This window comes from Macaca mulatta, chromosome 7 (genome assembly GCF_049350105.2).
Source record: "Macaca mulatta isolate MMU2019108-1 chromosome 7, T2T-MMU8v2.0, whole genome shotgun sequence".
Classification (NCBI taxonomy): Eukaryota; Metazoa; Chordata; class Mammalia; order Primates; family Cercopithecidae; genus Macaca; species Macaca mulatta.
In genome coordinates, this window is record NC_133412.1 from 29,597,173 (window position 1) to 29,870,682 (window position 273,510).

At 40.5% G+C, this 273,510-nt stretch overlaps 3 protein-coding genes and 2 pseudogenes across 9 annotated transcripts; 2 read left to right on the plus strand and 3 right to left on the minus strand.

The window, feature by feature from the left end:
• Nucleotides 1-9,915: 9,915 nt before the first annotated feature.
• MYO5A (myosin VA) lies at nucleotides 9,916-230,878 on the minus strand. Of its 4 annotated transcripts, XM_015142266.3 has the most exons (41): nucleotides 230,479-230,878; nucleotides 146,483-146,593; nucleotides 141,448-141,619; nucleotides 139,105-139,249; nucleotides 128,517-128,673; nucleotides 122,671-122,814; nucleotides 120,396-120,477; nucleotides 119,634-119,741; nucleotides 117,611-117,717; nucleotides 109,356-109,621; nucleotides 108,461-108,542; nucleotides 98,288-98,428; nucleotides 95,656-95,781; nucleotides 94,231-94,314; nucleotides 90,574-90,735; nucleotides 89,511-89,608; nucleotides 86,210-86,296; nucleotides 86,013-86,121; nucleotides 82,735-82,946; nucleotides 81,686-81,842; nucleotides 77,329-77,568; nucleotides 75,421-75,669; nucleotides 71,006-71,099; nucleotides 68,557-68,705; nucleotides 63,949-64,062; nucleotides 57,580-57,723; nucleotides 57,309-57,362; nucleotides 54,980-55,207; nucleotides 49,790-49,890; nucleotides 46,473-46,553; nucleotides 43,252-43,450; nucleotides 40,151-40,225; nucleotides 38,789-38,882; nucleotides 32,365-32,511; nucleotides 29,776-29,930; nucleotides 25,305-25,394; nucleotides 23,187-23,337; nucleotides 20,388-20,670; nucleotides 18,363-18,537; nucleotides 16,797-16,877; nucleotides 15,187-16,528 (listed from the first exon to the last, which is right to left on the minus strand). In XM_015142266.3, the coding sequence occupies exons 1-41, from the start codon at nucleotides 230,503-230,505 to the stop codon at nucleotides 16,376-16,378; spliced, it is 5,634 nt and encodes a 1,877-aa protein (XP_014997752.2). In that variant the 5' UTR covers nucleotides 230,506-230,878; the 3' UTR covers nucleotides 15,187-16,375. The 4 variants fall into 4 exon arrangements, with proteins under 4 accessions (XP_014997755.2, XP_014997752.2, XP_028706768.2 ...); XM_015142269.3 differs by lacking the exon at nucleotides 40,151-40,225 and having other exon boundaries at nucleotides 9,916-16,528; XM_028850935.2 differs by lacking the exon at nucleotides 46,473-46,553.
• LOC696025 (lys-63-specific deubiquitinase BRCC36 pseudogene) lies at nucleotides 181,668-182,572 on the plus strand (annotated as a pseudogene). Its single transcript, XR_013395586.1, has one exon. The product of XR_013395586.1 is annotated as a lys-63-specific deubiquitinase BRCC36 pseudogene (transcript).
• LOC696144 (ATP synthase, H+ transporting, mitochondrial Fo complex, subunit C3 (subunit 9)-like) lies at nucleotides 200,749-201,444 on the minus strand. The gene has a single exon (XM_001086288.5). It carries the CDS (start codon nucleotides 201,314-201,316, stop codon nucleotides 200,891-200,893), a length of 426 nt encoding a protein of 141 aa, XP_001086288.3. The 5' UTR covers nucleotides 201,317-201,444; the 3' UTR covers nucleotides 200,749-200,890.
• On the plus strand, nucleotides 208,029-208,884 carry LOC695908 (elongation factor 1-beta pseudogene; annotated as a pseudogene).
• Nucleotides 230,879-250,556: 19,678 nt separating the features above from the next.
• ARPP19 (cAMP regulated phosphoprotein 19) lies at nucleotides 250,557-271,469 on the minus strand. Of its 3 annotated transcripts, none has more exons than XM_015142198.3 (4): nucleotides 271,439-271,469; nucleotides 271,149-271,203; nucleotides 259,256-259,378; nucleotides 252,573-254,218 (listed from the first exon to the last, which is right to left on the minus strand). In XM_015142198.3, the coding sequence occupies exons 2-4, from the start codon at nucleotides 271,191-271,193 to the stop codon at nucleotides 254,048-254,050; spliced, it is 339 nt and encodes a 112-aa protein (XP_014997684.1). In that variant the 5' UTR covers nucleotides 271,194-271,203; nucleotides 271,439-271,469; the 3' UTR covers nucleotides 252,573-254,047.
• Between the last annotated feature and the right edge of the window lie 2,041 nt (nucleotides 271,470-273,510).

Here is a 273,510-nt window from a genome sequence, read left to right on the forward strand (position 1 = left end):
TCACTCCTGTAATCCCAGCACTTTGGGAGGCCGAGGCGGGCGGATCACAAGGTCAGGAGATCGAGACCATCCTATGAATGGTGAAACGCCATCTCTACTAAAAATACAAAAACTTAGCCGGGCGCGGTGGCGGGCGCCTGTAGTCCCAGCTACTCGGGAGGCTGAGGCCGGAGAATGGCGTAAACCCGGAAGGTGGAGCTTGCAGTGAGCCGAGATCGGGCCACTGCACTCCAGCCTGGGCGACAGCGCCAGACTCCGTCTCAAATAAAGATATTTACAGTATCAGTAAAAGTATAAAGCATCCAGAGATTACACTCACAAAAATGCCCTTGGCCTTTGTGGGAAAATGTTTAAAATTCTCTTAAATATCTTAAAAGGAGACCCGAGTAAACGGGAGACATACCATTTTCCTGGCTGGGAATATTTAATATGGTCAAGGTGTCACTTCTACCCAAATCAATATATATGCCTAATATATTGGGATCAGAATCCTAACAGAACTTTTGGAGAATTGTACAGTGATTCTATATTTCATTATAGAATAAAAGCCCTGTATAACTAAGACAATTCTCAAAGAGGAGAGATGTGTCCTGCCATATATTTAGTGACATAACAAAGCAGTAGTCATTAAAATAGTGTGACACTTGCATGAGAACAGATACGTGAGTAATGGAACATGCTGGAGCACCCCAACAGGGCCCTACATTAAACGGTAGGCTTAAGGACCAGATAGTGAAAGAAAAGAATATTTATTAGGTGGGCCTGTTATATGGAAAAACAATAAAAGCAGATCCATGGCAAACCAAAAATAAGCTCCAGATGGATTCACGAATAAAACTTAAAAACAGGAAATCATTAGGAATAAAAGAGAGATAATATCTTTAAAATGTTGGGTTATAGTAGTTTCCATATATAAGAATTGTTAATTCGTTAAAGAAAAGAAATCCAATTTTTTAAATTGACAAAAATTAATAGGCAGTTCACAGATGGGGACACTTAAATGGCTTGTTAGCATATAAGGAGATATCAGCTTTAGCAGTAATCAGATAAATACAAATGCAAACAACGAGATCTTGCTTTATACCCATCATATTGGCAAAAACATTTAGGTTAGACAATATCAGATACTGCCTAGGATGTGAGAAAATAAAAACTTGTTTTTCTTACATAACTGGTGGGGATTATACTGCCAGCCTAGAGAGCAATTTGAGAATACTTATGAAAATAAATGTAGGCAGAAAAATTCTCATATAGTCACCCAAAGAGACAGTTAAGTAGATGTTCATCACAACATAGCTATATATCAAAGAGTTGGAAGCATCTAAATATCAATAGGGGAATAAATAAAATAGTATATACATGGCAGACAGCAGAGAAAAATAAAAAAAGAAATAGTATATACATGTAAAACTCTACAGCTGCTAGTAGGAATAGACACGATCTACTTGACTCAGAAATAAAAAATAATGTTGAATAGATGTCTAACCCAAGTCTTTAATATTTAAAATCTCACAAGAACTGCAATACTGAATATTGTTCATGGGTACAACTCTGTGTGAATAGAAGTGTGGAGGATAAATTACAAAGTCATTCATTAAATATGCAAGAGTGGATACCTATGAGGGAGAGAAATGGAATTGGAGATTTCAAAAAGGAGATCAAAAAATATAAAGAGGGACCTGGCATGGATCAATAATGATAAATGCCACAAAGAGAGGATTATGGTAAATTTAATTCTGTATTTGTTTATATACAAAATTATTTATGTTATTGCCCCCCAAAATTATATTTTATATAAAGAAAAAGAAAAGCTATAAGGTGAGTAGTGACAGCTGCCTGATTGCTCAGAGTTAAAAAGAGAATCTAGCTGCTTTTATTATTTAAAGAAAACTTTTATTGAAGGATAAAATTATATACAGAAAAGTGTACAAATAATAATTGTACAGCTCAATATATTCTTTTTCTTTTTTTCTTTTTTTCTTTTTTTTGAGATGGAATCTTGCTCTGTCGCCCAGGCTGCAGTGCAATGGCATGATCTCGGCTCACTGCAACCTCCACCTCCCGGGTTCAAACGATTCTCCTGCCCCAGCCTCCCGAGTAGCTGGAATTACAGGTGCACACCACTACACCCAGCTAAGTTTTTGTATTTTTAGTAGAGACGGGGTTTCACCATGTTGGCCAGGATGGTCTTGATCTCCTGACCTTGTGATTCACCTGCCTCGGCCTCCCAGAGTGCTGCGCGCCTGGTCTAATATATTCTTATTCACGGAACACATCAACACACCAAAGTAACCACCACCCAGATCCAGACCACCATGCCTGGCTAATTTTTTGTATTTTTTTAGTAGAGATGGGGTTTTACCGTATTATCCAGGATGGTCTCGATCTCCTGACCTTGTGATTGCCCGCCTCGGCCTCCCAAAGTACTGAGATTACAGGTGTGAGCCACTGCGCCTGGCCACTGTGCCTGTTTTTTGTTGTTGTTGTTTGTTTTTTTCTTAAATCCAGTCTGACAATCTCTGCCTTTTTATTGGGGCGTGTAATCCATTCACATTTAATGTAGTCTTTGATATGGTTGGATTTATGTCTGCCATTTGTTGTTTTCTATATGGCACATGTATTTTTCTTCCTCTATTTCCCCTTTCTTGAATTTTTTGGTGATAGTTTTTATTAAGTGCATAATTTAAATTTCCCTCCTAAAAAGAACTCTATTTCTTAATTTTTCAGTGATTCTTTAGGGATTAAGTAACATTCCATTGTATTAATTAATGGATATTTGGGTTGTTTCCACCTTTTGGCTATTATCAGTAATGTTGTTATAAACATTTATGTATAAGCTTTTGTATGGACATATATGTCTTCATTTCTCTTGGGTATTTCCAGGAGTGGAATTGCTGGGTCATAGGGTAACTCTGTTCTTTAACTGTTGGGGGACTACCAGACTGTTTTCTAAAGTGGCTGCACCATTTTACATTCCTACCAGCAGTGCCTGAGAGTTCTGATTTCTCCACATCCTTGCCAATTCATGTTATTACCTGACTTTTTGGTTCTAGGCATTTTGGTGGATGTGAAGTAGTATCTCATTGTGGCTTTCATATGCATTTCCCTCATGTCAGGCATCTGCATCTTTTTATGTGCTTTTGTATATCTTCTTTGGAGAAATGTCTATTTAGATCTTTTGTTCATTTTAAAATTAAGTTGTCTTTTTATTATTGAGTAATAAGAGTTCTTTGTATATTCTAGATATGACTCCATTATCAGATATATGATTTGCAAATATTTCTTCCTATTATACAGGTTGCCTTTTCATTCTCTCGACAGTGTTCACTGAAGCACAAAAGTTTTCAATTGTGATGAAGTTCGGTTTATTTTTTCTTTTGTTATTTGTGCTTTTGGTGTCATACCTAAGAATCCCTTGTCAATAGAAAGTCAAGAAGATTTATCCTTTTGTTTTCTTGTAAGTTTTATAGTTTTAGCTCTTACATTTAGGCCTGTGACCCATTTTGAGGTTTTGTTTGTTTGAGACAAGGTCTCTCTCTGTTACCCAGGCTGGAGCACAGTGGTATGATCATAGCTCACTGCAGCCTCAAATTCCTGGGCTCGAGTGATTCTCCCCTTTGGCCTCTGTAGTATCTAGAACTTCAGGTGCATGCCACCATGCCTAGATAAAGTTTTTTTGTAGGCCGGGCGCGGTGGCTCAAGCCTGTAATCCCAGCACTTTGGGAGGCCGAGATGGGCGGATCACGAGGTCAGCAGATCGAGACCATCCTGGCTAACACAGTGAAACCCCGTCTCTACTAAAAAATACAAAAAACTAGCCAGGCGTGGTGGGAGGTGCCTATAGTCCCAGCTACTCGGGAGGCTGAGGCAGGAGAATGGCGTGAACCCAGGAGGCGGAGCTTGCAGTGAGCCGAGATTGTGCCACTGCCCTCCAGCCTGGGCGACAGAGCAAGACTCCGTCTCAAAAAAAAAAAAAAAAAAAAAAAAAAAAAAAAATTTGTAGAAATGGGGTCACTACCTTGCTAAGGCTGGTTTTAAACTCCTGGCCTCAAGTGATCCTCCTACCTTGGCCCTCCCAAAACACTGGGATTATAGATGTGAGCCACTGCATCCAGCTGAGTTTTGTTTTTTGTACATGGTATGAGACAAAGGCCTAACTTTATTATTTTGCATTAGCTATTCAATTGTGTCAACATTATTTGTTGAAAAGACTATTCTTTCCCCATCAAATGGCTATGGCACCGTTGTTGAAATCAATTGATCATAAACACATAGTTTATTTCCCTACTCTAAGTTATATTCCACTGATGTCTCTGTCTATCCTTACTTTCAGAGCCAGATGGTCTACTTTGCTGTTGCTTTGTAGTAACCCTCGAAATTAGGAAGAGTCATCCAACTTCGCTATTGTTTTTCAAGAGTGTTCTGGCTATTTGGTGTCCCTTGCAATTCCACCTGAATTTTAGAATCGCTTTGTAGACAACATGTAGTTGGGTCTTGTTTTTGATCCACTCTGACAATCTCTGTCTTTTAATTTGTGTACTTAGACCATGGACATTTACACTGACTACTGATATAGTTGGATTAATATCTACCATATTTGTTACTGGTCTATTTGTTGCCCTTGGTCTTGTTTCTACTTTTTGTCTTCCACTCTTTTTTCTGCCATTTGTGGTTTTCATTGAGCATTTAATGTAATTCAATTTTTTCTCTTAGCATATTAATTATACTTCTATTTTTACTTTTTACAGTGGTAGCCCTGGAGTTTGCAATACACATTTATAACCAATCCATGCCCATCTTCACAGAACATGGTATCACTTCAGTGTATAAAGTACAGTACAAGTACCTTATAATATCAAAAGGTTCCTATTCCTCCCTCCTGTTCTTTTATCGTTGTTGTCATTCATCAAATGTATTCTTTAACCATAGTTTCCTTTAGTTCTTTGAATATATTTATAATGGCCATTCTGAAATCTTTGTTAATCTAACACCTTGTTATTCTTATAAGCAGTTTCTGTTGCCTGATTTTTTTTTTCTGCTTGTAAGTCACACTTTGCTGTTTCTTTGTATGTCTTGTAATTTTTTGGTTATAATCTGGATATTTCTGATAATATAGTGTAGTAGCTCTGCATACTGGTCCTTGTTTTTGTAAATAAACTGGGCTTGCTTATGTTTTAGCGATCAGCTGGCTTATTTCAATAAGATCTATTTGGCCCTCCCCCAACACCCCATAGTGGGAAGCCTCTGATGTTGCTTCTCAGGCAGTGTAGCCTGCCAAACCTGGGATGACAGTGGTTTTGGCTAGCTTCACTTCACTTCACTGTGTTAACATTCAGCTGTTAAACTCCACCAATTACGATTTTCTGCAATGCCATAAGGAACATATGGTTTCACAGACAGTATCCTATCAATTTTGGGCTCCTTTGAAAGGATAGTTCTTGAGGTCAATGTTTGAGACTTGTTCTGATCCTGCAAGGACTCCTCCTGGTGTCTCTTCTCCCAATTCTCTCCAGGAAAGTTATAGCCTAAAGTTTAGCCTATAACTCTAATAAATCTACCAATCCCCTCCCAATCCCCAGTCATTGCAACCTCCACTGTTTTTGAAGTGCCCTTAGGCTTGAACTTCTCTACACTCTTTTGCAAATGAAGTCAGTTCCTTTAGGAAGAAATTTGGAGCTTTCCGTTCCTGGTGAAAACCTCTGAGCCATTGTTCTGGAGCTGGAGGTGGGGACAGTGGTTTGCATCTCTTTGAGTGATGGGAGCCAAATGCTCAGTGGATGGGGGATAGTGGCCTTAGGTCTTTTTGGTTGGCCTTTCCCAGCATGAGAGCACCACCTTACAAGCCTGAACGAGATCCACTGGGGTCCCAGTATTTTCAGCAGTGATATCCCCAAGGTAGGGCCTGTGAGCCATGAGTAGGGGCTGGGTAGAAGGGAGTCCCCACCTGTTGACTTCATTTATTTGAAACTTAGCTTAAGCAAGAGGTGGCTGGGAGCAGGATGAGAAGTGCTGACATCCTGCCCTCCTCCTACTGTGAGCTGGCAGAGAGGAAGCCCTGAGTTCTTGGCTATACCAGTCTAGAGTGGAGTTTTTGTCTCATTGACCTGGGAAGATGGAAGGAGGGAGGAATCTTGGTTCAGATACAACAAGCTCACTCTTCTTATCAAGCTTTAGTATGTTTTCTTGAATAAGCGTTTCTTCATTTAGTGTATGCCCTTAGGACCATTTCTAGGGACTTTAAAAAAATTGCAGGTTTGGTTTGTTTTTAAAATAATTCTCACTGGTTTCACTGGTTTCCTTAGGGAGTTGTCTGCAAAGCTCCTTATGCTATCATGTCAGAAGTGGAATTCCTAAAAGCTACTTTTGAAATGTGAGAAATATTTCTCCTCTTGTATTTAATGTCAACTCAAGAATGGTTTTCCATGGGCTTTTGCCCTTTCTTTGCCCATTTCACTTCTGTTGACCAACCCCATTCCCACCTGTATTTTCCTCCATCCTAGCTAGGGTCATCCTAGACACAGGCCATTTAGCCCAGAGACCTATTTTTAGCAGACCATGGGTGTCCTGTGAAAAGCAACCATTTGTCTTCCTAGATTATAACCTGAAGATTTGACATAACCCAGATCTCAGTGGAAATTTTTTTTTGGTCACAAGTAGCATTGACTAAACTCTCTTCAAATTCATTTAGCTTTCTTGATAATACAGACTCTTAGGAAATGAGTTTCAGAACTCTATGGTTGACAACATAAACTAGTATTTTATTTCTTTTTCAGTAACTGAAGTTTCAAAATTTGTCTGTTTACCATATTTGACTTTTGGTAGGTAGTTCATGTTTTCCTTAACTGGGCTTAGCATAATTTTTTTTTGAGATGGAGTCTTGCTCTGTCGCCCAGGCTGGAGTGCAGTGGCACAATCTTGGCTTACTGCAAGCTCCGCCTCCCGGGTTCACACCGTTCTCCTGCCTCAACCTCCCAAGTAGCTGGGACTACAGGCACCTACCACCACGCCCGGCTAGTTTTTTGTATTTTTTAGTAGAGACGGGGTTTCACTGTGTTAGCCAGGATGGTCTCAATCTCCTGACCTTGTGATCCGCCCGCCTCGGCCTCCCAAAGTGCTGGGATTACAGGTGTGAGCCACCACGCCCGGCCCAACCAAGCATAATTTTTTAGTACTTGCCCACATTCTTACCTTCTTGGCATTCATTTCTCTAGGCTGAATTGTCTCAGGATTTTCAAACCATTCTTATGTGTAGTATCCTTTTCCTTCAATTATCTCTTTTATTCTCTTCTGAACCTCTTATATTCCCTTGTGTTTTGTTTGAAACCCAATGACCAGAACTGCCCATAGCTGGCCAACATGGTGCTAACAAGCTCTGTATGGCAGGTTTTATTTCTCTCCTTTTGAATAATGTCCATTATATTTTGGTTTCAGCAGCAAGGTGATCAACGCGAACAAATCACATGTCTTCCCAGGTCCCTTTCTGGGGTGGTAAATGTGATTTCAAAATTCTTCAGTTGTGTAACACTTTGCTTACTTCTCTGTGCACTTATGCTGACTGCTAAGACCCAGGAACCCACCCAGCAGCTCCACACTTTCACATGCATGGCACACTCCCAGTGCTGCACGCGATTCGTATCCCTTTCTTTCCCATTCAAGAAAAGCATTACTGTAGACATACATTGCTTTCATTTCCTCTGTTAATTATACCGTTTTACCTCTGGTGAACTCCCACTACCACCTAATCAATCCTGTGTTTTCTGTGAATGATCCAATTTCTAGTTTCAGTGGGGGGTATGTCAGGCTAGGACAGTCAGAGCACTCCACTCCTCTGTACACAGTGATTATTCAGAGGATGGAGGTAGAACTCGAGCCAATGAGACTCCACCCTAAAATGTCTTACTGAGAATTACTGAAGGCAGAGCCATAGAATGAAGCCAAACACTACCGAGGGCCATCTTTGTCACTTGGGGGAGAACATGACTAAGAATGAAGCCAAAAGTAAGGAAAGAAAGGGAGAGATCCCTGATGTCAATGTTTGGGCACCTGGATATATCTCTGAACTTTAGTTCTGTTACATAATACATTTCCTTCTTGGTTGGGTCAGTTTGAGTTTGATTTTTGTCATATGCCCCAGAAAGAATCCTAATGATCATACCAAAATGCAACTGGATGAGAGTGATTTTATTATGGGGAAATAATCTTGACTTGGTTCCAATTAATTTAGAAAAAGAAACTGTTGGCTGAGCACGGTGGCTCACACCTGTAATCCCAGCACTTTGGGGGGCCGAGGTGGGCGGATCACGAGGTCAAGAGATTGAGATCATCCTGGCCAATATGGTGAAACCCCATCTCTACTAAAAATACAAAAATTAGCTGGGCATGGTGGCACGTGCCTGTAGCAGCTACTTGGGAGGCTGCGGCAGAATCACTTGAACACAGGAGGCAGAGGGTGCAGTGAGCTGAGATCACGCCACTCCACTCCAGCCTGGTGACAGAGCAAGATTTTGTCTCAAAAAAAAAAAAAAAAGAAAAGAAAAGAAAAGAAAAGAAAAACTGTTTGCAAATTTTGACATTTTATTGCTTGTAACATACTGGTGTTCTGCTGTGGTTCATGGGGCCAGTGATTGAATTTAATTTGGAAGCTGATATATTTCAAGGGCCTGTTGCAGTGCTCAGAAAAGTACTTAACAAATGAGTTGAATGAATGTGTCATGGAAGTAGGAAGTGTATAATCTACATGAAAACCATGTACAGTCATATAGTCATGCATTACTAACAAAGGAGATATGCCCTGAGAAATGCATCATTAGGCAATTTCATCATTGTGCAAATATCAGTGTTCTTACACAAACCTAGATGGTATAGCCTACTATACACCCTGGCTATATGGTATAGCCTATTGCTCCCAGGCTAGAAACCTGTATAGCCCATTAGTGTACCGCAAATTGCAGGCAATGGTAAGTACCTGTTTTTCTTTTTTTTTTTTTTTTTTGAGACGGAGTCTCACGCTGTTGCCCAGGCTGGAGTGCAGTGGCGCGATCTCGGCTCACTGCAAGCTCCGCCTCCCGGGTTCCCGCCATTCTCCTGCCTCAGCCTCCTGAGTAGCTGGGACTACAGGCGCCCGCCACCGCGCCCGGCTAATTTTTTGTATTTTTAGTAGAGACGGGGTTTCACTGTGGTCTCGATCTCCTGACCTTGTGATCCGCCCGCCTCGGCCTCCCAAAGTGCTGGGATTACAGGCTTGAGCCACCGCGCCCGGCCTCTGTTTTTCTAAACATAGAAAAGATAACAATAAAAATACAGTATTATAAACTTACGGGACCACTGTCATATATGCGGTCCATCATTGACCCAAAATGTTATGTGGTACATGATGATATTAATTCCTTCTTACCATCAATAAATATGAGACTAATTCCATCATCACAGGTCTGAATAACTGCTCTGTTTCCTTACCCAAAAAAGCACATCTGCATACTTCTTTGATCTATGTCCTATGCCAAAAAATGTCTACTCTCCCACTATATTAAAAGTAGAACTTTTGACACAAATGACATCCTCAACCTTTTGAAAGTCTAAGTAGATTATGTATCTCAAATTCCCCTTGGTTATGTCTATTTCTCTGTCAGAGAATTCCAACATATTTAGGCATGACTTTCCCTTGAAGAAAAGACACTACCTTTTCCTCAGCTGTTTCTGTTTGCTTAAGTGTTTGGCAGTTCTCTTCTTTATCATATATATTACTAGGTTGTCCAGTTTAGGAGGGGAACTCGTCAACTTTTAAATTTCCAAGACTTCTTAGAATATTCTCATGGGGAGAGATTGTATTTACATTCACCAGTCTTCAGGAAAACAACTTGTTTTGTTGTTTTAAAATGTGCAGTGGAGTTATTTATAAGACACTGACAAAAACTCTTTATATCCATATCTTTATTTAAACAAGTTTCTATAATAGCTAGGAGAATACAGCATTAATGACACACATTTACTAAGCACAACATTGGACAACTACAAATTTAGAGCATAAATGTAATTCTGATATTGTTTTGGTTTTTATCTTAGCACTAGGTGATATCTAGTGAAAACCCATGTTTCAAAGGCTTTTTTGATATGAGATGAATTATTAACTTATTTTTAAAAATTGCACGTGAGATATGCTAGAATGGGTTCTAGAGTCTAGAGTTAGTTGATAATGCCTTTCATGTCTCAGTATTTCTGCTTCCTTTTTAATGGGTAAATGTTTCACCTAAGAACTCTCAAAAAATTGTATCAAAATTTTCTATGCAGATCAAAGTAGAATTCCTTTTCCAGACCCAACAAGGAAAAATATTTGAAAACCGCAATGTCCAATTTCATTTTAGTTAAAAGGCATGTCAATTTCGTAGTAAATTAATGAACTTAATAATTAAAATACAATATGTTAAATGGCATGAACTCATTTCTGTGCAACACTGTTAGAGCAATTTAAATTTCCCAAAGACACAAAAAAGTCAATTTTACTGCAGGATCCCACAAAAATACATAACTAGGAACCATAAATTACAACATATATATCCACATTTAAAGAAAAAATTCACCATTTGTTGGGAAAAATAATGGCTCAAATGATTTAGGGAGCCTGAAATGTGGGCTAAAATTTTGTAACACAGTAACAATAAGATTTGAAACTGCTGACGCTGAAAAATGCATAAAAATATACTGACCTGCCAAGCACTGAATTATATATACCAGTTTCAACTAAAAAACATTTTTTCTTTCAAATATTTCAAGCATTACAATACTGAGGAAATGTTAGTCATATGAATCCAATAACATCCATTAAGTTAAGCTAATGAACATTTTAGATAGACCAAATTACAAATAAAAAAAGTATAAAAAGCATTTTGGAAGATATTTTACATAGTATTTTTCAGTTCCTGATCTACTGAGAAATCTACTGTAATTCAGGTTGGTTTATTTAATTTAGGGTGATACAACAGAACAGAACTTATAGAACGCTTTCCTGTTTTTACTCAACCTTTTATAGTACAGGGTTCTTAAAAAATTTTGAAAAGAATGTCCACAAAAAGTTTGAGTTATACCCTTTACCTTTAGTAACAAAAGGTTAGTAGAAAGCAAGACATTTAAGTATTACCAAGAATCTAACTTATCTCCATAATTTCTTTCACATATTCATTTGCTTACTTGTGACACAGGGTCCCACTGACTCAGAAGCATTCTCTCAGCTGGCCTCACTGGCTCTGAGACTGTCGCTGCCCCACAGTTCCAGTTCCCATTTGGAAAGGAAAGAGGAAGTACAGGAGAAGAAGGGTCATGCAGGGCCACACCCAATCCAAACTCTCACAAAACCTTGAGAAACAGGGCAAGATATCCCTTCCAGGCAAGATATCCTTTACAGAAGAAAAGTTCTGGAGAACTTAAGGCAGCTCTAGAAGGGAAGGGAGCAAGGGTTAAGGCGGCCCTCACAGCACAGCCTGAGAACAAATTACAATGCACTCATCCATGAACAGAGGCGACAGCAATACAGAGCCTCTTCAACGTGCATGCACACGGCACCCCTCCTAGCACCCGTCTACACCTGCACACACTGCAGCGCCCACACACACACTGACATGTATATGGCCTGCCCAGTGACAGCTCTCAGAAGGTACCCGGTGGCTTGGGCTCCCCTGTGCTGAGGACCTAAATTGGGAAGGTGGCCTATAGCTGCAGGCCTGTCCAGGCTGCACAGCTCACCTGGTGGCTCCAACAGGGACTCTGATGGGTGTGTGGAGAGTAACTTTCCTCTTAATTTCAGAGAGACTTTTGCTGCTTCCTGTCTTTTTGGTTGAGATAGTCTGCCACCAATTAATGCCCAAACAGAATATTGCACCCTCCCAGAGAGCACTGATTCATGACAAAAGTCAAGCCTAGTTATAGCAAGTAACTACGACAAAAAAGAAAACCACGGGGCGCTGAGCACTTGGTCCCCTTAAAACAAGTCACTTGGTGCTCAGCACTTGGTCCGTTCCCACATGCCAGCTGCCAACTCGGACAAAAAAGCACCCCTTGCTGGCCAGGGGCATTCCACATGTACCAGGAGGGGCAGCACGTGACCTCACGACTTTTTAAAGTCTCCTGCCTCACAGGTGCCCACACCACCACTGCTCCGTATGGGAAAGCGGGACAGCCAGAGGGCTGTGCGACATCAGGCAAGTCACTGCCCCTATCTCTATTCCCAAGCTATTATCGGCAAATGATTGTAGAAGCAACCCCATCCACCGTCCATGCTGCTGTGAGGATGAAACGAGGTAACAGAGAAAAGCGCTGCAGGAAAGCATATCTGGACCCAGGTACTGTTTCTGCATTACTTTCAACAGGATGCACTAGTTTTGGCTCTGTTTTATCATAAGCAGCTGACATTACCCAGAGGATCCTTGACTATGCCTGCTAAGGAACTCTATGAATTAGTGGTGTGTGTGTGTGTGTGTGTGTGTGTGTGTGTGTGTGTGTGTGTGAGAGAGAGAGAGAGAGCGCATTGTGTGAGGACTTCTCAGGATGGTGGTAGGTGCTCATTTTCCTAGGGTTACCAGGAAAGTAATTTCTCACAACAATCACTACACTGAAATTATAATAATATAGTATTTTCATAGCCTCCCCTAGCATGTAGCTATAACCTTACTAACATATTTGATCTATATTCCACGTAATTACTCACCCAGAAAGAGCCAACTATCAGCTATCCATGGAAATGAAGAAATAACACAGCAACTCATCCAAACTGACAATAATCCCCAAATCTCCTATCAGTTGGCTTTGGAATATGTTTTTGTGCTTCTGCACCTGATGAAAGAAGCATCAGATATGTGGACATTTTTTAAACTTCCAAAGGAATTAGAAGCTGCACTTTGTGGATTTTATCCCATATTTATCTTCCCTTCTTTTAGAGTTACTCTCGGGCAGATCAAAGCCTTAACCTGAGGAAAAGCTGCAAGAAGGGGAAATTACTTTTAATTCTTCAGCTTCATGTTGTAAGGGTGTGAGGTGAGTCTGTATGTAGTAAGGTGAATGGGGAGGGGATTATTGAGATAAAGAACTGTTGTGACTTTTAAGATCACTTCCTTTGAATTCCCATTGTGTGTCACAGAGGAATTAAGAAAAAGTCAATGACTGATCTTCTGAAGGAATGTATTGCAGAGAAGCAAGAACAACAAGACCAGCGCAAAGACTGGGCTGATGGTAAGCACCAGGAAGGCCAGCAGGGGCAACTGAGGACTGACTCCATCCACCTGCCGTCAGTGCACAAACAGCAGGCAACGGGAGAGACTATTAAGTTGAGGGAAGGGGAAGAGTGAATGTGTAGGGGAAAGGGTGGCAGGGTGTGTCTGAAGTTGGGTGAGAAAGTATGGCTGACAGAGAGAAAGAACCTCAGAGGGAAAGCAATCCTCAAACTGGCCCAAAGATCCCCATAGTCGGCAGAATCTTCTTTTACCTTCAATAAAATGGTATACAGAGTCATTTACTGGACCTTAGGGTTCCCTGGTTACAAGGATTCTTGTGAACGACTAAAAATCTCCAGGCCAATTAACCAAGAGAGGTTAATTCAGACCCTCATCTGGGGCTCTGGGTAGGCCTGGGAGGAAGCTGGAGCCCTGGAGTAGCAGAACCTTTGTGCCACCATCACTGAACAGGAGAAACCAGCAGGGGCGGCTGTGGGAGCTCTGGCTCCAGCACTTGACAGGAGAAAGACAGGAGAAGGGAGAGAAAGGCTCAGACCATAGCCTTTCTTTCATGACGCTTCAGTACATGAGCTGTCTGGAGTGAAAAAAAGGGCTGCATGGCAGTGAGAGCTATAGCGTGACCTGGAAGACTTGAGAAGATTCAGGGTGCACGTGAGTCGTGCTACACAGGATGAAGCTGGGGGAGGTCTGGGAGATTTCCAGGGCTGAGGTGGACTGCTTGTACCACGGTTGCATTTTCTTAGCAAGTCCCCAACTTATAGCATATCGGATGCTGTTAGATTCTGACACATTCAGTACAAACCAAATGGCTGTGACTAAATTGTGCATTGAAAACCGCCTTGACAACCAGGAAAAACTGGGAGAATCTGATGCAATTGGTAGTGCTTCTGGTTGATACTGCAAATAAATAAATACATGTATTCAAACTGAATAAAGCAGTATATGATGTAATAAAAATTAAACTAATTATAATACAAATATAGTAGGACCTTCTAAAAGCATGTACATAAATCATGTACATTTAAGAAAGGTTACGGTCACAAACCTGTGATTTTACATTTGATTAATCCTAAGGAATTGACAGGCACTACACACTGGTCTTTCCATCAAAGAATGAACTTACTGAATAACTGCAGCTTTTTTTCTCTAGAATCTAAGGGCTGAGAAGAGAGAATTTTAAATGTGGAAGAGACATTAAGAATCAGTGTCCAACTCTCTTATTTTATAAACAAGGAACTTGAGGCCCACGTGAATTAACAGACAGTATTCATCTTTTAATAACAATCTTTATCACTGATATGAAGCTGTTTGACTTCCACAAATATTGCACATATTTTAATAAGATTTGTCATTTTTATAGACCATCTAACAGTTAAATGATATAATCTATGATTGTAATTCAGAACCAGAGTTTCTAATGAAAACTAATAATTTGCTTTTGTGCAACCTGAAGGATTTATTGTATAAGATTCCTAAGAAAAATGGTGAATATATTTAACTAGAATTTCAGAATGACAACTTACAGAACCCAGTTCATTAAGAATCTGGGTCTTAATGAACCAAATGCTCTGTAAAATTCAACAATCTTCTATTTCTTATATAAGTCTTCTTAAAGTATTTCTAACATGATGTTTTTAAAAGTACCTAGTGGCATCTGAGAACACTTATAGAAGTTGCAAAGCCTTAAAAACTGAATCATAATGAAATATTTATTATATACCTTCTTTTGCATAATCAAAGTTTCAAGACCTGAATCATGAATATTCTGACAATCTTTTCTGGATAGTGAGTGATATTAAATCTTTTTTTTTTTTTTTCCCCCAAGGCAGTGTCTCTCTCTGTCACCCAGGCTGGAGTGCAGTGGTTCAATCTCATTGCAATCTCCGCCTCCCAGGTTCAATCGATTCTTGTGCCTCAGCCTCCCAAGTAGCTGGGATTACAGGCACGTGCCACCATGCCCGGCTAATTTTTGTATTTTTAGTAGAGACAGGGTTTCACCATGTTGGCCAGGCTGGTCTCAAAGTCCTGACCTCAAGTGATCTGCCCACCTTAGCCTCCCAAAGTGCTGGGATTAAAGGCGTGAGCCACCACACCCAGCCTAGATTAATTCTTAATAAATTAAGAAGAGAGAAAACCTGTCAAGGTTGAAAATATGCACTGAAGGAATCGGATCTGGTAATTAAAAATAAGTCACTTCACAGAACACTGTACCCTGATGCAATATCCACCCAGGGAAAATTAATGAGCACATCAGTGTAATACATCCTGAATAAATAATGACATCAACAATAGCCACTTTGTCTAATCCTACCCCTAAATGTCAAGCATTTTGTCATATTATTACATGACTTTCCAGTGTCTGCTACTTGTGCAGGTGAATCTGTAGGTATTTGCATATAATCCAGTTAAAACTGTGATCTGATTGAATTGTAAACAGAGTTGATAAGAGAAACTTATTGTTGTAGTGCCTAATAAGAATATCACTTACATTTTAAGAAGACAGTATGTAGCAGCAGTTTAAAATGCTCAGTAAACTATAGTACAAATGGACATCTATACTATTTAGCAAACCAACATTCCTTTAATATCTCTATATAATAGTGACACAAATGAGGAATTACTTTACATATTGCCAGTTTATTTCTTTGAACCAGTTTGACAATATCAACATAATTGATTCCTAAAACTGATATGATATGTACTCAATGGAGACTTTTCTTTCCATTCTCCTGTTTAGTGCAGAGGAGATTCTTTGGTGCCTTCCTAACAACAGCTCATCTATGGAAGTTATGCTTTTTATACCATTCAAATGCAGTGCTAAGGATTTAAAATAAATGCTGCCAGCTGAAGACACATTTTTCTCCTCCTTTCCTTCCTCCCTCCCTCCCTTCCTTCCATCATTCTCCTGTATGTAAACTCAGGGTACCTAGTTGGTTAAGGATGAGTGTTGCTATAAAGATAACACAGCACAAAAGAGCCTATCTTTGTTTCCAAAGTGATGAAAGTATTCTAGGGAGATTTCCAGTTAATGACTTCTCATATGGGAGATAATCAGTATTTTCTCTTTAAAAATGTATTTTCAGTAGCTCACTGGAAATAATGGGTTCCTATTTCAGGCAAGAAATGTATTGTCAATGTTTGCCTGGGCATCACTTTCAGACCCGTGAAATGAAGCCCAGGCCGAGGCTGGCTGGAATCTGGATGGTTTCTAGCGCGAGGGAAGATGGGTTGAAAGGAAAGGTGACAGGAAAGATGTGTTTAGCATCCATGAGCAGCTGGGGAGAGTCCTTCCTGTCTCGTAAACGCATCTGAGAAGATTAAGAAAAAAAATTAACAGAGCATCAGTTCTTTGAATCTAAAAGACTTTTTTCTACTAAAATTTCTACCCTCAAATTCTCAACTAATGAAGAATGTTTACCTTTGTTTTAAACTCACTTCATTTTCCCAATAAACTATTATCAAAAAAGTTAGTGCATTGTAAAATAAGATAAAAGATAACACATTATCCTTCAATAAATCACAAAATGTCCATTCAAAAGACTGTGTTGGCGAATCAAAGAAGATGGGAGCTCTTACCTGTATCGTACGAATGAATGACACAGAGACTCTTTCTTCAAACTCATTAACAGGAGTATACAGATTCAACACCTTCACAATCTGTGAGAAATGAAATGATCAAAGTTTTTGGCATATTATCAAATACACACTGGGCACCTATAATCTGGAAAATTAAAAGGATCTGTGCATACGGATTTCAGTTCTACTCAGTGGTGGGCTGGGCCCAGAAGGAAGGAGGAGCTGGTCTGCACATTTACCTTTGTTATTTGAATTTTTACAGGAGAATGTATCAATGTAATGTTTGTGTAATATTGTAAGAAGCCGTGTACATTTAGAAGAATATTCAAACAGCACAAGAGAATAAAACATGAAAAATAAATGTCCGCACTCCCATCCTTCCAGTCTCCCAAAGTGGCAACTGTTAACCAAGGGTGGCCAGGCTGGTCTTGAACTCCTGACCTCAGGTGATCTGCCTGCCTTGGCCTCCTAAAGTGCTGGAATTACAGGTGTGAGCCACCATGCCCAGCCTACTGATTTTTTCTGTCGCCCAGGCTGGAGTGCAGTGGCGCGATCTTGGCTCACTGCAACCTCCGTCTCCCAGGTTCCAGCGATTCTCCTGCCTCAGCCTCCTGAGTAGCTGGGATAACAGGTGCCTGCCACCATGCCCGGCTAATTTTTGTATTTTTAGTAGACATGGGGTTTCACCATGTTGGTCAGGCTGGTCTTGAACTGATTTTTTACTGTATTGGGCAAAACTGAAAATTTCATGTTATAGGACATATGATGAACATTAAGAAAGTCTAAGACTTAGCACAGAAAATAACTGGGCAAAAAGAAAATTGGGCATGTTCTTGCCTGTGCCTTGCTTCATGCTGTCACTATCATCCTCAAATGCCCTTCTCATTCCCTTACTTCCTTAAATTCAATGCCCAGATTAATAGGACCTTCCCTGAATACAGTTATCTCCCCTCAGCACTTCCTTTAGACATCTTACTATAGAATTTGCTAGAACCTCTACGGTAGAGTCAGTTGGATACGACTCTGTCTGCCCTACTAAACCGTAAGCTCCTTGAAGGCAGGAATTTTTCCTTATTTATTGAAGCATCTTCCCCAGCAATAAATATGGTGCCTTGAGATGGAGGCTCAATTAGTCATCTGTTGAATTGAAGTAACAAGAATTATCTGTCTCTAAAAACAAAGTCATTATTTGATAATCCACTCAATTATGAAATAATATAGAAAGCTATTTTATGGAATATAAGCTGCATAGACTGTATACTCCATGAGAGCAGAGGCTTTGTTTTGCCTTTGGGTGCATCCCAGTGCCTTCAATGTTATATAGAACACTGTAAGCACTCAATAAATATTGGCTGAATATTAAATATATTTAACTATAATTAGCACTGAAATGTATTAATTTCTGGCAAAATCTCCTTGCTTTAAGATCGGCACAGGTATATATCTTCTTGGACACAGGTGAAGTCAGCTCAGAAATACAAGCAATAAGTAGGAGACTTCTTTACTTCCCTAAAGATCATCTTTGATGAATGTTAAATTATTTCATAACAGGGAAAGTGGCTCTACCTGGGCAGTAGTTAAAGCATTGCACATAGAACAAATGGCTTCTGCATCATCATCTGTTTTCTTTTTCACTTGCAAAAGTTGAGCAGCCTGAATGAGAGGTTCTAGGGTTTCTTTAGCCCCACTGTTCATCAGATTCTTGTCACGCAGCCATTCTTCAAGTTGACTGACATTGTACCTATTCCAAAAAAAAAAAAAAAAAAAAAAAAGAGAGATACAGAGAATGCAAATTTGCTGAATGTTGTCAAAAATGTCTTAATTTTTTTTTGTGTGGCCTTGTCAGGATTTATGTTAAAATGACAGGCAGTATTTTTGTTCAATTTTCTTAAATCTCATCAGCTGTGCTTAAAAATTTATTATAGTCATGAGGATTATAATCATCATTATATAAGATTAAATGACAAGATAATGTAATTCTCTTTAATGGAAGATGGAAGTAAAGTCATTATGGCAAAAGTTATTAGACTTGCTAATAAACAAAATAGAATACATAATGTAGCCCTGTCTTTATTGGTGGGCTGGCCAGAAAACACTTTGTAGCTTCTCTTACAATTTCAGAGCTGGGTTACTGTTGCAGGGTGAGACTTGATAATCCTTGAAGTACTCTCTCTTAAGACAAACTTCAAATCAGGTAACTGAATAACCAGAAGCCCTACATATACCTGTGCTCAAGCCTTAAGGGAAGAGCCTAGGAGATGAAGATGGTGACCTGAGAAAGCTCCGGGATGAAGGGAGAGAGAGGCAAGGGAGGGCCACTGGAAGAGACAAGGACTCCAAATGGGGACAGAGACAAACTACAGACACTGAGGTTTCACGAAGCAGCCAACCAAGTGGCAGCGGTCCGAAGACTGAGGTCAATGGACACACAATCAGCACTTAGCACCCAAGCAAATAGGGGCCAGCATAATATTACCACAGGCGGCTCCACATTTCCATGCAGACCTTATAGAGAAATATGTTCCACTATCTGAGAGGAAAGCATTACTGTCTTAAAATTCACTACAATTCAGTGTGAGTCAGGATGGAAAATTTGAAAAGAACACTAAGAGTTCCTGAGATTGAGTAACTACTAAGACTTTCATAGGAGAAATCATTTTTCTCTCCTCTTGGTGAATATTCTAGCTGTTTTAAAATAAAAATTTGTGTCCCAGTACGGTGGCTCACACCTGTAATCCCAGCATTTTGGGAGGCCAAGGCAGGTGGATCACCTGAGGTCAGGAGTTCGAGACCATCCTGGCCAACATGGGAAACCCTGTCTCTACTAAAAATACAAAAATTAGCCAGGCGTGGTGGTGCATGCCTGCATTCCCAGTTACTTGGGAGACTGAGGCAGGAGAATTGCTTGAACCTGGGAGGCAGAGGGTGCAGTGAGCCAAGATCATGCCATTGTACTCCAGCCTGGGCAACAAGAGCGAAACTCCATCTCAAAAAAATAAAAAATAAAAAATTTGTAAAAAAAATTATGTTACAATAATGAGGTTATGCTGAGGAGTAGTGGGCATAAAATTAAGTGTAGCTTTTCTTAAAATATAGAGGGGGGATATTGTAATAATTAGTAAAAGATCTATTAGACCTGTTCTTGTTGTCATAGGTACAAAAAGGTATTTTTCCAAAAATATATTTCTAAAAGCAATCAAACAATACAAATATTCATTATTATAATTTAATAATTTCTTATTGTATAATTAAAACACACACATAAGGAGAGGAAGCAGCTATCTCATCTTTGTGTATGTTTGAATCATCTCTTCACTCCCCCAAATAAGTAAGCTTCACAGTGGAGTAGGGTTTCCTATCAAGCATGTGAAGAACCTGTTGGCAGGGTACAGACAGGGAGCAATAATGAGATGTGAAGAAATCCAGCCAGGCAAGGGAAAGTGGCTCCGTGCCAGGTTCTCCCTTGCCGCTTGGCCGCATGGCATCAGACATGAGATGCAAGGACTGAAAACAAGCCATCAGCTCTCCACAACCCTGGCAGGCCAGCCGGGCAGCAAAAAGAGACTGTTGCAGGTGTTGGCGTTTGCTCACCTGATCTGCATGCCTTTACTCCAGGAGCACATGTCCTTCCGCAGGAGTAGGTTGTTCAGGGTGATGGCCCCCACGATGTAGAACATCTGCTTGACCACCTGCTTGATCAGTTCAGGGTCCATGCCGTGCTGACACATAACTGAGTGGAAGGAGTTGAGCTGCCGGAGGATGGAGTCCAGTGTGTAGGTGCCCTCATCGGCGATACTGGAGGTTCGCTTTCTCAACCCCGTGGGCTTCACCCCAGACACGCCCTGAATCGTTTCATGTTCCAGCATGCCTGAGACTGCAGGAGTATTTCAATTGTTAGAGGAGAAGATGTGGACGGAAATCTTTCACGTGCACACATCCATTTGCACAAACACACACACATTCAACTTAGGAAAATTAGCTGGGCGCAGTGGCTCACGCCTGTAATCCCAGCACTATGGGAGGCTGCCGAGGTGGGTGGATCACTGGAGGCCAGGAGTTCAAGACCAGCCTGGCCAACATAAGGAAACCCCATATCTATTAAAAATACAAAAATTAGCCAGGTGCGGTAGCGTGTGCCTGTAATCCCAGTTACTCAGGAGGCTAAGGAAGGACAGTCACTTGAATCTGGGAGGCAAAGGGTGCAGTGAGCTGAGATCGCACCTCTGGGCTCTAGGCTGGGTGACAGAGCGAGACTCCATCTCAAAAAAAAAAGGAAGGAAGGAAGGCAGGAAGGAGGGAGGGAGGGAAGGAAGGAAGGCAGGAAGGAGGGAGAGAGGGAAGGAGGGAGAGAGGGAGGGAGGGAGGGAGAGAGGGAGGGAGGGAGGGAGAGAAGGAGGGAGGGAGGGAGAGAAGGAGGGAGGGAGGGAGAGAAGGAGGGAGGGAGGGAGGGAGGGAAGGAGGAAGGAAGGAAGGAAGGAAGATCTGGGTGCCAAGATACAGGGAAAAGGAACTTCACTACAAAAGGGCTTCTGGATTTTAAACTTTACTGAAGGAATAATTCTTAAATGCAAAAATTTACTATAAATTTAAGTAAACTTAATGGTGTCTCTTCTAAAATAAGAAGAGTAAGAAGCAGTAGCCTTGTGATAGCACAAGTCTGTGTGTCTTGGGTGGGCTTTTGAGAGTGATTGGTAGCAGTTAGGGTTAAGATAAGCATTCTCCATGTTATCTGAGCCCCACAGGCAAAAACAGTAAGAAAGGCAGGGCACTGACAATCATCTTGGAGAAGACATGGGAGAGGGGAGTGGCTGGAGAGCTGGGCCCTTCCTTATTCTGGGCTTCCACAATAGCAGTGGGCCCTTGGGCTGACCTCCGTCTCCCAGGATTCGTCTTCTCACCTGTGGCCTGGCTGCTTCCCTGTTGTGCTCTCTTAGCATTTGGCTTATGCCTCCCCTAGAATGTTTCTGAGATGTCCACTCCCTGTGAGTCCCTTGAGAGCAAAGGCCACGTCTGGTTCATCTTGCTATTTAATTGTGCTAAACATAGATTCCCTAGAACTGGCACGTTTGTTGTTGCTGTTAAATGACTGGGAGATGGGGGTAAGGATTTAGATTGGGGCTTCTTTGAGGTGAACTTCTTTTTTTTCTCTTTTGAGACGGAGTCTCACTCTGTCGCCCAGGCTGGAGTGCAGTGGCGCAATCTCAGCTCACTGCAAGCTCTGCCTCCCGGGTTCACACCATTTTCCTGCCTCAGCCTCCCAAGTAGCTGGCACTACAGGTGCCAGCCCCACGCCCAGCTAATTTTTTGTATTTTTAGTAGAGACGGGATTTCACCATGTTAGCCAGGATGGTCTCGATCTCCTGACCTCATGATCCGCCTGCCTCGGCCTCCCAAACTGCTGGGATTACAGGCGTGAGCCACCGCACCTGGTCCAGGTAAACTTCTTATTCAGCCAATAGAAACAGGCAAAGCAACAGAAAAACTGGCTGAAGCTGACCTTCTTGGTATCTGTGTTACCTCCTATATTTTCGCCGACCTAGGGTGCTTTACTGACTTTTTAAGGGACATCTGAAGAAAACATTGCCATCTCCCATGGCTTCCTCAGCTTTTGATGTCTCAAATAGCTAGTTAACTGTGGCCTATGAAAGCAAAGGAAACACTATGAGCCCACAGAAGGGAAATGAAGAAGTTGTGGAAACATGGAAAATGCATGGATGGGGAAAGAAAGTGTAGCTGGAAGTAGCCTTAAGAGCCTGCTGATAGGCTGGGCGCAGTGCTGGCATCTGTAATCCCAGCACTTTGGGAGGCTGAGGTGGGTGGCTCACAAGGTCAGGAGATCGAGACCATCCTGGCTAACACAGTGAAACCCCGTCTCTACTAAAAATTCAAAAAATTAGCCGGGCATGGTGGCTGGTGCCTGCAGTCCCAGCTACTCGGGAGGCTGAGGCAAGAGAATGGCGTGAACCCGGGAGGCGGAGCTTGCAGTGAGCTGAGATCCGGCCACTGCACTCCAGCCTGGGCGACAGAGCGAGACTTCGACTCAAAAAAAAAAAAAAAAGAGAGGCTGCTGATAATTTGCCAGAAGATAACAGTGTTTGGTAACTTAAAACAATTTTTTAAAATTCAATGCATTAAACTGAATTTAAACATTAAACATTAGGGAAGGAAGCCAGAAACTACTGTTTCAGTCTTGTGGAAGCAGTGATTTTCATGCATCCCAGTTAATTATGGCTGGGTTTCTGGGATTCCTCGGCTAATTTTAGCCCTGTATCTTACTACTTTATGCTCCCCAAATGAATAGCTGCCCTGAAACATGTGCCCCTGGAGGCTACTTATTGATGGGCACGAATGATAGGCAGGCTGCAATGCCCAATGGGGCCCTGGCCTTACCAATCATTGGCTGAAGGATGTTCTCTAACACCCGCACGAGCTGCTGGTAGATCTGAATGGCCAGGTCACTCAGCACCTGCCGATACTCAGCCAGGTCAAAATTGGTGAGGCAGTGTTCATTCTGGCGAGATGTGTTGTGCTTCATAAAGCCCTAGAGTCATAATGCAAAGTTAATGATACACGTGAAGTAACCTGTCTCTTCAGTTTAACTATCTCCGATTTGATCAGCATCTTCATGCTCTTTTCTGCTCTGTCCAAGGAGCTTCCCCACTAAAATGCCAGGACTGACATTCTGCAATGCTGACGTGTGTTTGTTCGCTTCCATCACACCCCCCCTCCACTTCTTACTAGCTTTTCAACAATACCTAAACTTGGCAACCTAGCATTTAAGTCTTCCCAACAGCAATGTCAATGAAACAAGTTGGAGGAACTTAACTAAAAAAATAAAATAAAATAAAAAGGTGTTTCACTTCTGAAACAGCAGGCTTACTGTCAAACACTAAATTATCTAGAGTACTAATCTCTTAACTTCAGTTCATTATAGTCCTGTTCTTAAAAACTACACCCAAAGGACATATATAATCTTGAAATAGACCAATTTCTACAGAGACTGGTGAATACATACAAAAAGTTCCCTTTGGCCGGGCGCGGTGGCTCAAGCCTGTAATCCCAGCACTTTGGGAGGCCGAGACGGGTGGATCACGAGGTCAGGAGATCGAGACCATCCTGGCGAACACGGTGAAACCCCGTCTCTACTAAAAAATACAAAAAACTAGCCGGGCGAGGTGGCGGGCGCCTGTAGTCCCAGCTACTCGGGAGGCTGAGGCAGGAGAATGGTGGGAACCCGGGAGGCGGAGCTTGCAGTGAGCCGAGATCTGGTCACTGCGCTCCAGCCTGGGCGACAGAGCAAGACTCCGTCTCAAAAAAAAAAAAAAAAAAAAAAAAAAAAAAAAAAAAAAAAGTTCCCTTTACTCTATTTCGTGGTACCCACACCATGGTTTTCAGTCAGAGGTTAGAAGGGAATCTTTGGTGGTATCTGTTAAAATGGAACTGAATGGGCGGCCCTTTTTCCAGTCATTTTGCAGTTTAACACGTTGCTTGCCTGACGCTACCTGATAAAGGCAAGTGCTTACTTTGAGGATTCTCCCCACAGCCAAGCATCTGCCTCCTTACCACCTACTTAATGACTGGTCCAAAAGTGGGGACTGACAGGATGCAGTCAACAACCCCTCAGGGGGATTCTGGTCTGTTGGCCCCGTCTTCTCAAGGACCGGGCCTTGCTCATCTCTGTGTTTCCCATCATCTGCCAGGACAGGCCTGGGTCTTGGGGTGCTCGCGAAATGCTGCTGGGCACCTTCTCTGCTGCCCTCCTGGCAAAGGGATGGGAGGCATGGAGGGCAGTTGGTTAGGGTCATGGGCCCTCAGCGGTGCCAGATCCAGGATCCCAGCTCTGCTCCTTGTGGCCAAGAGGACTTGGGCAAATCAATGAGCCCCAGTGAGCCTTGGCTTCCTCATCTGTAAAAGTGGGCTATAATTCCTACCTCACAGAGATGCTGTAAGAATTAATGATCATAAATAACATCATGTATAGTAAGTGCTGTCTGACACATACTAAGCAGCCCTTAATGATCATTATTAACATTCTACATAGTTTTGAAATATTTGAAGTCTATCAAACAACTAATGAACACATCCCTACAAACAAAAACAATATAGATTTTTTTGGACAAATTGAAAGACATGATCTTTGATCACCTTTTAAGGTATTGTGGCAAGCCAAAATTGATTAGTTTCTTTAAATAGTTCACTATTCTGATACTAGCTCTTGAAATGCCCACTAAAACATACTGACAAAAAGTTTCACTTCTGGTAACTATTCACTGACCAATGCTCATTTTACTTTCTCTATGCTTTCTCATAATGTAAAGAAGCAGCTGTCATTCTCCAAATCACTGTTTCATAGAGAGTGAACATTGAACAAAGCAATGAACTTCCAAGCCACCTCTGAATTTGGGTTTCTAAATAAAGAAATGGTTAAACATTTTGTGCTTTTAAATTTTTCCTTAAAAAGGTCAGAGAAAGTATAGCATGCTGGTTTTGTAATCAAGGTTTTCTCACCTCTTCTCCACTGTACTGCTTCAAGCAGTGCAAAAATCGGCATGTGTTAGAGAGCCAGAAGGAGACGGTTTCAAAATCATCACCTCTTTTCTGAAAGAGAGAATAATTCTAAATTTGCCTTTTCCTTAGGGAAATAACCTAAAAAAAATTGAACAGATACCAAAAGACCCATTTCTTTCAGTTACCATTATAAACAATTATAAAAATAGATCACATTACAATTGTAAAGTCTTACGTCATTGCTAGCAGAATGTCAGCCACCAGGTTCATTAGTTGTTGCTTTGCTTACCATTCACTTTTTTGGCATAGAAAATTAAACTGATGTGAATTTAGCTGTTCCTTTAAGCAGAAAAAAATTCACCTGGCCGGGTGCGGTGGCTCACACCTGTAATCCCAGCACTTTGGGAGGCCGAGGTGGGTGGATCACCTGAGGTCAGGAGTTCGAGACCAGCCTGGCCAACATGGTGAAACCCCATCTCTACCAAAAATACAAAAATTAGCTGGGCATGCTGGCACATGCCTGTAATCCCAGCTACTTGGGAAGCTGAGGTAGAAGAATCACTTAAGTCCAGGAGGCGGAGATTGCAGTGAGCCAGGATTGCGCCACTGCACTCCAGCCTAGAGACAGAACAAGACTCTATCTCAAAAAAAAAAAAAAAAAAAAAAAATTCACCTAGCCACCGCTGACCCAACCTCATGTCCGTCTTGGGGTTAATGATGGGAGTCAGAACTAAAAGCAGAAAGAGGAATAACTAATATTGTGATAGAGAATTTGAAGCACTTAAACCCAGACTAGATTAAAAATCTTGTCAAGGGTAAGACAAAATTTCTGAGCTGTGAATCCAGAGATGAGATGGAGGAAGTCCTGCGATGAGCAGTACAGTCAGGGGAAAGCTGGTTGGCTCTTCACCAGGACTGGGCTACCGTGGCAGGAAGAAGAGAGACTCATTGTGCCTGAAAAAGCTGTGAGGGCTGGGAATACTTCCCAGGAGCTTCATGGCAGACATACTTGGAAGGACCATGCATTTGTCAACTAAACCATTTGGATGAACTAATCCCAGTTTACATATGGGAAGTCACAGAAATATCAATGTTTGCCTACACTTTTTCTCAGAAAACTTTGCAAAGGAAAACCAGAATAGTTTACCTAGGACAGGTGCCTAGCACTAAATGGTCTTAGAAGCTCTTTTTTTTTTTTTTTGCATGAAATAATATATTCCAATAACTCTACTACCATATCACAACAAAACCCAGGTTCTTAGAAGCTGTGTGAGAATACCTGCCTTTGGTTTCTTGGTAGTGGCTTTATGCAGTAAACGTGCACAGGATATATCATGGGGAAAGATGGGTTTCTCATCTTTTTTTTTACATAAATAAAATCACCTTTTTAAGAAAGTACAAAGCACCCTTGAATTTTGTAGAATACTCCCCTAAAAAGACTTTTAAGAAAAAAAATCCTAGAGGATATCAAACCTAACTAAGTCTTTTCAGCTGAGACAGAATTACTAAACTCAGGTCCTGACTTTACCACTAAGTAAATATCCGAAAGACCTAGCTATGTAGTCTTCCAATGTCAGAGGACTGTGAATAAAATAAATAAAATAATAAATTATTTACTGCCAGTAAATACAATTTTATTACATTCCCAAACACGGAAAATCATCCTACAGTTTAAGTGCAGATTTGACTAAAAATAACTCTGCCTCTTCCAAAAATCTGGATTACAACTGTTCCTAGCGGAGGCTCTGGGCTAAGCTGACGAAAGCAATGAATGCAGATTGGGAAAATGTGCTGGTCATTGTCAGGCTATGGGAGAGCGTCACTAAAGCACCAATCTAGACTGTCTTCACTGACGTCTACACAAATCAAACTGCAGAGATCCTCAGAATAGTCCCAGCTGGATGTAACGGCACGTATACTAAACAGTTACCAGATAAAGGTGATTAAAACCTAAGGAGAAGACTTCATTCTAGAAATAATCCAGCATCTGTTTTCATTAGTGGGCTCCAGCCTTTGCTAAGCCACTTTTTTTTTTTTTTGGAGACAGAGACTCACTCTGTCTGTCGCCCAGGCTGGAGTGCAGTGGTGTGATCATGGCTCACTGCAGCTTTGACCTCACAGGCTCGAGCGATCCTCCTACCTCAGCTTCCCAAGTAGCTGGGACTGAAGGAACACGTCACCATGCTTGGCTAATTTTTTTATGTTTTGTAGAGATGGGGTCTCACAGTGTTGTCAGGGTTGGTCTCAATTTCCTGGGCTCAAGCAGTCCTCCCACCTCTGCCTTCCAAAGTGCTGAGATTACAGGCATGAGCCACAGCACCCAGCTCACTTTTAAACAAAATAACTCAACAAATACAATTTGAACACTAAGGGTATCCTCTGTCCTCATGAAAATGAGATACTCTATATTACTTCAAAATAAAAGAACATTTGCTTCTTTGGAAATTAAAAAAACATTAAAATAGAATGCCAATTCTTTACCTAAGAGAGGTTACTAGATTGAGTTTGTTGAAGTAATATTTTTTGCAATAAACAAGCTGTATTTGATCAAAATTAATAAATCCATGTTAGTTCCTACTCTACCCCATAGGAAAAACAAGTTGAACTCAAAGCTATTTGCAGTTTTTGATTTATTAGAAAAGATCATAAGCTAAAAACTATGGATTCTCTACACATCTTCGGCTAGTTATGCTGCTTAGGGCCGATGGCAAAAAACCAGCTGCCAAAGTTGAAACAGGTATGCAACACAAATATACAATTCAAAACTGGGATGTGAGACAAATGCACATTAATTTTAAATGGTATTAAAGAGTGTTATGTTCTAGTGCCCACTCACTTTTAATCTTTACAGAATTTGGTACAATAGTCAAACCAGATAAGTATCCTCTTGCAATTATGATGAGAGAAAGAAAACTTTATGATTTAGTTTTTTCTCTCTCTAGGAGTTGGCCTAACAAGTAGCAAAACTTGTAGTTTATCTAAGTACAATATTGCATCAACGCACTCAAAATAAAATGAGTTATGTTGGGAAGACATTCATCAACTTTTAACTGTTAAATCTTCAGAAACTCCATGCTTTAGTAACCACTGTAGAATGTTAACTACAGAAAGTATCTGCACAATAGGGACCAACAGAGAACCAGCATTTATCAAAAGTTTGCTCCCCAGGGCTGACGGAGGGAGGAATGGGGAGTTAGCATTTAATGGGTACTGTGTTTCAGTTGGGGAGAATGAAAAAGCTCTGGAGATGGATGGTGGTGATAGCTGTACAACAGTGTGAACACATTTAATGCCACATAACTGTACACTTAAAAATGGTGAATATGGCAAATTTTATGTTATGTATGTTTTACCTAATTTTTTTTTAAGTTCATAAAAGAAGTCTTAGATTTGAAAGAGTGGCATGCTGACTATCCACTTATCTTTACCCTAAAAGCTCTCATTAAGTTTGATAATCCGAAAGCAAAGTACCTGGAACACATGATCTTAGCTCCTCACAGCAACACTGAGTTAAAACTAAGCCTGTGCTCACTGTTTCTCTGGAGTCAAGAGGGGGATTATGCAAAGTGACTCAGTGACTACTGAGTTGTGTAGGCTTTCTGCTCAGTTATATAACTTTGCTGTCTTTTCCAAGTCTCCTCTCTGATTAGCATCTGTGTGTTGCTTCCCACATGGAACCAGGCATTTTAGGTAACAGGGAAAATTATGGGGCGAGGTGGAGAAAAAGTTGGAAGAAAAATTGTAATGTTTTATCAGACATCTTTTTATATGAATGAGCCATATCTTAAACTTATTTAACATCTATTTTAATTTCAGCATCACATTCCCTGTATATATGAACTCTACTAAATATTTTTTAGTTCTAAGTAAAACCTCAAACTATATCTGTCCATGAATAAACTTAGTTTACTGCACAATTAAATGCAGTTATGTCAAGTTGATTTTGATTACTGTTCAACTTGAGCCCTGTTTTGAAAGAAGGCAGACAGACATGTTCAAGGAAGAACATTTCCTCCAGTGGAAGTTTTCACTCAAGACTGAAAAGTGGCTGGGTGCAGTGGCTCACGCCTGTAATCTCAGTACTTTGGGAAGTTGAAGGGGGAGGATCACTCGAGCCTAGGAATTAGAGACCAGCCTGGGCAACACAGTGAGACCCTGTCTCTACAAAACATAAAAAATTAGCTGGGCGTGGTGGCGTACAACTGTGGTCTCAGATACTTGGGAGGCTGAGCTGAAAGGATCGCTTGATCCTGGGGTTGTACTGGGGCTGCAGTTCAGCTGAGATTGCACTACTGTACTTCAGCCTAGGTGACGTAGCAAAACCCTGGCTCAAAATAGATACATAAGTAAATAAAAATTGGAAAGTTAGTAACAAGCAACTTAGCTAAACTCTAAGGAAGGAAAAGCAATCAGTGCAGATTCTGTCATCATTAACAATTCATGATGAGAATTTTGTTGAACAGGAACTGACCTTCAATACTTTTTTGATGCTGTTAATTGTTGATGTTAGCAACGACCTTACTTTCTGATCATCATTCAGGTAGTCAGCATGTCGAACACACATAAACAGGATATATGCCGGTAATCCTGGAATCAAATTGACTGCTACACCACGTGGCTTCAGTTCTAAAAAAAGAAAAAATAATAATTTTATATAACATGGAAAATTTTCACAAGGCATGCATTGTGAGATATAAAAGCACAGTTGTCATGTAAGAGTTCCATCATTCAAGGTAAGTAGGTAATATAAAAAGTGTATTTTAATAGCTCTTTAAGCAGAAAAATTCTGGAGTGTGGGGCATGTCTATGTAATGACAACTCCCAAACTGATATCTCCTGCGCTGACTTTTCCCTTGAACTCCAGTCTCACTATCAACCGTCTTCTTGACAACTCTACTCAGGCACATGAAACTAAGCCTCTCCCAAACCAAACTCTTGCTTCCCTAAGGAGCCTCCTTTTTTGGAAGTTGTCCCCATCTTAGTAAATAAATGGCAGCTCCAGTCTTCCAGTACCCTAGATTACAAACCTCATCCTCATTTTTGACTCCTTTCTCTTCTTGTACCACATATCCAATCCATCAACAAACCCTGTTGGTTCTATCTACAAAATACGTCCAAAATCCAGCTACTTCTCACTGCTTCTACCAGCTACAGACGTCCCATGGAGGCCACCATCATCTCCTGCTGGGCTGCTGCAATAGCTCCCTAACTGGCCTCCCTAATTCATCTCTCGCTCCCCAGTAGTGCATTTTCCATACAACAATCAGAACCATTCTTTCAGAAAATGTTGGTCAGATCATGTCACTTTTGTTCTGAGAATCCTTCAAGCAGCTTCTCATGTCATGCATTTATAAAAGCCAAAATCCTCACCATAGTCCATGGGATCTGGCCCTATTCCCCTTCCCCACTCCAGCTCACTCTGCTCCAGTCAAATGGGTCTCCTTGCTGTTGGTTAAACATGCCAGGTATGCTCCCCGCCCAGGGCCTACGTGCTTACTGTTTTTCTGCCTTGAATGTTCTTTCCTCAGATATTAGCATGACTTGTTCGCTTACTTCCTTTGGTGTCTGTCCAAAGATCACCTTACCAAAGAGTGTTTCCTGACAATTTTACACAAACCAGTACACCTGCCTTCACTCTTTATTCTTTTTATTCCATCATATATTTGTTTATTTTGTTTTCTTTATTTCTCCACTGGAATGTAAACTCTGTAAGACTGGGTACTTCACTTTGCTCATTACCTAGAAAATGCTTGGCACATAAGAGTTCATTAGACATTTGCTGAATTGATAAATCTGTTAATTCTGTGCTTAAAAACCAGTGGCTCCTTAACATTTTTGCTAAATGAAATTCATGTTGAAACTTAAGCACCTGTGCAACTATATATAGTACTAAGTTTAATGCCAGGAACATTCAATCAGGTCTAAGTGCCAACCCCATTGCTGTCACCTTGGCACCTGGTGGGAGGAATGCTGTGCAAAGGCTGAAAGGAGAGGTTTTTAGGATTTTCACTTCACAGCTTACGGGTGTGCACTCTAATCATTTACCACCACCCTCTAAAAAGTCTTCTTGCAAAGCCGGTGGGCTCAGACCCAATCTTAAAGGCAGTGTGCTATTCTGAAATGCTTTTTCCACTCCCATCTCATTTGTTCTGTCCATTCCTTCCTTTGTTAGAATCTTTTCCTTTTTTTGTTCCTTCCCTATTATTACACTGCTGTACTTGACCTATTTAGTTGCAAACCTTTCTAGGGGAGTAAGGAAAAACTGAAATTCGGGAACCTAAATGGCCTAGAGCAGTTGTGCTCAACTGTGGTTACACTTGAGAATCTCTTAAGCTTTTTATTTTTATTTTTGAGACAGACTCTTGCTGTGTAACCCAGGATGGAGTGCAGTGGTATAGTCATAGCTTACTGTAGTCTTGAACTCCTGGGCTTACATGATCCTCCCACCTTAGCCTCTTGAGTAGCTAGGACTACAGGCATGCACCAACACCTGGGTAATTTTTTTCTTTTTCTTTGGAGAGATGCGGTCTTGCTATGTTCCCGAGGCCGACCTTGAGGGGTTTGTTTGCCTTCCTTCCTTCCGTACTTCCTTCAGCCTTCCTTCCTTCCGTCCTTCCTTCCTTCCGTCCTTCCTTCCTTCCTTCATTCCTTCCCTCCTTCCTTCCTTCCTTCCTTCCGCCCTTCCTTCCCTTTTTTTTTTTTTTTTTTCTTTTAAAGTACTAGACATTGCCAGGTTCTTCTCTATAGAGATTTTTATTTAACTGGGCAAGAGGGAGAGATACATCAGTATGGGTCAAAGCTTCCAGGTGATTCTAATGTGCAGCCAGGGCTGAGAAGACCTGATCTTGAGCAATCCTTGTAGGTGGGTCTGAGGCATGTGTCCCTGCAGTTGGACTGAAAGTGCTTGGTGTGGTCAGAACACTACTGCAACACTAGAATACATGGTACATGATGATGTCTAATGAAACCTATGCTGAATATCTCAAAAATTAGAGACTAGTTTTTCCCACCATTGACCCATGTGCCAGAGGAACTTTTATCCAATGCAGAAAATACTTGCCCAGAATCAGGTTCTTAACAAGTTTTTGCTCATCCTCCTTCTTGTATTCCAGCATTCCTTGGAAATCCTTTTCTTTCCTGGGAATGTTGACTGGTCGAATGGGTTCATCAATGATCTGTCCTGGGGATATGTTCTCCATCTGGCCCACTTTATGAGAATTAAGAAAGGAGAAGAAAATGTTTTCCATATAAAAAACATGAGAGGTCTCCAAGTTCCTATAATTTTGAATGCATTCTACAACAACTGAAACTTGCCATATTTGCCACTTAATTGCCTCCTCTTAAAATAATTTTTTTTTGTTAAAATTGGGTGAACAGATGGCAAAATTATATGGTAATCTTACTCTGAAAGCCACACCTGCCTAACTGTAAATTAACATCAAATAACCTTACATGATCCAAAACCTTTTTTATGTAATAAGGTTTACTTTTTAATAAGATTAAATGTCCAAAAAGTAAGTGGTTTAACAGATTTGTTAATTAATTGATACTAATCAGAAATGATTAAACATATTTTGACTTTAATTCACAGGACGAACAATCAGTATCCTACAAAGGGGCAGAAGGAGCAGAAACAATTCCCCCTTGCTCTTGGCTCAATGACTTTAGTCGTTAAAAGCACAAGAATATTTACTTTAAATGTATTATTACAATCAGTTCAAAACACATACAGATAGCTGGTAGAAGAGTGTTTCTTCATACCACTTGGTCCAAAATGTATTATTTTTCACAAAGGACTCATATGGCAAAGACCTAATTTTCTCCTGCCACCCACATTCCCAGAGAAATTATGAACACATAAACTATCTCTATGTAGTATGATTTCCTAAATGTTATTATTTTTTATTTCTTTTTAATAGAATGTTAAAAATTCTACTTATGAAGTTGCAATCAATGAAGTAAAACCACTGGCTTACAATGCTTTCAGATGTTAAAGACAGTCACTATTGTCAAGGGCAGCAGCTAGAGAAGAATTATGCTAAAGGTTCAAAAAAAAGGTCTCCAATTTCATCTCAAAATTGAGACTTGAGTGGGAAATCCAACGAAAAGTAAAGGGACATATGAGTTATCACAGCTGCTGTGGAGATACAGGCTAGTAACCAGGTTTTTTATCCGTTTATCTACAGGGAGGGAGAGTGGTTAAGAGATTTGTTTAAGGGCAGATTAAGTTTGAGTTCTGAGATAGCTCTCAAACAAAATGCAGATCAGATGCAAAAACATTAGAAAGTTTAATATTGCTGACTCCACGAGGTGTCAGTAGTGCTTCTTGTGCCACTCTGGGTAATTTCCTGGGTTAGTTCTGAGAAGCCAGTCCCGCAGGAAGAGGTTATCACAGAGAACATCAGTACCTGCCAGTGCTCTTGCTTATGTGGCACGGAGCCTGGTGACACACCGTCCACCTCATGCTGCAGCAGCACACACTGGGACTATCAGCGCTGAAAATCTGGTTTAGGTGAAGTCACCACCATCCAGCAACACTATGATATCTAAAGAGTGGTCAGATTGTGATTGGACAGATCAGGGCTATGGCCATCTCCCATAATCTAGTTTTTCATATGCATGATCCAGTATGAAAGCCACGGGACTAACTCTAAAGTGTATTCTTCCATACAAGAGAAGAGGAGACTCAAGCTATTTGGTTTTACGTAATTTCTGGTGTCAGTTTAAACATAATACCACAAGGACCTCTGAAGCAGCACACGGTGGCCTCTACAGATCATAAACCTGCAGCTGCGTGTAAAAAACAAAATAATAAAACCCCTGCCATCTATGCCACTAGTAACTTTAAGCTGCATGTACAACTCCAAAAGGGGAAACTGGGAGAAAACAAGTTCAACACACCAGGTTTATCAATAAATGCACATATTTGGACTCCATGTAACCCAAAGAGCATATTTTAAACCTACTGATTTATCAAATCTTTGATGCTATCGGTTATGAAATACAGTATTTTATGTAACACTAAAAAAAAATTGCCAACTAAACTATAATCCATCAACAATTGTAAGATACACCCCAATTTCAGAGATGTTAAAATGAGAAACACTGTGCATCTCAGAATTTGTGAAATACGATGGATACTTTTACTAAGAAAGTTATGTTTTAAAAGGAAGCTTCACCTTCCTTTTGCAAAATCTCTAACCAGGACATTTTTGGTGCTGTATAAAAATGTCAGATAAAATTTACCATACTCTCATTAAAAATTTTCTCTCTGCCTCTGAATTTCTCCCTAGGGACTTAAGTCTTTGCAAAGCTCACAAATGAAATATAGATGTCAGTTCAACATAACCTTGATTGGTTTAGCAGTATTATCCACTAATTAAAATAAAATGTTGGCCGGGCGCGGTGGCTCAAGCCTGTAATCCCAGCACTTTGGGAGGCCGAGACGGGCGGATCACTAGGTCAGGAGATCGAGACCCATCCTGGCGAACACGGTGAAACCCCGTCTCTACTAAAAAATACAAAAAACTAGCCGGGCGAGGCGGCGGGCGCCTGTAGTCCCAGCTACTCGGGAGGCTGAGGCAGGAGAATGGCGTAAACCCGGGGGGCGGAGCTTGCAGTGAGCTGAGATCCGGCCACTGCACTCCAGCCCGGGCGACAGAGCCAGACTCTGTCTCAAAAAAAAAAAAAAAAATAAAATAAAATAAAATAAAATAAAATAAAATAAAATGTTGGCCGGGCACAGTGACTCATGCCTGTAATCCCAGGACTTTGGGAGTCCAAGGCAGGCAGATCACCTGAGTTCAGAAGTTCAAGACCACCCTAACCAACATGGAGAAACCCCATCTCTACTAAAAATAAAAAAAAGTTAGCAGGCGTGGTGGTACATGCCTGTAATCCCAGCTACTTGGGAGGCTGAGGCAGGAGAATCGCTTGAACCTGGGAGGCAGAGGTTGCAGTGAGCCGAGATCACACCACTGCACTCCAGCCTGGGTGATGAAAGCAAAACTCCGCCTCCAAAATAAATAAATAAATAAATACGCAACTAGCTAAGCCCTTTGTCCTTCTGCCTTCTGCCATGTAAGAACACAGCATTCGTCCCCTTCGGAGGATCCAGCAACAAGGCACCTGCCGTCTTGGAAGCAGAAACCAGATCCTCCGAACTTGCCAGTGCCTTGATCCTTCAGAACTCTGAGAAATAAATTTCTGTTCTTTATAAATCACCCAGTCTCAAGTACTTTGTTATAGCAGCACAAAGGGACTGAGGAGCCCAGTGATCAATTCTTCTAGGAAGGCCTGAACCAAGACTCTAGTTTCATTTTCTATATTCTTTATAAACTTGAGGGAACCATTTTGTCCTCAAAAAGGAAAGAAAATTGGAAAGTTTTTTAAAAATTTACTTTAGTTTGGCACCAGGAAGATCTTCATCTCAAGTCTGAGACAATCAGATAAATTCCTAATAGCAGAAAATTTCTGTGGGAAAATCTGACACAAAGGAGAGAAATCAGTGGCCCTCAGAAGGTGTGTGTTCTAGTCCTGCCATCTCACCTGCTGCAGACATGGGTCACTTACAGGCCTTAGTTTTTTCCTCTTATGAAATAATTAATTTCTAGAATCCCTTCAGGTCTCAATTTCTTGATTCTATGAATATTAAGATGGATGACAATATAGCACAAAGCAGATCAAAGTTTGAAACACTCTTCATTTAGCTATATAGTTTCTGCTAAAAAATTATACATGCTAGCATTTTTTTAAAAGTCTCTGTTGGTTTTTTAAAAAGCCTCCTTAATTAAATGTAGCTTGTAGGAGGAGGCAAGAGTTGCGCTATTTTAAACCAAAAGGATTTAAGTGTATTGCAATACATTTAAAGAAAAGTATAAAACAACATTTAGTTATTAGAAGGTGGCCGTACTTTCTGTGTAACAGGGACATACGAGGATGAAAAGTATCACCTTGATTCTCTTCATTTGGGGTAGAAGCAGGGACACTGCACTCAGCAAGTGCCCAAGTCACATAAATCTATTTCATTTCATCCTCTAGATATGTATCACTTAACTCAAAATGTAACTCTTCTTAAGAACTATTATAATGTTTGTTTGATCTATGAATTGCTATTCTCAAATGCTACTGATAGCTTTATAGCTGTCTGGATAGTTTAAATGATGAGGTTGATTTCTGATTGACAATGGCTTAAGAGTAGTAATATCTTAAAATAGTCTAACCCGTCTCTTCAATTAAAAATATACACATCAAAGAAAACTAATAAAAAATTATGTAAAATAATGAATGGCTTTTCTGTTTATCAAAATTTACTAAAGTATGGCAAAGGAATCATTAGGAGTTGAACAAAAAAAGAATCTCACATGTCAATACACTTAAAATCTGTTTTTTTCAAGCAAATACTCTGCTGTCTGATTATCATCTCATGATATAACTAGTGCAAAGTGCAAAAAGTTCTCTGAATAAAGATTTTTAAGTTCTGCTAATAGACATTATAGCTTGTGTGAGATTGTGTGATTTAGAGGCTCAAATTTTAATGTAATACATGACTCACGTAATGCTAAAGGATTATATATAAAGTATGACTATAAAATAATCTTTCTGATTTCTAAACAAATATTTCAATATTTGTACATCCAACAGAGTAATATCCTTTACAAAGTAAATGTCGATGTTGCCATGTTATAAATATTTCTGAAACTTACTCATTCACTCAACAAACATTTATGGAATGACTATGAGATAGGTCGACACTATGCTAGGTGCTGTGAAAACCAAGGGAAATAGAGATGTTTCCTATGCTCAGGAAGCTCAGAGTCTATTATGGAAGCCAGTAATTCAAACAGAAAAATTGCTAAAAATATGACATAGTGAAGACCATAAAAGATGTCAGCCAAACTGTGGTACACGGAGAGCAGAATCATAACGTCTGTCTGGGTAATCAGGAAAGGCTGCTCTTGAGGATATGACTCTGGTCTCAAAGGCTGAGCAGGACTTAACCAGGAGAAGCAGGATGACCAAACAGAAGGAGCAATTATGACAAGGCCTGGTATGTTGGAGGAATGAAAACCACACTTCGAGTTAATCATGATAGATTCTTTTGAATATCCTCAGTGATGGGGAATCTTCACTGTTTGAACCAAGCAAGAATTAGATGCAGAATGACAATGAGAGAGAATGATCAACATTTCACACAGGTTTGAAGGCAATTCCAAAAAGTGTCTCAAAATCCCTTAAGCAGTGAGAAAACTGAAATAACCTTAAAATTTGGCTATAGGCTGGGAGCAGTGGCTCACACCTATAATCCCAGCACTTTGGGAGGCTGAGGTGGGTGGATCACGAGGTCAGGAATTTGAGATCAGCCTGGTCAACACGGTGAAACCCTGTCTCTACTAAAAATACAAAAATTAGCTGGGCATGGTGGCATGCACCTGTAATCCCAGCTACTCAGGAGGCTGAGGCAGAAGAATTGCTTGAACCCAGAAAGCAAAGGTTGCAGTGAGCCGAGATTGCACCACTGCACTCCAGCCTCAGCGACAGAGTAAGACTCTGTCACAAAAAAAAAAAAAAAAAGAGTTTGGCTTTAGTCTTGTTCACTGCTAGATCCCTGTACCTATAACTCTTAACAAATAAACACACTAATAGAAAAGATGAGATTCATTTCTATATAAATAATAACAACAACTGATATTTGGTTATTTCTCAAGGAGTTTTTTCATCTTCATCATACAGAAATCATGAGATGTTTTTTAAAATCTTATTTCTTTATCATAATTTATATTTTTCTTTTTTACTTCTCTTTTTTTCCCCCATTAGACTGTAAGTTCTTTGAGGACAGACTCTGTCATACTAATCTTAATATCCCTAATACTAAGAATAGTAGTAACTAATAACTAAGTCGCATGAAGCATTTTTACTATGTGTCGATAACTCTTCTAAGTGTAATATACTTATTAGGTTGATGCAAAGGCATTTGCGGTTTCTGCCATTAAAAGTAATTGCCTTTGGACCAACCTAATAGCTCATTCAATCCTTATAAACCATGTCAGATAGATGCTATTATCTTTCTAATTTAACAGATGGGAAAGTAGAGGCATACAGAGGTTCAGAAACTTGGCCAATATCATATGATTAATAAGTAGAAGAGCTAGGATTTGAACCCAAGAAACCTGACTCCAGAATCCACATTCTTAACTCCTATGCTATACTGCCTAGCATATTGTCTGGCATATAGAAGATATTCATTAGATGCTTACAGAGTAAAATCTGTAAATTATTACTACCATGAAAAAGAACACTTTTCTTCATCTAAAAATGTGAAATTCTACTTGACAGAGGTTAGGTTTGCCAAAAGTCCTATTTTGTTATTATCCCTAATATTTGCATGCAAACCTCATTAGGCCACTTATATAGCCTAAAGACTAGTCTTTAGGCCAAGACTCAAACCAAGACTCAGCAACTGTCATAAAAACATGTTTAAATACCTTCTAGTTCACCAATTTTTTTGGCAAATACTTTCAATTGCTTTTTCAGTTTACGGACCGTCTTATCCTGTTTTTCAAGTTGTTCCATCAAATCCTAAAGATCCAAAAGAGAAATATATCAGAAAGATTGAAGCAGGTCTTCTAAAATGCATCAAGGGAAAACAGACACATATCACAGAAACAACACTGTTAGTTTTACATAAAAGCTCCAGAAAAGCTCGTTGGTGGAGCCACCACCTGGCTAAAACTGGCAGGCATGGGAAATGCAGCTACAATAAAAGCCATATGTTAAAATATACAACGCAGTAAAATCCTTTACAGCGTGATGGACAGCAGGCTCACCGCGGAGTCTTTCCAGTAGACTCCATGTGGGAAAATCAACTGAATGCTTTGTAAAATGTATTGTTATTCCAGTAGAATGCTTTTTTTTAAAGGAGGACTGACTAGGCAAAAATAAATTTTCATGAATGCACAAAAAGGTCTGTGAGAAGAATGGTTGAACTTAGGTAGGAACTGACACTCCCCATGTGTGAAGCACTGTCTCTATGAGAGCCACCCTATGAGATTCTAAGAGTAGCCTTGAAACTTAAGAAGAGTTCAGAAGTTTTGGGAATTAAAAGTTAAGTTGAAAAAAATAATCACAAAGAACAGGATAAAGAGTGGTCTGTTTACCTAGGACCAAAGTGGCAAGTGGCATAAGGCATCTATAAAATCTTGCAGGTGATATAATTTTGCTTATACAGAAGAAAGGGGTATTTATGAATGCTTTATGCAAAAAGAGAAACAAAAGCAGTACACTTAAGGAGGAAGGTTAAAAAAAGTCCATGATTATTGGCTATTTAATAAAGAATTTGCTCAAATGACAGGCATGGTTAAAAACTCAATAATCAAAAAGAAAGTGGACAACAGAAGGCTCAGAAAGAGCTTAGAAGGGCTATGAGTCAGCAATGATGTATGTGGTTTTTATTCAGGTTATGGAGAAGAAAGGCATTCCAAATACAAATATTCATTTTCCAGTTTAGACAGGAGTAGATTTAGCTACTAGGCCAACCATTCAAGGGAATAGTTGCTATCTCTTCAAAGTGTTAAGTTGTGCTTCTTGGATTTTACGTGATCTTTCAAATCACATTTTGCTTCCATCACACTGTAAGCCTAGTGTTAATAACAAACCAAACATGACAATGGACTCAGGACACTGATAGAGGTGACACCACTGGCTAAAAGACAGCTGTGGGGAGAAACAGGTTTCGTGAAAAATTTGAAGAGACTTCCTGGGAGGGGGCAGGCAGCGGTGTGCTCTTCAGTTACAGAGGGCTAGAAGTAGCGAGGAAGACAGTGGAAAAGCACTATGGTTTTACATACAATCATCCGCTTGTAAAGGGAAATCCGATATGATTGATACTTCTTAGGTTCATCTGCATATAATTCCTCAAAATACTGAAAAAACAGGCACAACGGATATTTGTTTTTGTCTGTGTCTTTGAGGGGAATGCTATCTTTCAGCAAAATCAATTTTAAAATATTTTAAAACACAAATAGTGAAACTATATATACTCGAAAGGCTCTGATTTGTCACCTTCCATTACCCTTTTATCTTTCTAGTATAGACTATTATAATTATACATGTACAGATGTTTCTTGTGTGATCAAAGGAAAGAGGCTGTGGCCAGGATGCCATCACTTAGCAGGCCCAGATAAGGCTGTCATTTCCCTCCTCTAATCTCCTGCCTTTTTACTCCCAGCCTCCCCCACGCATGATGCTCACAATTTGCTGCACCCTTTTTTTTTTTTTTTTTTTTTTTTGCTGCCAGCAGCAGTGGCAAGAATAGGGGAGGCAAATATAATAAAAGTGACAATAATAGCAATGTTAGCGCGTGAAGTTAGAGAGGCTGGTGGGAAGCTGTGCATCTTCCTTCGCTGAAAGACAGCATGGGGGAGGCCTGTGAAGCCTGTTCACTAGATGAGGTAGAAAAATCATTTTTGTGTTTTGTGTTGGTGGTAGGTAGGTGGGCAAGGTAGTTTCAAGAACACTAAGCCCAGGTCTCCTGCTGGGCTTTAATATCTTGCTCAAGTATTTCTTACAGAAATGCACAATTAAGATTAAGAAAACAATGATTTTGAAAAAGTGTATCATTTCCTGTACTTATGTTTGAATCCATCCTCCTGAATTAGTAGTCAGAATAATGGCAGGAGAAGCAGTTGACCTACAAAGGGTTTTCCCCAAACTCAAATTCATTAACTGGGCTCTCTTAGCTTAGAATATAGGGGCTCAGTCTATTTTTTGTATTAGCTATGAAAAATTGCCAAGAAAATTAATATTGCAAACAAGGTTGCAAGGGAAATGTCTGACCAACTTAGTGAAAAAAACCCTGGAAATCTGCCACCCAGAAGCATCTTTATTTCACGATTTCACCTTGTATTTTAAAACAACAATTTAAAGCACAGAATTTGTATGCCAATCAATCAACTCATTATATTTTTCAGTATATTCGGTAATACTTAGTCATCAAAGCATTGTTAGTATAATTTAAGCAACAATATACTTGAGTGTTGTAAAATGACACTTCAAAAATATTTTATGATTCAGAAAAATTTCCCCACAAATTAGTGAGATTTCAGTCACTTTGGAAAAAGCCCACACACCGCCCCTACCCTCCTCCCTCATTCCCTCCTCCCTCATTCCCTCCTCCCTCATTCCCACAGTGGAGCCTCATACAGACAGACAGACTGTGAAAAGAATAGCTTTGCGTTTTGCTTTTAATTCATATAAAAGATAGTTGAATAAATGATACTAGAAAACTATTTGTAATGTAAATTATCACTAATGGAGTAATGGAGGGATAATTCAGATTGTTAAATCTTCAGAGGAAATTCATACTATTTTATTATAGGTCATTAAAAATGTTAATTTAAAAAAGACGGCCGGGCTCGGTGGCTCAAGTCTGTAATCCCAGCACTTTGGGAGGCCGAGACGGGCAGATCACGAGGTCAGGAGATGGAGACCATCCTGGCGAACACGGTGAAACCCCGTCTCAACTAAAAAAAAAAAAAAGAAAACTAGCCGGGCGAGGTGGCTGGCGCCTGCAGTCCCAGCTACTCAGGAGGCTGAAGCAGGAGAATGGCGTAAACCCGGGAGGCGGAGCTTGCAGTGAGCCGAGATTGCGCCACTGCACTCCAGCCTGGGCGACAGAGGGAGACTCTGTCTCAAAAAAAAAAAAAAAAAAAAAAAGGCCTCGAGGCATGGTGACTCACGCCTGTAATCCCAGCACGTTGGGAGGCTGAGGCGGGTGGATCATTTGAGGACAGGCGTTCGAGACCAACCTGGCCAACATGGTGAAACTCTGTCTCTACTAAATATACAAAAAAAAAAAAAAAAAAAACTAGCTAGGCATGGTGGTTGCATGCCTGTAATCCCAGCTACTTGGGAGGCTGAGGCAGAAGAATCACTTGAACCTGGGAGGCAGAGCTTGCAGTGAGCTGAGATCACACCACTGCACTCCAGCAACCTAGGTGACAGAGTGAGACTTCATCTGAAAAAAAATAAAAAATAAAAAATAAAAAAATAAAAAAGACACAAATCACCATCAATCCTAAACAACTTTTCTCAAAATCAGGCTAGCACTACAATATAGACTTCATATAGAAATGTGAAATTATCACTTTTTAAGGATTTTTAATATAGTAAATATACTTGTCAAAAAACTGTAAATCTGTAATAAAAGTTATTAGGTGACTGAGAGATATATTTTAGAAAATATTTTTGACAAAAAAAAAAAAAAAAGGAACAAGGCAAAAAGAAAAAAGAAAAGAAAAAACTCAACTCCATGCCAGGGTTTAGAATCTGACAGAGAAAAAAACAATTTCCTCATTTGTTATACAAGTTTTGTTTAAAATAACAGAAAATATGTAAACCTGAATCCTAACACACACCTCCCTGGCGTGGGAGCTCCATCCAGCATCAACCAAAAACCGCTGTTGGTTTTGCCAACCGCCTTTCTCAACCTCAACTCTAACTGTACTTGTCTGCTAGAGATGGAGCCTGGCATGGCCTCAGTGGCTATTTGGGGACCAAAGGTAAAGAAGCCTGTCCCCAGTCGCAGTTGTGACAATCACATAATAAACCTCCTAGGATGGCAGAGGATCTGCAGCTGAAATGGAGGAAACAGATCACCTGAGCCTCAAGGCCATCAAAAACCCAGCCTGCACCCAGGTGGCTGTCTGCCTCCAGGGAAGGTCTAAGAGCACTCAGCCTTCTGTGATAAATAGAACTCGTGCACGTGCCTTTTTCCTTCCTACCAAAGTATTCGTATTTTCCTTACTCTGTCTCTGCTGGAGTAAAAAGGGTAACAAATACAGAGGGGTGAGTTTTTCCAGCAAGAAAAAAACCTGTGTTTGATAAAAAAGAAACTAGACTGTCGGGCAGGCCAGGTTAAGGAGCATGTGGACCCGGCAGCTCTCCTTACCAAGTTTTCGTTGGTCAGCCGGGTGATCTCGTGCTGCAGGCTGGCCTCGATGCGGGCCTCTGGGGGCAGCTGCAGGTTCTGGGCCAGCAGCTGCTGCTGTCGGTTGTTCTCCTCCTTCAGGCTCTGGATCTCCCCACGGAGGGCCTCGGCCTCATTCTCATGGCTCCTCTTCTGTGACTGGAGCTGGGATTCCAGGAGCCTGTGGAGAGGACACACAGGTCAGAAGGGGAGATGACACCCCAAGTCGCTGCCTAACAGGTGTAAGGCATCGTGTTCACTTGCAAGAGTAGGAAACGCAGATACTCTTTAGTATCTGTATGTCTTCTGGCTTGATTAAAGTCAAGAAACTTAAATAAGAAGCAGAAATAGAAATGGATGCTCTCACATTTGTGTCTTTCTGCATTATATAAAGTTCTCAGAGGCCCTAAGAATCAGCAGAGTTTTAGTTCTTTTGAAAGGTTCATAGGAGGCCGGGTGCGGTGGCTCATGCACTTTGGGAGGCTGAGGCGGGCGTATCACCTGAGATGACGAGTTTGAGACTGGCCAACACAGTGAAACCCCGTCTCTACTAAAAATAGAAAAAATTAGTCAGGTGTGTTGGTGCATGCCTGTAATCCCAGCTACTCAGGAGGCTGAGGCAGGAGAATTGGTTGAATCCAGGAGGCAGAGGTTGCAGCAAGCTGAGATCGTACCATTGCACTCCAGCCTGGGCAACAAGAGCAAAACTTCATCTCAAAAAAAAAAAAAAGGGGGGGGGTCATAGGAAATGAGGATGTGAAAAAAAAAAATCAGTTGAAAAAAACAGCTTTAATTTGCCTTCCATTTGCATTTATAAATTAGCAAAGACAGTACACCTTTGCCACAAAACAACTCTGCACTATAAAGGGCAACATTACAAACTTCCAATCTAACTAAATGTGCCTTCAGAACTACAGAGTTACTAATTCCAGGCAGAGGGTGGGACCAGTTTCCCATTTTTATATTCTACTCCTATTCTGAAAGACAGAAAGGCTGAAACACCACTCCAGCCTTATCTATACAGATTTACCCAAATTCATACAAATAGTTCTGAAATTTCCTACACATATTTTAGATCTGTCATCTTCTCTCTCACCATAAACGTACATATCAGAAACAGAATCCTAACAAGATGTGGTTTTAGAACACAAATATTAATAGGACCAACAAACTGGTTATTGCTTCTTCAAGCAAACATACAGCCAGCTGTGCCCACAGAGCAGACCAGGCATTGGCAGTGAGAACACCAGAGTCAGAGCATCCTCCCTTTGCCACGCACCCCTGCTTCTACAGTCACTCTTTTCCAAATGCAAAGTTATGGTTAAGAACTAACTAATATGAAGAAAGAAAAGACATTCTTTTATTCCAGTCCCTTGGTTGCCAACTGCTGAGTAAAACTGATGCTATTGCAAGCAAACTGTTAACAGTGGACTAAAAATATTTTAGTGATTAAAAAATTTTAAAAAGATCTGCAGCAATAACACGCCAAAGTTAATGACAAGAGTTAATGATGAGAACAAACAAAGCAGATAAGCAGAAGCCCCTTGAACAAACATTTGAGTATTTTAAAAATTTAATCACTAAAATGGAATTTTAATGAGAGTTCAAAGACAAATATCACTAGAGTAGATGAATGTCTGTGTTAGAAAGGTGCTGCTGTTTCAATTTTATTTTCTCTCCTCTGAACATATTTAACGTGTTGAATTTGGGTAATTATTCTGAGCTATAGCAATGCAGAAAACTCTCCTGATTTGCTGTTTCACAAATTTGAATTTCATAATAACCACACAGAGTGCCAAATCATGCATTTCATCTTGCTTTTAGACAGCATGATAATAATACATAAGAATGTAGGCTGGGTGCAGTACCTCACTCCTGTAATCCCAACACTTTGGGAGGCCAAGGCAGGATTGTTTGAGCCCAGGAGTTTGATACCAGCCTGGGCAACAAAGTGAGACCCTGTCTCTACAAAAAATCAAAAAATTAGCTGAGTGTGGTGGCACATGCCTGTGGTCTCAGTTACTCAGGAGGCTGAGGCAGGAGGATCGTTTGAGCCCAGGAGGTCAAGGCTGAATTAAGCCGTGATCATGCTACTGCACTCAAGCCTGGGTGACAGAACAAGACCCTGTGTCAAAAAAAGGAAAAGAAAAGAAAAAAAAAATGTAGCCATATTGCCATAGGCACATATATCCTGTAGATTTATCTATAGGATATGAGAAGCCACTGTCTAAGTAATAAATCTTAATCTCTTCCCCAATAGTTTGTGCCCTAACTGAAAAATTTTGTTTTTCTTTTAACTCTCGGAATAGAGAGATTCACAAATTTTAGTGTCTGAAGGGGAGTGTCTTATATTCACCATGAATCCATTTTAGCTTTAATAGTATCTTGTAGTGAAGGTTTTTTTTTTTTCTGAGACGGAGTCTTGCTCTGTCGCCCAGGCTGGAGTGCAGTGGCGAGATCTCAGCTCAATGCAAGCTCTGCCTCCTGGGTTCACGCCATTCTCCTGCCTCAGCCTCCGGAGTAGCTGGGACTACAGGCACCTGCCACCACGTCCAGCTAATTTTTTATATATTTTTTTAGTAGAGACGGGGTTTTACCGTGTTAGCCAGACGGTCTCGATCTCCTGACCTCGTGATCCACCCGCTTCAGCCCCCCAAAGTGCTGGGATTATAGGCGTGAGCCACCATGCCTGGCCAATGAAGGTTTTTAAAGGTGTTTGGACCGGGTGTGGTGGCTGATGCCTGTAATCCCAGTACTTTGAGAGGCTGAGGTGGGCGGATCACCTGAGGTCAGGAGTTCGAGACCAGCCTGGCCAACATGGTGAAACCCCATCTTTATTAAAAATACAAAAAATTAGTTAGGCATGTTGGTGCATGCCTGTGGTCCCAGCTACTCGGGAGGCTGAGGCAGGAGAATTAGTTGAACCCAGGAGGCAGAGGTTGCAGTAAGCTGGGATGGTACCACTGCACTCCAGCCCAGGCAACAGAGTGAGACTCCGTTTGAAGAAAAAAAAAAAAAAAGGTTTTTGGCTGAATGTTCTCAGTTTTACTGAAAAGCTTTGGACAAATAACACAATTACTAACACTAATTTACTCAAGAAGACAATCAATGCACAAGAAATACAGAGGTGAAAGTCAGGAGGCCACTGTTAGTAAGAAAAACAACACATTAATAACATTCCATTTTGAGGAGACAAATATAACCTGTTGGCTTGTTTTAACCCTTCATAAACCAGCCACAGCTCTCCATCCTCATTCAACTCACGGTAATCCAGAGCAGATGATCTTCCATGCAAAAGGAACAACAATGCAAAACACAAAAGGACAGAGGATGGTGATGAGGTGACGATGGTCAACAGCAGCACACAGTATTTCAACATTTTATAAGTGAATAAGACTGTTTTTATTCATTATGACAACTTTAAGACATTACCACAAAAATTATTTTTGGTTAATTTTTAAAAATGGTAACACGTAGCATCACATGTAAATGGGTAGAAATTAAAGCAAAATAATCAAGGATGTAGAGTTACTTTTCCTGTAAAATAAGAAACTACTGGAAGGTGAGAAAGAGGTTCTGTTTTTGATGTTTTATTCGGCTAGCAAAGTGATCTAATATATCACATATTATATTAGAGGTTATGACACATATAGAACGAAAATTTCAGCTACTGTCTTTGTGTGGCAAACTTCATAATATTTTTCAAAATGAATTTTTAAATCTTCTAGGTAGGAACGTTTTTAACTTAATAAAACATAATTTCCCACATTAAAAATATCAGTTTAAAAAATTCTTATAGCAGTAACATAAATCAGAACATGTCCAAGGTTCTCAGCTTTTATGACATGATTTTTAAAAGCTTTTTTGTGTCAAAAATTAATTGTAGACCTGGAAAAACTGCTATATTAGAGATGTATCACATCTTAAATTAAAAATATGTGTAATGTAAAAAAATATGTGTAATTATTAAAAATATGGTAATTAGTAATTATGATAATGTTAGTAATCACTTATTTTCTACTTAGAATATAAACATAATATTTTTTGAGTGTTTGCTCAGTGTCAGATGCTGTTCTACATTCTTTCACATGTACTATTTCATTTAGTTTCCCTAGTAACCCAACATAAATCATTTGCCACATTGCAAAGGAAGACACAGAGGCTTAGAAGTAAGATACCCATAGAGGTTACACAGATGGTAAGTAGTGGATCCCAGCACTGACTCTGGAGTCCAGGTTCTTACTCCTGCTATATTGTTGTTATGTTTACATAACCCAAATTCTAGGCATTGTCTTCTACTTTACATCTAGAAAGTTCATCTCTCTCTAAAGAATTCATCTATTTACATGGTTTCCATTGTATTATTATATTCTGATGACTTCAAAATTTATATCTCAGTACACACTGAGCTACAGATTTACATATTCTCCTGGCTACAGATTTACATATTCAACTGCCTAATATATTTCTTTCTCTGGATGTTTTCCCGGCTCCTTAAATCCAGTATGTATAAATCTACTGATCACCTTCACTGTGTATTTCCCCGCACTCCAGTCCCACCATCACAAAATGGTATCACCACATCTAACCAAGATAGCAGAAACCACGGAGTCGCCTTCAGGCTTCTCTATCCCTCGCCCACACATCCAATAAGCCAAACATTTTTCTGACCTCATCTTCTTATGTATCTTTCAAAACGTTCCATTTATGTCAATCCTAACTGGCACCCGCCAAGCCCAAGTCACCATAATCATTGGGTTACAGGCATACTCTCTGGTCTTTATACTTTCAATTTTGTTCTACTGCAATCTATTCTCTAACATAACAGCCAGGGCTAGCTTTCCAAAAATCAAATCTCATCACACCATTCTCCTACTTAACACCTTTCAGAGGATTCCATTATCTTTGGAATAAAGTCCAAACCCTCTCAGCTGTCTCCCCAGCAGCCTATAACCTCGGTGAGAGTAGGAACCGCATTTATCTTGCTTATTACTGTATTCCCAGTACGTGGCACAGGGCCTGGCATGAAGTAGGCACACTGGTGATTGAATAGCTAAGTGGATGGAAGAACAGTGTGAGACAATACAGCTCTTTCTATATTAACACATTCTTAGATATAACATATGTTTATAATTTACACTGATAAATTAAAATTTAAGTTTAACCAAATACTTTTATAAGCATTCTCCACCCTTGTCCATAAAAGAAGATAAGAAGTATAGTCATCCTTCAATATCCATTGGGTTCCAGGTCCTCCCTTGGATAGCAAGATCTACAGATGTTCAAGTCCCTTACATAAAATGGCATACTATTTGCATATAACCACGTACATCCTCCACATACTTTAAATCATCTCTAGATTACTTATAATACCTGAAAATTTATAATATGTAATCTCTAGATTACTTATAATACTCTGTAAATAGTTTTGTTTTAAGAAATAATGATAGGGCCGGGCACAGTGGCTCATGCCTGTAATCCTAGCACTTTGGGTGAAGCAGGTGGATCACCTGAGGTCTGGAGTTCGGGACCAGCCTGGCCAATGTGGCAAAACCCCATCTCTACTAAAAAAAAAAAAACAAAAATTACACAGGTGTGGTGGTGGGCACCTATAATCCTAGCTACTTGGGAGGCTGAGGCAGGAAAATCGCTTGAACCTGGTGGGGGCGGAGGTTGCGATGAGCTGAGATTGTGCCACTTCACTTCCAGCCTAGGCGAAAGAGGGAAACTCCATTTCAAAAGAAAAAAAAAAAAGAAAGAAAAGAAACAAGAAAAAAGTCTGTATATGTTCAGTACTTTTAAATGTAATTTAAAAAATTTTTTCCATTCTCCATTGGTTGACTCCACAGATATGGATCCAATGGATATTTAGGGCTGACTGCACCTTACTTTTTGTATGGCAATATTTTTCAGTTTATAAAGTATTTATGCTTACCAATCCTGAAACTATCCATCAAGAGACCTAGACCAATAGACTAAGGCTTTGCTGGAAAGGAGGGTGGTAGTAAGGCCAAGGGGAATTCCAGATATGAGCCTTCATTCTCCTATCCTAGAAGTCATGGTGCCCTTTTAGAGTTACATGGCCAACACCAAGTGATTCCAGATACCTCATCACTCCTCTTCACTCTAAGTTTCAACTATTGAAAACTGCAGTTGCCCCTACAAACCTTCACAAATAACCATCCTGAATAACAAATGATAGTGACTACCTAAGACAGTACAACCTGAGCAGGTGGTTTTCTTCACAAGGCAGCCCCTTAAAGCTAAGACATTAAATATTTTTAAAATCTTCCTTTGATTTAAAGCATATTTTCCCTGACACCTTTTGTCAATACTATTACCTTATATTATAAATGAAGATCTTAACTAGAAATACATTGGAAACTTTGGATTCCCTTTGAAGGCCAATTAATGTCTAATATAAAGGAATGTATACACACTTTTACTGTCCAAGAGGCTGGCTTGAAGGCTAAAGATCAATACAGTTAAACCAAAATGAATAAAAGAAGGACCAACTTACCTGTTTGTTTCTTTCAAACCAATGTATGCTTGTGCTATTTCACCTTTATCTTTCATTTTTTGTACATCTTCCAAAAGTATTGTGGAATCTGTCATTGTATTCTGAGGGGGGAAATAACACACTTACGCATTAAGATTCAACTCAAAAGCTGTGGACATATAACACATTTATTTGGTATAATTGGGGGGCAGGGGTTATGTGCTCCACCACACCTGTGACCCACCAAAGCATCAGCCCCAACCTCATGTAACTGCAGAGGGGAGTTTGGCCCAGGTAGTTAAGAGAAAGGTACCTTCAGTTTTTCTCCTGAGAAACACTAGCACTCTACTACAAAGGTGGGAAGATTCTAGAGTGCCACAGCCCTGTAAATAAAATCACTGATGGGCCATATATGTGTTTTACATTATGTGAAAAAATATATATATAATTTTTATAAAGTATATAATATAGTATATATACAGCATTAGAAAAATAACAAGGCACCAATTTAATGGAATGTACAAAGCCATTCTTTCTACTACTTTTTGACTAGTTACAATGAAGCAGATGCCCCAACAAAACAATGAAAGTTTGACATAAAGTTCACTTTTTCATTAAAAACTCAGAAAAAGAAGGTAGTATTCAGATTATATGCTTCAGCAAAATTAAGGTTTTCTTTCTCAACTTCAGTTCTTTTTTCCTCTAGTATAATATAACATAGTACTTAAGCTTTTGAAATAAACATCTGGCAGGTCAGAATTATTAATGATTTTATATAAAAATAACTTTTTTGCCAACATTTTAATTTTCTTTTTAATTTTCTCCTTTTAGTCAAATCTGTCTGACAACCAATGTAAGTTCAAAATCTTCTATTCAGCTACTCTATCTTTCCAGACAAGAGTAAGATATAAGAATCACTGCTGTGCAAACCACCATGGAACACGTATACCTATGTAACAAACCTGCATATTCAGTACATGTATCCCAGAACTTAAAGCAAAGAAAGAATCCCTGCTCTGTAGCCTCTAAAAAAATAATATACTTCAGAACCCAATGGCTTTGATTAAATGGAAACATTTCCACATAAAATTCAACTCAAAAGCTTTTGGACCATATATTTGTCTAAATAGTATACGTCTGATTCTTTAGTAAACATGATCTAAGTAAGCTCAGGCCTTGCAATGAAACAGACTTAATAAGATACACTTCAAATACCATGATCTTAAAGACAAGTTCCAAGATAACTTTAATGCCAACTAGAGACTTACAAATGCTTGTTTCTGAATTTCAATGTGCATTTTAAAAACCCTTCAAAAACAAATACCACTTTTCTCTTAATGTTATCCTTTTGTAAGTTTGTAAATGCTTCCTCTGAGAAGACCAACTATAATTTCACAAAATATACTAATACATAGTTTAGATTTTACTGAATTTTAAAAATCTTTCCCATTAATACCACATAATTTTTTTAGCTATATTTTATAAATATTTTAGTACCTGTTTTACAGAGAGCTTCTTTTTTCTCTTTCTCTGAAAGGAATAAAATCTTTCTGTTTTATAAAGGGCCATACTCAGATTTTTAAGACCCATAAGTAATAACTTTCAAAGACCTGATTGTTTACATCAAATAATGCTATCTGTGTGCTCTGATGTCTCAGGACTTACACGGTATGGTTTTGAACTTTTAGCAAATGAGGTAACTTGATCAAATTAGCTAATTCAAGACAAGAAAGCTTTCTTAGTATGCTTCTCTCCTGGGTAGTAAGTTCTTCCCTCATTCTGCCTACCTTAGCTAAAAAGTGGCACTTGGGGAATGGGTTCAGACTTGGTCTACAGCATTTAGGAAGTTCCTGACTCACTGCTCAAACTTTGTCTCTCTCAAGCCTGTGACCAGAAGTTCTAAAAGGGTTTTGCTATATAGGAAAATCACAGCAATATCTGTCACTCAGTATAAAGAGAAACAAGATATGGTAGAGAAATCTGACTTTGCAACCTCGTCACGAGCCACTTTTCATTCTAGCTGTGGACTCTACACTCAGGGAGATAAAAGTGGTAGCAAAGAACAGTGTGCTCAGCTCCTCAGGCTCCTCTTCACCCTTAGCCAACAAGCCTGCCACTGGTAGATATGAGAGCTCAAGAGAGCCTGTGCTTTGGAATGTACTCCAAGTTCAGGGCTTTCCTCCTCAGCCTCTGGATGGCCTACCAGAACTACGGCAATGAGTCATAGAGCTGCCTATAAATCAGAAGTCATGGAGTCCCCTCCATAATCCAGACTGGAGCCTACTACAACCACTGTTTCCCTACTGACTTCCCAAATCAGAAGGAGTCAAATTGGAAATTCACTTATAAATATCAAAATATCAAAATAGACTTGGTCAGAAAGCATCAATTGCTTTTATTGGGGGATATTTGTAAACTTTAGGATTAAATAGAAGTATTTACTAAAAAAACAAAAATGTATAATTACCTTGTCATCCTGAAAATCACAAGTCAGCAAGCACAAAAAACAGAGAAAACAATAAACCCTTAGTTTCATAAATAAATTTCATCAGAGTGCCTATCGTAACAGATAAAAGCTAATTTAAAAACAGCCATGAGTTGTTTCTCTAAAATTAACTCTGTAAATACAGTAACATTCCTGGAGCTATCATAAAACAGACACTAATATGTATTTATGTGTTGACAACTTCTATTTCCAGGAACAAAAGTTTGAAATTCTTTTAAAATTGTTTTGATTTTTCTGGTTATAAAATATCTTTGAGTATGGGAGAGAATGGCCCTCCTGTTAAGGTATGTGGGTGAAATTCTTATCATAGGTCTGTGGAGTTAAAGTTATGTGCCCCGTAGGAAGTCATTTGTCCAAGGGAAGATTCCTAGAATACTCTGGAGGTGGAGCCAATACACAAGACCTGCCTGGGCTGGATCATCCCCTAGCTCTCAGGGTGTTGCTCATCACTGCCCTGAAATGGAGTGGTGACATGATGGGTCTCTCAGACTAGAAACTGAGAGGGACAAATAGCCCCGGGGAGTCTGGAAGATCTTAATTAGTGTCATGGGCATTTCTCCTAGGAGGGGACATGAGTGCTGCCATATTTAGGCTGGGAGCTGAGCGAGCCGGTACGTCAGTTGGACAGGGTCAGCCCATTAGGGTCAGGAGAGCAGCTGTCACACGGGGTATGTGAGCTGGACAAGGGAGAATGTGTGATAGTAGAACTCCATGCTCTGTTAGCTGGATTGTTTTTACGCCCTTTGCTTCATTTCTCTTTTCCTTTCTCTTGATTTTTACTAAAGTTTCTTGTGAGATTACCGCATTGCAACCCCATAAATATATACAACTATTATTTGTCAATCAAAAAATTTTTTAGAAAGAATACTAATTTGTCTCAACAGAACTAGAGAAAGGAATCTTGATTTTGGACTCTGCTCAACCAAGACTGCTAGCCTTGTTTTCTGAGGCCCAGCCACAGTGGTAGCCAAGGGAACCAACTGAGACAGCCCGGGAGTGAGGTGCGACCTATATGGCCAAGTCAAAATGGGGTCTCTTCTCATTTCTGGCTTAAGGTGTTTGTGATTATTATTATTATTAGTTTTTGAGACGGAGTCTCGCTGTGTTGCCCAGGCTGGAGTGCAGTGGCGTGATCTCGGCTCGCTACAAGCTCTGCCTCCCGGGTTCACACCATTTTCCTGCTTCAACCTCCTGAGTAGCTGGGACTACAGGTGCCCACCTCCATGCCCGGCTCATTTTTTGTATTTTTAGTAGAGATGGGGTTTCACCATGTTAGCCAGGACAGTCTCGATCTCCTGACCTCGTGATCCACCCACTTCAGCATCCCAAAGTGCTGGGATTACAGGTGTGAGCCACCACATCTGGCCTGTGATTTGTTTTAAAGTAAGAAAGCCCATTTCTCTATATAATCCACTACTACTGGAATTTTATTTCCCCAAATTAGTCAAACATCTTGTTTTTAGAATTTGATATTTTTTGGACCAGTGTTGATCTCAGGTGTGAGTTGCCTTCATCAAGTCCAAACATACGTGCCAGGCACAGTATCTAAACTGTACGCAGAAATACCATTTCTAAGAGGAGTACTCTCAGATTTTCAGGCATCCAGCTCATTATATATCATGGATTTTTTTTTTTTTTTTTTTTTTTTTTTTTTGAGACGGAGTCTCGCTCTGTCGCTCAGGCTGGAGTGCAGCGGCCAGATCTCAGCTCACTGCAAGTTCCGCCTCCCGGGTTTAGACCATTCTCCTGCCTCAGCCTCCCAAGTAGCTGGGACTACAGGCGCCCACCACCTCGCCCGGCTAGTTTTTTGTATTTTTTAGTAGAGACGGGGTTTCACCGTGTTAGCCAGGATGGTCTCGATCTCCTGACCTCGTGATCTGCCCGTCTGGGCCTCCCAAAGTGCTGGGATTACAGGCTTGAGCCACCGCGCCCGGCCATGGATATTTTTTATATGACACACCACACAGCTGGGACTCTTGATTGCCTTGAGTCCTGTGATGCTCTGCTGCATGCACAAGGGCAGGGAGGCAGGCCAGGTTTTCAAGATGATCACTCAGATTCCCTCTGATGGCAAATGACCGAAAGGCCCATCTCTCATCAGCATATGGCAGCACTGGGTCTCAAATGAAGGCAGGGAAGGACTTCAAAGGGCCATCTATGTCCTCAGGGTGGGAGTCCTTTCTGTTGAATCCTGAAACAGCTCCTCCCACTGGGACAGCACCCCCTACTAAAGAGAACTGCCTGAAGTGAGCAGCAATCATCTCCATGTAACTTCACTCACTGATCTCACTTCTAACCGGTTCATCTATTATTTCTCCAACTAAACCAGCTATTTTCAACAAATGATTTTAAAGTTGTATTTAATGCCTTCCCGCAGTAAGAAAATTTAGAGAGTTTTGTATTTAATGAAATTTTATTTTAGATCAAAATTTATTGTGGCCAGATTACTACAAAAAGATTAATTTTAAAACTCAAGAGAGATGAAACTTTGATGATCATTTGGGATTCTCCTTGCTTTTTGCTCATTCCAATTTATGCTTACAATAGTTTTAAACAACACTGGGATTTTTTTTTTTAAATGATGAATCCTCAATTAGATTAAAAATGCTCTTAAGTGTTTGCTGCACTATAAACTGGAGGGAAATGATAAGAAGACATTGAGTCCAGTCCCCGAACACCCAGTTTAGTTGTGTGCTTGTGCTTACCTTGGGATGGATGGCCTCTTTCTGGCTCACCAGTTGAGACCTTAAGATGAGGACTTCTTCCTTGCGGACATCAAGCTCCTCACTCACAGAGGTCAGCTGCTCCATGAGGACACGGTAGGCAGGTGCACCTGGGGCGGTCACCTCTGGTGCACTTTTCTCACTGAGGGCCTTGCGCAACTCATTTAGCTCATTCTTCAGTTTTTTGTTTTCCGATTCTAGTTCTTGACGCTGTATGAAAAGACAAAGAAAAGTTCATTGCTGTCATCCTCAACTTTATATTGGATGCTCAAACTTCTCCCAAGCTGGTAGAAGAATTCTGCTGAAAAAGTTCATCAGAATTATCCTAGTGAATGGCTTCCTAGGTTCTGCCAGGAGCTCTGCTCTGCAAATTAAGGAAGTCTGACATCAAGTAGAATTGAGCAAGGTCAATGGAAGTTTGCTTCATCAACCCAAATTCCAGAGACAAATGTATTCTGGCCTGCCCAGGGTGTGTTCGCTGGCATGGAGAGATTGCTGAGTCCCAAGGGGCGAGTTTAGCCAGTGCTATGGAGCCCAGCTTTTGTTTGTAGACAAATATACGGGAAATCTGAAGGTCCAGCTGGCCAGGATATTTCCAATGAATGAATCAGATGGGTGGATCCCTGAAATCTTTAGTAGTCTCCTCTTATTTCCTTTATAAAGTAGAATGGAAAGACTATTGAAATGTTAGGCTTTAACTTCTAATTTAAAAAATTTACCATATCGTTCAAACTAGTAAAACTCCCTTTAGTGTCTAAATGACAATAAATAACGCATTTTTCAAACTTCTTTTCTGTGTGACATGCTTGCGACATTGTGGGTGGAGCCTTGGGAGGCAGGAGGCAAGGCTGAAGGCCTTCCTCCAGCCACCCAGAAGGATATGCACATCCTCATCCCCGCAATATTTCATGTCCTACCAGCCAGCCCCTGCCACCAGTTAGTGCCGCCCACTCCATGTTCAGTTCAAACAATGGCAATAGGAACCCAGAACAGAGTGACACTGACACTAGAACACAAGTGTCACAAGATGCTGGTTGGGAAACATAGATGTAGACACGCACTTAAAAGCACCATGGTGCCTCATTTAGCACAGGACGCATGGCCTGATGATACTGAAACACTTGTGTATAAACACTGCATATTTTAGTTTCTTCCCAGAGACAAAAGCTTAGGTTTGTAGCACCATATCAGTCCTTTCAATGTGTTATATTAAAACTATTTAGGCTGGGCACGGTGGCTCATGCCTGTAATCCCAGCACTTTAGGAGGTCGAAGCGGGCGGATCACAAGGTCAGGAGATCGAGACTGTCCTGGCTAACACGGTGAAACCCCGTCTCTACTAAAAATACAAAAATTAGCTGGGCGTGGTGGCGGGCGCCTGTAGTCCCAGCTACTCAGGAGGCTGAGGCAGGAGAATGGCGTGAATCCAGGAGTCAGAGCTTGCAGTGAGCCGAGATCGTGCCACTGCACTCCAGCCTGGGCAACAGAGCGAGACTCCATCTCAAAAGAAAAATAAAAAAACTATTTAAAGTCCTTCTTTTTTCTAGTTTAAGAATATATAACCTTTCTTTCATGAATTAATCTATTCTTTTATAAAAATGAATGCTCCCTCCCTTCCCCGTTCTCCCACCAACTGGTAATCAGATTCTTATTGCTTATTTCTGTAACAGAAGACACATAAATGTCATTACTTTGACGTGTAAACTACAAATGTTTCCCAAGTTTACTGTGTATCAGAATCACCCAGAGGTCTTGTTCAAACACAGATTGCTGGGGTCCACCCTCAGAGATTCTGATTTAATAAGTTTAGTAGTGTGAGGCCTGAAAATTTGCATTTCCAACAAGCTACCAGGTGACATTGATCCTGCTGGTCCAGGGACCATGTTTTGAGAGCCACTAATCTAATGCTTTGTGAATCGCGGCTTCATTCATACTACAGAGAATGTTTTTATTCATTCATTATTGTGTGGGGCAGGAGAAGATCTGGAGAGCAGATTCCTACTTCTATGTCTGGTCTGCCCCATCACACCCAGTTGGATTTTTATAGTGGCCGATGCTAGAGTCCACATCCTTTACTACCACAGCCTCGAATGGCAGCTACTTCTCCTGTTCCTATTTAGACTGAAGTATAGCTTATATGAAATGGAATTTATAAAAAGAAACAACAAGAAGTAATGCGGAATAAGGCTGAAGCTAGGACCTCTGGTGCAACCTCCAGCCCTTAAGGATGTTCTCTGAGAAAAAGAGAGGCTCTGAGTGGGCCTCTTGCCAAAACAAAATATTCAAAGTCTTGAGCAGAAACTCCCCATTACCTTGAGTGACTCATATTCCAGTTCTGCACCTCTAATTTGTGGTCTTTCTTCTTCCTAGGGAAAAGTTAAAGTAAAAGTTTCATATTTAATCGTCACATTTTTACTCTTAAAATATTTACTTGCTCTACAGAAAACGGGGAAGAGAGTTTAGCCCTCACTATTTTAACCAAGTGCTGCTTGGATAGGCTGGGCTGAGTCCCCACTAAGGAAAAGACTGCTGAAATGGACATAAAGCCCCGCCTCAGCTCTGCGGACGGGCTGTGCTGTGCACCTTGGCCTTGCTGCGGAGCACCTGCTCCTCCTTGCGGTCCAGCTCATCCTGCATCACCTGCTTCTCCTGCTCCAGCTCTGTGACCCGCTTTTGGAGCTTAAGGAACAATGACATGTCCAGAGGTACCTTCTTCTCACTTGGCTCCTAAACACCAGGAATCACAAGATGGTCAAGACAAGCCAGAAGACATACAAGTCAATGAGAAAATGACAAATAGCTCAATGGAAAAATAGGCAAACTTACAGAATAAGAAATACAAACATCTAGAGAATATATTTAAAAAATGCTCAACCTAGCTAACAATGAGAGAAATGCAAATTAAACAACACTGAACTGCTACTTCTCCCCTATCAGACTGGCAAAGACTAAAAAGATTCATGATGCTCTGTGTTAGCCACAGTGTTTCATATGATATTGGTGGAAGTAAAGGTAGGCCTTTGAAAAGGGCGATTTTGCTGAACTTACTAAAATTTAAATGTGCATACCTTTAACCTAGCAAATCTACATTTAGGAATTAATCCTACAGAAATACACAAGTATATAAAAATATATGGAAAAAGATGTTCATTGCAGCTTTTTTTTTTTTGTAATTGCAAAAAACTGGCAAGAATCTGAATGTCAGTCAATAGGACAGTTGCTTAAATAAATTACGGTATAGCCAAACTGTGAAATATTTTTTAGCTGTTAAAAAGAATGAAGTAGGCCAGGCGCGGTGGCTCATGCCTGTAACCCCAGCACTTTGGGAGGCCGAGGCGGGTAGATCACAAGGTCAGGAGCTCAAGACCAGCCTGACTGCAACATGGTGAAACTCCATCTCTACTAAAAACACAAAAATTAGCCAGGTGTGGTGGCATGCGTTAGTAATCCCAGCTACTCATGAGGCAGAGGCAGGAGAATCGCTTGAACCCAGGAGGCGGAGGTTGCAGTGAGCTGAGATCGCACCACTGCACTCCAGCTGGGGCAGAAGAACGAGACTCCGTCTCAAAAAAAAAAAAAAAAAGAATGAAGTATATCAACATGAGCAGATAAATATGTCTTAAAGTATTACATGAACATACAAACTGCAGGACAGAAAATATACCTTGTTTTTGTTAATAAAACACAAACGTATGTGACTTTTAAATGTATACCTAGCACATGCATATAAAAATTTGGAAGGCCATCAATGGTTATCTCAGAGGACGGAATGTACTATGGGAAAGTTTCATTTCTTTACATTGTACATTCCTATATTTAAATTGTTTACAATGGGCAGGTTCTACATTTGCAATCAGGAAGAATGATTTTTGAAAATATGAAATGCCAGCATAAATATATTGAGATCACACAGAGAAAACTGAAATCTGAAAAACCAAAACATATACAGTCAGCCCTCCATATCCTTGGGTTCTGTATCTGTGGGTTCCACATCCTCTCAGATTCAACCAACTGTGGATCAAAAATATTCCCAAAAAAACCTCCCAAACAATAAAAATAAAAATGATTATCACATTTTTACTGTTAGATTATTTACTGCCTCTTCAGAAAACAGTGAAAAGAGTTTAGCCCTCACTACTTTAACAAAACGCTGCTTGGTTAGGCTGGGCTATGTCCCCGCTAAGAAGAGACTCCTAAAATCGACATAAAGCCCAGCCTTGGCTCTGCAGATAGGCCTGCACTGCGCACCTTGGCTTTTTATTACAAATAAACAACAATACAGTATCATAACTGTTATACTGCATTGTTTACATAGCATTTATATTGTCTTAGGTACTACAATATACTGTATTTGTCTTAGGTATTAAATAATGTTTTATTTAACTATATATTTTCTTAGGTATTAAATAATGCTATAGTTACATAGCTTGTCTTAGGTATTATAAGTAACGTAGAGATGACTTAAAGAATATGGAAGGATGTGCATAGGTTATATGTAAATACTACTGCATTTTATATAAGAGACTTGAGCATCCTTAGATTTTGGTATTCATGAAAGTCCTGGAGCCAATCCCCTGCGGAAACCAAGGGATGACTGTATAGTTCTTAATAAACTGAAGAATAACCTAATAACATTTTAAAAGTGTGTCAACTGGTTCCAAAACAGAATCACAGTGAGACCTACTAGGATAAATAAAGGTACACTAATTAAAGCTTAAAAATAATGCAAACAACTAACCATCATCATGGAAGTTGTGGGTGCCATAATTGTTTTGGCAACATGTTTACTTAAGGTTTTAATTTTTAATGAGGTAAGAGGAGAAATAATTGTACTATTAGAATTAATGTAGTAGAAGATAAAGAGTCCCTTTGTTAGACAGAAGTGAGGATGGAGGAGCAAGAGAATGACAGCAATCATCTATTTAACTAAATGGTCAATGTATAATTATTAAATGATTGGCAAATCTACCCAATTGTTTAAAAAGAGAATATTTACTTTTGCTTTTCTGATATGAGAGCAGAATAAGCTTTTATAGAAAATCTAGGAAATAAGAAAAGTTCAAAGAAGAAAAACACACCATAATCCTATCTCCACAGAAAAACTATAATTTTTTCTTAGTCTTTTTCTCTATGCATCTATAGATTTAAAGAATTAGAATAATATTGTCATTATAATTTTATATGATCTTTTAAACTTGGCATTGCATTGTTTCCCAAATTTATGATATTTAAATATACAGTCAGGTGTGTCACCATTTGCTTAGCTATTATTTTACTGATGGGTGTTGAAGTTGTTTCTAATTTTTTGCTATTGGAATATTACTAAAATAAACACTCCAGTATACAAATATCTAAACATTAACTTCTTAAAAGTCCATCAAATTGGCCAATTTACACTTCTATCAGCAACCACCACCTTGAACAGTAGTGACTGTTATAATTAAAAAAAAAAACATTTAGCTCAGTTAATAGACCAAAAGTGGAACTTTGTTGTTGATTTAATTTGCATTTCTTTGACTTTTTTTTTTTTCTTGGACGGAGTTTTGCTCTTGTTGCCCAGGCTGGCATGCCGTGGTGCAATCTCGGCTCACTGCAACCTCCACCTCCTGGGTTCAAGCAATTCTCCTGCCTCAGTCTCCTGAGTAGCTGGGATTACAGGCGCCTGCCACCACACTTGGTTAATTTTTTGTATTTTTAGTAGAAACAGGGTTTCGCCATGTTGGCTAGGCTCGTCTCGAACTCCTGACCTCAGGTGATCCACTGGCCTGGGTCTCCCAAAGTGCTGGGATTACAGGCAGGAGCCACTGCGCCTGGCCTTCTTTGACTTTTGAAGAGACGGAATAATTTTTATTTTCAGGAATTGTATATTCATTAGCTACCTTTGGTCTTTTGTGAATTCAGAGTAGTGTTAAGTGTTATTCCAGTTCTAAAAACAACCCAAGAAGAATCAACTGAACAAAGAAGTAGGCATTTACAGGCTGTCAAAGTCATTTGTCCACAAATTAATTACACCTGAACTTTTTCTTTCTGCCTACTTTGTAATACTCAACAATTAGAAAAAGTTTAGGTACATAATCTTTATAATAAAGTCTGTCCTGACTTAGCAGAACAGATATAACATCTTGCCACAACATGAAATCACTATAGAATTTCATTTGTATAAAAATTCTTTTCTATATGTCCCCCATAAAAATTAAGCATAAAATACTTATATTGACGCTTATTTACAATTTAAACATTCCATATTACATATTTTAATGTTTGTTCATTATGAATGATGTACATGTCCCCGAAATTTTAAATTATTTCATCTTTTCTTACACTGTCATAGAGCCTTTCGTTCCAGAAATGAATGTAGTATTTCATTCATTATAACTAAAATATCATTTGGAAATCATTCCTTTGAGCCTTGAATGAGCACTTTTTGTTTAAAAGGAAGCCTCTTATTAAAATGGGATGGTGTTTTGACAACTAGAAGTAGCAAAAAAAAAAATGAAAAGAAAAAAATGTGATGGGGTAACTCTTCAGACATCGGTTAATACTACATAAACAACTAGTTGATTGCTGGACAAGAGCAAAATTCTGTGGATAAGAGTATTAAAATAGAAGATAGAAGATCACAAAAGATTACATGTGAAAAATGCAAAATGACTTAAGGCATAAATATTGGTAATTATTTAAGGGTGCTCCCGATGGTGCCCATTCTGAGCCCTGATGACACGTCTAACTAAAGAGATGTCCGCGCTATACCCCATGAACAAGAAGGAAGATTGGGCCATCTGTCACAGAGAAGTTTCTGAGGTTTTGTTTCGCTTTCTTGCCTTAGTAAGGACTTTGTCACCCAGGGCTTTTCTAAGACAGCGAAGCTCTTTAACTGACCTAAAAAATAACACTAGTCTCTCATCTGAGGAAAATCGAAATAACTGAATGTAGTCACAAAATTACCACCATTACAGGCCTGGCAGTCATTCTGAAATAACTCCTAATGATAGCTGAGAAAGTTCTGGTGACCCTTCCCCAGATGTGAAAGGTGTGAGAAAGCTTGAGAGCAGAAGCAGAACAGGGATCATCAGTCAACGGCTCCTAGAAGAGGTGCACACCAAGCAGGAGGAGCACTGGTTCCAAAGCAACATCAACCCAGCCCGTGAAGATCTGCAAGTGCGGGAAGGCTGCAAAACAAGTGGGGCCGGCAGGGGAATTCTCCAGAGAGCTACAGACTGGTTTCCAGCAAGCACACCTTTTTTATTATGGTTTCCCCCTACCAGCAGGAGCTGCTAAAGTGGTACTACACTGGACTGGGCAGTTTGTAAATGTACTTCCCTCCGACTATTGCAAGTGAGTACTCCCACTGAGATCAACAGGATGCAATCCTAAAACCTTCCTATCTATCGAAGGCTCAGAAGTCCTAATTTTGAAGTCTTCAAAGTCTAACTTTGTGGTATGATGGCACCAATGATTCTTCTCAACATACAAGTCTTTCCTCCCAACAAGAGATGGAATCTATCCTCTTTGCCTTGAATCTGGGCTGGCCTTGTGATTTTCTTTGACCAGAATGTGGCAGAACTAACACTGGGCCAGTTCTGGGCCTAGCTCTAAGAGGCCTGGTATCTTTTAGTCTCTCACTCTTAGAACCCACCTACCTGCTGCTGAAGAGAGGCTACATGGAGAGGCCCAGGGAAGAGAAGCAAGCACTCTACAGAATGCAGCTACATGAGGCACTCTGACCACCACCACATGGAGCAGAAGAACTCCTCAGTCAAATCCCACAGAATTATGAGTAATAATAAACAATTGGAGATCAATTATTACATAGCAATAGATAACTGGAAAAACCTCTATCCTGCTATATACTGGCCATACTGTTATATCCATGGGCCCAGCCCATGGATATATAGAAAAGGGATTTGGAGACTTGCAGTGTAGAATCCCTGGATGGAAGTCAGTAGAATACAATGGCTTAAGAACATGAATTCTAAAGAGACAAGCCTCAGTTAGTATGCTGGATCTACCATTGATAAGCTGTGAACTTGGACAAATTCCTTAGCCTTCTTGTATGTATGATTCCAATGATATGACATTCCAACTATATAACATTTTTCTTCAAAACAGAATGAGATGGCAGAAACTTCATTCTTAAGTAGAACTAAGACAAGAAAGGAAAGAATCACTCAATTTCTCTAGCTATTCTGCCAGAAGCAGTCTATTTCTGATTTGGTCATTTTCAAAGAATATAATATAAAAATAGTACGGTTGTGTCTGAATTATCCATTATTGAAACTATATCATATTTAAAAAGATCTTAGAATTGGTCGGGAATAATCTAACTAGAAGTCACTATACTTTTGGAGTTACAGTAATACATCATTTTGGTTTCATACAACATAACACAAAACATTAAAGCAGATTTCTAAACTATTTTCCATGCATTTTGTAGAAGAAAGTTACATTGGTAAAAACTGGCAAAAAACAGAGGCAGCAGTTTTGCTAAACTCTGGGGAGCCAGTGTTTATGATATTCAAGGACAAAGGGCTTACTTGAAAAATAATTTACCTCTGTCTACAGCGGTGGTCTATAGATATAAAGTAAATAATAAATAAATAAATAAATAAATAAATAAATAAAATAATTTACCTCAGTCTGAAATAAAATCCTGTATACATACCATGTTAGGGGTAAAAGAGAATTACAAAAATAAAATCTCACCATCAAAATTGCATTAAAAATTAAAATTAAAATTTGTATTGACAAAAAAATATGCAATAGGTATGTATGTACATAGCACTTAAGTGTACAAAAAGGTAAATAAGATAAGTTTGTATCTACAGGTCACTTATGAAGAATAAATGATTCAAACAAATACTACGTTTATGGCCAATTGGAGTCTGCTCTGCAATGGAAATGTTCCTTGTTAACAACAGCATGCTCACATCCTACTTTCAGTCTAAACTGTACCTCTGTCCTCGATGGAATGTCTTCCATTTCTGCAATTTCAGAGCTAAAGGTATATTCAGATTCGTTGCTGCTGTGGGTGGAGTCTGTCCTCTTGTGTCCAGGCTTAGGCACATGCTGCAAGGCAAATAACCCAGGTATAATTAACACAACATAATTAGTCTAGGCATAGTTAAGACGGCATCCACCTTGACTTGGTTCTTATCCCTACTGCCTGACTTGTATTGGTGCCCAAGTGATCTGTTCCATATTGTTTTGACCAAATAATTACAAAAAGGTCACCTCTTCAAAGAAAAAGGTACACTGGCATGACATGACAGGAACAGTTGCAAATCCAAATGCCCAAATAAAAATCACTTGTGATTATTAGTGGAGTACCCTTTGGGTGTTGAAAACTTTGAGCGGTCAGTCACACTGGGTGAAGCAGTGCTCAGTGAAGCACTGGGTAAAGCTTCCAAGCACTGACTTTAGTGCTGTAATCAAATAAAACTTATCAAAAACCTCATAAAATATATTGAAATGGCATGCACAGTCATTTTACTGCATGGTAATTAGGCAAAAATGGTTTAAAGGAAAGATGAAGGAGTTCACACAGGCAGCTCTAATTTCTGTCACTTTAATACGTGCAGTTAAATCTTTGGAGTGAGCAGTGGGCAGGATGGACAGTACAGGGGAGGTAAGAAAGCTGCTCTAGTAATCCTCCGAAGAGCCCTCGGTTATTACCTCAGGACATCCGGGTGGCATTTTTATGACATGTAATACCTAGGAAATTAGTGTTCAGAAAGCTCATGGGGAATAGAAAAGTTTAGCAATGACACATCCTTCCCTCCTGTAGGAGAAGGGGTTAGAGAATAACCTGAGGGAAGAAGGAATTAAAAGGCTGGGCTCTTAGCATGTCCCCAGCAGGAGAGATGGAAAGATCCAGTGGCCTTAAGCTTTCAATGTTACAGTCCTGAGGGCTTCAGAAAGGCCTCCGAGAGCTTTCTCATCTGTCCAGTTTTCTTTGTACCTTTCCCCAGCTGCTGGAAAAGAGCTGGAAGCCACAAAGAGCTTCTTTGTCTCTTCCCTTCCTACACCCAGGCTTATGGAGAGAAGATTCATCCAGAGACTTAAAAGTCTCCCAGGCCGGCCCAACCTGTATTGCAAAGCGAAGGGAAGATCCAAGAACACCAGCACCTCTGAAACAATCCAGAAGCTGGGGTGCACACTAAAGGGGATAATCATCACAGATGAAGTCCAAGGCACTCAAATTCACTGTCTGTTTACAGACACAGGCACTCTTACTTAAAATTTCCAGCCCAAGACCACAGTTGTATGAATGGCATTTATTTAATAAACTGGTTGTATCACTAAGAAAAATAGGTAGTCCAGATAAACACCAGGACAAAGATTTTTAATAAGCTTATTAAAAATGAGAGAGATCCCTGTCTTCCCACATATATCTATCATTATACAAGGAATACCTTAAGGCATTAATAGAAGCAACACTGCTTGTTGCTATTTAATGTAACTTTTGGATACAGGGCAGTGGTTAAGTGCTCTGGGTCTGAAAGGAGACAGAGCTAGGCAGGAATACCAGCTCTTCCACTTACTTGTCCCTTACCCAACTTTTCTAGGCCTCAGTTTCATCATCAGGAAAAAAAGGGTAGTAATTTCTATCTCATAGGGTCTGTGTGAGGATTAAATAAGAATGTGCAGGTAAACAGTCTGGTGTGGCATAACAAGCATTCAATGAATGTTAACTGCTGCTGCCGTGATTGTTAGGGGACTGCAGTGATTCAACAACTTCCTTGTTGGTAACTTTTCAGTTCTCTGTTTTTAGGATTTTGCTCCCCCGTTTATATGTTTTTCAACTACAAGGATATATATTTGACTGGATCAATATGTTCTCCTTCAAGATCTGCACCTCCCTCCTCTTCTGCTCCTGATTTCTCCCATGATTCCTTCTTTTCCAGAACCTGTTTTATTCCCTTTGCCAAGACTAATGACCCCACGATTGACATGCTGGTTTCCCTCCACTCTCTGGAATTAATTTACCTTTAAATACTTCATACGCCTGTATTCCCATGCCTCATCATCTTTTCATCACTGGCTTGAAACTCCTTAGCCCTGGATTGGTCCTTCCTCATTGCCTCTGCCCCTGTATTGTCTGGACAACCCAATGTTCTTGGAGAAAAATGCTACAACACTTCTTATACCAGGGCCAACAACTCTAGAGGCTGGTAATAAGTGACACTATTAGCTTACTAGTGTTCTTTGGCCCATGTATCACATAGGTTATGGGAAGCGCTGGAGGCAGCTTATCAAGTCCCCTCCCTAGAGTTTCCTCCATTCATATGACAACTCTGTTTACGACCAAATGCTTCATTAGCTCTGGATAGAAGCAGTGAGAATGCCATTTCCAGAAGAGTGTCAGTCTAATATTAGTCAAGTACTCATCTGTTAGCTGTTCAGTTGTACCTAAACATTAAAATAAGATATTGTCGCTAATATTTTAATTGTCTTGGGTTATAAGATCAAGTTTTTTATTCTCTGCAATTCTGGGCAAATATTTTCTGCAAAACCTGTGATCTGGACTACATCTGGAGCTAGGAAATGAGATCTAGTGAAGAGATGAGTGGAAAGCAAGCGAGCTCTTATCTCCCTTCCTCTGCTTTCTCCTTTTCCCTTCCTCTGACCATTTTGTCTCCCAAGAGGAATGACAGTGAGTCACAGGCATACACAATGGAGAGGACACACGACTGAGAAAAAAGAAATTCAGCAACTAAAACTACCCCTAGAGCACTGCTGGGAACAGATGGAGAGCAGGCAGACTTGCTTAGAAGAAAGGAGGAGCTGTGTCAAGCTGCTGGAGGATGGCGTCACTGGAGGGCCCTTCTAGAAATGGCCACCTCCTTGACTAAAGAGACCCATGACCTCCTCACAGATGGATGTCTCTGGAATATGCTCAGAGAGGGATACATGTATGGTACCTGCTTCTCTCATTTTATTTTCTGAAATTCATATTGCATGCACTATTAAAGAATCCAAGAAATTCTGCAGAAAAGACATCTGTTTATCTCTGTTTAACCTGGTAGATTACATTTATTTTACCTCAGAATTTCTTCTCCAATGCCACTTATTAACATCCCAAATAACTAGGGGGTCTCAGAAACACCTACTTATAGGTTATAAAGTTTAGCTCTAACCATAACTGAAACAGAGATTAACCACAAATGTTGGCATGGTCATCTAATAAATACAGTGAACAAAAATATACCAAAGAATGGAACTGGGGAACATAAACACTGAAAAAGAAGAAAAGAATTCTAGAGAAAGCTAAGAATTACAGAATGTGAAGGAAGAAAGGTTTCAATGGGACCAAGGGGAGCATGGTGATCAAGGAAGATGAAGCTTACCAAGGGTCTTTAGATTTGTCAATTATAAGAACAGTTATAATGGTGACTTGCATCTACTTCTAATTTCTCTGTCACACATAAATCAGAGTAGTGAGGGTTGAAATAATGGTCCAATGTGGGATTTATATTAGCTTTTTAGTCTCTTTTAGACAGGATTTTCTCATCTGCAAGGTGATGAGAGCCTATCTTTCGTATTACATAATCTCTTTTATTTTGACTTAAGTGTCATATTGTAATGAACTTTGTCAGTAGGTCCAGATAGAAGCAAATACTCTGCTCCACAGATACTGAATTATCTGGCTTTTTATGAGATATTTCAAAGTATTTCTGGTCATTTGTATAATTGTTACCTTTAAGGCTGGTACTCATAGGCAGCAAGAGAACTTGGGAACTCTTTGTTTTCTGATAGCAGGATATGTGGAATAGGGAGGATGTGCAGAATTATTACAAGTATGAAAGGTACATTGGTAAATGCAGAAGAGTCCTTGAAATAGATAATTCATTATAAATGGAGTCTGAATTTTCTTTTCATAGGAATATGTCTTCGAAATTATAATCAAAATCAGTCTACATGTAAATGTTTCATTAGGCCATTCAATATATGAAACAAAGTCCAACTGACTGGGCGCAGTGGCTCATGCCTGTAATCCCAGCATTTTGGGAGGTGGCCAAGGCGGGTGGATCACTAGGTCAGGAGATCGAGACAATCCTGGCCAACATGGTGAAACCCCGTCTCTACTAAAAATACAAAAAATTAGCCAGGCATGGCAGTGGGTGCCTGTAGTCCCAGCTAGCTACTCAGGAGGCTGAGGCAGGAGAATCAATTGAACCTGCGAGGCAGAGGTTGCAGTGAGCCGAGATTGCGCCACTGCACTCCACTTGATGACAGAGTGAGACTCCATCTCAAAACAAAAACAAAAACAAAAATTCAACTGTACTGACTTTATACTACCATTTAGCCCAGTCTTTAAAGTGTTTGACTTTACTGAAGTACTTGTGCATAAAATTATATTATTTCTGAGATTTGCTTTAAAATAATCCAATCCATTGGATGGAGCGGGTTGGGGAGATGGAACGGGAGGTGAATATGTGTTGAACATTCTGGAATTGGGTGGTAGGCACACGGAAGATATGGAGGTTCATTCTACTATTCTATTTACTTTTGTATATGTTTAAAATTTTTCATTAAAAAAAGCAAAAGTGTTTGACTCACCACCATAAGGGTCATCTCTTCTTTGAGGTCATCATATCGTTCTTCTAGGCGACTGAACTCATTCAGAAGGTTCTGATACCTCAGTCTTTCATCATTAAGGTCGAGCTCGAGTTGTTTTGTTTCTTCTACTAACTTCTTCTCCATAGTTTCTGAAATTAAAAAAGGATATGCATACCAAAGATGGCCCCTTGAAAATGCAATTGTGTAAACATGTATACTGATTTCCAGTTTCTCTGCAGGGAATTTTACTTTTAGTATCACTGTGATCCATGAAGAGCGTCTTAGTAAAATTCAGGAAAAGAAAAAATGACCAAAAAATGAAATAATTTATTAATATTAACAATCATCTACTGAGTTATTGCCCATACTCTGGCCTTAGTCCCACTAATTGATACACTGGTTACAGCACATCCTTGAAAAACTTCCACTAGTCACTGTCTAGTAACTAAACTATATGTATTTTTATTCCAGTGGTATTTTATTCATAAAATTCTTTTGCCCAAAGTAGTATACCCTCTTCAAAAGTCAGAGATATTTCTCAAGAGAATGGCAAATTTTCAGTGGACCCAGCTGTCCTACTCTACAGAGTCTCTCTTCATTTACCATCTCATGGTTCTATCTTACATTTTCTATGACTTTAACCTCCCCTGCTGTCCTATTACTCTGCAGCTTCTAACCAGATAAAATGCTCAGGCCTGGCCAGCTGTGTTGTGTGTTTCTTGGTCATCCCCCATGCACTGCTGAGGAAACCTTGTCTTCTCCATTTACCTATCCCCTCCACCCTCTCTGTGGCTATGGTTTGTTTTTGGCTATGACATGATCTGGAAATTGGAGATTAGTCCTTGACTGCAGATGAAGTAAAGTAACAAAACCTCAAATCTCAGCTATATGTCTTAACTCAATCAGTCAACCAGTCACATTTATAATATTAAGCTTCCTACCACTTTGCTCCATTTTACCCATATATTTTGAGGTTAAATCTTAATCTGCCCTGCCTGCTTCTATAGCTTCACCACTGCTTTCTCTGTGAGCACCATGAGGCAAGGGCTACAAGTGTCTTGTCACAGCTGCTTTCCTGGTGCCCACCACAGTGCTTCCCTACAGTAGGGCTTTAATAATTTGTACATGAATGAATGAATTTCTTCTCTCTAAAACATTCTACAAGTTGCCTTTTATTCTCACCAGTTTGCAGAAGCTGTTCTGAGGCTACCAAAAAATTTTCCTTTGGCAAACTCACTGACATTTCTTTGTTCTTACAGTTTACTTTCAAATAACATTTTATATTTTCCTAGAAGATTCTCATCATTCTGGATCCTTCTGTTACATGCTGCCTCCCAGCAGCCTTCTTTCCAGGGCTCTGTTTTCTCCTTCACCTCTTAATTTTATTTTCTGACTCCTTTTCTTTACCTCATCCCTTAGCATGGTCATTAATTCCAGGTTTTCTTCTCTTTCCTCTCTACTATCCCCTTCAACTAGGAGAGGTGAGGCAGTCTCTCTTACCACCACAGTTTTAATGGGTATCTTTAGGCTCCCTTCTTATTTTTTCTCTAATCTTTAATCTGGATTTGCTTTCTGAACACCTCCATGTTGAGGTCCTGACTGACATCTCAAACTTAACACTCCAACAACTGGCCTCATTAATTTGCCTCATAAATGTGTACTCTTTTCTCAATATCCCTATTACTAATAACACACCATTATTGTTTTGTTATCTCATTGTAAAATCTTAGAACATTTTTGCCTTTTTTGAATACCAATGTAATCAATGGAATGTATATGAAAATGTACTATTTTCATATAATAAATCCCCATTCCCAACCATCTTTTCTCTTCCATTTCCACCACTAATTACTGTATAGATCTGTATCTTCTTACCCCGTATTTATATATATGTGGATTCCTTATTAATTTATCACCTTTCTAACCTACCCCACAAACAGAAAACAGAATAAATGTCCATACCTGGTTAGTTCTCTATTTAAAAAATTAGTGTTTTTTTAGTTTAATAGCAAAAAGTGGTGCATCTTAGAACAACATCCATTGATTTAGTAAAAAAAAAAAGACAACATACACACACACACACACACATAAATATACACATATTAGCGCAAAAATTCTTACTAAAACATTAGGAATCCTATAAGCCTTAACTAACGAATCGTACATGCAGAACAAATTTAATTTTTTAAAAAAATTACTTATGACACTGACTGAACCTGAGTTCACATTTGTACCTAGAGACACCAGATTTACAAGTTTATCAACCAACTAATTCAACCAAAATACGTGATCTCTTGCGTCTTGGAACTTTGTAAATTTGCTGATGATAGCCTCAACTTTTAAAAATATTTAAACTCTAAATAACGTTGTGTAACTCATCAAGTAACACCGTAACTTATACAACTTTGGTGTGAGGTTGGTTGGCGTGTAGTACACGTGTAAGCTTTACCTGTCATCTCCTTAGCCTGCTCCACGATGCGGTGATTGAGGGCTTCTTTTTCTTGCTTCAGCAAAGTATTTTCTTCCTTCAGATTTGATACCAGCTATGAAATGAAACAATAAAGTGAGATGGCTGCAATGGACAGAGGAAGCCTGATGACCAAGGATAAAGACCATAAGCAGTCATTCCTTACTTCCACCACCTCTGTGCTTCCTGTCTTTGCCTGGTTATGTCTAGTAACCTTACAAACTGGCTCAAGCATTACTCCCTCCCAAGAGCCTTCCTGAAACCCTTTTCAATTAGTTGTCTTTTCCCTGTGCTACCACAAGACCCTGTATATGCTCTTTATATCCGTCACAAATGATTTACTTTCCTCTTTTACAGAATAGACTAGAAATTCTTGAAGGATAAGGATGGTGATGGTTTTTTACTTTACACCTTAAACATTAAAAAATTGCCTGGCACTAAAGTTAGCATTTGCTCTCAAAGGTAATTGATATTACCTTCTCATTTCAATGCTTTCACATAAAGCTTATGTGTACCCATGATTCAAGTGGAGAGATTAAGGAGGTTAAGAAGGATGTGAGGATATTTTAGTTTGGGAAATTCACTGAAAACCTTTTGATTCTCCCTGGTATCTATGTTGAGAAAGAGAATTTCTTTTTCATCTCTCTTTAAGAGTTTTACAAGGCTGAGGCTGGGTGCGGTGGCTCACGCCTGTAATCCCACCACTTTGGGAGACTGAGGTGGGTGGATCACGAGGTCAGGAGATCAAGACCATCCTGGCTAACACGGTGAAACCCTGTCTCTACTAAAAATACAAAAAAATTAGCTGGGCGTGGTGGCGGGTGCCTGTAGTTCCAGCTACTTGGGAGGCTGAGGCAGGAGAATGGTGTGAACCCGGGAGGCGGAGCTTGCAGTGAGCCGAGATGGCGCCACTGCACTCCAGCTTGGGCGACAGAGCGAGACTCTGTCTAAAAAAAAAAAGAGTTTTACAAGGCTGAGAACTAGTCCTTTTATTCCATGTTTAAATAAGCATTGACATTACAACAATGTCAATGTACTTAATGCCACAGAACTGTCCACTTAAAAATGGTGAAAATGGTAATTTTTTTTTATAGTTTTTTCTTTCTTTTTTTCTATATATATATATATATATCCTTTTCTCATCAGGTCTTCTTTTTTTTTTTTAATTATAAAGTTCTAGGGCACATATGCACAACGTGCAGGTTTGTTATATATGTACACATGTGCCATGTTGGTGTGCTGTGCCCATTAACTCATCATTTATATTAGGTATATCTCCTAAGGCTATCCCTCCCCTCTCTCCCCTCCCCACAATAGGACCCGATGTGTGATGTTCCCCTTCCTATGTCCAAGTGATCTCATTGTTCAATTCCCACCTATGAATGAGAACATGTGGTATTTGGTTTTCTGTTCTTGCTATAGTTTGCTGAGAATGATGGTTTCCAGCTGCATCCATGTGCCTACAAAGGACACGAACTCATCCTTTTTTACGGCTGCATAGTATTCCATGGTGTATATGTGCCACATTTTCTTAATCCAGTCTGTCACTGATGGACATTTGGGTTGATTCCAAGTCTTTGCTATTGTGAAAAGTGCCACAATAAACATACATGTGCATGTGTCTTTATAGCAGCATGACTTATAATCCTTTGGGTATATCCCCAGTAATGGGATGGCTGGGTCAAATGGTATTTCTAGTTCTAGATCCTTGAGGAATCGTCACACTGTTTTCCACAATGGTTGAACTAGTTTATAGTCCCACCAACAGTGTAAAAGTGTTCCTATTTCTCCACATCCTCTCCAGCACCTGTTGTTTCCTGATTTTTTAATGATCACCATTCTAACTGGTGTGAGATGGTATCTCAATGTGGTTTTGATTTGCATTTCTCTGATGGCAAGTGATGATGAGCATTTTTTCATGTGTCTGTTGGCTGTATGAATGTCTTCTGTTGAGAGGTGTCTGTTCATATCCTTTGCTCACTTTTTGATGGGGTTGTTTGCTTTTTTCTTGTAAATTTGATTGAGTTCTTTACAAGTTCTGGATATTAGCCCTTTGTCAGATGAGTAGATTGCAAAAAGAAAATGGTGAATTTTACGTCATGTATATTTTAACAAACACACTCACAAAAGCTGACTCTTAACTTTCTAGTTCTTTGCTGGATAAGGATTCCCAGGAAGGAAAAATCAAAACCAAAGGTAATTTTGCAAAGTACATAATTTTCATCTTTGGAATAAAATGTTTGCTTATGATGAGTAAAATCTGAATTCCTTTTTCTAAGCAAAAGTTTAAGAAACTCTGAAAACAAGAGCTTTAATAATAGGGAGAAAGCTGGCAGGCAATCTCTCATCATGTCAGGGGGCTTAGGACAGGAAAAGAGGGCTCCGGGGAGCAGGAAAGTTGGATAAGCACGCTGTGCCACACACAGCAGACATCAGTCCAGAACGTATCTCTTCCTAGGGCTGTCTTCTCTCTGCACTGATCTTGCCTGAACATCCACTCTCAGTTTAAAAAAAAAAAAAAAAAAAAAAAGGCCCCAGCTCTCTGTGGGCTTTCAGGAGAGGCTCTTGTTTGGTAGGGGTACACAAGTCACCTATGGCTCTTTTTCAAAATAATCTGCCTAGCCCACACTCCCAGAGTCTGGATAGTTCCCTTTTTATATAAAAACTCCTCAGCAGTTTTGATAAATGCTCTTGGTTAGGAACCATACATAAATCTACTGTAACTTCAGGGCTCCTTGATCAGACTGAGAATGTCATTTTCCTGACCATGAAGCTGACTGTCACAGTGAAATGTTTTCATTCTTTCCCTATCACTACATTCCATCAACAAAACTAATGGGGCCAGGTGCAGTGGCTCACACCTGTAATCCCAGCACTTTGTCAGACCAATGTGGGAAAACAGCTTGAGGCTAGGAGTTCAAGACCAGCCTACACAACATAGGAAATGCCTTCTGAATGTCTGAATTAATGGTAGTCCTTACAGCTATCTCTGTGAAAAGAGGAGAAAATGAAGTGAAATGAAAGAAGACATGTGAATCTGCTTGTGTGTTTATTCTATCAGACTAGAAAGGCAAGAACTTGGTTTTTAAGTGGAAAGGAGAATCTTCCCACCACACTTAAATACTGGACGGATTCTGAGGAATCAGAAGCTGGAAAGCTTCCGTGGTTTTGGGAGACTTAAAGGAAGAAAAGAGATCTTAAACATTCAAGAGTATCTTTATGAGTGCACGTCTGAGTTCTGAGGGAACAAACTTGCCGTATCAAAACAACATTACGTAAAACAGAAAAGAATCTCACCTTTTGGCACTGCTGTTTCTATATATAGAGTACAGATCTAGAGATATAGCAGGAATTACTTTATTGGAACCTCGAATGCAATGGAAGGACTGCAATTTTACCAGCCACCCTACCCTAACCGACCTGCATCTAAGTTCCTGCTGTGGTTCTCACTGCATATGCTGCTACTCACATTTAGAAGCCAGTACAGACAAACCATATCAGGATTCTTGCCAGCAGTTACAGCTGACACAGGCAAGTCTGTTTTCATTTAAAGTTGGTAATACCAGTGGAATCTCTGAAAATTGATTACTTTTTTCCAGGAAGCCTAATGTTGAGGTACTTTTACAAATGTTTCAGCAGTACATCTCATTACTACTTGATAATCTTAATGTCTTCTATACTTAATAAAGTTTTGATATGTTAATACAAATTTATAGCATGCAAGTACTGGTCAATCTGAAAGCATTTTGTGGGGAGGGTTCCATCTGCATAAAGCTATTGGTTGCAATCACTGTGCATTTAGATTTCTCCTGCTTGGACTTCTTAATACAGCCTTAATGCAGGCTTCCACAAGGATCCCTACCATTAGGTACTAAATATTATGCCTAATGTTCCATTATTGGAACACTAAGCATGTGGGAGTTATTTATATCCTACTGCTCAAGGTCATTGCCAAAGATTGATTCTGCAATTCAAAAAACTGCAACCTTAGGCATAAATGGGTTAATCACATTAACCTTACTGAAGAAAAAGGAGTCTATGCCCCAGACTGACTGTTTTTTTTTTAAAGGAGTCTATGCCCCAGATGGACTTCTTTTATTTTTATTTTTATTTTTTATTTTAATATACGAGTGTTAGTAGGTACTTGGCCATTCTCTCCTAAAAATACTGCTCTGCCTCTGTTCTTATTAGAGTCAAAAGTTCTGCTAAAAGACCTGCAGCCTACTCATTCATAATGTGAAATAAACACTTAGGAAACAGTAATAATTAACAGTAATTCAACTAAAATTTGTACTACATTTCTAATAAAACCAACAGTGAGTCACATGGACCAAGTCATGATGACAGCACATTTCCTTTGTGTATGGAGTAGACAGGGATATGGACATTATTCCTACCTGCTCTGTTTCTTGTTTGTATTGATCTGCACGTTCCTCAATGCATTTTTTCTCTGAACGAGTTTGCTCCAGGTCTTTCCGGAGCTTGGCAATTTCTTCCTGCAGACTAAGGACCCGCCCAGTGGCAACTTTCGCTTCCTCTTCACTTAGTTGAAGACGTTCTAAGTCACTTCGTAGTTTCTCAGTCTCAGAGTTGTATATTCCTTCCAGATTGGTTAGTTTCTCCACAAGGCATTTGTAGTCTTTGTTCTTTAAACATACACATAAATAACAATATGTATTTAGTGAGAAAACCATGCTTATTCATCATGTTCATGCTGTATCATCATAACACTGATATAGTATCTAACCAAAATACTAACTACAACATTTGCAATAGCACAACCAATACCTTCTAGGTGACACAAAGAGAGAAGAAAACAGGGACAAATAATTCAATTCTGTTTGATGGGGTAAGCAAGACAGATGTGATTTTCTCATAGTCACAAGGTGAATTACATAGTAAATTCTTAATTTCCTGATTCTTAACTCAGAAATAGGAGGATCTATACTTGTTTTTGAAAACAGAACAAAATGTTGCTCCATGTAGTAGCTTAGTGATGCATAAGAATGATTAAAACAGCCTCAAAATCACAAGTTGGCCAGGTGTAGGGGCCCACACCTATAGTCTCAACACTTTGGGAGGCCAAGGCAGGAGGATCACAAGACAGCAGGAGTTCAAGACCAGCCTGGGCACATAATAAGACCCTGTCTTTATAAAAACTTTTAAAATTAGCTAGACATGGTGGTGTGCATCTGTAGTCCTAGCTACTTGGGAGGCTGAAGCAGGAGGATCACTTGAGCCCAGGAGTTTGAGGCTGTAGTGAGCCGTGACTGCACCACTGCACTTTACCCTGGGTGACAGGGTGAGACTCTGTCCCAAAACACACACACACACACACACACACACACACACACACACACACAAATTTCTCACAAATCTTTGTTTACTACCTCAAAATTTCTCCCTGCTACTCAGAAAATCTTTCCTCCCATTTCATTCTGATCCCTGTTTTGCTTTGCTCTCCTTAGCATTTTTATATTCTTAACTACCTTTATATCATTTACACGTCCTAAAATATTAGTAACTATCTTCAATCAATCAAACTTTTATCTCTGCAACAGACTGCAAGTTCATCAGAAGCATGAACATCTTCCTGCTTCTTTTGCTATTGCAATGCTAAACAACTCATCTGTAAAATAAACATGATACCACACGAAAATAAATGATAATTATGACAAAGCATTACAAAGTATAAAATACAGTATGCCTGGTTCAAGCTGGTGTTTGAAAAATAAATAACATACAATGTGACTCTTGATCATAAAGGTCTGAAGCATTAGTAGATCTGTGTTCTCAAAAATAATTTCCTGCCAGGCATGGTAGCTCATGCCTGTAATCCCAGCACTTTGGGAGGCTGAGGCAGGAGGATTGCTTGAGACAACAGCCTGGCAACATGAGATCCTGTTTCTACAAAATAAAAAAATTAGCTGGGTGTGGTAGTATGTGCCTGTAGTCCCAGATACTCAGAAGGCTGTAGTGGGAGGATCACTTGAACCCAGGAGGTTGAGGCTGTAGTGAGCTGTGAACATGCCACTGAACTGTAGCCTGGGTGACAGACAGAGTGAGACCCTGTCTCAAATAATAGTAACAATAATAATAATAATAACTTCCTGCCTTAGTTTTTGCAATTGTGATCCACCTTATGAGTTATAATTACTTTCATGCTTATTATGGAAATAAATACGGTCATAATTTTACTTTTTACTAAGACCGAAGGGTAAAGTCAAAGAAAAACAATATTGAAAATAATCCTGGTGGATTTCTTCGGGCATACTCCACTCTCAGGGCCCCTCTGTGAAACACACCTGCTCATCGACTTTGCGCTGCAGCTGCATGATCTTGTTCTCCATGCCGATGTGCAGCTTCTTATAGCGCTCCACTGAGCGAGCCTCGATTTTGAGCTTCTTTAGCTCACGCTTGGCCATCATCCGCCGGAAGCAGCACTGAAGGTAGATGATGGCATGCATGCTCCTCTTGTAGTGTGTGCGGGCCAGCCAGCCTCGGACTCGCTTTTGAATGATGACTGCTTTGTGCTCACGGAGTATCTGCAGAAAAGGATAAGGGAAAGCAATGTCAAGACCCTGGACTACACTCGAGATTATCAATCTATGTCGGGCTGAAAATCCATACATTACCTAGAAGAAAAGACACAAAAGTTGAATTGACAATGTACTAGGTAGATTATACATATCATAGATATATGGAGGCCACAAAATTATTTTTAAAAGTGATCTGAAAAGTAGACTTTAGAAGGTGATTTCAGAAACATAATAAAAATGTGTCATATGCACATATTATGTGTTTAATTCTAAGCAGAATATAGATTTGGAAGCTGTCTAAATAAAAAGCACCAGATTACCAAAAGAAAAACAACTTTAATAAGAAAGAAAAAAATATATTAGGTTTCTTATTAGTATATGACTTCTGTTGGCAACAGATGATCCTCTATAAAATTGACAGAATCAGGCATCCTGTAAACTATGTGCTACTAAAATAAGAGATATCCCCACCACCCTGACTGCTGATACCACCTCACTACGCATTATTAAGCCCGTGCATGAGGACATGGGGTATGGGCAGCAAACTGTCTGTAGAGGCCAACACTTGAGGTGCTAAAAAGTTTGTAGTGATTTATTGATTTTTTTTTTTTTTTAGAAACTAAAAGATGACACTGTTGTTTACCACATTTGAGGAATACCATTCTAGTGAGGATTTTCCACTGCTATTTCAAATGTAGTAAGGATTCACTTTTGGGATTCAAAGGCAGGAGGGATGGGGCTTTAAAATGAAAGGTAAAAGTAACAAGATGTGAAACAAACTAATCTTACTTTTGATTTCATGTTACATTTCCTAAAAACAATCATGATATTTCCCTAAACTTACAAACAACTTACAACAAAAGTTTGCCTTATGAGATGAATTTGTTGTCACTAAAGAACACCAAACAGAGACCGTGTAAACATTTTATAGGAAAGATGGAGAAGAAATTCTTGAATTTAAGAAGAGGTAGCCAGGCACAGTGACTCACACCTGTAATCCCAGCACTTTGGGAGGCCAAGGTGGGTGGTTCACATGGGTCAGGAGTTTGAGACCAGCCTGGCCAACATGGTGAAACCCCATCTCTAATAAAATACAAAAATTAGCTGGGCGTAGTGGCGGGCACCTGTAATCCCAGCTACTCAGGAGGCTGAGGCAGGAGAATAGCTTGAACCCAGGAGGGAGAGATTGCAGTGAGCCGAGATCGTGCCATTGCACTCCAGCTTAGGCAACAAGAGTGAAAAGCTCCATTTCAAAAAAAAAAAAAAAACAAGAGAGAAAATAAAAGAAAAAGTAAACTAGAAAAATCTGGCACCTGTAGATTTTTATGTTTATAATTTTATGAAGTAACTCTTCCATGATATAAATGATACTTAAATATTATATACTTAAAATACTTGTTGGTGATTATTACAAATGGACACAATACACCTCCTATCAAACTCTTTTTTTTTGCTTTTTTGAGACTAAGTCTCATTCTTGTTGCCCAGACTGGAATGCAATGGCGCAATCTCGGCTCACTGCAACCTCCACCTCCCAGGTTCAAGCGATTCTCCTGCCTCAGCCTCCCGAGTAACTGGGATTATAGGCGTGTGCCACCACGACCTGCTAATTTTGTATTTTTGGTAGAGACAAGGTTTCATCATGTTGGTCAGGCTGGTCTCAAACTCCTGACCTCAGATGATCCGCCTGCCTCGGCCTCCCAAAGTGCTGGGATTATTGGCATGAGCCACCGTGCCCAGCCTTATCAAACTCTTAAAATGTAAAATCTCTGAAAGCATCGATTCATATATATAGCAGTTTAATAAGATCATTAACAGAATACTTTCTATTTTTAGGTTATTGCACTTGATAAAAATAATGACTAAAATGTGTCATCCTAGAAGATACATTTAATAAATAAGTGGTTAACTTTTAAACCATCAAATACAAAGTGAACACAGTTGTTCAGGAGATCTGAGTAGTGTCTTCAGCCCCCTCAAGCCTGCCTTCTGTGGTTGTTTTAACCTAATGCGAAGGTAGCCTTCAGTTTTCCTTCAGTGTAGCCACTGCATCGCGCTGCACTGAGGTTGGGAGTTCTGAACGTTCACTGAACATCACAGTCTGGAGGGAGGCCTCTGTCTTATCCGGATGAGTAAGGAGCAACTGGATGAGTCTCAGTGATGGCAAATTAAAGACTTTTAAACTCAAGCAACACACAGCAGCAAAGCTATTAATGCCAAGTTTCCTGTTCCATTTGCTTCTCCCATGCAACTTTGGACACTGGTCCATTTTTGTAATTTTAGTCAAATGGAAACATTATCTAATCAGAGCTTCCATTTTCAATCTCACTTTCATCATGAGTGAGAGAAATTAATCAACACCTGTACTCTCTTTAAGACCCCCCCCAAATCTCATGAAGGGGAACCTTGGACCTGAAATACAGCTAGAAGGAGTACTAATGTGATGGCTGTTGGCTTACATGTGAGCAAGCCTCTACGCTGCTACCTTCCACCCTGTCCAGTCACAGTGGGAGCCTGAGCTGGCCAGAGGCTGCTACTGCTAAACCAGTGGCCTCAAAACTCAGCTCAGATGTTCCTAAGGAGAGTAGTGAGGAACACAGGAAGGTAACTAGTTTGGTATATCTGAAAAGCCAACTTCAAACCTCTTCCCTCCCTAAAATCTCACACCTATATAGAAAGAGCATGAGACTACATAAAAGAGGGGTGAGCAGAAAGATCTGGAGTAGCTATCTTCAAAACACAGCTATTAAATACACTCATTCAAGCCTCATCAGTTTCGAATTTTTTTGTTGTCTAAAATCACTTCAAATAAAAAAGTAAAATAAATAAATAAATATATAAATAGGGCCTAGGTCACACCCATATACTGCCTGTGCTTAGAGACCCAAATCACCCTATTAATGATCCTTCTAATGGTAATGTCCATAGAGTTCTAACATCCAGGCTTATATTTCTTGCTTATTTGAAATATATTCTATAGGATAGATTCCCAAACCTTGCCAAAATGAAAGAGATAAAAAATCGTTCATCAATGGTCACAGGTGATAATTAAGACTACTCTGGTGACCCCGTTAATTATCGCTAGATATAAGATTATTCGTCAAACACTTTTGGAGCATCATACCTGTCAATACAATTTTAACCACATTAATGTTGTAATTTGCCTCCTCTTCACCATGGTAAATTCTTCCAAGGTTGTCTCATTCTTGGAATAACCTTCAACCTGTTTGTCATATATTCTATCTATTCAAAGTTCTCTGTAGTCATCTGAGTAGTGGGCCCCAAAGAAATTAGGTGCTAATCCCTGGAACCTGCAAATGTTAACTTATTCAGAAAAAGGGCCTTTGCAGATGTGATTAGGTTAAGGGTCTTCAGATGGGAGGATTATCCTGGATCACATGGGTAGAACCTAAATGCTATCATAATTACTCTTATAAGAGGCAGATAGAAGAATCAGATACACAGAGGAGAAAATGCTGTGAAAACAGAGGCTGAGACTGGACTGATGCGGCTACAAGCACAGGAATGCTGGCAGCCACCAGAGGCTGCAAGAGGCCAGGATTCTCCCCTGGAGCTTCTAGAGGGAGAGCAGCCTGCTGACAACTTGATTTTGTCCCAGTGATAATGATTTTGGACTTCTGGTCTCCAGAACTCTGAGAGAATTCATTTCGGTTGTTTTAAGGTAACAAGTTTGTGATAATTTATTATAGCAACCACAGTAAACTAACATACTTTTTTTTTCAAATTATATAAACAAAGAGAAAAAAGGAGGTAAAAGATTTTTTCTCATTTCTTTTTTAATAACTATATGTGATTATTTAGTATTTTAAAATGCATTTCAGGCTGGGCATGCGCACAGTGGCTCACACTTGTAATCTCAGCACTTTGGAAGGCCATAGTGGGAGGACTGCTTGAGGCCAGGAGTCTGAGGCTGCAGTGTACTATGACTGCACCGCTGCACCCCAGCCAGGGTGACAGAGCGAGATCCTATTTCTAAAACAGAATTTTTTAAAATAAACAAACAGCATTTTAATAGCTGGTTGTCCCCATACAGTTCCTACATTCATCGTAGCCCCTGTAATGCTAATAGAATGAATAAACAAAGTTGAAAATAATGCCTCACCTTGCGATACCTATTTCTGGCCAGGAAGCCTCGCAAGTAAGACTGAAGAACGATAGTGGCAGCTCGTCTAATCTTGTACCTCCTGCAGACCACAAACATGCGCCAGTACTTTTGAATGATGGTTGCTGCCTTGGTTCTGCGCAGAAACTTAGCATAGCTGGCCAAAGAAAATAATATTATGTTGTCAGTAATCAGAAAAAAATGCAGGAATACATGCTAGAGAAACGTAAAGAGTGTCACTGTTTTAGGCATAAAGAGTAGTACCTCCATTGTATTATTCTAATAATGTGCATGCTAAGTCAACATTTATATTTACTTACATTTGTATAGCAGTTTCCCAAATACGTTTCCCAAAGTATTTCTGCATTTATTATCTCATCTGAGCCCTCCCTAACTCTGAAAAGTAGGATGGCCCACATTGCCAGATTTTACAAGAAAGCAAAATTCATAAAAGTTCATTCTTTCTACAACAGGATCCATTTACCCTGGGCCATGCCCTCTTTATAGAGCAGACAGACATACACAGTAATCTCATACTTAGTTATCACCATCTTTCTTGGATCTAGCCATTATTAATCTACCATATTTTTCCTGAATTTGTGAGGGTATAAGTTCATGATTAATTCATTTCTACTTATACTTCTCAATTAAAATTAACCTAATATGTAATCACACTAAAGTGTAATTCTCTTCCAGACCCTCTCAGTTAACTGCTCCTGAAAATTATTCCATGAAGTCATTGTTAACTAGCTCATATTCATGACTGTTTTAATTTATACACGATTTCCTCAAGCCCAATATAAAAGTATCAAAAATAAAAATTTTGAGGACATAAGTAAGCAGCAGTTTGTAAATGTTTTGAAGATAAATCTGAATCATTCATATGGCTGAGTGAAATTTTATTCTATTTAGCTGTCCTATGAGTTAATTTGTTGTCCCTTGGAACTAAGAAAAGGTGAGGTGTTATCTTTTCAGGTATGGTGACCACTCAAAACTGTCCTCGGACAGTGAATTAGATGTGCACTCTAATCTGTCCCCAGGAGGCCTACCATCGGGCCTGGTAGCCCCGCACGTATCTCTGCACGGTGATGGCCGCCTTCCGCATGCGTAGGTACTTCTTCCTCAGCAGCCACCCTCGGATGGTCTTCTGGATCCGGATGCAGGCAGCCCTCAGTTTGTCCGCTCTCAATTTTTCTAGATAGGCCACTTGACCGGCACGGAAAAAGATCTTTGTCTTACCAAACTGGTATTTGTCCTTGTCCTATTTTTGGAATAAATTGTATATTCAGAAATAATAATCATGTAAATGAAATTTAAAAGAAAAAATGTCTAAAAGCAGAATCAGTAAAGGAATGAATCTATTAGCTAAAACTTGGGCTACATCACAATTAACTAATGGAGCCAGATTTTTAATCCTATGCAAGTTGAGCAAATAGAAGGGATTTTAAGAAAAACTGCAGTTTAAGAGTTATTTTCCAGAATTATTCTACCTGGAATTATTATCTGAGGCCCAAAACTTGGTTGTGGGTTATAGGCAGTTATTATTTGCTTGTTTGTGTTTTAAACATCTCAAGGAAATGGAGATGTTGACTCTCTCTGACTGACCCAGGTTGTAAGGATTACATCGGGCTGTATATTCCATGAGAAGCTGAAGGGACAAAAACACCAGTGTGAAGAATAAGGCAGGAAGAAATGCATATGAAATAAAATTCAAAAACCAAAAACCAAAATTCTTGGGTATTCATATTGAGTTACATTTCTAAACAGTTATCTCTTGGCTTTATCAATAATATCTGAAAACAAACTAATAAAACCCCATTAATATGTTTAAAATCCTACAAATTGGCCAGGCGTAGTGGCTCACGTGTGTAATCCTAGCACTTTGGGAGGTCAAGGCGGGTGGATCACGAGGTCAGGAGATCGAGAACATCCTGGCCAACATAGTGAAACCCTGTCTACTAAAATACAAAAAATTAGCTGGGCATGCTGGCGGGCACCTGTATTCCCAGCTACTTGGGAGGCTGAGGCAGGGGAATCGCTTGAACCCAGGAGGTGGAGGTTGCAGTGAGCCAAGATCGCACCACTACACTCCAGCCTGGCAACAAAGCAAGAATCCGTCTCAAAAAGAAAAAAAAATCCTTTTAAACTCCTTTTACAAAAATATAACCATTTATATTACATTGTGATTCACCTTATCTAGAAGTATACAAATCATTAACCATTCTTGCATTAAAGAATGGAATTTATGTATAAGAATCATCACTGTGATCTGAAATTCTTTCTTTCTTTTTTTTTTTTTTTTGAGACGAGTCTCACTCTGTCTCCCAAGCTGGACTACAGTGCTGTGATCTCGGCTCACTGCAGCCTCCGCCTTCTGGGTTCAAGCAATACTCCTGCCTCACCCTCCTGAGTAGCTGGGATTACAGGTGAGCACCACCACATCCAGCTAATTCTTATATTTTTAGTGGAGACAGGGTTTCACCATGTTGGCCAGGGTGGCCATGAACTCTGGGCCTCAAGCAGTCCACCCGCCTCGGCCTCCCAAAGTGCTGGGATTAAGGGCATGAGCCACCATGCTCGGCCATGTGATCTGAAATTCTAAGGGAAAACAGAGAAAACCATTTTTCCCTATAAGTAGATATCTTGTCATGTCTTATACATGAAACCAAAAAATCAGAAACATCCACATATACCTAAAAAATCTAAAATTATTTCAATTTAAATCAATAAAGTTTACATAGGAACCCTAGCTAGAAAAGCGGTCCTTACCGCCGACCTGCTTCACACCTCACACCAATCCTGCCTCCATCTTTCAGCCTCCTCTGCCTAAATTCCCGCAAAGCCCTGATCAGGCCTGAAGTGGCCTGGGTGAGGGGACCAGGCATAGGCCTGTTCCTACTTTCTGCTCTACATTCCCACCTGAACACAGGTTAGAAGGGGATTGGGCAGGCTGTGCACAGTGGCTCACACCTGTAATCTCAGCACTTTGGGAGACTGAGGCAGGCAGATCACGAGGTCAGGAGTTTGAGACCAGCCTGGCCAACATGGTAAAATCCTGTTTCTACTAAAAATATAAAAATTAGCTGGGTGTGGTAGTGCACACCTATAATCCCAGCTACTGGGGAGGCTGAGGCAGGAGAATGGCTTGAATCCAGGAGGTGGAGATTGCAGTGAGCCGAGATCATGCCACTGTACTCCACCCTGGGTGAAAGAGCAAGACTCTGTTTCAAAAAAAAAAAAAGGGAATTGGTGCAAACTCAAAAAGCCCCAGTTTAAAAAGAAAAAGCATTATTGAGGAAGTGAACTTAGCTCTTTCAAGGAAAAAATATTATTAACAACAAAGGGGCATTACATTTAGTTCACAGCTAGTAATTATGATCAATTAGCTCAAAGTGAGGTACTCCATCTAGGCTAGTGTTAACCAAGTGAAAATATTTTTTTTAAAAACTTTTCATGAATCTTTAATTCTCTAAGACCAAGATCAGTAGTTCTCAAAATGTAGTCCTCAGACAGCATCAGTATCACCCGGGAAATGCAAATTCTTGCGCCCACCTCAGACCTACCGAATCAGAAATTTTGATGGCAGGGCCCAGAAATCTGTATTTTAACAAGCATTCCAGGTCACAATAAAGTTGCAGAACTCTTTAGCCTGGCCTGCAAGACTCTCTGTAACACCAACCTACATTTCCTAACCATTTCTCTACTGTCCCATACACAAATCTCACACTGCAAAAAACTGTTTTCTCAGCAAACCCTATGCTTACCTTGCTTTTTACTCCCTCTTATAATATTCTCCTTCCTTTTTTGCATAACCTTACCCATTCTCAGGGTCTGACTTAAAACACACCTCTTTCATGAAATCTCTCCTTCCCATAGCTAGATGTCGCTTTGTCATCCCGATTTCTTGTTCCACTCATTCAGCATTTGATATAGACACTATGGTTAAATATTATACTTGTCTTCAAAAAGTATTACTTTCCAAGTAAGACTATATTACCTGAGAACAAGACTTATTTTTTCTTAATCACACAGCATTTGGCCTGGTGTCTTCTAGAAGTAAGTACTAGGTACATTTTTATTAATAATAATCAAACTGTCTAAGAAGAATGTGTCTCAAGTGTGGGTCCAGGCCTCACAGCTCTGCCTCCTGACAGTGGACCATCATCCTCACTAGTTTCAGCATCCTAAACACAGTAGCGTGCCCCTCTCGGATCCCACCCTGAAATGATCTGGACTAGGAACATTTTATACAAAAGTTCCTGGGGCTCTCCAAGGTCAGAACCACAAGGCCTTCTGCTCAGATGACCGTAAGTGAAATCTTTCTTACCAGTATCAGTTTCTCTAACACATTCTTGCATGTTTGCTTTCTGTCACTCAGCACATCTTTCTGCTTCATTAGGACACGGTAGCGGCTGAAAAATTCTTGGTAAGTCCACCTATTAAAAGAAAACCATCTGAGTTTACTTAAAGAACTAGGATCTTCTCCCATTAGGACCCCTTACATCTGAAAAATGCCAGGCTCACCGTGAGGGGAAACCAGCCGCACTGATTCGGATGGTTTCCAGGACACCGCAAGCTCTTAGTTGCTGCACTGCCCTCTTCTCATCAAACCTATACATAAAAATTAAAGCCATTAATCCACAAAGAACCTGGCTGGTGGCCACAAATTACTCTCCTCAGTCAGGGTGTAAATTCTTTTGTAAGAGCAAAATGGATAAATCAGAAAAGAAAGCATTCAGAAGTCGGAGCAGTGATCAAAATGGAAAACTATGAGAGAATGGGGAGGAGACAATAAGCAGTAAAAATAACTGTAACCATTACCTGCAACTCATAACACAAACTCTTATAAGAGTTTGCTGGGTGTGGTGGCTCACATCTGTAATCCCAGAATTTTGGGAGACCCAGGAGGGTAGATTACCTGAGGTCAGGAGTTTGAGAACAGCCTGGCCAACATGGAGAAACCCCGTCTCTACTAAAAACAGAAATATTAGTCGAGCATGGTGGCACACACCTGTAATCCCAGCTACTCAGGAGGCTGAGGCTGGAGAATCACTTGAACTCGGGAGGTGGAGGTTGCAGTGAGCCAAGATCGCGCCACTGCACTCCAGTCTGGGCGATAGAGTGAGACTTTGTCTCAACAACAACAACAACAACAACAACAACAAGAAAGTCCACTGAGCACATTTAAAACAACACAACATGGCCAGGTGCAGTGGTTCACGCCTGTAATCCCAGCACTTTAGGAGGCTGAGGTGGGCGGATCATGAGGTCAACAGTTTGAGACCAGCCTAGCCAACATGGTGAAACCCTGTCTCTACGAAAAATACAAAAATTAGCCAGGCATGGTGGCGGGCGCCTGTAATCCCAGCTACTCCAGAGGCTGAGGCAGGAGAATCACTTGAACCTGGGAGGCGGAGGTTGCAGTGAGCCGAGGCCGCGCCATTGCATTCCAGCCTGGGCGACACAGGGAGACTCCGTCTAAAAAACAACAGCAGCAGCAACAACAACACAACGCTCCTTTGTACTTTGCCCATACTCATTTCATGGCATGGCCTGACAAGAAGCTCTCAGAAGTCATTAGATCAGTATACAGAGCTCCCCTGGAATAAAGACTGGTCAACCCTGGAGATTTCTCTAACAGGAAGCACAAATTAGATATGCCTCATTCAGTTATATTTTTTTAAAAATTACTACTGTTCTAAACCTCGTGTCCACATCAATGAACAAGATTTTTATTTTGTATTACATTTTGTATTTATTTCACTCTAGGCAAATGGCATCCTCAAGCTAAACTGGCACTGAAGAGGAAGTATTAAGGTTTCCCTTTGGCCAAATGATTGCTCCTGTGACTTCCATAGTTAAGCTCTGAGTGATCCATCTAGGCCTCCCCTGTGCTATCTTCTCAGGTGTTCTGTTGGTGGTGGAAGATGAGGTTGGTTGATAAAAGGTCATGGTCCTGAGGGCTGTCCAGGACAGAGGCCCAAGTATAGCAGCTTCTTCCTGCTTCCCACTTCTTCCATGAAGGACTTCTTGGTGATGAAGCAGAGAGAAAGACAGCAGTCCTTCAGAACTGCCCTCCAGTCTAAGGCAGAATCTCCAGACAGCAGGACTGGCACGGGGGTAGGGAAAAGCACACTCATACACTGTGGAGGGGGTGGGGGGTAGGAGCTATTACAACCTTTTTAAGTGTGCCTGGTCTTTGACCTATAAATTCCAGTTCTAGAATCACATTATTCCAATGAGATAATCAGACAAATACACAAAAATGTTTGGCACAGGATGTTTATTATAGCATTGTTGGAACAACTTAAATGGCCATCAGTAGGAACTAATTTAAATAAATGATACTATGTCTATACAATAGGATACTCTGTAGTCATTATGATTATGTGATTTTTATTTACCAAAAGGGAAAGTGTTCACAATCTATTAAAAATAAAGACTAAACAGCAATCATAGCACAAGGCCCCTCCTTTTGTGTGTGTGTGTGTGTCTCTCTCTCACACACACACACAGACACACACACACACACACAGAGCATGGAGGGAAGGGAAGGTGGTTAATCAAGAACAATGTATGACAGTTAATACCAGTTATCTCCCTGGGTATGATGGATGCTTTTTCTTTTTCTCTTTTTTTTTTTTTGAGATGAAGTCTCGCTCTTTTCCCCCAGGCTAGATAGAGTGCAGTGGTGCAATCTTGGCTCACTGCAACCTCTGCCTCCTGGGTTCAAGCGATTCTCCTACCTCAGCCTCCCAAGTAGCTGGGATTAGAGGCGCCTGCCATCACGCCCAGCTAATTTTTGTACTTTTAGTAGAGACAGGATTTCACCATGTTGGCCAGGCTGGTTTTGAACTCCTGACCTCAAGTGATCCACCTACCTTGGCCTCCCCAAGTGCTGGGATTACAAGTGTGAGCCACTGCACCCAGTTGATGGATGCTTTTTCATTTATTTTTATACTATTCTGTATTTCCTGAAAACTGTCTTTACAATGTACATGTATTACTTTTAAAATTAGAAAAATAGGCTGGGCATGGTGGCTCACGCCTGTAATCCCAGCACTTTGGGAGGCCGAGGGGGCAGATCATGAAGTCAGGAGTTCAAGACCAGCCTGGCCAAGATGATAAAACTCCATCTCCATTAAAAATACAAAATTAGCTGGGCGTGGTGGTGCATGCCTGTAATCTCAGCTACTCGGGAGGCTGAGGCAGGAGACTTGCTTGAACCTGGGAGGCAGAGGTTATGGTAAGCCGAGATCACACTATTGTACTCCAGCCAGGGCAAGAAGAGCGAAACTCTATCTCAAAATAAATAAATAAATACATAAAATTAGAAAAATATTTCTGTTTTGTAAAAACAAATCTCCAGAAAGATTGATTCTCCCTTCATGCATGGTATCTGAAGCAGGAGGAGGTGCTGGTAAAAACAGACACCCTTTGATGATTTCAACAGTGGAGAAGCAGCAGGTAAGCATTTGCCAAACAGCCTTGTCCTAGCCAGTGGTGGTTCCACCTAATGCCCAAATCAACAAAAATCCCAGAGAGATCAATTGAAGAAAATTCAAAACAGAAAACAGAACCAGAATGCTTGGTTGACCTCAACTTTTCAAATCTTCAGAGGGCTGATAATTTATTCTCACATTCTCAAAAGGGAAAAAACTGAAAAAATAATCTACTGACTAATGGTTTCCCTCTACAAGACATGAAGACTTACCCAAGTATTTTTTTCCTTATAAAAATGTAAGGAAAATATTGGTTTGCTTGGTTGGTTTGGCACTTCTTACAAGATATGTACTTTTTCATTGGGTAGTTCAGAAATACTTACGTGAATGGGAACTTGAAGTCATTAGGCTTGATACAGCGCACATAGTGAGGGGTAGTGGCATTGAGTGTCTCCATAAGCAGGTGCAGGGAGTTTCTGAACTGCATGAAAAAGGGCAGAAGCGGGTATCAAAGATTTGTCCAAAGTCAAAGATGAGGTAAAACCATGGGAAATTCTCTTCCTATGACACTAATGGAGATAACTCTGCCACTTATAAACTTGACCCTTCAGAAGAGGAGCTGCCACAAAACAAGAATGCTAGGGCTTTTGGTTAAAATTTGCCTAAATTCTACCATTTTCATGCTTCCTCTACTAAATATAGATTCCTATACTCCCACTCCTTTTCCCCACAGGAAGCTACAGAAATCTGTTATGAGCTGTCATATGTAACTAACAATATAACCTTGCTTTAAGGCCATTTAATCACATAAAGTGGGAATTTTGATGGAAGATACTGGAAAACGTAGCAGATGACTTAAAAGAGTATAGGTAATGAGTGAGAGAATGACAAAGGATAGGCAGAGAGGAGTTAAAATTAGGGACCTAGGATCAGGACTGGAGGCTGTGGACCTGGGTCAGGCCCTGTTCCTATATACACCAGGCACAGGGTCACATGCACAGGACAGCAAGCTGAGAAGCGCTCAGCCTCCATTCAAAGCCCTACTCCCTATTCAGGCACTAAGCATGTATGTAACATTTCCCACTCTCAGAGAACATAAGACATCAAAGAAAAGTGAGGGCCCTGTTCTGAAGGAGCTGACTGAGGCAGCATACAAATACAGAGACAAAACAAACAGAAAACTAAGCAAAGATGGGGTGGTCTGAGAGAGATGACATGCACTAGAAGAATTAAACTGTAGAGAAAATTATTCAGGGAAAGGCTTATGCAGTCACAGGTCTAAAACTGGGTGGAGAAGACTTTTAGTGGACAGTGTCGTGTGATATCACAGTGAAAGCTCTAGGCTCTCCTCAACTGAGGATCCCACCTGGGAGGCTGAAGAGGGAAGATCTGAGGTTTCAGATGAGCCAGAAAGGAAGGAGCCTGGCAGCAGCTCCCTGAACTCACCTGATGCCCCACTGTTTTCTTGTGCTCTTTGGCCATCTGGCCTGGTCTGCCTTTGGTGGGCTTTGCAGGAATGCGTGTAAGGGGTGTGCGCCCTGAGGAGGTGGCTGAGGTTGGACTGATGGCCTTCTCATCATCTTGAAATAGTTCTGGTAGCATCTTAAACTAAGTCAGAAACAGTATAACGAAATTACATTCTAAACCAAACTTGAACATAAACCTTCACAAAATAAATATTACAGAGATTCCTTTCCTTAAGTAATCACTGTCAGAGTCACAATACAGAAAGAGTCACTATCTATGGTAAGAGCCAAGAATATGAGAGGAAGGTGAGGTAAAAGCTATAAAAAATAACACGGAAAAATGCAATAATTCTACAACCGTGTCTGGGGGAAAGCAAAGTCAGAACTACTGCAACCGGACTTGAAAACCTAATCCACAGAAAATGACAAATTTAAACATATTAATGGGCTTGAATTATAATTATTTTATGGGAAAAATAGTAATTGAAAGCCTTATTACTTCATTTCCACAAACTGTTTTAGCATCAGGTGGAGAAAAACACTAGTCCAAGTTTGCATGTTATTTATCAAGTGTTTACTCACCTGCTTTATTTGCCTGCCTACTAACTTAAGTGCTGAGCACTAACTCAAAAACATCACCGAAAATCTCAGCAGGAAAGGGTCATAAACAAATTCTACAATATTAGAAGGTTTTAAAAGTTATGAATAATTTTTGGAAGATAATTTGGGTTACAGAAAAAAAAGTTTAAAACCCTACCCATATCCTATACATTTGATATTTGTTTTCGAGGGATTTATAACTTCAACAAATAATTCCTGTAATCAATTTTGTGTTCTATCAGGTTAGCAACATGAAAGACTATTATAAGATCTGGTACTCAATAAGTAGGTAGATGATACTAGTCAATACGGTTGGGAGAAATTTTATGGAAAAAAAGAGACTTCAAACGAATCCAAAGGAACATCTTGATATATGTACATACCTTTACAACAGTGCCACATCCCATATAAATAAAACCAGTTCTTCTAATTAGTCAAGCTATATTTGCAACTACAATTATTTATCTATTAACCTTAATACAACCCATTTAATCTTCATAACAATTCCATAAATTAGATGCTATCATGATTCTATTTTATAGATGAGAGATCTGAGGCATAAACTCAGTAGATGAACTGTGCTTCCCCTTATTAATCAGCTATACAAAAAGTAGAGGGTTAAAACTCATTTTAATGGTACTTGGTAGAACTGAAATTTAGTGGTATTTAGTCAAGTTGCAATTTATTTATATGCTTCCTGATATTAGATGTGGCAATGGAAGATTTCTTTATGGTAGAAAAATATCAAATAAGGCACCTTCTGATAAGTTTATAATTTCATATATATATATATATATATTTTAAATTCCTTTTCAAGTTGTAAGCTAGAGGCTGCAGGAAAAAAAAGACAAAACACATAAATACACAAACATACTCTACATTGTATTACCACAAAAATAATTCTACTCAAAACACATAACACAGATATTAATCTTCTAAAATTAGTACTTTCAAGAGAACACATTTACACTATGTGATACTGGCTTCTATCAGGTGCAGTGAAATTATGAAGTTTATACCCCTAGATTGGGTTTCAGCAAAGACCAGGAGCAGAGGAAGCCTCCAAGCTATGTTAGGTAAGTCACACACTGTCCCCACTTCAATGGCAACAATGTTACACAGACTGGTGGTCATTGCAAATGATTTGTCAGAATGCATACCCACTTTATGACGACTAAGGACTCAAAAGCCAATTAGAAAACTAAATCAGAATAAAGACAACTGATCAAGGATGCCTCAAGAATGAGAACCTGGCCAGGTGCGGTGGCTCATGCCTGTAATCCCGGCACTTTGGGAGGCCGAGGTGGGTAGTTCCCTTAAGACCAGGAGTTCAAGACCAGCCTGGACAACATGGTGAAACCCCGTCTCGACAAAAACTTAGCCAGGCATGGTGGCATGCACCTGTAGTCCCAGCTACTTGGGAGGCTGATGTGGAAGGATCACCTGAGCCGGGGAGGTCGAGGCTGCAGTGAGTCCTGTGATCATCACATCACTGCCCTCCAGCCTGGGTGACAGTGAGACACTGTCTCAAAACAACAACAACAACAACAATCAGATGAAAACCTGTGAATGTTCTGTTTCAGCTAAACTACTTTGACAAAGTAATAAAACTAGAATTTTATCATTATTTATAAATCAAATCAATAAAGATCTTTAACTGAATAATACTTAGAGACTGGCATTGTGGGAATTTTCTCTTACATATCAATCCTATAAAACTATAAACAATTAATGCCCAGTGACTGTTAGACACTTTAACCTTTTTTTTTTTGGAGACAGAGTCTCGCTGTCTCCCAGGCTGGAGTACAGTGGCACAATTACGGCTCACTGCAGTCTCAACCTCCCAGGCTCAAGTGATTCTCCCACTCAGCTTCCCAAGTAGCTGAAACTACAGCCATGCACCACCATGCCCAGTTAATTTTTGTATTTTTTTGTAGAGATGGGGTTTTGCCATGTTGCTCAGGCTGATCTTAAACTCCTGGGCTCAAGCAGCCTGCCTGCCTCAGCCTCCCAAAGTGCTGGGAGTACAGGCATGAGCTACCACACCTGGTCTCACCTTATTATTTTCTGAAGGTTAAAACTGGGATTTGGTCTTTATGTAATCTTTATATTATCAAAATAATAGATAGTAAAGGTTTTTATTCTAAAAACAAGTCAAAATATTCATATACTATTCCACTGAAGTTAAAAGGATTCTCTTAGAATAAAATAGAAAAACAAAGACTGCCAGTCAGTAATCTAGAAGAATTCACATGAAAATTTTTTATTTTTAGCTGAATACCTGAATATTCATTTTGCTGATCTAAGTAACTGGCTTCCTGCTCTGCTCTCTGTGGGATGAACATGAGCCATGCTCCCCTCCCCATTCTTTCCAGATGGAAGGTCAAGGGATGGAGGAGGGGATCAACCTAATCATCAATACAATGTAGCCATCATAGCTCTTACCATCTAGAACATTCTTTTCCCTCTAGAAAGCAGTGTCTCTAGTACCTATGCCTAAGAAAAATAACTTCAAAGTGCTTTGGGCCACACCTGGAACTGCACTCAGTGATGATCCAGAGATCAGTCTCCATCTTGATGGAGTGTGTCAGGCCATGTTTCTAGCACCTCCCTTCAAACTGACAGGGCAGAAAGACTGTTTTCTCTCATGGCCTCTCACCAAGGCACAACAGAGTCTAGAACCACTGTGGAGGCAATAATTTCACACAAAACTGAAAGAAACATTGCACAGGAGTTAAAAGCACAGACTCAGCAAGACAGCCTGGATTTTAATTTGGCTTGAAAACTCACTAGCCATGAAGTCTCTGTGTCTCAGGTGCCTCATCCATAAAATGAGAGTCATTAGATGAGTTAGCATTTTTAATACATTTAGAACAGGACCTGACATGCAGCTAAAATAACTTTGACTAACATACTAAGTCTTATATATTTGGTAAATTAAAAAGTGAAACTGATTTTTGTTAAAAAATAATTTTTATTGTTAAAAATCTAATGCTTTGAATACCTCCTGGATTAGAGTAAGCCTATCTATAGTTACCTTGCTTGATTTAAGAACTTTAATTTGTTCTTCAAAAACGGTGTCTTTATTCTTTTCGAGAAATCCTTCACACTGGTATTCCACCTGAAAACACATGGAAAAATCTCCTTAACTGATAAAACTTTTGAATAGATATTATAATCATCAATAACAAGAATATTTATTAGTCTCAGGCTATACGATCAGCTCTCAGCAAATCGGTATTATCAGTCTTTTCTAAGAAACCAGGGCCATTCCTGGTAAGAAGCATGTTAACTCTAGAATAAAACTCCTCAAATATTGTTTTTTCTAGGAAACAGTGGTACTGCTGAGTAACTGTGATCTAAAAGATCCTCTCAGTTAGTGGGTGAGCAGATTCATAAGCAGATCCTCTTCTCCCATGCTGGCCAGAGAGCTCTTCCAAGGCTGACTCCTTGTATCTCCTTCCAACCTAGGTCACCATCAAGCAGGGGTGTTTCCTCTTAGAAGAGATTACAACAGGAGAGAGAATCAGAAGGAACAAATGAGGGTCTGATGGGGACAGAGGTGAAAAGCTGCTGATGGATGAAGGTGAAGGCTGGGGAAATATTGTATGATTTGGTAAAATGGGACGACTTGAGAAGGGACTATTTCTTTTCCAAAAATCCAGCAACTTCAGTTGTCTGCCACTCAAGAGGGTCAAAGCTTGCAAGATAAAACCTTTAGGTGGCCCTAGGGTCATCTCAAGGCTTCTAGATGGAATTAGGGCAGACTTAGAAAGTCCTCAATGCCTAAAGGAGACCCTGTGAAACTTACCCCAAGGCCTACACCACAATCTCCTTGAAATATAAATTACTCTCATTGCTTGTGATTTGCTAAGTACACTATAGAACTTGTGAAGCAGTAAGACAGTATGCCTTATTAGAAGGGACCCAGTGAATCAATTGCAGAGGGTGACAAAGGTCCACAATTGCTATTCTGAAACCCTTGAGATAAAGCTATGCTTTAGGACTTGGAATTTTTCAGGCATTTAAGATGTAGTATGTACATGCACCATTTTTTCATATTTCCAGCAAAATGGAAGGCAATGATCTGTAACAAAACATATTCATATTTCTACTGTGAAATATGTAAATATCCAGCCTAACTGTGATAAAGACAGACTATAAATAATCTCATGTTAATTCAGATCAGAGATCAGGTTTAGCTAAATGAGTTATAAAAAAAAAAAACAACTTAGTTTACAGAGTTTCCTCGATTTCAGAATTATAGACCCATACTTATTTCACAAATAACTCAATGTAGGTTAAAGGAAGAGAAAACCAACATGTCAACACTAAAGATTGCTGTCCCTTGAGCCCTGAAATGCAAACATCAGCAAAAGGAAAAAAAAAGATACTCCTGACTATTGGACTTTTTTCCACATTTAAGAATTCAAAAAGAAAAAATGATATAAAGCTTCCTTACTTTGTCAGCAAAATGTTGGATGATGAAAGCTTTGTTTGACAGACGAGGCTTTTCAAAGAGTGTACATTTGTTCAAATGTGTGTTGTACAATTTTTGGGCCCAGGTGTCATCTGTGCCTTTAGGCATCTATATTCATGGGAAAAAGGAAGAAAGAAAACAAGGTAAATACTGTGATTCTTCTAATGCATCAGCTGTCAAAAGATCTTTTTTTTGGCTTTACCTAAGAACTTTTACAATTCAGTTTAGGAGTTCATTCCTTCCACATTTCACTGTTAGAGGCCAACAACCAATTACTAATGAATACCATGACTCAGACCTTCTCATGGGCAACCCAGCCCAATCTTGGGGCAGTTCAATCTGCCTATAAGAAAAATCATGAAACAAATTTGTTGTTGTTGTTTTTTAAACAACAAAAGCTGGCCGGGCGTGGTGGCTCAAGCCTGTAATCTCAGCAAGGTGGGTGGATCACCTGAGGTCTGGAGTTTGAGACCAGCCTGACCAGAATGGTGAAACCCCCATCTCTACTAAAAATACAAAAACTTAGCCAGGCGTGGTGGCGGGCACCTGTAATCCCAGCTACTCAGAAGACTGAGGCAGGATAATTCCTTGAACCTGGGAGGAGGATGTTGCAGTGAGCAGAGATCACACCATTGCACTCCAGCCTGGGCAACAAAAGTGAAATTCCGTCTCAAAAAAAAAAAAGCTTCCCATGAAATATCAGGGCTATTATATATGTTTTCAAAATTCTTTTAAACAGAAAGACAAACATTACATGTTCTCATCTATTTGTGGGATCTAAAAATTAAAGCAATTGAACCCATGACTGTAAAGAATAGAAAGATGGTTACCAGAGGCTGGGAAGGGTAGCAGGAAGATGGGGGATGGCTAATAGATACAAAAAAAATTGGAATGAGTAAGTCCTAGTATTTGATAATTTAATTATACATTTAAGAATAAGAATATAATTGGATTGTTTATAACACAAAAGATGAATGCTTGAGGGGATGGATGCCCAATTTTCCATGATGTGATTATTATACATTGCATGCCTATACCAAAATATTTTATGTACCTCCATAAACGTATACACCAACTAGGTACCCACAAAATTAAAAATTTAAAAAAATTCTGCCAAATAAAGGTAACATTTGTACATAGTGAAACATTTCTATAATTCAGAAAGATATAAAACGGAGAGTAGTCTCCTCTTGCCATTTCCTCCAACTTAATTATTTCTTCCCCTCTCTCTTTTTTTTTTTTTTTTTTTTTTTTTTGAGACGGTTTCACTCTTGTCACCCAGACTGGAGTGCAACGGCACAATCTCGGCTTACTGCAACCTCTGCCTCCCAGGCTCAAGTGATTATCCTGCCTCAGCCTCCCAAGTAGCTGGGACTACAGGTGCACACCACCATGCCCAGCTAATTTTTTGTATTATTTTGTAGACGGGGTTTCACCATATTGCCCAGGCTGGTCTCAAACTCCTGAACTCAAATATCTACCCACTCAGCCTCTGAAAGTGCTGGGATTACAGATGTGAGCCCACCATGCCTGGCCTTCTTAAGTCTCCTTGAAGGCATGTATGTGAATAGGGTAATTTTACACACTCCTTGCATTGTTTTCAGCTTTGCAACAATAGCATTCTCTGCATTATTTATGGTTACTAGGTTGTTACTGATTTTTTTGTTATTATTATGACAACTGCCACAGTTTTCTTCTTACATGTATATACCTTGGATACTTTTGAAAGTGTAATCAAAGGTGGAATTCCCAGCAGTTCCATTCCTGGGTCAAGGGTATGTAGTTAAAATTATGATAAATGTTGTCAAATGTCCTATAAAGTATGTTGAATGAATTCGTGCTTTTCATCATGAGTATATATGCAATATTCATTTAGTATTATCAAATGAAAGTTATCAAGTCTAAATTTGCCTACTGGATGGGTAAAGAGTGGTGTACCATTTTTGCTTTGGTTTGCATTTTTTTAAATCTCAAGTGAGGCTGAGAACCTTTTCGTTACATGCATCCTTAATGTTGTAGGAAGTCTGGGTGCTTAGGAGGGTACACCTATGCTAAACTGTAACTTACTGCATATAAACTAAAGAGAAATAAAGAGAAAGAATAGGTTTGCCTAAGATCACTCAGTGGTAAAGCTGGGGATCTAATACTTTTTTCCAACATGCTGCACCTTTAAATATTAAAGATACAACTCCATCCCTTTCAAATATGTCAGTAATATGGAACAACTAGTTAGTTTTACAATTATAACTATTTAGAACTATTATTCAAAATATCTTCTGCACAGTTTCTTGCATTTCTTTAAATAAATTCTATCGCCGAACAAAAAGTACTAAACATAAACAAATTAATAACAAAAGTGGCTAAAATTGGTAGTATCTAGTGTCAATTTTTCATGCAATTTAGAATCGGCTGAAAAGAGGAGGGAAATTCTCCTATTTTCACCTGTAATTAGAACTCTTGGGGTCTAGTGTCCCTTCGGAATGAAAGCATTTTCCCTACTTGTCACCACAATGGCATTCCATGATATACTAATGAATCTCTCCTTGAACCCCTTACCTTCTGACCTTGATACATCTATTTTGATAAACCAAGTACCCCAGGAAATCATACATACCTTGCATTCCTCATCCAGTAAATCTAGAATGCCTAGTTTTGATTCTATAAGATTAATACAAGGCTGATTATCATAAAAATCTATGAGTGTCCATGGAATTTGTTCCTTCATATATTCTTCTTGCTCCAATTTGAAGACATGCTGAAATGAAAAAGAAAAAAAAGCAGTCATTACTGGATCATTGTAACAAAGAATGTAGTCAAGAAACAATGTTTATATAAAACACTAAGATGACACCAACATAATTTGAGATAATCTATGGCTTTCAACAACAACAACCTCATGGGAGAAGCATGATTTACACACAGAGAAAGCAAATAAAACAACAGGAAAACCTCAGCTACGTAGGATTCTTGGTGAACAAGTAAATCTAGGTATTTTAAATAGCTGATCAATGTAGCAATCTTTGTGATCTTTTGATTACGTATATTTTCAAAGCCACACTATGTATTTTTGGCTTCTTCAGTTATCGTACCATGCTGCTAACAACATGGGACACAGGAATGCCTTGGCTGGCATTTAACAACTATGTTGATGCCCTCCAGGCTACTGAACCACGCTGGGCAATGCTTTCAGCATAACAAAGTACTTCTCCTAAGGGACTGTGGTGCTGAAGTTCACGTGGCTCAGAATTAGTTAATAATTGGCCTTTCTCGTGACTGCCCTGATTATCTTTGATAGTCATGGAGTCTATGACTCACTTTTCTGGCTTCAGCCACTGTCCTCACCATTGCTTCTCATCTCCATTCACACAAAAATATGTATTAACTGTCTACTATGTGCCAGTCACTGCACATGGTTAACAACACAGACGTGGATGCTGCCCTCATGGAGCTTGGAGATAAGTGGGAGAAGCAGACAGAAACCAAATAACCATAAGGAATATAATCACAAGCTATAGTAATATTACAAAGGAAAATAATATGAGCTATAAGAGTAAGAGTCCTCATCTAGTTTGGACACAGGCTGGTCAGGGCAGGCTTCCCTGAGGAGGGCTGTGTGATCTAGTCTCTAAAGATGAATAGGAGCGAAGCTAGGCTGGGTGGGAAGGGCAATCCAACCACTGCCACAGCTCCTGTCTCAGGCTGCTGCCCAGCCACTGCCCAGCCAATGCAGCTGACACCACCACTTCTAGTCTCTACAGATGCTAATGACTGCTACTCATTCTTAGGGAGTTTCTGCCTTCCTTTACTTATCTCTTTGGTCTCCTTTGGTTCTTTCACAAATCTTGCTATTTTTGTGGGAAGAAAAGACTTTTGTGATGACGACGAAACAACCCATATTTTCTAGGACCCCACACCCTGTGAAACTTACATGCCACAAGATCTCCAATGAATACTCTCCTCATGTGTCTGGAACTTTCCCACTTTATTCTGTACTTATTGTAATGCTACTCTTGGCTCATTTGCACTTTTTTTTTTTTTTTTGAGACAGAGTCTTGCTCTGTCACCAAGGCTGGAGTACAGTGGCACAATCTCGGCTCACTGCAACTTTTACCTCCCGGGTTCAAGCGATCCTCCTGTCTCAGCCTCCCGAGTAGCTGAGACCACAGGCGCGTGCCATCACGCCTGTATAAATTTTTGTATTTTTAGTAGAGACGGGGTTTCACCGTGTTAGCCAGGATGGTCTCAATATCCTGACCTCGTGATCCGCCCGCCTCTGCCTCCCAAAGTGTTGGGATTACAGGCATGAGCCACCACGCCTGGCCTCATTTGCAGTGTTTACAGTCTAACGAGCTATTATAAGCTTTAACAAAAAACAGTCATCCATAAGAATATTTATGTCATGCTAATAATGAGGAAAGAGAGAGACCCTCTCATATTGTTTTATACTCAGTACCTGTTTTAAGAAAAAAACAAGGAAGTAAAACCAAAGACAGGCAGCCCGGCGCCAGGCCCAGAACCAGGCCTGGGCCTGCCTGGCCTAAACCCAGTAGTTACAAATCAACTCATGACTTAGAAACCGATGTTCCTGACATTGTATAGAACATTGTGAAACTCCCTGCCCTGTTCTGTTTCACTCTGACCACCGGTACATGCAGCCCCTGTCACGTATCCCCTGCTTGCTCAAATCAATCATGACCTTTTCACGTGAAATCTTTAGTGTTGTGAGCCCTTAAAAGGGACAGAAATTGTGCACTCGGGGAGCTCGGATTTTAAGGCAGTAGCTTGCTGATGCTCCCAGCTGAATAAAGCCCTTCCTTCTACAACTCAGTGTCTGAGAGGTTTTGTCTGCGGCTTGTCCTGCTACATTTCTTGGTTCCCTGACCGGGAAGCGAGGTAACTGACGGACAGCCGAGGCAGCCTCTTAGACGGCTTAGGCCTGCCCTGTGGAGCATCCCTGCGGGGGACTCTGGCCAGCCTGAGTGACGCAATCCAAAGACCGCTCCTGAGTAGGCAATTGTCCCGGTGGAACACCTCATCAGAGCAGCGCGTAGCAGGCCCCCACAGAGGATTAACACAGTGGCTGAACACCGGGAAGGAACTGGCACTTGGAGTCCGGTCATCTGAAACTTGGTAAGACTAGTCTTTGGAACTTGCCCCACTCCATTTGAGTGGAAGCGTGGCCTGATCACCCACAGTGTACCTGTATCGGCACTTTTGTTCTGGTTTTGACTTGACTTGAATTGCTGGATACTTTGGTTTTGGTTTTGACTTGGATTAAATTTCTTGGTACTCAGATTTTGAATTTTGTGGTGTTCTGATTTTGGTTTAGTATAAACAATAAAAGCGTGTGTGTGTGCCCTCTTTACCTGTTCTTTGTTTTGTGGTGAGTGTGTGTGGTGTGAGTGTAGTATTTTGTCTTGCGAAAACATGGGTCAGGCGCAAAATAAGCCCACCCCACTAAGAACTATGTTGAAAAATTTTCAGAAAGGAAAAAAAAGTGGGGGGGGAGCAGAATTTATATAAAAAGAATGTTATATGGTAAATTCTTGTCCTGAAATAAATTAACTGGTTATTAAAAAAAAAAGTTTGTAATAAGTCAGAAAGTTGAGACATGTCAAAAAAAATTGTCTGCAAAAGACGTAAAAAAAGAAAAGTTATAAAAAAAATTTTATGCAAAAAAGTTATATAATTTAAAAGTAATAAGGCCTCCTGAATACTACTGAAAAAAAAAACAGTTTATGTGCAAGGTATATAAAAAAAGGTAAACTATACCTTTAGCAAAAAAATTATAAAGAGGCATAAGAATGTGGATTTTTACCCTACATTAAAAGGTCAAAAAAATTATTGTTTTGAAAGGTTAGGCAAGTTTTAAAACCTTAATTGTAAAGAAAATTTTGTGTGTAAACATCATAGCTAAAGTTAAAAAGGCATCATCCAGTTTGTCTGTAAACTGGACATTAAAGTAAAAATGCAACAGATTTTTCTTAAAACATCAACCTGCTCTTTAACAAAAACTGTAAAAGGTTAAAAAGAGTCTATAAAGTCTTACCTTATGGTGAAACATGAAAAATTAGATAAATATGTCTATAAGGTTTTGTTAAAATTAATAACACACTAATATAAAGGTAAAATTTAGCTTATCCGGTATAAAAATCATACAAAAAGCATTATTAAATATAAAATGGTGTTTAGCTTTTTTTTTTAGTCCAAAAACTAATAAAAATAGGTGCTAAAGGAAATGTTCATTTTACTAGAAGATCATAGAAGTTAAAGACTTAAAACAAACTTTGGCAATTAAGACGGCATACCAGGATGCAAATGTCTGGTTGGAATGGATGAAATATTCCATCTGCACGTTAAACAAAAGCAATTGTTATGCTTGTGCACATGGCAGGCCAGAGGCCCTGACTGTCCCCCTTCCACTGAGGTGGTCCTCCAGTCGACCAGGTGTGGGCTGCATTGTAGCTCTTTTCCAGAATTCTACAGCCTAGAGTAATAAGTCATGCCAAGTTCTCTCTGCTATATCCTGAAGTCCCTGCGGGTCAGCCCCCGAGGGCCATCTAGCTTCCGTCTCCCACCACTAAGTTCACTTTGTGTCTCTCATGGCAGAGAGGAGACTTAGCATTCCTTGGAGACCTGAAGGGATGCAGTGAGCTTAAGAATTTTCAAGAGCTTATCAAGAGCCCTTGTTCATCCCCAAGCGGATGTGGGGTGGTATTGTGGTGGACCTTTACTGGGCACTCTGCCAAATAACTAGAGTGGCACTTGTGCTTTAGTCCATTTGGCTATCCCTTTCACCCATGCATTTCATCAACCAGAGGAAGAAAAAATAATAATAAGCCGTGGTAAAGCGAGAGAAGCCCCTTATAGGTCTTTCAACTCTCACATCTATTTAGATGCAATTAGAGCCCCGCAAGGAATACCAAATCAATTTAAAGCTTGAAATCAAACAATTACAGGATTTAAGTCAATATTTTGGTAAATGACAGTCAATAAAAATGTAGATTAGATAAACTACATCTGTTACCACCAACAACAATGAGCTTTTCATGAGTTAAAAAGAAACTCACGTCAGCCCCAGCCCTGAGGCTACCTGACCTGAGAAAACTCTTTACACTCTATATGTCAAAAAAAAAAAAAATGGCAGTTGGAGTTTTCACCCAGACTGTAGGGCCCTGACCAAGGCCAGTGGCTCATCTCTCAAAACAACTAAACGGGGTTTCCAAAGCCTGGCCCCCATGTCCAAGGGCCCTGGCAGCAACGGCCCTGTTAGCACAAGAAGCAGATAAGCTAACTCTTAGGCAAAACCTAAACATAAAGTCCCCCCATGCTGTGGTAATTTTAATAAATACCAAAGGACACCATTAGCTAATAAATGTTAGACTAACTCGATACCAAAGCTTACTCTGTGAAAATCCCCACATAACCACTGAAGTTTACAACACCCTAAACCCCGCCACCTTGCTCCTGGTATCAGAGAGCCCAGTTAAACATAATTGTGTAAAAGTACTGGACTCAGTTTATTCTACTGGGCCCAACCTCCGACACCATCCTTAAACATCAGTAGACTGGGAGCTGTACGTGGATGGGAGCAGCTTCGCCAGCCCCTGCAAAGTGACTCTGAAAAAACAAGCCCTGCTCCAGTCACACCCGGAAGCTGACTGGTCCACGCATGGCTGAACCATGAGGAAACTCATCACAGGACTCATTTTCCTTAAAATTTAGACTTGTACAGTAAGGACTTCAACTGACCTTCCTCAGACTGAGGGCTGTTCCCAGTATATATATATATATATATATATATATATATATATTATATATATATATATTATATATATATATATATATTATATATATATATTTATATATATATATAAAGTCACTGAGGTAGGACAAAAGATTGCTACAGTCCTATTATTTTATGGTTATTATAAGTGTATCAGGACTCTAAAAGAAACTTTATATAATGCTATTTTATCCAAGGTATGTAGCCCAGAAAATAACCAACCTGAGGCGTGTTATGACTCATTTTAAGCCTCCCATGATCACAGTTTTTAAAATAAGACTAAGGACTGATCCTTTTCTAAGTGACACAAGTAAAGTAATAGCTAGGACAGAAGAAAGAGGGGTCCCCAAAAATGTAACCTTAAAATTTGATGCATGTGCCACTATTAACAGTAAGCAGCATAGATTGGGATGCAGTTCTCTAGATTGAGAAAAAAGTTACACAACAGAAAATAAGTATATCTGTCAAGAATCATATTTATGTGAAATGTGTCAATACTGGTCTTGTGTCATTTAGGCTACTTAAAATAAAAATTAAAAAGATCCTGTTTGGCTCTAAAAAGAAAAAGTCAGCCCCTCCTACACGAGTGGGAGCTGCAACCCTTTAGAATTGGTAATTACAAACTCCTCAGACCTAAAATGAAATTTAAAAAATACTTAACATTAGGCATTGATGAAAAAGAACTAGATCCTAGCGTAAGCATCCTAATAAAAGGTGAGGTTCAAAGACACTCTCCAGAACCAGTATTTCAGACTTTCTATGATGAACTAAATGTGCCAGCACCAGAGATTCCAGGAAAAAACTAAAAATTTGTTTTTGCAATTAGCCGAATATGTAGCCCAGTCTCTAAAAGTCACTTCATGTTATGCTTGTGGAGGAACCGTAACAGGAGATCAATGGCCATAGGAAGCCCAAGAATTAGTTCCTACAGACCCAGTTCCTGATGAATTCCCGGCCCAAAAGAACCACCCTGACAATTTTTAGGTTCTAAAAGTCTCAATTATTAGACAGTACTGCATAGCTAGAAAAGGAAAAAGATTCACTAATTCTGTAAGGCAGCTTAGTTGTCTTAGGCAAAAGCTGTATAATAGTACTGCAAAAACAGTACCACCCAGAATTCCACCAGGACTAGACTGCCCCCACCGGGTTATACTGGATATGTAGACATAGAGCCTACGCTAAGCTGCCTGACCAGTAGACAGGTACTTGTGTTATTGGCACTATTAAACCATCTTTCTTCTTACTGCCCATAAAAACAGGTGAACTTCTGGGCTTCCCTGCTTATGCTTCCCGCGGAAAACGAAGCATAGCCATAGGTAATTAAAAAGATGATAAACGACCTCCTAAAAAATTATATAATACTATAGGCCTGCCTCTTAGACACAAGACGGCTCATGGGAACACTGGACCTCCATTTACACGCTCAACTGAATCATACGGTTGCAAGCTGTTTTAAAAACCATCACTAATAAAACCAGTCAAGCCTTGACTATTCTGGCCCGGCAAAAAACAAAAAACTCAGATAAAAAAATGCTATCAAAATAGACTGGCTCTTGACTACTTGCTAGCAACTAAAAAAGGGTCTATAAGAAATTTAACCTTACTAATTACTGTCTACACATAGATAACCAAAGGCAAGTAGTTAAAGACATAGTTTAAAATATGACAAAACTGGCACATGTACCTGTGCAAGTGTGGCACGGACTTAATCCGAGAACCATGCTTAAAAATTAGTTCCCAGCACTAAGAGAATTTAAAACTCTTATAATAAAAGTTATAATAGTAATAAAAACCTGCTTACTGCTCCCTTGTTTGCTACCTGTAGTTCTTCAAATGATTAAAAAATCTTCATCGCTACCTTAGTTCACCAAAATGCTTCAGCACAAGTGCACTATATAAATCACTATCAATCTATTGCACAAAAAGACATAAGTAGCAAAAATAAGAGTGAGAACTCCCACTAATAAAAAGTGAGAGTCTCAAAAGGGGGGAATGAGGAAAGAGAGAGACCCTCTCATATTGTTTTATATTATTTTATACTCAGTACCTGTTTTAAGAAAAAAACAAGGAAGTAAAACCAAAGACAGGCAGCCCGGCGCCAGGCCCAAAACCAGGCCTGGGCCTGCCTGGCCTAAACCCAGTAGTTACAAATCAACTCATGACTTAGAAACCGATGTTCCTGACATTGTATAGAAGAACATTGTGAAACTCCCTGCCCTGTTCTGTTTCACTCTGACCAGCAGTGCATGCAGTCCCTGTCACGTACCCGCTGCTTGCTCAAATCAATCACCTTTTCACATGAAATCTTTAGTGTTGTGAGCCCTTAAAAGGGACAGAAATTGTGCACTAGGGGAGCTCGGATTTTAAGGCAGTAGCTTGCTGATGCTCCCAGCTGAATAAAGCCCTTCCTTCTACAACTCGGGGTCTGAGAGGTTTTGTCTGTGGCTCATCCTGCTACAATAAGAAAGCAAATTTCTTCTGTTCTTCTGATTAATGAGAAGGCAAATAGGGCACCATATGTCAGCAGGACACCCTGACTGATGGTACGAGTATCTTCCAAAACAATGCGCTCTGTTTTTAAAAATTTCATTAATTTATATGCAGTCTCAATATTGACAACAGAAACACTGCTCTAGACATTAAATAGAGCATTATTTCCCACACACATCTCCATGTCTTGTTTGGAAAAGCTCCTGGGGTCTTTAAAATTTTGGATGCTCAATTGTCAAAGAATACGGGCATGTAGTTCAATATGGCAAGAGATTCTTGGTCAATATAGTAATGCCTTCAAACACTAAGCATGCCAGTCACGGGGTTTCTCATGCTGACTGCCCCCAACTACATCCCCAGATCGGGTAACAGCCCTATGCAGTCAAGTTCTTTATACTGTGAGACCCCACGTTCCTAGTCACAGCTGACTAAACCAGTGTGGGTACGTGAGGGCAGTCTCCTGCTAGAGACCTCTGATGAAAAACTCAACAGTGTTAATCAGATTCTCTCTCTCAGGTATTTGAACTGCGAAACAAGAAAATAATTAGGCAATGAGTAATGGGAGTTGAAGCTGAAAGAAGCCAAAATGAGTGGGAGATAAGCGAGTTAAGAGGATGAGAAGAGCATTCCAACCACTGCTGGGTTCACGGGAAGTTTAGAGTGAGTGAGAAAGTAGAGAGCTTGAGGTGGAGAAGATGTATACAGACTAGAAGGAAAGAACCTGCCATAGGATAGGAAGAGGGGGCAGAGCAGTTGTGCAGAGAGAATCAAAGATGCAGAATGTTAAGGGGGTATGTGAAGAGAGAAGGAGAAACAGGTGGATAGAGACAGAAAGCAGGAAAGAGGAGGAGACGCAAGAGACCAAAACACACATGCAGACAGGAGGCCCCTGAAAAACAGACAAACTAGCCAGTTCCTAAAGAGGCTGGCATTGCTTCCTTCCATTCCAGTCACTCTGTGTGGAAACAATCGGAAAGAGTGGAAGACTGTGGCATTAACTAAGTATTAAGAAACTCAGAAACACCTTGAGAAACGGTAATGCTCAGTTTAGTTTCTGGTAGGTTTTTATTAATTTTTTTATGCAGAGATGAAAATCATATTAGTAGTCATCTTATTATGGAAACGGTCATAGGCCTAAGGTTTTAAGATCACTTCTACGTTATTTCACTGTGGTAAGAAGCTTAATTTGCTAAACAAAGATGGTTCAAGTTTTTATCATAGTATATGGAACATGTAATCAAACAGTCTAAAAGGTTTTATAATGGCAAGCTGCAACTCCTTGTCCCATCTCTCCCCAACCCCAGTCTCGCTCCCTGGAGGCAACCATTTTTAATTCCCTTAGCTATTTCTTCTGATATTTACCTACATATTTCTAAAGAATGTGCTTATCAGCTACCTTCTGATTTATCACTATGAAACATCTACTGATTTCGTTATGACACAAAAGAGGCTAAATTCACATACACTACCTCCATCCCACTCTTCCACTATTCTCCCCATATTAATATTTTTAGATCCTCTTTTGTTTTTTACCAAATTTGTAACTTGCAATGTCTTTAAACATCTGGTTTTTGTGCATCAACTACAAACCATACCACTTGACCTCTCTCTTTACAAGATGAGGATTTATTAAGGGTGTCTTTCCTGCCCTTCAGCTCTATCTTCTAATTCCTATGGGTGTCTCATTTTAATATTTTCTTTCATCAACACTAAGAATCACTCCCACTCTTGCACTTAGAACTGTGCCTGGCACATGATGGACACTTTACATATTCCAACCCATTTAAGCCATAAAACCACACACAGCAGGTACTATTATTATGTCCATTTTATAGATGAGGAAGTTAAGGCCCAGGGAGGTCAACTAACTTGCCCAAGATCTCCTGGATAACTGACACAGGGTAGGATTCCAACTCACACAGTTCACCTCTGGGCTCTGTGTCCTTCATTATCACAATCTGCTGACTCTGATTTTTAAGCATCTCTGAATCTCCCAACACCACGGTACTCCTCTAAGATATTTAATATTACTACTTCACAAGAGCCACTCAAAATATTCCCATTGCCATTGCCTCAGTGAATGTCCCAGACTGTTGAAAAGAGAATATGTAAAATTCTGCTTTTTAGTTCTGACATCTTGCTAATATAGCAAGTAAGCATTAAGACAGTCATAATTCCACATACAATTAACTTCAAAATAACAAACTGAAAGATATCCCTGGGCTCAAAGCTTCATACTCCCAAGCAATTACCTAACACACTGCCTGCTTCTTTCAATCTATTTGTCCCAAATTTTCATTATTATCAGACAGCAATCCAAGGATAGCCTTGAATCCCACCTGGCCCATAAAACATTTTTCTAATGTTGTACCATTCATTAATCATCAGTTCTAAATTCCATATAATAATTATAATTCACAACTTCATTTCAGGGATAAGCTTTTAAACAAAGACTAGGAATTCAAGAGAATAATTTATAGCAGAATATTATTTAAGGAAGAACATTCTTACCATATTGAATTGTTGCTGTAGTTTTTCATTTGCATAATTTATGCAAAACTGTTCAAAACTATTTATCTCAAATGTTTCAAATCTGTAACCACGAAGATAATATGGAAAGGGGAGAAAAGGAACAAAAAGCTTTTTAAAAATATTCAAAATATACACATTACGAAGAAAGAAATGGGACATCCCCCAACATTGTAAAACTTTCTTTCCATATCAGTGAAGATAAAAATTTATAAGTCAGTAACAAGAAATATGTACCCAGCAGATGAGCATCAGCCATGCAGCGGAGAGGCTTTTTTTGTTGTGTTTTGTTTTGTTTTGTTTAACGGCCCTAGCATGCAGAGGTGTTCAACACTATGAGTTTTTGAGGGCTCATTCACCCCCAAGTGGGGAACATCAGAATTATGATAAACCCATTGCTCTTGCCAATTTACTGACTGACAGTGTTACACACACATAGGAGGGAAATAGGAACAGAGATCCTACAGGTTCTTTTGAAAAGAGAACCAGAGAATGAAAAATTAAGTATGAAACAAGCACAAATATGAGGGGAGGATTTTAATAGCTAAAGACAGGTACTCAAATAAGACAAACTAGCAAATAAAATTAGATTTTTAGAATTTCAGTGATAATTTACCACATGAGCATCTGAAAACCAATTAAGTCTATGCACTAGCTAAGTAAATTAGCTTCAGATTTGAAGCATTTTTTTTTGTTTTACTTAAATTTTAAGCAACATGCAATTGCATCACCATCATCAAGGTATTCTTCAATTGTCGTAGGCAAAGTCTCCCTTCTCTTTACCAGTAGGAAACAGAATCAAATGCCCACTTAGACTTACTAGGTAAGTTCTAGAAAGGAATGCTCTCTGGCAGACCAATTAGCCAAATATACTCACCCGTAAATGTCCAGCACACCAATAAAAGAGTGCTGTTTGACAGCAGAATGGAGAGCCTGATTGACATTATCTACAATCCAGTTAAAAAGCTTGGCATAGATGTGCTTGGCCAAAGCATCACGGGCATTTGTGGCCTGCAGCTTGGAGATGGGCTTGATGTACGTCTCTGTGGCAGTAGCCAGCTTCCGATGGCAGAGCCAGTGACACATCTCCTCATAGTCCACACCCATGAGGTCACAGAATATGCAGAGAGGTTCATGCTTGGGCTGCCAAAAGATAATGAGTTATTTCCTATGACCAGATAAATCAAATAAGAATCTCCTGGAAAATGTTAACAAAGAGTTAACAAATAAAATTCAGCAATTTCTTTGTTACAACAAACACCAAGATAACTCAAAGTTGATTAGTGATAATAAACACATTCATCCATTAAACTGGCATCCAGGCAGCATTTTGCAATCTCTTCTGGGGCTCACTTCAAAAATTACTTCTTCCTTTAACTCTTCATAGTATTTGTTTGTATCTCTCTTAAAGTACCTTCATTCATTTGATCAAAAAATCAGTCAGTTAGTCAACAATTATTTACTGAGTGATACTATGCGCCAGACAGCAAAAGCAAACATGGTCCCTGCCCTCCTAGAACTTACAGTCACTCGGGAAAAATGGAAATTAATCAAATGATTGCTCCCTAAAATGAAAAATACCACAAAGACCAAGGACACTATGCTGAGTCCATGTGAGAGGAATATGCTCCGTTTAGGAAGCAGGAGACAGTTCCCTTGAGAAAAGGAAGGTGCTAACTGGGTGAAAGGGGGAGAAAAGGACTTTCCAAGCCAAGGAAACAGCTGGCAAAAATATTCTGTGGTAGGAAGGAAATCACCTATAGGAAGGATTGAAGCTGAATGAGGGAGAAAATGTGAACTGAAGTCACAGAAACAGACAGAGGCTATACCCCAGCTGGTCTTTATCCTTAGAGAAATGGGAGACCACTGAAGGATTGTAAGCAGGTAATTTGACAGTTATCTGTGTGACTTTTTAGATCAGAATGACTTTCATGACTTACATATCCCTGTACCCCCTAGAATATCTTCCAGGAGCCTTGCATGAGTAGGTGTTTGATAAATACTTGTCTATTTTAATCCATGTTAGTACATTATATTTTTCAACATCTTCAATCACATGTATCAGTGGAATCTGACAACATTTCTGGGGAACAGGCAGGGTGAACATTGTCTCTGGTGGATAAATGAGGAAATAGGATCCAAGATAACAAATAGCTTTGTCAAAAATCAGCTGGCAATTGACGTCAGAGTTGGCATTAGAACCTGGGTCTCCTGACATCCTCATCTGTAGACTCTTCACACTCAAGCACCCGTCTTCCTTCTTTCATCCCCCTTTCGCCCAAGTAATCACTTTAGATACAAACTAGCACCACTGCCTGCTCAACTCCCTTACATAAGCAGCCATATACATGTACGTGTTTAGAGTCTGACATCATTTAGAAGTGGGTCAGGCGGGGCCAGGTAGCTCACGCCTGTAATCCCAGCACTTTGGGAGGCTAAGGCAGGAGGATCAGCTGAGCTCAGGAGTTTGAGACCAGCCTGGCCAACATGGTAAAACCCTGTCTCCACTAAAAATACAAAAATTAGCTGCTTGTGCTGGCGGACACCTGTAATCCCAGCTACTGGGGAGGCTGAGGCAGGAGAACTGCTTGAACCTGGGAGGTGGAGGTTGCAGTGAGCTGAGACAGCACCACTGCACTCCAGCCTGGGTGACAGAGTGAGACTCCATCTCGATTTTCTTAAAATTAAAAAAAAAAAAAAGTAGGTCAGCATTCTGTAAACATATTCTACTTGAATGTTGTTACCATATTGTTCTATTACATCAAGATGGTTAACGGTTTGGTTTAAATTCTCCACAGCTTTACTCATTTTTGGACTTCACCTATCAAAAATTGAGAGAAGTCAATCATCTCCCACTCTGAGAGCAAATTTGTCTCTTCTTGTGGTTTCTGTTGATTTTTGCTATATATCTTTTGAGGCTATGTCATTAAGTACATAGAAGTTTAGCACTATTACATACCCCTGGTGAATAAAATCTGTTCTCTTTAAAGATGGGATTTCATTCTGTTGCCCAGGCTAGAGTGTGGTGGTACAATCGTATCTCACTGTAGCCTCAAAATCCTGGGCTCAAGAGATCCTCCTGCCTCAGTCTCCTAGGATTACAGGCAGACACCATGCACAGTGAATAAAATCTTTATCATTGCAAAGTCACTCTATTTCCTTCTAGCACTGCTTTTGGCCTCAAAGTCTATTTTGTTCAATACCCGCACAGTGCTGCCAGTTTTGCCCTAGCTAGCATGTCTTTTCTAAACTTTTTTTTTCAAACTTTCTGTACCTCTATAGTTTAGGAATGCTTCTTTAAAAAGTATATACCTGAAACTTTTTTTTTCTTTTTTTGACTTTTATTTTAGAATCGGGGGGTTTGTGCATAAGTACATAATAAAGGAATATTGTGTGATGCTGAGGTTTGGAGTATAAACGAATCCATCACCTAGGTAGTGCACATAGCTGCCAACTGGTAGTTTTTTTCAACCATTACCCTCTCTTGTATTCCCCCGTGTCTGTTGTTCCCATTTATGACCATGTGCAACCAATGTTTAGCTCCCACTTACGTGAGAACATGTATTTGGTTTTCTGTTTTTGCATTACTTCGGATAATGTTTTCCAGCTGAGTCCATGTTGCTGCAAAGGGCATGATGTCATTTTTTTTTTATGACTGGGTAGTATTCCATGGTTATATCTGAATTTTTTTAACCAGTCTAACAATCTAAGTCTTTTAGCTGGAGCATTTAGTCCATTTTTAATTATTTCTATCTTATTTTGTTCTTTTGGTTGTCCTGTTTTTCAGCATTTCTTTTTCTCCCTCTTTCTTGCCATATTTTGATTTTTTTCAATCCATTTTCCTCTCCACTAGTTTGAAAGGTTTACTTTGTTACTATTCTGTTATATAATTAACATAATGTAACTAGGTAACACTAACTCCAAACACCCCATCCCAATTTATCCTCTGTTATTCAATACTTTAGTTCTACCTTTTGTGTGTGGGGGCAGGGTAAGCGGCTAGAGATTCATTTCATATTTTAAACTTTTAATCTAATTTTAGACTAACAGAAAAGTTGCAAGAATAGTACAAAAAATTCCCTTCACTCAGATTCCCTAAATATTAACATTTAACCACATTCCCTTTTATCACTCTCTCACTTTTTAACACACACACACACACATATATACACACACACACATTACTTTTTCAGAACTTTTTAAGAGTAAATTTCAAACACAATGCCCCTTTTATCTAAATATTTCAGTGTGCATTTCCTAAAATACATGGACATTATCTTACATAAGTACAGTATAATGAAGAAAATGAGAAAATTAGCAATGATACAATCCTATAATATAACCTGCAGATCTAAATCAGTCTTTGCCAGCTGGCCTAACAGTGTGCTCTACAAAAAATAATTAATTTTTATGGTCCAGGATTCAATCCAGGATCATGCATTGAATTTAGCTATCATGTCTCATTAGTCTCCTTTAACATGAACAGTTCTTCATTCTTCTTTGTCTTTTGTGACCTTGACTTTTTGAAGAGTCCCTCAGTTTGTGTCTCTATGATATTACCTCATGATTAGATTTTGGCAGAAATACCAGAGAAGTGGTGTTGCACACATCCAAAGCTATGTGATATTGATTGGTCCAAATATTCGTACTATCAATTGTGATCACTTGGTTAACGGAATGTCTGCCAGGTTTCTTGACTGTAATGATAACTATCTTTCCCTTTGTAATTAATACATGTCTTGTGGGGAATTCTATCTTTTACCAGATCAATATACTATTATTATTTTAATTAATCAAATTTTACCTACATTTGCCCACATTTTACTAACTTCTTAGTTCATTTCTTCTTGCATCTTAGCTCTTCTAACTGGGATCACTTTCCTTCTGCCTAAAATATATCCTTTAATATTTAATATTTCCTCTAGTGAGGGCTCACTGGCAACAGCAGATTCTTATAAGCTTTTTTTTTTTTTTTTTTTTTTTTTGAGACAGTCTCACTCTATCCTCCAGGCTGGAGTACAGTGGCACGATCTCAGCTCACTGTAACCTCCGCCACCCAGGTTCAAGCAATTCTCATGACTCAGCCTCCCACATAGCTGGGATTATTGGCATGCGCACAACGCCCAGCTAATTTTTGTATTTTAAGTAGAGAGAGGGTTTTGCCATGTTGGCCAGGCTAGTCTCAAACTCTTAGCCTCAGGTGATCCACCCGCCTCAGCCTCCCAAAGTGCTAGGACTACAGGTGTCAGCTACCACACCTGGCTGCTCTTAAGTTTTCAATTGTCTGAAAATGCTTCCAACTTTAATTCATTCTAGAAAGATATTTTAACTGGATATATAATTCTAAGTTAATAGTTTCCATTCTAAGAACATTGAAGATATTATTCCACTGTGTTCTGGCTTTTATAACTGCAGCTGGAAAGTGAGCTATCAGATTAACTGCTATTTCTTCAAGGGCAATCTCTTAATCTCTCTGTTTGAAGTCTCCTCTGTCTTTGAAATCATTATGATGTGCTTAGGAGTAGATTTCTTTTTATTTATCCTAACTGGGATTTTCTGTGGGTTAGTCATTTTCACAAGTTCTAAAACTTTTTAGTAATGATCTCTTGGAATATTATGTCTGCTTCATTCTCTCTCTTCTCTCCTTTATGAATTTTCATTAGATTAAAATTAGACATGATTACTCTATCCCTCTCTCTTAATTACCGTTTCAAGTGCTCTATCTTTGAGTCTTATCTTGCATTTTGGGCAATTTCTTCACATCTATCTTCTAGCTTATCAGTTTTCTCTTCAGTTGTGCCAAATCTGCTGTTAATTTATTTTGGCATTCTTAGCAGGTATGACTCTGCTATCTGTCATTTCTCCTAGCTCCTTCTATTTTGTTTCACTGGGGGACTTGTGATTTCTGATTGTGAGTCAATACTTCTTGTAACTTTTCTGATGGGACTCCACTGAGACCTAGACTGAAGGTGGGTCCTCCAAAGTAGATTTGCAGTTGCTTCTGTCAGGTGCCTAGGCAACTACCGGCCCAGGATCAATTTAAGCTATATTTTCTTTATGTCGTTTTTTGAGACCTTCCAGGAACTATGAAATCAGTCTGGGAATGAATATGTGTGAGAGTCAGTTTGCTGTTATAAATTTTTAGGGAGATAGTTTTCTGCCTCCACTTGGCACCAAAGTATGGGTCAGGTTACGTTTTCTTTATACTCTTGGAGTGGGTGGTGGGCAAACTGATTACTAGCTCCCCACTTAGGGTCTCAGCTTTAGGCAGGAGTCTTTGTGTTCCCCTGTTTATATGAGTCCTGTGCTTTGTCTTTGTCTTCTGTAGCTCACTTTGCTATGAAACCCAAAGCTCAAGGTCACTGGGTTCAGCAAATGCCTTCAAGGTGGAGCAGAACTATCAAATAGATACGTCTTACCAGTAACTTCTAAAGCTCATTTAAGGCCAGGCACAGTGGCTCATGCCTGTAATCCCAGCACTTTAGGAGGCCAAGGCAGGCACATCACCTGAGGTCAGGAGTTCGAGATCAGTCTGGCTAACATGGTGAAACCCCGTCTTTACTAAAAATACAAAAATTAGCTGGACGCGGTGGCACACACCTGTAATCCCAGCTACTCGGGAGGCTGAGGCTGGAGAATAGCTTGAACCCAGGAGGTGGAGGTTGCAGTGAGCTGAGATCACATCACTGCACTCCAGATCAGGTGACAGAGAGAGATTCTGTCTCAAAAAGAAAAACAGGAAAAAACAAAAAACAAAAAAAAACTCATTTAATCTCCACCTACCCCAAATAGTGAAACTGTAGTACTTATAGCTATCATCAAATCAACAAAGTTGACAAGCACTGGTTAGAAAGTAAAAATAACAGAATTACAAGAACTGGATGGAAGTAACTTCTGGACAAGTTTCATACATTGTAAATACTATTCCTCCAAGATGATATTAATAACTTCTAGACATCTCAAATAGGAAAATAGTACACTCAAATTTTAGGTAAGACTCATAGTGAAGTGATACATGTGATATAACATTAGTCACGGACTTTCTTGATCAGGAGAAGCTTGACATTTGGGGAAAGGTCACAAGGGCAAAGATGAAAGATGGTGATGCAAAAATCAATTGAGTTCTTTTTAAAAAATCCAGTTTGTATGCCAACATTCAGAGTAGGGTTATTCATAACAGCCAAAAGGTGAAACAACTCAAATATCCATCAATCAACCAATGGATAAACAAAATATGGTATCTCCATATAATGGACTATTATTCAGCCATATAAAAGAATAAGTATTGACACATGCTACAACATGGATGGATTTTGGAAGAAGCCAGTCACAAAAGACCATATATGATATGATTCCATCTATATGAAATGTCCAGAACAGGCAAATCAGCCAGAAAACAGATTTATGGTTACTTAGGGCTAGGGAAATTGACACATAGGTAACAATAAGTAAAGGGTACTGGGTTTCTTTTTGAGGTCATGGAAGTATTTTAAACCGACTATGGTGATGGTTGCACATATCTGTGAATATACTAAAAGCCACTTAATGGTACACTTTAAATGAGTATGATATGTGAATTATATCTCAACAAGGCTTTTAAAAAGACTAGCAATGTTTCATTAGAAGAAATCGGGGTTTAAATTAGAATTATCATTTTGCCTTTTACAAAATCACCATTAGAAAAAAAGAGGCTGGGAGAGGGGAGGAGGAATCATGCATCTAAAATTAGGACCCATGGCTTAGGAAAATTACACCTCAAATAGAATCATAAAGAAAATCATGAGGATCAAGCTTTCTGTAAACCAAACTCTCTGCCCATCTAGCTCTTGGCCCTTGGACTAATAAATAAGTTACAGGGCTGGATGCAGTGGCTCACACCTCACACCTGTAATCCCAGTACTTTGGGAGGCCAAGGTGGGCAGATCATCTGAGATCAGGAGTTCAAGACCAGCCTGGCCAACATGGTAAAACCCTCTCTCTACTAAAAATACAAAATTAGCTGTGCATGGTGGTGTGCACCTGTAGTCCCAGCTACTCAGGAGGCTGAGGCAGAAGAATCGCCTGAACCCAGGAGGCGGAGGTTGCAGTGAGCTGAGATCATATGCCTTTGCACTCCAGCCTGGGCAACAAGAGTGAAACTCCGCTTCAAAAAAAAAAGTTACAGGAAAAGTTTTCTTTTCAAATCATAAAGTCACTTATTTTATATTATATCATGTCTCACACATCTAATATAGTATCAAAGTAGTATATCCAGAAAAGACAAGAAATAGATTCTTTTCTTACAGGAGTAGAGAATCTGTTTTTACACAAGAGGCTACAGATCCAGAGAAAAAAGGCAACTGAGTTGAATAAATGCCATTTAAATTAAGGCCTTAATTAAGAACGCCAAAATGAATAGCATGGCTCTTTCCACAAGGACCTCAAATCCTAGTGGGTAAAGGCAAGCAAGAGAGACCTTTATAGAACAATGTGATTTGAGCTACAATAAAGGAAAGCAGAAGGGGGAGTGTGTATCTAAGAAGACATGCTAGAGGTCTGCCTGTGAGAAGTGAGTAAGAGCTGGCTAGGGAAGAAGAGCAATCTACGAACCCCAGCAGGGAGAATCTGAGCAAAGCCAGGAGAGACAGCCAGCCTGGCATGGAAATGGCTGGATGTGGAGTGTGCAAAGCAATGAGAAAGAAGCTCAATAGGAAGTCAGGTGTCAGTCATGAAGGCCTTTCATGTCATGTCATGTCATGCCAAGTAAGGTGTTGGGTCTGCTTCTGAAGGCAGTGGGGAGTCCTGAAACATTTCAGTAAGGGCATAATATGATCCCTTATAGCTTTAACTTCCATGAGTTTCTGATCTTGTGGGGCCATATCTGCATCACAGTCACTAATCTCATCTATCCAACCCTCTCTCTTTCACTCTCTATCTCTGTCACACACACCACAAAATCACTATGCACCAGGGATTAGAATCCATATTTCTTTATTCTCAGTTTGAGATTCTCCTTTTGATAATATATGTCTTTGATAACTATATTTCTGATAATATTGAGAGAGAGACTTAAACTATATTGCTTCTTTACACAATCTACAAATCTAAAACACAATTCAACTGCCGTCCCACTAAAGCTTATTCTGAACTTACAGGTATTGTGCAGCTGTCTGCGTCTCGGGATGTAAATCCAACATTGCCTAAGTGAAGGATGCCAGCAAGTATTCGGAAAATTCCCATTTGATGAGATTCACTAATTCCTGAAACAAGAGAGTGAATGAACAAGTGATTAATTTCAGAATAGCAACTAAACAATTATAGTAGACATTTTTAAGCCTATTGTTAATTCCTGAATATTGGCAGATGTTGTGCATATTATAATGTGTCATAGCTAACAACACTTTCGTCTTTGTTGACATTAACACATTAGGCAGTTTAGCATCATGGATGGATAACATGGCTGCTGACTGTGGCTGATCTGGCTTGAGACCTGGCTCTGGTACAGACCTATCATCTCAAATGGACAGGTAACGTCAGTATTCTATGCCTCCATTTTCTCATTTGAGATATGAAAATAATAGTGACTATTTCAAAGTATGTGAAGATTAAATGAGATAATGCACATAGCATACTTAATACACAATGTGACATACAGTAAGTGCTAAACAAACTATTGTCATCATTGTCACACACTGGGTTTAAAATTAATAGTATTACCATTTCTATTTATCTCTGCTCCAAATACAGCCCAATAAAGCTGTTACTTCTTAAGGCTGTTTAAAAAGTAATTATTTAATCACTTCTTTAAACTACAGACCAAGTATAAGTCAAAGACACCAAGATTAGAAGTGTTTGGGCTGGTGCTATATCCCAGCCTGATGAGTATGCGTCCAAATACAGCATCAGAGCAGAAGTTGAAGGATAAGGCAAGATGAGAAAGCTGGACAGCTTTCGGCTTTTATCAGATCTGGCTTCATTTTTAAATAATATAAGAATCTCATGAAAATTAGATATAATTGCATGCAAATAGAAGCAGTGAAATCATTTCCAAATATGTAATCTAAGAAAGGATAATTCAGTACTGACCCTATAATAATAATTATTATTATTTTTTACCATCTCCTGCATTATGACTTTTTTTTTGTTTTTTGACACACAGTCTCACTCTGTCACCCAGGCTGGAGGGCAGTGGTGTGATCTCAGCTCACTGCAACCTCTGTATGGCTTTTTCAAATTCACAATTTACTGTTTACAAATAGATTTAGCCCGAGAAGAAATGCAGCGATTTTCAAACTTTTAATATGCATATGAATCACCAATACATTTTGACAATATGCAGATTATGTTTCAGTAGGCCTGAGAAGGGATTCAGGATTCTGCATTTCTAGCAAGGCCCACAGTGGTCCTGGTCCACACTGTAATTAGCAGTGCTTTTAAATTAAGTTAACTCACCTGAGGGTACTACTCAAAATGCCATCATATGATTTTAGAGTTATTTATATTCTGAGGTTTTTTTTTTTCTTTAAGTTGTTGATGACAAGTTCTAAAGATTAATTTATTCATATGTAGGCCCAACATTTTTTAAATCCCAGAAACAAGATAGTGACATCTGAGCTGCTTCAGAAGTGTTGGAACAGAAAAAAAATGCTGGAATAAACTACATGTAATGTAATATTCTGTCACGATGCCAACTCAGCCACATTTCCCAGCCACAGAAAGATCCCCAAAACCAACCAAACAAACAAACCAAAAGCTCCTACAAAATGCGAGCTTGTAGAGGAGCCCATTTCACTTAGCTTCATGTTTCAGATTTTGTAAAAATTTAAGCAAAGAATTACAAGTAGCCCTCTCCTGATGCCCCAAATATATTTTGAACAGTTTTATTGAAGGCTAATTTGCATACTATAAAATTCACCCATTTTGAGTGTGCAATTCAATGATGTTTTAGTAAATTTACAAAGTTGCACAACTATTACCACAATCTAATTTTAGAACAGTTCTATCACTCCAAAAAGAAACCTCCTGCCCATTTGCTGTCTAAATGTGTTCTATGTGGAATATTAAATCTTTTAGCAATACTCGCCACTTAATATAAAGTCAAGCCAATAATCTAAACAAAGGTTGCTTGAGTAAAAAAGCTATTCCTCAGACGAGCTCAAGAATAAAGTGACATTACCTAGCAAAGTGCAGGCCTGTCTGGTGTGTGCCATCTCCTTTGCATCATCCACTCCTTCAATCACAGGACTGCCTCCTTGTTGCGTGTAATTAAAGTCATCTGCATTTCCTGTAACGAAGAAAAATAAAAGTTTTCTGGTTTATGAAAAAGCCTTGACTTCTACCCTTACGTCCACTCTGAATCAGAGGTGGTGATAGCACAGTTGAGTGTACAGGGTCTAGAGTTTGACTGCCTGTGTTTTCAATTGTATTTTAATAAAAAACTAAAAATTAAATAAAATTTAATTAAATGGGGTAAAATATTTATAGTTTATTTATGTTAATTGGTAAAACAAATAGTCCTTTCCTAAAGGTTTTATTCCAATCTACACACTAGAATAATTTCCTCAAATCCTTTACTCCCCTCATAAGAAACCCTACTGGCCTCTAACAAATCAACTCCTTTAATTTTTTTTTTCTTTTAATCAAGGCAAATATCAAACATATACAAAAGTAGAGAGACTAACATAATGAGCCCCTAGGTACTCATTACTCATCTTAAACAGCCATCTAAAATCACCTCCAGGCCAATACTGTTCCATTTATACAGCTACTTACTCCTTCTCTACCCCATGGGTTATTTTGAAGCCAACTGCTGACTTTTTATCATATTATCCATAAGTATTTCAGTATGAGATAAGCTCCTTTTTAACAAGTAAATTTAGGAACTTGGAAATTAACAGAAAACAATACTAGAACAATAAATTTAATGCCATATTCATACCTAATCGTAGCATTTTAAATTCAGGTAACTTTGCTGAAGCACAAAGCTGATAGAAGATATGATAGTTTCTCTCCTCTTCTGCCTTTGAAATAAGAAGAGTTTTCAATTACAGCATTTTAATCTAAAATTCAGAAAATTCTATCATAAAATAAGATTTTAATATTTAATTATCTCAGTTGGTTAAATAAATTATACTCTCCAATATTTCCTAATACTTATTTCTGATTATTAAATCTTCTGATTTATAGTCTATATGCATATATATGAATATATGTGTGTTGGTCAAATTCAACATAAAATATCGGATAGTAATGCTTTCTGAACTAGTGAACAGCTTGATATATGTCTACAATCATAAGATAATCAGTGCTTTTGGGGGGAAACTAAAACCATTTTTTTTTTTTTTTTTGCCATACTCAATACTATTTTCTAATGGTACCTCTTAGATTCACAGTCTTCCAAATGCTTTGAAAAAAGAATAATCCCATTCTTGCCATATTGTAGACTGGACCATCTACTGTGTTGTTTGTAAGAAAGCCACAAATGTACATCTTCTATATCATTTTAGTTTATACATTTTAAATCAATAACTTTTATAAAATAGAAAATAAATCACATATAAATTGTAAGATAATTTTTCAGTATTTCCTGAGAGTCTTTTCCACACATATATCTAAAAAATACAGTTGCAATAATATTGTTCATACACCTAATAGTTTATCACTATATCCTTGATTTTTACAGTATACTAAGTTGGCTAATGAATCTTATTAATAAGGCCAGGGTCAGGTTTGATGCCCACAGGGGGCTGATGTCTGGAAAAGAAAACCTATTATAGGGACAGAAGCCACTGAACAAATTACCAATATACTAATGACCACAAGCATGATTAAACAAGAGATCAGGTGGTTCAGCATACAGAAACTACAAAAGCCTGTGAGTCTGCAGAAATGCTTAGGTCCTCTTTGTACATAAAGGACAGTACAAGTATGCCTCTTCTGATTGTGTGATTCATTCTGACAAGCCAAACATCCTTGACATTCTATATCTCTGGAGACTGGGAAACTGCTAGAAATGGTTCAGTGTCTCTAAACAAGACAATAAGGATTGGGCCTTACCATTTTATATTAAGCACTACTAGCCTTTGGTCTCATACTGACCAAGGACCATTTTTCCTCCCCGCTTACTCACTTACCTATCAATCAAACCTCTACTATTTGAACTCTAACATTTGAATCTTCTCTTAGATCTACCTCTGTTTCACCCATTCTTTCTTCTGGTTATCAAAGTAGACACTTTTCAAAAAAACCTACACAAATGGCCATCAGTGTAGTAACACTGTTCTGTATGTACCTAGATATTAAATATAATACTTCATTTGTATTGCCTTACTATACAAATCAAGTATATTTTAGGTGGCGACAAATCAGGCATAGCCCCAAAGTCAAAGCCAGAGCAACTTTAGACTGCTCAAATTATCAGACACTTTCAAATCTATGACAGACCTGGGCTGTGGAAATTGTGGATGCTGTTACATGGCAGTGTCAGGGGCATTTGAACCTCAATGCAGTGGGCATGCAGTTGAGGTTAATGAAACCTAAATCTCACAGCATGAGGCAAGCAGTAGGTCTACAGAAGCCCTATACTGAGAGTGTGTGATAAATCCATACCTATAAATATATAAATGTATGCCTGTTAGTGATGTAAATATATAGTATCTCCCACTTTCCAATCAAAAGGGATTAAGAGCTTACATGTGAATGTAAACCCTACACAGATGCATCAACTATTTTTTTTGATAGTAGTTCACAATTGGGTTGTGAAGATTTTTTTAACCCTCACTATTCTATCTGAACAATAATATATTCTAAGAGAGGAGAAGGAGGAAGGAAAGAGGACAAGATAATTTCTTTTCTTGAACCAAGTTCAAACTGTAACTTATTGAAAGCATGGAACAATACCTTCCCTATCATTTGGAAATATGAGAGACAAGACTAAACTAATAGCACCTGTTCTCAACTAAGCTTTCCTGCAAGCACCTGTAGGGAAAAGTCAAACCTAAAAGTGACCAGCCCCAAAGACTATTAGCGTTTAAGTGGTACTCCCCTGCCTCTAACAGGCACCATTTTCCATGCTTTAGTCCAAGTGTGGTTGGAGGTAATATTGTCATAATATGCTCAAAACTATCTAGAAATAAAATGCATACCAGCAAGCATGGACTCAACAATTATACAGCAATCTAACACAAGTACATTTGTGTATATGGCCGGCTTACCTGGAATACCACTCTGGATTTCTCTAAAAGATAAGTTCTCATATTGGCACCAATGATTCGATATCTCTTATCAAAACCAATCTCAATATACTTCCCAAAACGGCTGCTATTATCATTCCTGGTTGTTTTAGCATTTCCAATTGACTAAAAAGCAAGAGAGAAAATAAGATTTTAGACGTGTAATTAACAACATGACATTTACAGAATCTGCTCAGAGAGAGAAAAGATTGAGTAGAACACGGGTCCTTAAAACTGATTTTTTTTTTTTTTTTTTTTTTTTTTGAGACAGAGTCTTGCTCTGTCACCATGCTGGAGTACAGTGTCACGATCTCGGCTCACTGCAACCTCCGCCTCCCAGGTTCAAGCGGTTCTCCTGCCTCAGCCTCTGGGATTACAGGCACATGCCACCACGCCCAGCTAATTTTTGTATTTTCAGTAGAGACGGGGTTTCACCATGTTGGCCAGGCTGGTCTCAAGCTCCTGACCTTGTGATTCACCCACCTTGGCCTCCCAAACTGCTGGGATTACAGGCGTGAGCCACTGCACCCAGCCAAAACTGATTCTTTTAAGAACAGAACCACTTTTGCCACTGCAGGCACAGGTGTATGCTTTGCTCACTGCACAATCACACAGATATATACTAATAGTTCTTATTTGTCTTGTTATTCTCACAAAAATGATTTTCAGAAACAGCAGACCTGAACTCAGAGGTTAGAATATTTTCATAACACCTTTTGGGTTATCTGAACGTTCATGCCAGCAAAGAAAGAGAACAAGTGACAATGAGAGCTGCCAAGGCATGGGCTTTGTTAGGTACGTTTCAGGTTTTTATATTTTTCCAAAAAACTTCACCTGCTTTACATAAATAAAATGGTTAAGACCAATTAATATTTCCTGGAAATGCTGCTCTGGTGCTCAGGGTCTCTTTAGCCTGATATTTCGATTACCTTATCCTGTGGCAACAAAGGTCCAGTTAAACTGTTTATTAGCAGAGTATTAGTATTACCCACTCAATTTAAAGGCCATTTTCAGAACCAGAAAAACAAACATTTGGCTTTGGATTTTGACAGTTAAATCTAGCTTACAAAATATCTGCTACAGAATGCAGAGAATATAACTCACTGCTAAATGTTTTATATAACCTTAAAATTTTTAATGCCATATGTCTTTCTGATTTAGGTAACTCGCTTCTATAATTTTTTTTTAAGGCAAAGCAAAAAAAAAAAGGTGTAGTCAGAAAAGCAAGTGTTAACATAATGCATATATTAAATGTTTAATAAGCAAATTTCATAAAAGATTAATCTCTTTCACCTTCACAAAGCCTATGTTAGGATTAGTATATTGAAACTACAGCAGAGAGAAAGATGTGAAAATACAATGTAGTTTTAAGAGTGATACAAATGTAAGTAATGAAAACAGTAGTAACATAGCCATACAAGTCAGCACATTAGATTCTTTGATCAATCAAAGAAAACATATTTTCACTTTCTGAAATAGAGCGTAGATATCATCCTATTTTGTTTTGGCAGTGAGGACACTGCTATATTTTAGATTAACATTTTAAAATCTTTTCTAGAAAAATAAGAATAAATTTCTGGCAAAATTACAGAAGGATCTAATGTAGCCTGAGATAATTTATCTATTCATTTACTCAGATGTTACCCCTCTTGATATTACAAAACACCACAGCAAAAAACAGTCTGTACACTGTCTCACTATTTTATTTAGAAAAGGAGATTAATTATAAATGCAGACTTTTCTCTCAACACAATATATTCTTCCAAAGAGCAAATGAAAGGTCACATGTGGTAGAAGTAGCAGCAGCTACTCAATAAACACTCAGCAAATATTAGTTACAGGCCTAAGTTACTTTCCTGCCAGTAACTAAGCAAGTGGAGGAAGGGTGGGCCACAGCTTCTCCTCCTTCCTCAACTCTTACCCCACCTTCCACACATCATCTCTCCCCATCTACTCAGACTGGGCGTCAGAGTGGTCCACCTGTCGAAACACCACCACATTGTGAGAAGAGGCAGGGATTGACTAGAGTTGAAGCAGATCCTTTTGTTTTCAAGTAAAATGCATTTAAACATAGACAAACAATGGTAGAAAGAACAAATGAATTAGAAGCCCGAAGACCTATCAGACCAGACCCTATTATCAACTTGCCATTATTTAATCTCTTTGAGGACCATTAGTATCCTCAAATGTAAATTGACTAGGATAGTGGAGCTCTAGGGTTCTTTTTAAAAAATAAAATTATTTGATTCTAAGTCCTGAACCTGATAGCGAAAGAAATTTCTATACACAAACAGTACCTTTCGTCCACTCCCTCAATTGTTGCCTCGGCCACATAAGCACTGTATTCACAAGAGACTCCCTAATACTATTTTCACTTTAATTAGCAAGAAGCCACTAAAGGAAAAAATAAATTTTACGATCTTGGTAATCTTGGTTTTACTATTTTAATGTAATGATGCATGAGCCACTTCTTTGCTAAATGGAGAGGAAAATCTTCAATTATGGTTATTGAAATTAAAAAGGAACAATTGGCCAGGTGCGGTGGTTCATGCCTGTAATCCCAGCACTTTGGGAGGCCAAGGCGGATGGATCACCTGAGGTCAGGAGTTCGAGACCAGCCTGACCAACATGGTGAAACCCCATCTCTATTAAAAATACAACGGTAGCTGAGCATGGTGGCATGTGCCTGTAATCCCAGCTACTCGGGAGGGTGAGGCAGGAGAATAGCTTGAATCCAGTGGGTGGAGGTTGCAGCGAGCTGAGATCATACCATTGCACTGCAGCCTGGGCAACAAGAATGAAACTCTGTCTCAAAAAAAAAAAAAAAATTAAGATCCAGGCCTGGTACAGTGGCTCACACCCGTAATCCCAGCACTTTGGGAGGCTGAGGCAGGAGGATTGCTTGAGCCCAGGAGTTCATTTGAGATCAGCCTGGGACAGGCTGAGATGGAGCAAGACCCTGTCTCTTAAAAAAAAAAAAAAAAAAAGTTTCAGTGTGCTATTCCCATCTTATGATGAAAATTTCCAGGAAAAAATGAAAACATCATGAAATGGAGCAAACAGAGTAATTATCTGTACATCATTCACATTTTGCAAAAGAAGCCTATGTTGAGAATGAGGAGCTTCCTTTTTGAAGAATAATGTGCATATCTCTTTAGACACTGGATTATAATGTTAACTGTGTAGGATGCTCATTATCCTATGAGGAGTTTCAGCAGATCACTGGAGACGCAGGTATACCTTTCCTGACATCACAGCAAAGGGCTCTGATATAGGGACACAGTCTTGAAACGATTTAAAGCTACAAATTTTTCAGACTACATACTCAGTATTTTACCTATGTTTTCTTCCAGTAACTGATCTTCAGCTCCATATTACATTTCCATCTTTCAAATTGAGATGCTCTTTTTTGTAGTTATTGAAAATTAGTTCAACTCTTTACCAAATTTTTCTTAATCCAAATTCTTATAGATGAACAATTTCAAATTATTTAGACAGACTAAATAACAGAGAAGGAAGCAGGCGAACATAGCTGATCCCTTTATCCTTTACGTTCATCCCAGCAAGCAGGGCATATTCTTTATAATTGCGTATTGTAAGTATTATCTTTGACTGCTGTGGTTTGGATATAACATGTCCCCACCAAAATTCATGTTGAAATTTGATCCCCAATGTGGAGGTGCTGGGAGGTGGGGTCTAGTGGGAGGTGTTTTGGTCATGGGGGCAAATCTATAGTGAAAGCCTTGGTAAAGTTCTCCTGCAGTGAGTTCTCCCTCTGGTGAGACCGGATTAGTTCTCTCGGGACTAGATTCATTTCCACTGGAGTGGGCTGTTATGAAGTCAGGAGGCCCTCAGGTTTCCCCTGTTTGCGTGTGTCCACTTGCCCTGTGACATTCTCTGCCATGTTATGCAGCACGCTGGCCCTCACCAGAAGCCTAGCAGATGCCAGAGCCATGCTTACTGTATAGCCCACAGAACCATGAGCTAAATAAATCTCTTTTCTTTACAAATTACTCAGCCTCAGGTATTCTGAGGCTACAGTTACAGCAACACTAAATGGACTACGACAGTGGCTATTCGAAATTTTTAATATCACTCCTACTAATATAATTCAAATCTGTGTTGTAGAAAAACCAATAAAGTTTTTTTGTTGTTTTTTTTTTAAAGAGGTAATAAAATAGTTCACTCTACTCATGAAAAATTCTAGAAGGTTCATTCTAGACTTCAGTTATCCTCAAAGACAACTTCAAATCCTAGTATTACATGGTCCAGGCCCAGAAGAAATGGGATTACCTAATGCTATCACATTCAAGACTTTGGGATATTCCAGTGCTAGGGACTAAAATGGCTGTTGTCAAATACCAAGAATCTGTCATGACCAAAACCAGTCAAAACAACAACAGCAAGAAAAGAAGCCATACTGTTTTCTGACCCCAAACCAAAAACTGGCTCCACAGATTCTATTTCCCCAATATTAACACCAGTGACATCCAGCACTGTATCTGTAGCTTACATTCTTTCAAAATCTTAACATCTGCTTAACATTTTCACTATTCTCTTTCGGTGTAAGCATCTGTTTCTTCCTGTTCATCCTATTTCAGAAAGCATTCCCAGTATTTTTTTCCATAGCACATCCAGCCCAGGAAACCTCTGAATTTCCCCATCATATCTTGTTTTTCGATCCCAAAAAGTAGAAGTCCCGCTGCTCTAGAGGGCAGCCCTACAGATAAGAGGTCACAGCATTCTGTTCTGAAGTGTCACACGCAGCACTGCAAACCAAGCACAATTACCTCTAGATAGATTATTGCAAAAACCACTTGTACCACAGGTGCACCAGGCCGATTTTAACTCCATCTGTGTTTGGGTGACAAATAAAGCTTGACAAAGGAAAAAGACAGGAATAAAAAAATGCCGATTTGAATTTTTAACAAGGAATGTTTGCTTCTGCATGTCCAAACTAATTTCTCTCCATTTAACAAAATTAATTTTTCTCCATTTAATAAGTCTTCATATAAAATTATAACTTTCCAAAAATCATATTAATAGATAAATAATACTCTACAAACCCTAAAATACTCAAATTCTCACACAATTAGTTCCATTTTCATTGGCGTAGGCATTTCTACTTTGTATATGGTGCACTCGAATTTTGAAAGCACATTCTTTCATAGTTCTTCCCCTGTCAAAACCTTATAGTTACTGAATGTCTTTTACAAACCTATAGCTGTGTTACATTCTTGACAGAACAATAACAACAACAAAAAAGCTTATAAAGATCATATTTAAGTTTACAGTTCAAATCTGGAAAAAAAAAATAAAACTTTAGCTATATTAAAATTTAAGCCAACTTAGGTTGGACTAAGTACAGAAAATGAAATATGGGCAAAGGAATAATGAAACTCATTCATACTTGAGCATAACAAATCTTATGTTTTAGAAGGAGCACAAATAAGAACTCAGGACTCGGGGGAAATGAGTAACTTGTACTTCTGGCACAAGGAAAGGAACAATAGATATGAGTCAGTTAATGAGGAGAAGGAAACTTAATTGCTGGCTGGTATTTAGGGGCAACAATTTCGCTAGTAGGTCAAAAATTCAGGATTATAGACTAAAGCAGATTCCGCTATAGCTGGGCTTTATTAAAAACGTCTACCTTACCAAATTTTTACTTTTCCTAGATTTTTTATAAACATGTAGAAAAGTATTTTCTTAATTTTAGTGGCTGGGAGACCCCAGGCTTTCTTGAGACATGCTGCATCAATCAATTTTTTGAGCATGTTTCTTATCAAGAGAATATAGGAAGAAAGCCGAAGACTCTGCTGTCTTACCTCCATGATGGGGTTGGAGGCCAAGACCTTTTCCTCCACGTTGGCCTCACTGGCAGAACCACTCACAGTTGCAAAGTATCGCATGGCATACTTAGCTGAGACTGTTTTTCCTGCCCCAGACTCTCCACTTACGATGATGGACTGATTTCGTTCATCTCTGTAAAATAAAAAAAAAAAAAAAGGAACTGCCAGTGCTGCCTGTAGCAGGATTGATAAGGGAACCTATGGTATCTATGGAAGTAGGGGGCCAATTTAATGGATTTTTTGGTCAATACTGGTGCTGATAACGCCAAGGTCGCAGGTTCAATCCCCATACCGGCCACCAGAAATGTTTCAGGAATTTTTTTTTTTTTTTTTTTTTAAGGAATCAGAGAGACAGATGGGGTTGGGGAGGATATTTATTATTTAAGTGCACCAGCCCAGTCGGATTAACATCCAAAGGACTGAGCCCTGAACAAAGAGTTAAGTTACCTTTTAAACATTTCATGGGGTTGGGGGGAGATCTGTGCAGGGGAAAGCATATTACAGAAGCGAGAAACAAAGACAGTTATTCAATTAATTGAGACATACATTACATCATTTCTTACTTTTCAAGAAAAATATGTTTTATGACTTGGGTTTTTCTGTCTAGTGACTTTGCAGCTGCACAGCTACAAAAATAGGGTCTTCACAATGCCTGGGAAAGAAGGAGAGATAAGGCTCACTAGCCAAAGAAAAACAGGCAGTTAATTTTTAAAGGACTCTGGCTCTTTCTCTTTCTGAGGGGGAATTGGGTTTTCTTACATACAACTGAGTTTCTGCTTACACATTCTTTAATTTCTTTTAATTCCTGTTCCACTGCCCACTTGGGAATGTGATTAACATTATTTCTTCTCTGTTCTTTGTGATAAGGCACAGTGAGTTTTTTGCTGGCTCATACATGCAACAACATGGAAAGGAACATAAGAATGATATTCCCATTAGCCGGGTGCGGTGGCTCATGCCTGTAATCCCAGCACTTTGGGAGGCCGAGGCAGGTGGATCACCTGAGGTCAGGAGTTCAAGACCAGCCTGACCAACATGGAGAAACCCCGTCTCTACTAAAAATACAAAATTAGCCAGGGTGCTGGTGCATGCCTGTAATCCCAGCTCTTTGGGAGGCTGAGGCAGGAGAACTGCTTGAACCCGGGAGGTGGAGGTTGTGGTGAGCCAAGATCGTGCCATTGCACTCCAGTCTGGGCAAAAAGAGCGAAACTCTGTCTCAAAAAAAATAAAAAGAATGATATTTACTAAAAATAATATCTACTTATAAATTAAAAAGTAACAGAGGGCCGGGCGCGGTGGCTCAAGCCTGTAATCCCAGCACTTTGGGAGGCCGAGACGGGCGGATCACGAGGTCAGGAGATCGAGACCATCCTGGCTAACACGGTGAAACCCCGTCTCTACTAAAAAATACAAAAAACTAGCCGGGCGAAGTGGCGGGCGCCTGTGGTCCCAGCTACTCGGGAGGCTGAGGCAGGAGAATGGCGTAAACCCGGGAGGTGGAGCTTGCAGTGAGCTGAGATCCGGCCACTGCACTCCAGCCTGGGCGACAGAGCCAGACTCAGTCTCAAAAAAAAAAAAAAAAAAAAAAAAAAAAAAGTAACAGAGAAGAAGAAGATATCAAGCATTAAATTAGAAAGCATCACAACTAAGGATGAATCTGCAATAGAGGGCCTCTGAATTCTTATGCATACAAATCTCAAACATATTATTTCATTACTAAAGAATTACTTCAATATCTTACAGTACTGTTGTCAACCACTTCAGGAGATACTCTTTGGAGCCACAGAAAAGAAATTTAAATTTATACTATTTAATTAAAGTTACAAAACCATTTAAAATATTTTAAATTATCCACCAGCTAACAATCCGCAAAATGGTGTCTCCTACAAACTCCAGTTCCTACTAAAGTATCCTCATCACTAGAGAAGAAATAGTCCATTTGCTGGCTTGGCTGCATTCAACTATAAGTTAAGTAAGGTCATGATCTGTATCCTCATGTGGTTGATGGATGTTATGGTTTGAATGTTCTCTCCAAAATTCATGTTGAAATTTCATTGCCAACATGATGAAATTGGGGGGTGGGGCCTTCAAGAGCTGATTAGGTCATGAGGCCCCTGCCCTCAGGAATGGATTAATGGCATGAATGTAGGAGTGAGCTAGTTATTATGGGAGTGGGCTCCTGATAAAAGGATGAGTTTAAGCTGATTTTCTCTCTGCCTCAAACGCTCATGTGCCCTCCTACTACTGAATGACCTTCACCAGATGCCAGCACTGTGCTCTTGGACATTTCAGCCTCCAGAACAGTGAGTTAAATAAACTTCTGCTCTTTAGGAATCACCCAGTCTGTGGTATTCTGTTACAGCAGCAGAAACTGGACTATGACAGTCATCTAATAGGAAAGCCAGGCCAGTAATTCAAGATTGTAATACACGTGATGGGGCAGTAAGAGGAAGAACAGGTTATCAGGGAAGGTTCCCTAGAGATGACAGCTGTACAAGGTCTACAAACATGAGTAAGAGAAAGCAAACAAGGACTACAGAAGGCGGGAAGGGTACATTCCAGGCAAAGGGGATAGCATAAATGAAGGCTCCGAATCAGAAGTTTGGAAAGAACAGATCACTCAGTTTAGCTGGAAAATGAAGTAATGACAGATTTATGATTTCTGGCTTGGCCAGTCCTTTCAAGGGCCTCCACAATGATCCTAAATAGGCTGGGTACTGGCTGCTTTGTAGTGGAGGTGAGCTCTTCTGACCTGTTTCCAGAAGCTCTAATGTGAACTAAAAGCCCTCACTTAAAAATACTGCTTCATTCATTCATTTAACAAACACATAATGAGCAGCCACAATGTGCTAATCACTTTATGGAAATAAACGACTCTAGGGTCATAGTCAATGGAGAGAGACTAGAAAGGACACAGTTAAAATGCAGTTGGAAGTAACTGCTATAAAAAAGGTCTATCTAAGATACTATGAAAGTAGAAAGGAAGAGTATGGAACCAGTAGGAGATGTGAGGAAGAGATGTCAGGAAAGCATTTCCAGAGAAGGTAATACCAGAATTGAGAGGGTACTACCAGAATTGACTCACATGATCATTAGGAGAAAACCAGGTTCTGTGAGAATAAGGAAATGGGAGTTAAATTATGTAGAAGCACTTGAAACCCCAGGAAACAATTATTCAAGGATGAGCAAGAGAGAGAGAGAGAAAGAGAAAGAAAACGAGAGAGAGAGAGAGAGGCAGGGTTGGAGAGGGTGTCTGTTAGACTTTATTTTCCTCTTATGGTCATCAGTGACCTTATATCTATTTGGTCTGTCGGGTCTCTCCTTATAGTTTTCATTTTATACGACATATATTATTTTATAGATTTTCCTTTTGAATTTTATCGTTTAAAATATGTAATCTCTCTAGTTTATCATGGTCATACCAAACACTATTCATATCTTCCAAGATCATCAACTTGTCCTCTGTAAAATTAATAAACATACTTTCAATTACATCTATGGCATTAACACGGAAATTAAGTAATGCGTGCCTCAGACCTGAGTAATGCAGAACACAATTTAATATCTCCACCTATGTTGATGTTAACTCTCTGATAACCACCCATTGAGTGTTGTCATGTACCGTGATGAAGTGTACACGCACCTGCACCTAGGTCTAAATTTTTAGCTTATAAACAAACATGGCCATGTGAAACAAAATCTACAGCTTTACATTTTTGCAGGCAACCAATCTGTTTCTCCCTTTATTTGATGCCTTGTTAAAAAGAAAAAATATTAAGTTAGTGTAATAAAATGCTTTCTTTCAAAACTGTGTTTTTACCGTGGTGTCTTAAAGATGTGGCTTCATTGAGACTTTAATCTCTCTCTTGTTAGAGAGATGCTAAGTTTTTCTATATTATCACTCATCAAAATCAGGCTGCTCTGCTCTCTGTGTCTCTCTGATTTCTACTTTTAATTAGTCTCAAAAAGAAAATGCTTAAACCCTAAAGTTAATACTAGACAATGAGTTTACAATTATAATCTTAATTTTATTTTTGAAGCATAACTATTTACTATGAAAAAGGTTGCTGGCACTGTTGAATGCTGTGCTATAGAGAGGCAGACAGACTCCTCAGGAAATGAAAACAAGTGTTCCCTAGAGATACTTGCTGAGGTCACTCAGTTCCTAGTGAGAAGCTTGTCACATGGCTATCAGATCCCCTCAAATCAACCTGAGTTTTCTGTTCCATCAGTACACAGCCTATACACTATATAAAGATGCTACAGCAGAAATAGCCAATTATATTTGTTTATAACTTTTACACACTCTAGTGCTCTAATATGTACTGTATTTTATTCCTACTGTAACCTTCTGGGGTAGAAAATATTCAGTAAGTCCCAAAGTAGTAGTTTAATGTTATGGTTTGAATGTGTTCCCCAAAGTTCATATGTTGCAAACTAAATCCTCAACGCAACAGTGTTGAGAGGTGAGACTTTAAAATGTCACTAGGCCAGGCATGGTGGCTCACGCCTATAATCCCAGCACTTTGGGAAGCTGAGGCAGGAGGATCACTTGAGCCTAGGAATTTGAGACCAGCCTGGGCAACATAGTGAGATTCCATCTCTACAAAAAAGAAAAAATTAGCTGGGCATCATTGCACATGCCTGTAGTCCTAACTACTTGGGAGGCTGAGGTGGGAGGATCACTTGAGCCTCGGAGGTTGAGGCTGCAGTGAACCATGACTGTGCTACTACACCCTTGCCTGGGTGACATAGTGAGACCCTGTATTTAAAAAAAAAAAAAAAAAAGAGGGCTCTGCCCTCATGGATGGATTTATGCAGTCATAATGGAAGTGGGTTAGTGATTGCAGTAATGGCATCCTGATGAAAGAATGAGCTTGGCCCCATTCCTGTCTCTGTCTTACATGCTCTCTTACCCTTCCACCTTCCACCATAAGATGACGCAGCAAGAAGGCCCTCAACTAGATGTAGCCCATCAACCTTGCTCTTTCCTGCATCCAGAACAATGAGCCAAACAAACTGCTGTTTACTACAAATTACCCAGTCTGGTATTCTGATATACCAGTATAAAACAGACTAAAGTACTCATAAAAATGGAGAACTCTAAAGAGAAATCATTTACTGTGAGCTGGGGTCATCTGAAAGTAAAACCTGAGTGGAATAATGAAGTATAAATATAAATTAGACAGATAAAAAAGCATGGAGCAAGATATTCTATGCTAAACAAAAGATGCAGAAATAGAACTATGCCATCTTAATGTGAGGGAACAGACCTGTTAGAATAGGGCCAGGTAGTTGAAGGTAAGAAAACTAAATGACAAAGAAGAAAGGCTTCAGAGTCTCAGAGCTGGATTCAAATTTCAGCTCTCAGATACCATTTATTAGCATATGGCCTGGACAAGTTACTTTCCTCACCTGTAAAGCAGTGGTGATCTGCTCCAGGGATGTAATGAGGATTACATGCCTTGCACCATGTTTGGTACATAGTAGACCTCTAAATATGGTAGCTATTTATTAATTTAAGTTAACCCACCTTTATATAAGATACATAAAATTATCCTTATGAGGTACCATGTATTACTTGAAGTCTATTTGCATAAACAGGATACTTAGCATCACAGGGCAGCTGAGTCTCAGCTGAAAGAGAAGAGATTTTATCATCCGTAATAGTGTGCACTTGGCCAGTGAACCTCTGCACAGTGGCGCACCCTGAGACCACATAACCAAATGATGGAAGGGGCCACCCTAAGGAAGGGCCTGGTAATAAATAAATTCAGAAATAATAAAACCAGATGAGAGGCTCAAGTCAATGAAAAGAGAAATGTAGACATAAGACCCCATAATGATGACAACTATGATGATAAGAACAGATCATATTGGAATAGAAGTTAGTATTTTTCGAAGGGCTTCTGTGTGTATCACCTAATATAATTTTCACCTCCAAAGTAAGCAGGAGAGACATGTTTTCCTCTTTGGAGGAAAGAGTAACACCAAGAGGTTAGATGGTTTGTCCAAGGCTGATGACTGGCATGGAGTAGAGCTGGGTTGTTACACCCCACATCTCTTGATTTCCAGGAGAAAATCTATGTAATGTTTCTTCTGCTTTGTTACACAGCTACCTACAATGGTCTCCCCTCAATTAAAAAGAAAAATGTTTATGCATTAGTTCTCATCAAATATAAAGATAACAAATGCATACCACAGAAACCTATACATGTAAAACTAGACCATCACTGACACCGTTCCATTTTATAGATGATAAAATGGAGACAGAGGGAGGCTAGATTTGAGCTTATATGGTCAGTTTTTGGTAGACAGTGACTAGTACAGATGTCTTTTTCACTAGACCAAAGTTAATTGCATATAACTAACTTATTTCAAGCAAATTTAAATAAATGAAACTTAGTCAATAAAACTGATTTACACTATCACTCACAGTGGAGAGAAAACACAGCAAAAAAATCCATCAGCACTACCTGGTTTTAAGGAAACAACACAAAACCAAACAAAAACCCTAGTTCCAGCATGAGAAAAGACTGGCAAGAATGTCAAACAAGAATAAGAGAAAAAAATAGGTATGGCAGTCCACTGAGTTTTTCTCCATGGTAAGTCAACAAGGACAGTTAAAATTAAAAGGCTATTCTAGGAAGGTATTTTATGAGGGCATTGTACTCTCTAAGGAGCATGTTTAAAAAGAAGCCAGGATCCTGCTCAAGGATCCTGGTTATTGCTGATGTCACCGGACATAGATCTGCTTGGAAAGAATCCCTAGTATGAGTTTTGTTTTTACGATAGATGTCAAAAACATCTTTTCAACCTTAAAGATCTAAATTAGAACTCTGCTCCTTTCCCCCTACTCCCCACCCCACAACACACACAACCTGCTCTTCCTGCCATCTTCTACATCTCAGTAAACAGCAACTCCAACCTTCTAGGTGCTCAGTCCAAATCCTTACTGCCATCCTTAACTCCTCTTTTTCTCAAATAACCCCACATAAGCAAGCCTTTGGCAGTTCCGTCTTAAAAACATACCCAGAATTCATCTATGTTTTACCACCTCCACTAATTAAATGATCATCTCTTGTATGGATCAAGGCAATAATCTCCCAACTAGTCTCCTGGCTTCTAACCTTGCTCCAGCACAGTATGTTCTTTAATTTTTTTGTAACTTCACTTTTTTGTTTTTGTTTTTGTGGATAAGGTCTTGCTCTGTCACCCAGGCTGGAGTGCAGTGGCGCCATCTTGGCTCACTGCAGCCTTCAACTCCCGGGCTCAAGCGATCCTCTCACCTCAGACCTCTGAGTAGCTGGGAGTAAAGGCACATGCCACCAAGCCCGGCTAATTTTTGTATTTTGTTTGCAAAGGCAGGGTCTCATTATGTTGCCCAGGCTGGAGTGTAGTAGCACAATCATAGATTACTGTAACCTTGAATTCCAAGGCTTAAGTGATCCGCCTACAGACACGCGCCACCATGCCCAGCTAATACTTTTATTGTTAATCACGCCTGACTTCATGGGGTAGGAATTCCTGTCTATTTAATTTCTATCCCCCATGCCCAGAACAGTGCCTGGTGTTTGGACAGTGTTCAGTAAATCTCTATTAGATGAACGATGAATTGTACCTTCCCTGAAGACATGAGGGACCCCTAGAAATGATGGTAATGTGAAACACCAGGATTTGCATCCGGAAAGATGACATCTTTGTTTGACAAGAAAACAATGGCAAGAAATGATCCTGCAGCAGTTATTCCCTACTGTAAGCCTAAACAGATACAGTCTATTTAACTGTTGTGGCAGATGTTATGGGTACAGATCTATTTATATAAATGGTAAATATAATACCATATCTGATTGAGGCAAATTTTAAAACTGTCTGAAAAAGAAAACCAAGCAAAAGGAAAAAAGACAACCTTCAGTTAAGAAATCACCTTGAGTGACTGAGTCACAACAGATCATAATGAGAAGAAGAAACTATAGGAAACCAAGGTAAATCTAAAGGTAGAAAGCCATAAATATTCATATAAACCTAATACTATCTGTGAATGACCAGTAACAAAGATGGTAAGAGCTATGCTTTTGTATTTAAGACTACTACTTTCCAAAGAGTCATATAATTCTCTGAGCACTATACAATTCTCTGAGATTATTTTTAGAGTCTAGCCCTCCATGTGATTTTTTTCTCTGCCCAGTAGTTCTCAGGTTGTACTAAGTGGTGTTGAAACTGTACTGCAATGCTCTGATACTATACAAATCAGCTATTGGTAGATTTTTCCCTTATAGATGGAATTTTCTTAATTTTAAGCTTAAAAAATAGTTTTTCTTAAGCTTTGAACCCTAATTACTATTTTATGGCAGAAGCTGGCATAATATGACATGTTTTGTAGTGCTAACCTATGTTTAGTCATTTTATATTTAATACATTAATATTTCATAATGTCAGACTAATTGAATTTGAAAACTGGTCTTAGGCCGGGCGCGGTGGCTCAAACCTGTAATCCCAGCACTTTGGGAGGCCGAGACGGGCGGATCATGAGGTCAGGAGATCGAGACCATCCTGGCTAACCCGGTGAAACCCCGTCTCTACTAAAAAATACAAAAAACTAGCCGGGCGAGGCGGCGGGCGCCTGTAGTCCCAGCTACTTGGGAGGCTGAGGCAGGAGAATGGCGTGAACCCGGGAGGCGGAGCTTGCAGTGAGCTGAGATCCGGCCACTGCACTTCAGCCTGGGCGACAGAGCGAGACTCCGTCTCAAAAAAAAAAAAAAAAAAAAAAAGAAAACTGGTCTTCCTAGTTATGTGACTTTAGAAAAGTTACACAACTTCTCTGTGCTTCATTTTTCTCATTTGTAAAATGAAAATTAATAATAATACCAAATTCGGAAAGTTGCTATGAGAATAAAATTAGTTAATAAATGGAAAACAATTAAATAATGTCCTTCACAGAGCACATGCTAGCTGCTATTAGAAGTATCCACATTAATATTATTTTATTATTAAAAGGGCATAATGATTTCTAGGGCTTTGTCACTGAAATAATTCTAAAATTCTGTCACATGCTGGCCCAATCATGTATACTCTCCCTGGCTGGAGAGGAGAAAATAAAAACCTCTGCAGTATTCGTTTTCTTTCCACCTTATAAATTACTTGTGGGTTTCCCATATTATATTTATAATATGTTCTGCTTTATAGGCTGGAGAAATGAATTAAACTTAAGCTATTCTTCTACACATTCACAGTTTTATATTTTATTATGTTATGCATAATCTAGTCTTGAAAATAGCATTTTTCTCTCACTTTCCACCCTCAAAATTTTGGGGTTCCATGGTTAATATAAGAGACATTTTGCCAGGTGCAGTGGCTTACGCCTGTAATCCGAGCACTTTGGGAGGCCAAGGCAGGTGGACCACGAGGTCAGGAGATCAAGACCATCCTGGCTAACACGGTGAAACCCCGTCTCTACTAAAAATACAAAAAATTAGCCAGGTGTGGTGGTGAGCGCCTGTAGTCCCAGCTACTCGGGAGGCTGAGGCAGGAGAATGGTGTGAACCTGGGGGGCGGGGCTTGCAGTGAGCTGAGATTGCCACTGCACTCCAGCCTGAGCGACACAGCGAGACTCCGTCTCAAAAAAAAAAAAAAGAGAGAGAGACATTTTGCAGATGCTGTTCAGGATAACTGATGCCCTATCATAGCATACTAACATTAAAATTCACACTTTCAGTTGGGCATGGTAGTGCATGCCTGTAGTACCAACTACTCAGGAGGCTGAAGAAGGAGGATCACTTGAACCCAGGAGTTCAAGTCCAGCCTGGGCAATATAGCAAGACCCCATTTTGAAAGAAAAAAATTTCACACTTTCCTTTAGATTTAATTCCTTAGGATTCAGAAAGATTTTTTTTTACAGCTCCTAGGCCTTTTAGTTCTGGTCTATTACTCATTAGCTGACTGACATTGGGTAGGTCACTACACTAATCCTCTCATCTGTAAAACATAACATCTGCATCTGTCTTTTCCTAGTCACAGGATTATGATGAAATTTCAAAGGCAGTTTTTAAAAACTCTATGTCCCTTTATAAATGTGAGGCTTTTTTTTGTTTTTCTTGGGTTGGTTGGTTGTTTTTGAGATGCAGTCCTGCTCTGTGGCCCAGGCTGGAGTGCAGTGGCACAATCTCGGCTCACAGAAACCTCCATCTCCCGGGTTCAAGTGATTCTCCTGCCTCAGCCTCCCAAGTAGCTGGGATTACAGGTGTGTGCCTCCACACCCAGCTAATTTTTGCAATTTTAGTAGAAGCAGAGTTTCGCGATGTTGGCCAGGCTAGTCTCGAACTCCTGACCTCAGGTGATCCGCCCACCTTGACCTCCCAAAGTGCTGGGATCACAGGCATGAGCCACCGTGCCCGGCCCACTTTATTATTTAATAATAATCCAAGCCACCTGAGACAAACTTGTCAAGGCTGCTTATTTAGTAATTATTTACAAGGTTGCTATCCACTTTAAAATATATGTGACTCAGCAAGAAGAAATCATCATATCTAATAGCCATAAAATAACAATGAAAGCTTCTACCAACCTGGCCATTTGCTTGTAAGCTTCTTCAGCTACTGCAAAGATATGTGGATCCATATCACCCATGTTCTGACCACTGTATGCATTAATAATATCTTCTCCATAAATAGGCAGCTGTTCATAGGGATTTATAGCTACTAGGACTATACCTGGGAATAGGGTGGGGGACAAGAAAGAAAAAGAAGTCAATGATACCCTAATGGGCATATCAAACTTAGTAAAGTCAGACTCACAGTTAACACAATCCTTCATTTCAATTTAGTTAATATTAAACCAATAAATTGAGGATCAAAATGTATCATAGTCTTTGCCTCTGAACCCATTATACATAGTTCTGCCTAAAACACCATTTAAAAACTGGACTAGGGGGCTTAAAATAATGTGGCAATGTTATAAGAACTTTAAATATCTTCATATATTTAATTCAAAAATTCCACTTTACTCCTACAATTTATCCAAATGAAATAATCAGAAATTCATGCAAAGAGGTTTTTTTTTTCCCCCCACAAAGATGTTTATCATAATGTTATCTGTAACAGTGAAAATGGAAACAAAATATCTAGGGCAAGGAGACTAGTTGAATGCATTCTGTTACACCCATATGATAGACTACTAAGCCACCACCAAAAATCATGTTTGTTTGTTTATTTTGAGACAGGGTCTCACCCTGTCACCCAAGCTGGAGAGCAGTGGTACTGTCTCGGCTTACTACAGCCTAGACCTCCCAGGCTTATGCAATCCTCTCACTTCAGCCTCCCAGGTAGTTGGGACTATGGACATGCAACACCATGCCTGGCTAGTTTTTGTATTTTTTTGTAGAGACAGGATTTTGTCATGTTGCCCAGGCTTGAACTCCTGGGCTCAAGTGATCTGCCTGCCTCAGCTTCCCAAGGTGCTGGGATTACATGAGCCACAGCACCTGGTCCAAATCATGTTTTTGAAGGATATTAAAAGTCATAGGAAAATATAATGCAAAACTATATATAGACTGATTCCAATTTTATATCAACTTATACCTCTCATGCATATAAAGAAAAAGGATGTAAGTCAATATTTTCAGTGGTGAATTACATATAATTGTTTTTCCTTTTTTATACTTTTCTGTATCTCCTAATAATTTTTCAGTAGGTATATATTAACTTAATGAAGTCGTTCATTCAACAAATGTTTATTCAGTTCCAACTACATGTAAAGTCTTTTCTAAATGCTGAATTTACGACAGTAAACAAAACAAAAAGGCTAATCTTTACCCTCATGGAACTTAAATGCTAGTGGGAAATTCAGACAATTAACAAGATAAGTAAGAAAATATATATATACACACACATAATCACAGATTAAATAGTAAGGAAAAGAAGGCAAAAAATAATGCAGGGAAGAAAGACAGTAAGGAGGGGTTTCTGCCTTGATAGGGTGGCCAGACAAGACTTCACTGAGAAGGCAACACATGTGCAAGGAAAAAAAATGGACGAAAAATAAAAATTGAGAAAAAGAAATAATTACCAGTAAAGAAAAGTAACTATCAATGATATAAAGGATGTCAATTATTTTAAGAAGAAAAGGTGGCTGTTCCTGTCTAAAACAGGAGAGTAATGAAAAAATCATGAACACTGAGTTGGGTATACCACACGAATGAATGAATCCAGATTTGAGCTTCAGAGGACAGAGTGATTAGTGAAAGAACGATAAGACGTCAGTGGAGAAAACATAGCCAGAGGAAAGGGAGAAAATAAAAGATAAGAACAAACCGGGAAAGAGAGAAAAAAGAAGGAAAGCTGGAGAAGGGGGAAAGGAACACAAACATACACACATGTGGAAGCTTTATTTCTTGGCGAGATAAAAATCACCATGAGCTGGGTGGCTGGCAGCTAACACTGCAATGAGCAGAGGCCCAGGCAAGCAGGAGTGAGCAAGACGAATCACCAGAGTCAAGTTAGTTCTGCATGGCGAGTAACTGACCACAAGATAACACTAAATCTCTTGAACCTGCTCCAAAGATAAGTCCTTGGACATCTACTCTTCGTGTAGCAGTTTTTGGAAGAGAAGAAAATAACTGGTGAATTTGGCACCAAATCTGACATATGACTTCTGTGAGGGAAAAAATTTCCAAAAGATGGGCCCAGTCTTTTTTACTTTTAGCAAAATTATGTAAGCTCACAAGTGAGTTTATTCAGCATAAATGTAACTTGGCTAATAAATACTGGTAAATCTTTCAGATAATGCTCAAGTGATTTTGTCTCTCAGAGAAAATCCAGCCACAGCCTGCTTTCCCCATGTACAATATTTCCATGACTATGTCCATTCAGGAAAGAGTACACAGTCTATTCAGAAAGCAAAGCATACTTACCACAATATGTATAAATAAGTTTGGAATCAATAAAGCGGACTCTGAGATTATGGAGCACAGCAGGCTCATGAAGATAGCTGAGGGCTGTGAGGTCATTTTCACCAACAAGTATGTCAGGATTTCGTAAGTGAGGCAGCTCCTTGGTCTTTGGATCTAGACGGTATTCCAAATCCTGAAAATGCACAAGGCACAGAATCTAGATAAATTATGGCAAGGACTATGAAAAAGAGCCATGAATTTTGCTCACTTCCTATTCCTGATTTGCTTCTCAGCTATCAAATGCATTATTTTCCTAGCACCTTCCAATATCACAGAAGCTGGTGGAGATGGAAAACAGTATGAATTGTGTTTTCATCAGACATACTAACTTGTATTAACAATTTTTGCTAATATAGTTTGAAAAGTTATAGCCTAGACCTTTTTCACCCACCTACTGAATCAGAAGTTTTAAATTTTTAAATACATTTCTCTCCTCCATCCCCTTTTACCTATAAAAAAGTGGCAGACAATATAAAAGAGTGGTCAAGAGCTTGACTCTAGGATCAGATTGACCTGGATTCAAATCCTAATACTAATACTTACTTTTTATGTGGTTTTGAATTACAGTATTTAACCCAAATCCCTCCTTTGTAAAATAAGCTAACAGGGTTATGGTAAAAAGTAAATGAGGCAAGTCTGGCATGTGGTAAGTACTTAGGAACCCCTAAACCACGAGACCCAAGAATCCCCTGAAATTATGTGCAACACTCTGTATGTGCACGTGTGTACTTTTTTTGAGGCAAGACAATTCATAGTTTTCATTAGATTTTTGTTTTGTTTTGCTTTTTTTCTGTGCATAAGCTGATTCATTCATTAGAGTTAGGCTGGGTGCGGTGGCTCACACCTGTAATTCCAGTACTTTGGGAGGCCAAGGTGGGCGGATAAACTGAGGTCAGGAGTTCGAGACCAGCCTGATCAGCATGGTAAAACTCCATCTTTATTAAAAATACAAAAATTGGCCACGTATGGTGGCTCACGCCTGTAATCCCAACACTTTGGGAGGCCGAGGTGGGTGAATCACCTGAGGTCAGGAGTTCAAAACCAACCTGGCCAACATGGTGAAACCCCATCTCTACTAAAAACATGAAAATTAGCCAGGCGTGCCAGGCGTGGTGGCTCACGCCTGTAATCCCAGCACTCTGGGAGGCCGAGGTGGGTGGATCACGAGGTCAGGAGATCGAGACCATCCTGGCTAACACGGAGAAACCCCATCTCTACTAAAAATACAAAAATTTAGCCAGGCATAGTGGCAGGAGCCTGTAGTCCCAGCTACTCGGGAGGCTGAGGCAGGAGAACGGCGTGAACCCAGGAGGTAGAGCTTGCAGTGAGCTGAGATCACGCCACTGCATTCCAGCCTGGGCGACAGAACGAGACTTCGTCTCGGGAAAAAAAAAAAAAAATTAGCCAGGCATGGTAGTGGGCACCTGTAATTCCAGCTACTTGGGAGGCTGAGGCAGGAGAATCACTTGAACCCTGGAGGCAAAGGTTCCAGTGAGCCAAGATCACGCTACTGCACTCCAGTCTGGGTGACAGAGCAAGACTCCATCTCAACAAAAACAAAAACAAAACAAAACAAAACAAAAATGACATTTTAATGGGGTTCCTGGTCCCAAAAGTTAACAAGCACTATTCACTTAACTTTTAATAGAGATGGGGTCTCACTATATTGCCCAGGCTGATCTTGAACTCCTGGGCTCAAGGGATTCTCCCACATTGGCCTCCCAAATGCTGGCATTACAGGTGTGAGTGACCACTACTAGCCACTACTCACTTTAAAGTCATGGGAATATGGCTTTATGGCATAGCCAACCATGAATATTGTCACTTAACTATATATTAAGGGGCAAATAACATAGGACAAGTGAATAGGAATAAAAATTCAATTTAGTGGTAGGGAGGGACAAGGTTTTGTAAAAAGCCAGTTTTGTTAATACTGAAAATATATACAGAGGTCAAATAGTCAAATCATATTTGAATGAATTATGCTAAAGGAGAGAAAAATTAACAATTTACCCCTTAGCATTTCTTGCTGCCTGCTTATCAGAGAGTATCACCCTTGCCTGGGGCTGACTGGTCCTTGCATTGGCCCTGTAAATACACAATTGTCTGTTCTGGTGTTAGCCAGAAGACTCCAGAATGGCAGAAGGGCAACCCAGAGCTCTTTTCTCAGTCTTCATTACAGGGTGGGGTTGTTTGTGGCGAGTGTGGGGAGGAGCTGAAATTGAAATGTTAGAGAAGACACTAATTTAAAAGGTAGAGAAGAGTCTGTAACATCTTCACAGAAATTTCTTTCTTGGAGTTAGCCTTTAAATGAACATAACCTGCTCTTCTAGAATCAATGGACATCATTAAATAAATACACTCTTCTACTATTACAAAAGCCATGCTTTCTCTATTTTAATCTAGGACCCTAAGTGACTACAGTTTCTAAAAAGAGAATGATTCTTGAATAGTTAGTGAATTTTATAATGTTTATTCTTCTTGTTTGACCCCTGTCCCTATTCTTGCTTTTATTAAAGGTATGTATCATTCTATTTCTATATTTTTAAAAAATACTAAGGATTAATAAAATTAAACATAGACACTGTACTCTGCTTGGCAAATCTGCTTCTCATAGGGGTATGGATTAGCAATTCTGAAATAACTTTACATATGTAATGAATAAGTAATATATTATAGATAATGAAAACCAAAGAGAGAAGTTACAGTATACATAATCAAAGGAAGAATAATAGAATGAACCTGGTGGCATTGGACTGGAGAAAAAAGGATCCCTATTAACTCACGGGTTTTATTTTTTTAAAAGAAGGTCAAGGCTGGGTGTGGTGGCTCACGCCTGTAATCTCAGCACTTTGGGAGGCCAAGGTGGGTGGATCACTTGAGGTTAGGAGTTCGAGACCAGCCTGGTCAACATGGTAAAACCCTGTCTCTACTAAAAACACAAAAATTAGCCAGGCATGGTGGCATGTGCCTGTAATCCCAGCTACTCAGGAAGCTGAGGCACAAGAATCATTTGAACCCGGGAGGGGAGGCAGAGGTTGCAGTGAGCAGAGATTGTAGACTCCATCTCAAAAAAAAAAAAAAAAGGTCAAGTGCGTAGCTAATGCCTTTAATCCCAGCACTTTGGGAGGATGAGGTAGAAGGACTGCTTGAGCCCAGTAGTTCAAGACCAGCCTGGGCAACATAGCAAGACATCCATCTCTAAAAACACATTTTATATATATAAAATATGTATATACAAACACATACACACATATGTAAACATAAAGTAAGTATAGATGGTTGAGTATACATTAGTATAGTATGCATACATATTAGTATCCATCTATCCATCCATGTATATATTTTTCACGCTCTGTATGCTAAGAGGGCCTAGAAGTGGTGTCATCTCAATAGCAACGAGCACACCTAGTGCACAGATCTTGGTTGTCAAATACTATCCTCCAATATAAGGTACCAGGGTTGGGAAAGGGGAAATACAGGGTAAGTGTCTTGGGGTACCAGGAGAAGTGTTATATCTTTAAAAAAAAAAAAAGCCAGGCACAGTGGCTCATGCCTATAATCCCAGCACTTTAGGATGCCAAGGTGGGAGGACTGCTTGAGCCCAGGAGTTCAAGACTAGCCTGGGCAACGTATTGAGACTCCATCTCTACTAAAAATTTTAAAAATTAGCCAGGCATGGTAGCTCATGCCTGTGGTTCTAGCCCCTAGGGAGGCTGAGCTTGGGAGCCATGATCAAGCCACTGCACTCCAGCCTGGGTGACAGAGTGAGACACTCTCAAAAAAAATAAAAAAGGATAGGGACCTGTCAAAAAAGGCAAAGGACCCAATCTAAGAGAGATCTCAATGACCAAAGCTGGAACAATGTAACTAATAAAATAAGTAATGATAGTAATGAAGAATAAAAGAAATACCCATGAGTCCATAATACATGATTAAATTAATAAATAAATGGGACAGAAGAAACAATACTTCCTTCCCTATAGAAGAATTCTAGTTAATAAGTATATAAGGAAGGAAAGAAATGGAGAATCACCACTAGAACACAATAATACTTGCTGCAGGCAAGACACAGTAATGAACACTGGGCAAATATTAGCAGGCAAAGTTTAAGGAGAAGCAGGATATATGAGTGGCCTCAAAATATCTGCCCCAACACAGTGACATTTACTAATTACAAAGGGAAAACAGTAACTTTACAGTGGATAACATGGCAGACATCACCTTAAGCAACTGCTCATGACCAGTAATCTGCAAAACTCCGATGTAGTCAAATAGTATAAGCACTCATCTTAGAGTCATCTGTGTTCAAATCTCTCTTCAAATTCCAAAAGCCACTTCCTGGCTGTGTGACCTTGAGCAAAATTACTTAAGGTCTCTGAGGTTTGGCTTTCTTATTTGGAAAACAGTGATTGTATCACCTGCCAACCCATAGGGTTGGTGTGAAATTTAACATGAGAAAATCCACTCCAAAGTGCCGGACATTTTGCCTAACACGGAGCAGATGACCAATAAATGTTAAATAAGTTAATTCCCTAGTTTGGTATTCAATGCCCTCCTAATTGGCCTAATTCTTCCCTGCCTTCATCCCAGCTAGTGTCTTCCCCTCAGTTTTGCTCTCCATGCTGCCACCAATGAGTCTTCTCTAAGACCTAGCAACATGCCTCTTTTTAAAACCACTACAAGCACTCCCCATAGCACACCAGTTTAAATGCAAGAGTTTTAGGATTAGATATGAATCTAAACCTGACAATCGTAATAAATTCATAGGTCAAAATAAAAGCTTTTAAAAGTATCTGCTATTTTCACTAATCTATGCCATTAAAAACGCTATCAGGATAGGAAATTGAGTTTGCCATTTTTACTAATTTAGTAAGTAAAAATTCTAGGTAAGTTCAAAATTTAACTTCCATTGAGAGTTTACTTCACAGTAAACTTACTCTTTTGAACTCCCTTCACTTTATGCCAAGGACGACAAATGAAAGTGAGATCTCACCTTTCCTTCCTCGAGGTGAAGTAGCAGGACTTTATCTCCTGGCTTATAATCTTTGAGCAGCTCTGCTGACTTCCAGACTTCCTCTGGATCAGGTATCCAAACCCTGGCAAACTAGAAGACAAAAAGAAAAAAATTTAAACTAGCAAACCAATTATTTTACAATAATATATAAACATATAACTATTTATAATTAAACAATTTACGAAAAAAGACATCTTGGCCAATATGAAATTTCCTTTTTTTTTTTTTTTTTTTTGAGACAGAGTTAAGCTCTTGTCACCCAGGCTGGAGTGCAGTGGCCCGATCTCAGCTCACAGCAACCTCCGCCTCCTGGGTTCAAGCAATTCTCCTGCCTCAGCCTCCTGAGTAGCTGGAATTATAGGCGCCTGCCACCACGCTCAGCTAATTTTTGTATTTTTAATAAAGACAGAGTTTCGCCATGTTGGCCAAGCTGGTCTCCAAACTCCTGACCTCAGGTGATCCACCCGCCTTGGCCTCCCAAAGTGCTAGGATTACAGGTGTAAGCCACCATGCCCGGCTGAAATTTACTTTTTAAATTAGTAAACAAAAAATATTTTAGCCCTCATAGCACCACCATTCCCAAATTATACAAAAAGTGTGTTCTGACAAAACAGTTATGATCAAAGCTTGACTTTGCTTTATACAGTAAATGCCACCTGAAAGTATAATTTTAGGTTAAAATGTACATATAAGATCTATTTTTGAAGCTATGGTATTGTGGTTCTGCCAGTTTCAATAGCTCAGACATCTCTTTATGGCTGAGTTTACAATTTGGAATTTTTTTTTTCTTTTGAGACAGAGTCTCGCTCTGTTGCCCAGGCTGGAGTGTGGTGGCACAATCTTGGCTCAATGCCACCTCTGCCTCCCAGGTTCAAGCGATTCTCCTGCCTCAGCCTCACGAGTAGCTGGGACTACAGGCATGTGCCACTGTGCCCAGCTAACTTTTGTATTTTTAGTAGAGACGGGGTTTCACCGTGTTGGCCAAGCTGGTCTCGAACTCCTGACCTCGTGATCCAAAGTGCTGGGATTACAGGCATGAGCCACCATGCCCCGCACACAATTTGGATTTTTTATTGTGGTTTGCATCCTGTGCTCCGCAAAGCCTTAACGATTTCTCAGATATCCTTCAGGAGCCATCACAGAAGGGAGAAGAGGAGAATAAAAATAACAAATTTTTAAAAACTGAAAAAACACTGTTGTTCAGCATTTTGCCTTCATTATTTTATAAAGATGAGTGGGAAATGGTAAAAATGGCACAGCCAGTCACTAATAAACTTAGCTCCTGCAGCCTCAACACCATGAAAAAGGCATGGTAATCATCAGGGATTCCTAAAGCAGCAAATATTTTGCCTCAACTAGACACTCTCTGGACATAAGCCAGAAGATTATGTGGTCAATTTTGAAGAAAAAGAACAAAATATACTAACATGCATAAATCTTTCAAATACCTCATTGAAGAAGTGTTTTATGTGCTTGGACTCTCTGGGAAGAAATCTCCCTTTAAAACACGCATAACACTAAACCTAAATGCCCATTTTCATGAACAAATCACATATGAAAACAGGAATCCTAGATTCAGCCAGCAAAAGAAAGACATGATACAATCAATCATGGCTGGCATGGGCCCGACTGAACCCGGTCTCTGGCCTGTATCTGTATCCGCATTTCATGTAAATTCACCTCTACATTTCATTTTTAACAATGATCAGGGTACTAATTTACTTGGAGCTTTGAGAAGGAGCATCTGGATTTGAGTATGTTAAATGTGGGGCAACTTCCCAAAGAATTGTGATAATGTAATGACTATTCTAAGTACTGGGCACAAAGTTCTGGAAGCTTGTAACAAGGTCATTCCCAAGAACAAGAGAAATTTATATGACCCAGTGATGAACTTACAGATAGGAGAAAGCGAAAAGGAAGTGGGTGAACGAAAGTACAGGTAGATCTGAGATTCAAGATAATTTAAATTAAACGTCTCCTGTAAGAAAAACATTTCAGCATGCCATGCCACTGTCCTGGATATTATGTTAACCTCTTCTTTTTTTTTTTTTCTTTTTTTTCTTTTTTTTGAGACGGAGTCTCACTTTGTCACCCAGGCTGGAGTGCAGTGGCGCAATCTCGGCTCACTGCAACCTCCGCCTCCTGGGTTCGAGCAATTCTCCTGCCTCAGCCTCCCGAGTAGCTGGGACTATAGGCACATGCGACCACGCCCAGCTAATTTTTTTACATTTTTAGTAATGACAGGGTTTCACCTGTTAGCCAAGATGGTCTCGATCTCCTGACCTCATGATTCGCCTGCCTTGGCCTCTCAAAGTGCTGGAATTACAGGCATGAGCCACTGTGCCCAGCCTATGTTAACCTCTTTACTGACAAATATTTTCAAGCCTTCCTATTAGGAAGCTGCTGTGGTATATTGCTGTAGTTTCCAAACTACCAGATTTCATGGCTGGTAAAAATTTTTTTTTCAAGTTTGGGGACTGATATAAGGTTATTAACTAACTTTTGACAAGTAAGGTTACAAAACCATTAATTATTGGCAGCACTTACAGACAAGTAGAGGCTAAGGCCCTCACACTCAGCACAGGCAACATAAATACCAATCTACTATCTAATATCACTATCGTTTTATAAAATGAAGGACATTTTAACAAGAAAACAGTAGGACAAATAGCCATCATAGTTTTTTGGTTTTCTGTTTTTCGGACACGGAGTTTTGCTCTTGTTGCCCAGGTTGGCTCACTACAGCCTCCAGTTCCAGGGTTCAAGCAAGTCTCCTGCCTCAGCCTCCCAAGTAGCTGGGATTACAGGTACCCGCCACCACGCCCAGCTACTTTTTTGTTGTTGTTTTATTTTTAGTAGAGACAGGATTTCGCCATGTTGGCCAGGCTGGTCTCAAACTCCTGGCCTCAGACAGTGATCCTCCCACCTTGGCCTCCTAAAGTGCTGGGATTACAGGCCTGGCCCTCACAGTTAACACACAAATCCCTTACCATGGTCTACAAAGGCCTTCATGACCTGTCCTTTCCTTCCCCTGCCAACCTCTAAGCCGGAGCCATGCAGATCTTATTTTAGTTCTTCAGGAACACAGTTTTGTTTGCTCCTGTCTCTAGACCCTGGCCCTTGTTAATTCCTCTATAATGTACTTCTCCCAGATCTGCTTATGCCTGCCTCCTTCTCACTTACATGATAGCTCAAATGTAAACCTCTTCAGAGAGGCATTCCCAGATCTTTCTAGCTGAAATCAATCCAAACTACGATTACCGTTCTCCATTTTACATTCTTCAGCGCTGTTATTCACTATCTGAAATCACTTGCTGTTATGTTGTCTATTTACTTATTTACTGTCTCTCTTCCTTCATTAGAACATAAGTTCCGTGTCTGTGTTGTTCAACACTGCAGGCAGTACTTAGAAGAGTACCTGACACACAGCTGGTGCTTAGTAAGAATTTATCAAAAGAAGATCAGAATAAAAGGCATCTCTTTAAATTGAATATAAGTAGTACGATTAAAAGCTCACTCAATTGCTTTAATTTTATCTTATTATTACCAACACATACAAACTTTTAATCTAAACAGTTTGCAGAGGAAAGAGTATGGAACTAGACTATGGGTTCTAGTCCCAGGGCTACCAGATGGGCCTTGGCCTTTATTTCAGGCAACAATAAAATGAGGATGACAACAATAGTCTTCCAGTTTATTGCAAAGGCTTACACACATAGAAACTTCATGAAAAGCATAAACCAATATATAAGTACAGGGTGGGGTTGTTACTGTTTTTTCCCATAGGAAGTGATTTCTAAAGTCATATATCAAACATGTCACTGAAATCTGTTTTACAACTTTTTTCCCAGGTACACAGTCCATAAACTGAGTAATATCTGTACATATCACTAAAGCCTTACTCATGCAATACATATTTCTATGTACTAACTGCTCCCAATCTGAAGCTTATTTACAAAGACAACATTTTTGTAGCTTTCTCGGGAAGGCATTACTGGTTCCAGAAAAGATATATAAATATAAAGAGATTAAGAGTCGGGATGGGCACGGTGGCTCATGCCTGTAATCCCAGCTCTTTGGGAAGCCGAGGTAGGTGGATCTCTTGAGCTCAGGAGTTGGAGACCAGCCTGACCAACATGGTAAAACCCCACCTCTACTAAAAATACAAAAATTAGCCAGGCATGGTGGCTCGTGCCTGTAATCCCAGCTCCTCAAGAGGCTGAGGTGGGAGGATCACTTGAGCCCAGGAGGTGGAGGTTGCAGTAAGCTAAGATCACGTCACTGCACTCAAGTCTGGGCAACAGAGTGAGACTCCATCTCAAAAAAAAAGAGAGAGATTCAGAATCATGAAATGACCTATTACCTTGACTGATGAAAACACAAAAAAGGAAAATGTGTCCGAGTGAGTTTGTAAAAGCATGACTGACCAGTGCCTAAACATGAGGAGACTTGAAATCTAGAAAGCGCCTTCATGCTCTGTGTCAGTAGGGAGCTCCAGCTCAGATTTCCACAAGTATTTTGCAAACAGTAGATACTTTGCCAAAGACTAGATTTCCAAGGGCTAGATGTTAACAACACTTACAGATAAGCAGTGGAAGGCTAAGGCCCTCACATTCACCAAAAGCAAGATATTTAAAGACTGAACACCACTCTCATAACCAACTTCCTCTTTATCTTAGCTTTACCTCTGGGGAAAGCATACAAGGAGAAATAGGTCAGAAACCATTCTATTATTACCATTGCCTTTCTGTGTTTCTTTTCCATCTTAACCAATGAGATCAGTGACTGCAGAAACAACTATGCCAGAAGGGGGTCAATTTGAGGATATATACCTTAGATGCTGAAACAGGGAAATCTCAACCTGACACGCCACTTCCTACTGCCTTTGTCACTTCCAACCCTGCCTCCCACTCTTCCTCCAGGCCGCGATGCAAAGACACACGGCAGGAATAGAACTAAACTTGTCCAGTCACATCCAGTGAGAAGACCGGGGGAAGGGAGGCAAGAAGACAAGGCCACTGGAACGCATGAGAAACCTAGAAATAGGACACAGTGTGAGTCCGGCAGGAATCAGAAACAAGGATAGACACTGCCCACTAAGTCTGCAGAAGGCCCTCCTGATGAAAAAGAAGCAGTTAGAAAACGATAACCCTGGCCAAAGTGAATCAAACTGGACACAGCCCCCAGCAAGGCAAGGGAAGGCCCCTGTTGAGAGACAGGACTAGCTGGATTTCCTAGGCCCACTAAGAATCCCTAAGCCTAGCTGGGAAGGTAACTACATCCACCTTTAAACACGGGGCTTTAAACACGGGGCTTGCAATTTAATTCACACCCGACCAATCAGAGAGCTCTCTAAAATGCTAATTAGTCAAAAACAGGAGGTAAAGAAATAGCCAATCGTCTATCGCCTAAGAGCACGGTGGGAGGGACAAGGATACGGATATAAACCCAGGCATTCCAGCCAGCAATGGCTACCCTCTTTGGGTCCCCTCCCTTTGTATGGGAGCTCTGTCTTCACTCTATTAAATCTTGCAACTGCACTTTCTTTTGGTCTGTGTTTGTTACGGCTCAAGCTGAGCTTTCGCTCGCCATCCACCACTGCTGTTTGCCGCTGTGGCAGACCGGTGGCTGACTTCCATCCCTCCAGATCCGGCAGGGTGTCTGCTGTGCTCCTGATCCAGGGAGGCGCCCATTGCCGCTCCCAATCAGGACAAAGGCCATTGTTCCTGCACGGCTAAGTGCTGGGTTCGTCCTGATCGAGCTGAACACTAGTCACTGGATTCCATGGTTCTCTTCTGTGACCCATGGCTACTAATAGAGCTATAACACTCACCACATGGCCCAAGATTCCATTCCTTAGAATCCGTGAGGACAAGAACCCCAGGTCAGAGAACATGAGGCTTGCCACCATCTTGGAAGCGGCCTGCTGCCATTTTGGAAGCTGCCCGCCACCATCTTGGGAGCTCTGGGAGCAAGGACCCCCTGGTAACGCAGTCATGTAACTGGATTCTGTCATGATTAGCTAACAAAGGGTTAGGCTCTCTTTCAGTGATCCCCGTTTGTGCTCTTTCAATGATTCTCGTTTCCTCTTCTCCACTCACACTACTCTAGATCTAGTCCCTCATTATCTTGTGAGAGTCTCTCAAACATCTCACTTACGCTACCTGAGACCTTATTTTAGTTATTCATGAATCTACCTACCTTCCATACCAGGCTATATACTCTTTCAAAGCTATCTCTGAATCCCCTCTGAAGTCAACCAAGTTCCTGGCCCACAGTTTGTGGGCAGCACATATACGTTGATTTTATTTAAGACTGAGATAAGGCAAGGCAAGGAAGAGAGATGAGAAAAATTGGAAACATTCCACAGGCTTAGCTCAGGATTTTCCATGAAGTCATACCAGAGTTTGAGGCCACCAAACAGGGTTGGGACGGGGCATGAATCAGAGGCTTAGAGAAGAGAGATTCATGAAGTAGTAGGTAAAGAAAGAATAAATAATGATGTAGAAACTGGTAGAAGAAGGAAAAAGAAGAGCCTGAGATTTGAGGTACTGTGATTAAAGAAAAAAGCTTAGGGGGGGGAGAAATGAGAAAATAAACCTAAATTACGTAAAACTTAAGCACACAAAGATTTGTGACAATTCAAATGAACCACTTGATAAAAAATGAGAATAAGAATAAAATGAAGATGGACTAAATTTTATAATAGCTAAAATCTGATAAAATAATGCTAACAGATTTAACCTGCATAACAGCTTGCAAGGAAAATAAAAGACATCTGTCCTTCCACAATACAATTTAATGAGGCCTGCCTGGCAGCAATGAGGTAATTTTGACAGAGTCTAAAAGAGCACTAGAAAGGCAGGTTCAAGGGACATGCTGGCACTGGTACATGCCAGAGAGGGGCACCAGTGTTGGCTCACCTAGCACTGCCCTTGCACCTTCTTGGGGGTTACACCCAGCCTTGCACATTTAAGGAGGCACCAGTCTTTTTTTTTTTTTTTTTTTTTTTGAGATGGAGTCTCGCTCTGTTGCCTAGGCTGGAGTACAGTGGCACAATCTCCGTTCACTGCTACCTCTGCTTCCCAGGTTCAAGTGATTCTCCTGCCTCAGCCTCCCAAGTAGCTGGGAATACAGGCATGCCCCACAACACGTGGCTAATTTTTGTATTATTAGTTGAGACGAGGTTTCGCCATGTTGGCCAGGCTGATCTTGAACCCCTGACCTCAGGTGATCTGCCCACCTCGGCCTCCCAAAGTGCTAGGATTACAGGCATGAGTCACCGTGCCTGGCCCACCAGTCATCTTTCTTTCGGTATCTTACCACAATGACAACACGGAAGAGGCCCTTGATTGATGCAGATGACTCACTGGAAGTTTTGCTAACTTGCATTTTGTCTGTCAAGTAACACTGAGGGTGTGGGCACCAAAAGCAGTTGCTTCTGATGCCCCAGACACTTTGGGAACAAGACTAACAGCACTAACAGAGTAAACTGAGCAGCCCTCAAAACCTAAAGAATTTGACCCATATGATTCTCTCTTCTCCCCCTAACTCCCATATACATTGTTTGCTTTATAGCACATGTGCACATCTTTATTAGCTTCTGTATTAAATCATGAGCAGCTTGGCAATTTGGAATCTGCCATGGCTCACTTTTGATAGCCCATTGTGAATGTTTGCAAAAATGAGTGCTTTATGTCACAATTCAAACAGGCCTATTACAAAAACTAAGTGCTCCTCTGTGCTTTGAACTAAAGCAGGAAAGAAATCCTGAAATGTCACTAATACCCCCTCCTCTGAAACCTGACATTAATATGGGTGTTCCATATGATTACTAAGTAATTCATATAGCCCTTAGAGCGTGTTTTTGGCATAAAAAAAATCAGGAACTACTATTCTAAAAGGACATGATAAGCTCTCCAGAAAAAAGGAAACAAAAATTATTAAAGAAACAAATTGCCCCTCTTAGTAATGGTATATTTTGTATTTTTTTAATTTGTTATGAAATATATAAGAGATGTGTCTGTGTGTATACATAGATAATTTGTTGAATGAAAGAATGATGTAATGAACTTCCATATGCCCACCATTTAGGTTCAGAAGTAGAACATTACTTATATATATATATATATATATCTTTTTTTTTTTTTTTTTTTTTTTTTTAAGACACAGTCTTGCTCTGTCGCACAGGCTGGAGTGCAGTGGCGCGATCTTGGCTCACTGCAAGCTCCGCCTCCCAGGTTCATGCCATTCTCCTGCCTCAGCCTCCTAAGTAGCTGGGACTACAACATAAGTGCATGCCACCACGCCCAGCTCATTTTTTGTATTTTTAGCAGAGAAAGTGTTAGCCAGGATGTTCTCGATCTCATGACCTTGTGATCCGCCTGCCTTGGCCTCCCAAAGGGCTGGGATTATAGGCGTGAGCCACCGTGCCTGGCCAAAACAGTAGATTTTATTATGAAGGAATTTCCCTCCTCCACCCCCAAATTGTTCTGGGTATCATAATGAAAACCAGCTATTAAACTGGCCCATGTCATCTGGTGAAACTTAAGAATGTCTCATCTAAGACAACATGTCAAAGACACGCCAATCAGCTTGCCATCCATGCTGCAGTGTTCCAGTGGGCTCTGACAACAGAATGAAGGCTCTATCAAAATGAGGTTAGTCAATAACCACAAAAAACAATCTGAGGATGCTGAAGACTAAAATTTTAATGAATGAGCGAGCTCAGGTTCATGAATTTCTATAAATGAATAAAATCATAGAGTTGACTTAAAATTTTTAATTTTTTGCTGACTCTGTAAGTCACTTTGCATATACTGTGAAATGTACCTGGTTTAAAAGTAAATCACATGTCACTTTGGGAGGCCGAGGCAGGTAGATCACAAGGTTAGGAGTTCGAGACCAGCCTGGCCAACATGGAGAAACCCCGTCTCTACTGAAAATACAAAAATTAGCTGGGCATGGTGGCAGGCACCTGTAATCCTAGCTACTCAGGAGGCTGAGGCAGGAGAATTGTTTGAACCAGGGAAGCAGAGGTTGCAGTGAGCTGAGATTGCGCCATTGCACTCTAGCCTGGGCAACAGGACGAGACTCCATCTCAAAAAAAAAAAAAAAAAAGTAAATCACACTTTGGGAGACCGAGGCGGGTGCACTGTCTGAGCTCTGGAGTTCGAGACCAGCCTGGGCAACATGGTGAAACCCCATCTCTAATAAAATACAAAAAATTAACTGGGAGTGGTGACATGCACCTGTACAGTCCCAGCTACTCGGGAGGCTGAAGCACAAGAATTGCTTGAACCTGAGAGGTGGAGATTGCAGTGAGCTGAGATTGTGCCACTACACTCCAGCCTGGGCAACACAGCAAGACTTTGTCTCCAAAAAAAAGAAAGAAAGAAAGAAAGAAAATCAAGTTCAAGTCAGCTCCCACCAGACATTGAAATTATCTTTTTAAATTTAGGAAGAAAACAAGAACTTGCAAATTAATGGATATGCTTTGTTACCATTAAGTATAAAAAATTAAATATTCTTATTTTTCTAAAATTTGATATGAGATGACAGAGCTTTGGAATGAATATTTTTAGACACTGTAGTTATTTAATGTTCATGCAAAGATTATTTTCAGAATTAGGTCTAACTTCTCAAGAACAGTGTTAATATGCACATCAAGAAAAATTAGTATTTCCATCTATAATTAGCTGGTGGTATTTTAAACCACAAAATTCTAAATAAGTAAAATAATCAAAGGTAAAACAGAATCACCAACAAGGAAAGGAACCATATAGGTTGTATTCATCAGAGCTTTGATTAGGATAAAGAAAAGTCCTAACTTTACTTAATCTCATAATATGCTTTGTAATTATTATTAAAGAAGTCCCTTATTCAACAAAACACCTGAGAGAAGTTAGATAACTTGCCCCAAAGGTACTCAGCTAATAAATGACAGAAGCAGAATTCAAACATAGAAAGATCTCTGATTTCAAGATGATTAGGGTGTATAAGGAAGAGTAAGAAAAACACAACCTCACTGAATCACTTTCTCCTGATTGTGACCGAAGTTGCTCAACTAAGCAAAACAACTCACACTTTCCTATCATTTTCAACACTTGCTCTCAATGTAGACAAAAGTATTAAATGGAAGTCATGTTAAACATGTACAGGCCTCTTTATACAGGGGTCTTCTTGTCACATAGAATATCTATCACTCTGATAAATGCTGTAGTGATGAAAGAAGTCATGGATAATTTTTAAAATTTTAACTAAAATGTCTTAACATGGTAAGATTTAAGGAATCATGGAATTAAACATCAAGCAACACATACATTATATGAGACAATATGGATAAGGTGCGAAAACAGTACTTGGGGAATAATAGGCAGGTGCCGGTATGTATTTCCCTCCCATTTATAACAGGCAGCTCCCTTTGTGTTGCTCCCCAGCTTTGGGAATCGACACTTCTAGGTCTGTTGCTAACTTGGGAAATGACACAGTTTGGATATTTGTCCCTGCCCAAATCCTATGCTGAAATGTAATCCCCAATGCTGGAGGTGAGGCCTGGTGGGAGGTATTTGAATCATGTGAGCAGATCCCTCATGGCTTGGTATTGTCTTTGTGATAGTGAGTTCTTGTGAGATCTGGTCATTTAAAAATGTGTTGCAACCTCCCCTCTCCTTCTCTGTCTCTCGCTCCTGCTTTTTGCCATGTGATGTGTCTGCTCCTTCCTTGCCTTCCACCGTGAAAGCTCCCTAAGGCCTCCCTAGAAGCAGACATCACCATGCTTCCTGTATAGCCTGCAGAACCGTAAGCCAATTAAACCCCTTTCCTTATAAATTACCCAGTCTCAGGTCTTTCTTTATAGCAATGCAAGAATGAACTAACACAAAAAATTGGTACTGGGAGTGAGGGATTGCCTCACATACAGATAAACTGAAAATGTAGAAGCAACTCTGGAATTAGGTAACAGCAGAGGTTGGAAGCATATGGAAGGCTCAGAAGAAAACAGGAAGAAGAAAGAAAGTTTGGAATTCTTAGAGACTGGTTAAATGGTTGTGACCAAAATGCTGATAGCGATCCGGACAGTGAAGGCCAGGCTGATAAGGTCTCACATGGAAATGTGGAACTTACTGGAACTGGAGCAAAGGTCACGTGTGTTATGCCTTGGCAAAGAACTTGGCTGCATTGTGGCCACTGCCCTAGGGGACCCGTGGAACTGAACTTCAGTGATGATTTAAGGTATCTGGTAGAAGAAATTTCAAGGCAGAAAAGTATTCAAGATGTGGCACAACTGCTTCGAACAGCCTACACTCAGGTACAGGAGCAAAGAAGTTACTGAAAGTTGGAATATATATTTAAGCAGGAAGCAGAGCATAAAAGTTTGGAAAATCTGCAGGCTGGCCATGTGGCAGAGATAGCTTTTTCAAGAGAGAAATCCTAATTTGCATAACTAAGAGAGAGACAAGTGCTAATAGCCAAGTCAATGGGGAAAAGGTCTTGAAGGTATTTTGGAGACCTCCCCAGCAGCCCCTCCCATCACAGGCCCAGAGGCCTAGGAGGACATTATGGTGCAGAGGGCCAGGCCTAGGGCCCCACTACCCTGCACAGCCTCAGAGTTCTGCTTCTTCCATCCTGGCCGCTCCATCTCCAGCTCCAGCTCCAGCCAAGGGTCAAAAAGGTTGGAGAACAGCTCGAGCTGCCACTTTGAAGAATGCAAGCCATAAGGCTTAGCAGATTCCATGTGGTGTTAAGCCTGTAGATGTACAGAATAAAAATTGAAGAATGTTTGGCAGCCTCTGCTTAGATTTCAGAGGATGTATGAGAAAGCCTGGGTGCCCAGGCAAAAGCCTGCTGCAGGGGCAAAGCCCTCATTCCTCTACTGGGACAGTGCCAAGGGGAAATGTGGGGTTGGAGGCCCCACACAGAGGCATTTCCTAGTGGAGCTGTGAGAATGGGGCCACCATCCTCCAGATCCCAGAATCGTAAATCTACTCTGTACCTTCAGCCTAGAAGTCACAGGCATTCAACTCCAACCCATAAGAATGGCCCTAAGGGCTGAACCCTACAAAGCCACAGACAAAGAGCTGCCCGAGGCCTTGGGAGCCCACTCTTCCTATCAGTGTGCCCTGGATGGGACGTGTAGTCAAAGGAGATTATTTTGGATCTTTAAGATTTAATGACTGCCCTGCTAGGTTTCAAATGTGCCTGTAGCCCCTTTATTTTGGCCAATTTCTCCCTTTTGGAATGGGAGAAATGTCTATACCCCCACAGTATTTTGGCAATAGTCAACTTGTTTTGATTGTATGGGCTCAGAGGCGGAAGGAGAAAAGTCTCAGATGAGACTTTGGACTTGGACTTCTGAGTTAATAGTAGAATGAGTCAAGGCTTTGGGGGACTGTTGGGAAGGTATGATTGTATTTTGCAATATGAGAAGGACATGAGACTTGGAAGGGGTCAGGGGAGGAATGATATGGTTTGGATATGTGTCCTCACCCAATCTCATGTTAAATTATAATCCCCAATGCTGGGGGTAGGGCCTGGTGGAAGGTGTCTGGATCATGGGGGCAGCTCCCTCATGGCTTGGTGCTGTCTTCATGATAGTGAGTTCTCACAAGATCGCTATCACTCACTCACACTCTCGCTCGTTCTCTTGCTTTCTGTCTCCCCCATCCTCGCCATGTAACGTGCCCACTCCCCTTTTGCCTTCCACCATGAGTGGAAGCTTCCTGAGGCCTCCCCAGCCATGGTTTCTGTACATCCTGCAGAACCATGAGCCAATTAAACCTCTTTTCTTTACAAATTCCCAGTCCCAGGTATTTCTTTATAGCAATGCAAGAATAAACTAATACAGAAAACTGGCACTGAGGTGTGAGGCATTGCCATAAATATACCTGAAAATGTGGAAGTGGCTTTGGACCTGGGTAATGGGCAGAGGTTGAAACAGTTTGGAGGGCTCAGAAGAAGACAGGAAGATGACAGAATGTTTGGAACTTCCTAGAGACCTATTGAATGTTATGACCAAAATGCTGTTAGTGATATGGACAGTGAAAGCGAGGCTGAGGGGGTCTCAGATGGAAATGAGGAACTTATTGGGAACTGAGGTAAAGGTCACTCATGCTATGCTTTAGGAAAGAGACTGATGGCATTGTGCCCTTGCTCTAGGAATCTGTGGACCTTTGAACTTGAGAGAGATGATTTAGAGTATCTGGTGGAAGAAATTTCTAAGCAGTAAAGTGTTCAAGAGAATCAATCTGACTAGATTTAAGAAGATGTATGGAAAAGCCTGGAAGTCCACACAGAAGGCTGCTGCAGAGGCAGAGCCCTCATGGAGAACCTCTAGCAGGGCAATGTGGGAGGGAAATGTGGGGCTGGGCACTGCCTAGTGGAGCTGTGAGAAGAGGGCTACTGTCCTCCAGACCCCAGAATGGTAAAGTCAGTGACAGTTTATACCATGTGCCTGGAAAAGCCAAATCCCAGCCCCTGAGAGCAGCCATTGGGGGCACAGCCCTGCAAAGCCACAGGGGTGGAGCTGCCCAAGACCTTGTGGGCCCACTCCTTGCATCAGTGTGCCTTGGATGTGAGACACAGAGCCAAAGGAGATTCTTTTGGAGCTTTAAGATTTAATGACTGCCCTGCTGGGTTTTGTACTTGCATGGGGTTTTTAGGCCCTTTCTTTTGGCTGATTTCTCCCATTTGGAAAGGGAGTATTTACCCAATGCCTGTACCTCCATTATATCTTGGAAGTAACTAACTTGTTTTTGATTTTACAGGCTCATAGGCAAAAGGGACTAGGCTTGTCTCAAATGAGATTTTGGATTTTTGAGTTAATGCTGGAATAAGTTAAGACTTTGGACTATTGGGAATGTATGATTGTATTTTGCAATGTGAGGACATAAGTTTTGGGGAGGGGCCAGTGGCAGAATGATACAGTTTGAGTCTGTGTCCCAACCCAAATCTCATGTCAAATTGTGATCCCCAACGTTGAAGATGGGTCCTGGTGGGAGGTGACTGGATCATGGCGGAGGATTTCCCCTTTAGTGCTGTTCTTGTGATAGTGAATTATAGAAAGATCAGGTTGTTTAAAAGTGTGTAGCAGCATCTCCCACCCTCTCTTGTTCTCATGCTCCAGCCAGATGTGCCTGCTTCCCTTCACCTTCTGCCATGATTGTAAATTTCCTGAGGCTTCCCCAGCCATACATCCTATATAGCCTGTGGAACTGGGAGCCAATCAAACCTCTTTTCTTTATTAAGTATCCAGTCTCAGTCTCAGGTATTTCTTTTTTTTTTTTTCTTTTTTTTTTTGAGACCGAGTCTTACTCTGTTGCCCAGGCTGGAGTGCAATGGCACGATCTCGGCTCACTGCAACCTCCGCCTCCCGGGTTCAAGCGAGTCTCCTGTCTCACCTTCCCATATAGCTGGAATTACAGGCATGCCACTATGCCCGGCTAATTTTTCTATTTTTAGTAGAGATGGGGTTTCACCATGTTGGCCAGGCTGGTCTCAAACTCCTGACTTCAAGTGATCCACCCACCTCGGCCTCCCAAAGTTCTGGGATTACAGGCGTAAGCCACCATGCCCAACCTCAGGTATTTCTTTATAGCAGTATGAGAATGGACTAATACAGAATGTTACACATCTTTCATGATCTGGCTCTGTCAACTTCTCCAGTGTCATCTCTCACCTCTCCTGGCCTTGCATTCAACCCTCTAAACTGCAAACACCAGCTGATTCCTCCATATCTATCTCTACTCAAATTGCCCAGCAAGCCCTTTCCCCCATCCTCATCACCCATATAATGCCTATGTATCCTTTAAGGGCCCACCTTTCAGCAGCGTTTCACCACTGACCCTGGCAGCCTACCTGGAACATTCTGGCCTGGCATGGTTCCTCCCTGCCTCTCTAATAATTCTTTTCTCATTTCCTGTGCCAGCTCTACCTTCTCTATCCTACCCTGGTAACCATTAGAATTGACCAGATCTCTAAGCTAAGTCTCTTCTCTCTTTTAATGTGGTGTTAAGAATTCGACTTGCTAGGGCACAGTAGCTCATGCTTGTAATCCCAGCACTTTGGGAAGCCAACGGAGGAGGACTGCTTGAGTCCAGGAGTTCAAGACCAGCCTGGGCAACATAGTGAGACCTCCCCTCTACAAAAAATGAACAGAATTAGCCAGGTGTGACAGCACGTGCCTATAGTCCCAGCTACTTAGAAGGCTGAGGTTGTGAGGATTGCTTGAGCCCAGGAGGTCAAGGCTACAGTGAGCCAAGATCTTGCCACTTCACTCTAGCCTGAGCGACAGGGCTAGATCCTGTCTCCAAAAAAAAAAAAAAAAAAAAATGAATTCAGGCTCAGGCTTTAGAGCAGGGCATGGTGGTGCACACACCTGTAACCCCTGGTACTTGAGAGGTTGAGGTGGGAGGATCACTTGAGCTCAGGAGTTTGAGACCAGCCTTGGCAACATAACAACACCCATCTCAACAATAATAATAATAATAATAGTTCAGGCTTTAGGAGAAGACTTGCTGGGTTTACTAGCCCTGTGGCTTTCCTATCCATTGTCTACAATGAGGGTAATAATACCTACCACATAGGGGTATCATGAAGATTAAATCAGTTACACATGTGAAGTACTCAGAACAGTGCTTAGTATGTAGAAGGCAGTTGATAAGTGTGAGCTATTCTCATTAATAATATTCTTTAAAAAAAAAAATAGAGATGGGGCTGGGGGCAGTGAATCACATCTGTAACCCCAGCACTTTGGGAGGCTGAGGTGGGCAGATCACTTGAGGTCAGGAGTTCAAGACCAGCCTGGCCAACACGGTAAAACCCCGTCTCTACCAAAAAAAATACAAAAATTAGTCAGGCATGGTGGTGCATGCCTGTAGTCCCAGCTACTTGGGAGGCTGAGGTGGGAGAATCACTTGAACTCAAGAGGTAGAGGTTGCATGAGCCAAGATTGTGCCACTGTACTCCAGCCTGGATGACAGAGTGAGAACTCATCTCAAAAAAAAAAAAAAAAAAAATTTAGAGACAAGGTCTCGCTGTCACCCAGGCTGGTCGTGAACTCCTTGGCTCAAGTGATTCTCCCATCTCCGCCTCCCAGAGTGCTGGGATTATAGACATAAGTCACCACACCTAGCCTATGTTAATATTATTCTTATGATTAGACTGCACTATTGGGGTGGGTTTTTTGTTTGTTTGTTTCTTTTTTTGATACAGGGTCTCACTCTGTCACCCAGGCTGGATTGCAGTGGTGTGATCATCGCTCACTGCAACCTTCACCTCCTTGGTCTTATTATTTTTATATTTACATTGTATCCCACCCACTCTCATGAGTTTAAATGCCAATTTTTCCCAAATTTCTATCTCTACCTAGACTTTTCTGCTGAACTCCAGACCCCTAGGTCCACATAACTTCCTAAAATCTCTATTTAGATGTCTCATAGACATCTTAAATTCAACAAGTCCAAAACAGAACTCTTCTGCTACCTCTTTTTAAACATGTCCTTCCTGCAGCATCCCCATCTCAGACAGGCACCTCTACCCAGCTAGTTAGTCGCTCTTGGGGAAAAAACTGATCCTTAGGACTGCCTTCTCCTTCACTCCTATATCAAATCCATCACTAAATCCTACCTGCAATATTATAACTAAATTTTGTCCCTCTCTCTCCATCTCTACAGCCACCACCCAAATCCTAGCCAATATTCACTATAATGCTAGAAATAGCTCTGTATCAAGCTTTCCTCCCCCAACTCTCTATTCAGCAGCCAGAGTGATGTTTTTGAAATGGAAAAACAGGAAGAAAAATGGAAAAATGTCTCATCCTACTTAAAACCCTTTAACAACTTTGGCTAAAACATTCACATAACCCCCTTGAGCCCTGTATTATTTGGCACTTGCCCTGAACCAATCCCATCTCATGGCACTCCCTACGACCTCACTACTTAGCCCTTCTCTTCACCCCACCAAGGGCCATCTGCACCACCTGTCCTTTAACTGCTTAAACAATCCATGCTAGATCAAGCCTCGAGATTTTCTCTCTTGCTTTTTCTTGGCCTGGAATCCCTAGTTCACTTGTTTCCTGACTGACTTCTCCTTATCCTTCACATCTGATGCTTTAATATCCGTTACTTGGAAAGACCTTCCCTGACGTGTCTATCCAAATTAAGCTCCACTGTTACGTTTTCTCAGATAACCCTGTACTTTCTCTTCACGATGAAAACCATGAAGACAGGAAGGTGTCTGTTTTACTCAAACTGATGCCCACAGCCCAACATAGTGTCTGATCTGTAACAGATGCCCAGTAATTACTTACTGAATAAACGTATGTCATATTTCATTAAATCTAAGACACTATCAATAAGATGCATTCCTACTATTAAAAAAAAGTGTCAGAATTGAGTAAATATAGACAGATTCTTCTCCAAAATGGTGGCACAGATGCAAGCTGGCTTCACCACCCCCTCCCCCCACTAAAAACCAAAACCAAAAATATAATGCCAAGATAATCACCAGCAATATCCCAGAATTAAAATGAGAATGAGACAGTTCCCAGGACCACAGAGAAGTATAAAAAAAACTCTGAGCAGATGGTAAGATAATCAGACTCCTATATCAATGACGCAGCTCCACCAAATCTGTCTGGCACCAAGTGCAAGGAAAATTTCCCCCGACTGAGTTTCTACACTGGAAAAAGTGAGATCAAGGTGCAACTTCCCCGCCATCTTGGGTCACCTGACAGAAGACCTATCTTTGCCTCAACCCACAGGAAGCATCACGAGTGCCTGAAGGGTGAAATACCCCTGAGGACAGCCAGAAACAAAGAGAGGATACAGGATCATCATCCCGGGCCCTGGAAACTCTGCTCTTAAACTCAGAGGAGACTCCAAATCAGAGTTCAGCAGTACCATACTGTAGGAGGTATATTCCACAATTCCCCTGGGCACAAATCCCTAGCCAGCCTTTCCACACTGACAGGATATTCCCTTTGGGACCACCCCCATTCAGGATGGGCAGCACTCAGGTCATTTACTAGAGCCAGGTGTGGTGATGCACACCTGTAATCCCAGCTACTCAGGAGGCTGAGGCAGGAGAATCACTTGTACCCGGGAGGTGGAGGTTGCAGTGAGCCAAGATTGTGCCACTATACTCCAGCCTGAGCAACAAAGTGAGACTCCATAAAAAAAAAAAAAAAAACACCACAGCCATAGGAGAAACAAAAAAGAATAAAAAGGAATGAAGCTCTGCAAAGGAGATACGGAAAATTACCCTAAAAGACTAAACCTAAGAATTATTGGTGTTCAAGAGAGAGTTGAATAAGAATGAGGGAAAGAAAGCTTATTCAAAGAAATATCACTAATAAGAGAAAACTTTCCAAAACTTGAGAAACATATAAATATCCAGGTATAGGAAGGTCATAGAATACCACATAGATTTGACCCAAATGAGGCTACCACAAGACATAAAATAATCAAACTCTCAAAGGTTAAGGACAAAGAGAGCATCCTACAAGTAGCAAGGGAAAAGAAGCAAATAACATATAAAGGAGTTCCAATTCATTTTGCAACAGACTTCTCAAGCAAAAGTATATGGGCCAGAAGGGAGTGAAAGGACATTTTCAAAGTGCTGAAAGACAAAAAAACCCTGCCATCTTAGAATACCATATTCAACAAAGCTATCCTTCAAACATGAAGGAGAGATAAAGTCCTTCCCACAAAACAAAAACTGAGAGAATTCACCACCACCAAACCTGTCTTATAAGAAATACTAAAGGGAATTCTTCAATCTGGAAGAAGAAAAAAAACAAAACACTAATGTGAAAAAACAAAACATGTGAAGGTATAAAACTCACAGGTAAAAATAGGTACACAAAAAAAACTCAGAATAATTGAAACTGCAATGGTGATGTGCTTTCAACTCATAACTAATATAATGTCTGGAAGATAAATCAAAAAGAAATAGCAGCAGGAACCTGTTAAGAGATAAGCAATATTAAATATGTAAACTGAGACAATAAAAAGTGAAAAGGTAGGGGGAAAGGAATTAAATTATAGAGGTTTTTCTAAGAAAAAATTATTTCTGCATTTCTGTCTTGTCCTTGCGATCTAAGATAAACAGTCATCTCCTTGACATAACTTACTATGTCTATAAGATGTTTTCTATAAGTCTCATGGTAACTACAAAGTAAAAACTTGTAAAAGATACAGTATAAATAAAATGCAACAAGTTAAAACATACTACTAGAGAAAACTACTTAACCACAAAGGCCGAGGCCGCGGCCGAGGCCGGCGGATCATTAGGTCAGGAGATTGAGGCCATCATGCCTAATACAGTGAAATCCCATCTCTACTAAAAAAATACAAAAAAATTAGCCGGGCCTGGTGGTGTGCTCCTGTAGTCCCAGCTACTCGGGAGGCTGAGGCAGGAGAATGGCGTGAACCCGGGAGGCGGAGCTTGCAGTGAGCCGAGATTGCGCCACTGCACTCCAGCATGGGCGGCAGAGCGAGACTCCGTCTCAAAAAATAAAGAAAAAGTTGGATCAAAACCCACAATTTCTACTTTCTGGCATTAATATTTTTAAATATGTACTACAGGTTAGGCTAATAATACAAGGCTGCAGTGTTCTTCTGATATCCTGAAAGCACAACTGTACTAAGTACCAAAAAGGCAGATCACTGAGAGAAATCCTTAAGGAAGAGGAGAACACAGAAGTGGTGTTAAACCCAAGCCAGCTGCTGGCCAGGCTTGCACCTTGATCATGATGAGACAATTACTAGAGAACAAAGCAGCAGAAATAATTAGATATTAAGGTTACTGGCCAGGCGCAGTGGCTCACGCCTATAATCCCAGCCCTCCTGGAGGCTGAGGCGCGCAGATTGCCTGAGGTCAGGGGTTCCAGACCAGCCTCGCCAACATGGTGAAACACCATCTCTACTAAAAATACAAAAATTAGTTGGGCATGGTGGCACACACCTATAGTCCCAGCTACTCTGGAGGCTGAGGCAGGATAATCGCTTGAACTCTGGAGGTGGAGGTTGCTGTGAGCCAAGATTGTACCACTGCACTCCATCCTAGCCGACACAGCGAGAATCCGTCTCCAAAAAAAAAAAAAAAAGGTATGCAATTCTCATTCAGTAATTTCCAAACGTCTAAAGAGACCAAGAGTACACTTTGCTTCCCTTAACTCTGACAGCCCTAAGATGTTAAGTGGTATGGTTGAATTGATAGAGAAAATCAACCAAATTGGGTAGTCGCGGGTTGTCAGTATGACTGAGAGAAACTGACAGGACAATGGGAATCATAACAGAAAGATCAAAATTGATTGTCAGTCTATTTTAGGTTGTAAAAATCTCATGCACTAAAGGACATTTTTTCTTGAGTGAGAGGTACTCCAAATGTATACGCTGAGAGGGTATTTTGAGAGAGAAATGCAGCATAAGCAAACAGATTCTAAAAGAACTTGGGCCTCAGCCTTTTCCCCAGATGTCAAGTCAGCATCCTGGCAGTGACTTGATCACACTTTCCAGATCAAGATGGATTTCTCTAGAAATAAGAATTTCATTCTGTCTGTAAAAACTAATAAAGGATATTATTTCCTTTACCCCTCTATAGTGGCTTTTCAGTTATATTTTAAAAAGTCATCCATGAGTTAAGTGTTTCTTTTCTTAAGACATATAAAACGAAAATGTTTAAATATTATAAAACTTACAACTAAAATTGCTTTCATTTTTTATTATTATAAAATTTCAGTTTTCCTGCACTCATTTTTTCCTCATTTTCTTAGTTATTTAAACTTCTCTTACAGACATTTTCATCAGTATTTTAGTATGCTTTATACAGAAGAGGTTTTCTGTTTTGCTAACTTGTTCTACAGACTTCCTAAAAGCTACTGGAAACATTGTTAATCTGTATCTGAAATAATCAGCTACCAACAGTGTCAAAAGCACTTCCTTTTATTTGACCTGTGAATTACTTCTCTGAAGCTTCAGAAGATGCCCAAGTTATTTTTGTAGTGAGTAAGTCAGCATTGCCCTCTTCAGGTGCCTCATAGTGTTAGAAGCTTCCACCAGATAGAAAGTTCATTCTTGATGTTTCCAGATGGAAGAGCCTAAATTATTTGAACAGTGCCTCACATCCTCTTACTCATTCTAGCTTATTTTTAATTTTTCTGAATCTCAATTCCCTTACTTACAAAAAAACCCCACTTAGACTGTATATACAATTAAATTTGAGAACATGGGCTCTAGAGTCAGACCAATTCAGTAGCTCCAATACTTTCCAACTGTGTGACCTTGAACAATTACCCAACTTTCTTCCTCAGGATTCTCATCCATAAAACTGGTTATTAGTAATACCTACCTCAGAGAGTTGTGATGCAGATAAATTAGATAAGGCTTAAAACCACTACACAGCTTGTCACCAGCCTGACCCCAGGCCAAACCCCGATTCAAGTACCTCATCGTCTTTCATCTGAATTCCTTCACTACACTCTACAATGTACTATGTGATCTGGCCCCTACCCACAGGTTTAACAGCAACTCACTGGGGTCTTCTCCCTTCCCCTGAGCTCTGGCTGTGCCAGCCTTCTGTTGTTCCTAGAACAGCCAAACTCTGTAAGTTCAATACCATTGCTGTGCCCACTGCCTAGAACACCCTCCCCTCATTTCCCATCTCTTCTTAGGACTAGTTCCTTCTCACTCCTCTGGTCTCAGTTTACAGATGTGTTTTTCTCAGAAAAAGTCCACCCTGACTACACTAAAGATTGTTTCGCTTACATGGGATTCTCTGTGTCCCTAACTAGCCAGAAAGCCTGTGAGGGCAGGGACAACTAACACCGAAACCTAGAACAATGTTTGGTAACTAGCAGGTACTCAATAAATACGTGTGAAATGAAAGTGCTTAGCACAGTGTTTAGCTGGCTGAAAAAATAGGTTAGGAGCAGGATGTGAAAGACCTCATGTGCCATGGTAGGCAATTTGGCCTTTATACTGCACTAGACAGGGATTCATCACAGGCTTTTAAGCAGAGTAATGAATGACCAGATGTTTCTAACACCCTGGTTCTAATCAGCAGTCTTTTAATCATAAGCAAAAGCAAATCTTGTACAACTCCTGCTTATGATCATTTTCCTAGTTATGTATATATGGCTATCACTCACATTTTGCCTGTAGACAGGATTTATCTAATATACACATAATTGTTTCCAAAATATCATCCATATTAGGCAAATAGAGACTGTATTGGCCATACTGGGAGTCAGCTTTACCTACAGGCAGGGGCAAGGAGGGACGTTTCACTGGTATTACCTCATTAATGATGAGCACTAGAAGGGAGATTCTTGATCTGGAAACGGCAGCCTTGTTAGTAAGGTCAGGGCAAGATTATTAGGGAATTATATAATGAGCTGGCTTTGAGAGGGCAAAAGAGTAGGCCATCTTGCTGCTGGCTGAGACACCTTAAACAAAAAAGCCCTGTTGGCCTGCATCTTTAAGTGGAAGTGTCAAACTGGGCTGCATAATACTTTCTTATTAACTCCTCCCATGATCTCCTATCCCTAACCCTTTTATTAAATGTCCTTTTAGCTTAATTTTAGCTGAGAAAAGCAGCTATGAAAGTTGATCTAGGTCTTATAATTTTGAAAGAATGGTTGGTACAAAATATTTTTCAGAAAAACAAAAAACTTCTGGGTGCCAAAATATATCATAAACAAACCCAAAATACAGGGCGACCAAAAATACATTTGTAAAAAAAACAAATTCCCTTAATGCATAAAGAACTCTTGCCTGTAGTCCCAGCTACTTGGGAGGCCAAGGCAGGAGGATTGCTTGAGTTCAGGAGTTTGAAATTATAGTGCACTATGATCATGCCACTGCACTCCAGCCTGAGCAACAGAGCAAGACTCTGTCTCTAGAAAATAAATAGAATAAATTTTTAAAAACTTTTTAGGCCGGGCGCGGTGGCTCAAGCCTGTAATCCCAGCACTTTGGGAGGCCGAGACGGGCGGATCACGAGGTCAGGAGATCGAGACCATCCTGGCTAATATGGTGAAACCCCGTCTCTACTAAAAATACAAAAAAAACTAGCCGGGCGAGGTGGTGGGCGCCTGTAGTCCCAGCTACTCGGGAGGCTGAGGCAGGAGAATGGCGTAAACCCGGGAGGCGGAGCTTGCAGTGAGCTGAGATCTGGTCACTGCACTCCAGCCTGGGCGACAAAGCGAGACTCCGTCTCAAAAAAAAAAAAAAAAAAAAAAAAACTTTTTAAAAGAACTCTTACAAATCATTAAGAAAAAGACATATCTTGGGGTTTTTCCCCCCCAAGATGGCTGACTAGAGGCTTTTCCAGCACACTTCATAAACTTAGAAGAACCAAAATAGTGTGTAGACAATTATACTTTGAACATATTATCCATGATAATATGTTTGACATGAAAAGCAATGAGTCCAACAGAAAAGCAAAAAGAAACTCCAAAATCTGACAAGAAGGAAGGTAGGTATCCCGTATGGCCAGGACCAGCCAAAAACCAGGAGTGAATCCCCAGTATGGGAAAGGGTGGGTATCTCTCTGTGGTCCACTTTCCCACTAGGGAATTGAGCAATCCAGACCACGGGAAAGTACCTTACCCCTTCTAAGCCCTAGATCTAACATGGGGGGCAGCCAGGGGACTGTGAGAAGGAACTTCTTGAGGAAGTATCCCAGGCATTCTTTTAGACCTGGACACCTACAGCAGGACACTATTCTCTTTCCTAGCTCTTAGCAAGCTGTACCTCACATGCCTGGAAGCTAGCCATAGCAGCAGTCTTTGGCATTAGAGAGACTCAGGCTGAGGCTTGGGGAACTGAAACCTGTGGGAGGGGCTCCCACAGCCAGAACTGAGAAATGAGTGTGGTATGGGCTGCAGCTGCTGGTGCTGAAACTGGGCTCCCCTCAACCCCACCCATGGACCAGAGGAGGAGAGGTGCCAGGGAGGTGTAGTATTGAGCTGCACAGTGACTCCTATAGCCAAAGACTGCACTGCAGACGACAAGCAAACGGTAGTGACTAAGTGAACAGCCAGACTGGCTAACATAGGTGAGATGGGGACATGAACCTTGCCAAGACTGGGGTGTAAGAGGTAAGCAGGTCCCATGTCTGCCAGCAAAGGCTGTGAAGCTGGAACCACCCTCCCTTCCCATGCTGAGACATCAGCATAACAGTGGTCAGCCCTAACCCAGGTATTTTACCAGAGGCCTAAATCAGGGTAGGTGACCACCCCCATCAGGGTAGGTGGTCTGAGTGCAGGCCTAGCTAATTTAGCTCCATTCCAGCTTTGCCCCCGACTCCAAGATAGGGTGCAGGATCCAGGCCCCTGGGGATTACATGGCCCAATACACTATCTGGGACAGCGTGAACAGCCCACTGCAACAATTAACACAAGAACACAGCACTTGAGAATGAGAAGAGCTTCTCACAACTACTGCCCCCATCACCCATGCCATCACAGCTGCACAGAAGGTTGTGTGCCTGCTCACCTGCCTAGTACACCACTACAACCAGCATTCAATAAAGCTACCACATTCAGGATATGTATATCCAAGGAAATCATACACAGTCTTTGCCACTGCATGCAGACAAATGGCCCTACCCAATCAGCATCATAGTCACATCTTTAGATACACAGAAATCAACATATAGGAAGTATGAAAAAGCAAGGTATTATGGTACCCTCAAAGGAACATAATAATTATTTGAGCCTAAGCAGAAAAAAAATCCTTGAAATGTCAATAAATAATTCAAAATAGTGATTTTTTTTTTTTTTTTTTTTTTTTTGAGACGGAGTCTCACTCTATCACCCAGGCTGGAGTGCAATGGCTTGATCTCGGTTCACTGCAAACTCCACCTCCCAGGTTCACGCCATTCTCCTGCCTCAGCCTCCCGAGTAGCTGGGACTACAGGCACCCACCACCACACCCAGCTAAGTTTTTGTATTTTTAGTAGAGATGGGATTTCACCGTGTTAGCCAGGATGGTCTTGATCTCCTGACCTCGTGATCTGCCCACCTTGGTCTCCCAAAGTGCTGGGATTACAGACATGAGCCACTGCACCTGGCCCAAAATATTGATTTTAAAGAAGCTCAATAAGATGCAAGAGAAATCTGAAAACGAATATAAAGAAAATCAGAAAATCAATTTAGGATACACATGAGGAATTTACAGGAGACAGATTTCAAAAACAAACAGAAATTGTGGGTCTGAAAAATTACTGAAGGAATTACAAAATACATTCGAAATGCTTCGAAAATAGACTAGACTAAGCAGAAAAAAGAATCTCAAAACTTGAAGACAGGTCTTTTAAATTAACATAATCAAACAAAAGTGAGGAAAAAAGAATGAATAAAGACATCAAGATATCAGGGTCTACATAAGCAACCAAGCTTACGAATTATTGGTATTCTCAAGGAGGAGGAAAATGCAAAAAGTTCTGAAAACCTATTTAAGGAAATAATTGATGAAAATTTCCCAAGTCCAGAAAGAGATTTAGACATCCAGCTACAGGAGGCCCAGTAATCCCCAGGAAAATAAACTGCAAAAAAAAAAAAAAAACCACCACAGCATATTATCATCAGACTGTCTAAAGTCAAAGTGAAGGAAAAAAGTTTTAAGTCAGCAAGAGAAAAGCACACTTAGTTGCCTATAAAGGAAACTCCATCAGACTAACTTCTCAGCAGAACTCTTACAGGCCAGAAGAGAATGAGATGGCATTTTCAAAGTAATGAAAGAAAAAAAAACACCTAGCAGTCAATAATTTTATGTCCAGGAAGATTAACCTTCATAAAACAAAACCTCATATATCAGCAAATTAATAAGAAAAAGATAAATAACCTAGTAGCAAATAGGCAAAAGAAAAAAACAGGTAGTGAACAGAAGCACCATTAAAAATGTTAAACTAGGCCGGGCGCAGTGGCTCAAGCCTATAATCCCAGCACTTTGGGAGGCCAAGGCGGGCGGATCACGAGGTCAGGAGATCGAGACCATCCTGGCTAACCCGGTGAAACCCCATCTCTACTAAAAAATACAAAAAAACTAGCCGGGCGAGGTGGCGGGGCGCCTGTAGTCCCAGCTGCTCAGGAGGCTGAGGCAGGAGAATGGTGTGAACCTGGGAGGCGGAGCTTGCAGTGAGCTGAGATCCGGCCACTGCACTCCAGCCTGGGTGACAGAGCGAGACTCCGTCTCAAAAAAAAAAAAAAAAAAAAAAATGTTAAACTAAGAAAAGATGGACCAGGCGCAGTGGCTCATGTCTGTAATCCCAGCACTCTGAGAAGCTGAGGCATGAGGATTTCTTGAGCCTAGGAGTTGCAGACCAGCCTGTGCAATATAGTGAGACCTCATCTCTACACAAAATTGTCCCAACTATTCGGGAGAATTGCTCGAGCTGGGAAGGCAGAGGCTGCAGTGAGCCAAGGTCGCACCACTGTACGCCAGCCTGGGTGACAGAGTGAGATCCTGTCTCAGAAAAATAAAAAGTAGAAAACAAAAAAGATGTGCAGTCTCACTAATAATTAAGCAAATGCAAATTTAAAATACAATATTAGGCCAGGTGCAATGGCTAACGTCTATAATCCCAGCACTTTGAGAGGTTGAGGTGGGAGTACTGCTTGAGCCCAGGAGTTCAAGCCCAGCTTGGGCAAGATGGTGAGACCTCGTCTCTGCAAAAAAAAAAAAAAAAAAAAAAATTTTAATTAGGTAAGGGTGGTGATGCACACCTGTAGTTGCAGTTACTTGGGAGGCTGGGGTGGGAGGACCACTTGAGCCCAGGAGTTCAAGGCTGTAGTGATCTATGATCACGCAGCTGCACTACAGCCTTGGTGACAGAGACAGACCCTGTCTATAAAACATAATAATGTAATATTAAAAAGTTGCATATTAAATTTGAAAATATTTAAAGGATTGATAATAACCTGTGTTACAAAGAAAGTGGACAAACAGGTATTTTCATATATTGGTGATAGAATAAACAGGCACAACCTTTTAGACAGCAATTTGGCAATTTCTTTAACAATGTGAAATACATATTTCAGGGATGCATAGTGAAATAGGTGGTGAGGGAACCTTCAATTTTGTACTTTACATACTTCCATATTTCTCATTTTTTCAGGAGTAAGTACTACTTTTACAATAAAACCAAAAGTTTTAAAAATATACATATCCTTGGATCAGAAAGTTCATAAAATTTTCCCATGGAAATACTAAAAAATACAAATAATTATTTCTAAAAATGTTCTGCAGCATTGTTGTAAAAGTGAAAAACTGGAAATTACACAAAGGTTAATTCATATGTGTACATTAGTATAAAGGTTAATATAACTATAATAATATACAGTTGACCCTTGAACAACATGTGGGTAAGCAGTGCCAATCCCTGCACAGTCAGAAATTTGTGTATAACTTTTGACTCCCAAAAAACCTACTACTAATAGACTCCTATTGACCAGAAGCTTTACTGATAACATAAACAGTTAATTAACACATTAACATTCCGTATGTACATGTATTAAAATATCATATTTTTACAATAAAGTAAGCTAGAGAAAAGAAACTGTTATTAAGAAAATCAAAAGGAAAAGAATATATTTACTATTTAGTAAGTGGAAGTGGAGCATCATATAGGTATTCACCTTGTCATCTTCATATTGAGTAGGCTGAGGAGGAGAAGGAAGAGGAGGGGTTGGTCTTGCTGTCTCAGGGATGACAGAGGCAGAAGAAATAGAGGATATAGAAGGGGAGGCAGGAGAAGCAGGCACACTTGGTGTAACTTTACAGAAATACATCATAATTTCTGTCTTTTTTGCTTTTCCATTCTCTAAGAATGTTTCTATAAGGGTACCAGTCCTTCTGCAACTGTTTGATTAGTTTCAGTGCCCACATCATAGAAGGGTCCATGTTGTAAAAGAAGTCAAAAGCAGTCTTGAGAAATCTGAACTCTTCTGCTAGTTGTCTAATGTCAATTTGCTTCCTGACACTGCTGCTTCTACATCTTCTTCCTCACAGTCTGGCACTGGTTCAGACATACTCATCTCCATCAAGTTGGCTTCCGTTAATTCCTTTGGTGTGGTGTCTATTTGTTCTTGAATTTCTCCAAGATTCATAGCCCGAAACTCTTCCCTCCCCACCCTTTTTGCCACATCCATAGTCTCTTTTATGATTTCCTTGATTGGCACTGTTGTAAATCCTATGAAGGCATGCACAACATCTGGATAATTTTCTACAGCACAAATTTATTGTTTTGGGCTTCATAGCTTTCAGTTTTTCCTATAACAATAATGGCACCTTCAATGGTGTAATCCTTCCAGACACAATGACGTTCTCTCTGTTGGGGGTCTTCTTCCATAGCGTTGACAATTCTTTCCATAGAGTACCATGTGTAATGAAGCTTAAAGGTTCTTACGACCCCCTGATCTAGAGGCTGAAATAGAGATGTTGTGTTTCGGGGCAAGTAGACCACTTTGACACTTCTGGTGTTGAATTCATGGGGTTCTAGGTGGCCAGGGACATTGTCCAATATCAAAGGAACTTTAAAAGGCCATCCCTGGGCCAGGCGCGGTGGCTCAATGCCTGCAATCCCAGCATTTTCGGAGACCGAGGTGGGCGGATCACCTGAGGTGGGGAATTCGAGACCAGCCTGATCAACATGGAGAAACTCCGTCTCTACTAAAAACACAAAATTAGCCGGCATGTTGGTACATGCCTTGTAATCCCATTTACTCGGGAGGCTGAGGCAGGAGAACTGCTTGAACCTGGGAGGTGGAGGTTGCGGTGAGCCAAGATTGCACCTTTGCACTCCAGTCTGGTCAGTAAGAGCGAAACTCCATCTCAAAAAAAAAAAAAAAAAAAAAAAAAAAAAAGGCCATCTCTCATTGACAAGGTACTCCCTTACATCAGGGACAAAGCATCAATGGAACCAATTCAGGAAAAGGGTTCTTGGCCAGGCACGGTGGCTCACACCTGTAATCCCAGCACTTTGGGAGGCCGAGGAGGGCAGATCACTCGAGGTCAGGCATTCGAGACTAGCCTGGCCAACATGGTGAAATCCCATCTCTACCAAAAATACAAAAATGAGCCAGGCATGGTGGCTGGCACCTGTAGTCCCAGCTACTCGGGAGGCTGAGGCAGGAGAATTGCTTGAACCCAGGATGTGGAGGTTGCAGTGAGCCAGGATCACGCCACTGCATTCTAGCCTGAGTTGTAAAAAGGTCTTGTTGTCCAGACTTTCTTTTTGTCCACTTAAAAGACTGGCAGCTGGTATTTATCTTTTCCCTTCAAGGCTCATGGATTAGCAGTTTTATAGATAAAGATAGTCCTGATTATAAACTTGACTGCATTTGCACAAAACAGTAGAGTTATCTTGTCCCTTCCTGTGTTAAATCCTGGTGTTCAATTCTCTTCCTTACTAGTAAATGTCTTTTGTGGCATTATTTTCCAGAACAGGGCACTTTTGTCTGCATTAAAAATCAGTTCAGGGCCAGGTGCAGTGGCTCACACCTGTAATCCCAGCACTCTGAGAGACCAAGGTGGGAGGATCGCTTGAGACCAGGAGTTTGAGACCAGCCTGGGCAACATAGTGAGACTCTTGTCTCATTTAAAAAAAAAAAAAAAAAGAAGAAGAAGAAGAAGAAATCTGTTTAGCCAGGCATGGTAGTATGCACCTGTAGTCCCAGGTACTTGGGACACTGATGTAGAAGGATCGCTTAAGCCCAGAAAGTTGAGGCCAGCCTGGGCAACAAAGCCAGACTCTGTCTCTAAAACACACACACACACACACACACACACAACAAAAACAAAAAACAAAACAAAACAAAAACAAAAAAACAACTTGTTTCAGGCAGATATCCTTTCTCCTCAATTTTCTTTTTTGGGAGAGCTGGGGTCAGGTGGACAGGGTCTCATTCTGTTGCCCCAGGCTGGCATGCAGTGGTGCAGTCACGACTCACTGTAGCCTCAACCTCCCAGACTCAAGTGATCATCCCTCCTCAGCCTCCTGAGTCGATGGAACTACAGGTACACACCACCATGCATGGCTAATTTTTAAATTTTTTGTAGAGTCAGTGTCTCCCTATGTTGCCCAGGCTGGTCTCAAACTCCCAGGCTCAAGGAATCCTCCTGCCTCGGCCTCTTAAAGTGCTAGGATTACAGGCATGAGCCACTGTGTCTGGTCCTCAGTGATTTTCTTAATGGTATCTGGCAACTCATTTGCTGCCTCCTGGTCGGCAGAAGCTTCTTCTGTTATCCTGACTTTTTTTTTTTTTTTTTTTTTTTTTGAGATGGAGTCTTTCTCTTGTCACCCAGGCTGGAGTGCAGTGGCACCATCTAGGCTCACTGCAAGCTCCGCCTCCCGGGTTCACACCATTCTCCTGCCTCAGCCTCCAGAGTAGCTGGGACTACAGGTACCCAGCACCACTCCTGGCTAATTTTTTTGTATTTTTAGTAGAGACGGGGTTTCACCTTGTTAGCCAGGATGGTCTCGATCTCCTGACCTTGTGATCCACCTGCCTCAGCCTCCCAAAGTGTTGGGATTACAGGCATGAGCCACAGCACCCAGCCCTATTCAGACATTTTTAAAAGAGTGAACCTCTTTCTAAAATTATCAAACTATCCTTTGCTGGCATTACGTTCTTCAGCTTCAGTTCCTTCATCTGCCTTTTACCTTAAGTTGTCAGGTTTACTGTATTGCACTAAACACAATGAAAAATACGTGAGAACTGTGAGAAGATCACTTTTTGCTGTGATATGCAATGTACTGGAGAGACAAACTGCTCACACGGGGATGATCAGTGTCACACATTTTAAAGGAATACTCACAACCTTTGAGCTCACTTAAGCAATAGCAATATGACATGGCTACAGAATTACTACAGTAGTACCTTGTGTACTGCAGTTAATTTTGTGTGGTTATGTCTTTACGTCTGTTTACATTTCTCTCAACTGTGAAAAGTGCCATGTGCAGTCTATGTCTGTTTAAGTTTTTATAAATTTTAATTTTTTTTTTTTTTTGAGAAGGAGTCTTGCTCTGTCACCCAGACTGGAGTACAGTAGCGTGATCTCGGCTCACTGTAACCTCTACCCTCTGGGTTCAAGCAATTCTCCTGCCTCAGCCTCCCTAGTAGCTGGAATTACCTGGCTAATTTTTGTACTTTTAGTAGAGACAGGGTTTCACCATGCTGGCCAAGCTGGTCTCGAACTCCTGGCCTCAAGTGATCCACCCGCATTGGTCTCCCAAAGTGCTGGTATTACAGGCGTGAGCCACTACGCCCAGCCAATTTTAACTTTTTCTAATAGATTTATGTGTATTTTACAGTAGTAAATGAAAAAATAGACTAGTATTTACATATACTTTATGCATTCATGACATACCTTTTTCTTATTTTTTTAAATATTTCCAGGCTACATAATTCTCTGAGAATTTTTTCAAATTGTTGCAAATCTCAAAAAATTTTCTAATATATTTATTTTTAAAAATCCATGTGTAAGTGGACCCATGCAGTTCAAATTCAGATTGTTCACAGGTCAACTGCATAGTTCAGAGGTTGTGGTTTATCTACATAATGGAATACTTAAAAAAAAGTTAGGTCTATACGTAATGACATGGAAAGACACTGTTGGCTTGGAATTCACAGATTATCATTTGTGGTTTCCCCTCTTTGTGAACCATGCTGAAAGTCCATGGCATCTAAACATGTATCATTCTGCCCTATCATGAAAGAGCCACACCTCTCTTAGACCTCTCTGAGTAAAGAAGAGCTGGACAGTGAGTCTGGCCTTGCCCTGAGCTCCATCTCAGCATGCCTTTGCTCTTCTCCACCAGTTTGTGTGTGTCCTCCTGAAGAGATACAAACTGAAGCCACCTATCTGCACCTGTGATGGAAGTAAAGATTATGTAAAGAGGCCTCTGAATGTGACTGAGCTAAGCAATGCTGTCTGCTTTCTCCCAAACCCTACATCCCCACATAGCATCACATCATATACCTTGAATATATATAATTTTTGTCAATTATACCTCAATAAAACTAAAGAGAAATTAGTTCCCTTAATTTTCTACAGCATGTCTATTTGATTTATTCATATGTGAAGGAAGAAATAAGAACTAAATACTAATCACCATGGAAACTTACTGGCAAACATCTACAAAGTCTTTAGCTAAAATCCAAGGAACCTTAACTACACCATCTACAATTTGATCTATTTATAGTCAGCTTTTAACTCATCTAGGAAACACCTGCAGAATTTAGGAAAACCCCTAACTATTTCAAACCCTACAATTGTTTAGAGAATGTAAAATCTCAGAATCAGAATAGGACTTAAAGGTGATCTGGTCCAAACACCCCATTCCCAAGAAAACTAGAGCTCCAAGAACAAACCTGGCTCAGACCAGAGCCCACACCAGACCAAGGATGTCCTGATCCCTGATCCATGAGGCCCTCTCTGGCTCCCCTCTCCCTTCAGAAAAAAACATAATGATCTGAAAAAAGTTGCACAGCTGCACAAATGGCAAGAGGAAAGCAAAATCAGGACTCAACTAAAATTCCACTTCATTGTAAAACAACTTGGTTTCCCACATTCTCTTTTTCTTGGCAGTGTTAGTTGTCATTGCAGACTGTGGTATAAGGAGGAGTCCCATGAGAAAATTCTTCCTTAGCATCATCTCCCCTAGCTTCAATCCTTAGCCATGCCTCCAGCACAATCGAAATCGACAGTGCTACAAAGCACCAAACCATAGCTGCCTTACATATAGCTAAATCCATTTACCCAAACGCAGTCATTCATTTAACAAGTACTTACTGAGTACCAACTTTATAACAAGCACAGGTCTAGTCCTGAGATATAGCATTGCAGTTGCAGCTGGATTTATGGTTGTGTCCCCTTATACCTACCCACCTAAGATACTAGAGGGTCTGCTACAGCCATGGCATTTGGTAGTGCACTGTACCACACTATATGTAGGTATTAAGAGTCTTCATAATCATGTCTACTGCCTGACTTTGGAGGTTAGAACTAGCATTATTAGATGCAAGCACATTTATCTGCATTGCCAAAACCCCAGTCAGCCCCAGTGCAGTAAAAAACAGATGGTGTGCCTATAACTCATGATTGACACATTGCTGCAACAGATGCTAGGGATGTCCTTGCTGAAGATCTAAATAAGTGGTCTCTAGGAATGAAAAACAGATTTTAATGCAAACAAAGACTGCCTAGAGATTCTATAAGATTTTCTATTTTACTTTATACCCTAACTAATTCTGTTTGGTTCCACAAGTATTTAATATGTGTATATTCTATTTCATACACTGTTCTAAGAATTGCAGAAACAAAAATGGGTAAGATGTTTTCCCTTCCCTCAAAGTTCTGCTGATGAGATGGACACACAAAGACACTGTCGGTTGGGAGCAGACCCCCCCAAAATTTGGCCATAAACTGGCCCCAAAACTGGCCATAAACAAAATCTCTGCAGCACTGTGGCATGTTCATACCAACCCTAATGCCCACGCTGGAAGGTTGTGGGTTTACTGGAATGAGGGCAAGGAACACCTGGCCCGCCCAGGGCGGAAAACCGCTTAAAGGCATTCTTAAGCCACAAACAATAGCATGTGCGACCTGTACCTTAAGGACATGCTCCTGCTGCAGTTAACTAGCCCAACTCATTCCTTTAATTCGGCCTATCCCTTCGTTTCCCATAAGGGATACTTTTAGTTAATTTAATATCTATAGAAACAATGCTAATGACTAGTTTGCTGTTAATAAATATGTGGGTAAATCTCTGCTCGGGGCTTCCAGCTCTGAAGGCTGTGAGACCCCTGATTTCCCACTTCACACCTCTATATTTCTGTGTGTGTGTCTTTAATTCCTCTAATGCCGCTGGGTTAGGGTCTCCCCAACTGAGCTGGTCCCGGCAACTGTCTATACGACACACAAAGTTCTGTGATGAAGGAATGTGCAAGGTGCCATGGGAGCCCAGTAGAGTTTGCAAACCTTACCTGACTTGTGCAAAGAAAAATAGAGTACACAGTAGCTTCCCAAAGAAGGGGGACCTGGATTTGGGCTAGAAGGACAAATAGGAGTTAACCAAGCAAATGAACAGATTCATGTTCCAGACATGAGTGAAGACATGAAGATGTGGAACAGGATAAAATACACGTGAGGTATAACAAGTAGTTTAGAATCACTGTAGCAAGAAATGAGAGGCCAGAGAGATTCCCAGGGCTGAGATCATAAAAGGACTGGAACATAGTAGTACTCAATAAACACTTGATGAAAGAATTGGCTAGAGCTTTCATGAAGGAAAAGGTATAAGTATGTGGTTATGCATGTTGGACAAATTTTGTATGTCCGTTTTGTTAGTAGAAACAGGATATAATCAGTAGTACTCTACATCAGTACAATTATAAGAACATGATTCAGTCAGCAAGAACTTGGCTCACTCAGCATGATAATTGGAGACTCAGGCGTAATAAAGAGGAAGTGGCTAGACAGTTTTTATATTCTTGTGACCACAAGAGAGAGAAGAGCTAGAGTGGTATCTGCACAGACACAGGCTAAGATCACATGGAGAAAGATAAAAGGGGCATGCACGGGGTCTGTGAGTTTGAGAACTTCCTGGATATAGCAACCATCTCTTTTCTCCTATAGGCCATCTCTTTTTTTTGTTTAACATAAATAAACCAAATATCTGTGACTCCACCTGACCTTCTTCGTGGCATCATGTGGAAGAAACCCTGATCCAGAAGGGAATAGAACTCATATTCCTGGTAGTTGTTTTTTGAGAGTGGGCTTGGCCCTTTGCTGCTGCTGAAGAGGGAAGAGGATAGCCAGAGCTAAGAGAAAGAGGAGTCGACACGATCCATACTCTAACAACTCCATACTGAACATACTGAAACACACAGGAATCCTGGGCCAGAGTAGATTTCCAATAATTTTACAAAAACAGAAGCAATAAAGATACCATAAGTACTGGCTGTAAATTCTAAAAACTTTTCATCACACATCAAAAACAACTCAACAAGGTGAAATTTATTCCTCTTGATATCCCTAACATTAATTTCCTGTTCGTAATTTTTTTAAAAAAATAAAAGGTAAGACTATGGAGGAGGGCAATCTGCTTAATTTTGCTGTGAACCTAAAATGGCTTTAAAAAAAATTTGGGGGGGTTCGGGCCAAGATGGCGGTGCAGGTGGTGCAGGTAGTGCAGGCAGTTCATCTCGAGTCTGACGCTTTCCTCGTTTGTCTCAACCACGCTCTGAGCACAGAGAAAGAGGAAGTGATGGGGCTGTGCATAGGGGAGTTGAACGATGATCCAAGGAGTGACTCCAAATTTGCATATACTGAAACTGAAATGCGCACAGTTGCTGAAAAGGTTGATGCCGTCAGAATTGTTCACATTCATTCTGTCATCATCTTACGACGTTCTGGTAAGGGGAAGGACCGAGTAAAGATTTCTCCAGAGCAGCCGTCTGCAGCTTCAACAGAGCAGAGAGGTTGGCTGAACTGACAGGCCGCCCTATTAGAGTTTCAGGCTGGTATCATTCCCATCCTCATATAACTGTTTGGCCTTCACATGCTGATGTTCGCACACAAGCCATGTGCCAGATGATGGATCAAGGCTTTGTAGGACTTATTTTTTCCTGTTTCATAGATGACAAGAACACAAAGACTGGCTGGGTACTCTACACTTGCTTCCAATCCATACAGGCCCAAAAGAGTTCAGACTATAAGAGAATCGAAATCCCAATCCATATTGTACCTCATGTCACTATTGGGAAAGTGTGCCTTGAATCAGCAGTACAGCTGCCCAAGATCCTGTGCCAGGAGGAGCAGAATGCGTATAGGAGGATCCACAGCCTTACACATCTGGACTCAGTAACCAAGATACATAATGGCTCAGTGTTTACCAAGAATCTGTGCAGTCAGATGTCAGCAGTCAGCGGGCCTCTCCTACAGTGGCTGGAGGACAGACTGGAGCAAAACCAACAGCATTTGCAGGAATTGCAACAAGAAAAGGAAGCGCTTATGCAAGAACTTTCTTCTCTAGAATAAAGCAGGAGACAAAATGGGGAAAGATGAAAATATCCAGGGTAAAGTTACTTAAGCTAAATCAATTTTGAAGAAGAAAAACTTGGAGGACTCATATCACCTGATTTCAAGACTTACTATAAAGCTATAGTAATCAAGATAGATGGTATTGGCAGAGGAACAGACACATAGATCAATGGAACAGATGAGAGAACCCAGAAATAAATCCACATAAATATGCTCAACTGATTGTGGAAAAGTGCAAAAGCAATTCAATGGATTCTACAAAGAAATTTCTTCTACAAAGAAAAAAATTTCTTCTACAAAGAAATTTTTTTAAAAATTAGCTGGGCACCATGACACACACCAGTAGTCCCAGCTACTAGGGAGGCAGGAGGAACACTTGAGCCCAGGAGTTTGAGGCTGCAGTGAGCTATGATCACACCACCACACTCCAAACTGTGTAACAGTGAAGCCTTGTCTCAAAAAAAAAAAAAAAAAAAAAGGCCACAAAAGCTCAACAATAAAACAAACAGTCCAGTTAGAAAATGGGCAAAAGACATGAATAGATGTTTCACTGAAGAGGACATCTATAGATGGCAATTTAGCATATAAAAAGCTGTTAAAATCCATAAGTCATGAGGGAATGCAACTTGAAACCACAGTGAGGCTGTGACTTACTTATCTGAATGGCTAAAGAAAAAATAGTGAAAATACCAAATACTGATGAGGATACAAAATGGGTATTTTATACATTGCTGACAGGAATGTAAAATGTTACAATCACTCTGGAAAACAGTTTATAAATTTATTATCAAGTTAAACATAATTTTTTAATCAAGTTAAACATAAGACCCAGCAGTTGTGCTCCTGGACATTCATTCCACAGAAATGAAAACCTATTATTATATTTGTACCCAAATATTCATAGGAGTTTTATTTGTAATAACCCCAAACTGGAAACAACCCAGATGTCCTACAACAGGTACATGGTTAAACAAACCATCCATAACTTGGAATACTACTCTGGAATGAAAAGGAACTGTTGATACAAGAACTTGGTTGTACCTCAGGGGTATTATGGTGAACAAAAAAAGCCAGACTCAAATGGTCACATACTGTATGACTGCATTTATATAACATTCTTGAGGTGACAAAATTATTGAAATGAATAACAGATTAATGGTTGCCAGGGATAGGGACTGGAGGGGGTGTGGGATATGTATGACTACAAAGGGATGACGTAAGGAGTTCCTTTGTGCTGATGGAACAGTTCTATGTGATTATGATGATTATGATGTTGATTCTAACATTTGATTATGAGGTTAAGCATATGAATCTATACCTGTGCTGAAGTTGTATGGACTTACATACACACAAATGAATGCATGTAAAATCTGGTGATACTGAATAAAGTCTGTAGTCTAGATAGGAAAAAAAAAAAAAAAAAAAATTTCTTTAAGTGAATCTGGTCCATCAGTAGAAGAGCTGTGGCAGCTCAAGGCAGACAGCCTGAGGCCCAGATTCCTAATTTCTTGGCCCTAAATAGTGACTCTATCCCCTGATGCCCCTGGACTACCAACCTGCCCCTGGCTCCTCCAGGTATCTAAGGTCCCCTATGATTGGGCTTCTATCATTGCAATGAACTGATACTCAAGCTCACTCAGGTGAAGGATGAGCAGGGCACACATATGAATACAGAAGAAACAACAGGGTAAGGAACCAGAGAAGGGCTAAGTTACACAGAGGCAAAAAACCGAAGCAAAGTGTTGGTTCCAAGGCAGGCCCTGAAAGCCCATGAGTAAGAATTGGTGGCTTTTCTGGTACACCACTGCTAATGGGGTCACAACTGTCAATATGTCTACACCACTTCTCTGGTTTATCTTTTCCATACTTGTTATGGAAATTCCCAAAACAGGACACCTAAATTGCTCAGTTAAACATTGCTATTTCTGTTTAGACTGCTCTTTTGAAACCAGGCCACATCAAAAGGCCCTTACAAGCCTGTGAGTGAACCATTCTCAGGTCAGGGCCTCCCCTTGTCCAATCAGCTTGGCTGGATCATTTGGTTTCTTAGCAGGGACCCTGAGTCAACAGGGAGAGTGAGGGGTACAGTTACCCTTTGAAGGGACCGTGAGTATGGCAAGCACTGTGAATTCATTTATGATACACTGATGGTAGCAATGCCTTAGAAGTTTCAGGAGTAGGGAAGGGAAAAAGTGACATCTGGGTGGCAATAGAGACTCAGCAATACATTTTAAAAAAAACTATGGGTGCAATGACACACCTAGAAATTTCTAAAAAACCCATTCTCAGCACTCAGTTTTCCTTCCCCATCCATTCCAATCCATAATTTTGAAAAACATGTCCCACTCCCCAACATTCTAGGGATTAAGGTATTTTAATTGAACAAATGTTATGTTAAAAGACATAGTGGCAAGAATGTGAAGGTCCATCCCCAGACTAGATGAACTTTTTCCTTAGCTTATGGCTATGTCCACACCCTTACGACAGCCCTAATTATGGTTCTTGAACTTCTATTATTATAACACAACGATTTAGAAAAACAGTCTGCTCTATACAGCTAATGTCACACTATGGAAATGAATCATTCTGACCAAAAGCCTTGCTTCTGGCAGTGCCAATCCCTTCCTAAAGCAACTGAAAGCAGCCTGCCTCCCAGTCAGGAAGCATCTGGTAGCTGGGGCTCTAGAAGCATCCCTGGGAAGTCAGTCAGAACTAGGGAGACCACTAACATTTGTTAGGGGACGCTGGAATTGTTGAGCTCTGACACACGAACAAGTAGGCCAGGAAAAGTAACTAATCTTAGGAGCCTCATGTTAAGAAAAATTAAAGTGATTAGATCAATCCCTAAATGACTATAAAAGCAGAATCAAAAATATTCTATGATAATTGTAGCAAGTTGAACGTATTACAAGTATGCATTACATTTTCCTGAAAAGTGTATTTGAACTAGAATGCAAAGAACTAGAACACAAGAAGCCCTGGTTAGTTAGGTAACTATGGTAGAAAATACACATACACACACCCTTCCTTTTTGTTTTTAGAAAATAAGAATGTGGATCTGTTCCAGTAGCCAGGGAGGGTGGAGTAGATATTTAAGAGGAAAGTATTTTGCTCTCCTAGTCCTTTTTATTACCAGAAAAAGGACAGGAGATGAAATCAACACTAAGTTTAATCCTGAGTTCTGTTTCACTCTTCACAGTATTTTGGAGATATAAGTATTCCAAAGTGATCATTATGAAATGCCATATATGGTCCTCAATTAAAAAAAAACTTGGTAGAAAGAACCAAAAATTGCAGGTATTTCCTTATTCCTCCAAATGTTTTCTGATTTCAATGTTTGCTTGTTTGTTTTTGAGAAAGAGTCTTGCTCTGTCCCCCAGGCTGGAGTGCAGTGGCATGATCTCAGCTCACTGCAACCTCTGCCTCCCAGGTTCAAGCAATTCTCCTGCCTCAGCCTCCGAGTAGCTGGGATTACAGGCACCCACCACCACACTTGCCACCAGCCTGGCCAACATGGTGAAACCCCATCTCTACTAAAAATACAAAGAAATACAATTTTTCACCGCTCCTGGCTGATTTTTTTTGTATTTTTAGTAGAGACAGGGTTTCACCATGTTGGCCAGGCTGGTCTTGAACTCCTGACCACAGGTGATCCACCCGCCGTGGCCTCCCAAAGTGCTGGGATTACAGGTGTGAGCTACCGCACCCAGCCTCAATGTTGTCTTTTTAAGTAAGTAAACTGTCTGTTCTTTTGAATAATTATGAAAAATAGAAAGGCAGAGTTAATAATTACAGAACTTTTAATCGCTAGGAAGTATGTAAGTCACTACAAATGATTTTCATTTCTAAACAATTTTCAACTAACTTCCTAATCCCTTAAATTACCCTTCCCTACTGAAGATCTGTAAATGACAGAACACGAATCTTTAAAAGAGAATAAAGAATTCACTATGTAAAAAAAAAAAAAAAAAAACAAGACTGTCAGGTGATTAATCACTTCTAATGACAAAAAATGTTTTAGGATATTGAATCTGAACAAAGTAGTGTATATTCCCAAACACTATTGGAATTAAGGGGACAATTAGAATCCTAGAGAGTTCAAGTTTTCCGTCACATGAGTTAAGTAGCCTGTCTAAGTCAATTGATCTCTGCACGAGACCTCTGATTAGATCATGAGATACTGAAGTCTAGAATAACAACGTCTCTTTTTAGAAATCCTTACACTAGGTAGTACTAGAGGAATGTTATTAAAATGAAATGAAAACATGAATCAGGCCGGGCGCGGTGGCGCAAGCCTGTAATCCCAGCACTTTGGGAGGCCGAGACGGGCGGATCACGAGGTCAGGAGATCGAGACCATCCTGGCTAACATGGTGAAACCCCGTCTCTACTAAAATATACAAAAAACTAGCCGGGCGCGGTGGCGGGCGCCTGTAGTCCCAGCTACTGGAGAGGCTGAGGCAGGAGAATGGCGTTAACCCGGGAGGCGGAGCTTGCAGTGAGCTGAGATCCAGCCACTGCACTCCAGCCTGGGCAGCACAGCGAGACTCCGTCTCAAAAAAAAAAAAAAAAAAAAAAAGAAAACATGAATCAGCATAATATTTACCCTTTTAGGCCGGGCGCGGTGGCTCAAGCCTGTAATCCCAGCACTTTGGGAGGCCGAGACGGGCGGATCACGAGGTCAGGAGATCGAGACCATCCTGGCTAACACGGTGAAACCCCGTCTCTACTAAAAAATACAAAAAAATTAGCCGGGCACGGTGGTGGGCGCCTGTAGTCCCAGCTACTCGGGAGGCTGAGGCAGGAGAATGGCGTGAACGGGGGAGGCGGAGCTTGCAGTGAGCTGAGATCCGGCCACTGCACTCCAGCCCGGACGACAGAGCGAGACTCTGTCTCAAAAAAAAAAAAAAAAAAAATATATATATATATATATATATATATATATATTTACCCTTTTAAAAACAGATTAAGTAACCTCTTGTATGGATAACATACTTTCCACTATGCTAATGCAATTTTTCACATAATAGCCAGAAAGCAGTGGGCTTTACGTAGACTGTTAAAAAAGATAATAACATAAACATAAACTTTTGGTAGAAAAAGCCTCAATAACTTGAACAGAAAAGACAAGAATAAAGATTGTTGCCCTGTTGCATGATAGTAATATGCTAAATAAATTTCTTAAATTTTTCTTCTAACAACACGCAAACCTATTTGTCAGTTCAAAATGCTGCTTCTTTGAAAACATTATAGTAAATCCTTTAGGCTGAATCTTAGGATTTCAAGAGCCTCGCATTAAGCATCAACACAAAATTATTTTAAGTTGCTAATTATCACCGTAAACAAGGAGTCCTGAGAGCACAGTTCTGAAACCCACATTTCCATAGTAAACGTTTTCATTAAGAACTGTTTAAATCACATTCCTCTTCTATACTTTTCCTATTCATTTTCAAATCAAATTCCAATTCAACACGTATTTACCAAGTCCCTCTTACGAGCGAGGTTCTGCGTTAAGCTGGGGGTGGGGGACGGTGAAACAAGGAGGATGAGAGCAGAGCCTGTTCTCTGCTTGCCATGTCCAGGCATCTCTTCCTGATCCATGTCAAAAGAAGGTCAAAGAGCTATGTCCATTTTAATCCTAATAGCCCTATCGCTGTGCATTATTACCTCAGTTTTATAGATGAAAAAACTCAGGTTGAGTGAGTCAAAATAGCTTGGTCAAGATGACATGACTAGTTAAGTGGTGGAGCCAGGATTTGACCAAAGAATGTCTAGCCCTGACTTTCATTCTCTCTCCACTACACTGTATCTTCCTTGTTCAAACCTCAGCTCAAATGTTACCTTCTCAGAGAGGCTGTGTTTTTAAATGAGTAGTTTTATTTTCTTCACATTTTAAAAGAGATTAGATCCATTAATAAATTCTAGAAATCAGACTTTTCCAGTTGAAAACAAACAAGAGACTCTTGGAGATTTTTTTTTTAATACTTTTGTCACTTAGGTAAAAGTCTTTAAAAAGAGGAGAAATAAAGGAAAGGAAGTAACACATAAGCAGAGAAAAATAAAGACGATGTTACAAAGAAGAGCAGTATTACACTTTCTCCTTTGTTGCTTCACTAAAGGCAAAGAGGAGTGGGGCCAATTCTAAAGGTCAAGGGTGTACACCTGGCCACATCATGCCCACTGGAGTCATCAAAGGCTTACAACTGAGGCTCTATAGAAGATTCCCACAAGGATACACCCATGCCATAGGCACACAGGTGAAGGAAACACTCAGAGCTAGAAATGTCAGCCTAAGGGATATGGGCTTTCTTAAGAAAAGAATGAATTAGTATTTGCGTTATGTACGAATGCTTCTTAAATATCTTTATAGAAGACTCTGGGATACAAGTTTTACCTTGATACTAAAAATTTGGAAGCTTTCAAAGAGGAGAAATAGGTCACATGACACAAAATTATTTACTGGGGGATATATGGAACACTGCGCTAAAATGGGTCCTAGGGCCAGGAGCAACAGCTCACTCTTGTAATGCCAGCACTCTGGGAGGCCAGGGTGGGAGGATTGCGTGAGCCCAGGAGTTCGAGACCAGCCTGGGCAACATATAGCAAAACATTGTTTCTACAAAAAATTAAAAGTTAGCTGCACGTGATGACACACACCTGTAGTTCCAGCTACTCAGGAGGCTGAGGTGGGAGGACTGCTTGAGGACAGGAGGTCAAGACTAAAGTGAGCCATGATCACACCACTGCACTCCAGCCTGGGCAACAGAGCAGATCCTGTCCCAGAAATTAAAAAAAATTAAAAATAAGGGCTGGCCATGGTGGCTCACACCTGTAATCCCAACACTTTGGGAGGCCGAAGCAAGTAGATCACTTGAGGTCAGGAGTTCAAGACCAGACTGGCCTACATGGTGAAATCCCGTCTCTGCTAAAAATATAAAAATTAGCCAAGCATGGTGACAGGTTCCTATAACCCCAGCTACTCGGGAGGCTGAGGCAGGAGAATCGCTGGAACCCAGGAGGCAGAGGTTGCAGTGAGCCAAGATCATGCCACTGCACTCCGGTCTGGATGACAGAACCAGGCTGTGTCTCGAAAAAAAAAAAAAGTTTTACACTATGACGTTCCCTGGTTTCAACTTTATGTTATCGTTGGCTGATTGAGGAAACCAGCATACTTGTATGGCCAGCATTCCTGATGCCCCTCACTCACTCTCCTCAATCCCTACCCCACATTCCCAAACAGCTGTATTTCAGTCTGCCAAGATGACCTGTCCACCAACAGCCCATTCTTTGGGCTCCCGCAATACCTGACAACAGCAGCATAAACACTGACGGAAGCTTTCTAATTCTAGGTGAGGCCCCTGATTATCTCTCATTTCCATGGCCATGTATTTGTGAATTCTTAACTTCTACATAGTATTTCTATAGCAAAAAGTTCCCTTACTTTATTGAGCTTTACTAAATTATCTAGGGTGGGAAAAAAAAAACCCATAAGGGGTTGAAATAATTATGGATGAGGTGAATGCTTTTGTTGCACAGTATCCACCAGGACTCAAAAGACAGGGAAGGAGTAAAAAAAAAAGAGAAGCTTATTTTTGTAATCTTTCCGGTGAGTTTTCATTCTAAGCCACTTGTAAACGTATGTAGCTGATGTCTGTAAATAATGAATTCTTGGAAACCACATTTTAATGTGGCGGGCTGTAAAGCAATTCATATTTCCCCAGAAGAGCTATGTTATAATTGGGGTTTGCATTTCTGAAGCGTATGCAGCATATTAGTTGTAGACATGATCAAATACATTCTATAAAGCAAATATGTGAACTCTAAAGCAAATTTCAAATATCAAAATTCTGCTGCTGGTGCCAGTCCCTAGTCCCAGGCTTTAAAACAACAAAATTAATTATACAAGAACTCTACTATAAAGTACATAGAAAGGCATACTCTGACATAACACACATTTGATTAGAAATGTCTGTGTTTACATTAAACATATAAATATGAGTGAAATAATAAAATGGTTGTGATTTGTCTTAAAATCTTTCAGAAGAAGAAAATGTTGGGAAAAAGAAGAAAAGAAGCAAATGTGCAGAAGGCTGTTATTTGTTGAAGCTGCATGCTTGGGGGGATTTGTTTTACTCTTCTTACTTTGTGAATGTTTTGAAAACTTTTCAAAATAAAAAGTTTAAAAAGCTAAGCTAAAAAGTATAAATAATACTTAATAACTAACAATATTTAACAATTTCTCTTTCTTAAAATTTAAAACTCTCTTGGGAAAGATGAGATAAATCAGTAACAACTGCCTATGAGAGGAGGCATTAGAGCAAGATTTCCACAGCAAGCAGTTGTCAATAGCATAACTAAATTTAGAACCTTACATTATCTTCTACATGGCGTGTACATGCATCATTAAACCAAAGTGTAAAAGTGAAACTGCAGAGAATGAAGATAAACCTTCATTATACCACATAGAAAAATTAACTCCAAACGAACCAAAGACCTAAATGCCAAGAGCTAAAACTGTAAGACTCTTAGAAGAAAATACAGGAGGAAAACTTCATGATACTGAATTTGGCATTGATTTCTTGGAGCTGACACCAGGAGCACAGGCAATAAAAGAAAAAAGTAAATAAATTTAAAACGTCTCTGCATCAGCTAGGTGTGGTGGCTCATGCCTGTAATCCCAGCACTTTGGGAGGCTGAGGTGGGCGGATCACAAGGTCAAGAGAGCAACACCATCCTGGCTAACACAGTGAAACCCTGTGCCTACTAAAAAAAAAAACAAAAAATTAGCCGGGCGTGGTGGCACACACCTGTAGTCCCAGCTACTCAGGAGGCGGAGGCAGAGGTTGCAGTGAGTCGAGATCACACCACTGCACTCCAACCTAGGCGACAAAGTGAGACTCTGTATCAAAAAAAAACAAAAAAAACAAAAAAAAAAAAAAGAAGGCCAGGTGCAGTGGCTCACATCTATAATCCCAGCACTTTGGGAGGCCGAGGTGGGTGGATCTCTTGATCTTGATCAAGAGATCAAGACCATCCTGGCCAACATGGTGAAACCCCATCTCTACTAAGTAAAAAATCAACAGGGCATGGTGGCGCACGCCTGTAGTCACAGATACTTGGGAGGCTGAGGCAGGAGAATCACTTGAACCCAGGAGGCAGAGGTTGCAGTGAGCCAAGATCGTGCCAGTGCACTCCAGCCTGGTGATGGTGTGAGACTCTGTCTCCAAAAAAGCAAAAAACAAACAAAAAAAACCCCTCTGTGCATCAAAGGGCACAATCAACAGAGTGAAAAGGAAACCCAATGAAAGGAAATATTTGCAAATTATATATCTGATAAAAGATTCATACCCAGAATATATAAAGAATTCTACAATTCAGCTGGGCATGATGGCTCACACCTATAATCTCAGCACTTTGGGAGGCCGAGGCAGGAGGACTGCTTGAGTCCAGGAGTTCAAGACTAGCCCAGACAACGTAGTGAGACCCATCTCTAAGTAAATTTAAAACAAAAATGAAAGAATTCTACAGCTGAACAGCAACAACAATGAACAACCTGATTTTAAAATGAGCAAAGACTATGAATAGACATTTCTCCAAACAAGATATACAAATAGCCAATAGGCACATGAAAAGATGCTGAACATCATTAATCATTAGGAAAATGCAAATCAAGCCACAATGAGATACCATTTCACGCCTATTAGAATGCCTACTATCAAAAAACTACAAAACAAGAGTTGGACAGGATGTGGAGAAATTAAAACCTTTGTGCCCTGGAGAAAGTAGAACCTCTGTGTCCTGGTAATGTAAAACGGTGCAGCCAGTACAGAAAATAGTATGGTGGTTCCTCAAAAAATTAAATATATAATTCCTATATAATCCAGGAATCCCACTTCTGGGTATAAATCCAAAAGATCTGAAGGCAAGGTCTCAGAGATGCTTGCACACCCATGTTCACAGCAGCATTCTTCACAACAGCCAAAGGATGGAAGCAACCCATGACTGTCAATAGATGAACAGATAAACAAAATGTGGTATATTTCACAAAGGAATATTATTTGGCCTTAAAAGGGAAGGAAATTCTGAAAGATGTCACAACATGGATGAATCTTGAGGACATTATGCCATATGAAATAAGCCAGTCATGAAAAGACAAATATTATATGATTCCACTTATAAAGAGTACCTAGAGTAATCAAATTCATAGAGAGAGAAAGTAGAATAAAGGTTGCCAGGGACTAGAGCGAGTGGGGAATAGGGAGTTATTGTTTAATGGGTACAGAAATATAGTTTTGCAAGATGAAGAGTTTTGGAGATTGGCTGTACAACAATATGTTGTTGTTGTTGTTGTTATTGTTGTTTGAGACAGGGTCTCATTCTGTCACCAAGGCTGGAGTGCAGTGGTGTGATGATCACAGCTCACGGCAGCCTCAAACTCCTGGGCTCAAGCAATCCTCCCACCTCAGCCTCCCAAGTAGCTATAACTACAGGTGCATGCCACCACGTCCGCTAATTTTTTTATTTTTTGTATAGACGGGGTCTCACTATGTTACCTAAGCTGGTCTTGAACTCCTGGGCTCAAGCGATCCTCCTGCCCCAGCCTCTCAAAGTGCCGGGATTACAGCTGTGAGCACCATGCCTGGCCTGGTTGTACAACAATATGAATGTACTTAACACTACTGACCTGTACACTTACACATGGTTAAGATGGTTAACTTACATTATGTGTACTTTACCACAATTTAATTTTTTTTAATTTAAGTATACATTTACATTCTAAATGTTTATTAAATGCCCAACCATCCAGCTGTTTCAAAAAAGGCACATCTCCAAAGATGACCTATGATAACGACATTGGGCCTTGGCTGTTGGATTATTCCTACAGAGTTGAATTAAGAGGGGCTTAAGTAACTCATTAATTAGAACTGCATTACTAAGGTACTGAAGGATTTCACTGCATAGGAAATTAATGTATGTGGGGTCTACAGTTTTTAGTAGGGTTCTGTCATTTTCTATTAATATTTTGTTTTTATAGAGTCTTAAAAAAATAAGAAAACCCCACATTTTCACCTATATCAGAATATCTGGTCACAATGACACTGTACCAACTCTAGGTCATTAAAGCCTGCTTTTGCTCAGAGATCACTGCCAGGTTACCTCCTGAAAAGCAAGTAATGAACACTAAGCCTTTTTTTTTTTTTTTTTGAGACAGAGTCTCACTCTGTCATCCAGGCTGGAGTGCAGTGGCGCAATCTCAACTTACTGCAAGCTCCACCTCCAGGGTTCACGCCATTCTCCTGCCTCAGCCTCCCAAGTAGCTGGGACTACAGGCACCCGCCACCACGCCCAGTTAATTTTTTGTATTTTTAGTAGACATGGGATTTCACTGTGTTAGCCAGGATGGTCTCGATCTCCTGACCTCGTGATCCGCCCACCTTGGCCTCCCAAAGTGCTGGGATTACAGGTGTGAGCCACCGCGCCCGGCCTAAGCCATGTATTTTTTATTGGATTCTCTAAAGTAAGATGAGTCAGGCTCCAAGTGTCAGAAGATCTGTCTCATGCTAATGAAAACAAAGATATTTACTGTTTAATCCCCTTTTATCCAAGTACATCAATGTTCTTGGCAAACATTAATCAAATGGAAATTAAGGCATATCCTCAGGATATATGAAGGCATTGGGCTTTCAAAAACTCACACAAGAAGCATCTAGATCCAACAACTAATTTACAAAGCAACACATTGAACTACACCATGGCAATATAATTAGCAAAAACTAGACTGTGGGAAACTATGCAGGAAAAATTATACAGTTTTTTCAACAAAATAAATTTCAAGGAAAAAAGAAAAGAAAAAGATAGAGTAAGAATCTATAGCTTGAGACTTACAATAAGTATCAACCAGTTGCAATACCTGAACCTTGATTAGAACAAAGTAGAAAAAAAGAGTATGACATTTATGAGACAATAGGAAATGCAAAAATTGGCTTGATATTTGATAATATTAAGGAATTATAAACATTTTTAGGTGTCATAATGGTTTTGTGGTCATACATAGATATACAGATTTTTTTAAGTGCTTACGTTAGAGATAATCTGTTAGGGATCCCCGGACCACACTCAGGTTTGGTGATCTGGTAGCAGGGTTCACAGGACTCAGCATATAACTGTACTCGTGGCCAAGATTTATTATAGCAAAAAGGCACAGAGCAAAATCAGCAAAAGTAAAAGGTGCATGAGATAATGTTTAGAGGAAACCAAATACAGGTTTCGAAGAGCCCTCTCGCAGTGGAGTCACACAGGATGGGCTTAATTCCCCCAGCAGCCAGTTACAATAATGCTGTCTACCAGAGAGGCTCATAGGGACACATTGCTCAAAGTTTTTACTGAGGACAGGTTACACAGGCTCACTCTGTATAGCACTTACCAAGATTCCAGACTCCCAGAAGGAAAGCAAGTATTCACCATAAACCATGTAGTTTGCACACAAAGCTTAGGCGCAGTACACTACTACTAGTTAGGGTGGTTGAGAACCCTTCCAAAATCCAAATTCCCAGATGTTTGCCAAGGGCCAACCTTGTAAACAGATCTTCCAATGGATAGCAGTCAGGCCTTTCAAAGGATAGCAGTCAGGCCTGCTATGCTCTTTTCTGCACAGATACACTGTGGAATATTTGGGATGAATTAACAGTATGTCTGGGACTTGCTTCAAAATAATATGGAAAGGCAAAAGTGGGTGAGGGTATAGCTGATATAAGACTGGCCAGGAGTTGATATTGTTGAAGTCGGGGCCCAGCTACATGGGAATTTATTGTACTGTTCTTTCTACTTTAGTATATAGGTTAGATTTTCCCATAATAAAAACTTTTGGTTGTTTTTAAACATAGGGGAAAACTCAGAGTTAGTGCTTAGGCTATGAGTCAACAAAGCCTATAGGCTGGTAGGGATGAGAAGCAGAGTTTATGGAACCCTTAATCTATCATCAAGGCCTGAGGGAAGAAAGGTTAGCGCAGGCCATACGTGAAAAAGGCTTTTGATTGGGACTCTCAAGAGTCAGTTAACATGTTTTGGAAGATAGAGATAGAAAAGGTAGTCTTTCGTCCAAGAAAAACTAAATCTCAGAGTTAGAAGTTTGAGAGTAATTTAATTATAGCCACAGATTAAGTGGCTGGCAAATGATCTTCAACAATCTATGGAGCATTGCAAATGAGATATATTATACTTTGAATCATTAATTTCAGAGCTATAAAATAAATATGTAGCCACTCTTTCCCATAGCACATTAACGAAGAATGGAGAATGTTTCTTCCATTTCAAAAATTTATTACTGGAGCCGGGCGTGTTGGCTCACACCTGTAATCCCAGCACTTTGGGAGGTCAAGGCAGGTAGATCACTTGAGGTCAGGAGTTTGAGACTAGCCTGGCCAACATGGTGAAACCCTGTTCTACTAAAAGTACAAAAATCAGCTGGGCATGGTGGGAGGCGCCTCTAATCCCAGCTACTTGGGAGGCTGAGGCACGAGAATCGCTTGAAGCTGGGAGGCAGAGGTTGCAGTGAGCTAAGATCGTGCCACTGCACTCCAGCCTGGGCGACAGAGCGAGATTCCGTCTCAAAAAAAAAAGAAAAAAAATGTATTCTTTAGCACTGATAATTGCTTACACAACAATATTATACTCTAGAAGACATTAGGCTCAGTGTGTCTAAAACCTCGACAACAAGGTCCACACACTAGAAATATTGTGCATTCTGAGACTTGACGCAGCCTCCACAGACAAGAATTAAAGGAAGTGACGGAAATATGGGCAAAAGTATATCCTTTATCTGAAACTATAAATAATCTGTATTCAATAATAAATTATCTGAAACACAAATACTATGAAACCATATTTTAGCTTGTATCATATAAGAGTAGAAAAAAACAACTAAAAGCCCAAGAGCAAACTTCCAGCATAGAAAGCTTCACCGCCTGGCCCCTCGCTTCAACGCCCCACAATCTGAGATGTCGACCTGTAATAGACAGAAAAGAATGAGGCAGGGAAGACCAGAGTAAATCAGCAATACAGGGTCAAACATCTTCCCTATATCATATGAAGGAAATACATGTTTATCACTGAATGGTGCCATCTTTGATCTCCAAACAAAAAGTATTAATGACTCATCATCAAAACATTCCCTATTACTAAGGATGGCTTTTCACTAATCCACCTGCAATCTGTTATCCAATATGAACAAAAATATAAGATGAAATCTCTGGCTGGGGACCAGAACAAAGCCCACATACACACAAGGGACCAAGGGTCTTCTTGGTTCTCTGCTAACACCCACAGATCTTTCTTACCAATGGAAATCATTTAGTGTTGGGTTACAAATATACTATAGCATCTAGTCACAGAGGTCATTCAAAATAACATGATTAAATAAAAGATCTAATGTTATTTCTTGTTGTTTTGTTTTGTTTTGTTTTTTAATAGAGTTTTGCTCTATCATCCAGTCAGGAGTACAGTGGCACCATCTCGGCTCACTGCATCCTCCCCCTCACGGGTTCAAGAGATTCTCCTGACTAAGCCTCCCAAGTAGCTGGGACTTCAGGCACACACCATCACGGCTAATTTTTGTATTTTTAGTAGAGACGGGTTTTTGCCAAGTTGGCCAGCCTAGTCTCGAACTCCTGCTCTCAGGTGATCCATCCACCTCGGCCTCCCAAAGTGCTGGGAATACAGGCATGAGCCACTGTGCCCAGCCTTTCTTGTTATCTATTATCCTAGGTGCTAGGTGCCAAGCTATGGGCAAGTTTTAAGGATTCTGCTGAATGTATCTACCTGAGCACTTCAATGCATAAGCAAGAACAAGTATTGCATAGACTTTACAATAAATGTTAAAGGTTAACAATAACATAATTCTCAACAATGTCCAATTGGCAAATTAATTTTCCTTATACTATCTACAAGCTTCAATGTTAGCTAGCATTCATTCTTGAGATATATGATATATATATATCCCTATTTTTTGACCTATATCAAAATATATTTAAGCCCAAAATACTAAAAAAATTAAATTGACTTTAAAATGTCTAAAATTCAACTATTCAAAGCAAACCTAAGTGTCCAGTAACAAATGGATAATGAAAATATACTCTATACACACACAGACACACACACACACACACACACACACACACACAATAGAATACTACTATTCAGCCTTAGGAGGAAGTCTTGTCATTTGGGACAACATGAATGAACCTGGAGGACATTATGTTAAGTGAAATAAGCTAGTCACAGAAAGATAAATACTGCATGATTTCACTTATATGTGAATTGTAAAAAAGTCGAAGTTATAGAAGCAGAGAGTGAAATGGAGATTACCAGAGGCTGAGGGTCAGGAACACTGGGGAACTACTGGTCAAAAAACACAAAATTTCAGTTAGACAGGAAGAATAAGTTCAAGAGATCTATTGCACTTCATGATGATCATGGTTAATAACAATATATTGTATATCTGAAAATTGTTGACAGTAGATTTTGTGTTCTCATCACAAAAAAAAAGGTGAGGTAATGCATATGTTAAACAGCTTGATTTAGCTATTCCATAGTGTATACACATATCAAAACATCATATTGTAAGCCATAAATATATATAGTATTTACTTGTCAATTAAGATAAGTAAATAGATAAACAAGTTTAAGAAGCAAAAATGGACTCTGAGTGGTCAAAAGAGAAGGCATAAAGTCCTTGTATGCATTAAAGCTTTTCTTGGGAGAGAATCCCTTGTTTTCATTCAAAAACTCTACCTCTAGCCTTACTTTATAATTTTATCTGTTATACAGTTTCCAAGTTCATCTGAGTTTAAAGTTAGAACATTAATATTGTCCTCAGGGTGGGGAACATCACACCCCGGGGCCTGGTGTGGGGTGGGAGGCAGGGGGAGAGATAGCATTAGGAGAAATACCTAATGTAAATGACGAGTTAATGGGTGCAGCAAACCAACAGAGCACATGTGTAACAAACCTGAACATTGTGCACATGAACCCTAGAACTTAAAGTATAATTTAAAAAAAAGAGAGAGAGAAATTTTTTTCTTAAAAAAAGAAAATTAATGTTGTCCTAAGTAGCATAAACTGGCTTGAGTTAAGTTAAGGCAGGCAAAGAAGATTATAAGGATATAGGTCCCTTCATGAAGCCCAAAAACAGGAACAGTGCTTCAGACAGGACTGGAAACAGGGCTGAGACGGCTCATCATCCCTCTCGGTTTCTTGTCTCTGCTCATTTGTGTATATCTGCCCCCCGTGCTTTCCAGGCCACGTGGCTGTTAAAAGATGCCCACTGCATAGCTCCTGAGCTTCGAGTTTACAGGTGTAACTACAGACAGTAAGCTTCCTCCCCTGGAAACGTTACAGGAAATGGACACGGAATGACCGCGTTGCCACTCCCGGTCCAGCCCCTTGTGGCTAAGGTGAGAGAGGAAGTCAAGTTATAAAATGGCTGGGGATTAAAGAAGGTTCTTACAATCTAGAAAGACCCTCCAAAGAGTATTCACTACAGAAGGAAAGCTGTGAAAATACAGGGATCTAGAGAAGCTTTGAAAATACAACAAAAAGTAAGGGTTGATAACCTTATAATGAAGGATACAGGCCCTCCAAATATTTTGACTTGAGGTAGTTTAGTATATGGGCAAATATCCCATAACACCTTAGTAGACTATAAGGGATTCATTGTACTATTGGACTACTGATGACTCATCACTCAGGAAAGTTTAAGTTGTATTAAATACACAATTTGAGAAGAACACAATGCCTCCCTCAGTCAACCCCATGAGGTGCTGTGAAACCGGAATGCCTTTCCTTCAGGGTAGTTCTGAGTTGGCACAATGGGGATAGGCCTTTACTAAACCTGTGCAACAACCAGTCAGTCACTAGATACAGGCTGCCCTGCAAGAGGGTGTGATCTTGGGTGAAACAGCTTTTTTTTTCAGACAGAGTCATCTTGCTCTGTCACCCAGGCTGCATTGCAGTGACACAATCACGACTCACTGCAACTTCCACCTCTCAGGCTCAAGCAATTCTCCCACCTCAGCCTTCTGAGTAGCTGGGACTACAGGCATGCACCACCATGCCCAGCTAATTTCTGTATTTTTAGTAGAGACGGGGTTTCACCATGTAGCCTAGGCTAGCCTCAAACTCCTGGGATCAAGGAATTCACTCACCTCAGCCTCCCAAAGTGTTGGGATTACAGGTGTGAGCCACTGCACCCAGCCCTAGAAAAAAATGTTAAGAGCAGCTGGCAGCAGATGGAATGAGGAGTCAGGATGGCAAGTCTCAACAAATTTCAAAAAATATACACAGATAATGGAGTATGTTCACTGTTCACAGCGAAATTATGCTAGAAGTTGAGAGCAGATGTCCTGAAATAGCTTACATACATACATACATACATACATAAAATTTAAATATTTAAAAGAAGAAATTGGCTGGGTGCGGTGACTCAAGCCTGTAATTGGCCCAGTGCTTTGGGAGGCTGAGGTGGGTGGATTGCCTGAGCTAAGGAGTTCGTGACCAGCCTGGGCAACATGGTGAAACACTGTCTCTACCGAAATACAAAAAATTAGCCAGGCGTGGCAGCGTGCACCTGTAGACCCAGCTACTCCGGAGGCTGAGGCAGCAGAATTGCTTGAACCCGGGAGGTGGAGGTTGCAGTGAGCCAAGATCATGCCACTGCATTCCAGTCTGGGCAACAGAGCAAGACTCCGTCTCAAAAAAAAAAAAAAAAGAAATTGAGAGCAGAAGGATAACTTAAAAACTGCCAAATTTTTGGAAGTAAACCCATTTCTTTTTTTTGTTTGTTTGTGTTTTTTTTGTTTTTGTTTTTGTTTTTGTTTTTGTTTTTTAAAGTTTTCATCTTTAGGCCGGGCGCGGTGGCTCAAGCCTGTAATCCCAGCACTTTGGGAGGCCGAGACTGGTGGATCACGAGGTCAGGAGATCGAGACCATCCTGGCGAACACCGTGAAACCCCGTCTCTACTAAAAAATACAAAAAACTAGCCGGGCGAGGTGGCGGGCGCCCGTAGTCCCAGCTACTCGGGAGGCTGAGGCAGGAGAATGGCGTGAACCCGGGAGGCGGAGCTTGCAGTGAGCTGAGATCCGGCCACTGCACTCCAGCCCGGGCTACAGAGCGAGACTCCGCCTCAAAAAAAAAAAAAAAAAAAGTTTTCATCTTTAATGAAATGACTTTGGAAATAACGTACATTTCCATGACACCAATACTACAGTTTTCGGAGTCACAGTAAGATACACAGAATTACATCCGTAATTAATAAGAATGCCAACATGTCAAGCAGTAATTTGTTACATGGCAAACAAAATCAAGAAAGCAACCATCAAACAAAAGAGACCCATAGCTTCAGACAAGGCAAATCCCAGGATAGCATATGAGAACAGCTGCTGCTTCAGCGAAGGGTTTCTGGCATAACCAATGATAAGGCTGCCAAAGACTGTTCCAATACCAGCACCAGAACCAGCCACTCCTACTGTTGCAGCACCTGCACCAATAAATTTGGCAGCAGTATCAATGTCTCTGCTGATTGCACTGGTCTGAAACTCCCTTTGGATTAGCTGAGACACACCATTCTGGGCCCCATTAAATACCGTAGAGCCCTCTCCAGTCCTAGCCTCTGGTCGAGATAACACTGATGCAGAAATTGGTCTGTATGCAACTCTGGATCCAGCTCGGATCAGAGCGGGCGTGCAGGCGAGCTTGGCGCAGGCGAACATCTTACACTCTTCGGGACCGCGCGGCTGGAGATACTGGGTGACAGGTGACGTGGGCTCCTCTAACTCTTCCTCTCTTCCCGAGAGGTGGCTGCGGCACCGGCGGCGGCAGAGGTCGAAGTAATGGGACTCAGTAAACCCATTTCTTTATGAAATGATTCACAGAAAAACTATCAAGGGAAATTAATAAATAAATGAACAATAATAAAAATTCAACATATCAAAACCTGAGAAATATAGCCAAACTGTTGCTTCGAGAGAAATTTACATCCTTAAATCATATATTAGAAGTGAAGAAAGGCTGAAAAGCAATGTCTGAGCATTCATCCCAAGAAGCTAGAAAAAGAATAGCAAATTAAAGAAAGTAGAAAAAAGAAAATAACAAAGATAAACACAAAATCAGCAAACTAGAAAATAATTGTACAATAAAGACAAATCAACAAAGCCAAAAATTAATTATTTGAGAAGACTAAATAAAATTATAAAACACTAGTAGGTACAGATATAACCTATGTAAACAATTCCCTATTGCTGGACATCTACGTTATCTCCACTTGGATACACTATTCCACAGCACTGACATAATCATCCTTCCAATATTCACTCATGCTTATTTCCTGAAAATAAATTCTTAAAATTATGACTGTTAGCTCAAAGGGTGTGAAAAATTCTATGGCTTCTGATACATATATTGTGCTAAATTGCCCTATGGAAAGATTGAACCAATTTTACTCCCACTAGCAGTTTATGATAGTATTCAATTCCCTAAGAAATAAGCATGATTTTAAAAAATATTTATTAATTTGTTTGGTTAAAAAAAGCCTCTTCATTTTAATTTGCATTTCTTACATTACTAATGAGTTGAACACTTTCTCAATGTTTACAGGTTAAGTTTCTTTTGTGAAATGCCTTAGTGTTTTCTATTCTTCTATTAAGGTGTTAGCCTTTCTCACAGATTTTATTACTTTTTATATATTGATATTGAGCCCTGAACCAAAGAATTAAAAATATTTTCCTGTTCTGTCAGATTGCTTATTAATGTCCTTTCTAACATGTTGTTGTAGAGAGCTTGAAACTGTTTATATTCTTGTCAATTTTTTTCCTTTATGGTTTGCCTTTATTTGATGTTTAGAAGTACCAACCCCATACCAAGGTTATTATGTGAATACTCACCCATATTAACCCCTAATGGAATAGCAGTGGTAAAGACTTGATGAATTTCTACAAATGTCTTGCTGGCTCAGGAATGTAGTCAGGAATTCCATAAAGCATATCAAAGGTAAGATATCATTTAAGATTTTTAAAAACTAAAGATACTACTAGATTCTAGGCTTTGTGGGGCAGAGTCAAGGCAAGGCAAAATTGTGATGTGACTGAAATTGCTTTTAGTGGCCCAAAGTATCTCCTTTTTTCTTTGCCCTTTTACTCCTGAAGCAGCTTTTCCTCCATCCCCAGTTCTAGCTACCTATCTCATTCTCAGTGAAGGAAGGACTGATACTGGTTTACTACAAGACATTAAAGATATTTATGCTTTTAAAATAACAACTTGCAAAGAGCACGGCCAAGAAAAGTTTGGGGAAGATTCTGAAGCATTAATGGATTTTCTTTTTTTATTATTATTTTTAATTGTGATAAAATACACATATTTACAATCTTAATCATTTTTAAGTATACATTTCAGTGGTGGTATTAAATGCATTTACTTTGTTGTGTAACCATCACCACCATCTGTCCACAGAACTTTTTCATCTTCCAAAACCGAAACTCCATATCCATTAAATGAACGCCCCATTTTCCCCTTCCCTCAGCCACCAGGAACAACTACGCTACTTTCTGTCTCTACAGATTGTACTACTTTAGGTACTTCATGTAAGTAGAATCATACAGTATGTATCTTTTGTCACTGGCTTATTTCACATGGCATAATGTCCTCAAGGTTATCCATGTTGAGGCATCTTTCAGAATTTCCTTCCTTTTTGAGGCTGAATAATGTTCCATTGTATAAATATACCACATTTTGTTTATCCATTCATCCACCAATGGACACTGGGTGGATTCCATCCTTTGGCCATTGTGAATAATGCTACTGTGAACACAGATGTGCAAGTATCTCTTTGAGACCTTGCTTTGAATTCTTTTGGGTATATACCCAGAAGTGGGATTGCTGGATCATATGTTAATTATTATGTTTAATTTTTTTAGGGGGCCAGGCACAGTAGGTCACACCTGTAACCCCAGTGCTCTGGGAGAACAAGGCAGGGAGATTGCTTGGGTGACCACAGGATTTTGAGGGTTACAGTGAGCTATAGTTACCCCTCTGCACTTCAGCGTAGGTGACAGAGGGATATTCTGTCTCTTAAAAATAAAAAATAAAATAAATAAAAATTTGAGGAACTGACATACTGTTTTCTATAGGGGCTGCATTTTATATTACCACCACCAGTGCACAAGAGTTCCAGTTTCTCCACATCCTCTCCAGCACTTGTTATGTTTGTTTTTGTTTTGTTTTGTATGATAATAGGCATGAAATGATATTTCATTGTGGGCTAGATTTGCATTTCCCTAATGATTAATGATGTTCAGCATCTTTTCATGTGCTTATTAGCCATTTGAATATATTCTTGGAGAAATGTCTATTCAAATCCTTTGCCAAATTTTTTTTTTTTTGAGATGGAGTTTCACTCTTTTTGCCCAAGATGGAGTGCAATAGCATGATCTCAGCTCACCGCCACCTCCGCCTCCTGGGTTCAAGTGATTCTCCTGCCTCAGCCTCCTGAGTAGCTGGGAATACAGGCATGCACCACCATGCCCAGCTAATTTTTTGTATTTTCAGTAGAAACCGGGTTTCACCACGTTAGCTAGGTTGGTCTCCAACTCCTGACCTCACGTGATCCGCCCGCCTCAGCCTCCCAAAGTGCTGGGATTACAGGCATGAGCCATTGCGCCTGGCCAGAAAACTTTTAACTCAAAAATGTCTCTTTGAAATACCTTTGGCCAGGTGTGGTGGCTCGTGCCTGTTATCCCAGCACTTTGGGAGGCCAAGGAGGGAGGATTGCTTGAGCCCCAGGGCTTAAGACCAGCCTAGACAACATAATGAGACCCCGTTTCTACAAAAAAATACACAAAAATTAGCTGGGCATGGTGGTGCGTCTGTAGTCCCAGCTGCTTGGGAGACCGAGGTGGGAGAATTGCTTTAGCCCAGAAGTTCAAGGCTGCAGTGAGGTATGATTGTGCCACTGTACTCCAGCCTGGACGACAGAACAAATCCTTGGCTCTAAATAATAAAAATAAAAATAAGATAAAATTGAAAAAGAAATATATTTGTTCACACTACTTGAAAAAAGAAAATATTTGTTTTTTGATTATAAAAGAATGTATGTTGATTATAAAAATTCAGATATTACATAATTGAATAAAGTATTAATAGAAAATTAAAATCCCCCAAAATCTCACCCACAGAAAAAACTCTTTTAAACAGTCTAAACAGTCTAGTATAAACTTCCATAACGTAGGCATACACACAGACACACCCACACACACACACACACACACACACACACACACACACACACTGTATTTTACTTTTCTCTGCTTAACAATATATCCTGGACATTTATCCATATTAATATGAGATGCTGTTAATTACCTTTTTTAAATAGTGGTCAAGATAGTATTTATATATATAAACTAATATTAAATTTTTGTTTGGGAGGCTGAGGCGGGCAGATCACCTGAGGTCAGGAGTTCCAGACCAGCCAGGCCAGTGAAATCTCGTCTCTACCAAAAATATGAAAATTATCCAGGCATGGTGGTGCACACCTGTAATCCCAACTACTCAGGAGGCTGAAGCAGGAGAATTGATTGAACCCGGTAGGCAGAGGTTGCAGTGAGCCAAGATCGTGCCACTGCACTCCAGCCTGGGAAACAGAGTGAGACTCCATCCCAATACATACATACACACATACATACATATATACATACATACATAAATTTTTTTTAAATTCACAAAACCTAAGACAAAACGGATTCTAATAAGATCAAAAGCACTTCAGGGTCTAACATTGAAGAATAGAGAGACAAAATATAAAATAAAGCTCGTAATCATTCTGTATCACTTGTACATAAAATCTAAATATTGAATAGTGCTATAATTGCAGACTTGCCATATTTACCTACAGCGCATTTACAAACTCTCTTTCTCTCTCCAAACCAGAAATAATGTAACCTCTGACCATGCCACATCTACAGAAGTGTCTGATCAGTAAGGCCAGCCATTTCCAAAACTTTTAGTAAGAGAACAGAGAGGCTACCAATCTAGTTGACAAATGTAAAAGGCAGATGAACATATATAGGGGTTTGCAAGTGTCAGCCTCCATTTAAAGTACAATTCTCTCATTGTGCCATTAGTAAATAACATTTTGGTTGATTTCTTCAGTTACACAAAGAATTAGTGTCTTCCTTTATGATTAAGGAAAGAGAGATTGCCCTGTAAGTCTCAGCAAACGATACAAATTTAAGTACAAGTTGAAATCCTGTCATTTGGAGCAACATGGATAGAACCGGAGGTCATTATGTTAAGTGAAATAAGCTAGGCACAAATATCACATTTCTCATTCATATGTGAGAGCTAAAAAAGTACTCTCATGAAGACAAGAGAGTAGACTGGTGGATACCAGAGGCCAGGAAAGGTAGCAGGGAGGAGGAGATAAAGGGAGGTTGATTAATGGGTATAAATATTAATATACAGTTTGATAGAAGAAATAAGATCTAGTGTTCAACAGATCAGTGGGATAACTACAGGTTACAATAATCTATTGTATATTTCAAAATAGCTAACAGACTAATTTGAATGTTTCTAGCATAAAGAAAAAACAAATAGGGAAGGTGATGGCTATCCCAATTACACTGATTAGACCTTTACAAATTATATCAATGTATTAAATTATAACATTACCCTCAAAATACGTACATCTATTATGTATCAATAAAAAATAAATTTAGGCTGGGCATGGTGGCTCACACCTGTAAATGCCAGCACTTTGGAAGGCCAAGGTGGGAGGATCTCTTGAGTCAAGGAGCTCAGGACAAGGGTTGAGCCTGGGCAATGCAGTGAGATCCCATCTCTAAAAAAAAATTAAGAAATTTGCCAGGCATGGTGGTGGCTCATGTCTGTAGTTCCAGCTGCTCAGGAGGCTGAAGTGGAAGGATCACTTGAACCTGGGAGGTTGATGCAGCGAGCTAAGATTGTGCCACTGCACATCAGCCTGGGTGACAGAGCGAGACCATGTCTAGAAAAAATAATAAGAAATTTACAAAAATAAATTTTAGAAACAACAAAACTGAATGAAATAAAAACTGAATCAAAAAAATTAAGCAAGTGGAAACTTACATATCTCCTGATATGGTCAAATTTTCTTAATTTCCTAACTACTTTTTTTCCACAAGGGTCCTGGGTATTTTCTCACTTCTAAGAGGTATTATCTACCTCTACTTTAACTTTCCATACCAAATGAACAAATTTACCAAACATTTTATCATTAATCTAAAACTTAACGGGAATGGCATATGATCGGCATGGCTTTACCATCAACTTCACATAAGTGTTCAGAAACCAGGTGAAAATGAACTCCTAAGTTGAAGGAGCTTTTAATGCTTGCATGAACATTTTCTAGGCCTTCAAAGGCTGTTACTGCTGTTTCTCCTTCTCCTTTTTTTTTTTTTTTTGTCTTTTTTAATATCTTGTTCTCTTCTTTCCCTCACTGAAATTCAAGAATATGTAGCTACCATAAGCTTGGGATATCCTAGAAACAACGATGGTTAGAAGACTGGTATGGTTTCTACACACTCATCTTTTAATTGATATCTTCTACCCACTCACTCTTACTCATACCCAGCTTCTCCCATATTATTGAAACTTCAATCCTTGCCTCTGTTATGTTCAGGTTTCTAAGCCTGGGGAAGGTAACACTTTAAAATGCCGTAAGTGCAGTGGGAAAGGACTCAGGAGGTAGCCAGAAAACCTAGAAATTATGACTAGGACTGGATACTTTGGCATTAATACCTATGTTTTGCAATGTCCAAAGCATGACTAGAATTGATCTTTCACCCCCTGAATGCTGTCATATTCCCATATTACCTGTATTTCTGTGCCTAAATAACACCATATAGACAAATTCTCCAATTTTATATCAACTTTATTCACACTGAAGCTGCCACATCTTAAATTAGGAATGCTTTCAGCTACAAGAACAGAAAAGTCTGACAGAATGCTGGGCGCAGTGGCTCACACTAGTAATCCCAGCACTTTGGGAGGCTGAGGTGGGTGGATCATGAGGTCAGAAGATTAAGACCATCCTGGCCAACCTAGTGAAACCCTGCCTCTACTAAAAATACAAAAATTAGCCGGGCATGGTGGCAGGTGCCTGTAATCCCAGCTACTCAGGAGGCTGAAGCAGAGAATTGCTTGGACCCAGGAGGCAGAGGTTGCAGGGAGCCAAGATCACACCACTGCACTCCAGCCTGGGTGATACAGCGAGACTCCATCTCAAAAAAAAAAGAAGTCTGACAGGTAGCTTAGACTCTTAGTAGTCTGTATCCTTAACAAGAAGTCCAAAGGTTATCTCAGGGCTATTCTGGCAGCTCAATAATGTCGTTAAGAACTCAGACTCGGCAGTTCCCGTCATCTTTGGGAGCTGTAGAGGTATGAATTTAAGACAGGCCTATTTTATTAATTTATTTCCAAATGCAGCGAAAGGTCCAATGACCATCTGTGGGCCACTTAATTCAGGGCCCCCAATTTGTACATGAAAAACTCTCAGATACAGCCAACGCCATGGGTTGTGCAGACCTGAAAAGCCCCACTGGCCTCCAGGTGCTCAATGATTACCTGGAAGACAAGAGCTACATCAAGGGGTATGTGCCATCACAAACAGATGTGGCAGTATTTGAAGCAGCGCCTCGCCCACTGCCTGCCGACTTGTGTCATGCCCTACATTGGTATAATCACATCAAGTCTTACGAAAAGGAAAAGGCCAGCCTGCCAGGAGTGAAGAAAGCTTTGGGCAAGTATGGTCCTGCAGATGTGGAAGACACTACAGGAAGTGGAGCTACACAGATAGTAAAGATGATGATGACATTGAGCTCTCTGGATCTGATGAGGAGGAGGAAAGTGAAGAAGCAAAGAGGCTAAGGGAAGAACGTCTTGCACAATATGAAACAAAGAAAGCCAAAAAAACCTGCACTTGTTTCCAAGTCTACCATCTTACTAGATGTGAAACCTTGGGATGATGAGGCAGATATGGAGAAATTAGAGGGCGTCAGAAGCATTCAAGCAGACGGCTTAGTCCGGGGCTCATCTAAACTAGTTCCAGTGGGATACAGAATTAAGAAACTTCAAATACAGTGTGTAGTTGAAGATGATAAAGTTGGAACAGATATGCTGGAGGAGCAGATCACTGCATTTGAGGACTATGTGCAGTCCATGGATGTGGCTGCTTTCAACAAGATCTAAAATCCATCCTGGATCATGACATTTAAATAAAAGTTTGAAAGATTGAAAAAAAAAAAAAAAAGATCTCAGACTCTTGGCTGGGTGCAGTGACTCACACCTGTAATCCCATCACTTTGGGAGGCCAAGGCGGGCAGATCTCTTGAGGTCAGGAGTTTGAGACCAGCCTGGCCAACATGGCAAAACCCTCTCTCTGCTAAAAAATATGAAAATTAGGCCGGACACGGTGGTACATGCCTGTAATCCCAGCACTTTGGGAGGCTGAGGCAGGCAGATCAGAGGTCAGGAGATGGAGACCATCCTGGCTAATGCAGTGAAACTCCATCTCTACTAAAAATACAAAAAATTAGCCGGGCGTGGTGGCAGGCATCTGTAGTCCTAGCTACTCAGGAGGCTGAGGCAGGAGAATGGCTTGAACCCGGGAGGTGAGCCGGGTTTTGCAGTGAGCCGAGATTGTGCCACTGCACTCTAGCCTGGGCAACACAGCAAGACTCTGTCTCAAAAAAATAATAATAATATGAAAATTAGCTGGGCATGGTGGCACACGCCTGTAATCCCAGTTACTCAGGTGGCTGAGGTGTGGGAATCACTTGAACCTGGGAGGCGGAGGTTGCAGTTAGCCGAGATCGTGCCATTGTACTCCAGCCTGGGCAACAGAGTGAGACCTTTTCTCAAAAAAAAAAAAAATTCAGTCCCTTGGCCAGACACAGTGGCTCATGCTTTATTTCCAGCAATTTGGGAGGCCAAGGAGGGTGAATCTCTTGAGGTCAGGAGTTCAACACCAGCCTGGCCAACATGGTGAAACCCCGACTCTACTGAAAATACAAAATTAGCCGGCGTGGTTGCCTGCACCTGTAATCCCAGATACACAGGTGGCTGAGGCATGAGAATCGCTTGAACCTGAGAGGGGGAGGTGGCAGTGAGCTGAAATTGTGCCAATGCACTCTAGCCTGGGCTATAGAATGAAACTCTGTCTCAAAAAAAAAAAAAAAAGAACTCAGATTCTGTCTTTTCTTTCTGTTCTACCTTCTTAGCTTGTTAGCTTTTCATTCTGAGGCTTGTTGCCTTATAATTACAATTTGGCTGCCACAACTCCATACATCACATTCCACACTTAAGGATGGAAGAGAGTATACATACAAACAAATGTTTCTATTCCTTTTATGGGAGAAGCTACCTCCCCCCTCTTCCGCCCCCCCACCCCATAGAGGTCTTCCAGAAGATTTCTGGTTATATCACAAAAGCCCGAACTAAATCACACAGCTAGCCCTAACTGCAAGGGAAGTTAGAAAAAGGCATATTTGTCTTCCAACCTCTATAACAGAAAGAGAAATGGGTTTGGAACTGGCTTTAGGATTCAAACAACAGTTTACGACACACGTCTATATTACACATAAAATGCTAATTATGCTAGTTAATTACAACTAGGTGCAGGACCTTTAAAAGTCCTGGTTTAGAATACAGTTCTCCTTTCCAGCAGAAAACCGGTTAAGAATGTTAATGAAGGAGACATTAAAAAGGGACGGGAATGAAAGCTACAGCTTTGTCAGATGGTGCTGACAGTGCTGAGTGTAGACAGATTACAACTGAAACAGTATCCATAGCCAAATCCTATCTAGAATGAAGGGAAAATTGTAATAGTGTACATAGCTGATGTCCTAAAATGTTCCAGAAGCTTTAAGAGTGTAATAAGGGCCTGGTGCAGGGACTCACACCTGTAATCCCAGCACTTTGGGAGGCCAAGGCAGTAGGATCACTTGAGCCTAGGAGCAGACAAGCCTGGGCCACATGGCAAAACCCCAACTCTACAAAAAAAAATACAAAAATCAGCAAGGCATGGTGGCATGCACCTGTAGTGCCAGCCAAAGTGGGAGGATCACTTGAGACCGAGAGGTCGAGGCTGCAGTGAGCCATGATTCCACCACTACACTCTAGCCTGGGCAAAAGAATGAGACCCTGTCTCAAAAAAAAAAAAAAAAAAAAGTATGATAACTAGAGATCTATCTGGGGCTACCATTTTTCTTTAAATAAGAAAATAGATTTTTACAAAGTATTTAAAATAGACAAGCCAATAATACTAAGAGTTAACACTAAGGGACTCTATTATGGTATGCCAAGTACTCAGCTTTACATATATATGTATGTATCTAATCTCTCAATTGTCCTATCAGGTAAGTACATTCACTAATTTGCTTATAGTCACACAAGGAGAAGCTCAACCTAACTCTAGAGATCATGCCCTTAACCATATTACATTACTGTTTGTTATTTTATTTGTTCTCCTCGGTGTTTCTTATTCATTTTATGTATTTGTTATTTAATCATTCAAATTTGTAAAGTTTAACTCTTGTTTATAAATCGTAAATTGTCTTTCTCTACTTTCTTTCCATAGTATTTCTAGTTCACAAAGTCCTAAAATGGCAAAGCTGTTTCAATATCTTTCAAAAACTTAGAATCAGATAATCCAAACGGATTTTGTAGCTAGTTTTATGAAAGCTTTGATAACATTACAACAAACCTTGTTAGGGTTTTATAAGAAAAAAAAAAAAAGAACTAACCCGACAAAATAAACCACCAAAAAAGGCATCACAACACACAAGGTACAAACAACAAAAGTAGAAACATAAATATACATCTATATTAGTCCTATGTGTTCTAAATCCCTCCTCTGTTTCATCTACTGTGAGTTTGCTACCTCCACAGCACACTGGCATACCATTGGTTCCCTGAATTATTGGGCTATTATTCCCCACCTCGCCCCCACCCCCCGCCAAAACAATAACCCTGTTTGCTCCACACATAGCTGGTAACACACATGTGGTTAATTATACCCAAATCTCTAGTCTCAAACTACCATACTTAGCTTTTTATTTTAGGTTTTTATGCTTCCTTTTTTCTTTTACTGTCTTTTTCTTTACATCTTTATTATTATGTTTCCAGAAATTTAGCTCCCAAACACACATAAGATCCTTGCATACTTTCAACAATACAATGAAATCTGTATCTTCTTATCTACCCAAAAAACCATAAGCCGTATGTTATATGTTATTTTCTCCTATTCTCTCCTCATGTATTATTAAAATTAGAAGTGGATTAAACTTTTTTGTAATTTTTTTTTTTTTTTTTGAGACAGAGTCTTGCTCTATCACCCAGGCTGGAGTGCAGTGGTTTGATCTCGGCTCACTGCAGCCTCAACTCTCGGGCTCAAGCGATCCTCTCATCTCAGCCTCCTGAGTAGCTGGGTCTACGGGCATGTGCCACCACACCCAGCTAAGTCTTTAATTTTTTGTAGAGACGGAGTCTAACCATGTTGCTCTGGCTTGAATTGAACTCCTGGGCTCAAGCAATCCAACTGCCTCAGCCTCCCAAAGTGTTGGGATTACAAGCATGAGACCCAGGCACCTGGCCAGATTAAACGCTTTTTTTAGTTTACTCAAAGACAGTGTCCTCATATTGGGTTGGAAAACCAAGATGATCACATATAAGGATCTTCCTGCTTGTCTCTCCAGCTGTTTTTCCCAACTCTGGCTAATCTCTGTTTAATAAGGCATCTTTCTTTAACAATTTAGAAGAAAGACAAAAACAAAAAAACTCCAGGACAGCATGATCAGCTGACAGACAGCATAATTAGCAAAGAAAACAGTGATGGGAACATACAAGCCTCTTCTCTCCCTCCAATAACCTGGCAGACAACCCCACCTGGTATTTGTCCCATACTTGTAACACACAAATGTTTGCTTGCTAGGTCAACTGTATTTAAACTAAAATATGACAGCTGTAAATAAGAAAATAGAATAGGTGCCATTTTTAGATTCTAACAAGCCAAAGTTCAGGCACTGCTCTCTTGAAAACTGTCACCAAAGGCAAAGAGAGAGCAGACTCAAGACGAAATAAGAGAAAATCACTACATGGCCTGAATGATTCACGTTGAAATCAGAGGCATCAGATGAGGACTTAAGATGGATCAATAGCTTAAAAAGGTCTCAAGTGAACAATCTGTGCCATTCTCCTTCTCTAATCTCTTGGAGAAAAAAAAAAAGAACACAAAAAAGCTCTAAGGTCTTTTAATGAGACTATTATTCCATTAATTATTTGAGGCAGTTTTTGTTTCACTAGAATTAATTAACATAACCCTTCTACTTTCAGCTCCAGCTGCACCTGATGTCACTGCTATGGCCGTGAAGAATGAAAACCAAAGGACAACTGGCTACTTAAGGAATTAAGCTGACTAAAATGAAAACCATTCACCACAGCAGTTCCAGTACTCTGGCTGAGACTCTGTTTTTCTACATATAGCCCACACATTCTGACCAAACTCAAATCTACGCAATTTCAAACTTAGAAAACTTTAACTGCTGCCCCACTGAAGCCATTTTCAAGCTGGAATCATGTTTAATAAACTACTCCATCTATTTCACCATATATATATTTTAAAATAATTAATTTAGCCTCTACTCATTCAGATCTATTAAGTTTCACCATAGTCTATCATGGTTACCTTATAAAATCCTCTTAAACATAACCAACAGATAAATCAAATAAGAATTTTTGGAAATGTTTAACCTTAAGGACAATATTATTTTAAGAATCTAGGTCAAGGGTCTCCCATCCCCGGGCTGCGGACCAGTATCAGTCCCTGGCCTGTTAGGAACCGGGCCTCACAGCAGGAGGTGAGTGGTGAGCTAGTGAGCAATACCGCCTGAGCTCCGCCTCCTGTCAGATCAGCAGTGGCATTAGATTCTCGTAGGAGCATGAACCCTATTATGAACTGCACATGCGAAGGATCGAGGTTGCATGCTTCTCATGAGAATCTAACTAATGCCTGATGATCTAAGGTGAAACAGTTTCATCCCAAAACCAACCATCACCATCACCACACCCGCTCCCCAGGTCTGTGGAAAAACTGTCTTCCATGAAACCTGTCCCTTGAGCCAAAAAGGTTGGGGACCACTGACCTAAGTCTAATGTATAGAATGGCACAGATTACAAATGAGTCTTACAGATTTGTGAAACAGTCACTGACTTTCATTTAATTGTACCCCTCGCTTTGATTTTTCATGAACTCAAATGAGACATCCTAATCCTCAATCTAACCAGTTAAGCTGTACTATACAGGTTTTGTGCAGGTCCTTCTTAAACACACCCTAGCAGACGCCCCAGCTCCAAAAGACAAATTGGACCTCAGTGACTCCCACCGGCAGTGACTGAGGAGGCAACTTCTGCATTGTCCACAGACTATGCTCATTTTCCTGAGACTAAGGCACTGCTCCTTACACAGACTCAGAAAACTCTTCAGCCCTAGGAGATGCCACCTCCGACCCAAGGGAAGCGAATGCCTTCTGAAGAACCAGGCTCCTTAAAACCCCTGGCCAGTTTCCCAGACACATTTCAGTTGTAAACTCATTATGAGAAATATTTAATTACGGAATCTGCAAACCAGGGGAGCTTATTTGAAATACATTAACTAAATAACTCTTTTTCAGATCTTTCAAGATCACAGTCTGTCTCAGAGATTATTTTCCACATTACTTCTCCTGATTCAGTACATGTGTTTTTTTCTTGAATAACTGCCTCTGCTATATTTCTCCTTCCTTTAGCCTAAGTCAACCTTTCCATTTCTAAAGCCAACAGCTTCTGAGTAACCAGGCTATCCTCCCATTAAATATGCATGCAAGAGCTTGACAAATCTTGAGTGCCTTTAATTACTCAGGGATAGTCTCATCAGCTAACATGAGAATACAACTCATGCTCATATGGCTTCCAAAATACTGGAATAGGAAGGGATCCTTTACCCTCTCAGGTTGGAACTAACTGGCCCACTGATTAATAATCTTAACCTATCTACCTCTGTAGTTTGGAGAATTGCCTTCTAGTAAGCTGTTGTGCCTGGCATACTCTGAGGTTCCAAATACATAACTATTTTTAAGGATTTATTCCTGAGTTCTTTGATATTTCTGTTTGTTTTTTGGCCTTCTAAGACCTAACTAGATTAATCTTAACATTGATACCATAATTCACCAAGTTTTTATACCAATATTGTTATAGTAGAAAAATGGGATGTTTTGCAATTACAGTCAAATTAATTAATGACTATAATTTATTTCTTTGTAAACAAACACACAAAGGCTTTGGTTATCTTCAGTTTAAATGTAAACTGTCAAAAAATTAGAAGTCCTTATCACAGGGGTCTGGTTGAGTAACATATGACTAATTAATGCAATATAACACTCTGAAGTCATGAAAAAAACACACTGTAGAATAACACGTATTGGCATGGGAAAACCTTCACAATAGACTTCTTAGAGAAAACAATCTTGCCACAAAATAGTATTCACAAAGTAAAGCATTTTGCTAAAAAATATATATATAGAGAGAGAGAAAAAGACAAGAAGGACATACATCAAAATATTAAGAGTATCTGAGGACAGTGAGATTACATACAATTTTTCTTTTGCATTTCAAAATGTTCCAAGATTCTACCCTGGGCATTTATTATTTTTATACTTTTTAAAATAGTTTATTTTAAAGGAAAAGAGTTCCCAAGTAATTCTGCGAGTGATTTCCTATACTGTTTCACACCCATTTAATATTAGCAAAGGTAATGGAACATCTTTTGCCACAGAAGACTCTCAATTATGTTTTAATATAAGTGAGGCAGTTTTTCCAGTTGCCTTTAAAAATAGCAAAAAGAGCCAGGTGCGGTGGCTCACGCCTGTAATCCCAGCACTTTGGGAGGCTGAGGCAGGTGGATCATGAGGTCAGGAGACTGAGACCATCCTGGTAAACAGGTTGCAGTGAGCCGAGATCACACTGGTGCACTCCAGCCTGGGTGACAGAGCAAGACTGTCTCCACAGGAAAAGAAAAAAAAAAAAAGTATTCCAGATGATCGCTACACATAGTAAAGTCTCAGAAACTCTAGTGTTGTGAAAGATCAAGCCAAGACAGTAGGTTTAGAAAAAGATTATAATTCTTAATCACGAGGCTACAGAATAAGCTGGCCAGGTGCGGTGGCTCCCACCAGTAATCCCAGCACTTTGGGAGGCCGAGATGGGCAGATCACCTGAGCTCAGGGGTTCAACACCAGCCTGGCCAACATGGAGAAACCCCATCTCTACTAAAAATACAAAAATTAGCAGGGCGTGGTGCCCTGTGCCTATAATCCCAGATACTGGGGAGGCTGAGGCAGAATAGCTTGAACCCGGGAAGCAGAGGTTGTGGTGAGCCGAGATGGCACCATTGCACTCCAGCCTGGGCAACAAAAGCAAAACTCCGTCTCAAAAAAAAAAAAAAAAAAGAATAATTATTTTATTAAAAGAAAATAATTATTTATAAAGCAGGGGAATGGTGGAAATCAGAAGAAGGCAAAGTTGGCAAGCTCCTGACTTAAAATAAAGACTGAATGCCAGGAGGGAAACAGGAGAGATGAGGCTAGGCCTAGGTCGAAGGCAGGTCATACAGAGCCTGTGTATTACAGCCTCACTGCTCAAGGTGTGGTTCTCAATTCAGCAACACAGGCATCACCTGGGAGTTGTTAGAAATGCAGTCTCATGCCCCATCACAGACCTACTGAGTCAGAATCTTCCCTGTAACAAGATTCCCAGTAATTCAGATGGACACCAAAGTTCAGGAAGCATTACACTAACAAATTTATTTTCAGGACAAAATCCTATGGGGAATCACAAAGGAATTTCAAGCCAGGTAGTGGCATGATCAGATATGTGCATTACAAAGATCTCACTAGTAACAGAATGAAAAAAAAAAAAAAAGATTATAGAAAGTAAGACCAAAGATTGCTTAGGAAGCTGTTTCAGGAACTAGGAAAGAATAAGGGACCAAGCCAAGCATGGTGGCTCATGCCTCTAATCTCAGCACTTCGGGAGGCCAAGGCGGGAGGATCACTAAAGCCCAGGAATTCGAGACCAGCCTGGGCAACACAGTGAGACCCTGTTTCCAAAATACAAACAATTAGCTAGGTGTGGTGGCATGCAGCTACTATAGTGCCAGCTACTTGGGGGGCCGAGGCAGAAGGATTACTTAGCTCACAAGGTTGAGACTGCAGTGAGCTATGATCACATCACTGCACTCCAGCCTGAGCAACAGAGCAAGACCCTGTCTCAAGAAAAAAAAAAAAAAAAAAAACAGAAAGAAAAAAAAAAGATAAGGGTCCCAAATAAAGCAGCAACAGTACTAGGAAATAACTGATTAGGTGGGGTGCAGGGGTGCAGGGGAAGGTAAATCAAGACTATTTCTAAGTTTTGTGTTTGGGTTACTGGAGGGATATTGATGTCATTCACCAGACAGGAACAAGAAATAACAACAACAATTACAGTAGCTAACATTTCTTAAATATGTGCCAGGCATTATGCTAAGTGCTTCCCATGAACTATCTCATTTAATACTCATAACAACCCTATGAAGTAAGTATTATCCCATCATATAGATGAAGAAACTAAGACACAGAGAAATTAAATCAGGTAGAGTAGTATGAAGAAGGAGGGAGGAGATGACAATCGATTTTGAATATGCTGGGTTTGGGGCGCTTGTGAAGATGTCCACAAGGCAGCTGTCTGTAGGGATCTAGGTTTGTAGGGAGAGCAAGTGGACTGGAAACAGGTTTGGAAGTCATCAGCACAGGGCTGGCACCTGACTCTTCAAGACTGGATCAGGCCACAGTGGGAGGGAGTGTAGGTCAAGGACAGAGCCCAGGAACGTGCAATAGGAGGTAAGTGAGCTTATGAAGACAAGAAAGCAGACAGAGAGAAAAGAGAATGACAGCTGTAACAGCAACAACAGTAATAACTAATACTTGTAAGAATTTACTAAATACCGGCCGGGTGCGGTGGCTCACGCCTGTAATCCCAGCACTTTGGGAGGCTGAGGAGGGAGGATCACGAGGTCAGGAGATTGAGACCATCCTGGCTAACACGGTGAAACCCCATCTCTACTAAAAATACAAAAAATCAGTCGGGCGTGGTGGCGGGCGCCTGCAGTCCCAGCTACTCGGGAGGCTGAGCCAGGAGAATGGCGTGAACCCAGGAGGCGGAGCTTGCAGTGAGCCGAGATCACCCCACTGCGCTCCAGCCCGGACGACAGAGCAAGACTCCGTCTCAAAAAATAATAATAATAATAATAATAATTTACTAAATACCGGTCACTATTCTAAGCATTTCTTAATATATTATAACTTAGTCATCATTAAAACCACATAAGGTAGGTTTTATTATCACCACTATAAAGATAAGGAAATTGAAGCATAAAGAGGTTAAGCGGCTTAAGGACACAGAGAAAGTGAATAGCAAAACCAGGATTCAAACCAAGATCCAGTATCTAGGTGTGGACTCCTCGCCCTTGACTTCTGTGATGCACTGCCTCGCTTTCAGGACCCTGGGAGGGGTGGAAGGCAAGGAAGGAAACAGTTGCAACAAAGCCCTCAGAATAGCATCTGGCCTACAGTAAAGCCTCAGTAAATATTGATCACTATTACTTGATAATTTACTGCCATGGAACCACACATTTGACTGAGCCACAGTTTTTAGAAGAAAACAAGTAATAACTATATAAGGTTTAAAAAAATCAAGGTTTTAGTGGAGGAAGAAAAGCAACTTCCAAGGCTGCTAAGGCTTTCAATTCAGTTTCCTATGCCTTTAATGTCTAAGGCTCCACACAATCAACCCCTGTCCGGGTCTGTGGCTACTGACATGATCCTAGTCCTTCGAAAGGGCTGCTACGCACAGCAATGACCTGAAGGCCTCACTAATCCCAAAACACTTTCTGACTGCTATAAAGATTCCATTCTAGGGCGCTCCTTTAGCATTGGGCATATTTTGCTCCATTCTAATTGTTTTACAAAGCAGGTAGTTGATGCTGAAGGTCTCTCAGGTTCTCAACTGTCCCCGAAAGCAAATGCATAGCCTCCTCCAGACACTGTTAATTTGTTCTAATTAGGAGGACATGTCTACAATGTCCTGATAACATATTATCAGGTAATTTTCAAACTAAAATTATATCATGTATAGTAATTCAGAAGCCTCATATTTTTTCTCTTTTTAAAATTCTTTCTAGTTCAATTATTCTCTCTGGCACAGATCCATCCAAGATCAAGAAACAGAGTGAATAAAACCAACAATAATGACAATGGTCAGAAAAAGAAGCAGTCTCAATTTCCAAAAGGTTAAATTTTTGAAGTGAACTTATGTTTCTAGTCTAAGAAAATTTCTCAAAACAGAATAAAGATATTAAAAGGCAGAAAGCATCTTCTAGAAGTGGGACATCTGGTCACCCTATCCCTCAGGCAATGCACATAAAGAGTGCTATTTTTAAAATGAAGTGAATGTGAATGCCCTATCCTGCATAAATACAAATGCTAATTCTTGCTAGGGAGACTTGAATTCTATAATTAACTAAAACTGACTAAGCAGACTTATGAACAAAGATGCTCACCATAGCATATCACTTCCATTAGTGAAAAATGCCCAGCAGTAAATACATTTTGGTATACCCAGATGATTGAATATTATGCTGCCATTAAAAATATTTTCAATGGGCTGGGCACGGTGGCTCACACCCGTAATCCCAGCACTTTGGGAAACTGAGGTGGGCAGATCACCTGAGGTCAGGAGTTCAAGACCAGCCTAGCCAATATGGTGAAACCCCATCTTTACTAAAAATACAACTTAGCCAGGTGTGGTGGCAGGCACTTGTAATCCCAGCTACTCTGGGCACCTGTAATCCTAGCTACTTCAGAGGCTGAGGCCAGAGTATTACTTGAACCTGGGAGGCGGAGGTTGCAGTGAGCTGAGATTGCGCCAATGTACTCCAGCCTGGACAACAAGAGCGAAACTTCGTCTCAAAACATACATACACAGATATATTTTTTCAATGAATATTTATTGATATAAATTCTCACAATACATATTAAGTTTAAAAATTATTTTAAAAATCATTACCACTTGTGAATATAGACAAAAGACTTAAAATCAATAGTTAACAATTATTATTTCTAGGTGGCATAATTAGTTTATTTTAACTTTCTTCCTTTATATGTTCTGTATTATTCAAATAATCTAGATTAGCTACAAGGCATCACTTCTATAAGCAGAAAAATAATGCTTATAAATCAACTTTTTAAAAAGTTTTCCCTATTAATCCTAATTTCCCAATTAACTTCTTCCTACTTGTTCTTACCCTAGTTGAAGGCTTATCATCTAGTTTAGTGGTTTGAAGGGTATGTGTGATTCTCCCCCATCCCCACCACCCCAAGAGATATCTAGCAATGTCTGTAGGCAATATTGGTTGTCACAACTAGGGATGTTGGGTGCTACTGGATCTCGTAGATAAAGGTCAGAGATTTGGCTAAACATACTACAATACACAGGAGAGCCACCCCTCCCACAAAAAAAAAAAAAAGAATTATCTAGCCTACTATCAGTGGTGCAGAGGTTGAGAAATTTTGGTCGAGGATGAAAAAAATTAGTATAAACAGTACGAGTGGGTTAAAATGCAATAGTAACTCTAAGGGGCTTAACTTTTTCATTTCTAAAATAAGAAATACACATTCTGACTTTATGAAAATTTAATCTAGGTTGTGGACCAAAATTCCTTATTATTAAGATACACATATCCCAATTTTACAGAAAAGGTCTCCAGAAAAATTCTGCTCCCAACCCAAAACCATGCTGCTTATCAAACTAGAAGTAAGATTTTTTTTTTCTGAGTTTAAGCATAGAGAGACCAACCCTGTGTAAAAGTTGTTTAAGTACTGGCAGAAAAATGTTTTAAGGTGAGATCATATCTTTAAAGGAATATCCAGTCATCTTACTGTAATGTAGACCAGTATGGTAAGCTAAAAAACTAAGGTTGAACTAGTCTAGTCTAACTAGTCTAACACAAAAGTGTTTGTTTGAAACACACTCACATACACAGAAAATGATTTACGCAAACTCGTAAAAAATTACTTTGTGATGTCAGATCAGGGAGTGGTAATAAAGCAAAAGCAAAAATGAAGTTCCCTCTTCAATCTAAGTTATGAAGAAAAGATTCACTCTTTATTTATTTATTTATTTTTATTTATTTATTTTTTTTTGAGACGGAGTCTCGCTCTGTCGCCCAGGCTGGAGTGCAGTGGCGCGATCTCGGCTCACTGCAAGCTCCGCCACCTCCTGGGTTCACCCCATTCTCCTGCCTCAGCCTCCCCAGTAGCTGCGACTACAGGCGCCCGCCACCACGCCCGGCTAATTTTTTTGTATTTTTAGTAGAGACGGGGTTTCACCGTGTTAGCCAGGATGGTCTCAATCTCCTGACCTCGTGATCTGCCTGCCTGGGCCTCCCAAAGTGCTAGGATTACAGGCATAAGCCACCGCGCCCCACAAAAGATTCACTCTTTAGTAACCTATTTTATTCCATTATAGGTGTAGGGTGTATATATACTTGGTTATAACAAATCATAACAGAAGGGGTGGGTAGATAAAATTAAATAGTAGGCGGATAAAGAAGATGAACAGATGGGAGGAAGAGAACAGAAGACAGACTACCACCAGACATGAACAAGGGATGACGGACAGACAAAAAGAAATTTTGCACAATTCTGCTTCCCGGGCTCAAGCAAATCTCCTGCCTCAGCCTCCCGAGTAGCTGGGATTACAGGCACACGCCACCATGCCCGGCTAATTTTTGCTTTTTTGTTTTTTTGTTTTTTTTTTGAGACGGAGTCTCGCTCTGTCGCCCGGGCTGGAGTGCCGGACTGGAGTGCAGTGGCGGATCTCAGCTCACTGCAAGCTCTGCCTCCCAGGTTTACGCCATTCTCCTGCCTCAGCCTCCCGAGGAGCTGGGACTACAGAATTTTTGTATTTTTAGTAGAAAATTTCACCATGTTAGCCAGGCTGGTCTCAAGCTCCTGACCTCAGGATCTGCCCGCCTCGGCCTCCCAAAGCGCTGGGATTACAGGCGTGAGCCACCGCACCTCGCCTGGCTTTTATTTTTCAATCCAAAATGATTCTCTAGGGGAAAGATACCTAATGTCCCCTGGTCAAGCAAAATCTCCCATTCTTCTGCTCAAAGATCAGAAAAGGAGGGCTAGAATTCAGTGACTATCATTTTCGGTGACCTATTCATAGCCGACAAGCACTGAGGGTAGTTGTTTATTTGGTCTACCTAGCACTTTTCCTTCCAATGGCGAACAGCTCACAGCCATCCTATGAGATTGGAGTGAAACTATCAATCACGGTGCGCTGTCCTCCCCCAGGCCTCTAGGGTGAGCACAGACTTGACCACTCATGGTGCTCCTCTCCTACTGCCTAGAGGCCACAGTGAAAGGAGAAGGCACATGACCAGAATTCCTCTCTCAGGCTCTCTTCCTCCAGCCCCAGGGCTGTAAGATCACGTGATCTGCAGGTGCCACTGACCATCTTTTCACCCCTAAAAAAAGCTATCCTGAGGATGAAACTAATGTCAGACAGCATGTGAGAGTTAGTGAAGAGAGCCCCAAAGACCATGTCTGAGCCTTGATTCCAGCCATGCCTAGATTTTTAAGTCACATGAGCAAATAAACTACTTTTTGGCTTGAGTTGGGTTTCTGTTTCTTCCAACTAAAATAGCTATGGCTGGTAAACTGATTGACACTGTTAAAGAGAGGTTTGGTAAGTCAGTGTGCCAAATCTCTCATCCATAAATTACCCAGGCCCTCTCTATTTACATCCTGCATCTCAGCTAATACCATAACTTGAGGTAATGACTTCCAGAAATGTAAAACTTAATGTTGAAAGTAGAAATTCATTTAAAATGGCATATATTGATTTGTTTCAAGATCTAAAACATATCCCTACTAAACTGAGATTTGATGTTACAAACTTCCACTATTCTGGATGTCAAATAGTATACTGTAGGGCTGGGCACGGTGGCGCATGCCAGTAATCCCAGCACTTTGGGAGGCCGAGGCAGGCGGATCACGTGGTCAGGAGTTCGAGACCAGCCTGGCCAATATTGTGAAGCCCCATCGCTACTAAAAATACAAAAATTAGCCGGGGGTGGTGGCACACACCTGTAGTCCCAGCTACTTGGGAGGCTGAGGCAGAAGAATCGCTTGAACCCAGGAGGCAGAGGTTACAGTGAGCCAAGATGGTACCACTGCACTCCAGCCTGGGTGACAGAGCAAGACTCCGTCTCAAAAACAAAACAAACCACTCTACTGTATTCCCAGCTCACCTTCATCTTTCTAAACTAGAGAGTTCTACACTTTTAATCTGTCTAGCCTCTTCACTGTTCTGATCATTTTACTTCTCCTATTCTGAAATTTCTCTGGTTTCTGGTATATTTATCAAAAAGTAGAAACCCCAACCACACATGCAGGATTCCTGGCCAGGACTATATGTTTTTGTATATGTGACAAAAGATGGACAAAACCTATCTTTTTTGTGCATCCAGTCTCCCTCTAGTCCAGCATCTTGCCCACATTTTTGGCCACAGTAATACATTAGGCCAAAGGAGGTAGACACATGGTCCTCACGAACATTCATGAACACTTAGTGCATTATGTACAATGTACAATGCACTTCTCCCTTGATTTCAATCAAATTTAGAATCATTATTTTGAAATCAAAAAATAATTACATCATCCCTAAGTTTTACAATTGGCAAAAACCTTTGCTGTACAGGGAGATACTTAATGCTAATGTCTGCTAGTCAAAAAGAATTCCAAGTAAGGAGGTCTTAGAAGAGAAATGGAGAATGCCTAAGGCATGAAGAAGCCAGGGATAAGTTTCTGCAAAGTTTAGGTTGTATCAGCACAAACTCAGACTGACGTTATAACCAAGACAGATGGGGAAGAGGAACTGTTAAAGGGCAAAATTAACCAAAGGGCATTTCAGAAGGCATCAAAGGCAGATATCATTAATAAAGGCAAAGTGGTCAGTGTGTGAACGAAAGATTAAACAAAAGTCATTTAAACTCCTTTTACATCCACTTCCGCCTCCCACTGAAAATGAAACTCCACAGCCATGACCTCCAATGCCAGGCCTTTGTAGTAAGTATCTCTATTGGTTGGGCTAAGGTGGAACCATAGCATTCATTTCGGAAAAACCAAAAAGAAAAAACTTCCTTCTGCCCTAATGAGCAAACAACAAACTCCTTGAAGATGTTGCGGAAGATAAGAGACTAAGCACAAGGGAACTTTAGGGGTGATGGAAATGTTCTGCATCTTGTTTGTGGTGGTGGTTATATGTCAAAACTCATCAAACTGTACACTTAAAATGAGGGACTTTTCATGTATATTATACCTCAATAAAGTGGATGCAAGATTGGGAGTGGGGTGGTGCTGGGGAGGAAAGGACAAACTCCCTAGGAAGACAAATAGAACAAGTCTAGGAAGACCACTGTAGGATGGAGGACATGCCTTCGGGTGGGGTGGAAGAAGTGGAATTGCTCACGTAATATTTTGCCTATGGCCAGACCTTACTCCATAGATCAGCCAGAAGTTTATACTTCCAGCAGTACCTCATACTTCACTGGGAATTGCCTGAAGTGAAGACAAATACAACCAAGTCTATCCTCTAGTGGACCACGTACTCCTGAATTCTCCCAATGGAGGCAAAATTCATCATAAAACGAAAAACAGAGAAACTAAATTACCTTCTGAGGTAAGAAGTAAGGCGGATCATCTCTCCCCTCCCATATTCTCCCCTACACGAGTTAGCATTCCCTGTCACCCCTCCCCTGAGGTTGTTGTTAAATCCCTGGAAGGCCATTCATAAACCTTCCTCCAGTTCTCTTTCATTATTTAAAAAAAAAAAAAAAAAAGCTAAAAGTACCAGTAAGATTTAAACTATGTGACAGCAGCAATTCTCATTAGAATCAGAACTTCTCTGTAATCGTTTCTGGGCAATACACAAAACTTTCACACTTGAAGAAACAGTAACAAATTTCAAGAGGAAACAATGGGCATTTTGCTTTGTCAAGCTGTGTAAATAAGTATTTCTTAGTAGGATTCAAGTTCCACAGAGGCAGTCAAAATTTGTGATGAAACAGGAATTAACTTTCAGTTTCCAAGGCTGGAGCTACTGGTATTATTTCAACCCACTCCTGCTCCTTCCCATCCTATATGTAATCCATCTCGGAGAGACTGTCTCTCAAATTTGTCCTCTTCTTTCCCACACCTTCTGCCCCTGCCTCAGTCCACCAGACCTTCATCACTTCACACTTCGTTTCCTGAAAGTTTCCTGGTCTCCCTGGCTCCCAGTCATATTACTCATCCTGTTCAACATGCCTGAAAATGTGTTTACTTGTTTAACCACATCTTTATACCCTGCTTTGTCCCTACAAGTGGACTAATCATGCCAAACCATTATTTTCATTCCATCCCTCCCCTGTTTAAGTATTCATTCAACAAATAATCAATGAGCAGCTATTCTGTGTAAGACACTGTGCTGGGCTCTACAGGAGGTAAACAAAATGGCATCTCAGGGGGCTTACAGTATGGTGGGAGTGGTAAACATATACACAGATACAGTAACCATAATAAGACAGAAACATGTTTGGGACATTAAGACAGAGAAAAAGAGTACTAGTGGAAGTTCCAAATCTGAGCTATCAGCTGGATGTCAATTGAAATTAGAATTGATACAGAAAAAGTCAAATGTGAAAGATAAGAAAAAAAGATATGGAGGTTTCCAAGCTGAGGAACTAGGAGAACAGCAACGCCTTTAACAGGCCTAGGAACACCAGGAGGAAATTCATATGGAAAGGGCGTGACAGGAGACTTGAGGACAGCTAACGTCCTTGCCAAACTCTGAGTCAGGGCACATGATCAGAGATGAGATTTCTGTTCCTCTTTAAGATGTTGAAAGCAGTCTGAGAAATACAGTCTCAATATGAAAATATTAGAATTTCCAGGATCAATAGTTTGAAGAGACAGTGCCATAGAATATAAAAGTGGATCTATCCCAGAAAACATCTAGGCCATGTGGCTCCTGTACATGTGAGAGGATATGTTGGGAATCAAAAGTTACACATATACAATCTACCAACCTTAAGAGCTGTTTCATCTAGGCAAGTTAACATGCTTTGCAAATGTGGAATTTTAGATTGTCTTTGTACTGTTACAATACTCAGCATCTTAGCACACATGGGAACCTCCTAACCAAACAGCTTCAAGTAAAAACAAAACAAAACAGAAAAGTAAACAAAAAAATTTAAACTTTTTAAAAATTAAAAATAAGCCAGGCATGGTGGCTCATGTCTGTAATCTCAACACTTTGGGTGGCCGAGGCAGGAGCATCACTTGAGCTGAGGAGTTAGAGACCAGCCTGGGCAACATAGCAAGACCCTGTCTCTATAAAAAGTACAAAAATTAGCAGGGTGTGGTAGCACGTGCCTGTAGATTCAGCTACCCGGGAAGGTGAGGTGGGAGGATGGCTTACGCCTGGGAGGTCGATACTGCAGTGAACCATGTTCACACTACTGGACTCCAGCCTGGACAACAGAGCAAGACCCTGACTCTAAATAAATAAATAAATAAATAAATAGGCTGGATGTGGGGGGCTCATGCCTGTAATCCCACACTATGGGAGGTGGAAGCAGGAGCATCACTTGAGTCCAGGAGTTTAAGACCAGCCTGGGCAACATACTGAGACCATCTCTAGAAGAAATTTAAAGATTAGCTGGGTGCATAACTGTGGTCCCAGCTACTCATGAGGCTGAGGTGGGAGGATAGCTTGAACCCAGGAGTTAAAGGCTACAGTGAGCCATGTTCACTTTCACTGCACTCCAGCCTGGGTGACATAGTGAGACCCTGTCTCAAAAAAAAAAAAAAATTAAAAAAAAAAAAATCAGCTTCAGGTAATCTTGACCATTCTACAGCATTTATGGTGCTATCCATGGTGTCTGGGAACATGATGAGAGGAGGAATAGCATGCCATTCATTATAATGCTGCCGGTAATCCTTCTAGGTCTAATTGATAAACCCCACTCCACAAATGTAGAATTGCTTCTAGTTACCAAAAGCACCTATGGGTGATATAAATATGCACTGACAAGTCAAGACTAGCAAATATTTTCAAAATCAGAAGCAATGACATATCATAGTTTCCTTCAATTTTTGAGGGAGTAAGGCAGGTTGACCCACAAACAAATCAACATACTACTGTGTGAATAAACCAAAAACCATTGAATAGTACACTTTAAATGGTGAATTATATGGTATAAGACTCATATCTCAATAAAGCTGTTATTTTTAAAAATCAACAAAACATGTTTCAACCAAAATATTAGTTTCCAGAAATGTATCCCAAGAACCTAGCTACTGCCCTGAAAATGTTTATACTGCAGGAAATTTTGACAAAATGGAAGCCTTGTTAAATTGCTGTGACAAAACCATTATCATTCTGGCTAAAAAGAAGAAACTGAACAGTCTCTTGTCCTTCACTGTAATAGGAACTGATCTGTATCACACATCAAAATCTGCCCTTAAGATCTGAATGACATTTTTTTAAAGGGTACTTTTCATATTTAACCACTATATTAAATACTATAATTATGGCATGTCACTAATACATCTTTCCTTGTAATCTATCCTAGAACTTCCTTCCTATAATCCTCTGCAAGGGGAAGATCCTTGTGCTTATCCACTGATAATACTTCTAATGATTTTCCTATTCCTCTAGTAATTACAATAGTAGCTTTTATTTCTGGAATCAGCCCAATCTTCCCCATGTCCCAACCCATTCCCTAACTTCTACTAATAAGGTTATTTATGTCCCTATAGATTCAAAGTGGGTCAAGAATGTAAGAAGCAGACTGTGAGCACGTTGAGGGAAAGGACTGTATCTTGTTCACTGTTATAAACATTAAGCAAAGTACCTGGCACACAGGATGCCAGGATGCCTGATAACTATTTCCGCTTGCCATTAAGCTAAGGCCCATTTACAAAAAGAATTAGCCAACAACCAACCAAGTAACCAGATTATTAATTAGGCATAAGTGTATTTAGAAAAAGGCAGTGTAAGCCCCAACTTCAGTCTTGCTCTCTAAGCCAGTCTGTTTTAAAATGAGAAAGAGGTTAAAAAGAAAAAAAATTTTTTTTGAGACATGTTCTTGCTCTTTTGCCCAGAATGGAGTGCAGTGGCACAATCATGGCTCACTGCAGCCTCAACCTCCCAGGCTCAAGCAATCTTCCTGCCTCAGCTGATCCTCCTGCCTCAGCTCGAGTAGCTGGTACCACAGGCGTGACTACAACGCCCAGCTCATTTTTTAATTTTTTTTTTTTTTTTTGAGACCAAGTTTCCCTCTTGTTGCCCAGGCTCGAGTGCAATGTGCAATCTCTGTTCACTGCAACCTCCGCCTTCCAGGTTCAAGCGATTCTCCTGCCTCAGCCTCCTGAGCAGCTGGGATTACAGGCATGCGCCACCACGCCCAGCTAATTTTCTATTTTTAGTAGAGACGGGTTTTGCCAAGTTGGTCAAGATGGTCTCGAACTCCTGACCTCAGGTGATCCACCCACCTCGGCAACGTGTTGGGATTACAGGCATGAGCCATCGTGACCAGCCTAATTTTTTAATTTTTTGTAGAGACCAGGTCTCACTATGTTTCTCAGGCTGTTAAAAGGTAAATTTTAAAATAGATTGTGATAAAGCTGTGACAGAAGCCCAAAACGTTACCATTTGCAAATCATAATATCTTTCCCATTTTTTCTCTCAAATCATCTTGGGGGGAAAAAGTGTTCAAAATCCAACAACAATTAATTATCCAATCAGTCTCTAGTTAAGCAGCTTACTATTAAGTAGCTCAAAGATGACTGCTCACCATATACAATGGGGGGTGTCCAATCTTTTGGCTTCCCTGGGCCACGTTGGAAGAACTGTGTTTGGCCACACATAAAATACACTAATGATAAATGATGAGCTTAAAAAAAAAATTGCAAAAAAAAAAAAAAATCTCATGTTTTAAGAAAGTTTACGAATTTGTGTTGGGGCACATTCAAAGCGGTCCTGGGCCCGGATGCAGCCCACGGGCTGCGGGTTGGACGAACTTGATGTAGAAGTGTAGGGGAGGGGCTACACAAAGTAACCAAGGAATGTTTACAGACCGATTATCTCTTCATGTGAAAATGATTTTGATATTTCTTAATATCAACCTCATAAGTCCCTTATAAGGATTATGAGTTCATATTTTTAAAACGCTTAAAACAGTACCTGGCACATAGTAAGCACCATATTAAGTGTCTGTTAAGTTACTTTTAATCAGTTTCCAATTGCATTCGTTCACACATCAGAGATCTGCAATGCCTAAAGAAATTACCAGGTTGAGAGAGAAGTTCCAATTGGACAGTCCTTAAACCTAAAACTAGAAAGAAAGAGGTCTCAGAGAATGTTTCATGCAAGTTCCTCATTTCATGGTTGAAGAAATTAATCATATTACCTCATATTTGCAGAGAAATTCATAGGTTACAAAAAGCTTTCACAACTATTATTAAGTTTAATTATCAGAACAGCTTGTAAGGGATGAAAGGCAAGTATAATTAACTCTATTTACTCATGAGGAAATCGAACCAGAAATGTTAAGTGACTTGTCCAAGGTCACAGTGAGTAAGTGAAAAGGTCCCGGCTTGAATCCAGGTCTCTCGATGCCCAGTCCAGAATTCTTTCCTCTGTAAAACACACTGCAACTTGGGCCCTGGACTTGAGTCACATTTGGAAACAATGATTCCAGTGATTACAGGACCCTAAATGAAAGTTCTATTGCAAATGCTAATGTGAAAAGGCAACTCTATTAACTGCATGTAGAAGTAATCAATAGTTGGCAAAATATCTACCTACACATGGGTGTATAGTATAAAATGCCATGATTACATATATTCACAAAGGTCATCACAAATCTGCACAGCACTCAAGTGACAGTTCTCCATAATAGGCCATTCAGAGATTGCCAGACCCTGAGAATATTGATGTCACTCTAAGAAAAGACTGCCACTTCCCTTAAAGCAAACCCAGAAGGAAAGGTTTGCCCCAGAGGATGTGAAGACACGGAGCCTAACAAGGCTCTGCGGGATTACACGCAGGTTGCAAACTCCCAGCGACAAATGAGTACCGACCCTCCCAGCCGGTGAATCAGCTCGCGTTCATCCGGCAACATCTTTCCCCGGGGCTCGCCACCCCCAGCGCAGCTAAACCGGGGAGCTAAAGGTGATACGGCCACCGTTTGCAGGATTCAAAATAACCTCACAGAAAGGCTGGCTGGCGGTACAAGCAGCACTGCATACCAACACAGGACGTTATTTTAAGCGCGTGTCCCCATGAGAGAAACCATCCGATCTACCGGAGCAAGCATCTCCCACCCGCCGGGAGTTTTCCAAAGCCAAGCAGGAGGTGAGGCACGCCCGCCCTGCTAAATCCACATGGGCCCCCTTTCCACTCGGAAGCCCGCTCTGCCCCCAGCTCCAGCAGCGCAGCAGGAGCCGGGGAGACCCCCGAGGCGGGCCTCCCTCCGTCGCCTTAACCATCTCGCCCGAAAGAGGAAAGTGCTGCAGCGGGCGACCGGCGGGTAGGGCCGAGGGTTCTGAAGCGCTGAAGAGGGTGGCGCTGGCCCCGCCGCTCCCGCCCCCTCCCCAGCCTGACAGCTGGCGGCAAGGGCCGCGCGGCCCCAGTCCTCCACGCCGGCCACGGGGCGCCTTACCTTTGTGTAGAGCTCCGACGCAGCCATGGCGGGCTCCGCGCGCCTACGCCCCCCGCCTGTGCGGAGGCCGCACCTCGCCTGGGCGGCCGTCCGCTCGGACTAGGAAGCGCCCGCAGCCGCCGGCGGGGAGCAGGGCAGGGCCGGGCGGGGCCGGGCGGGGCGGGGCGGGGCGCCTCAGGCGCTGGCGGCCCGCGGGGGCCTAGCCATCACTCCCGGGCTCGCGGCGAGCAGCCGCGAGCGCTCCACCTGCCCGGGGTCCTGGGGGTCGCCGCCGCCGCCGCCGCCGCAGCCACCTCGGCGGCCTGCGATGCTGCCGCCGCCGCCGCCGCCGCCGCCGCCGCCCTGTGCATTATGGGAGCGGGAGGAGGCTGCGCTCCAGCTGGGCCACCGCGGCTGCTCTGGGCTCTCTCAGGCTCACGCTGCCTCCCAACGGCTGCGAGCACAGAGCATCATCATCATCAGCCTGCCAGCCGGCGCCGCCGCCTCCCGCGCTACCGAGGCCCGGAAACCCGCCCGGGACACTGGCCCCGAGGGCGCGGCACACCCCGGGCGCAGGCCCCGAAGCGAGCCCGGGACTCTGCTGCGGAGCCTAGCCCCCGTGGTAGGGCAGCCATGGCGGGGGCCGTCACTGTGTCCGAGTAAACGATGGGAACCTCGAGGCTGCTCCTCCCGTCCTTCCAAGCATTCCTAGGGAGAGGATTTAGGGGAAGCCCTCTTGAAAGACTGTAGAATAACCCAGAACTGCAGAAGAGCCTTGTCAGCAGGAGTGACCCGGGAGATGGGCAATGCAGGACCGGGAATTTGAGGTTAAGGATGATCACCAAGGTCATTCCGAGCACCTCGATGTCTGCAGCAAAGCCGTGTCATCATGCCGGGAGGGCAGGAGCCGCTTATAAGCTACAGAAACTTAAGTGACTTTGAAACGAGATAGCCTCAGGGGACAGCCCAGGTGCCTCTTTCCTAGACCTGTGCGTTTGCAGAGATGCAGCTACCCTTCTGTCCCAGCCTTCTTTCCTGTCCTGTTCTCTCCTGGTGATTGTCGGCTCCATGGTGGCACCTGAAGTTTATCCCGTTGCCACCTGAAAATGACAGAGTACTTACATGGAAAATCTATCTGCAGTTTAACTCAGCATCAAAAGATCAAAGCCGCCCTCACTCTCCTCAGGGTGAGCCTTGCACATCCAGCACAAAAATGTGGTCTTTCTACTCCCAACCCTGCGCTGTCTTCACCCTCTATCTTCTCCCCACCCTCATTTTCGTTCCTGGTTGAATAATCTTCATTGTTGTTGTTGTTGTTGTTTGTTTAATCCCTGCCTCATCTCTGGTGTCTTTGAACTACAACTGGTCCCCAGTAGCCTGTTATAGTAATCTGGTAGACCATTTCTATCAAGACCAACTCTCATGGCTGGGGGCCCCGGTTGTGTGTGTTATGTGTGTGTGTATTTGGAGAAAGACCATTCATTCGCTGAAAGGAACAGGGGGCCAGTCCTTACTCCCTGGAACTCAGACCTCTCCTCTTCGCCCACAATCCCCACGGAAATGCTAGAGGGAATGGTTACAGAGTCGAAAGCCCTGCAGATTTGTCTCTGTTCCTTTCCATTGTAAAACCAAATCGCTTTCGTGTTTCTGGGACCCACCCTTTCTTCACCCAGACGTAAAAAGAGAAAACGTGTGCAGTGACGACCAGCGGAACGGAAGGAGCACTGGATTGAGATTTACGAGGCCTGGCTCCTACGCCTTGCAGTTTCTTCATGCCATGTGCAAGGTGGTAACCACTCTGCCTGTTTTCTCACCATCAGATAATACCTACCTCCCAGGACTGTTGAGAAATACTGAGTATACTGAGAAAATAAATAAATAAAAACTGGAAGAGTTCTTGTAGGTGTGAATGCTTTCTTCGTTTTCTTTTCTTTTTTTCAAGTGACAAGGAGAAAAAAGAAACGGGAATTATCCTCTTTTAAGTCCAGAACACATGCATTCAACCACTCAAATATTTGGGGCCATGCTAAAAGAAAGGTAATGGAGATGAGGAGGAGAAGAGTTTTGTTTATTTATTTATTTATACTGAGTCTTGTTCTCTCACCCAGGCTGGAGTCCAGTGGCACAATCTCGGCTCATTGCAACCTCTGCCTTCCAGGTTCAAGCGATTCTCGTGCCTCAGCCTCCTGAGTAGCTGGGATTACAGGTGCCCACCATCACGCCCAACAAATTTTTGTGTTTTTAGTAGAGACAGGGTTTCACCATGTTGTCCAGCTTGGTCTCAAACTCCTGACCTCAAGCTATCCGCCCGCCTCGGCCTCCCAAAGTTCTGCGATTACAGGAATCAGCCACTGTGCCTGGCCAGGTTTTGTATTCTTGACCTTACCTTACTTCCTTCAGAAAAAAAGCAGAGTAAAAAGTCAGAAGCAGCAAAGGGAAGCCCTGAGGGGTGGCCTCTGCTAACTTCCACGTATACATTCACAGTTCCAAGCACTCTGTCACTAGTGAGGTGTAGAAATCAGCAATAGATACAGCTTCCCAGGGTCTGGAATCCCTCTCTCAAAGAGTAGCTAGAGGGTAGTATATTTTATTTTACGTTGTTAAAGTTTTCCGTTATTGCTTTATTACTGGGAACATTTTTATGTAGATTGTTTTCAAATGAAAACAAGGTCTAGGTTTATATGAAAAATTCCATTCCTCATTTTCAACAAATATTGAGAGCTATCACATGCCTGACATTGTTCTACATGTTGAGAATTCATGCATGAGCAAAACAGATGAAGAGTCCTGACCCCATGGAGATTCCATTTTAATTAGGGAGAAAGGCAATGATAGAGTTAGAAGGTAAAGGTGGTAAGTGGTGTATTAGTTTCCTAGGGCTGCTATGACAAAGTAATACAAACTGTGTGTAACCAACAGAGAGGTATTATCTCACAGTTCTGCAGGCTAGAAGTCTGAGATCAAGGGGTTGGGAGGGTTGGTTCCTTTTGAGGACTGTGAAGGAGAATCTGTTCCTTGCCTCTCTCCTGCTTTCTGATAGTTTGTGGACAATCTTTGGCATTTGACATTTTTAGCTTCTGCGACATCCCCTAATCTCTGCCCTCATCTTCACGTGGCAGGCTCCCTGTGTGTGCACATGTCTCTATATCCAAATTTCCCCTTTTTATAAGGACACAGTCATAATTGAATTAGGACCCAACCCACTGCCCTCATCCTAAGTTGATTATCTGCAAAGATGGTGTTTCCAAATAAGGTCACACTCCCAGGGGTGGTAGGGTGGGGAGAGGTCAGAACTTCAACATTTTTTGAGAGACACAACTCAAACCAGAACAGTATGCAATGAGAAAAACCGTACAGAGAAGAAAGAATTTGGAGACAGAAGCAATTTGAATTACGGTAGTCATCAAATTCCAACTGAATTATTTTTAATTGAGGGCTTATTATATGCCAGCACTTATGATAATAAAGATATAGAGGTGAGTGGAACGTGATCATTGGCCTGGAGGAGCTCACTGCAAGGGGTGGCTGGAGGGGTAGGGGAAGAGGCAGTCCTTGCTGCACCGTCATACAAAATAGTAGCTAATTCTGTAAGACTGGCCCAATTCTAGAAGTAGAAGCACAGTGCTGTGTTACTGGTTATATATAGGACATCAGTTGAGATTGACATATCCTAATATTTAACGCTTCAGAGGACTAGGTACTGAGCATAGGTGACATTTAAGTCAGTGAGAAAGAACTCCAAATAGTTCATTGAGAGATCCAAGTGGTGATACGGATAGGAAGTGGTTTATGGTTGAAGGGTATGTGGAGGAACAGCATGAGGAAATGAAACTATGGAACAGAAAAAAGTTAAGAATACGGTAAGGCTAACTGAAAAGACTTTTGAAAGATGGGAGGCAAGTATCAGGAACTGCTTGGTTTCCCACCTCTTCCCTTCCCCAATTCCAGCTAGTTATCCTAGCTGCCCCTCACCTGTGAGCTTAGGCAACCCTAGGAAAGGAGGCTCAAAAGGTACAATATTTAATTCAATATCAAATAAATAATATATGTGAAAATTTTATGTGCAAAGTATATTGTAAATGTAAATTATTTTATTTTTTATTTTTTGAGACACAGTCTCACTCTGTTGCCCAGGCTGGAGTGGAGTGGGGTGATCTCAGCTCACTGCAAGCTCCACCTCCCGTTCAGGTTCAAGCAATTCTCCTGCCTCAGCCTCATGAGTAGCTGGGATTACAGGCATATGCCACCACACCCAGCTACTTTTTGTATTTTATGGTAGAAGCAGGGTTTCACCATGTTGGCTAGGCTGGTCTTGAATTCCTGAACTCAAGTAATCCACCTGCCTTGGCCTTCCAAACTGCTGGAATTATAGGTGTGAGCCACCGCGCCTGGCCTATTACTATTATTTTTATTCCCAATACCTATTACTATAATTCTAGATTATAATCTTGTGTGTCCTAACATATCTGTCTGATCTCTGGTCTTTTGTACCCCAGTCTTCTAGCCTGTGTCCTGACTACCTGCTGTTTGACCAGCTTCTGTATCTCTATGCTTAGCTCCATGGCACCTGATTGCTTCAAACAGTTGAATTTTTTTTTTTTTTAATCTTTAAATACTTCCAGCCCAATTCCATACGCTTCATATTGCCTTGATCTTCCTGAATGACATCATGTTATAGTACTTATGGACCCCTCTCATCCTGGACCTCCAACACCCACAGACACACACTTGCCTTACATGTCGTGGTGATGGAAGCTCTCGAATAGTGAAAATGACTTAGATCCAGATGACCTAGATTCTAGTCCCAGTTCTAACCTAGAGCAAGTCAGGTGAGCTTTTTAAAAATATAATAACAATAATAAACTTTTAAAATTTAGAACAGTTTTAGATTACAGAAAAATTGCAAAGATAGTATGGAATTCCCATATATCCTGCAACCAGTTTCCTCTATTATTAATGTCGTACATTTTTATGGTTCACTTGTTATAATTAATCAGTCAATAGTGACTTGTTATCATTAACTAAAATACATACTTGATTCAGGTTTCCTTAGTTTTACCTAATGTCCTTTTTCTGTTCCAGGATCCCGTCCAGGATGCCACATTACATTTAGTCATCATGTCTTATTAGGATCTTCTTTATGACCTGAAGGCTTATTTAAATAACATAAAAAATAAAAAATAAAAAAAGAACAGAAGATCTTCCTAGCTGACAATTTCTCAGGATTTCTTTGTATTTGATGACAATTTTGAGTATAGGTCAGGTATTTTGTAGAATATGTCTCAATTGGGCTATGTCTTGATTAGACTGAGATTGTAAATTTGTTTTGCCTTTCTTTTTTTTTTGAGAAAGGGTCTCACTCTGTCACCCAAGCTGCAGTGCAGTGGAGCAATCTCAGCTAACTACAGCCTCAACCTCCCAGGCTCGAGTGATCCTCCTTCCTCAGCCTCCCAAGTAGCTGGGACCACAGGTATGTGCCACCACGCCTGGTTAATTAAAAAAAAAAAAAATTTCTTTTTTAAATGGATTCTTGCTCTGTCACCCAGGCTAGAGTGCAGTGGCACGATCTCGGCTCACTGCAAGCTCAACCTCCTGGGTTCACGCCATTCTCCTGCCTCAGCCTCCCGAGTAGCTGGGACTACAGGCACCCGCCACCATGCCTGGCTAATTTTTTTGTATTTTTAGTAGAGATGGGGTTTCACTGTGTTAGCCAGGATGGTCTCGATCTCCTGACCTCGTGATCCTCCCGCCTCAGCCTCCCAAAGTACTGAGATTACAGGTGTGAGCCACCGTGCCCGGCCATTTAAAAAAAAATTTTATAGAGACAAAGTCCTACTATGTTGCAGAAGCTGATCTTGAATCTGTGGGCTCAAATGATCCTCTCACCTCGGCCTCCTCAAGTGCTGGGATTACAGGTGTGAGCTACTAAGACCACAGAGTAAAATGTCATTTTCATCACATACCAGGGTCACACTAGCAACTTGACTTACTATTGTTAATGTCGACCTTAATCGCCTGGCTCGGGTTGTGTTCATCAGGTTTCTTCACTGTGAAGGTGCCTTCTCCCGCTGTTATGGGCTGCATTGTGTCCCCATCCAAAATTCATATGTTGAAGTCTTAATTCCCAGTACCTCAGATATGACTATATTTGGAGGCAGTGTCTTTAAAGAAGAAATTAAGTTACAATGAGGTCGATTGCACTTAATTCAATATGACTGATGTCCTTATAAGAAGAAAAGATTAAGACACAGACAGGTACAGAGGGAAGACCATGCAGAGACATAGGGAAAACACAACCATCTATAAGCCAAGAAGTGAAGAAACCAGAAGACTCTGCCAACCCCTTGATCTTGAACTTCTAGTCAGAATTGTAAGAAAATTAATTTCTATTGTTTAAGCCACAGTTCTAGCAAACTAGTACCAGAGTCCTCTTCTTCATACTGTATTCTCAAAAGAAGTCACTATATGCAGCCCCCACTTAAAGACTGGGGCGTTATGCTCCACCTCCGTGAGGATGGAGTACCTACATTATTTAGAATTCTTCTGCATGGGAGATTTGTCTCATCTCCCCCCTGTATTCATTCATTCAATCGTTTATTGATATCAGTATAGACATGGGTATTTATGTTATGCTCTGGGTTATAATTCAGTTTTACTCTATCTTCTTGCTCGGATTGCTGATGCTATGGCCATGGGGAGCTCTTTCAGTTGGCTCCTCTGTCCCTTTGACACCCTCATCATTGTGTGTTATTTGGTTTTGGTTTCGTCTGTTTTCTTCAGAGTACTTCCTTACTTTCTAGAACTATGAGATGCTCCAGGCTCATCCTATATATTTTCTCATCCAGTCCTATAGTCAACCATTTCTCCAAGGAGCCTTTCATTGGAGAATGGTATTAGAAACCAAGATTTGGGTCTTGGTGCCACTGGGGTATCGTTGCTTCTAGGCCCTGTCAGCTACAGAGTGAGGAAATACTGTATGTATGTTTACTAACTCATCCATGTACACATATCTGTAAGGATTTCTGTATGTGGCCCTGTGCGTCTATATTAAGGTAAATGTGAGTTCTCTCTGAGGTCTCCCACTTTAATTCATTACCATATGAATCATTCTAGCCTCCTCCCCTTGCTTTCTATAAACTCTCACTCAGTGAAAAACCTGAGCCTACCTTTTTAGTCAGAGAAACCAAGACAGCCAGGCACAGTGGCTCACGCCTGTAATCCCAGCACTTTGGGAGGCTGAGGCAGGCACATCACAAGGTCAGGAGTTCAAGACCAGCCTGGCCAACATAGTGAAGCCCCATCTCTACTAAAAATACAAAAAAAATTATCTGGGCATGGTGGTACATGCCTGTAATCCCAGCTACTCAGGAGGCTGAGGCAGGAGAATTGCTTAAACCAGGACCCAGGAGGTGGAGGTTGCAGCGAGCCGAGATCACGCCACTGCATTCCAGCCTGGGCGACAGAGCAAGACTCCGTCTCAAAAAAAAAAAAAAAAGAAAAAAAGAAACCAGGATAACTTTTATATGTATTATTATTATGGAGTTCAGATGAGATAATGAGAAAGTATATTGGAAACTAGACTGTGCTATACAATTTTAAGATATTATTAATCACGGGTTTTTTGTTTGTTTTTTTGTTTTTTTCTTGTTTTTGAGACAGATTGTCACTCTGTCACCCAGGCTGGAGTGCAGTGGCCTGATCTCGGCTCACTGCAACCTCCACCTCCCGGGTTCAAATGATTGTCCTGCCTCAGCCTCCCGAGTAGCTGGGACTACAGGCGCCAGGCACCACACTCGGCTAATTTTTTTTTTTCTATTTTTAGTAGAGACGGTGTTTCACCATACTGACCAGGCTGGTCTCGAACTCCTGACCCTGTGATCCGCCCACCTTGGCCTCACAAAGTGCTGGGATTACAGGTGTGAGCCACTGTGCCCACGTTTAATTCCGTTTCTAATTCCACCTCCTCCTACATATTCTCTCCATGCCCTGGACTGCCCGATACTGTCATGCTGCAGGATCCAATGGAAGCTAAATCAATAACTGAGTGGCTTCTGAAAGAGCACTTTGATAGGGAACAAAATGAAGTTAGGGTCAGCCAGAAAGGATGAGTAACTCAACGATCAGGACTGTAAGAATGTATTGATATATTTGGGTATACAGTACTACCTGGCTGTAAGGGCCTCTTTTAATAACTTAAGGCATAGCAAATCAAAATGAATAAGGAGATATTGGATTCTTATAACTCTCTGAAGTTCTCACACACTAAAGTGGGTGACTGACAACATTGCAGTGTTGTAGTGAAGAGGCATCAGAAGGTGTGACAGCTGTCATATTTATGTTTGTCTGTCATCTTTTCTATAATTAGGGGAATTTCTGTATTAGTCCTGCCTCCTGATAAAAATACCAGACTCGGCCGGGCGCGGTGGCTCAAGCCTGTAATCCCAGCACTTTGGGAGGCCGAGATGGGCGGATCACGATGTCAGGAGTTCGAGACCATCCTGGCTAACACGGTGAAACCCCGTCTCTACTAAAAAATACAAAAAAAAAACTAGCCGGGCGAGGTGGTGGGCGCCTGTAGTCCCAGCTACTCGGGAGGCTGAGGCAGGAGAATGGCGTAAAAACCCGGGAGGCGGAGCTTGCAGTGAGCTGAGATCCGGCCACTGCACTCCAGCCTGGGCGACACAGCAAGACTCCGTCTCAAAAAAAAAAAAAAAAAAAAAAAAAAACCAGACTCAAATGTTCATCTCTTTTATAGCTCGATGCAGTCATATAACCTAGGCTCTAGCAACCTAGATTCTAGCAACCTTGATTCCTCTGTGCAAGACAGGATTCAAAAGTGAGAAATGTGAGGAAAGAGGCTCTTCCCAGAACTTCCAGTGAGCATAGCAGCAGAGATGAACAAATCTGGGGGATAACAGCGATTACAGCAAGGTTGGGCTCCTGACTTTCAGTGTTTTGTGGTGGCAATAGCAGCAGCAGCAGCAGTTTCCACGATCAGACCATTGCTGTAACGTGTTTCTGGGGTTGCTCCTGGAAGATTTACATAAGGCTGTTTCTCCCGTCTTTCCAACAATTTTGTAAGACATCCAGTAACTTTTAGTTAGTTTGTTTGTTTATTGAGACGACGTCTCGCTCTTCTTTTTTTTAAAAGGCCCTGTCTCACTCTGTCACCCAGCTGGAGTGCAGTGGTGTGATCATGGCTCACTGCAGCCTCGACCTCGCTGGGCTCAGGTGATCTTCCACCTCAGCCTCCCGAGTAGCTGGGACTACAGACATGTGCCACCACACCCAGCTACTTTTTGTATGTTTTGTGGAGATGGAGGTTTTATCATGGTGGTCAGGCTGGCCTCGAACTCCTGGGCTCAAGCATTCCACCCACCTCAACCTCCCAAAGAGCTGGGATTACCATCGTAAGCCACAATTTCTGGTCATGAGCCGGTAGCTTCTGATAAATCTTTATCTGGTTAAATGAGCCAGAATTACATATTTGTGATTAATAACCCTGACTATTATAGAGTGGTATACTAGGGGTCAATGGAAATGACTATCATCTCAAGAATACAGTTTTTTCCAGAAAGTATTTACTGGGTACTCACTGTGACTGGGCACTGGACTGAGGGCTACAGCAAAATAATAAGACACTAGAAGGGATAGTAACGGAATGAAAGTACTTAAAGTACTTGTGATTCAGTGCTAAAACAGTGTTTCATGGAAATAGTTATTGTTTCAGAGGATGGAGCAATTAACTTGCTGTGGGGAAAAGAAATATTCAGCTTTCACAGAGGTGATGTTTAAGTTCTAAAATATAAGTAGTAACGTATAAACAGATATCACCAACTCAGACAAGCCATGGATTGGAGAAGGATATTTATGATGCATATAACTATCAAATAATTTTTTAAAATAAAGAACTTCCACCACTTCTAGGCAACCTGACTGATATGGTTTAGCTGTGTCCCCACCCAAATCTCATCTTAAATTGTAAGCCAAATTGTAATCCCCACCTGTGAGGGAGGGACCTGGTGGGAGTTCATTGAATCACAGGGCTAGTTTTCCCCATGCTGTTCTCGTGGTAGTGAGTGAGTTCTCACGAGAACTGGTTGTTTGATAAGTGTCTGCACTTCTCCCTTCTTGCTCTCTCTGTCCTGCTTCCTTGTAAAGAAGGTACTTGCCTCCCCTTTGCCTTCTGCCATGATTGTAAGTTTTCTGAAGTATCCCCAGCCATGTGAAACTGTGAGTCAATTAAACCTCTTTCCTTTATAAATTACCCAGTCTCAGGTAGTATCTATAGCAGTGTGAAAACAGACTAATACACTAACCTAAGACATGGACAAAAAGCAATAGCTGCCATTCATGTAATCCAGAAAATAATGAATTCAGTTCAGAGTTTTCTGTAGCAAAAAACAAACAAAACCCCACAAAAAACTCTACAGATGCTTGATATGACAGAAGATATCAAAATATTATGGCTGGCTGGGCACGGTGGCTCACGCCTGTAATCCCAGCACTTTGAGAGGACGAGGCAGGTGAATCACCTGAGGTCGGGAGTTCGCAACCAGCCTGACCAACACGGAGAAACCCCATCTTTACTGAAAATACAAAATTAGCCAGTCATGGTGGCACATGCCTGTATTCCCAGGTACTTGGGAGGCTGAGACAAGAGAATTGCTTGAACCTGGGAGGCAGAGGTTGTGATGAGCCGAGATCGCACCATCGTACTCCAGCTTGGGCAACAAAAGCGAAACTTTGTCTTGAAAAAAAAAATCATTGTGACTGTGATAGAGGCCAAAAGTACAAGGGAAGAAAATAATTAGAAACACCAGGTGTGTTGCTCCATTCTCATAGTGCTATGAAGAACTACCCAAGGTTGGATAATTAATAAAGAAAAGAGATTTAATTGATTCACAGTTTCACATGGCTGGGGAGGCCTAAGGAAACTTACTATTATGGTGGAAGGCACCTGTTCACAGGGCAGCAGGAGAGAGCATAAGTGCAAGCCGGGGAAATGCCAGATGCTTATAAAACCATCAGATCTCCTGAGAACTCACTTGCTGTTTCAAGAACAGCATTGGGGAAATGACCCCCATGATTCAATTACCTCCCATGGGGTCCCACTCATGACAAGTGGGGATTATGGGACTACAATTCAAGATAAGATTTGGGTGGGGACACAAAGCCTAACCATAGCATTCCGCTCCTGGACCCTCCCAATCTCATGTCCTCACATTTCAAAACACAATCATGCCCTTCCAACAGTCCCACAGATTCTTAACTAATTCTAGCTTTAACCCAAAAGTTCTAGTCCAAAGTCTCATATGAGACAAGGAAAATCCCTTCTGCCTATGAGTCTACAAAATCAAAAGCAAGTTAGTTAGTTCCTAGATACAATGGGGATACCTGCAATGCGTAAATAATACTCATTCCAAATGAGAGAAATTGGCCAAAACAAAGGGGCTATAGGCCCCATGCAAGTCTAAAATCCAATATGGCAGTCATTAAACCTTAAAGTTCCAAAATGATCTCCTTTGACTCCATGTCTCATATCCAGGTCACACTCATGCAAGAGGTGGGTTCCCATGGCCTTGGGCAGCTCCACCGCTGTGGTTTTGCAGGATATAGCCCTTTTCTCAGCTGTTTTCACAGGCTGGTGTTAAGTGCCTGTGGTTCTTCACAGGGTACAAGCTGTTGGTGGATCTACCATGCTGGGGTCTGGAGGACAGTGGCCCTCTTCTCACAACCCCAGAAGGCAGTTCCCCAGTGGGGACTCAGAGTGGGGGATCTGACCTCACTTTTCCCTTCTGCACTGCCCTAGCAGAGGTTCTCCATGAGGGCCCTGCTCCTGCAGCAGTCTTCTGCCTGGACATCCAGGCATTTCCATACATCCTCTGAAATCTAGATGGAGATTCCCGAACCTCAATTCTTGACTTCTGTGCACCCACGGGAAATTGCCAAAGCTTGGGGTTTGCACTCTCTGAAGCAACAGGCTGAGCTGTACTTTGACCTGTTTTAGCCATGGCTGGAGCAGCTGGGATGCAGTCCAGAGGCTGCACACAGCAGGGGGCCCTGGACCCGGCCCAGGAAACCATGTTTTCCTCCTAGGCCTCCAGGTCTGTGATGGGAGGGGCTGCCATGAAGGTCTCTGACATGACCTGGAGACATTTTCCCCATTGTCTTGGTAATTAACATTCAGCTCCTTGTTGCTTATGCAAATTTCTGCTGCCAGCTTGAGTTTCTCCCCAGAAAATGGGTTTTTCTTGTCTATTGCATCGTCAGGCAGCAAATTTTCCAAACTTTTATGCTCTGCTTCCTCTTGAGTGCTTTGCCACTTAGAAATTTCTTCTACCAGATACCCTAAATCATCTCTCTCAAGTTCAAAGTTCCACAGATCTCTTGGGCAGCGGCAAAATGCCACCAGTCTCTTTGCATGCCAAGAGTGACCTTTACTCCAGTCCCCAACAAGTTCCTTATCTCCATCTGAGACCACTTCAGCCTGGACTTTATTGCCCATATCACTATCAGCATTTTGGTCAAAGCCATTCAACAAGTTTCTAAGAAGTTCTAAAATTTCCCACATTCTTTCTGTCTTCTGAGCCCTCCAAGTCTCCAGGAAGTTCCAGACTTTCCCACATTTTCCTGTCTTCTTCTGAGCCCTCCAAACTGTTCCAACCTCTGCCTGTTACCAGTTCCAAAGTCACTTCCACATTTTTGGTATTCTTTTTTGTTGTTGTTGTTGTTGTTGTTGAGACAGAGTCTCACTCTGTCACCCAGGCTGAAGTGCAGTGGTGCAGTCTCTGCTCACTGCAAGCTCTGCCTCTTGGGTTCACACCATTCTTCTGCCTCAGCCTCCAGAGTAGCTGGGACTACAGGTGCCCGCCACCATGCCCAGCTAATTTTTTTGGGGTACTTTTTTAGTGTACAAATGCCATCAAGCAGGGGCTCAACCACTGTGTTAGCCAGGATGGTCTTGATCTCCTGACCTTGTGATTCGCCTGCCTCGGCCTCCCAGAGTGCTGGGATTACAGGCGTGAGCCACCATGCCCGGCCATTTTCAGTATTCTTATAGCAGTGCCCCACTACCTCAGTACCAATTTACTGTATTAGTTCATTCTCGTGCTGCTCTGAAGAGATACCTAAGGTGGAGTAATTTATAAATAAAAGAAGTTTAATTGACTCACAGTTTTGCGTAGCTAGGGAGGCCTCAGGAAACTTATAATCATGGCAGAAGGCACCTCTTCACAGGGTGGCAGGAGAGAGAATGAGTGCAAGCAGGGGAAATGCCAGACAGTATAAACTGATCTGCAGTGACTTATATCAACCTAAAAATAGTGAGAGGAACTACTAATAATGGTTATAAGACAGAATGCAAATGTTATCAAACTTGATAATGTAATTATAAAAACACACATGACAAAACTTAAGAGAAGGGTAAAGAGTCAAAGAGAAATAATAAGGGCCTTAATATTGCCATCTTATACAATAGAGAGCCAAGAAACACTGTCTACAGCTAATGAAATAAGAAAGATAAAACTGTATTATTAAATATTATAAAGGAAGCCTATAAAGGAATCAAAAATAGTGATATTATGACACTGGAAGAAGGATGGGGAAAAAAGGAGGTGGGAAATGTTGTGAGCAAGATCATCATCTATTGGTCTGGAAAGCCATTAATTAATTATTAATATTATTAATATGTATTTTTTTAGAGACAGGATCTTGTTCTGTTACCCAGGTTGGAGTGCAGTGGCACAATCATATCTCACTTCAGCCTCACACTCCCAGGCTCAGACAATTCTCCTGCCTCAGCCTTCTGAGTAGCTAGGGCTACACACCACCATGCCCAGCTAATTGGAAATTTTCTGTTTTTCTTTTAGAGATGGATTCTCACTATGTTGCCCAGGTTGGTCTGAACTCCTGGCCTCAAGCAATCCTCCTACCTCAACCTCCCAAAGTCCCGGATTCCAGGTATGAACCACTGCACCTGGCCCCCATTAATATGTGTCTAAAGTTAAATTAAGAAAACAAGAAACAGTGGTATAAAATACTATTGAGAGGTATGGAGGCAGCTACCAGAAAAAAACCAAAAACACAAAATGGTTTGAGTGTTCCAAGTAGTTCTCCCTCTTGAAAGCTAAACTTGGTGGCAGAGAGGTATATTTTGTAATTCTTGGGTTTTCACAATGTCCTTCTGTGCTATTCACTTCAGAATCACATGCAAGAACAATATTTGATGAAAAAGATGAGAGGAGGAGAAAATGAAGTGTAATGGCAATTTAGAACCAACTTTCAGTTCTATCATTCTATATCATATTTTTTACCCTATGGTTGAGCCCCTGCTTAATGGCATTTGCTGCATTTTGTTCTCTTAAAAAATATAGTTATGGTAGTTACGAATTTAAGCAATGATCCCAAAGAAACTACTTTTACATTTTGAGATCCTTTCTGGATCTGTCAACGTACTTAAATGCTTTTACAAAGTTTTAAAGACCCTTCTGAACCCTCAGCACACTTCTCAAACCTCTACCCTCTTCCCTTCATACCCCACCCTGGAAAATGACCTTACCAACCTTTCTCCTATGGATGGAACTCAGGTCATTTAGCAGGCACTGTCCTCTACTGTCCCTTGTCCCCACCTGACCTCTAGTCACTCACCACTGACTGAAAGACATGCTAAGGCTGGTCATCCCAGCGCTTGCCCTCTTGCCTCCTCTGTCTTTGGTTTGCCTTTCATACTTTTTGTTTTGCCTATAACCATAATCAAATCTTTCCTACATTTAAAAGCAAAACCAAAAACTTTTTTTTTTTTTTTTTTTTTTGAGACAGCATCTCACTCTGTCACCCAAGCTGGAGTTGCAATGGTGTGATCATGACTCACTGCATCCTTGACCTCCTGGGCTCAAGGGATTCTCCCACTTCAGCCTCCTAAGTAGCTGGGACCACAGATGTATGCTACCATGCCTGGCTAATTTTGGGGTTATTTTTGTTTTTATTTATTTTTTGAGACAGAGTCTCACTTTGTTGCCCTGGCTGCAGTGCGGTGGCACAATCTCGGCTCACTGCAACCTCCACCTCCTGGGTTCAAGCAGTTCTCCTACCTCAGCCTCCCGAGTAGCTGGGATTACAGGTGCACGCCACCACGCCCAGCTATTTTTTTGTATTTTTTAGTAGAGATAGGGTTTCACCATGTTGGCCAGTCTGCTCTCAAACTCCTGACCTTAAGTGATTCACCTGCCATGGCCTCCCAAAGTGCTGGGATTACAGGCGTGAGGCTGGATACAGTGATGTCTGGCCCTTGGCTAATTTTAAATTGTTTTGTAGAGATAGTCTCAATGTGTTGCCCAGGCTGGTCTCAAACTTCGGGGCTCAAGTGATCCTCCCACCTCAGCCTCCCAAAGTGTTGCGATTACAGATATGAGCCACCTCACGCAGCCTCTTTCGCTAACTTTGAGCTTGGTTTGTTCATGCTTTTCTAGTTCTTTGAGGTGTATTATTAGATTGTTCATTTGGAAGCTTTCTACTTTTTTGTTGTAGGTGTTTATTGCTATAAACTTCCCTCTCAGCACTGCTTTTGCTGTATCCCATAGGTTTGCTATGTTGTGTGTTTCTTTCTTTCTGCCTTTTTTTTTCAGACAAAGTCTTGCTCTTGTCCCCCAGGCTGGAGTGCGATGGCACGATCTCGGCTCACTGCAACCTCCGCCTCCTGGGTTCAAGTGATTCTCCTGCCCCAGCCTCCCAAGTAGCTGGGATTACAGCCGCCTGCCACCACGCCCAGCTAATTTTGTATTTTCAGTAGAGACGGGGTTTCACCATGTTGGCCAGGCTGGTCTCGAACTCCTGACCTCAGGTGATCCGCCCGCCTCAGCCTCCCAAAGTGCTGGTATTACAGGCATGAACCACTTTTTTTTTTTTTTTTTTGAGACAGGGTTTGTCTTTGTCACCCAGGCTGGAGGTGCAGTGGCTTGATCATGGCAGTACTCTAGCCTCAACCTCCTGGACTCAAGCCATCGGACTTAGCCTCCCACATAGCTGGGACTACAATGTGCATCACTACACCTGGATAGTTTTTAAAGTTTTTTGTAGAGATGGAGTGTCACCATGTTGCCCAGGCTGGTCTCAAAATCCTGGGCTCAAGTGATCCTCCTGCCTTGGCCTCCCAAAGTGCTGGGATTACAGGCATGAGCAACCTTGCCTGGCTAGTATGTTGTGTTTCAATTTTCATTTGTTTCAGGAAATATTTTTACTTCCTCCTTAATTTCTTCCTTGACTCAATGGTCATTCAGAAGCATGTTGTTTAATTTCCACTGTATTTTGACAGTTTCCCAGGTTCCTCTTGTTACTGATTTCCAGTTTTATTCCACTGTGGTCTGAAAAGATACTTGATTTTTAAAAACTTGTTGTGACTTGCTTTGTGTCATAACATATGATCTATCCTGCAGAATGTTCCGTGTGCTAATGAGAATATATATTTTGTAACTGTTGGATAAAATGTTCTGTAAATGTCTGTTAGGTCCATTTGGTCTATGTGCAGCTTTTTGTTTTTATTTTGTTTTTTTTTTTGAGACAGAGTCTCACTCTGTTACCCAGGCTGGAGTGTATTGGCATGAGCTCAGCTCACTGCAACCTCTGCCTCCCCGATTCAAGAGATTCCCCTGCCTCAGCCACCTGAGTAGCTGGGATTACAGGTGCATGCCACCATGTCTGGCTCATTTTTGTATTCTTAGCAGAAATGGGGTTTCACCATGTTGGCCAGGCTGGTCTCAAACTCCTGACCTCAAGTGATCCACCTGCCTTGGCCTCCTGAAGTGCTGGGATTACAGGAGTGAGCCACCAAACCTAACCTGTAATTTAAATGCAGTTTTAAAATTTCCTGTCTAATGCTGAAAATGCAGTGTTGCAGTCTCCACTGTGATTGCATTAGTGTCTTTCTCTTTAGATCTGATAATGCTTGCTTTATTAATCGGTGCTCCAATGTTGAGTGAATATGTTTAGAATTGTTATAGCCTGATAAAACTGATCCTTTTATCTTTTTATAATGTGCTTCTCTCCTTACCATTTTTGACTTAAATTTTTTTTTTTTTTTTTTTTTTTGAGGCGGAGTCTCGCTCTGTTGCCCAGGCTGGAGTGCAGTAGCCGGATCTCGGCTCACTGCAAGCTCCGCCTCCCGGATTTACGCCATTCTCCTGCCTCAGCCTCCCGAGTAGCTGGGACTACAGGCGCCCGCCACCTCGCCCGGCTAGTTTTTTGTATTTTTTTAGTAGAGACGGGGTTTCACTGTGTTAGCCAGGATGGTCTCGATCTCCTGACCTCATGATCCGCCCGTCTCGGCCTCCCAAAGTGCTGGGATTACAGGCTTGAGCCACCGCGCCCGGCCTGACTTAAATTTTTTTTTAATCTGATTAAATATAGCTACTCCTGCATGCTTTTGGTCTCCATTTACATGGAAATATCTTTTTCCATCTCTTTACTTTCAGTCTTATATGTGTCATTACAAGTGAGATGAGTTTCTTGTAGGTAGCATATAGTTGGGTCATGATTTTGAATCCATTCAGCCACTACCTCTTAACTGGAAAGCTGTAATCCATTTACAATATTATTATACATGAGGGCTTATTTCTGTGATTTTATTATTTCTGGTTGTTTTGTATATCATGAGCTGGTGTTGGCAGCTGATGCAATGGGCTGGGTTGGGCCAGTCCCCAGGCCCACAGGTGGCATATTAGGTGGGTGCCCACTGTGGTGGTAGCAGCAGGTTCAACAGGACTGACATCAGGCCCCCAGGAGTCCTCAGATGTCAACAATGGTGGACTCAGCTGGGCAGTCCCCAGGTCCCTGAATGGCATGCTTGGACACAGGATGTGGAGCCAGGCTGAGTGGACCTGTTCTCAAGCCTCCTAGTGGTGTGTGCAGGTGCTGACTGTGGCAGGCAGGGGAAGGGTGATCCTCAGGCTTATAGCAGGATGCTTGTGGTGGTGGTGGCGGGGCAGTGGTTACACTGCAGCTCTGATACTGTAGAGGGCAAGGTTGTTTTCGGTTGCAGCAGCCACACCCAGGAGACTATGAGCCTGCGCTTCACTCGTGCATCGGCCCTGGTTGCAGCAGCCTGTATCAGGCCACCGCAGGCAGTGGAGTTTGTCCTCGGGGCACACGAAAATGCATGCCAGCTGGCCAATGGCTGGGCACTTCAGCCCTGTAGGGAGCAGCCAGCTGTGGTGGTGGCTATTGGGTGGTGAACATCAATGAGGTTCTAGAGATGTGGAGATGCAAGGGCTGTAGGGCCTCTCGGCAGGATGCAGTTTGGTGGGGGCTAAGCTCTCAATATGGTGCCTTGCTGTAGCTGCTTAGGGCTTTGGGTGGGGGGATAGTGTAAGCTCTCTCTCTGGAGCAGTGATCTTTTGTGGTCTCCAGGCAGCTCACTATGTTAGTCTTGGGGTCTGCGAGGGTCTAGAGGCTTTCCTGAGGCTAGGATGCAGGAGTCTGTGGTGAGAATGTGGACTTCTGGGAGTCACTCTAACCTTTCCAGGCCCCCAGAAGATCCTGGCCCAGTAGGCTGCCTTGCTTCCCTCTCCTAAGTGTTTCCTGTCCTTTCTCTGTTTAATTCCTGAGTTCTCTCTTGAATGATCTGGCTGAGGTGTTATCTCCTCACTATTGTGGCTCTCTGTGGAGGAGCTGAGTACCAGATGTCTCTAGTCAGCCAAGTTGAAGCCCCTCCTCTGTAATGTTTTACAAATAAGATGAAAAAGACTCACAATCTGCAAACATTTAATCCTACCTTAAGTACAACGCCTTTACAAAAGCAAAAAAAAAAAAAAAAAAAAATCAAAGATTACAAGTCAATTTCTTTCTGCACACAGTAATAGCTGAAATGTAGACAGATCAACTTCAGAAAAAATACACAGAAAAACATACCACTTTAATAAGACAAACTGCAAATTAAATCAATAGAAATTAGGTAGATCCATTTATTTTTTAAATACAAGTATAATTTTGAAGGGGTATTTGACAAATTCAGCATTAACTGCCAACTCTATAGACATGTTTAACAAAAAACAAAACAAGGCATTTACTCTTGGCCCTTTCAGTACAGGCGAAGTGTCCGACTGCATCACAAGTGCTAGTGATGCAGTAATAGATCCAAGGGCATAATATTAAATGTTTTTTTCGACTGCGATTTAGTTGAAAAATAACATAATACAAACATATATTAATAGCTATCAAGACCACCAGTGATCTGCAGAATACCTAGAGGCCTATCTACTTAGAAGGTTGAAACTTAGTAAAACTGTATTCAAGTCAGTGTTTTTATTCTTAGATTAACAATGACAGAATGAGATATCTTTGATTCCAACTTTATAAGGTGTGATGGGGAATTGAAAGGAGATATTGGGGAAGACTGGCAGTGTGTGCTGAGTTTGAGTTGGGAATGTGGCTCAAATTAGTCAATATTGATTAGGTTATTGTTCTAGAAAATTTTAAATGTGTCCTAAATTGTGGCATATTGAAAACAATATTAAGGAACAATGGTTCATTAGCCCTAAACACAATTTAATGAGTGCCATCGATGGGCTTAAGAAATAAGCAGGGATGGGGGATGGCGAGGCAAAATGAGGTGAAAGAGAAAATGGAAAATATGCTTGAACATTGGAGAATGTGAAAAGGCCACCAAAGAAACTGCTTTAGGTATCACTCAGAAGTGCTCTTCCCATTGGCTACCTGCTCCTGATCACCCAAACACCAATTTTAGAGCACAGGAGCAGTAATACCCTTTATCTGCAATTTCACTTTCTGTAGTTACCCGAGGCAACCTTGGTCCAAAAATATGTGGAAAATTCCAGAAATAAACAATTCATGTATTAAATCACAAGCTGGCTGGGCACTGTGGCACACGCCTATAATCCCAGCACTTTGGGAGGCCAAGGCGGGTGGATCACCTGAGGTCAGGAGTTCGAGACCAGCCTGGCCAACATGGTGAAACCCCATCTCTGCTAAAAATACAAAAATTAGCTGGGCATGGTAGCAGGCGCCTGTAATCCCAGCTACTTGGGAGACTGAGGCAGGAGAATTGCTTGAACTCAGGAGGTGGAGGTTGCAGTGAGCTGAGATTGCACCACTGCACTCCAGCCTAGGCAACAGAGTGAGACTCCATCTCAGAAAAGAATAAAATAAATCACAAGTCATCCCGAGTGATGAAATCTCATGATCTCTTGCTCTGTCCTGCCTGCGATGTGAATCATCCCTTTGTCCTGCTTATCCACACTGTATACTACCTGCCCCTTAGTCGCTTAGTAGCCACCTTGGTTGTCAGATTGAAAAACATAGTCGATAAAGGGTTCAGTACTATCTGAGGTTTCAGGCATCCACTAGGGGTCTTGGAATGTATCTCTTGCAGATAAGGGGATACTACTGTATTACATTTCAGCTTCCATAAAACTTTAGTAATTTGGATTAAGAACACAAACCTGATTTAGTAAAAAGTATCCATAAATATTCAGAGGTATAGTTTTGTTTCATCAAGTAAAAAGAGCAACTAATTCCAACTGTTGAAGTAGTAACAAGTAAAGGCTTCACCAGGCTTTCCTAGATGGTTAAGACATATTTTTAGGTCATCAGCACAAGATTATTGAATAACTTGTATGCTACAAACATGCTGCTTCCACTCATCAAAACAACCCAATAATCCTTACTATTCCAATTTGCTGAGAACCATGTCAGATGTTGCGTTCAAGAATGAAATGTTCCTCAAAACTGTTCTATCAAATGTAGTAGCTATTGGACATAAAACAAGTAATTTATTTCAGACTTGAGTTTTCATGAAGTATTTATCATCAACTTCAGTTTATTCCAACATTAATTTATGATAGGACAGTTATTAAGATTAGCCATTTCTCAGACTGTAACTTTGAAATAATAAGAAATGGACAATTAAGCTCACTAGTCAAAATCTTGATTGAAGTGGTGACACAATAGCTTACAAATGTCTTCAATAAACTGAGCTTTGAGGCAGAACAAAAAAACAGAAAAATCTAAAACCTCTCTATCCCAAGCACCAATAATGGAGGCTAAGCAATTATATCTACAAATCCGTAACGACAGGTCTCTCCTAATGAAAAGTCCTGAGATTTAAGCACTGTGACTTACAGAAGGCAGGTTGGCTTAATGAGGAAATTTACTTTTAATAAAAAGACAATCAGCAATATTTTATTTTGGGCACTTAGCATTTCACAGATCCTCAATACGTTTTGAGGTAGGTCAAATATTAATAGTGTATTTTACAAACAAAACTCAAGCAGTTGTTTTGTTACTTGTCCCGAACCACAGGAGCAGTTCTATCATGGTCAGGAATAACACGGTCTATCTGATCTTTCAGATTAGTCTTTCATGTGTGAATTTAATGGTAATTACTCGCAAATATTCATGAAAAAACCAAAAGACTAGATATAGAAATTCTACTCTGGGATATTTTAAACTTCTTAAATTGATCCTATAATGAGTATATACTTGCTCTCGTTACAAATATATATATAGCTGATCTTTACAATTACAAATGAGCACAGGAGTGACTGTGTTGCTTTTCTGCCTTTTGGGGTGAAGATAATCAGCAAGGAAGATAATCAGCAAGCTTTCCTCAGAGCACTAGGCAGCCTTTAACCGAAGGTGCTATGTTCGAGGCACCATTGAGTATGATTTGAGATCACAGGAGAGCAGGTATACTGATGGAACCAGGATTCAGAAAAGATGCCTGGATCCAAAAAGGGGAGGCTCTCTGCAAGTCGAAGACGAAGAGAAAAACAGTAACATCTCAAGCTGCTGATCCTGAGTATCATGCTACAGCATTACAACTACTTGTGAGAGGAGCTCCTACAAGAGCAGTAAACTTGTCCCAATAAAGTCTGTTAAGGTCTTACTAACTAGATAAGCCACAAGTAAAACTAAATTGGTATTTTACTAAAGTGACATCTACAGAAGCAAATATCTAAACATTTTTAATAGGAGTTTTACCTGTCATGTAAATTACTCTCATTGTCAAAAGCCTAATTCAATTAGCTTGTCATAATTCCTAAAATAATTTACCAAAATTCAGCTCATTTTGACATAGGTTCTTGAGCCAGTATTCCGAACTGTTTCATTATGAAGTTCCTTTTATTTAAACAATTGTAGAATATTAGTAATAATACAGGATCAAGAATAGTTAACTTGAGCCTAGGAGTAAGGTTGCAGTGAGCTATGATTGCAGTACTGCACTAGAGCTGAGGTGACACAGCAAGACCCTATCTTAAAAAAAAAAAAAAAGAGAGAGAGAGGTTAACAACTGAGAAATTAGAAGGAAAATGCCATTATTGTGTTACATAAAAGAGTAAGGATATAGACACCTATGCTTCCATATACAACAAACAGCTCAATACCATTTGAGTCAAAGAACAAAGGGGGAAAAACAGGTAGCAGGGGGCATGGAATGCAGAGTACTGAAGCCTTTTACTCTAGTGTCTCCAAAATTGAGTGCGGAAGTAAAAAGTTTCTACATTTAAAAAGTTCATATAAATTACATGAATTGCAACTTTCATAAAAATCAAAATGAAAGGTTCTGCATAGGACAAAAGATATGCCTAAGCAACATATCGTATTTGCACAAGGCCACTGAATGTCATGGATATTAGTAACAAATGAAAAGCTTAAGTCTATGGCAGATTGAACTAAGATTTCAGTTTGGTATTCTATAAGCCCGAGATTGTAAACTACTCATTATACAAAAGCTATGATGATTTACAGAGTTTTGTGTAGGAACTCTTGTGCTTCTGGTTGGCACATTATCTACTTTTTAAGTATGTGAAATTAATACAGACATTTGTGAGAGGTTGTGCAAAACTACTGTATTTACAAAAATGGCACAAAAGTGAATTCAACAGTCAATGCACATGCATACTTCATTCACATCTTCAACAACAAAAGGTATTCTAACTCTACAGAAATGAATTATTAGCTTCAATGGCAGCTGTTAAGCACTAGAGTCACATAAGTTACACCAGAATGGGCAAATATTGCCCAAGTAAAATTCTACTGTTAAAGCTGAAACAGGTTTAAGGCCATTCAAGTTCAAGCACAGAGATACAAATCTTTCAGAGCCCCATCTAGTTGTGTTTGAAATATGTGACCTTTCTTCTAACTTGTGGTCTTAAACTTCTGTTTTACAAAATCCAAAAGGTAAATACGGAAGAAATCAATACAATAGAGATTATATTAAATAAGAGTAACATACAAAGCTATAATTAAGATGAAGTAATGAAAGCCAAAACATTAAAATTTTAAAACTTGCTTGTTACTTGTTAGAACCAGTACTACACTAGGAGTTAGGTAATATATACAATTTTTTTCAAGTAGTTTACTTATGTTGCTCTAACATGTCCTCTTCACCAGTGCACTGTTAAACTAATCAAAAACTCTACACATGTATATTCTACAATAGCAGCACACACTACTGCTACCTGCAAAGCTGTCAGTCTCAAATGACTTAGTGAATGAAAGGAAATAAAAAGTAGATAAGTAACATATTAAGGAGAAATAATGGGAATTAGCAGATTCATGCAGTTCAGCCTTTTAATCAGCCAGCCAGCTTGCTAGCAACAAGGGATGGTTTCCGTTGAGGAAGGTCCTGTGGAGTGGGAATGTGGTCACCAGTGACCTCCGTCTTATCTGGAGCTGCAGCAGGAAGTTGCTTGTTCTTCATTTTTGCTTTAGCCATGTTGTAATCCCCAGAATCAAAATATTTTTGCTATAAGTAAAAAACAAAGAACAATTCAGATTAGAGCTTAGCAATTACTGATTTAAGATGTCGATGCAACCCCATACTGTCAGTATAAGGTTGGTCTAAAAAAATTTAAACAGGAATATTAATTAGACGAAATAGTCTCTGTACTGAGTTCCAGCATAAGGTCAACAGCTGAGAAGCCCCCCTTCAGACCAGGCACAGTGGCTCATTCTTGAAATCCCAACACTTTGGGAGGCCAAGGCAGGCGAACCACTTGAGGTCAGGAGTTCCAGGCCAGCCTGGCCAATATGGAAAAACCCCATTTCTACTAAAAAAAAAAAAAACAAAAAAAACCCCACAAAAATTAGCTGGGTGTGGTGGCGCACACCTGTAATTCCAGCTACTCCAGAGGTTGAGGCATGAGAGTCACATGAACCTGGGAGGTGGAGGCTGCAGTGAGCTGAGATTACCCCACTGTACTCCATCCAGCCTCGGCAACAGAGTGAGACTGTCTCAAAAAAAAAAAAAAAACCAAAACCAAAAACAAACAAAAAAAAGAACCTCCCCCTTCAGGCTTTCTTAAACCATTCTGGTTCTAATAAAGAATGATCAAGACTAATATAATATTAAGCTATTTGGGAAGTCCCAGACTCAGTGAAATAAAAACCTTTCATTTATTAATGGAACAACCAGGTTGAAACACTTGCTTAAATTATTTTATAAATAAAACACATAATTTGGCTGGGCATGGTGGCTCATGCCTGTTATCCCAGCACTTTGGGAGGCCAAGGCGAGTGGATCACTTGAGGTCAGAGGTCAGGAGTTTGAAACCAGCCCGGCCAACATGGTGAAACCTTGACTCTACTAAAAATACAAAAATTAGTCAGTTGTGGTGGCATGTGCCAGTAATCCCAGCTACTCCGGAGGCTGAGACATGAGAATCGCTTGAACCCGCCGGGGTGTGGAGGTTGCAGAGAGCTGAGATTGTGCCACTGCACTCTAGCCTGGGTGACAGAGCAAGACTGTCTCAAAAACAAACTTACCCCCCCCATAATTACAGTTATTAAAACTATTACTTATAGTTTCTGGTATTCTGTCATTTAGAGCAAGTGTTTCTGCAAGAATTTAATAATATTTATTTGAACTAGAGCAGTTCACCAAAAATTAAGGTAAAAATATAAATATTAGAGTAATGAAAGAAATAAACTCACTAGAAATTACTACTTAAAATGTACATCCCTACTCCATACCTCCTCCATTTCTCACATAGAGACACGAAGTATGACTACTGCTTTTTTTAGTTGCCCTTTACCACTAACATGCAAATTGTGATGAGAGCTAAATATCAACCTTAATACAATGAATCTACTTGACTTCCAGAGTGAAAACATAAATCTGCCTGGGTTCTGACTAACACCTATCATGCTGAGCCCACCTTTACTGAGTGCCTGCTACACGTGAGGCACTATGTGAGAGCTAGAGTCAGATACAAAGATGGGACAACAGTCAAGTAAATCAACGATCACAATACTGCCTTAAGTACAAACGGTGCTATATGGTGCTCAAAGAAGGGGACTCTAATCTCAGTCTTGGGTTGGCCAAGGAAATAATCCAGGTATGAAACAAGGGCTTGGACAAAGGGTGAAGGGGAAAAAAACATAATATTTATGGAATCTTATGCTAATATCTTCAGGGATATTTCATGTGATAAAACAAAATAGCTGGGAACTCACAGCTTAGTATAAGACTGTTGAGTGGCCTGAGGAAAGTCTCACTGGCTGCTTTCCTCCACTATTCTTTGATAAGCCAGACCTGGCCTATGGCCCAAAGGCCTAAGGATAGAAACTGCTTTAATATATTACTGTATATGTACCATACAGAACAGTAACAAGGAACCCTGGACCAGGCCTAGCTAAAGCTTTCTGCAGCTTCACTTCTGTATGTTTTAAAACAAGCAGACAGAAAAACCTCAGAATTTTGATGCACTGTATTATATTAAAAAGCTACTTCTGAATTTTGTAGCCTCTAGAGGAGAACAAAGCAGCCTGCCAAATTTCTTATTTCGTCAAGAGTACATACTGAGAAATTTAACACACATGTAAATTTTAGGCAGATTTCCCCCCAATGTAATAAACCCAGTTTCTAAAGTGAGTAATTTTACAGTAAGCAAAAGTTCATCACAAGGGATCTCATTTAACTGTAGATTAGGCTACTCTGTTTGGGGGAAAGGAATTAAATTTAGTGTGACTAGAGATAAAACTAAAATCAATGCTTGACAATTAGAATTGCCTAAAAAGGAAAAGTTTACTGCAAAAGGCAGCAAATAATCAAACAGAGATTCAGCAAAGACAATAATACAACAAAGATGTCAGAGAAAGAAGTTAATGCTTTAAGATAGAGAAGTGAACTAAATTAATGTTTCTCAAACTGGGATCCACAGATAACAATGATGATCATATCAGCTGTCTTTAAAAATCTCTAAATTTCATGAGTTTGTAACGAAAACATTTAAAAATTATGATCTAGATGACAATCTTATAAAAGCCTTCTCTCACCCAAATTTACAGGCCATACTTACATTGGCATTTACAACTACACTGACACTAAGTCATCACCTAAACTGATAATGTTCAACTTTAAAGCCATGTTTCTTACAACTGGATGCTCTCTTTTCTTGGGACTTCACAACCCCTACAAATATGAAAAAACAAAACAAAAAACAAAAAGAAATAAAAAGTGTAAAAATGGGCTACACAGCTTCTATTATCCCTCCCAGTTCTGATCATCTATGTAGTCATGCATACATGGTCATATTGTTAAAGCCTAATAATAACATTAACCTCATAATAACATTAATGAGTACAACACAGGAAGAGACCTATTATAATCATCATCATATCTAATCAAACCTTCCAAATTAAGAAGCTACTTAAAGATACTAAGGTAATTTGTCAAGTTTGCTAACTAGTGACAGAGGAAAATTAAAACCCAGAACCTGTGATCCAGAGTTTTAAAAAAATCAAAACTTCATATAAAGAACTTATTCACTGACATTCTGTTATAATACAGAATCATTAAAGAGCTCACTTCTCAATTTCTATCTACTTATTTCTTGATTCAGTGGCATTTTCTTCATTCTCAACTATTTATATCTACAACACCAACTCCAAGATACAATGTATATGATATCTGACTTAAAGATACTTAAAAAGTAATAAATAATTGAAGCTAGAGAAAAATTAAAATGACAACTGCCCAAATATTGGAAGAAAGCCTATTAGTCAAGGTTATGCTGGAGATGAGCAAAGAAAACACTTCCTAAACATTAATAATCAAGTCAAAATAATTTAATAGCCAAAGATTAATTTATCTCATAACTAAAAACACAGCTGTCATTCTACTTTTTCTATTTATCCCATACATTATGATCTTTATGTTCTAAAATAACCACATAATACTCTATTTTACTGACTTCAACTTATTTAATAATTTCTCTGCTGTTGAATAGTGGGGTGCTGCTACTAATTATAGTTATAAGCTATAAGGAGGATCTTCCAAGTTGGAAGACTTTTTCCTTGTACTGAATTATACCCTTAGATTTAATAAGACATTATTGATTTGAAGAACATTTTTATAAACCTTAATCCATACCCCGTTCTGAAACGAGTAATAATTTTTAATGTTTAAACACAACAAAGAGCGTATTAGTTTCATTCAACTTCAACCTTAGCAACAGGTATTATTTTAAACATTTTTGTAATTTAGTTATATAAATACTACGATGTAATTTGCATTTCATTGATTTTCTATAATGTATAAACATTTTTCTGTTTATTGTATTTCCTGTTAAAATCCTTTATCCAGGAGCACCTTAAGTGTTTTTCTTGTATACTTAAAAGTTCCCTTTTGTATATTTAAAAGTTTTTGTATGTATTTTAGATATTAACTATCATTTTCGTAATAACTTCCCTACTTGATTATATATTTCATGGTACAGGAGTTTTACATCTTTATAAATTTGGTGTAATTATTTCTTGTCATCCTACTATTTCAAAGCTCTGAATGTTATTCTTTTATGTAAGATTAAAAATACCATTCTATTTTTTGCCACCTTAAAACAATCCATATGTAACTAGAGCTAATACACACACACATGTTTTTTAAGCAAGCAGCCAATACCAGTATATGAATGTATTTAAGGAGAAACATGATTTAGCATCTCATTCAACAATTCTCTTCCGTAAGTAATATTTCATCCTTCCCTGTATAGTAAATAATTTGAATATGCTTAAGCTGAAGATGGAACTAATTTTTTATGGCAAAGGAAGGGGTCACAGGACAATACTCTTAGGGAACAAACAGGTCAACATTATCTCAATCTCGTTATTGAGAAAAAAATGGTATCTACCTCACAAAAAACATGGCAAGAATTTGAAAATAATATCTTCAGTAATTTGAACTATGAAAACGAAAATGTTTAAATTGTATTAGAGTAAATCTGACTGTGAAACATATTACATAAAGGAGACAGCTGTGCTTTTATAAGTGATCATTTCATCCAAATAAGTATTTTAAGCTTTTGAATGTTGTGTGGGAATCATCTGCAAAAAAGATGTAAATTTCAAAATATGGACAGAAGGATAAACACCAGCTTCTGGATAGTGGTTGCTTTTGGAGAGATAAGGGAAAGGGCTCATATTTACATATAGGGCGGGTTTCAACTATATCTACAACATTTTCTTTCTTAAGAAAGATAAAACTGAAACCAACATGGCAAAATATAAACATTAAATCTGGGAAGGGGTACATGGGTTCTGTTATATCTGCACTATTTCTACATGCTTTAAATAGTTTATTATTAAAAATGCTAAAGAGTGGTACATTCTCATAATGCTTATTTATAAACTGCAAAATATTGGAAAAACCCATTACAGATACATATACATACAAGTACATACCTGATAAAGTACAACGCTATATGCACAGATATTCATTTCACAATCTGTCAGCATACTGAGTTCGTAGGGCTTAAGTATTTGGAAATTACCCATGAGAACTTACCCCTTTCTGCAAACGTTTCCTTAAGAAATCTGAACCTCCAGGCTTTTGTCCCAGATGAGGATATCTTGCTTTTAATTTTGCTTCTTCTGCTTTCTCTGGACTAGTCACTTTATCTTCCATTTCCTAAAATAATTTCAAATAAATTACTTCTCTATTACAACTCAGTTATTTAAAATAATTCACCTTTAAAAATCTGGATTCTGAATTCTAGTTGTTAAATGCCAAGTACCACAGCTTCTGACTAAGAAATCAAACCCAGAAGCCTTTAAAACATCTCTCTCTTGTTTTTCAGAAGATCCATGTGATAGCTCTATTATAGCTGTGATGCATGTGTAACACCCCACACACGGGATAAAAATATCAAGATAGCTCAGCTCTGAAGTCTTGCTTGCCATTACTTTTCCAGTCATGTATAATACATTTATAGTTAGTCACCTTCTATGGAACTCTTCAGTTCTTTGCCTATATTTAGAGAATCATCCTAATACTGTTAAAATATACAGGATTTTTTTCTGTTTATCTAAAATTATATATGATTTGAAGTTACTGAGATTCTTTACTAAAAATTAACAGCAGCCTACTCATCAGTACATTTTTCTTGAATAAATACAGATGATTCTGATTTGTTTCTTTTTATAATAAATTTTTAATATTTTTATTATTTTAAATAATAGAGATGGGGTCTTGCTATATTGCCTAGGCTGGTCTTGAACTCCTGGGCTCAAACAATCCTGCCTCGACCTCCCAAAGTCATAGGATTACAGGCATGACCCACCATGCCTGGCCTATCCTGATATTTTTAAAGAAGAGAAACATCAGTTTTTGTCAATCCTCACATCTATGTATATCACTGCCTAACTCTCCCCCATGTTTAAAATGACAAACTCTGTTCATGTCAAACATCCTATTCTTTAATATATCAAAAACCTGTTTCCTGTCAGAACTATCAATTCTTCAGTCTATTCACTTTGAACAACAGTTTTGATTTATTCTGCTTTCTTTCAAAGTGCTATATTTTATAGGGAAGGAGTGTTTATTACTTCATGGCAAGTACTGCAGAAGAATGAATCAAGAAAAACAGGCTGGGCACGGTGGCTCACTCCTGTGATCCCAACACTTGGGGAGCCGTGGGCGGATCGCTTGAGGCCAGTAGTTCAAGACCAGCCTGCAATATGGACAAAACCCAATCTTTGTAGAAAAGTTTAAAAATTAGCCAGGCCATTGGTATGTGTCTGTGGTCCCAGCTACTCAAAAGGCTGAGGCAAAATGACTGCTTAAGCCCGGGAGGTTGAGGCTGCAGTGAGTCATGATCACACCACTGCACTCTAGCCTGGGTGACAGTGAGACCCTGTCTCAAAACAAAACAGGAAAGGTAAAAAAAAAAAAAAAAAAAGAAAAGAAAAGAAAAGGGGGGAGAGAGAGAGAGAGAGACAGAGAGAGAGCGAGCGAGCGAGCTGTCCTGAGATAGACAAACCGGGCAGCTGGCAAGGCACATTTTCTAAGTAATGGACTCATTTCTGCACATTAAATCAGCAAATCACATACATCTGCCTATCCTGAGCCTTCTAGGTTACTTAGGAATAGTCAAAGCAAACCATTTACCTATCTAAGAATTGGAAAAAAATACTTTATGAAATTTTGGCATATATTATAATATTCATACATTAAAAAAAAAAGAGATGAAGATCCTGTTTCCCTTCCCTTTGTACCCACAGGGGAAAAATTACAGGTCAGGCTATATTGTCCAGGCTGGTTTTGAACTCCTGGCCTCAAAGCTATCCTCTCACCTTAGCCTCCCAATGTGCTGGGATTATAGGCATGCACCACCACGTCCAGCTCTCATACATGTTTTATCATCAGCTTCATTCATTTTATGTATTATCAGTATTTCATCCTGAACTGCTTCTTCATTTGTTGTTAGAGCTTCTCTTTTTCAGTCTTGGAGAATTTTGAGAAAAAAGCTGCTGCTCTCAAATACTGTTTTCTGTGGAGCCTCTTTTTATGCTGCAGATTCATCCATTTATGTTATCTCTTTACAGTGGCCACATCATTCACTCACTTGACATGCACGACATTCAATTATGTGCACTCAGCCAGAAACAGAGAATTTAAATAGTAGTGGTGAGTCTACCAGTCATTCCATTCAAGAAGGGTATGCCCTAGAGAGGTAAAGTGTGAGGTATGTGATGCAAACCTGCCATTCCCACGTTAGTCTCTCGTTGGGTATCTTGCAGAGCATAAGTACATCATCATTGTAGTGTTTAAAATCTCAGTCCGTACAACACAAGCCCATTACCTCAGCTAGCACTCAACGTAAGAATCACCCTAGCCATCTAGCCATCTGTTCAAACACTGTACATAAAAGTGACTACCTGCTCAACTGAGAATTGATGGGGCAGTCTCCAATATGATTATGCCTTCTCTAGAATTTTGTCAAGGGTGATTTTAGTTATATGTGATTTTTTTTCCCTTACTAACATTAGAACCTAACCCCATGTAAGATATGACCATACCATATTCATCACAAAAGCCAGAGAAATAAACATAAATGTAAGATTACCAAGTTTAATGTAGGAAGGCGGGCTGAGTCACTGCACAGCTTCACTGTGGCTCAGCCCTCACTGCAGATACTACTGCAGCCCAAGGGTGTTCTCAGTGCTGCAGTTTAGAAGTGGATGTGGGAGGAGAGGCCTACTCTTGGGTTTCCCTGCACAGCTGGCTTCAAATAATATTGGCTGAAAAGGACCCCAAGCTAATTGTCACCTTTTAGTCCCTGCACCTTCAAATTAAGGGTGTTACTGGAGTCCTACATTTCCAATAAAAATTCAGCTTTCTTGAGCCTAGGAAATGAGACCTCTCCACTTCTTCCTTTGATTTGAAATAGTTCTCCAAGTCTAACAGTTCCCTGATTTCCTAAAAACTTTTCAAAGGAAAATTGTATGTAGGTAGCAACTTACTCTAGTTTCCAGTGTTTCTGCAGGTTTCCTCCATTTGACATATAAAGGAAAATACCTTGTACACAATCCTGGCATTCCCTTATTTTCTTTTTTTTTTTTTTGCCATGTTGGCCAGGCTGATCTTGAACTCCTGACCCCAGCTGATCTGCCCGCCTTGGCCTCCCAAAGTGCTGGATCACAGGCGCAAGCCACTGGGTCCAGCTGCATTCCCTTGTTTTCTTAATAAGGAATACATTGATATATCATATTAAGCATGCTCAATTAAATTAAAAAATGTTTTGGGCAAAACAGCATCTATGAGCTGCAAATATCATTCATATTTAGAATGAATTTATAGTATGTCTTCTTGAACATTCTTGCCAAATACATAGCACAATTGAAAGCCCCTGCTAGCTGCAACTTCCTAACTGGATTCAGAATTTCAGTTGGATTTAACACCAAAAGGGGAAAAGATGACCTAGTCTAGATTTTTTGATGTGGTAAACACCATTAAGACATCCACAATACTTTTCATGAATCCTACAGAAACATTCTACAGAGGTAGGTAGTTCTAGGACCTTAATGATAAGTTAGTTCAAGTGCTTGGACATGCATTAATATTCTGACAGTTACTGAGTTTCTATTAGGTTCTGTCAATGGCATCTATGCCAGATTAAAAGGCATGAGAGAAGAAAGAATCCATTCTGCTCCTGGTGATGCCACCACCAATAGCAGACAGCAGTCACCCCTGTGAGCTCCTACAGAGGGACATATCGCAGATAAACAGGGGCTCTAGTAGCAGCTACATGACAATGGGGGCAGACGATCATGGACTCTGAACAGTACTCATCCTTGCAGGGTCAAAGGCTTTCTGTAATCCTTACCTCTGGAAACATCATCTTCCTCTCTTTTGTTCCTCTATTCCTTCTAATAATGTGTAACCTTATTCCCTAAAAATCATATTCCTTCCTTTTTAAAACATGCAAAGTGGTTTCTGCTCCTGTCTCCCAACAGGACACTGATAAAAGCAGGTAAAATAAGTGATTTATCCATACAGTCATGTTCAAAAATGCAAAATAGAATATAATTTGATGGGACTCCATGTTTCTGGACCTCAAGGGAATTCCTAAACATTTACTTAAGCTAGAACGAAAACAAAGGGGAGATAAGCAAATAGTTACTTGCTTATTTTTTCCAAAAAGAATCACAAAAAGATTAAATCATAAACTAGTCAAACTTTGGGTTAAACAGGTTAGGATGTAAGGGATAAAGGACAGAAATGACTATTACTAAAGAAAGAAATTGGTATATATATACATATACTGATAAGTCAATATTGTAATTTTAATGTCTTTATCACGTAGAGGTAAAAAAGGAAAAAAAATACTTTATAACAGTACCATATTTTTAGTTTAAGTGTTCTATGGTCCTGTATAATTTAGAATAGGGCTTATAATCTTAATTTTTACATCTTGTTTAGTTAAGAATGCATGAAAAACTTGAACGAGAACCAATTAAGTAGCAGAAATAAAAAGGAGTGTTGGGGAGAGCAAGAAAGGAAGAAAAGATAAAAAAAATTTAAATACCAAAAAGAAGCCAAAGGTAAGGAGAAACAAATCCCAATATGTGAATAACCATGATAACCATACTGAAGCAATAAACTGTCCATTTAAATCCAGTAGCTGAATTAAAGAAAAAAAAAAAATCTAACCACTTGTGTAGCACACATTAAAAAAAAATCTAAACAAGGACATAGGTTGAAAGTAAAAAAGACTGAGGGGTAGGTGATGGTGGTGACATACCAGGCAAATCCTTACCAAAACAGAGCTAGCGCAGTGCACCTACATTTTCTTTTCTTTTTTTTTTTTTTTTAAGATACATGGTCTTACTATGTTGCCCAGGCTAGTCTAGAACTCCTGGCCTCAAGCAATCCTCCTGCCTTGGCCTCCCAAAGTGCTGGGACTGCAGGCGTGAGCCACTGTGCTGGACTGTGCCACTAATAAAATGGCCTGAAAATATATAAAGCAAAAATTGACAGAACTATAGGGAGCAACTGACACTCCTTACTTATTGATAGCTATAAAAGATAAAGTAGTTCAGATACTTGATTTTAATTTTACACCTAACAATTAGGGAATGCATATTCTTCCACAAGCACAAATGGAAAAACTGACTTATACTAGGCCATAAAGCAAATCTTAACTATTTTCTTCCAGACCACCATCTATGACTGCAATTCATTAAAGTCAGTAACAATAAAAAAATTATAAATCTCTAATATTTAGAAATTAAAAACATACTTCTAAATAACTCCTGGTTAAAAAAGAAAGCATGAGTATTTTTAAAAATAGGAGTTCTAGACCTACCTGGCAACACAGTAAGACCTTGGCCTTTACAGAAAAATTTTTTTAATTAGGCAGGTGTCGTAGTAGATGCTTATATGCCTATAGTCCTGGCTGCTTGGGAGGCTGAGGTGGGAGGGTCACTTAAACCTACCCTGGGAGACAGAGCGAGACCCTGTTTCTTTAAAAACAAACAAACAAAACCCTACACATACCAAAACTTGTGGGATATAGCAAGTATCCCTCAAGGGCTTATATCAGAGAAGAAAGCTAAATCTCAATGAGCTACGCATCCAATTTAAGAAGTTAGACAAAGAAAGGAGCCCAAAGAAAATGGAGAAATAAAAAGCAGAAATTAATGAAAAAGATACAATAGAAAGGGCCAATAAAGGGGGTGGCGATGACAAGCTTAAGAAGTTTTCTTTTTGTTGTTTTTTTTTTTTTAAGACAGAGTCTCACTCTGTTGCCCAGGCTGGAGTGCGGTGGTGGCATGATCTTGGCTCACTGCAACCTCCACCCCTCCCCGTGTCGAGTTCAAGCGATTCTCCTGCCTCAGCCGATTCTCCTGCCTCAGCCTCCCAAGTAGCTGGGATTACAGGTACCCACCACCGCGCCTGGCTAATTTTTGTATTTTTAGTACAGATGGGGTTTCATCATCTCGCCCAGGCTGGTCTTGAACTCCTGACCTCGTGATCCACCTGCCTCCGCCTCCCAAAGTGCTGGGATTACAAGTGTGAGCCACCGTGAAGAAGTATTTTTTATAATTCAAATCTGGTTTTGAAGTTTTAGTCTCCAAGAAGCCTTTGTGTTACACAGCAATTTTACTACATTTTAAAAATAGATGCTGTAATGTAAGTGGATTTACTTAGGTAAGTAGCTTCTAAATTGATAATGGGGTCCGGAGAAGGCAGAATTCTGAACTTCTGGCTATTGTCTACAAGTTGGGAGAGGAACCCCAGGATATGGTAACACAGATATATGTTTACACACAGATACATGTATACGATGTATCCAAAACAAAAACTAAAACCTTAAGGACAGTATTTTTAATAATAGTTATTGTCTTGGCATGTGCATTTTTCTGAAACATACAACTGAAATACATCAGAAATTCTTTCTGTGAATAGGTGGGGTATAAGTTATAAATACATACACGTAAAAAGGACATTCAAATAACTAAGGATTATTTTGTAGTCCATTATACACTGAGCATAATTATGTCTCAATGACTGATACTACTTTTCAGCCTTCGGCAGAGGAGAGTTATACAGCAACACCAGCAATAAAAATCTGATCACTCTAAGCAAATTCTCCTCTATCTGCTCAGCAGTATGTTCACCGATGCACTGATTGATGAATAACTGAAAGGATTAATGAAAGCCAACAAATCCTTTGGGATATTGCCAGGAAGGTACCAATACCGTATCAAGCTCTATGGAAAATTACTGTTGTCATTCTATTAAGTCCTTGCTTGCCCAGTGTCTAGCATTTAATGAATGTTCAATAAAAGTTCATTCATCTGAATGAAAAAATACAATGTACTTGTTTCCATAAAGCTATAAAGCTAAGAAACTTTCTCCACACTTGAGGATTTCACCATCAGCTCATCTTTAATATTTTATGTTATAGTAAAACACAGCTTCAAGATTAGAAGTTGTTAAGTATTAAAGTCTTGCACAAACAAAAGAAGCAATCCTAACAAACTGCTGTGCAAACTGCTAAGACAGCTAAGAGAAACATTTAAAAACTTTTCTGACGTTTACCTCCAGATTGTTAGGAATCGATAGTTGCAAAGACCAAGGGTGCATGCTGTGTTCACTCTGAATAGAAACAGAAAACATGGATGTGGCGGTGGCTCACACCTGCAGCCCCAGCTACTCAGAGGCTGAGGTAGGAGGCTAGGTGAGCCCAGGAGTTCAAGGCTGCAATATGCTATCATTGTGCCACTGCACTCCAGCCTGGGTGACAGAGCAAGACCCTGTCTCAAACATAACAAAAATATTCTTGAGCCTTTAGGTAACCAAAAGTAGTGTCAAAAGAGCCCCTGAAAATACCAATATGAACTCCTATTTTTAAAATACTGGAAGCATCGGAAAACAATTTATATCTCTTTATAGTTGATATATTAAAATAATTTAGATAAAGGTTCTTTTCCTCTTCTACCACTCATAAAGGCACCAACCTGTATCTTTTACCTGACAATTTCACTGACAGCTTTACTGTAGGTATCCTTTCCAAGACATGTTAGTTTGGTGAGTCTTACAACCTCTAGAAAACCTGCTAAGATCTTAAAAAAAAAAAATTAAGGCCACAACACAAACGAAAAAATATATACACACATCCCTGTAGTTTCGTTCAAGAGATCTTAAGTGGGTCTAAGCTAAGGTTTTCATCTTACCATGGTCTATTCTTCTCTGTGGTACTAGCATTGTCATTTGTTTTGAAATAGTACGTCGGCAAAGGTTTCAACAGAAAAGTTCTGAGAAAAATCCATTCAACCATTTTGTAAATAATGTCAAGCACAATGTTGAGTGCTGTGAGAGAGCAGATATACAAACCAGGGTCCCTAAGCAAAAGCTGCTCACAGTGCAATTAAAATTACCATCTTTTTTTTTTTTTTTTTTTTAGACAGGGTCTCCCTTGGTCACCCAGTGGCGCCATCAAAGCTCACTGTGGTTTTGACCTCCCGGAGGTCAAATGATCCTCCCCTCAGCCTCTGGAGTAGGTGGGACTACAGGTGTAGATTTATTATTATATTTTAGAGATGGGGTTTTTCTATGTTGCCCAGGCTGGTCTCAAACTCCTGGCCTCAAGCGATCTTCCCACCTTGGCCTCCCAAAGTGCTGGGACTACAGGCACGAGCCACCTTGCAGGGCCAGAATTATCTGTTTTAAGTTCCCACTTGCCTCTTCTCCCCTCCAGGACTAGTACACATGCCTTAGCTTACTGTTGACAGATTCATGAGCTCTGTGCTCAAAACTTCTAAATGTCTGTTTTCACTTCAGTGGTTATCTTAAACACAAATATAAGCATATTCTGCGGCATCTGAATCACCATGTTGCATCTAAATAGTGCTATGTGGGTTCTGCATCTGAGCTTTCTTGCACCAAGACTCAGTAGGTTACTCCAACTGTCCAAGAAAATGAGACAAGAATAGAGCTGAACTTAAAATGTGATTGTATCTATGACTCTGGAAACTCAGTGACCTCATAGCTTACTCTTAAAGGGGGAACTGAGCCACCACATGGCCTAGGGGAGTGTTTACTTGACAAACTCAAAAAATCCCTTAACTTTTAACAATTGCTGTCATATTCCAAATACATTGGAAATTTAATTTCAGCAAAATACCAAGCACACAATCAAAAATTTAGACTGGCTTTGCTTGTATTTAATCTGTTTTAAATTTTATTTTATTTTTTTGAGACAGAGTCTCACTCTGTCGCCCAGGCTGGAGTGCAGTGGCACAATCTCCACTCACTGCAACCTCCACCTTCCAGGTTCAAGCCATTCTCCTGCCTCAGCCTCCAGAGTAGCTGGAACTACAGGTGTGCGCCACCACACCTGGATAATTTTTGTATTTTTTAGTAGAGATGGGGTTTTACCATATTGGCCAGGCTGTTCTTGAACTCCTGACCTCATGATCCGCCAGCCTCGGCCTCCCAAAGTGCTGGGATTACAGATGTGAGTCACCGTGCCCGGCCAAATTTTATTTTATTTATTTATTTATTGACACAGAATCTTGTTCCGTTGCACAGGCTGGAGTACAGTGGTATGATCTCAACTCACTTCAACCTCTGCCTCCTAGGTTCAAGCAATTCTTGTGCCTCAGTCTTCTGAGTAGCTGGGATTACAGGTGTGGGCCACAACACAGGCCTTTTAAATTTTTAAAAAATATTTTTAAAGCAGCTCACTGTAGCCTCGAACTCCTGGTCTCAAGTGATCCTTGCACCTCAGCCTCCCCAGCAGCTGGGACTACAGGCATGCCACCACACCTGGCTAATTTTTATTTTTATTTTTAATTTAATTTAATTAATTTTTTTTTTTTTTTGAGACAGAGTCTCGCTCTGTCGCCCAGGCTGGAGTGCAGTGGCGCGATCTCGGCTCACTGCAAACTCCGCTACCCGGGTTCACGCCATTCTCCTGCCTCAGCCTCCCGAGTAGCTGGGATTACAGGCGCCCGCCACCACGACCAGCTAATTTTTGTATTTTTAATAGAGACGGTGTTTCACCGTGTTGGCCAGGATGGTCTCAATCTCCTGACCTTGTAATCCGCCCCTCTCAGCCTCCCAAAGTGTTGGGATTACAGGCGTGAGCCACCGGGCCGGTCCTATTTTTATTTTTTATAGAGACAAAATCTTACTCTGTTGACCAGGCTGGTCTCAAACTCCTGGCATCAAGCAATCCTCCTGCCTCAGCCTCCGAAAGTGCCAGAATTATAGGCAAGAGCCACCACGCCTGGCTGTTTTAGTTTTAGAGTGGTACACAAGTTAAGAGATAAGAGTTTATACTTATTTTTTATGTTTGTACATATTTAATTGTATCCTAACACAAGATAGGAATCTATCTGGTTTTCTTCTCTTACCAAGGGAGCACACACCACTCAAGATAGAGAAAGTGACTTAGCTTTTACTCCATGCAAGGCCCAGTTATCTACCTTAATTCTTTAGAGGCAATAGACAATAGGCAACCTACCAGTAAACTATAAAGGTATTTTTAGCTGAATACTTTGGCTTTAAGTGGAAGGTCAATTGGGTACACAGACAATAACTCAATTTTTTAGGTCATCGAACTGATCTTCCAAATAGAAGAAACAGGTGATTTGGCCCACAGGAACACAGAAGTGACTGTGCACATTTTCTTCATGGTTAGGGACACTATCCATGCCACAGGCACTTAGCATTTACAGTCAATCCTGAATTTAAGAAGGAACATTATATTCCTAACACACTTTGGTTGATTTTAATGACAGCAGCTAAAACCAAAGCACCTTAAATAAATGTTTAATGTAGACAATCAATAAGAGAAAACGTTCAAGCTACCCTTAGTATTGTTAAAAGATACATTAGGCTTTTCCAAGTAAAAGTATTTACACTCTAGAAATCAACACTGCATACTTTGGCAACACACTAACAGAACTTATCAAAGAAAATTACACAGCACACTACTGTGCACCAGAAGTTAATGCTAAGTTTGATGTCAGTGTTTAAGGCAAAACACCACAGAGAGGGACTTATTTTTTAGGGTTCCTAAATTTCAAGCAATAATGAACACAACAAGTATTTTTACAATAAGCAGGTGATACTTGATACTCCTTTTAAGATTGCAATCTTTAACATTTGTATTTTTTGCCCCCCAAATTCATTTTTTTGGTAATGTGTAAAAATATCTATTTTCACTGGATATTCTCAAATCATGTGGTAACTTGGACTTTTACCTATGCTATATGTTATTTTCTCGCTTTTCAATTACTTTAACATCCTAACAGAAGCCCCCAACTCAAGAGAAGTTAACACAATTTTAAGAACATATGGAATGGCCTTAGAACACTAATCCAATTCCCAACTTAATTAGGACATAAGCGCAACATTAAGTAGAAACCCGCACGAAGGTCAAGCAGTAGACCAAAATCGTATTTAACGACAACACAACCTGATTTGTAAGAAAAATTGTTGATAAACAATTTAGGAAACAGGATACCTCGGCCCTTTCTCACTTCTCGGCCAGTCACACCTACCTAGGAGAGCAGGGCGGTGGAAATAATTACAATGGGAGAGACAAACACTAGCCTAGATAAATAGAAAGTCTTGATATTCATCATTTGAACCACACTGACACTCCTGGCCTATTCCCCTACATCAGGAAGACACAAGTGCGTTTAAAAAATATTCCTATGTTTCCAATAAAACCCTGATTAATTTCGTGAGTAAAATTTTAAAATTCCACCCTTTCGATTTTTAGTCGAGTACCATATCTGAGTCCCATTGACTGCAACCTTTTCCAGCACAGACTGCGCTGAACACTGCAGGTGACTCACCTCCTCTAGGCCTCGCCCCGCCGTGGGAGGCAAGCACCAGGATTCCGCCTTTACAGGTGAAGGCACTGAAGGCGGACTGTACCCACTGACCATGGTTACAAGGGTTGGTCCTGAAATACCAAGCCCGGCGCACATCGCGGCCCGCACACGAGGCTGCCTTTAGCGTAAACCGCACGCTTACAATACAAGTAGTTGGAGAGTTCTTCAGAGAAAAAAAATCAAACTTCCTAAGCAAACTGACGCTCACAAAAAAACTTTAGGCTCTACGCCCAGACTGCGTCCTGGGCGCTCGCGTAAATGTAAGTGACTGAGGAACACCGCGACCCACGGAGGTGTTAGAAAAGGCACGATTCGGAGTAAACGCGGGGCACGCTGGAACTCCCAGTTCGTCGGCGCACCAGCCAGCCAGTGACTGCGGGAAGCCAAAGGTGGGGCGCAGGAGCCTCGGCCTCTTGCGCCTCGGCCCCGCATGCAGGGCGCGCCCCTCCGCCCGGCGGGAGCAGGCCGCCCGCCAGACCCGGACCCGGCCAGGGCCCAGGGCCCAGGCCCCACGCCCCACGCCCCACGCCCCGCGCACTCACCTTCTGCTCCTCCGCGGAGGCTGCCTCGGGGACTTCCGCAGACATAGTGCTCCCTCTGCAGACGAGACGCCGGGAAAAGATGCGATTAGCCGGTGGCCGAGGCCACCCGGCAGCCTGCCGCCTCAGGCCCGCCCGCCGCCCGGCCCAGCTCTCCCAGCGCCCGCCGGGCCGCCTCCGCCCGCAAAAATGGCCGCCGCCTTATGACGACACGGAGCCGCGAAGCGCTCCGCTGGCCAAGGCCCTCGCACGCCGGAGCCCGCCTGCCCCTCCAGCACCGCGCCCATACCTACTTGACCCCGCTTCTCCCGCTCGCTGTCGTTCAAACACTTCCTTTTTTCCTTCAAAGGTCGCTGCTCCCGCCTCACCTCACATCCGTCTGTGGCTGCCTAATGCTTCCTGGGAATTGTAGTTTCTAAGTGGAACCGCCTCTCCCCGCCCTTTCCTGCTCACTCTGGCACCCTCGTTCTAGGAGCTTTTTATTTTACTCTTTTTACTTAACCAGCCTCGCCTAGTTCCGTTCTCCTCGCTCTCCGCTCTGTAGCCACACAGGCTGTCTTTTGGGCACGCCAAAGCTCCTTCCTCCATTCTGCCACGCCTTCACATCTCCAGTCCTACGTCTCCGCCTCAGAACCTTTCCTTCCTAAACCTCTACACTAGGCCACCTCTTAAAGGCCGTCACAGCTCTGTACAGTTCCTCAACAACACGAACTGTATCATTAGACAATTGTCGTGACTTTAGGTCACCTTTCCTGCTCAGATAAGCCACACCAGGGCAGGGATCTCGTCTGTAATTACTTATATTTTACTCTGAGGGTCCAGCACTTCCTAGATACCTAACGAAGGAATTCAGATTCATTTGTCCCCTCCCAGGGGGTCCACTCCCACAAGCTTACCGAAACTGCTAGCATTGAGCTCCCCCAATGACTCTTTCATTTGCCAAGTCCTGCGGCTTCATATTGAATCCTCATTCTACTTGATATCTGAATTTACTGGCAATGTTTGCCGGTTCCAACAAAATGTCCTTCAGACACTTGGAAATAAGATTGCCCTCAAAGAGTTACACTAGTAAAAAACCACAGAAAATGAATGCAATTTGGATAAGAAGTTTGGAAACCATCGAAACTCAACCAGGATGTAGAATCTCAGACAGGAAGAATTGCACTAGAATTGCAACTAGAAAAACAAAAAGAGTTAATATTGCACTCCTTTTGGAGAAACGAAGGAAGGTGTTTGTCAGCCAAGGAAGTATTGAAAGTAAAATGGTTCAACAGGCCAACTGTTTGACAAAGATACCCCTTAAGAATGTCTCACGCTGGGCTAGCTGAGAAACTATAAGATCAACGACATATTTGTTCTCATTCTATACTCACAAAGTAATATACTGAAAATTTGCCTTTCCCTTAAGCAGAACTGCAGAGAGAAAGAAGAATGCACTAGTTAGGCCAACTGGAGCATTTAACAATTGTATTTTTATTAATAAATTGACTGGCATTCTAGTATATGTCCTATATCAATGTATTTGTGAACTTAGGTTAAAATCTGATAGACATACACTTATGATGAAATGCAGCCTCAAGAAAATTGCTGTGGCCAGGCACAGTGGCTCACTCGTAATCCCAGCACTTTGGGAGGCCAAGGTGGGCAAATCACTTGAGCTCAGGAGTTCAAGACCAGCCTGGCCAACATGGCGAATCTCTGTCTCTACAAAAAGAAAAAAAAAAAAAGGTTTTTTTTTCTTTTTCTTTTTCAGACAGATCACCCAGGCTGGAGTGCAATGGTGCAATCTCGGCTCACTGCAACCTCTGCCTCCTGGGTTCGAGCAATTCTGCCTCAGCCTCCCAAGTAGCTGGGATTACAGTTGCCCACTATCACACCCAGATAATTTTTTGTATTTTTAGTAGAGACAGGGTTTCACCGTGTTGTTCAGGCTGGTCTCGAACTCCTGGCCTCAAGTGATCCACCCGCCTTGGCCTCCCAAAGTGCTGGGATTATAGGCATGAGCCACCACACCTGGTCTTTTTTTTTTAATTGGCTATGTGACCTTGGATAAAAAGAATCTGTTTCTGATAGTGACACTCGCAGGAGGGGAAGTTTAAATTTCTGGAGGGCAGACTTTGGTAAAATGGAGAATTCACCATGGGCAACGCTCCACTATGAGGACTGCCTGGAAAGTCATTCTTTCCCAACTAACACCACTCTGCATCATTATGAACCTTAATGTGTAAAGCTGCACACTGGTCCCCAGCACCCTGTTTCTCAAAACTCCCTTCTCTTGATCTCCAGGATACTATTGTCTCATGGATTTCCTCCTACTTGACCTCCCTGTTGAATCTTAACCTGCCTCTTAATGGGAGGATTCTAA

Excerpts from the sequence above, each read along its gene's own strand:
- LOC696144 (XM_001086288.5), bottom strand. The coding sequence starts at position 201,316 with ATGTTCGCCTGCGCCAAGCTCGCCTGCACGCCCGCTCTGATCCGAGCT.
- MYO5A (XM_015142266.3), bottom strand. The coding sequence starts at position 230,505 with ATGGCTGCGTCGGAGCTCTACACAAAG. Across the intron at positions 139,250-141,447 it reads ACTTATTTATACATATTGTG|GTATAGTCCTAGTAGCTATA; the intron begins GTAAGTATGCTT and ends CCCTATTCCCAG. Across the intron at positions 94,315-95,655 it reads TCCAACATTTTGCTGACAAA|GTGGAATACCAGTGTGAAGG; the intron begins GTAAGGAAGCTT and ends ATGTGTTTTCAG.
- ARPP19 (XM_015142198.3), bottom strand. The coding sequence starts at position 271,193 with ATGTCTGCGGAAGTCCCCGAGGCAGCCTCCGCGGAGGAGCAGAAG. Across the intron at positions 259,379-271,148 it reads CCTCCGCGGAGGAGCAGAAG|GAAATGGAAGATAAAGTGAC; the intron begins GTGAGTGCGCGG and ends AAATTATTTTAG. Across the intron at positions 254,219-259,255 it reads GGAAACGTTTGCAGAAAGGG|CAAAAATATTTTGATTCTGG; the intron begins GTAAGTTCTCAT and ends TTTTACTTATAG.